The 288358-nt window shown below is 41.0% G+C and overlaps 1 protein-coding gene across 4 annotated transcripts; it reads left to right on the top strand.

The window, feature by feature from the left end:
* The first annotated feature begins 85123 nt into the window (after positions 1-85123).
* Positions 85124-286819, top strand: MRTFB (myocardin related transcription factor B). 4 transcript variants are annotated; one of them, XM_082857707.1, is made up of 17 exons: positions 85124-85220; positions 94077-94141; positions 155992-156208; positions 232326-232391; positions 234487-234542; positions 235682-235757; positions 239339-239500; positions 240856-241034; positions 257660-257794; positions 260942-261192; positions 265962-266094; positions 266884-267870; positions 269298-269435; positions 272035-272193; positions 272458-272592; positions 278938-278998; positions 281130-286819. In XM_082857707.1, the coding sequence occupies exons 3-17, from the start codon at positions 156055-156057 to the stop codon at positions 281663-281665; spliced, it is 3228 nt and encodes a 1075-aa protein (XP_082713833.1). In that variant the 5' UTR covers positions 85124-85220; positions 94077-94141; positions 155992-156054; the 3' UTR covers positions 281666-286819. The 4 variants fall into 4 exon arrangements, with proteins under 4 accessions (XP_082713833.1, XP_082713832.1, XP_082713831.1 ...); XM_082857706.1 differs by lacking the exons at positions 278938-278998; positions 281130-286819 and adding an exon at positions 137697-137740 and having other exon boundaries at positions 272458-272938; XM_082857705.1 differs by lacking the exons at positions 278938-278998; positions 281130-286819 and having other exon boundaries at positions 85150-85167; positions 272458-272938.
* The last annotated feature ends 1539 nt before the right edge of the window (positions 286820-288358 follow it).

The following is a 288358-nucleotide window of genomic DNA, read 5'->3' as shown; positions in this document are numbered from 1 at the left end:
CTTGTAAATTAGAAGGTGGATTTTATTACATATATATATACATATATATATTTAAGAACTGTACTTTGGAACTAAGACATTAATATTAAAAACTATAAATTGATTAAATATTTAAGAACTATAGACACATTTTAACATGCTGGTTAAGTGGCCCTGTCTTTCTCATTCCGTTTACAAAAGCTCAATGGAATCTTTAATCTGAATTCCTTTTCTGTGTCGTATTATCAGTGTTAAAGAGACTTGATTCATGAATGAGAAAAAAGAGAAGTTTCAGATATTCCCAAGGATCCATTTGCATGAAGCAGGTATTTCTACACGGAAAGAACAGTGCTCCCTGGGGGCCTGGGAGACAGGTAAACAAAATCAACTTGTGATTTCAAACAAGGGAATTTCCTCGGGTTCATGAAAATAGTAAATAAACTGGGTCTGATGAAATGGTGACGCGGTATATTTGAGATGATATTTGGGGACACTTTTCCTGTAATGATAACCTCCAGAATTTTGGTGTCAATGTGAGAATGCCTTTCACTGAGTAAGAGATTTGCTTCCCTGTGCAACTTTGTTTCTGGGAAAAGTGACACCCGGCAGAAGCTTAGGGAAGAAGAAAGCTCGGTAGACCAAGAGAAGCGTGACCAGGCAGGTTTGGTTTTGGCATAAAGCGTTTATTGCGTAAGGCAGAGAGAGAAGGCAGAGGGCTCTCCCTGGGTTCAGTGCTGTAACTGTCCGTGCCGTCAAGGACATTCAGTCGTGCAGTAAAGAGACGTCAAACAAAGAACATGAGCAAGTAGAATAATAAAAATGCCACAAGAGAGGGTGCTCCAGGGGCCAGAGGAAGATGTCATATCCAATGGTAGGGAGCAGGGATGGCCTCAGAGAGAAGATAGAATTGAAGATGACTCTTAAAGAACAGCTAGAATTTCATCAGACGGAGATGCAGACAGTGCACTTAAGTCCCAGTCCAGAGCACTAGCAAAGAAGCAGATGGGAAATAGAATGGTGTTTAAAGAAAGAGTCGTGAACAGCAGAGTTGGAACAAGACACGGGGGCTCTACCGTAGGAGCCTCTCAAGTGCTAGGCTCAAGGAGTTTGTCCTCATTTCAGTAGAAAAACGAATGCTTGAGTAAGGGAAGGACGTGACCAAGAAGTCTGTCTTAAGATTTCGGTCTGGCAGTAGTGAGTTTGAAATGGAAAGGAACTAACATCAGTTGAGCACTTAAAGTGCACCAGGTATTTTATGTATGTTACCCCATTAAATCCTCACACCCTGAAATATACGGATTATACCTGCTTTACAGGTGAGAAGACTAAGACTCAGGGATTAAGAAATTAAAGTCACAGTGGAAGTAAATGGCAGAGGTGGGACTCCAACTCAAAGCCTACTTTCCTTCTACCATACCTTGCTACCTCAAAGGAAGGGCTGGAGGTGAAAACACCATTTCAGAAGCTGTTGTAACAACCTCAGCAACAGGTGCCGATGGCCAGAACTCAGATGATAGCTTTGGAAATGGAAAGAAGGACATAAATGGAAGAAGCATCAAAGGACAGTCTATGGAACATAGCAAAGAAAATATCTGCCTAGGAAGAGTCTAAATAACACTTAGCCTTTAAGCCTCAGGAAATGATGAAGCCATTAACAGAAACAAAGAGTCTGGAGAAGGATCCTATTGTGTTGGGGAGATTAAGCTCAGTTTTGACCAAGTTGGTTTTGAGATAACCGATAGTCAGGTGGACAGTCTCAGCTGAAGATGTGGTAAACAACTGCTTAGAAATGAGAATTGAAGACATCAGATAAATGGTTAAAGCAAGTACAAAACAGACAGGACTTCAGAAAATGCCTAAATTTAGGAAGTGAGACAATAGAGGAGACAGACTATAAGAAGAAGATTCTGAATCATGCAGCAACCAGAATCAAAAGCAGGAGAGAATTTCAAGGGAGTGACCCACAGCATCAGGAGTGGAACAGTAGGAACACGGGTGGCCTCAGTTTGCAGCAAGGCAGAGAGCTCTGGGCATCCCGGGACACACACCAGACTGAGGGGCCAAAGGAAGCCCTGGAGGGTGCGGATGCAGAGAACAATGGGCAAGCCCCACGGCCAAGGTGATTTTGTAGGTGATCAGAAGGAAGGAACAGAGCCGAGTGAGAGAAGGAAGATGCTAGAGAGAGAACAGATAATCAATGGAACCAGAACTCGGTGCTGGGGGTCCAGGGGGTGGAGGGAAGAAAGAGTGGTTTTGCTTTTCTTCTTTTCACACCTACATAAAACCTGTTTTCATACTGATTTGGCTCTTCTTAAAAACCAGCATTTAGAGTACCATCTACTCCCAACTTGGAACGGAACTGGCAAGCCCCAATAAGTAACAATGAGCCCTTCCCGAAGTCTGTTTTAAGGACAAATGCTGCTGTTTGGCGGTGAAGTCTGCTTGTGATTAAGCTGGAGGGGGGATGGCCCAGAACCCCTCTGCTTGTAACCTGGCTGGATAGTTTTATTATTATTTAAAGCGTCCCTTTCAGTGATTTAGGAAGCCAAAATACGTGCTGGCTCATGCCTTCTGGAAACTGATATTCTGTTCAGCAGCTCTCACTAGCCAATCCTGTGACTTGGTAAGGATTTTTATTTTGGTCGTCCTGCGCCTACTGTAACTGGGGCAGCTGAGTTGCTATGGTGATTTGTTCTCCAAACAGAGCACTTTGCCGCAATACCTTGAAACAGCAGATCAATCTACTTTACGTTGACTTGATCATGACATTAATTCTAGTTGAAACATCCCCACTGCTCCCATCAGGACTTGTGTGCAGGAACTTTAAATCGGGGCCAGGAAGGCACTGGCTAAAGGAATCACAACTTGGGCTTTTTAAACCCCGGCCTTCACTATTCCTACCACTGAGACTTGTTGGCTCACAGCCTAAAGCTCTACGAGGGGAGGCGGGTTGCAGCTGGGGGAAGGTTCATCACTGAAGCAATTATGTGGTTAATCGCTCCAGTGTGGGCACCGGCTGCAGGCTGTGACTCACGCCCCACTCTGTCACTAATAATCGGTGAACAGGATGCACAGAAAACTCAGCTGCTTTTTCCCAAGTCTCTTGCAAATCTGCAAGTCGCTAAGATCGGGCCTTGAAGTGTGGGGAGAAAGGCAGACCTCCACTCCATGACGTGGCCCTCTCTGTCTCCACCGGTAGGGGTCCCCATTGAGTCACCGGACACTTTAAGGAGGACTGCACTTTGAATGGGGTGTATCTGCCTCTGATTCTTGTCCGTGACATGGGAGAGAACCGTGACATGGGAGAGAGAAAAAAGGAGCTGCCTGATTTCCAGCATGACTCATAAACAAACGGAGGACAGACTGACTGCCTCTTATCAGAGCCTGAGTATGCGCTCCAGGACTGAGGGTGAGTCATACTGGAAGTCCCGAGTCTTTTGTTGGTCAGAGGGATTGTTTTCCCTGCGGAAGTGGTGGATTTGGGGAGGTGGAGGGGTGGGGGGTGGTGGGTGGGGGTGCTGTGTTTTGCTATTAATTTCTTCAATACTATCAGTGACCCCATGCTAAGCCTTGGGCTCCTAGGTGAGATCTGATTCCCTCAAAACCAAAAAGGCTTCCAAATTGAAGATAAAAACTGGCCATATCCACAAGGAAACTCATTTGGAGTTGATGGAAATGTCTGGAATATTGCAGTGACAGTGTCACAACATATACATATGCCAGTTATCATTCAAAGTATACACTTTCATTATGTGCGGTTTATTGTATGTAAATTACACCGCAAAGATTTTTTTAAGTAATAAACGCAGTTAACAGTTTGGTGGAAAAAGAAAAGACCTGGCCAACCCATTTTTATGGTGATTTATCCTTAAGCTCTCCGTATATGCCCTCACTACCCCATCCATACCCATCTGTTGCTTTGTATTTGGATGCAAACACAGAGGAAGTGTACACGCATGAAAGGATGATGATGTCATACCACCTAACACTGGTGTGCTGATCCCACACGCCCAGAGTAGTGCTGGTAGGTAAGTTATTTATTTTTACTGACCCAGGACAGCACGGACAGGTAAAGCATAGACTGGCAACAAATTTGGAGAGGGGGTAGATGCTGGGTAGCAAAGGCAGAAAGAAGGACCTGCCATGCACCTGCCTCCACCTGCTCCCCGGCAGCCTCGAGACTGGAGACGTCTGTTTATGCCCTGGGTGCCTTCCCATTTCAGCAAATACAAGTCAGAGCAAGCCAACAGCATAACTGCGCCCAGGAGCTTCGCCGATGGGCGGTGCCGACAGATCCCACACAGGTGAAATGACTTAACACTTGGACGCCAGCAAACCCGAGAGCAAGTTAATTTAGGGGGAAAGGAACACATATGTGCTCAGATGACAAAAAAAGAAAAACCAAGTGGTTTGGCAGGTGGGGCTAATCAAGAAAGAGCCACAATGAAGGGAGGGGCGGCCCAGATGTTTTTAGATGTGATCGACCTCAATTGGGAAAATATGAATATGAGTTTAAGCAGGGACTGGCTCACGATCTTCTTCTGAAAAGTATGTGATACTTTTCTGCTTTCAGATGACATGCCCGTGGTGGACAGGAAAAGTGACTGTTCCTTCTTCCTCCTAGAGAGATTCTCTCCATAATACCTGCTTCTGGCTGATAACCTTGTGGGTAAGGTTTTAATTATTTCTTTCATAGTTCCGTATGTCGGCTGCTGTCTTTTGGTGAACAAATTCAAGGGACACAACAAAGTGATTTGGAAAATTTGTCATCTTTACAAGAAGGTCATTAATATAGGAGGGCTTTGTTTTAATCTCATCTCTCTGTTACTAAATCTGTGGCGGGGAGAGGTGCTTGTGTGTATGTGTGTGTGTATTTTCTGACTCCCTGGATTCTACATATACTTTGAAGGTATGTCCTTGCCACAGAGGCTGATCTCACATATACTAGCTGTGTCCTTAATTTCCAGAGACGGTCCCAAATTTCATCTATTTACCTGACATACCCCCCATGAATGCATTCATTCTTTTTAGACTGTTTTTTGCTATACAGGCACACCTTGGAGAAACCGCAGGTTTGGTTCCAGACCACCTCAAGAAAGCAAATATCACAATAAAGCAAGTCACACAAATTTTGGCGGCTCCCAGCGCACATAAAAGTAATGTTTACACTGTAATGTCATCTATTAAGTGTGCAATAGCATTATGTCTAAAACACAATGTACATACTTCAGTTAAAGAATACTTTGCTAAAATATGCTTACCATCATCTGAGCCTTTCGTGAGTCATGGCAGTAACATCAAAGATCACAGGTCACGACAACAAATATAATAATGAAAAATCTCGAAATATTGCCAGAATTACCAAAATGGGACACAGAGGCATGATGTGAGCAAATGCTGTTGGAAAAATGCCAATAGACGTGATTGATACTGGTTTGTAAAAAACGCAGTAACTGCAAAGCACAGTAAAACGAGGTGTGCCTGTGTAAACACGATCTGTAGAAAGGATGACTCAGCAAGTGTTTACTCTTGAAATCCAGGGTCTTCAAAATCATTATTTGGAAAACAATGCCAGTTAACTCAACAAACACTCATGAAGCACCTACTGTGTGCCAGACGGTAAGCAGAACACAGCCCAGGGGCTGGAGTTATAGGTTGTTGTTTTTTCCAGATCTTAAAAGAATCTGAAAAGCAGAGCCAACTTTTGAATTTGTAATAATGGAATTACAGTAAATATTACTTGGATTAAACACACACACACTCATTGCCTGGAAATGACCAAACCTTCCAAGCACTGTGATATGCATTACAGAGTTCTGGGATGCCGTGAGCATAGGTTACAGAGGCTGTAAAAGTAGACTTCGTGGCAAACTGCCCAGCTAGGCCTTCTTTCACATTTAATGCCTTGTAGGAATAAGATAGCATGAGACGAGTCTTTCCAGCCGATGAGAGAGCTGAGTTGTCTTGAAAAGTCAAGGAAACAATGTCCTCAGCTGCTGAAGGTCTCTGGGCTATTCCCTGGTTTCGCTGAATGGTGTCAGAGGGTGGTTTTGAAATGGAAGAGAACTTTTATAAAATGAAAGACAAGCCCCAGGTAGGTCTCTATAACTTACTCCTTAGAGCAGTTTAGGAGATACCTTTGCATGTGGTTTGTAATAGGTGCTTCAAACCTTCCATCTATGCCTTCAAACTGAATCTTCAATCTGTCATCCAGATTCAAGCTTCCTATGTTTCCTCTGGTTAATAATTGTGTTTCCTTTATCATATTCTAACTTTCGTTTAACATAGGTTTTTTTATTTCTTGTTGGACTCCGGTGCACAGAAGTGCATAACTAATTAATAATCCTTGGTTCCTGAAACACGTCGCCATTGATCCATGTATGACCTGCTTTATTTAGTTTGTTATTTTTAATAATGAGAAAGTACTCATGAAGCTACCGCCCCGCCCCCCCCAAAAGCTAGAACATTGACAATAAGATTATAACTTACATCTAACCACACAGATCTACCCCCAGCCTATTTCTCTGCTTCTCCCAAGCCAAAGCGAACCCTCCTCCTGATTTATGTGTTCAGTATGCCCTTGCTTTCTTTTTTATCTAGCCTCACAGTTTTATATATATATTATATGTATTCAGAAAAGTGTATGTGTCTATATGTGTGTATATATGTTGTTCTTACTTTTATAGAAAAGACATTGTGTTACATGCAGTTTTTTAGGACTTACACTGTTAAGATTCATCTACTGTTGCATGTTGCTGTCTTTTGCTTGTTTTGGCTCCTCTATAATATTTTATTATATAAGCGTCCCACAGTTTATCCAGCAACCCTCTCGTTACTGGTCATTTGGGTCATTCACAGATTCTTGATAGTGTAAACGGTACTTTTATGAACGTTCTTGGAAGTGGTCTTACACATATGCAAGCATTCCTCTTGGGCACGTACCTGGGAGTGAAATTGTTAAGTTGGGTTGTGCACATGTGCTCGATTTCAGAGTACAAAGCCAAACTGTTCCCCAAAACGGTTGCCCCAGTTTACACCCCCATCAGCAATGTGTGTGAGAAGTGATGGATCCACACCCTGTCCGACACTTGATGTTTTCAGGCTTTTTCATTTTTGCCAACTGATTGTGTGTGAAACAGTACCTCACTGTGGCTCTGATTCGCATTTTTACCTTTGATGGTGAGCATCCCTTTGAATTTGATTGGCCAAATACACCTCCTTTCTTCTGAAGAGTGTCTCTGTGTGTTTTTTGCCCATCTTTCTACAATTGCTGGTGCTTTTCTTATAAAAGCGGTCCCTGATATGTTCTCAATACTAATCCTTTGTTTGCTGTACTTCTTTTCACTTTCTTTAAGGTACTTTTGATGGATAAAAGTTCTTAAGATAATAAAATAGATCAATCTTTTCTTTTGTAGCTAATACATTTCTTTAATCTTTATTGGAGTATAATTGCTTTACATAGTTGTGTTAGTTGCTGCTGTATAACAAAGTGAATCAGCTATACGTATACATATATCCCCATATCCCCTCCCTCTTGCGTCTCTCTCCCACCCTCCTTATCCCACCCCTCTAGGTGGACACAAAGCACGGAGCTGATCTCCCTGTGCTATGCGGCTGCTTCCCACTAGCTATCTATTTTACATTTGGTAGTGTATATATGTCCATGACACTCTCTCACTTCGTTCCAGCTTACCCTTCCCCGCCTCTCCGTGTCCTCAAGTCCATTCTCTACGTCTGCGTCTTTATTCCTGTCTTGCCCCTAGGTTCTTCAGAACCTTTTCTTCTTTTTTTAGATCCCATATATATGTGTTAGCATACGTTATTTGTTTTTCTCTTTCTGACTTACTTCACTCTGTATGACAGACTCTAGGTCCATCCACCTCACTACAAATAACTGAATTTCGTTTCTTTTTATGGCAAGTAATATTCCATTGTATATATGTGCCACATCTTCTTTATCCATTCATTTGTCAATAGACACTTAGGTTGCTTCCATATCCTGGCTACTGTAAATAGTGCTGCAATGAACATTGTGGTACATGACTCTTTTTGAGCTAATGCATTTTTTAATTTTCTTTTTTTTTCAATTTTTATTGGCGTATAGTTGATTTACAATGTTGTGTTAGTTTCTGCTGTACAGCAAAGTGAATCAGTTATACATATACATATATCCACTCTTTTTTTAGATTCTTTTGTCATATAGGTCATTACAGAGTATTGAGTAGAGATCCTGTGCTATACAGTAGGCCCATATTATCTATTTTATATATAGTAGTGTGTATATGTCAATCCCAATCTCCCAACTTATCCATCTCCCCCTTCCCCACTGGTAACCATAAGATGTAACTAAAGCTTTTAATTTAAGAAATTTTTTTTAAATTGTCTAATCAATCTTTTCCTATTGCAATATCTAAAAGATATTTATCTGTATTTTATACAAAAAATGAGAAGTCTCTCCTGGCAGAAGAAACTAGGAAAGCAGAGGTGGGAAAAAGGAAGCAACAGAACCCCAGGCACTGGTGCACAGCAACCTAAGGAGGGATGGGGGTGGGATATGGGGGGTGGCAAGGCCAGGCCCTGGTAGGATTTATAGCCCTGGTAGGGTTTGTTTTTTTTTAATGACATTTTACAGTTTATTTTTATTTTATTTATTTATTTTTGGCTGTGTTGGGTCTTCGTTGCTGCATGTGGGTTTTCTCTAGTTGCGGCGAGTGGAAGCCACTCTTCGTTGCGGTGCGCGGGCTTCTCAGTGTGGTGGCTTCTCTTGTTGTGGATCACAGGCTCTAGGCGTGCAGTCTTCAGTAGTTGTGACACACGGGCTCACTAGTTGTGGCACATGGGCTTAGTTGCTCTGCAGCATGTGGGATCCTCCCAGACCAGGGGTCAAACCCGTGTCCCCTGCATTGGCAGGCGGATTCTTAACCAGCACGCCACCAGGGAAGCCCAGCCCTGGTAGGCTTTTATAATATTTACCAGTTGTACTGTGTTCATCCCCTCTCCCCCAATTATAAACAACACATAATCTCATCATATTTGCTCTATAGAAAAGAATGTAGAAAATAACAACCATAATCCCCTCATTTGGGGATTTTTCTATACATATTCATATGTTAATCTCCTGATATATACATATCTCTTTCTCCTGAAAGCCTGTAACCCTTTATCTCACTACCAGTACCCTGACCCTAGCCATGGACACTTTCTAGATGTGACCATCCTTGACCCAGGAGTAGCTTCCACCAGGGTTGACAATTACTTAAAAAAAAAAAAAAAAGAACTTCTACTAAAGAAACTAAGAATCTTGTGCAATTATTAGAAAATAAGAGTAGGCAAAACACTACATCTAAGTTTACTAGCCAGAGATATCATTTCTGGCATTTTGACATGTATCCTAGGCTGTTTTCTGTTTTGGAATCTTCCCATAGATGCTATTGTATATAGTTTTTCAACGTGATAAATGTTCTTCCACGTCATTATTTGAGCGGTACAGAGTATATCCTTGTGTGGATGGAATTTAAAATATTTATCAAATGTGCATTAGCGCCACCAACCAATCCAAGTTGCTCTCCCACACTCGTATCAGCCCCAGACTTTATCAGACCAGTTCTGTGCTGTCGACCCTTACGTTTCCAATGGTTCCCTATCAGAAGAAATGGTGACATGCGTCTCATTTACACTAAGCCTTCGTGCACATCCATGATAATTTTCTCAGAATAAATTCTGGTACGTGGGAATTCCTAATCAAAGAGTAAGAACGTGTTTTCACTTTTTGATATATCCAGTGGACTTGCTCTCCAAAAAGGTTTTATCAATTGATATTCACGTCAGCAGGATGTGAGAACCCATTCTCCTACAAACTCACTAAGAATGGCAGCATTGTGACTTCTATCAAAGTACTCTTAAGTTCAATGTCATTTCAATATTTTAACTTGTATTTCTTCAATTATTATTGAGATTAATTTTTTCATCTGTTTCTTGGCCATTTGTTTCTCTCTCTCCAACCCCCACCCCGCTCCCCAACCCTTTGTGTGTGTGTGTGTGTGTGTGTGTGTGTGTGTGTGTGTGTGTGAATTGTCTATTGGTGTCATTTCCCCTTTTATCGACCCAATATTCTTTCTCTTATGTCTTTGTAAGAACTACATCTGTTGAGGGTTTTAACCAGTTTCATAAACATTGCAAACATTTTTCTAAATTTGTCTTTTATCTTTTTTTCTACGCTTTTGCATTTCAGATTTTTTTAATCTGATATGTTTTGGTATTTTTAAAATTCCCTTTTCATTTGAGGATATGTAAAATTCACCTGAATTTTAGGGGAGTATTCTTATTTCATTTTCTACATTTAAATCTCTGTTCCATCAGAAACTGATGTCAGTTTATGATGGGAAGTCTGGAGCTAACTTTTTCAAAATGGCTAGCTAGTTGCCTGACATCATTTCTTGAAAAATGTTTTCTTTTTCTTTAAATTTCATTGAAGTATAGTTGATTTACAATGTTGTGTTAATTTCTGCTGTACAGCAAAGTGATTCAGTTATACATATATATATATTCTTTTTCATATTCTTCTCCATTATGGTTTATCACAGGATATTGAATATAGTTCCCTGTGCTATACAATAAGACCTTGTTGTTTATCCTTTCTATATGTACTAGTTTGCATCTGCTAATCCCAAACTCCCAATCCTCCCCTTCCCCACTCCTCCTCCCCTTGGTAACCACGGGTCTGTTCTCTATGTCTGTGAGTCCACTGCTGTTTCGTAGATATGTTCATTTTTGTCATATTTTAGATTCCACATATAAGTGATATCATATGGTATTTGTCTTTCTCTTTCTGACTTACTTCGCTTAGTGTGATCATTTCTAGGTCCATCCATGTTGCTGCAGATGGCATTATTTCATTCTTTTTTATGGCTGAGTAATATTCCATTGTGTGTGTATGTGTGTGTATATATCACATCTTCTTTATCCATTCATCTACTGATGGACATTTAGGTTGCTTCCATGTCTTGGTGATTGTAAATAGTGCTGCTATGAACATTAGGGTGCATATATCTTTTCAAATTAGAGTTTTTTCCAATATATGCCTAGGAGTGGGATTGCTGGATCATATGGTAACTCTATGAAAAATGTTTTCTTTACCTGCTCATTTGAAGTAGGACTTGTACTATATTTATGTGCACATTCAGATCTGTTTTTGTGCTTTCAAGTCTCATCCTGTTATGCTGATTGTTCCTATAGTCACATCTTATAAGTTTAATTATCATTTTATAATAAATTTTAATTATTTGTTGGACAGATGCTTCCCTATTATTATGCTCTTTGACATTTTTATTGGCTAGCTGGCTATCCTCAAGCATTTATTCTTCCAGACAAATATTTAAGACCCTCTTGGTCAAGTTTCCCCAAAAAAGTTTTGTTTAGATTTTTATTGGAATTGTATTAAATTTATGTTATTTTGGTAATAATGGACATCCTTACAACAATATTAGGAAAATGGTGTGTTTTACTTTACTTGTATTTCCTGTTCTTCAGCAGTATCTTGAAGTTTGAGTCACACAAATCCTGCACATTTCTTGCGAAGTTAATTCAAAGTTTTTTGTTGTTATTGCACATGGTGACTAAACTCTCTTACCTCCCCCAACCCCGAGTCATTCTGCTATATTAATTTTTATGGATTTTGTAACTGGCCATCTTACAGAACTCTTATTCATTTTAAGGGTTTTTCATTGATTCTTTTGGATGTTGCAGGTAGCTCATTGCCCCCCCAAATGATAATTTTGTCTCCCTTTCCACATTTATACCTCTTTTTCTAGTTCTTGGCTTCAGTACGGGTTCAGGAATTCAGATGCCTATGGGGCCCAGGCAAGTAACATAAATGAGAGAACTGGGCCCGGTGAGGCCTTTGGCAAACCGGAGAGCACAAGTCTTACCTAAAGGGAGAAGTTCTTACTCAGCTCCAGCCATTTTGTGCCGTTTGAGAAACAGGCCACGTGACAGGTGGTCAGATTTTTTTAAAAGATATACCAAAAATCAGGTGTTTTTTAAAATGTGAAATCTATAAGTCTTTTAAGTGTTGAAAATGAATTCAAACGTTTTAAACAACAGGCAAGTCAAATATAGAATATCTGACAGTCAGGTTCAACCCAGGCTCAGAGTATGACCCCCTTTGGCTAGGACTTCCAGAATATAAGAATGTATTGTGTTGGAATACCAGGCATTCTTGCCTCATCCTGGTTTAGTAAAAATGCCTCCACTGTTTGACCAGTTAGCTGTTTTGTAGACTCCTGAGTTATTCTTTTTCACGTGAAGCCTCCGTCTCTCTCCAATCTAACAGGAATATTATATGAAGAGAGAACTTTGAATTCTATTAGCTGATATGGTTTTCTTCTCTGATGGATGAATGTGATGAATCCATACATTTTCTAATATTGAACCATCCTTGCCTTTGTGATGTGTGGAACTAAGCTATAATTAGTCACATCATGTTATTCTTTTATTATACAGTTGTATTCCACTTTCTGTCTTATTGAAGAGTTACAAAACTAGGAGGGAAAAGGTCTATTTTGTTTTGTTTTTGCAGCAAAACTCACCTGTTGCCTCCATCGCACGACCACCGCTATCTCCTCCTTGTTTTCTTGGGTAAATAGTGTGACACTTAGAGGGAAGGGAGAGGTGGTAAAGCTTCACCATGGCCGCGCGGACATTCTAGAGGATTGATGGATGATTATTCGGCTTTTGTTTTGCTGAGGGAGAAATGTTCAAGCTCGATTCTTCTCAGTACAGAAATCTTGCTTTTTTAGAGGCTCTTTGAGGAGGAGGGGGAAAGAACTCTGGGGGGAAGGGACCGAGATTTCTCACAGTGTCTGCTGTGGTTTGTAATTTGGTTCCTTTCTCTGATGTCTCATAAAGCTATTAATAAAGTATCCATTGTCTTCAGTGTACTGTAGAATTGGGTCTTTTTTTGCAATGTGACAAACTATTAAGCAAAACCACCCTTAGACCCAGGCAAGGGCAGCTCCTGCCTTTGATTTACAGGGCCCTGCTCTGTCCCTCTTTTGGCCACACTCCTCCGCAGAAGGTAAGGAGACCACAGGGTGAAGGTCCTACAAGTGGGTGCAGGCCTGTTTGGGTTGGGAATTCTGGATACTGAATGCCTGGGCCCTGTGCTCCCTGCCTTCTACCTAAATGGCCCAAGCTTGCACCCAGGGCCTGTGCAGGCCTCTTTCCTATGTCCGTTCTTCCAGTGGAGGACAGCACGGCACGTGTTTGCACTCCCAGGCCTGGAAGAATGACCAAGGATGACTGATTTTTTTTTTTTTTTGCATTTGTTTTTTTAAATTTTAAAATATTTATTTATTTATTTTTGGCTGCGTTGCTGTGCGCGGGCTTTCTCTAGTTGTGGCGAACACGGGCTACTCTTTGTTGCAGTGCGCAGGCTTCTCATTGCAGTGGCTTCTGTTGTTGTGGAGCACAGGCTCTAGGCACGTGGGCTTCGGTAGTTGTGGCATGCAGGCTCAGTAGTTGTGGCTCGCAGGCTCTAGAGCGCAGGCTCTGTAGTTGTGGCACACAGGCTTAGCTGCTTCATGGCATGTGGGATCTTCCCGGAGCAGGGCTTGAACCCGTGTCCCTGCATTGGCAGGAGGATTCTCAACCACTGCGCCACCAGGGAAGTCCCAGGGACAGCTGATTGTGTAAAGGGTGGACAAAGCTTGGACAAGTGGGCTGAAATGTCCACAGTATTCCCATAGGCCCATTATGATGTAGGACGGAGCTGGGGACCATGAGGAAAGGGTGTTCAACTGTCCTTAGGCCACTCAATAATATCTTAGAATGCCAAGGAGACTGGGAGAATTCTCAGTTGAAACTTGGCTTCCCAAGTGGTTATAAAAGTATATCCATCAAGGTAGAAGTGCAACACTTTTTAAGCACAATTAGCTTACTTTTGTCTCTTAATCACTCTAGCCATATGGTATACAGGCCTCCCATCAAACTCTTGCTCCAGGTCCCATAATTGCTTGGGGAAAAAGCATTGCTGAGTCTAAGTCCTCCAGGTGATCATGAGGCCACCGGGGTGGACCCACAGGAGGGAGCAATGTAGGGACTTCTGCATTCATTTGTTTCCCAGATAGTAAATTCAGCCCATATATTCTCTTTCCTTTCAAAATGACTCAAATGACCAAAGAAATAGAAAAATACCTGCATCCCTATCTGTCTTAGTCTCTGAGAGCTGCCATAACAAAGCACCACAAATTGGGTAGCTTAAAACAACAGAACGTTATTCTCTCCCAGTTCCAGAAGTTGGAAATCCAGGTGTCATTGGGGCCATGCTCCCTCCAGAGGCTCCAGGGGAGAATCTTTCCAGCTCCTGGTGGCTGCTGGCGACGTTTGCATTCGTTGACTTGTGTGTAGCTGCATCCTTCCAGTCTCTGCCTGCATCTTCACGTGGCCTTCTCCTTCCGAGCGTATCTCTGTGTGTCCTCTCCTCCTCTTAGAAGGACAGCAGTCACCGGATTTAGGGTGCACCCTAATCCAGTATGATATCATCTTAATAATTACATCTACAAAGACCCCATTTCCAGTTAAGGTCACATTCTGAGGTTCCAGGTGGATATGGATTTTGGGGTGACACTAGTCAACTCAGTATACTGTCCCTAAATAAGTTTGGTCTAAGGCTCTTGTTTTCTGTCTCTGTCTCTTTTTCTCTCTTCTCAGGATTTGGTTACCAAAGCTGGGTTAGTTTGTAAAATCATCTGAGACACTTCTAAACATTTTTTATGCTCTGGAACCAGCTCAGTCATATAGAAATTCTCTCTTCCCTTAAGGTTTGACAGAATTTGCCCACTCCCCCACCCCCGCCCAAATCATCTGAGTTCTCATTTCAGCAAAGTTGCGGAAAGCTCTTTATCAGCTTCTTCTGTGACTTTTTTTGTCTTGAATTTTTCTACCTCTTCTTGAGTGGATTATATTGTCTTATTTTGGTTAATATTTTATTAGTATAAATTTGAACAGAGCGTGCTTTTAACTGTAGTCTTCTTTCATGTCTTTGTTTCTCATCCCTTTCATATTTCTAGGGCTATTTACTTGTATTTTTTCTTTTCTTCTCATGTAACCTTGCCAGAGGATTGTCTGTTTTATTGGGTTTTTAAGAGTTAGTTTTTTTATTTATCTTACCAATCCTATCGCTTTTCTGTTTTCTAATTTGCTTACGTCTGCTTTTATCTTTCCTTATTTCCTTCTACCGTCCTTAGATTTATTAGTTTTTATCTCAGTTGTTTAGTTAATTGCTCTTTTTATTTTCATTTTTATTGAATAACAAAACCACTTAAACCTTATCTTTTCTCCAGTGAGTAGCCAGAGAGATGGATGCACTGTGAGAATGTCATAGCTAGGACTGAGGCCCTGGAAATAGAAAAGATCAAAAACACATTTCTCTGTTGGGGACCTGGCTATGGGTCCAAAATGCCAGTTGTTCAGATGATGCTACCATACACATTATCTCTTTTCTACTGTTGCTTCCTGCGGAATGCTAACCAAAGGGCCATGGTGGTCTCTAGTTGCTAGAGACTAAATGTTTATATCCCGTTAAGTCATATTTGGGGGCTTCCCTGGAGGCACAGTGGTTAAGAATCTACCTGCCAATGCAGGGGACATGGGTTCGATCCCTGGCCCGGGAAGATCCCACATGCCACGGAGCAACTAAGCCTGTGCGCCACAGCTACTGAGCCTGCACTCTAGAGCCTGCGAGCCACAACTTCTGAGCCCACGAGCCACAACTACTGAAGCCCACGTGCCTAGAGCCCGTGCTTTGCAACGAGAGGGGCCACTGCAATGAGAAACCCGTGCACTGCAATGAAGTGTAGCCCCTGCTCGCCACAACTACAGAAAGCTAGCGCACAGCAATGAAGACCCAATGCAACCAAAAATAAATAAATTAAATAAATAAGTTTAAAAAAAAGTTATAGTTTGAAACCTAACCCCAACTGTGAGGGTATTAGAAGGCAGGGCCTTGGGGAGGTGATTAGTCATGAGGGTGGAGCCCTCATGAATGGGATTAGTGCCCTTATAAAAGAGGCCCCAGAGAGCTCCCCACCCTTTCCACCATGTGAGGTTACAGGGAGAAGATGACAATCTATGAACTAGGAAGTGGGTCCTCACAGACACAAAATCTGCCAGCACTTTGATCTTGGACTTCCCAGCCTCCAGAATTGTGAGCAATACATTTTTGTTACTTATCAGCCACCCGGTCTGTGATATTCTGTTATAGCAGCCTGAACAGACTAGTGAAGGGCTGGACTCCATCTTTCCATCAGTGATACTGTAACTGTGATCCTTCAAACTTTAACCCACTGGGATTCAAGGCCTCTCTGAATCAGTTTTGTCTTACCTGGGGAGCCCTAAGGCCTAAGTCATAATTGTTTGGAGTTTCATCAGCTGGTCTGCAAATGCTACAGCTGCACTTGACAGACAACTGCGTGTACCAGGCCGGTTTCCTGCCCTTCCCCCACTCCAACTTTTTTTTTTTTCGTTGTACCAGGTCTTAGTTGCAGCAGGCATGCTCCTTAGTTGTGGCTTACGAGCTCCTTTGGTCGTGGCTTTCTGGCTCTTTAGTTGTGGCATGAGAACTCGTAGTTGCAGCATGCATGGGAATCTAGTTCCCTGACCAGGGATTGAACCTGGGCCCCCTGCATTGGGAACGCAGAGTCTTAACCACTGCACCACCAGGGAATTGTTGTTGACAATACAGGTTTGAGGATAGGGTGCAGTGGAGAGTGAAACACTTTTCAGCCAGACCAGGTTAAGTCTGCTTGTAGCATCTTGAAAAGGCTCAGTTTCAAGGCATCCTGGAGTGTCAGCAGAGGACAGCAATAGTCTGGGGCTAGGATACCTGACCCTGACCCCTGGTCTCCAAGTGGAACTTGGTGCAGGACAGTGTAAGTATCCACTGGCCTGTTACAGGTGGTGGTCAGCATAGAGGACATACAAAATTGGGGGGTATAAGAATGGGGTTCCCTGACAAGCCCCAATCGCCAGACCTCCCTTCTTCACTAAGTGCAAATCTTTACTCCTAATTAATTCATTGTAGAGGATCAGTCCTAGCATTTCATCCCTAAAATGATGAATAATAACAAACATTTCCTGAGCTTTCCCCGTGTGCCAGATGTTGTGCTCAGTTTTTTCTTAATGGCTTTAGTGGGATAGAATTTACATACCATAAGATTGACCCATTGTAAGCACACAATTCAATGATTTTCAGAAAATACATAGAGCTGTGCAGTCATTATCACAATCCAGTTTTAGACTATCCCATCCCTTCCCAACACTCCCTCAAACCTGTGTACAGTTAATTCCCACTCCCACTCTCAGCCCCAGGCAACCACTGAACTTTCTGCCTCTCTACAAACTTCTCTTTTCTGTACATTTTATAGAAATTGAATCATGCAAGATGTAGTCTTTGGCTTTTGGCTTCTTTCACTTAGTGCAATGTTTTTGACGTTTGTCTGTGTGGTAGCATATATCAGTACAGATCTTCCTTCACTTTACAGTGGGGTTACATCCCAATAAACCCATCATAAACTGAAAATCTCATAAGCGGAAAGTTCATTTAATACACCTAACCTGCCACCCATCATGCCTGGCCTAGCTTAAACATGCTCAGAACATGTATTCGCCAACAACTGGGCAAAATAATCTAACACCAAGCCTATTTTATAGTAAAGTGTTGAATATCTCATGTAATTTAGTGAACACTGTACTGAAAGTGAAAAACAGAATGGTTGTCTGGGTCCAGAACAGTTGTATTTGTTGTTCACCCCCACGATCGCATGGTTGACCAGGAGTTGTGGTCACTGCCACTGCCCAGCATCATGAAAGAGAATCATGTTACATATCACTAGCCCAGGAAAAGGTCAAAATTCAAAGTATGGTTTCTACAGAATACATTTCAGTTTTGCACCACTGTAAAATCGAAAAATCACAAGTCAGACATCATGTCGGGGACCGTCTGTATTTTGTTCCCTTTTTATTGCTGAGTAGTATTCCATCGTATGGATATACCACATTTGTGTACAACGGACATTTGGATTGTTCCAACTTCTTAGTTATTGTGGTATAAAATAATGCTGCTGTGAACATTCAAATACAAGCCTTTGTGTGGAGATATATTTTCATTTCTTTGGGGAAGATACTTAAGAGTTCAGTTGCTGAGTTGTACAGTAAGCTTATGATTAAATTTTTAAGAAAGTGGCAAACTGTTTTCCAAAGTGGCTGCACCATTTTACGTTCCTACCAACAACATATGAGGATTCTAGTTTCTCCACATCATTGCTAACACTTGCTATTGTCTCTCTTTTAGTTTATAGCTGTTCTTGTGGGTGTACAGAGGTATCTTAGTGAAACTTCATTTTTTTTATATCTAATCCTCCCACCAACCCTGTAATAGTCAGTATAGGCTAGGTTATTCTGTGGTAAGAAACAACTTTAAACTTCATTGGCTTAAGACAACAAAGATATATTTCTCCCTCCTGCTACATATCCAGTGGTGATTAGAACTGGGAGGAGGGGCAGGGCTCATCAGAGACCCTCAGGGTGGAGGCTACTGGAAACACCTGAAGTTAAAAATCAAACTGGTCATCAATTCTTAAAGCTTCCTCTGGTAGTGAGAAATCACTTTCATTCTTATTTTGCTGGCCAGCAAATTACACGGTCATGATTAACTTCAAAGGGGATGAAAAATATAATAATAACTTTATCATGTACCTAGAGGGGAAGGGGAGTTGGAATATTTGTGAATAGACTAACGACTTTCATAAATACCAAGAAGAAGATATTACATCACCATTTTACAGGTTAGGAAACCAAAGTTCAGAACCTAAGTGCTTTGATAGAGGGTGCATAGCTAAGGTATTGAACCAAGGCAATCTGACTCCCAAGGCTGTGTTCTCAACTACTGCACTAAAGTTGTCATCTAGATAGTGTCGATAAATAGTTTTTGGAGACATCCCCACTGTGGGTGTAGGTGAAAAACTTCAGCACTGGTTTTGCTTGATCCCATAGTGGGATAGATCACAGGTCTAGAGAGATCCAGATTGTGGTCACCAAGTTCTACTGGATGTTGGCTCTGCCTTAGACTACGTTCCATGTACTCATGTCCTGAATAGTAGAGAAGACCCCCAGTCCTGTCACCACCTTCATAACTACAAATCATATCCCTCTGCCCATTCCCCAAGCATGTCCCATGTTTTTGCTCTCAAAAAATTCAAGATCTGACAGCCTTGTGTGACTGGGTCTGATCAAATAAACTTTTTAATTGGAAACCAACAGAAACAGTGTGAGAGGGTCCATTTTAGTGAATAAGGGCTAACGCACAGGTGGATCCATTGCCTGGGGTTGCTAGGATTTAATCAGAAATCATGTAAGAAGCACTCATCCTGGTGCCTGGAACTTAGTGAGTCTCAGTGATCATGCTAATAATACCAATATCATCGTAATCATCATCAAAGCATTTGGTAGATGGAAATAGGAAACTCTCCAGATTTGCTGGTCTTTGAATCATATTCTTTTTAGAAAAAAATTTTAATTGAACTATAGTTGATTTACAATACTGTGTTAGTTTCAGTTGTACAGCAAAGTGATTCAGATATATATATATATGTATATATATTCTTTTTCAGATTCTTTTCCATTATAGCTTATTACAAGATATTGAATATAGTTCCCTGTGCTATACAGTAGGTCCTTGATGTTTATTGAGTTATATTCTTTTTTTTTAATTAATTTATTTTATTTTTGGCTGCATTGGGTCTTTGTTGCTGCGCCTGGGCTTTTCTCTAGTTGCAGCGAGCAGGGGCTACTCTTTATTGTGACGCGCAGGCTTCTCATTGAGGTTGCTTCTCTTTTTGCGGAGCATGGGCTGTAGGAACGAGGGCTCAGTAGTTGTGGCTCACGGGCTTAGTTGCTCCACGTCATGTGGGATCTTCCTGGACCAGGGCTTGAACCCCTGTACCCTGCATTGGCAGACGGATTCTTAACCACTGTGCCACCAGGGAAGTCCCTATTGAATCATATTCTTGATTGAAGTCGTCCTTGGATAACCTTACCTACCTCTGATCATGCCCTACTCTGTCAACACAGGTCCAGGGCCATTTATGATAAGTTGAGGAAGGGGAAGGGAATTCAAGAAGATGACGAATAACAGAATAGGATAAGAATAGGCCAGTTAGGGGCTTCCCTGGTGGCGCAGTGGTTGAGAGTCCGCCTGCCGATGCAGGGGACACAGGTTCGTGCCCCGGTCCAGGAGGATCTCACATGCCGCGGAGCGGCTGGGCCCGTGAGCCATGGCTGCTGAGCCTGCGCGTCCGGAGCCTGTGCTCCGCAACGGGAGAGGCCGCAACAGTGAGAAGCCCGCGAATGCAAAAAAAAAAAAAAAAAATAGGCCAGTTAGGAACAGAAGAGAGAGTAATTTCCTTGAGGGTGGAAATAATTTAATAATGTGGTTAAGAACATGCTTCTGCCTTTTTCACTGGCTCTGGGACCCTGAGTAGGTCACTTAACCTGCCTGGCTTTCTGTCTAGGAGAACTTAGGGGATGAGATCATGAAGCCAACTTTAGTTTTGCCTCCTGTTATCTCTCTGCAGTTTCAGTGGGTTAAGTCCTTATCTTGGCACTGGATGGAAACTTCAGGGGGGAACCACGACTTTCCTTTCACTCATAGTTTTTTTTTTAAGTCCTATGATTTCTAAGTCACAAGTTAGTCTCATTTCCAAAATTAGGATGTCCCATCCAATTATTAATAATACCTCATACTATATTTAAAGATAAACCTGTTTTTCCTCTTCCTCCATCCACCCATCATAATGGGCTACTGACCTTCAGGGAAGAGGGAAATAGACACTCACCATCTTCCCCCAACAAACACACACAAGGGGGTAGAAGAGAGAAAATTCAGGACAAATAAGGGTTGGGGAGGAAGGTACAGACAGACCTCAGAGACATTGTGGGTTCGGTTCCAGACCACGGCAATAAAGCCCATATTGCATTAAAGAGAGTCACATGAATTTTTTTGGTTTCCCAGTGCATATAAAAGTTATGTGTACACTATACTGTAGCCTATTAAGTGTGCAATAGCACTATGTCTAAAAAAAGTACATACATAATTTACATACACACATAATTTTAAAATACTTTATTGCTAAGAATTGCTAACCATCATCTGAGCCTTCAGCAAGTCATAATCTTTTTGCTATTGCAAGAAGTACCAAGGTGTGACACCGAGACACGAAGTAGGCAAATGTTGGAAAAATGGTGCTGATAGACTTGCTCGACATAGGGTTGCCATAAACCTTCAGTTTGTAAAAAATGCAATTATCTGCCAGGTATAATAAAATGAGGTATGCCTGTACTTACCTGACTATTAGAATCAAAAGAAGATGTTGCATCCTCTGGGTATGCTTAGGTACCACACAGGGTCATGGCCGAGGGTCATGTTCACGGGTATTAGAGAGTCCCCAGCATGGGTTAATGCAACTCATACCACCAGCCCCTTCACACGCCCAAGAATCTGGTGATTCATCTCCAGCCTCTTCTGATGAGGACTCATTGCCCTTCTCAGCCACCCTGTGAGACAAAATCTAAGATGATCCATCAGTCAGCTCGCTCCTGTGAGGTCCATTGATAGTCTTTAGGAAATACTCATCCTCTTCTTGGCTTTCTAGCCACATCTCTCACCCTCTGGGTTGCTCAGGGGATAGCCTCCATCTCCCCAGATACAGGAACCTCTTGGCAAACTCTCCATAGTATCTTGAAGAAGCTGCTCTCACGAGACTTGAGGTGCAAGAACGGGTTCAACATGCCCACCTTCTGCGTGTGTGTTCGTTGGGAAGTGAAGGACAACATGGTATTCGTCCCCCAAAAAAGTCATCGTAAAATCCTCTCTGAATACCTGTCGATTCTTTTTTATCCTTTGTGGATTAGGGACCTGTGAAATTAGAGAGGTTAGAGTTGTGAACCTAATTCTAAAGTATTTGCTGTGAAAATCTGTATCTTCATCTGGTAACTCCCTTTGCAATTTCCTATCTATTTGATCTCTGTATCTCTCCGTAACTGCCTAATTAATCATCCTGTTACATGTAAAGTGGAGATGTTATTTGTACTTACCTTGCGGGGGTTTTTTAGGAGATGTGATGGCATAATTGATGCATGTGAAGTGCTAAGCACAGTGCCCGGCACTGAGAAAGATTTCAGATATATGCTGATTTTACTCCTCCTGAATCCCCAGCACTGAGCTGAGGATATGACACGTAGGAAGCTTTCAATAAATGTTAACGAATGACCTGTAAATAGCTAACTGTATTGCAAGGCAGAATAAGCTCCATAGCATGACAACCAAGTGAGGCCGTAGGTAATTCTGAGAGATGGGACAGAGGAAGCCTCAGCAGGGAAGCAGTATTCGGGATTTCAGTAAACGGAGAATGGAGCCGTTGAGCACGTGCATGATCGCAGGATGGTATGTGTTTCTGGAAGAGACCAACAGGGTGAGAAAAGGGAGTGCAGGATTAGCTCTTACTTCTGGATGCGACTGGGTGGTCAGTTTACCCAAATGATGTTTTCTTACGGGCCAGCATCTCTCAGTGAGGGATCTTTCAACAACAAGTGATAGAAAATCAACTCTGACAGGCCTACCCGGCAAAGGGAAAATATTGGCTCATGAAAGTGCAAAGTTGAGGAGTAGGTTCCGGCATCAGGTCCAGCTGGATTCAGGGTTCAAATGATGTCTGCAGGCTCTGTTCTTCATTTCTGCTATTGCTCAGTGCTGTTTTCATTCTCATCCAGGCTCCCCCAGTGCACCGGGATGACCATGGGACTGCCAGAGGCTGCCCTCCTCTCCAGAGGCAAATTCAGCACCTCTTCATCCTAGCATTCCCAGCAGATGTCCTGAGATTCATTGTCATTGGCCTGTCCTGGGTCCCATGTTGATGGGGAGTTATGGGCTTAGTCCAGCACCAGGCGGTATAACCAACAGATTTTACTCCAAGTACTCAATTTCTACCACAGGAGACCAGGCTCTGGAGCTAAACTGCCTGATTTCCAATCCCAGTTTACCAGCTGTGTGACCTGGAGCAGGGGCCATAATCTCTTAGTGCCTCCGTTTCTTCATCTGTAGAATAGAGATAATAATGGTCCCTACCTCGTAGGGTTTTTGGAAAGCTTACATGAGCTTTTACAAAGCGCTTGTTATTGTTTTTTGTTTTTCATTTTTGGTTTTGTTGGGTCTCCGTTGCTGCGCGCGGGCTTTCTCTAGTTGCGGCGAGCGGGGACTACTCCTCGTTGCGGTGCACGGGCTTCTCATTGCGGTGGCTTCTCTTGTTGCACAGCACGGGCTCTAGGAGCGCGGGCTCAGTAGTTGTGGCTCGCAGGCTCTAGAGCATAGGCTCAATAGTTGTGGCGCACGGACTTAGTTGTTCTGAGGCATGTGGGATCTTCCCAGACCAGGTCTCGAACCCGTATCCCCTGCACTGGCAGGCGGATTCTTAACCACTGCGCCACCAGGGAAGCCCCTACAAAATGATTAGAATAGTGTCTCAAATGACCTTGCCAAATGCAGAATCCATGGTTGCTCTTGTTGTTACTCTAGTGATTTGACATTGCTTGATGCTTATTCACAGTTATTCTAGATGTTTCCACCCCCACTGGTCTACCATGGAGAGGTGATTACCTTTCAAGCATACAGCTCAATGCAATTCAGAGCAAAGCCTCACCAGTCCTGGAACGCATACTCCGCACCGTAAAGCTGGCCATGCTTAAAAAGGGTCCTTTAATTCATGGCTCAAGGTCTGAAACCCTAGTCATCCCTGTACTTGGCAGAATGGGGAAAACCAAGAAGAAATCTGAGCATTCGGTCGCTTCCCTTAGGGAGTTTGCAATCTAATCTAAAAGAGCAGAACGCTCTGTCAAATACAGCTTGAACCAGGATCCATTCCCAGAGGGGACCTGCCAAAGTGCCCGGCCAGGGTGTTTATAGAGCGACATCCTTCCTCTGTGGCTCCCTCTCGGTTATTATGTGAATGAGCGTTTAGAAAAAGAGATGAAGACAGAAATGGGCCGAATCCCAATGTCTGACTCACCTGCTTTTTTTTCCCCTCCTAAACCACGCTTACAAAGAGGGCAACCCTTCCCCACGTAGTACCAGCAGGGTAACCTGAGAACATCCATTTAGTGCATCTGTCCCTGTGAAAAGGACCTTCCAGTGACACCGAGCTGAGTGTATCCTGCTCTATTTATAGGCACTGTTTGTTTAATTCGAGTCCCGTCTCTAAGAATAAATAATGAACTCATCCTGGGGGCAAGCCAGAGCCTACAACTCTGAGACAAACCGTAAATCCCTTTCCCTTTCCTTGTGGTTCTGGAAGGGATTCTGTAGTTCAGAGGTGAGCCACTTTTGTTTGCTGGGCTGGGGTGGGCTGGAGACCCAGGCATGTTTAGAAATTTGGTTTTGTGGTGGTTTTTCATAATGGTTTGGGGGAGGTTTTTGATGTTTGATTTTGGATTGGTGATCGAAGAGCAGATCTTGGACCTCTCTCACCCTCAAAGGAGGGACACCAACCAAATATCTGCACCCCTGGTTGCTTAAACTTCAGACACAAAGAGACCCATTTGGACTCAGATCCCTCAGCAAGGAAGATGTGGCAATGGAGAAGAAAGATCCCTTTCCGTACCCTCCCGGCCTGGTAGCAGAGACTGGGGCAGGCTGTCTCCTAAGGTACAGTACCATTCCTGGCTTTGTTTTGTTTTTGTTTTTGTTTTTGTTTTTCAGTGTGTGTGATGAGAATCAGAAGCCATAACTCACTTAAGCTTTAAGTACGTAAGTACGTAACCCCAGGACGTGGTGCCCACAGTCCAAGGGAGCATTGTCTCAAGAAAACTAGTTTGGTTTACAGTCCATCTGTCCCCATGCTGACCTGCTGGTTTAGTGACTCCTAGAACCAGACCCACTGAGTCTGAAGGGAATGACCTAAATGGTGCTTTGGGGTCTAATTCAGGGTAGTTGCATATTGTAGCTTCCCCCATTCTCCCTTTCCAGGACTTTATCTTAAGAAGGTAACCAAGCTTCTTGGGGAAGTGTCCATTCATGTATTAATTCTCCCAATATGTGTTGATCCACTACTCTGTGTCAGGTGCTCTTCTAGGCATGGGAGATGCCTTGATGAAGAAGACAAGGTAATCATGTGATGACGAGGTCTGATTGACATTGAAAAAACTTCAGCCTCTGTACTCTCTTCCAGCTAAGTCAGGCTGGCTGTGAGGTGTCTTCCCAGCAGGCCCTGAGCTCCATTCATTTATCCATTCTTCCATTCAGAAAGCACATAGGGAAAATACACGGGCTACATGTTAAGAACAGGTAGAATGCCTAGGTATAGTAATGAGCTAAAGAGATCTATCCCTGCACTCAAGAAGTTTGGAGTCCAGTGGGGAAGATGGATACTAATCAAATAATCACCTAAATATAGATTTATTATTTATTATTATTACAAATGTTGGCCAGTTCTATAGAGCAAAGTTCAGGGTGCTGTGAGCAAAGTTCAGAGCCTAAGAGAGGGATCGACCTGGTTGGGTGAGCAGAGAATTAGCGATGACTAAGAATCCTTGTGTTGCCCCAGATGGTGTGTTGTCTACCAAGTAATGAGACAATGATGTCTATGTGTAGGAGGTGTGTTTTCGAGTTTCCATTACCTGCACTGGGCCATCCACACTGTCACCTGGCTGTCCTGAGGACTGTTACAGGCCTCCTTGGGGAGAGTTTGCGTCCAGGGAGAGCATGGGGGTTCCTTCTGAGTCATCAGCTTGCTGAGGTTTTGACATTGATTTATGGGTCTGCAATGGACAGGATGAAATCTTCTTTTTCTTATGGGACATTCATCTTACTCTGTCTCATTGGGTCAAGGAATAAAGAGTATCATCATCACATGTGGTTCGGTTTTGTTTTAATTTCATTTATTTTTGGCTTCATTGGGTCTTCGTTGCTCTGCGCGGGCTTTCTCTAGTTGCATTGAGGGGGGGCTACTCTTCTTTGCAGTGCGTGGGCTTCTCATTGTGGTGGCTTCTCTTGTTGTGGAGCACAGGCTCTAGGCGCGCAGGCTTCAGTGGTTGCAGCACGCAGGCCCTAGAGCATGTGGGCTTCAGTAGTTGTGGCGCGCGAGCTCTAGATAGCAGGCTCAGTAGTTGTGGCGCACGGGCTTAGTTGCTCTGTGGCATGTGGGATCTTCCCGGACCAGGGCTCGAACCCATGCCCCTGCATTGGCAGGTGGATTCTTTACCACTGCTCCACCAGGGAAGTCCCCACATGTTGTTTTCATGCTTTTACTTGTGCATGGTAGTAATGCCACCATACTCAGAGATCTGAATTGGAAGATGGCCCCATTTCCCCCTTTGTACTTTCATGCCTTCAAATGTTCACATGCACTGCTTTGGAAAGGGAATTCCTCCTCAAAGAAGCAGTCAGTGCTCCCAGGTATCTTTCTGGACTAATTTGGGTGCAACTTTGAGAAAATCCTTTCAGCAAATCCTTTCAAATCTTTATTTGAAAAATTGTATTGTGTATCATCTCTTTTATGCCCATTGTTTTTGTAAGCACCAAGTTAAAGCCAAGGAAAAAATATAAGAACTTGCCCTACCCTGTAAGAGTTTCCAAGGCCATTCAGAAAAGATTTTTCATTCATTGATCCCAAAATATTTATCAAGTGCCTACAATGTGTCTGCACAGAACCAGAAAGGTACACAAATCAGTAGGACCAGCATAGCCCTGGCTTTGTGGAGCTTACAGTCTACTGAAGGGAGAGAGCCACTCAAACCATCAAGGAACAGGAGAATTTCAGATGGTTTTACAGGCTAGGCTGAGCAGAGAAGACCTCTCAGGAATCGTGACATTTGAGCAGAACCTGAATGATGAGATGGAGCCAACTGTGACAAGATTTAAGGGAAGAGCATTCTAGATGGAGAGAAAGAACAAATAGGAGAGCTCTGTGGCACAAGGGTGATTGGTTTGTTTAAGGAATAATAAGTAGTTTATGTGGCTAAACGTGTTTCAGGGAGGTGAGTGATGGGTAAGCTGGGGTTTAGAGTGTGAATTTTATTTTGAATTTAAAGGAAGCATTTGGCACATAAACTGATGGCATTTCAGCCTGCACCTACCTATCAGCCTGGGGGAGATTCTGTTGCCTCGGTGAAATTTTGAAAGTGACAGACCTGGAAGTCTTAGAACTCAGAACCCCATGTAAACCTGTAGATGGAAAGAGAAGAAATTAATGTTGGCCTGTTTCTGGATAAGAAGAGTCACCCCTAATCTTGGAGGCTTTCCTGGGTAGGAGAGGATGAAAGTACAAAGTAAATAAGCCACAAAATGTTCTCCTGCTTGTTGTTCAGCATTCCATTCCATCACCTTTCAGGGGCAGTGCCTGAAATCTCCTTTGGGAAATCATTGCTTCCCTGTTCTTGGCAATCTAGTCTCAGTCTAATCAGTGCATTCTTCACATCCTGCCCCTACATCCAAGTGATTGGCTCAGGGATGAGCACAGAACCCAGTCAGAGCCAACAAAACACAAGAAGACATTCCTTGGGACCTTCTAGCAAAAAGAACTTTCCTCTCTCTTCCTTGGGAGCACCAGTCTATGGATGTGAGGTCTAGGACCACTGCAACCATTTGCGACCATGGAGGAAGATTCTGGAACTGCTAGAGATTGTGGGGGAACACAACATGCTGCCTTAGCATGAAGCCAACACCACAAAAGGCAGAGCCAAGAGGAGAGAAATGAGTCCTTGTGATGGCATCAAGCCCCTGGATCAAGCCTCGCCTGAAGCCTGACCTATTGCTGGGCTTTTTAGCGGCCTCAGCCAATTAAATGTTCTTTATTACATAACCCAATTTAAATAAGGATTTCTGCATCTCGCAATGTAAAGAGCCCATATGATGGAAATCTTAGAATAGGTACCTGACAGTGCCAAGGGCCTCCTCTGCACCCCGGGCCTCTAGGAGGAAGTGAGCCTGTTCCAGAACCCAAATAAAAGGTCTCTCCTCCCACTTCTCTATTTCAGGGTTTCCATGCCTCCCGTCACCATAGCACTGTGCCTCTCTTGGAGAGGCAGAGGAACAGAGGGGGAGACGGGCCTGTTTCCAGGCTGTGTTGCCTCGTTTCATGGCTGGGGGGTGAGGTGGCTCCATGCTTGACATTTCAGGACGGAGATAACAGGGTAAAAATAAACCCCCAAGCGCAGGGAGCAGCGCTTGCTTCTCTTGCTTCACAGTTCTTATCTCTCCCTGCCTTGGGGACAGAAAGGTTCCTTTCAGGTCACCGCAAGGCTGGCCTCCCTCAGGCCCTGTATGGGGAGGAGGAGATGTAGGTGGTTGGTTTACCTTTGTCCACACTTGCCCATCCACCTCTGGGAAATCAAGTTATTCCTTTCTTCCTGCAGCCCCACTTTTTACTTTGCAAATAATCTTTCACATCTTTGCCCTCATTTGATGCTCCAGTAGCTGGCTGGGATGAGCGAGGCTGGGGGCTGGAGGTCTCCATTTTCCAGATGAGAAAACCAGTGGGGCTTGGAAAGATTAAGTGTCCAAAGTCACCCAGCTAATGAGTACAAATGTGTTCTGATCTAAACCCAGGGCCTTTTCTGCCTGTCCGTCAGTGGCCAGGGATAAAAAGAGTTTGATTCCCTTTCTGCAGCCCCAGCCCTCCCACTACAGCCATGTTGGCCGGGTACCACAGGAGGGGGAGCGTTCACATCACCTGTGACATGAGCATCATCACGTGCTGCCTGACAGCACCACCCCCTTGGTTCCCTGCCAATCACAGAGTCTCAGAGTTTTGTACAGTCCAGTGAGCAAACTACTGTTTACTGTGGAGGGGTGGCTGGGACTACAGAGTTTTTTTGTTTTTTTTTTTTCAGTGTAGTTGATTTACAATGTTGTGTTTCTGCTGTACAGCAAAGTGAGTCTGTTATGCATGTACATATATCCACTCTTTTTAAGATTCTATTCCCATATAGGTCACTACAGAGTATTGAATAGAGTTCCCTGTGCTATACAGTAGGTTCTTATTAGTTATCTATTTTATACATAGTAGTGTGTATGTGTCAGTCCCAATCTCCCAATTTGAGGAACAAGCCTTGATCTGCCACTAAAGTGCAAGGAGGTTCCCTGAGCCCCAATCTTCTCATCTATAAAATGGTGACAAAAGTATTCATACACGCTACGACTGTTACAAGGATTAAATAAGCCATTGCATGCAATGTACTCAACCCGCATCATCTACACAATGATCTGAAATGTGTAGCTTCCTAGGACAGTGACGGCTTTTCCTGTGCCGGTGTTTGTGTATAGTGACAGTGCCACTCACCCACATCTACTGAACATGCCCTTTGAGCTCTTTTTCTTTCAGTGGCCAAGGATTTGCACGAGCCATTTCATCAGTTAAGACTCTTGTGGTTGCAAGTGACCGAAACGCCGATCCTAACTGGATTACATGAAAGGGAAATGTGTTGGCTCAGAAGGGAGCTCTGAAGGCTGCCAAGGGTAGAGGCTAACTTCAGGCACAGCTGGATCCAGGGATGGAAGCAGAACCATCAAGAGCAATTTTCTCTCTCTCCCAGTTTCTCAGCTCTCTTCCCTCCCTGCTGGCTCCCTCCTCGTTGTGGCAGAAATGGCTGTAGGAGCTCCTGGCTCATCTTCTTAGGATCAAGGCCAGCAGGAAAGAACCAGCCCCAGCATTCCCAGCAAAAATCTCCATGCATCTCACTGCCCATCCCTGAACCCATCCATCACTGTGGTCAGAGGAATGAGTTGCCCAGAGAGAGACAGGTCCGGATGGCGTGCCAGCCCCAGAGTCAGGAGTGGGTCTGCTCCACTCAAACCCCAGGTCCGAGAGGAGAGAGCAGAGGTGTCCAGAGGGGAATCTGGGGTCTGGTGTCTGGCAACCGCCCACACTTTACAGCCTGATATCCCAAAGTGGGCATTGATGTGTGGACTTCTGTAATCCCAGGGAACAGAACGGACTATAGCTGGGCTGCAAAGCCAGGCGAAGTGGCACCAACCAAAATTAAAAGCTCTCATCCGAGACTCCCTCAGTGCCAGCTGCTGACCAACTGGACCAGCTGAACTCAAACAGGATCCTTCCCGGAGCCTGACCTGCAGCCTGCCAGGTGCAAAGCCAGCACCCTGGATGGGAGGCTGACAAACTGGGGGCCTTTCCAAAAGCCTCCATCGTTAATCCTTGTTCCACCTCCATTGTGATTTACTACTTATCTGTCTTTTCTCTAAAAAGGAACCAGCCATAATGCAAATGATCCTTGACGGTGCCCCAAAATAAACACAATGCAAAGCAACACTGTTATTAAATTGCAGCCAGTTGCTCTCCTGTGCTCCAAGCTTGAGGTCTGCTGTTAAAAGGAAGGTTAGCCAGTGTCAGGGAGGCGTTAAGGACCCACCCAGCACCAGCTCCAGACTTGATGAAATTAAGACAATTGAAACAAATTAGAAAGGGAATAACTTCCCACCAGGTGATTTCATGGTGTTTAACGATTTGAAGTGCTGGCACATCGAAAATTCTCACTGCCAGGGAGTGGGCCATGCCTCACAGCTTGCCCACTGTTTGATAGTGGTTGATCTGTAACCCCAAAGGCACTCTCGAAACTTCCCCTCTCCCCCCTCCTCCCTAAGCCTGCAGCAGAGATGGAAAATAAATGAATACGAGAGTACGAACAATTTTTTTAAAATAATTATGGTTATTATGTATGCATTTCCAGTGGGAGAGTCTGGGAATTATTCCTAAAAGGCTGGAAAGAATTTCTTCTTTTGATCTCAATTCTGAGCCAGAGAAAATCAAATTAAGAAAGAAAAGCAACAGAGAATTCTCAGTGGGGAGGAAGGAGCAGGGTCTGGGCTGCTCACAGGGTCCTGGGGAAAAGAAAACGGAAAGAAAGGTCCCCAGACACCTTCGTGTCCTGATGTTGGCAGCCTAGGAGGAGGGGCAGCTGGAGGAGCCGGACAAAAGCTGCGAGGAGAGTGAGGCTGTGTCCCCACATCTTCCTGCGAGCCTTCCTTCCCTTCCCTTGAGGGGCTGGAGAATGTTCCCCTAGTTCCTGTGGCTCTTCCCACCGCACACGTGGCTGCCAGCCTTCCTCCGATGGCCCTGACTTCCAGAGAAGCCCAATTCAGAGCAGCCACAACAGACCAGCCAGTGTGGGCGTGCGAGCAGTTCTTTAAAAAAAAATCCTGCCTTAGAGGACAGGGAGAAATGGTCCTGCCACTTCCCTAAATCTTCTGCGGTTGCTAAGCAGCCCGCCTCCACCCCTTTCCACTTCGCTCTGCTCTGTGCCTTTGTCTCTCTCCACCCTCCACCCCCACCCCAGCTCTTCCCTGCCTCCATGCCGGGCTTAGAAATCAGAGAACGAACAGTCCCTGAGTGTCTCCCAGCTCCAAGGGCCACAGCAGTGCCATGGCACGCGACCTCCCTCCCTGTTCTGCAGATCGTGCTCTTATGGCCTGGCTGGAAAGACCACTGCTGGACCCTTCCCATCTTCCTTCCTCCCTGCCTCCCTCCCTCCCTCCCTCGCTCTCTCTTTTTCTTTCTTTCTTTCTCTTTCTTTCTTTCTTTCTTTCTTTCTTTCTTTCTTTCTTTCTTTCTTTCTTTCTTTCTTTCTTTCTTTCTTTCTTTCTTTCTTCCTTCCTTCCTTCCTTCCTTCCTTCCTTCCTTCCTTCTTTCTCCTTCTTTCTTTCTCTTCTTTCCCTCCCCCCCTTCCCTCCCTCCCTTCCTCCTTCCACAAATACTATCAAACACTTACCATGCGTCAGGATCCCTCACGGAGCTGAGTGGGGCACAGGCACAAGCAGCTGGAAACCGTGGGAAGCACTAGGAGTCTGTCAGCTGCCCCATGTGCAGCCTCATCCTCCCATCAGCAGTGGTGCTCTGGTACCTCTTCCCAGGGCTCCCTGAAAGCACCTGTTTACCCCTACACGTTGGTAAGGGCTGTAGGTTTTCCTGAGGATGTCACAGGAGCATCCAAAGAGGAGGCTGGCAGCCACTGCTCCAGACAGCCCTTGCACATTTCTCTTTTCTTGAAGACCCTCTCCACCTGGGTCCTCACTCTCTGATCCTTTTCTGACAGCCTGTCTCCCTCCTCCGACTTCTGCTCTCGTCCCCTCTCTCCCACATCATCCCTCCCCACCTTCCCTCTCCCCTTTCTGCTTTCTGTGCCGTGCAGTTTATTGCTCTTCTAGTTTTTGCCTTCAAAGTTGCAGGAAGTTTCACCCACTGCTTCCCATACTCATAACGCCACCACCCATCAGGAAAGGGCCATCCAATTTTCTGGACTCAGTCTGGTGTGTGTGTGTGTGTGTGTGTGTGCGCGCGCGTGTGTGCAAAACAGCACTCCAATATCATTTAGGGATTGATTAAAGTATAAAGAAAGACACACAAATGGTAACCCTCAATTTTTTTTTAACATCTTTATTGGAGTATAATTGCTTTACAATGGTGTGTTAGTTTCTTCTTTTATAACAAAGTGGAATAACCCTCAATTTTAATAAATCAATGGTTTCCTCTGATGGGAAGCTTGGGGGGTTATGATTTCAAGGAAAGGGTATACACGGAGGTGAGGGTAGAGGAGGGCTACTCTAGGGTGACCCATCCTGGTTTGCCCAGGACTGAGGGGTCCCAGGATGCAGAACTTTCAGTGCTAAAACCAGAAAAATCTGGGCAGATGGGGACAACTTGGCCACTCTAGGCAGTGCTGTATCTGCAATGCTTTGTCTTTTAAGGATGGCTGGTCAGTCCATGGGACTTTGTTATATTATCTCTGTACCTTTTTGTAGACTTAGAACATTTTATGTATTGTAAAAAGAGAGAGAGAGACAATCATCTCTCCTGAGAGATATGTGTCTAGGAGCATCTAAGAGAGAGTCACTGATTATACGGGGAGATCAGAAAAGATTTGGAGGAGGTACTATTCGAGCGGAGGCTTGAAATAAAAGTGAGAATTCCTCCTGCACTTATTGCTTATTTTGGAATTCTTTTCCAGCCTCTCTGAATACCCTGCTGAGTTGTAGGCTCCAGGAGAGCAGGGGTTGGATGTGATGGCTAATTTTATGTGTCAACTTGACTGGGCCATGGGGTGCCCAGTCATTCAGTCAAACACCATCCTGGGTGTGTCTGTGCCCATGTTTCTGGATGAGATTAACATTAGAATCAGGAGACTGAATAAAGCAGATTGCCCTCCTCAGAGTGTGTGTGTGTGGCAGGGAGGACGACGACTCATCCAATCCAGTGAAGACCTGAATAGAAAAGGGTTTAGTAAGAAAGAATTCTTTCGCTCTGCCTGAGCTGGGACGTTGGTCTTCTGCCTTTGAACTTGGACTTGAACTTATGCCATTGGCTCTCCTGTGTCTCCAGCTTGCTGACTGCCGATCTTGGACTTCTCAGCCTCCATAATTGCATGAGCCAGTTCCTTATAATAAGTATCTATCTATCTATCTATCCTATTAGTTCTCTCCACTGCCAATTTGTAGTGGAGAAGCCAGACTAATACACTGGGCCTTATTATCTTTCTATCCCCAGTGCCTGGCTCGGATCCACCATACATAATAGATGCTCAATATATATCTGCTAAATGAAGATATATAGGAATAGAGATAGTGGAAACTGCGTGGAATGTAGAGCTGTGTAGGTACCTGGCTGGTTTGGTGTGCAGAGAGATTGGTGTGGCCACTATGCTGGGGGGTAGGGCTGAGGGGAGGGAGGAAATGGAGGGCTGAGCAGGAAAGCAGACAGAGATCATGTCATCTAGTGCCCCTCCAAGCCTTTGCCTGGAGACTAGAGGAGGAAACTCAAGAGCATGCAGGTACCAGGCAGGTCATGTAATGAGGAAGGATACTGGCTGTAAGACAATAGGGAGTGGTGGAGACTGTTCCCCAAGGAACACCTGCCTAGAGAGGCATCGTGCTCAGTCCAGCCAACTGTGGTTATTCAGGAATAGGACTCGGTGTCTCAAAAAAAAAAGCTGGAAAAGCCAGCTTTTCGTGCAAAGCTTAATTTTTAAACAACTCAATGCCAACCAAGCAGAAACACAGCTGGGGGCCTCCAGTCCCCAGAGGGAGCAAAGCAGCGTTTTGAAGGCAGGCCTGTGACACAGCCCCATTTGAGTTGTATCAATAGATGGATGGCTTTGGCAGCAGAGTGGAGGGACAGGAGGAGGGCCGGTGGCTGTGGGTCGTAAGCTGCAACTCCCAGGAGCCCCTCGGAGAAGAAAAGGGCTTGGTGGCAGCCCTGGACCCTGACTTCTGGAAGGCCCTCATCTGGGGGGAGAATGGCCCAGCTGGATCCCAGAGCAATGACTGGGAGTGGGGAGAATGAACCATCACTTTTTCCTTGGTTCCTAAAACCATCCATCCCATTCCATCCTGGCCCGCTGTTGGCCAGGAAGACCACAGTTAATAAGGGTCAGTCACTGGACAGATGTGGTCCCAAAGGGCCATGGGAGAGCTACAGCGATGCAGCATTTTCCAGGCTAAGTTGTGACCCCAGGGAGTCACAGTGGGATAATTGCAGCTCAGCCGGAAGTGGAGCAAACAGGGCCTGTGCTCTGACATGCGTGGGCGCCGTTGGGGGCCACACTGGGCAGTGCACCACCCACTGGGTCCCATGGGGCCCTGCCACCCTGCTCCCCTTTCCTATCAGCCACAGACCTTGGGTAGCCCTGAGGCCCAACCCAAGCACAGAGACCACAGCCCTCCCAAAACCAACCAGCCAAGTCTCAGAACAATCAAAGGAATGGCCCCCTGCCAGGTCTCTGCACTGGAACAGACACTTGGAGGCAAAAGCTTTGAGCCCAGAGCTCTGAGAATGCACTTCCCAGGTTCTGTTCAGTGGCTGGAATTACCTCCATGGGACCAATTCCCCAGCAGCTCCTACGGTTGCTCCAGCACAACCAGCCAACCTGGTCAGCTCCCAGCACAGGCCCAGATCCCTTCTGCCCGCCTGGCCTCAGGCCCCCCTTTTTTTTTTTTTTTTTTGCGGTACGCGGGCCTCTCACTGCTGTGGCCTCTCCCGTTGTGGAGCACAGGCTCCGGACACACAGGCTCAGCGGCCATGGCTCACAGGCCCAGCCGCTCCACGGCATGTGGGATCTTCCCGGACCAGGGCACGAACCCGTGTCCCCTGCATCTGCAGGCGGGCTCTCAACCACTGCGCCACCAGGGAAGCCCCTCAGGCCCCCTTTCTGAGGCCTGGCTCTCCCCGCAGGTTCTGGGCTGCCCTGGCAGGGAGGGCTGAGATGCACTTGGATTTTACCTGCCAAGGGCCTGGACCAAGGCATCCAAACTTCTAGCCTCCAAGAGCCCACCTGGCTGTATGGGGGAAGGTTCCAGACAGATACACACACACACACACACACACACACACACACACACACACCATCATCCTTTCCCTTGGCCGCACGGGGCTGGCCCTGCCCTGCGAGCCTCTGGGAATTGATGAACAACAGCTGGGAATACAAAAATGACCCATGGAGAATGACACAGCCAGCTTATTTATACATTTCTTCATTTTTAAGAGCAGTGAGGGGAGCTCTCTTCACAGGCCTTTTCAAAGTAGTGAGGAAGAGAGAAAGGAAGCCTGGCTCTCAAAGTTAATTCCACTCAGCGAGTTTTGACCGATGACCGATCACACACCCTGAAGAGAAGTGAAGGATGGAACAGACGGGAGGGGAGTGGGGTCCAGACAAGAGCCTCATCCAGCGCAGGCGGGGCATCTGGGCACCTTGTGCGGGCTTATGTGTTCAATCTGCACCAGTTTTGAGGAGTAGGTGATATTTTTCCCATTTGGCAGATGGGGAAGTAAAGCTCAGAGAGGTCAAGTAATTTGCACAAGGTCAGGACCCTAATGACGGCAGAGTGGACATTCAAGCCAGGGGCTGACTGGCCACAAAGCTCCAGTTCTTTGCCGCAGAAATGCCAGCCAGGATGCTCCAGAGGTGGTACCCTGTTTGATTCCATTCAAAATACGTCTCCTGGGTGTGGGGAACCCACAGAGGCCCAGCTCTCTTCGGTCTGGCCCTGTACTCACCCAGTCCGGGGCTCCTGAGGCCAGCCTCCCACCTACCTGCATCAGACACACATGGCCAACTTCCAAAATGTTAGCGAATGTCTATGAAAAGTGTTTACAAAGCATTTAAGTAAACAAAAAATGTATATGAAATAACATCAGGAACACCCAATCGCCAAGCTTAAGAAATCAATGTTACAAATATAGTAGAAGCACCCTGCATTCTCCCTCATCCACTAACCATCCCCTCCCTGGCTTGTAACTACCATCCTGAATTTGTGTGTTTCTCATCCACATGCATATCTTTATGTTTTCACCACATTTGTACTTGTTCCTAAAAAAGAGTGTTGTTGTTCCTAAAAAAGAGTGTTGTTAGCATGTTTCTATTTTTAGAAATAAATGATACCATGTTATATGTATCCATCTGCAACTTGCTTTTTGTAAACAGCTTTATCGATGCCATACAACTCACTCATTTATGATGTACCATTCAATGTATCTGTGTACAAATGTTTAGTATATTCACAAGCTGTGTGTCCATCACCACAGTCAATTTTAGAACATTTTCATTACCTCACAACAAAACACTGCCACCCCCTTAACCATTACGCCCCTTCCCCGCCCCCCTCAGACCTTGGCAACCACTAAGCTCCTTTCTGTCTCTATAGATTTGCCCTTTCTGGACATTCCACATATGGAATTCCGTAAATGGAATCCCTGGCCTTTTGTGCCTGACTTCTTTCCCTTAGCCTAATGATGTCAAAGTTCATCCACATTGTAGCGTGCATCAGCGCTTCATTGTTGACAAATATTCCATTATATGGATATACTATATTTTATTTATTCATCTATCAGAGGATGGACATTTGGGTGGTTTCCACCATTTGGGTGACTATTATGAATAATGTTGCTGTGAACATTCATGTATAAATTTTTGTGTGGACATGTTTTCATTTCTCTTCTGTATATCTAGGAGTGGAATTGCTGAGTCATGTGGTAACTCTATGACTAACTTTTGGAGAAACTGCCAGACTTTTCAGAAAGTGGCTGAACCACCTTGCATTCCCACCAGCAATGTATGAGGGTTCCAATTTCTCTATGTCCTCACCAAAACTGGTTTTTGTCTGCCTTTTTTTATTATAGTCATCCTAGTGGGTGTGAAGTGGTATCTCATTGTACTTTTGATTTGCATTTCCCTGGTAGCTAATGATGTTGTGCATCTTCTCATGTGTTTATTGGCCATTTGTTGACCTTCTTTGGAGAAATGTCTATTCAGATCTTTTGCTCATTTTGTAATTGGGCTATCTTTTAATTATTAGGTTGTAATACTTCTTTATATACTCTAGATACAAGGTCCCTTATTAGATATATGAGTTGCAAAAATTTTCTCCCATTCTGTGGCTTGTCTGCACTTTCTTGTTGTTGTCTTTGAAACAGAAAATTTTTCATTTTGACGAAGTCCAATTTATCAACTTTTTCTTTGGTTGCACATGCTTTGGTTGTTATATCTGAGAATCCATTGCCTACTCCAAGGTCATGAAGATTTGCCCTATGTTTTCTCTAAGAGTTTTGTAGTTTTAGCTCTTATATTTAGGTCTTTGATCCATTTTGAATTAGTCCTTGTTTATGATGTGAGTTAAGGGTCCAACTTCATTCTATTGCATGTGACTATCCAGCTGTCTCACCACCATTTTAATTGTCTTGGCTCCCTTGTAAAAAATCAATTGACTACGAACGTGAGGGTTTATTTCTGGACTCAAAATTCTATTCTGTTGGTCTCTATGTCTATTCTTATATCAGTTCTACACTGTCTTTATTTCTGTAGCTTTGTAATAAGTTTTTAAATCAGAAAGTGTGAGTCTTCCACCTTTGTTCTTTTTTTTGAGATTGTTTTTACCATTCTCGGTCCCTTGAATTCCCATATGCATTTAAGGATCAGCTTGTCAGTTTCTGCAAGGAAGTTAGCTGGTATGTTGATAGGGATTGCATTGAATCTATAGGTCAATTTGAGGAGTATTGCCATCTTGACAGTATTAAATCTTGCAATCTAGAACATGGGATGTCTTTCCATTTATTTAGGTCTTTAATTTCTTTCAACAGTATTTTGTAGTTTTTCAGTTCAAAAGTCTTATGCTTCTTTGGTTAAATTTATTCCTAAGTATTTATGCTTTTTTATGCTATTGTAAATAAAACTATTTTCTTAATTTCATTCTCAATTTTCTCATTGTCAATATATAGAAGAAATATAACTACTTTTAGTATATTGATCTTTTATCCTGCAACCCTGCTGAAATCATTTAGTAATTTTAATAGTTTTTTTTGGATGGATTCCTTAGGATCTTCTATGCACAAGATTATGTCATCTGCAAATAAAGATAGTTTTACTTCTCCCTTTCCAATCTGTATGCCTTTTTTTTTTTTTTTTTTTTTTTGGCGGTACGTGGGCCTCTCACTGTTGTGGCCTCTCCCGCTGCGGAGCACAGGCTCCGGACGCGCAGGCCCAGCGGCCATGGCTCACGGGCACAGCTGCTCCACGGCATGTGGGATCCTTCCAGACCGGGGCACGAACCCATGTCCCCTGCATCGGCAGGCGGACTCTAAACCACTGTGCCACCAGGGAAGCCCTTTTTTTTTTCCCCCTGAATAATCATCCTGGCTAGAATTTCCAGTACAATGTTGAACAGAAGTAGCAAGAGCAAGAATCCTTGTCTTGTTCTTGATCTTAGGGGGAAGGATTCAGCCTTTCACCATTAAGTATGATGCTAGCTCTGAGTTTTTCCACAGATGCCCTTTATCTGGCTAAGGAAGTTCCCTTCAATTTCTAGTTTGTTGAGTGTTTTTATTGTGAAGCATGAGATTTGCTTTTTCCTCTCAACATTGTATGTGAGATTTATTCATGTGTCACTATAGTTTGAAACGTCTACTTTTACTAAAGATTTTATAGGGGAGATAGAGGAAAAGGTTAAGTCACATATCACTTATCTCCTTTTTTAAAAAATTTATTTATTTTTGGCTGCATTGGGTCTTCGTTGCTGCGTGCGGGCTTTCTCTACTTGTGGCGAGTGGGAGCTACTCTTTGTTGTGGTGCATGGGCTTCTCATCACAGTGGCTTCTCTTGCTACAGAGCATGGGCTCTAGGTGCGCGGGCTTCAGTAGCTGTGGTGTGCAGGCTCAGTAGTTGTGGCTTGCAGATTCTAGAGCACAGGCTCAGTAGTTGTGATGCATGGGCTTAGTTGCCCCGTGGGATGTGGGATCTTCCCAGACCAGGGCTCGAACCCGTGTCCCCCGCATTGGCAGGCGGATTCTTAACCACTGCGCCACCAGGGAAGCCCATCACTCATCTCCTTTAATTAAGTCTTCCTTATCTCTCTCACACCACTCCCCAAGCACCCCTGCCACACTCTCCCCACAGGCAACTCTCTCCTCTCATCTACTTGCTCACCAAAGGGCTTTCAGCCATACAAGAATTCTCTTTCTCATCCATCTGGGGACAAGTATAGGAAATGTGGGTGTTCCATAGAAGAACCCCTTCACTCTGCTTGATGATAGAAAAATAAATCATCAGACGCTTCCTGAAGGAGGATGCTTTTGAACCTAGATTAGAAGGATGGGTAGGATGTTGCCAGGGAAGGGAGGAATAGGTTTGAGCAAAGTTGTCCCAGGTTGTGCCCTGCCATTAAATGAAACTAAATGTTGCCCCTAACAAGGGCCAGGTAGTTTAGACTCGATTTTTATCACAAGGATCTTCTACTCATATGATAATTGCATGGATTAGGTCTATAGACTCACTATGATTTCCGGTCTCTAGAGTTGCCCTATCCAATATGGTACCCACTAGCCACGTGTGACTATTTAAATGTAAGTTAATTAAAATTAAATAACATTAAAAATTCAGTTCCTCATTTGTACTAGATCCATTTCAAGTGATCAATAGCCACATGGAGTTCGTGGTTAGCAGAATGGACAGCACAGATATGGGACATTTCCATCAACATTTCAAAAAGGTCTGTTGGACACATTGCTCTAGTTCTGGAGGGAGGGAAGATGGAATTAAAGAAGATGGCTGTGGAGCTTCCGCCAGACATGTGAGCCCTAGGTGTTAGGTAAAGGCAGCCAGGCTTGGAGGTTAGTAGGCTCGGTGCCCATTCTGGCTCTGCCACTCCTAATTCTTGGGAAAAATCACTTCCCCTCTCTGGTTTTCTCATTGCCAAGAAAATGAAATTGTTGGGCAATGTAATCCTAAGAGCCCATCCAGTGATTTATAGATTCTGTGGTTGTTCAGCCAGAAAGGGATATATTAAGCTGTTTCTTCCAGATGTGAAGGAAAGGGCCTTGGACTCAGAGAGAAAGCAGCTGGTTCTGGCGCTACCCAGCTGGACCATCATGGGCAAGTCATTTAACCTCTCTGAACCCCATTTCTGCAACTGTGATGAGGGGTTTATTGGGAGGATGACCTGAGAGGATGAAAAGGAAAGCACTTAGAGAAAAGACCAGGGATAATTGGATGCCACTAGGTCAGATGAAGTAGGAAAATTACTGTGAACAAAGCTCAATGAATTTATCTGCTGCATGATTCCTTCAGTGCTTATGTGCACTGTGAATCTCTAAGTGTTTCCCAGATTGATATGACTGCAGAATTCCATTTTGTTTTTTTAATTCTCTCAAGAAATACTCACAGGCATTAGTTATGATTACACAGAACACACTTGGGAATCGCCGTTCACAGGGATGGAGCACTTTCTGGGGCTGCAGCTTATATTGATGGCCATCACCCATAGCGGTCCCTGAACAGCGTATGACCTAAGGAAGAATGTGAAAGATCAGGGTTGGATGACATCACAGAGATTGCTTAGAGTGGGGGTAGCCACAAGAGAAAACCAGAGAAGCGAGAGAAGAGGGCAGATCTTGGGAAGGTGCAGAGCAGCACGGAGAAGCTATGGTGACTGAATGCAGATGCAAACGACAAGCCAGGCACTGACCTTGACATTTTCATATGCATCATCTCCCATCCTCAGAGCAACTCTGAGAGGCCGGTGGTGTCATGTCCATTTCATAGATGAGGAAACGGAAGCTCAGAGACACATTTCAACATGTAGTAAGTAGGTGATAGAGCTGGAATTTACACCCAGGGCTGCCTGAGCCAAAGCCCCATACCCTAACCCTTCTGCCTTGGAGTCTAAAATGTAGCAACCCTGGAACATCAATCCTGTAGGGGATGGGTGGGGGGCGTGCAATCTGCCTGAGGTTTCTAAACCCAGTACTGTCATCATCTGGCTTTGTCCCTATATCTGAGTGAGCTCTTTTAAATGGAATGAGCTTCATCCATTATCCTCCCCCAGCCTCTCCAGCCTTCAAAGATGATTCAAGAGGCCCCAAAAGCAGAGCTAAAATCAGCCTTTCATCCTTTCCACCTCCCACTAACTCCCCCCGGAATCGCCAGCACTTAAGAGGCCAGTGTGAATCCTGAGATTTCAGGAACTGTTTTTGAGGGCCCAACACCCATATCCAGGGCCCTCTAAGTGAAGCCCAGAGGCACGGGCTGGTAGGTGGGAGGCTGGGCTCTCAGCAAGTATGAGGAAGCAGGGCGTGGAGCAGTAATTGCATGAATGGGGGATACCTATTGGTGGATTGCGCAGTCTCCAAATCTTGGGGACTGGATACAGATCAACTGTGATCAAAAGCAGTTGTACCAATTTGTTTTTTCACAGATCTCATGTCCTAAGGGCACTGAACTTTTGCCTGTGTGGTGATCAAGCCAGAACAGCAAACAGAAACCCTCATGTCATGTCACCAGCACTTTGGCATTCAAAAATAGAATGGCAGGTTGGGGGGGGCCTTACAAAGAGAAAAGAGGGAAAACCATTGTAAATACTGTGTCCTTGTGACCGTTTTGGCTGAACTTGAAAACAGGCCTCTTCATTTGCAGTTAATTAGGTTAACTCAGCTGAGGTTACAGATGGAATCCCTTTGCTCTGGTAACAACCAACGTTGGCTGGACATGTGTTGTAATCTTGCCTTTAAATACAACCACATGTATAACATATTTTGTTTTCTCTTGGCCATTGGACTGGAAAACTATTAAGACAACATCTGCTTTGCTTTCCGATTGAATCAGGGGCAAAGAGCAGGCCTCTCTAGTGTCCTTGAGATTATGCCTGGGATATCAAGTTACAGCCGCTAACCACTTTCCCACTCCTTAAGAATCCGATCCTGAACGTGAGTTTTCTACCGGAAACTCAGCTTTCACTCAGTCAAGGACCAAAGTGCCTTCCGACCTTGGTTTCAGTATGTGAAGTCCACCCTGGTACATCCCATGCCTCTCCAATTTGCTTGCAACACTTGTCGTTTTTTAATTTTTTGTTTGTTTAGGGATACTCAGTCCAATTTGAAATTATTTTATTTTCCGTGTTCCGTGTTCTCGTTTGTCTCCCCCATGAGGATTTCCCCAGCCCTATGTCTCTTCCTCACACATACCCATTCCTCTGTGGCCAAGAACACTTAGCAGACAGCTCGATAAATATTTGTTCAATAAATCATGGTGTTCCGAATCCGGGTGGCGAATGAAGTAAGAGTGAACCATTTGGTGAGAAAGCCATTGCCTTCGCAATCATTGCAGTCCCTCTGATAACATCAAGAATCCAAGTTTAGTGTTAATGCATCTCTAACATCTATTTTACACTTGTTATCCCCTCCCCACCTGCCTTACCACCCACCCCCACCCCCCACTTTACTCTCCCCCCTCTTTTTTTTGAACAGAAAGAACATCTCTGGGCTCAGAGCTAAGTACAGTTACCAAGACCAGCTAGGATTTGATAACACTGTTTGGTTTTCTGAATGTTTCATTTTTTTGTTCAAATAACAGTCATGGCTCTCCATTTATGGTAGGGATAGAAAGTTTCCTTTTAAAAGAAATTTAAGTTCAGGTGTATTGTTTTAGAGAAAAATTGTAAAAGTGCAGGTGGAATGAAGCCAAAGTTTTGAAGGTGGTACCTGCGTGGTTGACGTTTGGGAATGAATAAGCACGCGCATGTCTGAACGCAGCCTGTGTGCACGTTCATCCCTGGGAATAGCCACTTCGAGTTCTGTTTGGCCAGTGCCTTGTGAAAGGCAGTTCAGTGAAGAGCACTTTATTTTCCTCTCTTCCACAATAATTTAGCTCTGTGCTGTTAAATCCCACCTCCTAATCTCCTCCCCTTCTTTTTTCCCCAAGGCTGTCTTTATTATTGAGAAAGAGACCAGGAAAGGTAGGGGACTTGGGACAACATTAGGCCTTGATGGGGGACAACACTCACCCCGCAGGACACTGGGAGGAAATACCTAGAGCTATAATCTTAGCTGAATCCTGAATTGCAGACAAATCGTGCCCTATTCTGGAAGGAAGGTCGCCATCATTCATCAGGTTCTGAATGTGCCCTAAGAAGGTCTCAGAAGGTCCTAGAGGTTCCACCAGGAATGAATCGTTGCTGTGGAGTTCTGACCCTTGGTTTTCTGCCACACACAGCTGGTCAGTTAATAATGCAGCAAGTTAATAATTAAAATGGGGGCTATGTGATCCTTAAAGATGCACACTTGTTCGTTCCTGTCTTCCCTTGAAGATTGCTGTCGCCATCAAAATCGGCTGGATTCTCCCAGAGGGCTCTGTGCTTACCTGTGTCATAAGTACAGGGAACAGTAGGGTGTGCTTCTTTGTGCCCACACCAGACTTTGAGCTTATGCATACAGGGACCAAGTCTGTCTGGTTCACCTTCTGCCTTCTGAAACATTCATGTTTAAATTAGCCTGTCATCCTGCCTCTCCCCTATCCTATTTTCCCCATATCTCTTGTTAGCAACCAGGATCAGAGTGGGTAGACCCACTGGTCTGGTTATAAGCCAGGAGGCAAGAAATCTGGGGTGACTGTGTGACTTAAGCAAGTTACTTAACTTCTCTGGCTCATAGGAGTGTTGTTAAATGTAGATCAAATAAAGGAACAGATGTAAGAGCTCTGTGGAAAATTAGAAGAGTTATAAGGTGTAAAAGATCTATTCAGAGAGCAGGATGCCAGTCACCCTCATGAGGAATAACTACTAGAAGCCCCTGGATTAAGGCTCTTCCCATCCAGAAATAAGATGTGAAACTGGGACTTCCCTGGTGGCGCAGTTGTTAAGAATCCACCTGCCGGGCTTCCCTGGTGGCGCAGTGGTTGAGAGTCCGCCTGCCGATGCAGGGGACACGGGTTCGTGCGCCGGTCCGGGAAGATCCCACATGCCGCAGAGCGGCTGGGCCCGTGAGCCATGGCCGCTCAGCCTGCGCGTCCGGAGCCTGTGCTCCGCAACGGGAGAGGCCACAGCAGTGAGAGGCCCGCGTACCGCAAAAAAAAAAAAAAAAAAAAAAAGAATCCACCTGCCAATGCAGGGGACACAGGTTCATTCCCTGGTCCGGGAAGATCCCACATGCCACAGAGCAACTAAGCCCGTGCACCACAACTACTGAGCCTGCGCTCTAGAGCCTGCGAGCCATTACTGAGCCCTCATGCCACAACTACTGAAGCCCATGTGCCTAGAGCCCGTGCTCCGCAACAAGAGAAGCCACCGCAATGAAAAGCCCACACAACGCAACAAAGAGTGGCCCCCGCTCGCCACAACTAGAGAAAGCCCGCACACAGCAACAAAGACCCAACGCAGCCAAAAATAAATAAATTTATTTAAAAAAAAAAAAAGATGTGAAACTTGCAGTGTTTGCAGCATTTTTAAGCATGATTTTGGTTTTTTTTAAAGATGGGTCCCACTTACATTTTTCAAAGCATAGTGAATACCCTCTGTCAGTAACTATCCATGGTGGGTGTGTGTGGTTGTTTTAACAACTCCTTTTATATGTGTAAACCACCTGGCTCCATTTCCGGTCCAAGTGAATGATATGGTATTGATTGGTTCCAGATATGGTCATGTGACTCAGAATTGGCCAATTAGATCATCACATTCCCCCCTCAAACTATGTCATTTAGTTTGGGCCAATGAGATGCAAGCTTTTTACAAGAATTTCTGAGATGCCACCATGTTCCTTTCACATAGATCAAAACCTAGCTTTATATGGGGCTGAAGCTGCTGCAGACCTCATGTCAGCAGGAAGAGGGAATTTGTCTGAGGATGACCAGCTAGAAATGGAAAAAGAGATAGAGAGACAGAGTTGTGATCTTATTACTTGAGTCCTTAAATCCAACTGTTTCTGAATCATTGAGCTTTTTAATGATGTGAGATATAAGTTGTATTGTTTTATTCTGAAGGCACTTTGGCATGAGTTTTGTGTCACTTGCAACCATAACAGAGTCCTGACTGACTACACTATTCATAACGTCCTTGTCAAGAGCTGTTCCTCTCTTAATGTTGACTGTTTCCAACCTGTGGCCTCAAGTCCCATCTAAACCAACTGACCCACTGAAATTATTTTTTTTAATTTATTTTATTGAAGTATAGTTGATTTACAATGTTGCATTAGTTTCTGGTGTATAGCAAATTGATATATATATATTCTTTTTCATATTCATTTCTATTATGGTTTATTACACGATATTGAGAATAGTTCCCTGTGCTATACAGTAGGACCTCGTTGTCAATCCATTCTCTATGTAATAGTTTGCATCTGCTAATCCCAAACTCCCACTCCATCCCTCCGCCTCCCCTCTCCCCCTTGGCAACCACAAGTCTGTTCTCTAAGTCTGTGAGTCTGTTTCTGTTTCACAGATAAGTTCATTTGTGTCATATTTTAGATTCCACATATAAGTGATATCATATGATATTTGTCTTTCTCTTTCTGATTCACTTCACTTAGTATGATAATCTCTGGTTGCATCCATGTTGCTGCAAATGGCATTATTTCATTCTTTTTATGGTTAAGTAGTATTCCATTTTATATATACATCATATCTTCTTTATCCATTCACCTGTCAATGGACATTTAGGTTGCTTCCATGTCTTGGCTATTATAAATAGTGCTGTTATGAACATAGGGGTACATGTACCTTTTTGAATTATAGTTTTGTCGAGATATATGCCCAGGAGTGACCCACTGAAATTATTCATCTTGATTTACATTTGGTTCTTGCATCAGTTTAGCACCACACATATGGTGAGAACCATCTACCACATTTATTCAGCACTTTCCAGTTCCCAAAGGGTTTTTGCTGGTGCTGTGTCATATAACCATGTATTATCCACTTTATAGATGAGGAAACTGAGGATCAGAGAACTGAAGTGACTTTTGTGCCCTAAGCCGTACAGTTAGCAGGCTGTGTGTGGTCTCCAGCCCAGGGCTTCTTGTTCTCAAGAGTATGTTCTTTTGTACATACCAGTGGCAGATGATTTAAGGGTCTGAGGAGATGTGGGTAACACGCTAACTTCATGAACAAGGTAAGTACCCTATTCATGATCCTCCTTACATGTCCCCACAGCCCTGATTTTCTGTTTGCAGTAGCAGGTGCCCAATAAGCTCCCGATAGTGTCAGGAATACCAAAGCAAACCTAAGGCTTGTTTGCCCCCAGGCTGAAGATACTTCCATCTCAGACTTTGGCAAAATTGGCATCCTCAGCTGTTATGTTCTCTTTGCCATGTCAGACTATTTTTCACCCCTGTGCATAGGCTCCTTTTCTGCTTCCTTTCCTACCTTTTCCCTCTACTTACTTAATCATCCTTCCTGTATTTGTCAGAGCTCTTGGTTGCAAACAACAGAATTCATTTTAGCTACTTTGAAAAGAAAGGGAACTCACGTAATCTCCGGCAGGACCAGATAATCGAGCTTGGAGTGTACCCATGTCTTATTTGAAGGAGTCTAGGTAAGTGAGTTTCTGGCTTCCACCTTTAGGGGAAGAGACCCTTAAGTTGGAAAATTTCCCTAGGCATTGTATGTAAGAGGTGCAGCCAAAAGCACAAGAAACTGTACATTAAACTTCCTAATTCTGCTAAGATGTCACTACTACCACTAACTCACCCGTGACACCTACTCAGAGTTAGGTGCTACCTCTGTGTTCTCATGGGACCTGTGTCTACAGCTATGATGACACTTAGTTCTCATTTGTGTACTTGTCCCCCAAGTTGAGGGTGTTCTTTCTCCATTCACAAGGCCATGCAGTTCACTCTGCCTGAATTGCTCTTCAAATCCTAACCACCATCCTTCTACCTTTTCATCTAATAACTTTGAATTCTTCATGTCTCACCTCAAAGACAGTATCCTAGAAAAGCAAACACTGATCTCTATCCTGAGTTATACACCACCTTAGTCCGTTCAAGCAACTATAACAAAAACACCATAGACTGTGCAGCTTAAACAACAGAAATTTCCTTCTCACCGTTCTGGAGGCTAGGAAGTCCAAGATCAAGGTGCCATCAGATTTGGTGTCTGGTGAGGGCCCACTTCGTGATTCATGGACAGCTGCCTTCTCACTGTGTCCTCACATAGTGGAAGTGGGTGAGGGAGCTCCCCACCCACTTTTATAAGGGCACTAATCCCATTCATGGGGGCTTCACCCTCATGACCTAATCACCTCCCCAAAGCTCCACCTCCAAATACCACTACATTGGGGTGAGTTTCCAACAAACATTCAGTCCAAAGCATGCATTCATAGTATCTTGTCCCTTTAAATTCACCCACTACTCTTCATAGTTTATGTGTTATAAAAATTGTCTTCCCTACCAGGCTCTTGATTCCATGAGGACAGAGAAACCCATGTGTTTTGACTACCCTCGGTCCCTAGCCCAGTGCAGGTACTCTGTAAATAGCTTGGATAGAGGAATGAATTGAGTGGATGTATTCATCCTAGACTGAAGTCAGGATGTACTTCAGAAGGTTTCTGTCCCAACAAGAGATGATCACACAGTCCTTTCCTGTTAGAAGTGGTGCTAGGATACCATTGAGATCAAATGAATCTGATAATTATGCCAGAAGACCAGAACATGTGTGAGGGTGACAGGGAGGCTGTTTTTCTTGGAGAATGCAAAGAGGCAGCTACCATTTCCCAGTCTTGGAAAGAAGCAGAAGCTGGATGGTTGTGTAAGCGACATATGCTAGCAGATCGTCTGAGCGCACTGACCCCAGTTCTTTCAGCATGAGGGGGCTGCTGGCAGGAGCCCCGTGGGAGAGCAGGACAGGGTGGGCAGGTGGGAAAAGCTGTCCAGCTTTACTCCTGAGGAGGGGATGGGCAGAGAATAGGAGGGAAGCTCCTCCCCCTTTGTGAAACCCTGTTTTGGTTCAGCTCAACCAGCCTTCTTGGGATGCTCAAGCTTGAGAGCCAAGGATGGCTATTTTCCTTGCTTTGTGAGAACCATAAATCCCTCAGTCTCTCCCTCCGCTCTGGCCCCCTTCCTCAGCAGACAAAATGCCCAGGTCTCCTTTATCTTAAGAATCTTTCCTTACCCCTGCTTTCTCTTCAAGTTACTCTCCCCACTCTCTCTCCCTCCACTGCCAATATTCTAGAAAGGGCCCATACCCACCATCTACAGCTGACTCTCTCTTTGACCCATGACCATCCAGCTTCTGCACCTTAGTCTATGGAACTGGCTTCTCTGGCCCAAAGTTATACACGGTCCTAAATCAGCCACTTCTTACCTTTTGAATCTCTTTGGGAACTTAATGAAAGCTGTGGACTTCCTTTCCAGTGAAAACACACTCTTGTATCCACATACAAATTGGTAAATAATTTCAGGAGTCCATATGCCTTCTTAACCCCACCCTTAATCCCCAGGATAATAACCTGTTCTCGAGTGTGGAATCCAGAGGTCTTTTCTTAACCAGCTTTGGGGATGAAGAACCCAGGTTCCAGAGTCAGACTGCTTGTTATAAATCCCGGCTCCACCCTTCCTGGCTACATGAACATGAGCCCCTCTGAGCCTCTGTTTCCCCAGTGATTAAAAAGGGGATAATACTATCTAACTTTACAGGGTTGTGAGAAAGATTAAATGAGTTCATTCAAGTCAAACATTTAAAACAGTACATGGCATATATTAAATATTCTCCTGTTCATCATCATCATGTTAGGTTCATTATGTATTATTCTCACTGACCTCATTAATTCTAGATCCAACATGGTTCCATGTCTGACTCATAGATATGTCTTGTGGGCTAAACATTATTCTAAAAAAAAATGAATTCATTGACAAAATTTAGAAATTAAGAGTTCACACAAAAATCTGACTTTTTGGCTTCTCTTGGAAAATTGGATCTGACCATCCTCGGTCCACATTTCCATCTGACATCGTGGGCTGGGGCTGAGTAGCTAGAGTAGTTCTCCAGTTTTCCACAATCCCCATCCATCCTCTGCACTGAAACCAAGAATCTATAGCCCAGGATAATTTCACATACTTAGTCATATTCCTTTCAGTCAAAAAAATCATCCTTGTACCCGGGAAAATGAAAGCTAGACCAAGGAAGCTGTATATTTTTTAAAAGAAAACGTAAATTAATCTGTGTAAGTAAAGACGATGCTTATGAGTTTTATGCTATAAACACCCTCACTCACTCACTGAACTGCTCGGCCCTGCAGGCTTGAGTTTTCCATCTCTGGCTCTGTGAGATGTCTACCCATTGGCCACTGCTGCTTCTTCCTCACATTCTCTCCCCCACCAGCTTCCTTGTCACTGCTCCCAAAGCACTTCTTTCTCGTCTCATTCCTCTTGGGTGGGAATGACATGGGTTTTAGAGCAGAATAAACCCAGGTTCAATCCTAAGTGCTTCTGAGCTTCAGTTTTGTGTCTATGAAAAGGGTACAGGGTTGCCTTGCCTTATAGGGTTGTTTGAAAATTAAACCAGAGAGTAAACATCCAGCCCTTTGCACAATGCCTGGCAAATAATGCTAGTTCCTTTCCTCCGGTTAAATGAGGATGATGCTCAAGGTTCTGTCCTCTGACCTTTTCCCTCACTATCCAGCCCTCTTGTTTTAGCAGTTACTCAACTATATGAGGAAGTGACTGTGAACTGCACAAATATAGCCCACTCAACCCAAACTAAATGTATCCCCCACTCAACTTCCCTTAGCTAGGTCCAAAAAATACCCACGGAAACTCCAGTGCCCCCCAACACAAGAGGAAGTGAGATGGGTGAGGCAGAGGGAAGCCAAGTGGAAAGAAATATTGGTCTTAATTGATTAAGGTGACACTATCATATTCCTGCAAATTTTACAGAAATGTACAGTCATGTGAGCTCCTTGCTAGGGCCTTGGAAGTTCCCATGCAAGTGATAAACCCTGAAGCTTAACCTTAACAAGCTTCACTCTTCACTCTGGTCAAACTAGATTGACACCCATTGCTGAGACTTTGCTTGTGTTAGTTCACCTTTCTGTGGACCAAATCCTGTCTAAGTCAAAAACCATGAAAGCATCCCTGTCCTTTCCAGTTAGTTCTCTTCCATCCTCCTCTATACCCTTATAGAATCTCATCCTTTATGTCTTTTATTGTGTATGGCAGACATTACCTTGAATTTTAGTTTTCCATTCATTCAGCAAATACTTGCTGAATGCCCATAATGTTTCAGCCATTGTTTGGGCACTGGGGATACCTCAAAAGAGACCAAGTCTTAGCATTCTTGGAGCTTATAGCTGGTTGGGGTGGGAATTATAAGCACCTTAAAATTCAAAGAAGATCATTTCAGAGATGCCATGGAGAAAATCAGAGTGACTAGAGGAAGGGGATGCTGCTTTAACTGGATGGTACGGAAGGCCGTTTTTTTTGTTTGTTTGTTTTTTGTGGTATGCGGGCCTCTCACTGTTGTGGCCTCTCCTGTTGCGGAGCACAGGCTCCAGACGCGCAGGCTCAGCGGCCATGGCTCACGGGCCCAGCCGCTCTGCGGCATGTGGGATCTTGCCAGACCGGGGCACAAACCCGTGTCCCCTGCATCAGCAGGCAGACTCTCAACCACTGTGCCACCAGGGAATCCCTGGAAGGCCTTTTTGATGATCTGGCCCTGGGTGATGAAAGGAAGCCGGGCCCAAGAAGAGCTGAGGGAAAGGCATTCTCAGCACAGGGAAGAGCAGGTGCCAAGGTAATAAGGCAGGAAACTGCAAGACCATGGTGACTCCAGATAAATTATATTGTGTGCGACTCTCCTTCCTGTTTCTAATGTACCCTTAGTCTCTGCATGCTTTTCGGGACTCACTTATGTCTCCTACCTAGATCTTTCACTTTAGAGCAGTATCTTTTTCTGTTTGGAATTTCTGGTCTCTGCATCAAAACATGCCTGTTTCATGTTCCTGAGCAGGAAAAACCTCTGGTTGCATGTTAATTAGTGATAGATTACTAATGTATTACTTCGTCTCAGATAGTGTCTGTGATTCTCAACAAGACTTTTGAAGGAAAACAAATGCCTTAATTTCAAGACGTGCCTCTGACAGCAGGAATATCAGTCAGTGTGGCAGGTCCGTAGAAGAGATATTTTTAGACCGAGTTAGTGCTCAGGCCCTGCAAATTGCCTAAGGTGTGGTGACACCAACACTGGGTATATTCGTTTTCTATTGCTGCTCTAACACATTACCATACCTTTAGTTACTTAAAACAATATCTATGTATTATACGACAGTTCTGTAGATCAGAAGTCCAAGTACAGAGTGGTTCGATGAGTCTTTTTCTTAGAGTCTCACCAAAGTTTTGGCAGGACTGCATTCCTGTCTGGAAGCTCTGGGTATGAATCAATTCCAGTTCATTCAGGTTGCTGGCTGAATTCAGTTCCCTATGGTTGTAGGACTGAGGTATCTGCTTCCAGCTGGGGGCTGGTCTTTGCAACTAGACGCTGCCCATATTTCTTCTCATGCTCTCCAGGTGTCCCCGCGCCAGCAACAGTGGGATGGCTCTCTCTCATGCTTTGACTCTCTCTGACTTCTTCTGCCACATCTCTCTGCCTCCAGCCAGACAAAGATCTCTGCTTCTAGGGACTTTTTAAAATCACATAATTAGATTGAGCCCATCAGGAAAATCCAGGATACTCTCTCTATTTTAAGATCTATAACCTTAATCACAGCTGCAAAGTCCCTTTTGCCATGTAATGTATCTCTTCACAGGTTCCAGGGATTATGGTGTGGACATCTTTGAGAGGCCATTCTGCCCACCACAATGGGCAAGGAGACAGAGTAATGGAATTTGCACTCTTGCTCTGCCATTGACTGTAACTATGAGCGAGCCTGTTAATCCCCTAAATTCCAACTTCTACCTCTGTAGAGGAGGGATGAGAGCCAAGGCTTAACAATCCTATCATCATCCCATTTTACAGTTTCAGTTTGAATAAAACATGCACAAAATCACTTCATCAATTCAGCATACATACGAGTCATTGTGATTTTTACTGTTCTTATGTCACATGGAATAATTGCTGTAATTGCTCTTATGTTGTCTGGTGGCCCCTCTGCCACCTCCAGTAGTTCTCCAGCAGGAAGGGGCAGCTTTGGCAGAGTTGGTTAACAATCTGGGCTCTGGAGCCATGTTGCTTGCGCTTAAGTCCTTGTCCCTCTGTTTACTGTGTGACCCTGGGCAGGTTTTTAAGCTGCATGCTTCAGTTTCACCATCTGTAAAATGGAGAGAGAGTAACATCTGCCCCACGTGGTAGTTACAAGGAATAAATGAGTTTACACATGCAAAGTGCTTGGAACTGGGCCTGACACAGAGTGGCAGCTGCCATCATCTCCATCATCCACCTTGTCATCAGCACCCACATCACCACATCCTGCTGGCGTCCTTCACAGCCCTTTTTTACCATTTGCAACCACAATTTTTGTCTGTGTGTTTGCTCAGGGTATGTTACTTGCGCTGGATTTAAGCGCCAGTGCTATTATGTTGAGGGGAGTTGCTTATGATTAATTTTTAATTACATTAGGTCATCAAGAATGCATTTTGTAAACAAGTGGAAACGTTGAGGATAAAGCTAACGTCTCCTTTGGAGACTGTGTTTCCTCCTGGCCCTTCCTCTCCTCCCCAGAGAGACGTAGCCTGAAGTCTGACAGTATCAAGTATTGCTGTAGGCGTGAAAAATGGAAATGCCCAGACATTGTAAATTGATATGGCCACCGAGGAGGGCAGCCTGGCAGTGGGTATTAAAATTAAAAATGGGCACTTCTCATGCCTCAGCAGTTTCACTTCTTGGAAGACACCTTAGAGCCACATTGGCACACACGCCAAAGAAGCCACAGAGAAGGATGCTCATGGCTGCATCCTTCATAATAGCAAAACAGGGACGACGTAAACCTTCATCGAAAGAGGAACGGTTAAATAAAACATAGCATCTTCTGAGAGGTGGTGCAAGAAGTAAATGTAGAACTTCTACCTCTATTATTAAATTTCATATTTTTATGCTTTACATGTGTTAATAAGAACAAACTTGCTATGAGTCAGACCCTATGTACTCATTTAATTTTCACAACAACTTTATGAGGTTGGTACTATTACTATTTCTATGAGGAAAGTGAGACACGCGGAAATTAAGTAATTCCCCCAGGGTTACCCTGTGGACCTGAAATTTGAATCTAGGCAACCTGACTCCCAAATAAGTGGGATTAATCACTATGCTAAGCAGCTTTTCTTTTTTGTAATGTACGTAATATATTCATGTAGTGGCTCATGTCTTAACGTGTAAAAAAGGAATATGCAACAGCTGAGGGTTGTTTAAAGTTTAAAACTTTCAGGACTCTTGATCACAAAAGTTTTGAGATAGTTATGGAGTAGTGTATAGCCATAAAAAAGGATGAAGTAGGTCTCTCTTTTTTTAACTTTTTATTTTATATTGGAGTATAGCTGATTAACAATATTGTGGTAGTTTCAGGTGCACAGCAAAGGGACTCAGCCATATATATACATGTATCCATTCTCCCCCCAAATCCCCTCCCATCCAGGTTGCCACACAATATTGAGCAGAGTTCCCTGTGCTATACAGTATAGGTCCTTGTTGGTTATCCATTTTAAATAGAGCAGTGTGTGCATGTCAATCCCAGACTCCTTAACTATATCCCTTCCCCCTACCCTTCCCCCCCCCCCCGCCGGTAACCATAAGTTCATTCTCTATGTCTATGAGTCTGTTTCTGTTTTGTAAATAAGTTCATTTGTATCATTTCTTTTTAGATTCCGCATATAAGTGATATCATACGATATTTCTCTTTCTCTGTCTGACTTTGAAGTAGGTTTTATGGGCCAATTTTGTCTTGTTTACTTGTGTTTCTCTGGTGTTTATTAAGGTACCTTCCACATAGTAATAACTGGCCAGGAACTGGGGAATAAATGAATAAGGTTAGTGCATGTCTGTCCTAGTCTGACTCTGAAGGTAGGAAAAGGGAGCCCAGTCTTTGTACTCCTTGCTTCCCCTCCCCCAGGCCTGTGTCCTAGGGTCCTAGCTGGGCAGGTGCAGGGAGGCTCAGGTTTCTTGAGCATGGAGATGAAGGTCTTCAGAGCTGGGGATTCCTGGAATAGCAATAAGCTACCTTTAAAAAAAACTTCTAGAACAACTAAGTGAGCGTAACAAGGTTACAGAATGCAAGTGCAACACACAGAAATCATTTTTCCATTACTGACAATAGCAATGAACCACTGGGTCCAAGATTTAACATACAGTGCCATTTAAAATTGCCCCAAAAGAGTAATAAAGTGCTTTGGTATAAACCCAACAAAACATGTACAGAAACTATATGCTGAAAGTTTTAAAATATTGATGAAAAAAATGTAAAAAGACCTAAATAAATGGAGAGATACAGCATGTTCATGGATTGAAAGACTCAACATAGTATAGAGGTCAATTCTCCCTGAACTGATTTGTAGGTTGAACACATTTCCTATCAGAATCCCAGCAGTGTTTTTTGTAGCTATAGACAATATGATTCTAAAATTTACATGGAAAGGCCAAGGAATTAGAATAGCTAAAACAAATTGAAAAAGAAGGAGAACGTGGGAGGTTATATGCTTACTCTGATGCTAAGGCTTATATAAAGTAATTGAAATTGTGCAGTAATAGCAGTGTAGAGAGATGAATGGATCAGACTAGAGAACTCAGAAGTAGACCCACACAAGTATGCCCAACTGATTTTTGACAAGGATATGAAAACAACTGGCCATCCATAGGCGAAAATATGATCCTCGATCCAAGTCTCACACCTTGTACAAAAATTAACTCAAAATGGATCCTAGATCGAAATGTAAAGCGGGGAAATGTAAAACTGGCAAGAAAATATAGGAGAAAATCTTCGTGATCTAGAGTTAGGTGAAGAGTTCTATCCATAACGCCGAAAGAACAATCATAAAAGAGAAAATATTGTTAAGTTGGACTTTATCAAAATTTGAAACTTTAGTTTTATGAAAGAACCAGTTATGAGAATGAAAAGACAGCCACAGACTGTGAAAAAATATTTGTAAAATCTTGGATCCAAAATATATGAAAGACTTGGATCCAGAATATATAAAGGACTTGGATCCAGAATAGATTTTTAAAAACTTTAAAGACTCAAAAGTGGAAAAAACCCATCCAATTAGAAAATGGGCAAAAGATGTGAAGAGACATTTCACTAAAGAGGAAATACAGATGGCAAATAATCACATGAAAAGATGTGGCCATTAGGGAAATGCAAAATAAAGCTACAATGAAATATAACTACACACCTATCAGGAAGGCTCAAATAAAAATATATTGACATACCAAGTGCTGGTGAGGAAGTAGAGCTCTGGATCTCTGCTACATTGCTGGTAGGAATGTAAAATGGTATGGTGACTCTGGAAAAAAGTTTGTCAATTTCTTATAGTTAAACAGGCACTTACCATAGGACTCAGCAGTTGCACGCCTGCACATTTAAAAGATAAGAGTCACACAAAAACCTATACATGACTGTTCATAGCAGCTTTATTTGTAATCGCCCCAAACAGAAACAACCCAATGTCCCTCAACAGGCAAATGGATCAAACAACTACTCAGCCAGTGTGTGTGTGTGGATAGATAGATAGATAGATGGATAGATAGATGGATAGATAGATGGATAGATAGATAGATAGTATCTTGAAATGACAACATTATAGAGATGGAGAACAGGAAAACAGACCAGTAGTTACCAGAGGTTAGGGTTGGAGAGAGCCTAACCATAAAGGGGTAGCATAAGAGAGTTTCTTTATGGTGATGGAACCGTTCTCTATCCTGATGGAGATGGTGGTTACCCAAATCTGTGTATGTGTTGATATTTATGCTAAAAAAAATAAAATGAATGCATGTGAAAACTGCTGAAGTCTGAATAAGTTCTGCAGTTTAATTTACTATTGTAGTTTAATGAGTTTCTGTAGTTTAGTTTCCTATTGTACCATGGCCAGTTTCCAGGTTTTGAAAGTATACCATGGTTATGTAAGGTGTTATCACTGGAGAAAGCTGGGTGAACATATGTGAGAACTCCGTTCTTTTTGCAACTTCTTAGGAGTCTAAAAATTATTTCTAAATTAAAAACAAAAAGTTTAAAGGGGCTTACTCATGAAAGTTTGGGACCAGTGATAGAGCAGTATACAGCCATAAAAAAGGATGAAGTGTCTTTATGGAGCAGTCCTGCCTTATGTACTGTTATTTCCCCACTACCACAGTGCATAGCAAATCACAAGAACTTAACAAGTGACTGGGGAGTAAATGAAGAAGCTTAGTGCAATGTCTGTCCTCGTCTGACTCTGCAGGTAGAAAAAAGGAGCCCAGAGCTCCATGCTCCTTGCTTCCCCTCCCCCAGGCCCTGTGTCCTGGGATCCTGGCTGAGCAGATGTAGGGAGGCTCGGGTTTCCTGGAGCCAGAGATGGATGTCTGTGAGGCTGAGCAACAGAGCTGGAGATACCTGGAAGAGCAACAAACAGGTGGGCAGAGGGCACCAGCGCTGGCCCAGGACTGACAGGGGACAGTCTGCCCAGGGTTCCTCTCTGGCCATTGGGTTGGGTAGATGGCCCCGGGGAGAAGGAGCCTCTTCTCCTGGCACGAGCCTGGGCTTGGGGCTCTTTGAACTGCCTGCCTGCAGCTCTTTGAACTGTACTGCCCCGCTCGGAGACTCTTAGGCCTGGGTTTCAATCCCCATTGCAGCTTCCTAGTTGGGTGATCTTGAGACATGTCACCATCTCATTGAGCCTCAGTGTTTCATTCTGTAAATTGGGACTAATATCCCCTTAACTTGCCAGACTCTTGTGTGGACATTGAGATTATTCAGGTCAAGGACTGAGAGCTGGGCAGGTTAGTTCAGGGAAGAGGATACCTTTCACTTTCCTGTTTGTAACGTGCAGCAGGCGCCAATGGAGAAGGTGGGCCCGGCCTCCTGGGTGGGTGTGTTCTTCCCGCTGATCCACTGCACTGACTTCTCTCTGTATCCGGCTGCATGTAAGTTAAAACAAGCATCCCAGGCAACCTCAAGAGGCTTTGAAGGGCAGGGGTGTGGTCAGGGCTTTGGTGAGGGTGCCGGGATGCTGTGTACTGGTGGTGGGTCAGGCTGCCTGGATTCCATCCCAGCTTTGCTGTGTGTCAACCCTCAGCACCTTATTTAAGGCCTTAGAATCTCAGTTTCCACACTTTAAAGTGGGGACAAAGGCCCCCAACTCAGAGGGCTATGTGAGCATTAAGTATTTGGAAAGAAAAAAATACTGCATGCAAAACACTTAGCACCATGCCCTGCACCTGGGGGTTCTCAGTAACTGGCAGGGATGCTAATTCTCAATCAACACCATTGTCTTCATGGCTACCGCATGCATGCACGTGTAGGGAATGGCATTACAGAATTCGCAGGTGTTTGGAGCTGTAGGCACTGCCTCCTCTTCCACCCCCGTGGCTGTCGTGAGGAACCAATGGCCAGCCACCACAGCAGAGCCGAGGCCTCTGCCCTGTGTGCTGTCCCCTGGGCAGCCTCCTCTGGGGACCACACAGACAGTGGCTATGTGGGTTACCTGCAGCCTCACCCGACTCATTCCCCGGAAACTGGGCCCCAGCGTTCTGGGCCAGATAACACTCTCCTCGTCCTCAGATGCCCTAAGCTTCGTAGGGTAGATGCCTGGGCCTGGAGAGGGGAGGACGAGGCGTGAAAGCCTGCCTGCAATCAGCCAGCAGCCTCTCAGCGGGCACAGTGCGGAGGAGAACTCAGTGTTCTGGAAGACAAGCTTCTGCTGCCTTCACAGGGCCGCTGACTTCCCCTCTAGCCCTGCTGCCTGGTCTCCCTGAAGATACAGGTCTTAGGAGAGAGCAGGAGCCTCAGAAAGCGTTCAGTCCAAAGCTCTTGTTTTCTGATGGGGAAACTGAGATCCATAGAAGGTCGGGAACGTCCCCGCACAGGTAGGAGCAAAACAGCTTCCCAAACCTGGTTTCCCAGTTCCCAGTTAGTGCTCTCCCCTCCCCCTCTCACCACGTTACCACAGAGTCAGATATAACAGGGTTCAGCCCCTGATTCCACCGCTTGTTTGCTGCGAAGGTAAAGCTGCGGAGGACCTCACTCTGTGCCTTCATTTTCTCACCTGTGAAATGGGATCATAATATGAACCTCACAGGACTGCTTCGAGGATGAAGTAAAGTGTGCAAGGTTCACAGCTGGAACACGGTAGACAATGAAACTGTGTGGGTATTAAGCTGACCTCCTTTGCTTCCTGTGTGCCAGACACCATTTAGAGGCTCTGCGTGTATTAACTCACTTCATCCTCCCGACAGGCAGGTGCTAGTTCAATGTCAATCTACAGAAGGGGAAATGGAGGCGCCAACTCACTGAGTAGCTCCTCTGCCACTGGGGATTAGAGCTGATTATCTAAGGTTATGTCATGCTGTGCACATACATTGGCTTCCCAGCAAAATGGTGAGACTTAGAGGCTGGGCATCGTGGGGGTGAGACCAGGAACTGGATTGTTTTGACCAGGAGACTCCTAGGAGTGGTTCTCAACTGAGGGCCTTGGATATGTGAATGGAGAGGGGGGTCTGGTTGTCATGATGACAGAGCCCACAGCGAGCATGTAATGGGAGGGGCCCAGAGATGGGAAATGTCCCTCAGGAAAGACACAAAGAATTGTCCTGCTCCAAATGCCAGTAGCCCCCAACTGAGAGACCTGAACGTTAAGAAACATCCAAGAAGAGGGGACTGTCTTGTGAGGAGAGACCCAGGGGCAAGTCTCTGATGAGACATTTGGGGCAGAGCATCCAGGGCGCCTGCAGGATGGGGCAAGGTCCTGGAGCCCTGGGCCTCTCTTTGGGTCACCTAGGGAAAAAAATAAAAGGGAGAAAGGCCAGGATTAGATGAGGTCTTTGCTTCCCAATCTTTGGTAGGTGGAACAACGCATCATTTCTGTAGTTACATATTTCAATATGTACTAGAAAAATGACTAGCACATCAGATCCACGATCAAACGAATATGATATTTCAGATGAGTGTAAAGGAAGTATTTAAGATTTTTTTTTTTGTGGTATGCGGGCCTCTCACTGTTGTGGCCTCTCCCGTTGCGGAGCACAGGCTCCGGACGCGCAGGCTTAGCGGCCATGGCTCATGGGCCCAGCCGCTCTGTGGCCATGTGGGATCCTCCCAGACCGGGGCACGAACCCGTGTCCCCTGCATCGGCAGGCGGACTCTCAACCACTGTGCCACCAGGGAAGCCCTAAGATTGTTTTTGAAGTGGATAGAAATGTTCAGTAATAGGGCCAGTGGTAAGTGGGTTTGCAGAAATCAGTAAAGTTATTGTTGGGGAATGACTGACAGTTGGGAAGCTCTGGACCCGGGATCACCCAAGTCCTTGTGTTCTTAAAATAGGCATTAAAAACCACGATGGGGCATGAAGTAGTTTAAAAGGGAAATCCACTGCTACTCAGGGGACAGACAAGAGGATGAAGGGGAAGATGCCCTGTATTCCTCTTCCCTGTTGTGTGGCTGTGAGCCAAGGTCTGTTTTGGCACTAACAGGTGGTCCTACCCTTCCCCTCTCCTCGCCAGGACCCACCAAGGCAGAGGAGGTCCCAGGCCAGGGCCTCACCACTGCTCTTTGTCATTCAGGCCTTACATTAGTTGCTGAGGGCTGCTGTGGCAAAGTACCACCAGCTGGGTGACTTAAACAACAGAAATTTGTTGTCCAGCCATCTGGAGGCTACATGTCCAAGGTCAAGATGTTAGTAGGGTTGGTTTCTTCCAAGGCTGGGAAGGAAATCTGTTCCATGCTTCTCTTCACTTCTGGTAGCCTCGGGCGTCCCTTGGCTTATAGATGGTGCACTTCCTGTGTCTTCACATGGTCTTCCTTCTGTAAGTTTCTTTCTCTGTGTCCAAATCCCCCCTTTTCACAAGAACACCAGTCTCAGTGGATTAGGGCCCACTGTCATCGAGTACGACCACATCTTACCTTGATGATCTGCAAAGACTATTTCCAAAAAAGGTCACATTTACAGATACCGGGGGGTTAGACCTCAACCTCTTTTGGGGGGACACAATTTCAACTCCTAATCAGCCTGTTTCAGTGAGGGGAAGGGAGGACCCCACACCCACTGGCCTCCCTCTCCTGGCCCCAGTCTCCTCCACACTTTCTGCTGGGTCTACCCTGTCTTGGCTTCCAGGAAGGGTATGTTTCCCTCCATCAGTGGAGACAAAAATATGGTCAGGAGGTAGCTGGGCTTGACCCTTTGGAGATTTCACTTCCGGGGTGGCCATACTCCAGGATGTGATCCCCCAAACCCAAGAGTAGTCAAAGCTGCCAGAGGATATGCTCAGTTACACCCTAAACAACTGTGGCAGTCCCTGCGTTGAACATGACCTGGCAGAGCATGCATTCAAGCGTGCTCCTCCCCCGCTGTGTGATAGTCCCCTTCCTAGAAACCAGCAGGTTGAGGAATAGAGGAGTTGTGTGACCGCGGCGGGGCATAGCCGACGGGTGGCGGATCCCCAGGTGTGCATCTTCTGACCCCCAAATCTGCTTTTATTCTAACCAATCTGCTCCACGGCATCCTTCCTGCCTTTCTTTCTTGAAAATTTGGTTAATTGTTGAATAGGCAGTTTAAACAGACTTGGTGCAAAATGCACAGCTGCATCTTGCCTTTTGATGGCTACGGGGCAGTAGTAATACTGTTATAACTTCTATCGCTTCTACTGATATGCTTAGATCATGTTACTAAAATGTGTGCCAGACACTTATCTAAATGTTCATCATATATTAATGGTCAGTGACTCCATGATGTACGTACTATCATGTCCCCACTTTCCGGATGAGAAAACTGAGGCCCTGGGGTCACCTGCCTGAGGCCCCACAGAGCTAGAATCTGCACTCATGGTCTGCACTCTACTCACCGTGTCACAGCCTCCCATGTAAGTGTCTGGTTGATAGACGGGCCTAAATGCATTTGATCAGCATCCAATCTTTTGCTACTATTATACGGCTATGAATTTCCTCAGACATGTGTGATTTCTGCATGCGCGTGAATACATCTTTTAGATAAATGCATCAGAGTAGACTTCGTGGATCGAAGGGCCTATGCGTGTATTATTTTATCTTTACCCTGATTGCTTGCCTCTCCTGTTAGTGAACAGAACAGCAGCCAGGCTATAAACTAACTTTGTCTTGGTCACCAATTCTTATTCAATGTGATGTAACAAACATGTATTGGACCGCCCCTGCGGAGGCAGAGAAAGGATGTCTTGAATGCTAGCCTCACAATCTAGCAGGGGACACAGACCAATCTCTGGTCCCTGGATTACCTAAATCTGTTATGGTCTGGGGCTTCACAGGCTTACTGTTTCAGAATCTGGCCTGGGACAGCACTCCAGCTCCACTGTGCGTGCTCCTGGCCCACCATGAGTGTACAGTAAACATTCACCATTACTAGCATCCTGACACTCTGGGCCAGCCCCACCCCACCTCCAAACACTCTCTAGTGCTGAGTAGCAACTGCCTCCTTTTTACTATCCCTACTGAGTCCAGAAAAGTTAATGATCTTGTCAAGCTTACACTGCCAGATCATCTTTCTCTCCCTCTCTCTCTCTCTCTTTTTGGAGACTCCAGAAATCTGGCTTTTTATGTGAAATGTCCTGACTTTTTTAATGTTAGCAACTAATGAGGATTAAAAATAAAAAAGCAACAAAAACCCACTGTCAAGGCCTAACAAAACCCATCTGCAGAACAGATGTGGCTGGTGGCCCACCAGTTTGCCTTGGAGTCGGGCAGGCATGGCTTGGTGTCCCAGCTCTGCCACCTAGGAGATCCGTGACCACGTCATCGTTAGAAGCCTGGGTGTCCTCATCTGCAGAAGGGCAATGATAATCCCCACTTCGCGTGATTGATTTGAGGGATGGATGATTTGTGTAAATTACCTGACATTGCTGGCACTCAGTAGGTGGTAGATCACAGTGATTGTTATGGCAATGACATTGAATGAAGTCAGGGCTGTGGTAGGCGGAGATGTTCCAGCGAAGCTAATTCCATGTTGAGCCTGTCAAGTTTTAGTTGTTGGGGAGACACCCAGATGGAGTTGTCCAGAGGTAATTGGAAATGTGCGTGGGGGGAGGAGATTTTCGTATGGGGGAGGGGTGTCTTCTACTGAAGACAGTTTCTCTTTACACAGAGGTAAGACCTTTTTTTACTCTTTATATACTTTTCTGAATTCTGAAAGTTCATGGTCCTCTGGCCACACCTTCATGTTGGATGGTCTGAAAGGCTTTCTGTCATGGCTTCCTGGAAAACAGCACAATTCTCCGATGGCTGATCTTCTGATGGGAGGTGAACCTGGGGAGAGAAAGTCAAACCAGGGCTGGTTCTCAGAGAGAAATTGCAGCATGTGAGGCAAAGGTGATGGAGGCTGTCGGCAGAGGTTCTATCATGTACAGGCGCTCAAATGATGCCAACAAGCATTTTCTGAGCATTCTCACTTTTTGGAAGAACCCCTGGACTCCAGTTAGGGAGATACAGGCTCTCATTGCTGTTCTGCTATGTATTCTCTCTGTGACCTTGGCCAAGTCACTTCCACCCTTTACACCTAGGGTCATTATTTGCAAAGCAAATGTGTTAGACTGTGTTTTAGTTTGCTGGGGCCACCAAGACAAAGTACCATCAATGGATGGCTTAAGCAACAGAAATTTATTTTCTCACCATTCTGAAGGCTGGAAGTCCAAGATCAAGGTGCCAGCATGGTCGGGTTCTGATGAGAGCTCTCTCCTTGGCTTGTAGATGGGCATCTTCTCCCTGTGTCTTCTCATGGTTGTCCCTCTGTGTGTGACTGTGCCCTAACCTTCTTGTCAGGACACCAGTCATATTGGATTAGGGCCCATCCTAATGACCTCATTTTAACTTAATCACCTCTTTAAAGACCCTATCTCCACATACAGTCACATGCTGAGGTATTGGGGATTAGGATTTAAACATATGAATTTGGGGAGGGGGCCCAATTCAGCCAATAACAGACCAGATCAGTGTTTCCCAAAGTATGGTCTCCTGCTACTGTTAGAATTGACTTTACATCAAATGCAGAAATAAGCCTTAAAGAACAATCCATTCTTCTGATTACTTGAGGAAGAAAGTATTTGGTTCAGTACTAATGTGCCTTTAATGCCTTTCTGACGCTTGCCAGAGCAAATGGAAAGCAGGCCTCAGGCACAGAGCCATAGGCAGGCAACCATATCTGTATTAGTCACTTATTGCTGTGTAACAAGCTACCCTCAAACTTAGTGGGTTAAAACAATTCACATTTATGGGTCAGGAATTAAGAAACAACCTAGCTGGGTAGTTCTGGTTCAAGGTTTCTCATGAGGTGTCATCACCTAAAGGCTTGACTGGGACTGGAAGATATACATCTTGAAAGTGAACCAACTTGGTGCTGGTTGTTGGAGGGAGCCCTCAGTTGCTTGTCATGTGGCTGCTTGGGCATCCTCACAACATGGCAGCTGGCTTCCTCCAGATTGAGCAATGGAGAAAACAAGAGAGCAAGGAGAAGCCACAGTGTCTTTGGCGTCCTAGGCTCAGAAATCATACACCATCATTTCCACAGCAATCCGATTGGGAGATTGTGAAATGAACAAAGCACAAGCCAGCCCTATTCGTTGTGGGAAGGAACCACACGAGGGCATGAATACCAGGAGGCAAGGATCATTGAGGGCTAGCTCAGAGACTGACACAATAGAAATGAATAAGAGTTTTATTTTCTGGTTAACTATCTTTCTGGTTACCTTATCTATATTTGTACACAGAGAAAATATATATTAATATGTTGTGCTCATTTAATTTCCATGAGTGATATGCTATATATAAATATATAATCTGCCTTTTTTTCCACTCAAGAATATGTTTCTGAGATCAGTCTGTGTTGCTCTAAATAGATTTGGTTCATTCCCTTAAATGATCATTTATCCATTCCCCTATTAACGGCCATTTAGATGGTTTCCAATTTTTTGCTTTTATAACAATGATGGCTGAAACATCCTCATACATGTCCTAGGATAGATAATGAGAAGAGAAATTGCTGAGGTATAGAATATGTGTATTTTATATTTTGCTGAATGGGACCAATTGCCCTTTAAAACAGTTATACTGATTTTACTGATTTACACTCCCCTGCAAAACAGTGTTTCCATTTCTCCACAATATTACTTACTCTTGATGTTGCCAGCCATTTTAGTTTTGGCCAATCTGATGGGTAGAGAAATGGTATCTCAATGTTTTGTTTCTTTTTTTTAATTGTGGTGAGAAACACATAACATAAAATTTACCAATTTATGCGTACAGTTTTGTCATGTTAAGTCTATTCACATAGTTGTGCAACAGCTGTCTAGAACTCTTTCACCTTGCAAAATTGAAACTCTATACTCCGTTGAACAATAACTCCCTTTACTCTCTCCCTCCAGCCCCTGGTAGCCGCCATTCTACTCTGTTTTTCTATGAGTTTGACTACTTTAGATTACTCATTAGGTAGAAACATACGGTATTTATCTTTTTATGACTGGCTTATTTACTTAGCAGAGGTCCTCAAGTTTCATCCCTGTTGTAGCATGTGACAGGTTTTCCTTCTTTTTTGAGGCTAGATAATATTACATTGTATGGATAAACTATATTTTCTTTGTCCATTCATCTGTAGGTGGATATTTGGATTGCTTCCACCTCACGGCTATTGTGAATAATGCTGCTATGAACATGGGTGTACACATATCTCTTCTTTTAATTCTTTTGGATATATACCCATGAGTGGGACTGCTGGATCTCATGGTAATTTTATTTTTAATTTTTTGAGGAACCTCCATTCTGTTCTCCATAGTGGGCTACACTATGTCACATTCCCATCAACAGTGCACAAGGGTTCCAATTCCTCTACGTCTTCACCAACACATGTTATTTTCTGGTGTTTTTGATAATGACCAGTCAACATTTTCATTTTACACCTTTCTGAGTTGAGAGAGGTTGGATATTTTACATAATCCCACTTGAGCAATGGAGACATTATGGTTCTGGGAGATAAAGTCACTTGCCCTAAAGCACAGAGCTAGTCAGTGGTGAAGCCAAACCAGAACCCAGCGTTATGAGGTCCGTACCCCCATGTTCTTTCCAGTACCTGACCCTGCCTTTAAACTTTCAGTGCTTCCTTAAGAAAAGAAAGGAGATGGGGTGAGCAGCTCCTTGTTTCTGAATTCCTGCCTGATATACCTCTGACGAGTGGGGAGTCTACAGAGCAGTATTGTTCTTGGATCCTCAGGCCCAGTGGCGTTACCTCCACCTAGGAGGAAGTGGTGTCTAAGCTAATACCCTGGACGGGAAATGTGTGCCCAGAAGATTAGCTCCATTGTGTGGGGCTGGACGCTTTCCACCAACTTTGTTTATGGGACAGATTGTTTTTGTGAAGTTGTTTGCTCCGGTGAGTCTCCAAGTGCTTGAGGCCTGCTGGCCATGAAGAAGGCCAGATTTACGGGTAGCCCAGAGTGCAGCCAGGAAAGGCCCACAAAGGCACAGATCCCCTGGGGGACTTCTGGAGTCTGTCTGGGGCTCCCTCAAAAAGCAAAATTGTGGCTCTGTTTTATTTTATTTTATTTTACTTTACTTTTATTTTAATTTCATTTTACTTTAGCTTTATTTTATTTTACTTTACCTCACCTTATTTTTATGTTATTTTACTTTACCTTACTTTATTTTGTTTATTTTATTTTACCTTCATTTTATTTTATTTTACTTTACCTTTATTTTTATTTTACTTTATTTTATTTTAAAAATTGGCTGTGTAATGTACCCCAATGTTCATTGCAGCACTATTTACAATAGCCAGGGCATGGAAACAACCTAAATGTCCAACGACAGATGAATAGATAGAGAAAATCTGGTACATATATACAATGGAATATTACCCAGCCATAAAAAGGAACAAAATTGGGTCATTTGTAGAGACATGGATAGACCCAGAGTCTGTCATACAGAGTGAAGTAAGCCAGAAAGAGAAAAACAAGTATTGTATATTAACACATATGTGTGGAATCTAGAAAAATGGTACAGATAAACCTATTTCCAGGGCAGGAATAGAGACACAGATGTAGAGAATGGACATGTGGGCACAGGGGGCGAAGGCAAGGGTGGGACGAATTGGGAGATTAGGTTTGACATAGATACACTACCCTGTGTAAAATAGATAGCTGGTGGGAACCTGCTGTACAGCACAGGGAGCTCAGCTTGGTGCTCTGTGACGACTTAGATAGGTGGGATGCAGAGGGTGGGAGGGAGGTCCAAGAGGGAGGGGATATAGGTGTACATATAGATGATTCACTTCATTGTACAGCAGAAACTAACACAACATTGTAAAGCAGTTATTCTCCAATTTAAAAAACAATTGGCTGTGTAACAGGGTGGTGGACTGTTCTTCCTTCTTGGCTCTTGGTTCTGACATTTTTGTGTCACTGCCTACCTTCCACGTCAGCTCACCTCTGCACACTTCCATATGTGTTGGGATTTTGAGGTTGTTGTTTTTTTCCCTAATTATTTCTGCCAGAAGCATCATGCATCTAACAGCACATGTTCCCTTGTACCCATTTGTTCCAAATCAGTGAGCAGATGGCGCCTGTAGGGCACATGGCTCACACTCGTCGCCGAGGCCACTAGGCAGCTCTCCTCGGATGGTCTGGGAGGGTGCCTGGTGTCTGGCAGGTGGTGCAGATGCCAATTGCTAACATGTGTTCCCTCTTCATTGTTCCATCTTCCTACTCACCCAACCAGCCACCCACCCGGACAGACCGCCCCATCACCCTGAGCTTCCATTCTGTTCCCAGACCTCAAGAATCTAGGCCAGGCACTCTGGCAGAGAAGGATGCAGAAATAAAGAAGAGAGAGAAAGCTTCTTATCTTCTCTGAGCCTCAGCTTTCTTAACCGTACAGTGGCATGGTAAGGCCATCCGGGCTCCCGAGGTTATTGAGAGTCAAGGACATTGGCAACTAAAGCACGTAAGTGCTTTGTACTTGGAAAGCACTCAATCAATGGTTCCTGTTATTTCCCCAGTGCTCTCCTTGGGGCCAGTCTCTGTTTTAGGGACACAGGAAGATGAAATGAGCCAGAAACTTGTCTCTAAGAACTCACCTTCAAGTGAGAGAACCACAGTGGACAGACCAGTATATATAGTGCAATGAGAGGCAGGAGCACAGAGGAGGCACCTAAACCAGGGTGGGGGTATCAGGGAAGTCTTCCTGGAGGAGGCAACATCTGAACTGAGACTGAAAAGTGACTCCCTCTGCTATTTAGGTGATCCTGCCAAAAGCATGCCAGAGCCTCATATGACATCAGTGGCAATGTCCAGTGGGAGGCCTTTCCTATCTTCTCCAGCCCTGGCTGACCTCCTTTCTTGAACCCCCTCAGTTCTGTGCTGGAAAAAAGAAATTTACACTTAACTATTTCTTCTCTCCTATAATATGTTTTCAATGCATATGAATGTATCTAAAGACACCATCTTAAATGTTTCCATGACTCCCATATTCTCCAGCAAAGACCTTAATCGTTCATTCACTCATTCATTCACTCAATCAATCTACTAAGTCTCAATCAACACCGATTGGTGACAAGATGAGGAAATCAGGTCCAGGTTCATTAAAGTGAAGTCTGTCTGAGGAATGTTTAAAGAAGACGTGGTACATATATACAATGGAATATTACTCAACCATAAAAAGGAATGAAATTGGGTCCTTTGTAAAGACGTGGATGGACCTGGAGAGTGTCATACAGAGTGAAGTAAGTCAGGAAAAGAAAAGCAAATATAGTATAGCATATACGTGGAATCTAGAAAAATGGTACAGATGAACCAGTTTGCAAGGCAGAAATAGAGACACAGGCGTAGAGAACAAATGTATGGATACCAAGGGGGAAAGGGGTGGGGTGGGAGGAATTGGGAGACTGGGATTGATACACATACATTATTGATGCTATGTATAAAATGGACAACAGATGGGAACATGCTGTATAGCTCAGGGAACTCACCTAGTGCACTGTGGTAACCTAAATGGGAGGGAATTCCAAAAGGGAGGGGATACCTGTGTGTGTATGGTTGATTCACTTTGTTGTTCAGTGGAGGCTAACACAACATTGTAAAGCAACCATACTCCAATAAAAATTAATTTAAAAAACAAAATAAAATAAATAAATAAAAATTTGCATATTAAAAAAAAGAAAAAAAAGTGAAGTCTGTTCCTTTCCTGTCACTGAGCTGCCATCCGGGTCCCAGTGGCTCCAGGCATCACTAGTGACAGCATCCATGGCAAGACAGCAGGATGGAAGGGCGGCTGAGTCTTGAACTCCCATGTCTAGTGTGTAACGTTTGTCATGCTCCTTCCTGGCTCTGACCCTCATTTTACGCTCATAATCCTGGGAGGTGGCATCTTTTATTCCCATTTTGCTGGTCACTGTCCCAGCAGGTCATGGTTGGGACAATTGGTGGTCAGCTCAGTCCACTCAAGGTGCCTGGCTGGCCCTACCTCAGACCTTTCTGGTGCTGAATTTCCCGCTGGGGTCTGGCTGCCACACCCATTGGCCCCTGGTCATCTCTAGTCACTTTGTAACTCTATATCTCAGAGCCACTTTACCCCTCCCATGGCAACTCCTATTAATCTCACCCACAAGAACTGTCAGCTGTTTTCTGTATCCCTCTACAGGGCACACGGAACCTTCTGGATACAAAATTCAAGCCCTCCCTTTGTCTAACCATAGTGTGTACTGATTCTATTTTAATGTGGTCTCTTCTCAGAGTCCTGTATGGGAAAGGATATAAAATCTTCTCTGCTTTTGGCTTTTCCCACACCCTATGTAACAATCCTCTCCTAGGAGTCCTGCCTAGATGGACATCCCAACACAGCTGACTGCTTGCCGGCCTCTCTCCCCCTTCTACCCTCTCCACTCCACTGGGCTGGAAAGGGGTTACCCTAAGGAGTAGGGAGGAAGGTGGTTCAAGAAAGGAAGCCAGCTGACTGATTAGGAAATGTATGTCAGCAGATACTTGAAAACCTTGCCTGTTACACTACCTGCCAAGGCTCTTGGGAGGGTTAAATGGGAGGTGTATATGCATGCTATCTGTACACATGGGAATAGATTTTTTAAAAATACAGAGAGGATAGATTCTAGAATCAAACTTCTTGGGTTGCCATTCTACCTCCACCAGCTAGAAGCTGGATAACCTTTGGCAAAACACTTAAGCTCTCTGAACCTCAGTTTGCTCAACTGTAAAATGGGGATAATAGTAACCCCTACCTCACTGACTTATGAGAAGTAAATAAAAGAATGCCCCGTGTTCATTAGGATGTGTGTTTGGGTGCTAATAGTAAAAATTGGGTGCCAATTTTATTTGAGGATATGTGCTCTTTGGTGTTACCCTGAATAAAAATGAGTTTTTTTGTTAATAGGGAAGAAGAAAGTGGGTGTTGGGTAGGTTTCTAGCAAATGATCTTTGCCATGGTTGGTAAAGTCATCTCAGCATAGTGCCTAGTACTGAAAAATGCTAGTTAGTAGCAGTGATATTGGTCATGAACTACATCCATGGGACCTGAAATTTGGACTGGCAACTACGTGGTTACAAGGCAATTAAGGGAAGAAAGGCTGTGGGGTCCTCTGGTTTCACCCAGTTGTCATCATTGCAGACAACTTGGTGCTCATCATTTCCTTGCCAGATCCGTCTTTCCGTGGCAGAGACTAGGTGCTTAATAAGTATTTTGTTGAGTGAATGAATGAATGAACCCCGTTGGTTTACCCTTCCCAACGCATGTTGAATCTCTGTCCCCACAATCTCCTACTGACCTCTGAGTGGCTTTGGTTGAGCACCAGTGGCAAAGCCCAGCTCTGTACTTCCCACAGTGCACAACAGCAAAATCTCATATTAGATTTCACTTCCAGCATTTCCTGGCCTGAACTTTGGAATATGACAGGCTTTATGCACCCTACCCTTTTGTGTGCCAGTGTCTGTCTCCCTCCTACCCCGCTAAAGGTGCTAATCCAGCCACTCACTGTAAATGGTGTGAATTTCTTCCAACTGCCACGGTCATGTTTCTTAATCAATAGCCCGACTTGTCAGCACCAAGTAAACATAGCTTTGATTTGAAGAGGAGGAAGCCAAAGGACACTGCTGCAAAAGCACACAGAGAAGGAACCCTTTCTTCCGTACATCAATTAGTTAAGACAACAAATAATAGCAATCTTTGAGCAACGATTACGTGCCAGGCACTGCTCTGAGCATTATACATGTGTGGACTCAGTTCATCCTTACAGTCTTTCAAGGTATTGTGACTGTCCTATTTTATATGTGAGGCAACAGATAGCTTAATAGTTACTGAAATGTATCATGAGTCAGGCACCATGCCTAGGAGCCGAAGATGTGGTAGTGAATAGGAACAGACGTGAATTTCTGTCTCATGGTGCTTAGACTCTAGGAGAAGGACATGGACAAAAAGAAAAGAGCAAAGTCAACACACTCATTTCAAACACTGTTTCAGCTGGGATGCTTTAGGCTGCAAGTACCAGATAACCTAATACAGTGGTATAAACCCTAGGGATTTATTTTTCTCCATGGAAAAGATGGTAAAAGGATGCTGGTGCTGGTTCTATGGCTCAAGAATCCAATATTTGCCAGGTCTTTCCCTCATGGTCGTGGCATGGCTGAACAGCTCCAGTCATAGCCCCTGTGATTCAGCAGAAAGGTAGAAGATGGGGGAGGGGCAGTGCCTGCCTCTCTCATTGGCCAGATCTGGGTCAGATGGCCACCTCCACCTGGATGGTCACTAAGGAGAAGGATGCTGACAGTGGAAGTCAGGTCAGCCAACCAACAGTGTCTGACACAGAATGTGCTATGGAAGAAGCCAAACAGGATCGTGGGAGGGAGGGCTCCTGGTTTGGGGAGGGGATATTTGAACAGAAAGCTGATGACTAGGGGCCAGCCCTGCAAAGATCTGGGGACATAGCAAAGCAAAGAACCTTATTCAGGAATGAGCATGGTGAGGTCTCGGGAGAGAGAGAAGTCCACAGTGGCTGGAGCATGAAAGTCACGGGGAGCAAGACAAATGGAGGGTGTATAGGAAGACAAGAGTTAGATCATGCGAGTCTCTTAGGTCCTTTAAGGAGCTTGGATCTTTCTCTCTGTGTGATGGGAAGTTACTGGAAGCTTTTAATCTGGGGGGGGGGGGAGGTGAAATGACCTGATTCACATCTTAAAATGAATCATTGGAGCAGAAGAACTGTTTGAGAGTCACGAGGATTAAGGAGACTTAATTTTAGGGGATGGTATTGTTTTTCCCAGCTCCTTCTTGGGTTTACTTTTTCTGCCTTTTAGATCTCTTCCATCCCCCCTTTTTATTTCACAGCAGCTGCTGGAGAGCTGAACTGTGTCATCTCTGTGCTCCCAGTACCTAGGTCAAGGTCAGGAACGTGGTAGCACTTGGTAAACATCCCTTGAGCTGAACAGGATGGAGGCAAGCACTTTACGCCAGGGTTCCCAAACGTCTGCCACTCACACTCCACGTTTGTGGGTCTTGGCTAGATCAGTGGCTCTTAACCAAGGAGTTTGCCTTCCAGGGGGCATTCGGCAATGTCTGGAGATATTTTTGGTTGTCACAACCAGAAGGAGTGCGGGATTTGCTTCTGGCATCTAGTGGGTAGAGACCAGGCATGCCGCTAACCATCCTACACCGCGCGAGTCAGCCCCCGCACTGCAGAATCATCTGGCCCCAAATGCCAACAGCGCTGAGGCTGAGGAAACTTGGACTAGATCTATATACCTATTCTATTGTTTCCTTAATCTTTCTCTTTACATTAGTTCACTTTTTAATTTTAAAAAACATTTACAGAAACCATTTATCATTGCCCAAGAAAGAAACCAGTGTCTTTCAAATATTGATTACATCCTAGCTGGACATTGTTACTAGTCAAGGCTCTGAGTTTTCTTTTGTTAAAAAGGGAGTCTAGGGACTTCCCTGGCCAGGGAACTAGATCCCACATGCATGCCGCAGCTAAGAGTTTGCGTGCCACAACTAAGAAGCCTGCATGCCTCAACTAAGACCTGGCACAACCAAATAAATAAATAAAGGAAGTTTGGGGACTTCCTTGGCTGTCCAGTGGTTAGGATTCCGAGCTTCCACTGCAGGGGGCACAGGTTCGATCCCTGGTCAGGGAACTAAGATCGCGCATGTTGAGGTGTGGCCAAAAAAAATGGGGGTGGGGGGAGTTTGGTCAATGTCTTGAAAGACTGAGGAACTGTTTCAGATTAAATGGGAGTTTAGAGAAGTAACAGATAAATGCATATAATTCTGGACTGGATCCCAGATCTGAAAATCGAAAATTACTGAAATGACTTTATTGGAACAATTCACAAACTTTGACTATGGACTACATGTGAGATACTGGCATGGTATCAATATTAAATTTCCTGAATTTAGTAGCTCTATGGTGGCTATGCAAGGGAATGTTCTTGTTCTTAGGAGATACATGTAATATTTAGGAATAAAAGATCACAGTATTGGCAACTTATTCTCAAATGCTATTTTTAAAAAGTGTGTATATGTGCATGTTTGTGTATATATATGTATACACATATATATATGTATGTATATATGTGTGTGTCTATTTTGTGTGTATGTACACATACGTATACATAAACACCCGCACAGAGAAAGCAAAAATGCCACAAATGGTGAATCTAGGTGAAAAGTATAAGACAGTCTATTGTACTGTTCTTGCAACTTTTCTGTAGGTTTGGCTTTTTGCAGAATAAAAATTAAAAGCAAGAAAACAAATGAAACATCTCTCTTGAATGTACCTCTAATATGACAAAGTTCGAATTTTTTAAAAGCTCAGGAGGGCTTTAATGTTAGTTTCTAATGAGTTGAACACTTTGTAATTTACTCCTAAAATAGTTAACAAAAATTAAGATGTCTACCAAATGGAAAAATACCATGTTTCCGCCATCATATTTATGTCGATAAGATAGGCAAGTTAACTCAAGAATGGTGCTAGAATTGTTTGGCGGGGGCGGGGGTGGGGGGGTGTTTCTTCTAATGTCATGACATCACTTGTCTGGAGAGGTTAATTACATAGAGCTTTGAGAGTGTGTTCCAGTCAGTGTGCCTGAGGTTGCGATGCTCTTGGTAAGTGTCGATTGATAAATAAAGGAAAAATTTTTCTTTAAAAAAAGATTAGCAGGTGTCAGCCAGGTGTTAAAGATAAAGGAGCACCAGCAAGAGACTTTCTCAGCAGAAGGACAGACAGCCAGTTGAAAGAGGGGTGATTTTCTTGCTCTGTGAGTCAGGATTTTCAGCCCAGGGTCAGCCACCCTGAGGCCTCTGGAGGCTCAGCCATTGGTATTTCTCTTCAGTCCCATGAAAGTAGGAACTGTGAGACTCAGTTTTCTCAGCTGCAAAATGGAGATAACACACCACAAGCCAGGTGCCAATCTGGAGAAGGGTGGTCCTGCGATCTGTGGTCTCTCAGCAGTACTGACTTGACTTGCCACACCCACCCACATTCCAAGTCCCGAGGAAATTCCAGCGTCCTTGCAAAGATGTCATCGGATTCCTGGGGCCTGACACTCTCGCTGTCACTGGGGTTGGCCTCGACTGCCTCCTGTCTCAGCCCACTTTTCGTTCTCCCTCTGGGTCTCATGGCAATCATCTCCATTCTGCAGGCGTTCGGTCCCTTGCTGTGATTTCTGGCATATACACGAAGACAAAGACACACACAGACACACACAGACACAAACACACACAGACACACAGGGACATACACAAACTCAGAAACAAAGGCACATGAAAACAGACACGCCCAAGCATAGACAGGCACAGCGATACGCACGGACTGAGACAAAAGCATTCACAGACACACACACAGACACACACAGATGCACGTCCAGACACACATACAGGTATACACAAAGACGGACACATACAGACACACCAGACCTCAGTGTGTGGTAGACTTTACAAGGGACTGGGGGTCTGGAAGGAGTTTTCAATGCAAACAATTGATAAATATGTACTTGGTATCTTCCATACAAGTCCCCGGAATATCCTTCTCTTCCTCCCTTCTTTTACCCCCACCCCACCCCCAATATTCTTCTCCACTTTTGTTTTTTAAAGGAACAACTCCTTTCTTCTCAACTTCCTAATTTCAAGCTCTGCTCTGGACATCCCCTCGCATGTCTTTTCTCTCACGAACGTGCTCTGCTAAGGAACAGGCCTTCCGGTCTGGCCTCTTCCACTCATAGCAGGTTTCATGATGGAAAAGAGCAGCAGAAAGATTGATTTCCTCACTGATATGAATTATGCCACACGCCCTCACACAACCTTAAAATACTGGCATGGTGTCTTCGTCTGTTCTGGCTGCTATAACAAAAATGCCATAAACTGGGTGGCTCCAAAACATTTATTGCTCACAGTTCTGGAGGCTGGAAGTCCAAGATCAAGGTGCCGGCAGATTTGGTGTCTGGTGACGGCCCACTTCCAGGTCCACGGACACTGACTTCTCACTGTGTCCTCACATGGTGGAAGGGGTGAGGGAGCACTGTGGGGTCTCTGTTATAAGGACACTAATCCCATCGATGGTGCTCCACCCTCATGACCTAATCACCTCCCAAAGGTCCCACCTCCTAACACCATCCCAGTGAGTGTTAGGTTTCAACATACGAATTTGGGGTGGGGGAGACACAAATATTTAGAGCACAGCACATGATTACGCTGTCTGGTATTACATTTAGGGAGGGTTTGGCCTGGTGGTGGTGGTGATGGTTTCATTCATTGCTGCCCGGTAGGGTCGCTGGGAGGACCACGTGAAATGCAGTGGTAGTTGTGGTGGTGGTGGACACTGTGGGGTTAGGATTCTTTTCTACGTCGACTTATGGCCTAGTGTTCCTGGTGGTCGGTGCCTCATCTTCTCAAACACACCAAGCCCTCTCCTGGCTCAGGGTTTTGTACATGTTGTCCCCTCTGCTTGGGGTTCTTCTTCTCCATTTTTGACGTGTTTATCTCCTTCTCATTGGTCTCAGCCTTGGTGTCGTCACCTTAGAAATGTTTTCCCAAACCTCTTTGTTGATTTCCTTCATGCTATTTGTCATGCAAATAGCAGTTATTTTCATTTTCTTTTGTACTTTATTTCTGGTCTCATCCCCTAGATGGTAAGCTCTCTGAGGACAGGAACCATGTCTCATGTTCACCATCATATCCCCAGAGCCCAGCACAGGACTTAATATGCACTTAAGGTTGAATGAAACACCCGCTCAAATCCCTCCTCCAAGAAATGGATAGCTCTTACGGGCCTTACTTTTTTTTTTTTTTAACATCTTTATTGGAGTATAATTGCTATACAATGGGGTGTTAGTTTCTGCTGTATAATGAAATGAATCAGCTATACATACACATATATCCCCATATCCCCTCCCTCTTGCGTCTCCCTCCCACCCTCCCTATCCGACCCCTCTAGGTGGTCACAAAGCACCAAGCTGATCTCCCTGTGCTATGCAGCAGCTTCCCACTAGCTATATATTTCACACAGGGCTTACTTCTTATACCAGTTTTAGAATGGACTATTTCCAGGTTGCTCCCTATCAGCAATAACTAGGTAAATTCATCACCTCGTTTTTAAAAACTTTTTCTTTCAGACCTACAGAAGAGTTGCAAAAACAGCAGAGTGTTTGCATATACTTTTCACCCTGCCTCTCCTAATGTTAGCATCTTTTACAACTGCAGTACAATTGTTGAAACTAAGAAATAAACATAGGCACAATATTATTAATTAACCTATAGACTTTGTTCAGATTTCACCAGTTTTTCCTTCTGACGTCAGTTTTCTATCCAGGGTCTCACGTTGCATTTAGTCCTTGTGTCTCCTTGGTGACCTCCTATCTGTGACAATTCCTCAGTCTTTCCTAGTCTTGTGTGAATTTGATATTAAAAAAAAAAATACTGGTCAGGTATTTTGTAGAATACCTCCATTTGTTTTTTTTTGTTTTTTTAATGTTTTCTCCTGATGAGATAGGGGTTTGGGGTTCTGAGGAAGTGTACCACCAAGATGAAGTGTGCTTCTCATCGAATCGTGTCAGGGATAACTAAAAACATGACTTACTACTAGTGATGTTAAACTTAATTGCTTGGTTAATGTGGTGTCTGTTGGGTTTCTTCACTGTAAATGTACTACTTTTTCCCTTTGTAATTAGTAAATATTGGGGGAGAGATACTTTGAGACTATCCTGTTTCTCCTCACAATTTTGACCGCTTAAATTTTAGTATCCATCTGTGGATTTTACCTGAGGCAATTATTACTGTGGTGTTCTGGACATGATTTTTCTACTTCCCTTATTCCTTCTACATTTATTAATTGTAATTCTTCTTTAAGGTAAGACTCACTTCCTTTCCTCTTTCCTTCCTTCCATCAGTATGGACTCATGGGTATTTATTTTATTCTACGGCTTCTAATCCAATCCTATCATAATTTTCTTGCTCCAATTGTTCCAGCTTTGACCACTGGGAGCTATTTCAGGCTGGTTCATATACCCTTGCAATAAGCCCCCAACCTTTTTTGAGCAATTCCCTATTTTCTGGTGCTACATGGTGTTCAAGGCTCATCTTGTATTTTCCTTGCCCCAGCTTTGGAATCAACCACTTCTCCAAGGAGCCCTGGTTCCTTTCATTGAAGAATGGTGTTTAGAAACCAAGATATTGGTGGCAAGTGTGCTCCTTGCTACTGGGGAATCCTTGCTTCTAGGTCCTCTCAGTGTTCGGAGCTTGGAAATATATTGTGTAAGCTAATCCATGCATACGTGCTTCTATATTTATATCTGTATCTATCTGTCTATCTATTTTTTTAAACTTTAGTTCATACTGATACTACTGATTTCAGTTCATCACCATAGGGTCATTCATGCCTCCCTGCTTATTTGTAACTTTCCTGATTTGTAACTTCATTTGTTTTTTTAATTGAAGAGCTTGATAAATTGTGAAAAATGTTCCCTTCTCATGCCTACCCTCTTCTTTTCTCCCCTGGAAATGACTAACATGAGAATAGGACGTTGAGTGCTAGAGGTTGCTGTCAGAAGCTAGACAAAAGAGAACCCAGTAGATTTCATGGTCCTTCTTAGTGCAGAAAGCACTAATTACACACTTTATACTTTATCAGCAGTGGGGTGCAGGAGGGTCAGCCCAGGCTCTGGAATGTGAGCTCATTGTTCCAGCCAAATGAGTCAGATGGGAATGCAAATTTTATTTGAGCAGTTGTGTGTCAACATTGTTATGGAAAAAACAATTTGCCTATTTTTTTTCTCTCTGGAGAAAACTCTCACCCAGTGGTCCTCTTACCCTGACCACTGTCCTTGCTCCTGGAAGCACCTTGCCTCTTACCTCCTTGTTGATTTCTGCCCCTCTGTCCCTCCCAACATGCATGCTGTCCTCTTTCCCTCTGACTTCCCATTTCCATTTTCACAGACTGTGAATTTTCACTTAAATGCAGATACCAGCAGAAACCATTCATGGCTGGGTCTTCAGAACCTTCTCAATCAGAAAAGCCAACTTCATATTTTTTAAAATTTTGTTGTCTGAGGTTTGGTTTTCCTCTTCCATTCCCTGTTCTTGTAATACTTCGGGTGTGGGGGAATGTTCTGTTTTTCCGTCCTTTCATAACAGCTTGGAGCTGTTCAGCATGAAACCTCAAGAAATTCTTTGCTGAACACCCATGTTTTGCCCTCCACACTCTGAATATGTGAAAGATAAGCAAGGAGTAGCAAGAGTGGCTCACTCTGATGGCATATGAAGCACTTTTTATTTGAAACTCAAAAGCCTGACTCTTTTAGCTCCCCACGAAAAAAAAAATAAGCCCATTGGAGGTATTATTCCTTTTGGTGTTATCAACAATCCCAGAAGCCCACAGACCTATTTGACTGGTATCCTGTCATTCCCATAGCCAGGGGAGGGGGCACCCTCGCAGTGGCCTGGGCTGACCAAAAATGAACCCAGAATGAACCCAGATGGGGATGTTGTCAAGTCAGTGAGAGAGAGCGCCTCGGGAGAGCCCATATTTTCTTAGCTGTATCCAGGAAGCCTGGATGGAAAGGTCTTGGCAGCCACAAACTTCCTGAAGAGCCAACTGGGCATCTTCCTAGGGGGTAGCAGGGATGCTAAATCATAGCGGGCACTGAACCATCAGTGAGACAATGAAGAACTGCTTTCGAGAATCCCAAGAATACTGTCTATTCTTGGAAGGAATGCTTAGCAAAGTCACTTAGGGCTGGCGGGAAGGGAGGAGGATGTGGTGAGTAATAATATTAACAATGATAGCTCTGGGGGCATGCTGAGCCATAGTCATAGTAAGAAGAAGAAGGAGATGATGATGATAGTGCTAACCACGATGAAATAGGCTGGAAATTAATTCAGTTCTTCCTTATGAGCTGGGTGGTGTACCTAAATTTATTGTACACATCATATCTCATTGAATTCTCACAACAACTGTGTGAGGCAGGTACTGTCATTAGCCCCATTTTTCATCTAAGAAACTGAGGCTTGCAAGATACTACGTACGGGGCTTGCAGTCCCCAAGCTACAAAGTGGCTGGATTCGAATCCTGAAGCTGCTTTCTGAAATACTCTGCTGTGTTGTCTTCTTGGGAGGGTCTGTCCTGTAAGCTGTAGGGCCTTGGTTTTGCTGAGCTAGGTATTCGGGTGGTTGTGGCGGATGCATCAGCAGAAGTGCCCACGATGCTAGTCACACAGCCTAGAGAAAGGAAGCGAGGGGCCCTCCCTCCACAGGCTGCAATCTAATGGAGGAGGCATTTGCAGGGCCACGTGTAAGACCTACTGTGGGGCATGGCCAGCCACGGAGGATGGGTTCATCAAACCACTTATCTAAAGATCTGGCAGCTGTTTGGAGGCAGGGTAGTGGGAAGAGAGGGAAGGCATGCCAGGCAGTGGGGCCAACAGGAGCCAAAGCACAGAGGTGTGAACTGGTAGTGTGGGCGAGAAAGGCAAGCAGTTTGGTGTGGCTAGAAGCTAGGCTAGGTGAAGGGGTAGACAAAAGCTCTAGCTGGAGAGACAAGCAGGGGCCTTGTGTGAACCAGCTACACCCAGTGTTTCAGAAGGTCAGCTCTAGATACAGAAGAACCTGGGTGTGGATTCCAGTTCAGCCTTGTACTAGCTGTGTGACCATGGGTGATGTTTTAGAACTTCTCTGAGTTTCAGTTTTCATCTTTGGAAAACAGAGAGGCAAATAATACCATCTACGTTAGGAGGAGGAAATGGAGAGCCCGGGTACCCAATCTTGGATCACACCATTGATGAATGGATTTGCCAGGACGCACACCTACTTTCTATTACACATACAACTTTATAGTTCATAAAGCTCCCATATATTCTCACTTAATTTTACAGATTTCAGATCACTAAACTATAGTTGCATTGTAATTTTTCTCTCTGTAATTGTCATGCCTAGTCTACGTGGCGCTCTGGGGTAAGCATCCCGTCCGGCTCTCCCATGACATGGTGGGTCAATAGTAATGCAAGGGTCTCAGGTTTGCCAGTGCATCAGAATCACGGGGGAGCCCCAGAAACCTGCAGCGGTCTGGGCCCCATCTCAGCATAACTGCACCAGAACCTTCAGGACTGCTGCTTGAGCTTTCTCTTTTATCCATCTGTGGTTAGAACCATAGCAGAAAAGTGTTTCTCGAGTAAGTGAGTAAATGACCGTACTGTATGTATCGATCAGTATAGGCCAGTAAATGCTATGACAACCAGCAACCCCAAACAATAAAGGTTTGGTTTTTGCTCAGATTCTATGTCCATGATGGATTGGCTGGGGGCTCTGCTGCTCAACAGAGCAGCAGCCCGGAAGTGACACATACTCCCTCCATTCACACACCCTGGCTGGGACTCATCATGGGACCCCACACAGGTGGCCCAGGAAGTGGGTTCCAGCGTGTGCACAGAAGGTGAGGAGCCAGAGGTGGGCCACACAGATGACTGCCAGATTCTATGAAGCTGGCATCATTAACTTCATTTTCATTTCAAAGTGAGACTTAAGAAGCTTGCTGAAGGCCAGATGGCAAATATGGAGCTGGACTTGAGCTCTTTTTCTGTTTTTCTCCTGGCTCAAGGCCATCCTTTTTTTTTTTTTTTTAATGGAATGAGGCTGGAGGGTGCATGGCATTAAACATAGTGGTTAAAAGCCTGGGATCCGGATTGCCTCCAGACCTTCAGCTCTGCCACTTACCAGATGTATGAGCTGGGCAAGTGACAGAACCACTTTGTGGCCATCAAAGAGACAGTCAAAGGCTGGGAAGGGCAATGGAAGGAGATGTTTTCTGGAATGAAGTGTTTGGGGCCAGGTAGGGCTTACCTGAGTGGGATTGATATTGGGTGAGGCTGAAGGAGGTTGGTGTCAAAGGTTCCCAGGATTTGGGGTGGCCCCTGACACACCCAGGAGAGATGAGTGCCTGTTCCCCATAAGTTGCTTCTTTCCTCCCTGCCCCAGTGGGAATGTTAGGGCTGCAAGGAACAGAGAAGCCAACTCAGGTTGATTTAACCACATGCATTAGCTCAGAGAAGGGGATGTCCAGGGCCTTGTAGGTCTGGGATCAGTCCAGCAGCTTGGTAATGTAGTCAAGGACCCAGGATCTTTTGGTTCCTCCGCTCTGCCTTGCAGAATTGACCTTATCCAGCAGTTATGGAAGGAGCCACTGATGGCAATGGAGATTCCATGCCAGGCAGGGAGAGCAAGCTGGCTTCCCAGGGCTCTCTCTTCCAGTAGAGAAAGTTCCCTTTGCCACTGCCCCAGTGAGTCTCTCTCCAAGTCTCACTGGCTCCAACCAGCTTCAGCCTATGAGAGGTCAGTGTTCTTGGTGGAAACGCTGGCCGATTTAAGCAGAAAGGGGAATGTAATAAAGGATATTAGGTAACCCACAGAATCATTGGGAGGGCTGGAGGAAAGAAATTGAGGCTCAGCTTCTAGGAAAAATGCCCCAAACCACACTGCAGGCCCAGCCTGATCGGCTAACCATCACCCTGCCTGAGTTTGCCGTCACTACAACCATCACTGCCGTCAGCACCCGTGTGGCTTCTCTACTGGGAGCTTGGCCCTGCAACCGCCATCCAAAGCTGGTTGCTTTGGCCACCGGTCACATCAACAGAACCGAGGCTCACGACCAGATCGAGCCTCACGTGGTACATCTGGCTGGCAGAGCATGTCATATCCCTTGTCCTAGTTGCAAGGGAGGCAGGAGATGTGCAGCCTGATTTCTGCTCTAGGGTGGTGGGATGTAAAATGTGAGATCTCCTCAAATACGGATCAGCTGGAGATACAACAGCTGTGTCCCGACAGCCTGCCCATCCTTGACACAGCACTGGTGGGGCAGAGGCAGTAGGAGTCCATAATGAGCTTGGATTGACCAATGGGGAAGGATGGTATGTGGAGACCAATGGCGTTGCCTGGGACTCTCATCTGTCTCCAGATGGGTTCTCTCCTCTCTACTGTCCCCGTGTGATCAGGGTGTGTACCTGCCTGAGATGCCTCTTAAGGCCCCAGTCCACCTGGCTCTCCCAGTTACCTACTCTCACCTATTCTTTACGGACCCATCCTTATCTCCGCAATGCTCTCCCCTCTCCTCCTTGCCTAGTTCACGCTAATGCATCCTCCAGAACTCGAGTTCTGGCAAATTCTTTCCTACCCTTCCATCCAGCCTCTTTTATTTTTCCTGGTCATTTGCTCTTCTTTTTCATTCTATATATCACATGACATTTCAACATTTATTGGTTCCGTTATTTAATTAACACCTCTCTTCCCTCTAGGCCATCAATACGATGAGAGCATAGACTGTGTCTTGCTCACAGCTACTAACACAGTAATTGGCACTTAAGTGCTTAAGTTTTTATTGAATGAACGAGGGTTAAACAAATCCCATTAAGGGCATTTATAAAGTTCCTCTTGGATCAAAGACGTTTTAATAGTGCTTTTTGGAAACCACAGGTTCAACCCTTAGAGGTATACACATTAGAATCACCCTGATTTTTTTTTCTCCATCTATAATGCCCTCCATGGATCTTATTACATCCACCCCTGCCCTGTGAGAATCACTTCCACAGTGAGCCATTGCCATTGATGGGAACATGTGACACGCCTTGTATCAGGGTAGGAACCTAACCTGGGGTACCATGGCCTGAGGGTAGTGGCAGCTTCAGTTTCTATAAAAACTTTCCTCATGATGTCACAGTGATTATATTAGCCCCCAACCTCATGAAAATTCTCTTAACAAGTTTCTTTTTGTTTTTGCCAACAACTTAAAAATATTTGGGTGGCTTTTACTATGTAAGGGGAACCTTTTGTTAACAGGCTGCCAGTCTCCCAGGAAACTGGGAGGAGAGAGCGCATCAGAGCTTCAGGAGAGCCTGGTCTCTTTCCACCATCAGGAGGAAAGGCGGGGGTCATTTTGTCCACTAAAGAGCAGTGGATTGTTTCCAGTGTGCTAGAAACTAATTTTATTTCCATATCTGAACATATAAGGTCACACCCTCCAAATTGATTTGGAGTTTATATCGGGAGATGGGGAGAGAATAAAATAACTCAGACATGTAGTAATAGCTATAATTTACTGAGTGCTTAATCTGTGCAAGGTACTTTTCTACATGCTTCACATACATTAACTGGGTCCTCTTCCCAGCAACCTATTTATATCTTTATTTTAGATCAGCAGTCCTCAACCGTTTTGGCACCAGAGACCGGTTTCATGGAAGACAGTTTTTCCACGGACAGGGTGCAGGGGGAGGGGGGCGATGGTTCGTCGGTAACGCGAGCGATGGGGAGTGATGGGGAACCGCAGATGAAGCTTCACTCGCTCACCTCCTGCTGTGTGGCCCGGTTCCTAACAGGCCGCGAATGCAGCCTGGGGGTTGGGGACCCCTGTTTTAGATGAGAATATCAAGGCACAGTCCACCCAGATATGTATGGTATCTTAGATTGGAGTCCTGACCTCAGGGGATTTCTAGCTTTACAGCTTTATGAAGGCTTTTGGGGCAGGGAGAAACTTGTTGGTCCCTGAGGCCAAAGTTTGCAGGTCTGGGCACATCCTGACCTGGTGGAACTCCAGCCTTCCCATTTACCACCTGTGTGTATCTTTGGGCCGGGCAACTTCTCTCCCCTCTTAGGCCCTTGGTTTCCTCACCCGCAAAATGGAGACAACGATACCTCCCTCCCGATGGGATTATTGGGAGGACTAAATTAGCTAATGAATGGACAGCACCTGGAGCAGTGCTTGGTACCCTGTAGCTGCCCATCAGATGTGATTTCCCTTCCTCGCTCACTTCCTCCAGGTGGGTTGGGTGCTGTTCACACCTGGAGGGCACTTATTACCTCTGGCCTGCAGGAAGTGGCATTATTTCTGGAGGGAGTGAGCAGCCTTGCAGGGTGGGCAGGCCAGAGTTTGCTGAGATGGATGTGACTGTCAGGTGGCCTGGGCAAGCCCCTGCAGACCCTGATGCAAGGTTAAGGAATAGCTAGAAACTCCAAGGCTTTTGATTTTACAGCAGCTTGTTGGCCCAGACATGCTAGCTCATGGGACTTTAGTGCAAGGCAGTACTGAGTTCTGGATTCAGACCCAGGTTCAAACCCTGTCTTACCGTGGAGCCTTAGGCCAATTTCTTCATCTCTCTGAGTCTCCATTTTCCTATGACTTGACTCGGAAGAATATTGGTAGTGACCTTGAAACGCCCTCAATAAATGTTAGCCCCTCTTTTTTAGAAACAATTATATGTATAAGGTTAAGATTTTGCCCCTAGGAATAAGTCACACCTTTCTCTGCGCCCCCTGACATCCATGTACATTCTGGTTCTGGGTCCTGTGTCCTATTCTACTGTGCTCTCTACCATCAAAACGCCACCAGTATAAAGAGGAGACCATCGAATATAAGTAGTTTTCAGGGCCCTGTACAGGGTCTGGCACAGGGAGGTTTAGGAAGTTCGTGTAATGGGGGAGAAGCATTTTCCTGACAGCAGCTCCATAAAACCAGAGGGACTGTAGCAACTGCCCTTCTAGGAGTGCCTCCTCTCACCTTGGTGAACCTTGGGAGGGAAGTAAAGAAGGGCTGAGATTTGGTGCCCTCAGCGGAAGGAACAGGGACAGGGTCTGGGGATTGTCATGGAGGCGGGAAAACTGGGCTTTGGCTTGAGCGTCAGACAACCCCGGATGCCCACTCCTAGCTGTGTGACCTAGAGGTAGCATTTGTTAACCTGGCCAAGCCTCCATTTTATCCTCTCTGAAACGGATAGGATGGTAATACCCACTTCTTGGGGGCTCTTGTGAGGACCCAGGAGGAGTTGTAAAAGTACTCGGCACCCAGGAAGCATTCCAAGACTGGCTGCTGGGATTACTGTTGTCACAGTGGTCACAGCCTTTGCAAAGGCTCCAAGGTCCGGGGCCCCGGGCGCGCGCATGCGCACGCGCACCCGGTCAGCCAGGTGAGAGGGAGGCTGCCGTCCCGCACCTGGCTTTTAACCTTTCACCTTCACGGAGCGGAGGTGGGCGGAATGGATGCAGAGACCCGGACGCGGGGTTGCGAGCTCGGCTAGACCTAACCCCGAGGCGAAAGGGCGGCTCTTCGGGAGCGCGCCTAGCCTGCTACAGGCCGGGGTCCGCGCGCGCCGCGGAGAGGGCGGGGAAGCGCGGAGGGGAGCGAAGTCTCGCGAGATCGTGCGGCGGCTGTAGCGGCAGCGGCGGCGGCGGCCCAAGAGGTGAGCTGCGGTCGGCGGCAGCGACGGCGTCTGCCGTTGGGGCTGAGAAGCGGGTGAGAGCGGCGGAGACCGAGGGCCGGACGGGGGAGCCAGCCGGGCGGGCGGCCCGTGTCCTGGGCGGCCTCTCCAGTCGGCCCTGCGGCTGCAGCGGAGCCGCCGGGTCCGCGCCGTCCCGGGACCCGCGCGGGCGGGGCGGGGCTGCCGGGCCAGGGCCGCGGGACCGCAGGGCCGGTCTCCTCGCAGCCAGTCCCCGCACGCGGGTGCAACCGCGAGGCGCGCCTCAGTTTCCCCCGGCGGCGGGTTGGCGCCGTGGACGCGGCGCTGCTGCCCGCGGCAACACCATTTATTGAGCCTTAACCGTCTGCCCGCGCTTACGCGGTTCCACTGCTGGGCTGCACGGAGAGGTGAAGCGCCCTGCCCAGGGTCTCCGTGCTGGGACACGGTAGAATCGGGGTTTAAGCCCAGGCACAGCGAGTCCAGCGCCCCGCCCCGTACTTGCCTCCCATCCTTCTCCCCACCCCCACTCGCTGGGTTTTAGGGCTCGAGTTCTACTCCTCCGGTCCCTATTGGGCTGCAGAGGGTGTGTCTGGGGACCCCCTCCCCCTGCTTGAATGCAGCATGGCATATGAGTTTATTGGGTGAGAGTCCTTGGCTTTTGTCGATTTCCCAAAAGGTTCCCTGCTCCCGAAATGGTCAATAACTTTTGTTTGGCCCTGTGTGAGGGCAGAAGTGGGCTTGAAAGCAGCGGTGTGTGCCGGGGGTGGGGCGTCAGATCGAATGGAAGTGGAATATTGCAGCCCAGGGCTTGCTTTAAGCAAAGGAAACTTTTCAAGTTTGTTTTTGGTTAAGCACGTGATTCCACTCTTCGGAGCAGTGGTGCTCAACTTTGTCAGACCAAGGCTCCTCCCACTTGCAGCAGAAGTTTGTAAAGCCCCCATTACAGCTCTGAAATGAACTTCGTCAGTAATGTAACCTACCTACATACATAATTGAAAATCAGTGTGATGCTCCGATTTAAATGTAAGGGAGAAGTAAAAGGAGAACAATATATGACATGCATTGCCATATCACATCTAGCACATACTGCTGTGCTGTACCTGCTTCTAGTGAATAAGCTTGGCCTGAAGAGAGGTAAAAATATTAGAAGCTGTTTCATACAAGAAAAGGAAAGATCAGAGAGATAGATAGACACAGAGGTAGGGGACGCCTAAGTGTTGGGATAAACTTTTTATGATAATGAGAGAAACAAGTCCGGGTTGAATTAGGAATAACATGCCAAGGTAAAGTACAGACTGTCTCAATCAACATGTAAATAATATTAATATAACCCCTCCATGAACGCCACGTTTTCAAACGACATTGTTGGGCAGCTTTTGTGCCACAAGCTTGGAGGTACTGCTGCTTCGAGGCACCATGCTGCATTCCTACCGCTTATCACTGATAATAATGAATAAAATATTAGCTAGATTGAAAGGTTTTGTTTGTTTTGCTTTGTGTTTGATTCGGTGCCAGTATGTTACTTAGTAGTGTAGGTATGCTCAGTATTGTGACACTGCAATTATATGTTGAGTTAATGCATGGTGTGAGGAAATGGTCGCTAATTTTCAGACACGAGTTATTATTCAATCTCAACTTCCCTCACGTTAGCTACCTTCCCCTGAATTACTGGGGTTTTTCCATAGTTTCTTGTGAAAACTGTTTAGTATTGTGTTCTAAAGTAACGCCAGTTACCGTGATAAATCTGGCTGGTCATTGAAACGATTCTCAGGACCAGGATAAATGTTCATTATGTAGATCTGTCCCATGCATTGTGAGAAGTTCAAGCATCCTGGCTTCCAGACACTAAATGCCAGTGGTGTGCCCTAGTCACTTGATAACTAAACACGTCTCTTAGAGGACCGTACTAGCTCCTTTGAGATCCACTCTAAAGAACAGTCGTCGTTGTCTAGTCAGTTATAACAGGGAGGGGGGCAGAATTTAACTGACATTCAAACAATTTTTATTGGGAATATTTTTTCCCTGTTCTTTTTTTCTACTTAACTAATATCCATGTTAGAGAATTTGGTCAATGCATATTGTACAAGGGTGAAAACTAAAATGACCTATAATCATATTGTCCTCAGTCCTCCTAATATGATTCATTAGAAATTCTTTTCATTTGAAACTCTGTTAGTCTTGCTGCTATGGGGAAAATGCAAATTGAGTTGAGAAAGTTCATCTCCGACTATTATATAGCTACAGTGTAACATGATGAATTTCTTCAACTTTTGTTAAATCTACAAAGGAAGTTTATTTTTCCTTTTTCTTGGATAGATAAATTGCTTCTTTGCTATAAGATGTTCGTTTATTGTTCACTGCTTGTTACTTTTGAAAGGTGCTATGGAAACAAGCATGTAAGTAAAGGCTTTTGTCAGAAAAGAAGGGTATATTTTGTACCTGCTTTTTGTATTTGGAGAGAGTGTGACTCTTGAACTTGAAACCTTTTATCCGGGCATCTTGGTAGTTTCTGGTGGGATTAATCGGGTGAGAGGGAAGAAGGGAGTTGGGGGGCTCCTTCCTTTCAGAACGTGATGTTTCTCCCACTGCCTCCTCCTCAGAGGTCTCCCAGGTGCCAGACCTAAAGGTTTTTCTTACAGTGATCCTCTGATTATTTTTACTTCCCCTTGACCCATATGTTTTAACAGGACTTTAACAAACTGCAGTTAAGAAATGTGTTTGCCCTGTTTTGTTTTGTTTTTGTTTTGTTTCAATAAATGACATGGCACCTCCTAGCAGGAAGGAAGCAGGGTTTCAACCCTGAAGTGTTACTGCAGTTGGCCTTTAATTGGGGTGGGGGTCTTTTCAGGGGGACATTATTTACTCACTCATTAAACACCTATTGTGGGGGGAAAATAAATAAATAGCCTAGAGATAGCTACATTGAATACTTTTGGATTGGAAAATTATCCAAATTGAGTGATTAATTTGTATTACTTTGTGCAAGCAGTATCATGTTCCAGGGTAAAAAGAGGTCACTCTTTTTTAATCACTACCTTTTAAAAACTCATATGTACAAAAATGAACCAAATAATATTGCATGGAAGTTGAAACCGTTCCAGTGTTTAGGCGTGGAACAAATTGTTGTATGGACAAAAATCCATGCCTCTGTGCATGAAAATGCATAATTTATTATATGCATATCTCTGAGATTTATAATTAAGCTATTTCATTGATATCTTTTTTTTTTTTTTTTTTTCGGTACGCGGGCCTCTCACTGCTGTGGCCTCTCCCATTGCGGACCACAGGCTCCGGACGCGCAGGCCCAGCAGCCATGGCCCACGGGCCCAGCCGCTCCGCGGCATGTGGGATCCTCCCAGACCGGGGCACGAACCCATGTCCCCTGCATCGGCAGGCGGACTCCCAACCACTGCGCCACCAGGGAAGCCCCATTGATATATTTTTTAAGATGCATATCTGAGATGGACTATATCTTAAAATTGACAAGTGATGGTTTAATTGGCAACTTTTGTTCTTTCTTAGTGGTACATAAAATAATAGTGTCTGGAAATGATGGCATCTTATCGATAGATGCCGTAAGATAGGGATATGTAGAAATTTCAGCACATTGATTAATGTTTAACACCAAAAACTTTATACAAAGGATGACTTGCAAAATGAAGATACATAACAGTTCCAGGTCCTTCTATCTCAACTAGAATTCTTTACTTGGAAGATGCCTTTAAAGATTTTCCCCCCATGTAAAACAAATGGAGAATCAGTGTTTGTAAATATAAGAACCATTTTCAAAATGTTTAGAAGGAAACAAACTGGTGATTTTTCATGGAGAGCAGATGGTATGGTTAATGTGTTTGAAATAAAGTTAATCAGACAGTATAACCAGGCAGATCTATGAATATGCCTTCTTGGTTTTTTTCCCCCATTCTGGAAGGTTCATGGGTCCACTTATAAATGAAAGTCATCTCAAACGAGGCATCCTTAAATTGAATTTCAACAATTCACTGTTATTTTAATAAGACATATGCTTGAAAATGTATTTATTTCGAATTAAAGACAGAACTTATATGGGAGGCTACATGATGTCTCCCACCCTGGAAACCTGTGTATGGACTCTGCTACTGAGGGCAGATTTCATAGGAAACTCAGCCACGTGAAGACTACATACCTTCTTCCCCAGGTGGATTTGAGCTTTTCTTCTCAAGTGCACTCCCCAAACCAGCAGCACATCAGCAGCTTCCTGGAGCTGGTTTGAAATGCTGACTCAGGGACTCACCCCAGACTTACTGAACCAGAATCTGCTTTTTAACAATATCCTCCTCCAAGTGATGCATGAGGATGTGTAAGAAGCATTTGACCAGATCACTGGCTCTCAAACTTGAGTGTGTATTACCAGAATTACTCCCTACCACTCCCAGAGTTTCTGGTTCAGTAGGTCTGGGCTGGGGCTTGAGAATTTGCATTTTTACCAGGTTCTCAGGTACTGCTGATGCTGCTGGTCCAGGGACCATACTTTGAGAAGCATTAGGCTAAAGCATCCTCGTTGCGCTTTCCTATTCTCTCTTCTGATTCCTTGCCCCCCAAATAGCGCTTTTATAGATTATTATAATCATGTGCTTTAGCTTGATTAAAGAAAAAAATCAGATTGTCTTGTATGATTTTTAGTGATGGCCACACTAATCTTGCTTGTTAATATCTAATTTCAGAGAAAAATTCTTTCATTTTTATTTACTATTACTTTTTAAATTGAAGTATAGTTGATTTACAATGTTGTGTTAGTTTCAGGTGTACAGCAAAGTGATTCGGTTATACATACATACATATATACATATGTACACATATATATATATATTCTTTTTCGGATTCTTTTCCATTATAGGTTATACAAGGTATTGAATATGGTTCCCTGTGCTATACAGTAGGTCCTTGTTGTTTATCTTTTTTATATATAGTAGTGTGTATCTGTTAATCCCAAACTCCTAATTTAGGAAAAAATTCTATTTTAATGTGTGTTGGATTTTGACTCTAGGTGATAAGTAGTTCTCTTTCTCTTCGTCCTGTGAGTTATACTTTTAACACTTTAAAATTCTTTTTGTATATATAAAATGTTCATGTGGTTCAAAAACTAAAATGGAATATTTTGAGGAGGCTAATTTCCAACTCTGTCTTGGTCTAATATGCTCCCTTCGGCCACAGATAATTTTTTCTATTTGTTTCCTATAGATGCCTACTGTTTCTTTGTGTAGATACAAGCAGATACCAGTATACTCTATATATCCCCTCCTTTTTATATAAAATGTAAATTATTCTGACCCCGTTTTTTTTTTTCAGTTAGTATACCTTTAGTATCTTTCTACATTAGTATATAGAAAACATTTATTTAACAGATGCAGAATATACCATTGTGTGGCCTGTGCCGGAGTTTATTAAGTAGCCCCAGTAAATGATGAAGTATCCCAATAAATGATGGATACTTGAGTGTCTTCCAGTCTCTTCCAGTCACAGCCTGTGGTGAATAAACTTGTGTACATGTCATTTCATATATGTGAAGTGTATCTGTGGGATATCTTTCCAGAAGTGGGATTACTGGGTCAGTGAGCAATGCATTTATAATTTTGATAAATGCTGCCCTCTTTCAGGGTTGTACAATTTTGAACTCCTGCAAGTAATGCACTAGAGTACCTGTCTCCATAGCCTCTCCCAATAGAGTGTTTACCAACCTTTGGATTTGTATCAGTCTGAAAGGTGAAAAGTTACTCGTGGTGTTAATGAGCATTACTTTGATTATGAATGAGGCTGAGCATCTTTTCACGTGCTTAAAGGCTGTTTCTGTTTCTTTTTCTATGAAGCATCTGTTCATGCCCTTTCCGCGTTTTTCTTTTGGATCACTTTTTTCTTATCAGTTTCTAGGAATTTATTTTTTTTAAATTTTTTTTATTTTTTGCGGTACGCAGGCCTCTCACTGTTGTGGCCTCTCCCGTTGAGGAGCACTGGCTCCGGACGCGCAGGCTCAGCGGCCATGGCTCACGGGCCTAGCTGCCCCGCGGCATGTGGGATCTTCCCGGACCGGGGCACGAACCCGTGTCCCTTGCATCGGCAGGTGGACTCTCAACCACTGCGCCACCAGGGAAGCCCAATTTCTAGGAATTTATAAATTAGAGAGATTAGCCCTTTGTGATGTGAGTTGCAATTTCCTCAAGATTGTCATTTTTAAAAAAATTGCTGTCATGTATTTTGGTATAGAGAAGGCTTTTAAGTTTTTCTTTAAATTTTAAGTAGTTAATATTTTATGGTGTCTGGATTTTGAGTCACGGAAAGGCCTCCAAGAATTTGGATTTGGCCCATTTTTTTTCTTTCAGTGTTTTTTTCTTTTATGGTTTCATTTTTACACTTAAACCTTTGATCCATTTAAAATTTATTCTGGTGTTCAGGAGTGATATATAGATTCAACTTTTCCATATGGCTACCAGTTATCTTTACCCATTTGTTTCAGAATACAATACACCTTCATTATATTCTGAATTTCCAGATGTATTGGGGTGCATCTCTGGACTTTCTGTTCTATTCCATTAAGTCTTTCTATTCCTGCACAAGTACACATTATTGGTTTTATAAAATGTCTTAATGCCTTGTAAAACTAGTTTCACCTGTTGCCCTTCGTTTTCCTGGCAATTCTTGCTTGTTTATTTTTCCATGTGAACTTTAGAATCATTTGTCAGTTCCAGAAGAAAAAGAACTTAGGCAAATTGAGATCGTGTTAAATTTATAAACTAACATAGGGAGAATTGATATCTTTCGGATATTGAATTTTCCTATCCGGGAACATTGTGTATTTTTTCATTTGTTTGGTTTTACTCCCGAATCCTTCTGGAGCATTTTCAAGTTTTTCTCATATAGGTTTTGCCCATTTCTTATTAAATTTATTGTGTGTGTGTGTGTATATATATACACATATACATGTATGTATATATATATTTTTTTGTGAGATCTTCTTTTCCTTTATCTTTTCTAAGTGGTTTTTTTTTAAGGTTTGTTTTTTAAATTAATTAATTTTTTTTGGAGCTGCATTGGGTCTTCGTTGCTGTGCCCAGGCTTTCTCTAGTTGCATTGAGTGGGAGCTACTCTTTGTTGCAGTGTGCTGGCTTCTCATTGCAGTGGCTTCTCTTATTGTGGAGCACAGGCTCTAGGCATGCGGGCTTCAGTAGTTGTGGCACGTGGGCTCAGTAGTTGTGGCTCGTGGGCTCTAGAGCTCAAGCTCAGTAGTTGTGGCACCCGGGATTAGTTGCTCCGTGGCATGTGGGGTCTTCCTGGACCAGGGCTCGAACCCGTATCCCCTGCACTGGCAGGCGGATTCTTAACCACTGCGCCACCAGGGAAGTCCCTGTAAGTGGTTTTGATTGTTTGTATGAAGGCTGTTTATTTCTGTGTAAGTACAGAAGTTTATATACCCTGAAGTTCTAGGTAGTTTTTAACAGACGTTAAATTCTGCAGAATCCTTTATACATTTTTGCCTAAAACAAAAGAAAGCCTTGGGAGTCAGGCTTACAGTTAAATTCTGTGGCTGCATTTCTGAGCTCTGTGGACATCTGGGGATCTATTTGACTACTCTGAGCCTCAGTTTCCTAGTCAGTAAAAGGAACATTTCTGGCTTGGTAAGAATGTTGGGAGAATTAAAAAGAGCTTGGGACTCATCACTTAGTGCCGCTTCCACCCCCATCACTGCCAGCGGCAACATAGATTGAGGTTGCTGTGCTCTTTTTCTTCCTCTTTCCCCTCTCACCTTTAAAAGACAAAAACAGAAAAGAAAAATGATAAAAATGATGCTAGACTTGAAGTTAAAAGCAAGTTGTGATTCACTCGGAGCAGGATAATCAATATACTGAGAAGAGAGCAAACTCAGCCCCGTATTTGAGGCCCCTCCTGCCTGCCTTTCTAGCCTTGCTGCTGCTTGCCTTCTCCAGTGCACCCTGACCAGAGGCTGCTTAGCTTTCCCCAAAGGCCCCGTGTTTCCTATAACGCCATCCCTTCCACCCAGAATGTTCTGCTACCTAATTCTACCAGTTTAGATATGTGCTGCCCTGCACCCAGTAAAAAACACGATCTGTCTCCATGTGTAGCTTGTCGGTCCTATAGCTTGGCCTTGATGGACTGGAAACTGTGAGGAGAGAAACTATGTCCCTCATGTCCACCAAAGAATACAGAATACCTGGCAAAGAACAGACACTCAGATATTTTAAAATAAGTTAATGAATAATTGACTTTGATCTTTCTTTTGCCTCGTATTATGTGTCTGGGTAATTCATCTGTCACCCAGTACATTGTAAACCCCTTGATGATAAGGCTTATGCCACTTCTCAATAATAATAGTAACAGTAATAATAATGGTGGTGGTGGAGGTGGTGAGAGGCAAATGGATTTATTTTATATAAGAACATGTAATAATAAAAGCGAAAATTGATGTTCATTGAACATTTATTATGTTACAGGAACTGTTTTGAAGTCCCCGATATGGATTATCTCATATAGCCCTCAGCAGTCCTGTGGGTTGGATCCTGTTATTATGCACATGGGGAAACCGATGCACATGGGTTTATGGACTTGCTCAACATCAGACAGGCTAGGAAGTGGTAGAGCTGAGACTCAGATGCAGGTGTTCTAAGTCTAGCAACCCAGCTTTTCACCTGCTGCAAGATTGGATACAGTCATGTGTAGGTCCTCCAACCATTTAAGAAAAGTTATTTAATTCCACTTACACCTGCTCGTTTTCCTTCCCAGTCGTGCCATTTTAGTAACTTGTATTTTATTCTTTCCAATCCCTCTCAGACTTCATGTGCTCCAGGAGGCTTTCTCTGACCACCCTGCCTGGCATGAGTAGATGTTCAATTAAAAGTAATTTTAACTTTTTTCCCCTCTAGGTTCACAATAAAGGTGCTAAGAAAGAGAATGTAAGACAGGAAAATAATTAAATATTTTTACTGAGGTAAGTTTTTTATGATTTAATTTTTTTAAAGGAAATGTCTCTTATTTTTTACAAATTCCTCTCCATAGCCTGCTTTCTTAAGATGTAAGAGGGAGATTGTTTTAGGAGTGTTTAAGTTCATAGAACCTGAGGTTCTTAAGATAGATGCCAGGAATGTGGGCTGTTTGAATAAGGTCATTTGGCTTCCTTACTTCTTTGACTTGAATCTTTAAATTTCCATCATCTCATTGTTTTAAAGCATGGTGCTGAGAAGGAGGTCCCACAGGTGGAAATCCATAAGCTGTTTGGTGATTACATATACTTGCAACATTCAGTGAAAACTTTGATTTTAAAGTAGGGAGTTGAAGGGATTTGAAGCCACTTGGTGAGATTGCAACACTTTATTTTCTTAAATGAAAATGTGTTGTTTATTTTCTTATTATAATAGTAAGAAAAAACCTCCCTCAATGACACCTAATTGCTGCCACCCAGAAATGGCTGCCATTAATATTAATATTTTGGTGAAAATCCTTTTAGAAATTTGTCTATGAATATAGAAGTATTTATATACAAATCTTTAAATAACTTGGTTTACACTGTATATGGTGGTCATTTTTAAATGCAACAATATTTTTATATATCTCTACAGATGAATTGTTAAGAGACATGCATAATCATATATGATCATATGATCATTTTACTGACCATGTAATATTCCATTGTTTTAGAGGCACCATACTTTATTGAATCATTCCTTTGATGACCATTTAGATTGTTTCTAGTGGATAATAGTGTGTTGATTAACCCTGTACTTAAATCATTGTATACATGTTCATTTATCTTCTTAGAAGTATAACTACCCACACTGAGTTTTGTTCATCTTTTTAATCCTTGCCAGTCCAATAGGAGAAAAAAATGGTATCTTTTTTTTCTTTTTAATTTTATTCCTTTATTTATTTTTGGCTGCATTGGGTCTTCGTTGCTGCGCACGGGCTTTCTCTAGTTCCGGCGATCAGGGGCTACTCTTTGTTGCGATGCCCGGGCTTCTCATTGTGGTGGCTTTTCTCGTTGCGGAGCATGGGCTCTGTGCGCGCGGGCTTCAGTAGTTGTGGCACGTGGGCTCAGTAGTTGTGGCACGTGGGCTCAGTAGTTGTGGCGCACGGGCTTAGTTGTTCCGCGGCATGGGAGATCTTCCCAGACCAGGGATCGAACCCATGTACCCTGCATTGGCAGGTGGATTCTTAACCACTGCACCACCAGGGAAACCCCAGTATCTTTTTTGAGATAGCAGGGTTTTTGACTGGAGTAAACCTTATATGTTTTAAAGACCTCTTTGATTTGGTAGTCTTACATAAAGAAGTTCCTCATCGAGCACATACCTGTGATTCTCATGTGTAAGTGAGACACTCTCTTGGACTTTAAATATGATGAAAATGTTAAAATATGTTGAGTTCTTTGTTTTTAGGTCTATTGCCCTGATTAACTCATTATAAATAATTTGAAATTATTGGCAACTAACTAATTGTCTTGGATACTGAAAGTTTTCCTTTATAGAGAGTAATACCTTTGTTTTTTATTCACTTACAGTGGACCTTAAAGAAGCTTTAAAAACTAACTTCTTGATATCTTTCAAACATGAATACCAATTGTAGAATAGCATACGGAATGTGATTTACAAATTTAGGTGATAACAGAGTATTACCGAGTTATGAGAATATGTGTTCACATGCAAACCTATGAATATTGATGTTGTGTCTCATCTGTCCAAAGGATTTTGCCAGTTTCTGATATGAATGTGAGATCTAATTTTATGTTTGTTTTAGATTTTATTTCAATCAAATAAGGGTTACCTAAGGAAGGTCTCACATGGAACAGATACCAACTTTGTTGGAAGGAAGGAAGGTCTCACATGGAACAGATACCAACTTTGTTATTGACCTACTGTTTGTTCTTTGACTTAACAAAAAGCCAGTTAAAATTCATCTCTTTTTCCTTGACATAAAATGCATCTTATAGAATGCCTTTCATGTGGGCGCTTTACTTTTCACTCCAAGTTAGCATTGTTGAGGCTGGGACCAAGTGTGTTTTATTCACCATCTTACATCCAGCAACTAATGTGATATTTGGCACGTACATGGCAGACACTCAGATCGTTTTTGAAGGAATTAATGATTGGTGAATATCATCATTGTTAAGTTAGAATTAAGATGTAAATGAGAAGTGCCTTAAATTTTAATTAAGAAATTTAATTTCTTGGAGAATAAAACTAGCGTCTGTGATTTTTAAATGCATCTAAATCTAGACATGCATAATTGTAGTGACACTTGCTACCATAACATTTTGTGATGTTTTGTTTGGACTGTTGATTTGGATTCTGTCCTGTTTCTTTGCAGAATCACATATACTGCTGTGTTTTAAATCTGCTTTTTTGTCTGTTTTTTCTTGTTGCTGCTAAGGGCAAAGTAAGTGAAGTAGGTCAGGTACTAGATCTTATTAAAGAACCCTATTTGTGTTTCATATTACAGACATGGGAATATCTTTCAGTTATGTTATTTGAAGACAAGGATGAAGTAAATGTCCCCAAATATATTTTAAATTATAATGGAGAGAAATTGAGTTATATTTAATTGAGATTCAGCATTTATTAAAAATAAAAGTAGGTAAATAGATTGCTAGCCATTAAGAAGAATGTGTAAATCTTTGTTAAGTATCCCGCCTATTAAGCTTTTCTGACGCATAACCAGTTTTTCACAGCCAAAATAAACAGAGACAATGAAACAATTATCTAATAGATTAAAGCAATGTTGAGGACTTTTGTTTCATACATTTTGTTTCCACTAGAGTATGGGATTCTAAAGAATGCATGTGCTAGTTTTAATCAGTATTTTAGCAGCAGTTATTGCATGTAGAAAAATTTAACTTATTAAATAATCCCCTAGCAATTTTTATTTGTACTTTAATTTTCTTAGCAACTCCTTCCTTAATAAATAGTCTAAAGTTAAATCTAGGCAGACTTGAAAGGAAATTATTGAGTCTTCATTAGTAGGGTCTAAATTAATTAGATTTCCTGGACTTTACCCTCTGATATCATATTGTGGCGAACGGTATGATCCGGTATTCGTTTTCTAAAATACCCAAAGTTCTGGGTTCTTATATCTCTTTTCTGCAGTAGTATAGGGATTTGCTTATATTGTAGCTTTCATTTCACTGATGAGTTAATTTCTTTAATTGCATGCTTTAAAACCCCAATTCTAAAAATACTCCTGGAAAGTGAGGCATTACTAGTAGTAGTACAACTGGAGTCTTAATTAAACTTAAGACTTTATCATTTACTTCTTTTAGCTGCATTTATAAAAAATTTTATACTGTATTTAAACAGATTTCAAGACATTCTTATGTATTTAATGGGTTGGATTCTGTGCATTTGCAAGTTTCCTCCTATTTTAGGCATAAAGGTTAAAGTTTAGACTGGCAGTGTAAGTGGTTATTTAATTGGAAAGTTAGAAAGAGGAGAAGTTCTATCTTCATATACAGGGTGTGTGGTGGTAGAATATTTAGGTGAACCTGTTTCATTGTCAGAGTGCGAGTACTGAACTGCAGTAGGAGGGCAAAAAACTTGTTAAGTGCTTATATGCGGTATAGATAACAGCTCCCTAGCAAAGCCAGCGCTCTGGCCTTACTTCTGTAGTATCTGTAATGAGTTGGTCTCTCACAGAGGTTTTTGTTGTTGTTGTTTGTTTTGGTTTTTTTTTTGTTGTTTGTTTTGTGTTGTTTTTTTTAGAGGACTGTATTATTTCTCACTTGTGAGATCAATGTTTTATTTTTTATTTATTTTATTTATATTTTATTTTTGGCTGCGTTGGGTCTTCATTGCTGCGCACGGGCTTTCTTTAGTTGCGGCGAGTGGGGGCTGCTCTTCGTGGTGGTGCACGGGCTTCTCATTGAGGTGGCTTCTCGTTGTGGAGCACAGGCTCTAGGCGCATGGGCTTTAGGCGCATGGGCTTCAGTAGTTATGGCACGTGGGCTCAGTAGTTGTGGCGCATGGGCTTAGTTGCTCTGCGGCATGTGGGATCTTCCCGGACCAGGGCTTGAACCCGTGTCCCCGGCATTGGCAGGTGGATTCTTAACCACTGCGCCACCAGGGAAGCTTCCAGAGAGGTTTTATTAAACTCTGAGTCTTAAGGGGAGCGTTTTGGAAAGAGGGGTAGAGAACAATAGCTTTGGGCCACAAGTTCCATAATGAATGTGGTGCTTAGGGAAACTCTCCAGGAATAGCTATCTCCAGCCTCCGAATGTCCCATTGCCCTTGAGACATTTCCCTCCTTGCTAACCCTAGAAACTTTTCCTGGTGTTGTGGTGTGATGGAACATTGTCTGGAGCTGGGCGGAGGGAGTCTGACCGTCTCCCGGTGCAGGGTCTAGATGCTCTCTTTAAGTAGACTTCCAGCATGGGAGTATGGCATATTCTAGCACTGTGATGACAAATATGGGAAGTCCATGCAAGCTTTACCTTCGTTCCAGTTTGTTCAGAGAGGACACCTAGTTCATGGTGAGGGTTATGTTTGTGTCTGCTAAACCCAGTAAGTTTTGTTTTAAGTAGATTTCAGTCTATTCTAATGTAACAAAGTTTTTCAGTCTGAATGTTCTAGCAGCCATCACTCAAACGTTAATTGCTGTCAGTGGGAAGGGATATCCTCCTACATCTTTTCTGGAGCGCTTGAAACCATCCCACTTCCTTTTTCTTTTACCTTAAGAACTGATTACTGACACTTGGGAATTATAATCAGATTGCATCAATCTTTATAGAAAGGTTACCAATTATTGCACTGGAAAATAGGCATTTGTCTCTCATAGTAAGTGTTTCTCTTGGTGTGTCTCTCTCAGTTCATTGCTTTTAAATACCTCTCAGGTGAATGAATGCTTTGTGTCGTGCCCTGATTTAATACATTTAAAACAGACTTTATTGATGGCTTTCTTACTTTCAGTTATATGGGAGGGGGAATAATTTATTCAATATGGAATTTTCATAGAATATTTCGGTTGTTTAGATGTCCTTGGGGTAGAAAAGAAAGGTTGATGTCAATTACTTACACTGTGATATAAGCTCCAGAATCAGTATTTGCCTTGAAGAGTTGAGAGCAGTGAGGATATTTATGGTGGGGATGTACATATAGAGCACTGGACTCTACCTCTTGTGTGTATTCTCTCATTTTGTTCTCTAATGACTCTCTGAGGCTAGATACAGTCACTCCAGTTTTAGAGAATAAAAGGCCTTGGTTATGAGATTTGTCCTTCGGCACTCAGCTAGTATGCTTAAAAGAAAAACAAAGCAATGACTTGAATCCAGATCTCTCTGGCTCTTCTTGTGTTCACCAACAGAGAAAAGGGTCTCACAGTTGTTAGAATGTTTCCATTATTGTAGATTAGTGAAATGTTGGGTGGAATGAAGACACAGCTGCTTTATTACCACCATCACCCTCATTCTTACCCTCCTTTTTATTTCTAATGTTCTTCAACATTAACTGGTAAAGTTTAGGAGCCTGCCAGGGTATCTGGCTCATTGTGTTCAATACAACATAGGCTTGTTTAATTTAGCAGAGCTCTGAGATGAAAGGTTCACGACGGCCAAGTACAAACAGACCTTCTGTGGGATGTTAATTTTGTTATAGGAGAGAATGCTTGTTTTTCCTTGCTCTGTGCTAATAAAGAAGCTGGCACATTTTCTCATGAGTTAAAAAGGACTTGGACTTGTTTAAATCTGTGTAATCAAAGGGAAGTGAGTGGTTCTGATAAACATTTTTCTTTGTGCAGTCTTTGGTTAATTCCATTTCATACCTGCCAGAGAATTGCAGTGTGCTCTTTCGTTCTTTCCTCTTTTCACTTTGGATTTGATATTATGGTTGGTCATTGTAGGGATTTGGTGGTAGGAAAATAAATCATTTCCTCGTTTGAACAGATCGTGTGTTTTTTTGTTTTCTTTTATGACAGGTTATCCTATAGCAGGCAAAGTGATTCAATCAGACCCCTACACAGAGGTGTCACTATATGATTTCGTGGAGTAATTTTTTTTGGTAACAGTTCTGTTGAGATGTAATTCACATACCGTAAAGTTCACCCGTTTAAAGCATAGAATTCGGTGGATTTTATTATATTCACAGAGTTGTGCACGGATCCCCACTGTCTAATTCCAGAACACTTTCATCACCGCAAAAAGAAACCCCAGGCCCAGTAGCAGTCACCTTCCGTTCTTCCCTCTCTCGTTAGCCCGTGGCAGCCACCATTCTACTTTCTGTGTCTGTGGATTTGCTTATTTAGAGTATGTCATATACATGGAATCATAAAATATGTGTGACCTTCTGTGTCTGGCGTCTTTCACTTAGCATGTTTTTGAGGTTCATCTGTGTTGTAGCATGTATCAGAACTCATTCTTTTTTGTTGCTGAATAACTCTGTGGCACGGAGATATACATTTTGTTTATTCATCCCTTGATGGCCACTTAGGTGGTTTCCATGTTTCGGTTCTTATGAATAATGCTGCTGTGAACATTCATGTACAAGTTTTTTGGGTGGACATCTGCTGTCGTTTCTCATGGATTTATACCTAGGAGTAGGATTGCTGGGTCTCATGGTAATTCTATATTTAACTTTTTGAGGGACTGCCAAACTGTTGTCCAAAGCGGCTGTACTATTTTACGTTCTGATCAGCAGTGTTAGAGGATTCCAGTTTCTTCACATCCTTGCCAACACTTGTTATTTTTTGTTTTGTTTTGTTTTTCATAGTAGCCATTCCAGTGGGTGTAAAGTGGTATCTCGTAGTTTTGATTTGCATTTCCCTAATGGCTAATGATGTTGAACATCTTTTCATGTGCTTCTTGTCCACTTGTATATCTTTTTTAGAGAAATACCTATTCAAATTCTTTTCCCATTTTTAAAGTTGGGTTGTCTTTTTATTGTTGAGTTATAGGATTTCCTTGTATATTCTAGATGAACCCCCCCCCCCGCATATGTCCTTATCAGATATATGAATTGTAAAAATGTCCTCCCATTCTGTGAATTGTCTTTTCACTTTTTTTTAAATGTTCTTTGAAGAAGTTTATAATTTTCATGAAGACCAGCTTATCTATTTCTCTTTGGTTGCTTATGTAGTCTTGTCTCTGTTTGAGATTTTCTGTAAGTTAAAAAAATCACACCTTATTTCTACACATCTCTCATTTTAAAAATTGGTGCAAAATTAAATGGTCAGCTGTTAACTATACTGTGGGTTAGAGGTTTTAAATACCTTTCGTGTTTTTCAAATATTCTCATCTAATTCAAAGTGAGAAGACCAAGTTTCCTAACCTAATACCGAATGTGCTTTTTTCTAAATTAGAAAAACATCTTTCAGCGTTCTGCCTAGCTCAAAATTCATGCGTCATTCTGTGAACATTTTTTAGTGTTTTGTATGTACTGAGCACTTGATTGGGCTTGGGGATCCAGAGGTGAGTGAGACATGGCCCTATCCTCATGTGAACAAGAGCTCACATGCCAAGCTAGAAGCATCCACAGAGGACAGTGGAGGTCCACAGAAGGCAGGAAGGAGTAGTCTCCTGTATCTGGGTGAGAATGCCTCACTGAAGAGTGGACACTTACAGCAGCTCTATTGAGATATAATTCACGTATCATGAAGTCCACCCATTTAAAGTATACCACTCAGTGGATTTTAGTATGTTCAAAGTGTTGTGCTCAATTCACAGAGGTGGGTAACAATCAGAACTTTTAGTTAGGGTCATTGATTCTCTCCTTCAGTTTCTTGTTACTGTGTATACAATATATCTGGGACCAGATATCTTACAGTAGCTGTATTTAGCATCCTTAGTGTAATAAAATGTAGGCAAATGTAGGCATAGGTGTGATGACTTTGATGCCTAGAAGTGAGCCTAAAGAAAACCACTTTTCTTTAATTTCTTCAGGTTTTCCACATTTTCAGAAAGGAAAATACCCTGCTTACCAATCAGTTCAGCATTGGTGGGGGTGTGTGTGTGTGTGTGTGTGTGTGTGTGTGTGTGTCTGTCTGTCTGTCTGTCTGTCTGTCTGTCTAAGCCATAGCCCAAGTATTTCCATATAGTCAGAGCATGAAATGTTGCTTGCCTGGAGAGGAAGATTGATTGTAGAGAGCTGAGTGTCCCCTGTTAAGGAAGTTAGATTTTGCCCGTATTGATGCTGGAGCCACTCTCCAGCAGGGAGAGAGTGATGGGGTCCCTCTGGCTACTGTATTATGGATGCTAGGTGCAAGGGCAGGACTGGGGACAGGAGACCCATTAGGTTGTTGATCTAGTCCAGTGAGAGGTGATGAGGACCTGAACTAAGGTGTTCGTGGCAGAGTTGGATAAGACACAGGCTGGAAGTGTTTAGGAGCTATTAGTCCAGAATCCTGGCTACAAGTAACAGAAACCCTCCCCAAACTATCTTAAGTTCAAAGAGGGATTAATTGGAAGTTTCTTGGAGAAGGTTGTAAAAGGTATGAAATACTGCAGAAACCAGGAAAAGCCAGAGGCCTTGTGGATTGGAACTGGTCTCATCAACACAGAGATTCTTTCTCCCATCTCTGCTCCCTCGGGCATCTGCACGTGGCAGGGGCCATTGTCATACTCTCCAACCAAGAGGAGGAAAGAGCTCCTCTTTCCCAACTTTAGTTTTTAAAATCCCAGGGGCTCTCTTGTCCTTGGGTTTTGTGCCTTCACCAGGCACTGGGATCTTTGGAAGCTGTCTACCACCATCTCATTGGCAGTTCCCAGAAGAAGTGGAAGAAGGTTGTTCTGGGCAGAGCTAACCATGTACATCTACTCTGGAAATACTGAGATTAAGAAGATCTGAGAAGGAAGGGAGGGCCAGGAATGCCTCCCACATTTGTGACTTTGGTAACCTGTGATGGCACATTTCCATCCGAGAATGAGTTCAGGGAGCAGGCAGACCGGAGTGCAGTGGGTAAACTGAGTTCAGTTTTAGACCAACTTAGACTGGAACATAGAACTAATCACAATTTGTATGTTACATATTTTTATGATTATTAGACTGGTTTGGCTTTCTTCACAGTTAGAAGCCCTTTGAAGACAGGGACTGTCTTGTTTTCTTCGCTCAAATATCTTTGTGAGTGAATTCAGGAGAACAGGTTCAACAGGCAGCTGGATGGACAGTCTGGATCTCAGGTGAGGACAGGAAATATGGATTTGGGAGTTATCAGTGTAGGGCTGCGTAGTGGACAAGCTTACCTAGTGGCTAAGGGACTGTTATAAAAGCTCAGATATTGTATAGACCTGTAATTCTCATGTCCAGGTAATGAACTTATGCCTTTTCCTCTTTTTTTTTCTTTGTCCTGCCGAGTATTTAATGTCAGTAATTATCTACTGACAGTTCTGCTAATTATTTTTTTAAAATTTTGTGATTAGAGTTAGATTTGTGATACATAGGGAAATAAAGGTGATAAAGACAGATTCTATTTCCTTTTAAGAATAACTGACTCATAGGATGAAACCTTGGATATGATTTCAGATCACTCCTGTAAACTCTCACAAGAGATGTTTATAAAACACTTGGAACAATACAGATTGTACTAAGAAAATGTGCTTTGATCAACTCTGGAGATACAAAGCAGGGAACTTAATAAATCAAGTCCTATTTGTGAATGGAAAAGACTGGAAGTTCACCTTAAAAGTAAGAACTCAGTTCACGTCAAGACTTAAATTTTGTATTCTGAATAGCAGATGTTAATTTAGTTTCATCTTTTATATAAAAATAAAATGAATTGCAGATTTCAGGTCTTGGCATCTTGAAATCTGACTCCTGATTCCTGTCTCTTAATAGCCATTGGAACACTAGTGTAGAAATGGAATTTGACTTCGGTTTTTTACCGTTAATTTTGAGGTGAGTGTGCTTCCAGCTTTGTCTTCCCTCTGTATTCAAGAAAACCAAATCACTGGTAGCTTGGATATGGCATAATTTTTATTATTTAAATATTAGAAAAATAGGGCCTTGTTTATCTAAAGTAGTAATATTATGTTGACACTTGGGAACGATGGTTTTTTGGTTTTTGTACTTTTTTTTTTTCATTTTAAGGCGTAAATACAATTGTATTACTTTTGTGGGCTAAACACTCGTCGTACTACCTTGCCATATGACAAGATATTCTAGTAAAAAATTGCGTATATTTTAAGTGTCTTTGTTTATTGCCTAGATTCCTTTCTTTCCCCCCTGCAGTAGGGGTGAGCCATATTTATTTATTTATTTAAATTTTCACCGAAGAACTTTCACTAAATTTGCCTGACCCCCCAATGCAGGCAAGTGTCTTTTAGCAAGTTAATCTAAAGGAGCATTTCTAAAAACTCAAACTGAGTAGATTATAGCATCCCAGCTTTTTAAATTACTGTAAGGTATATATTTAAAATATAACACAGATAATTTTCTTTTGGTTTATAGATTAATGCTTATTCTTTCAAATGGAGTTTCAACACATATCTCATAGACTAAGACTTCGTGCATTCTGAATTTTACCAAAGGTGCTCAAAGACTGGGAAAGAGAATTCTAATGTACTTTTAGACATTTCTAATGTACTTCAGCAGTGGTTTCTGTAGTTTAAGTAGTGATAGATCTGGATTATGCTCTCACTGAATAGTCTTTCTTACTAGACAGAGAATGCAGAAGGTCGTCAACCAGTTCTTGCTCCTGTGTTCGTAACGCTTGAATTTAAGTCAGTTTTATTCTTCATCTCAGAGATAGCAAAATAGTGTGCAGAAATGCTATAAGGGTGGAAGCGCATGGTTTGTAAATTTCTTTTACAAGTGTGTTGTCCATGAAACTCTCGTACATAGAATAGCTCATCTCCAGAGTGCAGTGGAAGGCTGGACTGGCGCCCCAAAGGGGCTCCAGGAGCACCATTTGCAACCGCTGTTCAGGCTGTCGTGAATTAAAGGTCAAGCCTGGGGAGGAATGAAGGATAAAGTACTCATTCGTGTATCCTATTTATAACTTTCTGCTGTATTATTTACTTACATGAAAAACACGGATACGTTTTTAAATCAGAATTGTTTTAAATGTTCAGCACCACTTTACACGTGGTCAGAAGTAATAATCACACTGCTAGCTACTCTACCCCGTAGCTCTACGGCAGTCTTGTCATCTTAGAAAAGAGACCTTGCCTGACGACAAGATTACGATAACAAAGCGTGGGAGAGAAATTGTCATATACACCTAGTCCTGTCACGACGTTGTTTCTCTTCCGTGTTAAAACTTACAGTCTGATTAAAGTGAATTAGAGAATAGTACCCACACTGAGAAAAAACAAACACGAAGTGCTCACAGTTCCAACAGTCCACATCCTCAGACAGGTGTGCTCCCGCTTGGGGCCTGGCTTGGGAGACTCACTGCTGAGGAGTTTAAGATTTCATCTGTGCTGTTTGTCAAGGGAAATAGCTCTGTGACCTTGGGCAGGTTCTTCAGGTCATTAACACTCTACCAAGCTGTGAAATGCTCCATCACAGAATTGTTGTGTGGGCTCGTGGAAATTCTGCCTCTGAAGTGGCTAGCACAGTGCCTGGCACGTTATAAATTGTTGGTAGATGTTAGGTGACGGAACAATACTTTCCTCCAAAAGGGAATGTAACAGGGCATTAATGGACAGTGGAGGTGTTGTGAAGAAACACAAATTTGGTTCTCAGCTTGAGTGGAACTCCAACCGCAACAGGTGTCATTTCACCGTTTTAATTAAAGTAAATATTGGAGGAGAGATGGAAAAGTTCCATAATGGGAAGTTTATGTTGACAGCTGTTGAATGTCTCTACTTTTTGGACATATTTCCTACCATTTTACCTAAAACAAAATCATTTTCATTTTTACAAATCTGAAAAACAAAAACCAGAAGTTAAAATGACTGAATACTCTGGTTTGTTTTTCATCTTTTGTTTTAATGGTTATTGCTTCTCTATGGGAATGAGAATATTCATAAGCTATGCTCGCAGAACCTGTGGTCTGGAATGCCGTGGTTACCGAATATTTAGGAGATTAGCAGTGTTTAATGTGGATATGAATTTGGGTATGATGTGTTTAGAACATGTGACAGGGAATCATTGTGTCAGTCAAAATTCACTAAAAGCTTATCGTTTGGTAAAATTGTTCCTTTGAGAACAGAATACATGATAGTTCAAAGGCAGCCTGAAAGTTTTAGGAAAGGAATAACAATGTCTAAGGGAATCTGAAGCACAATGCATCAACAGTTTTCTCTAACAAGGGATAATTATTGATTTTTTTGTCCATTGCATGAGTTCATTGGATTCTTTTCTTAAAAAATCCTAAAAGAGAAGTACTACTGGAGGGGAAAAAAGACGGTATAGGTTTTCAAATGGATACCGTTGATAAAGTGTAAAATTTTCCTATATATTAGTGGCAAGAGACGTGGACTTACTGAATTTTATTTGTGATGAATAAATAAGCTTATATCTTCCATCAGACGTAATTACCATCCTTGGTCCAATAGGCATGGAATTCTCTAAACAATAGAGAATGTGTTGTGGTAGAATGTCATCTCTGATACTAATAGGAGATTTACTTAAAGTTGCCAGTTGTTATATATAGTTAATTAATTAATTAATTAATTATGGGTCTGTCTACCTGTTTTTCACATCTTTTTATACTTCCAAGCTGGCAGGACCTCTTGAAGATGACAAGCTCCACTCTGGCTGTGTATGGAAGTACTTTTTTTTAGTATTTGTCCTGAATTCACTTAGGTTTCAAGATATACCCTTGTTCTGTAATTTTAAGCTGCCAGCGTACAATTCTTTAATCATCTTATCACTGGCATTTATTATTTTAACTTTGACCATATTAGAAGAATTATCCTATTTCCATTGATATTCTTTAGTTGTATTATTTAAATGCAATGACTAAAACCTTACAGAACATTCCCAGGCTAGATGCAGAATGGCTTTGTAATTTGGTACTGACTGGGCTGCCTGAAATCTACCATGTACAACAATGCCAGACAGAGTACATGTGCAATAAATGTTTATTTGAATTAATGAATTGCTCTAGGGTGGGTTGTGGTTATAGTATTTTCAGAATTAAGTGACCAAGCATTCAGTACTGGTAATTTAGCTAAACATTCGGGCTTTGTTTGAAGCCAGTAAACAGACTGCTGTGTAATCCAGGGAGACCAGTCTGTTCACTTTTCCATCCAATAGTAATTTACTTTTACAGTTGTGTTTATATAGAGTAAAGGTCAAAAGAAAAGGTGTTTGAGGCAGTTATCTCAATTGCTTCGCTACAGTGAAAGATTTTCAGTGTGCTAATATAAAAAAGGACAATTTAAAATGGATATTGTAAAATATAAGCAGTTACTTTTCCCCCAGCTTTATTGAGGTATAATTGACCTGCAATAAATGGCCTGTGTTTAAAGTGTACAATTTAATCTATTCTGACACAAGTATACACCCTTGAAACCATCACCACAGTAAGGGTAATGAAAATACACATCACCTGCAAAAGTTTCTTTGTACCCCTTGGTAATCCTACCCTCACGCCTCTCTGCCCCCACCTCCATGCAGCCACTGATCTACTTTCTGTTGCTTAGATTAGTTTGCCTGTTCTAGGGTTTTATATAAGTGCATTCATGTACTCTGTACTCTTTTTTGCCTGGCTTCTTTCACTCAGCATAACTGTTTTGAGATTCATCCATGTTGTTGAGTGTATCAGTAGTTTTTCCCTTTTTATTCCTGAGAAATAATGGGTATTCCACAATTTGTGTATGTATCTATTCACTGTTGATGGCCATTTGGGTGTTTCCAGTACTGACTATTTTAAATAAAACTGATCTGAAAGTTTATATACAAGTCTTTGTATGGACACATGCTTTCTTTTCTCTTAGGCAGATACCTAGGAGTGGGATGGCTGGATCATATGGTAGGTGTACGTTTAACTTTTTAAAAACTGCCAAATTATTTTTCAAGTTGTTGTGTCCTTTTACATTTCTCACCAGCAGTGCATGAGAGTTCCAGTTGCTCCACATTTCTGTCAGCAGTTGGTATGGTCAGTCTTTTTAATTCTGGCCATTCTAATAAGTGTGCCTTGGTATCATCTCATTGTGCTTTTAATTTGCATTTTCCTAACGACTAATGTGTTGAGCATATTTTCATGTGCTTATTTGCCATTTCTCTGTGAAATATCAGATCTGTTATCCATGTGTTTATTGTATCTTTTGTTTTCTTATTATTGAGTCTTGAGAGTTCTTTATATATTCTGGATATAGATTTCTTTATCAGATAAATGATCTGAAAATATTTTCTCCCAAACCGACTTGACTTTTTTTTTTTTTTTTTTTTTTTTGCGGTACGCGGGCCTCTCACTGTTGTGGCCTTTCCCGTTGCGGAGCACAGGCTCCGGACGCGCAGGCTCAGCGGCCATGGCTCACGGGCCTAGACGCTCCGTGGCATGTGGGATCTTCCCGGACCGGGGCACGAACCCGTGTCCCCTCCATCGGCAGGCAGACTCTCAACCACTGCGCCACCAGGGAAGCCCCTGACTTGACTTTTAATTCTCTTAACAGTGTCTTTCAAAGAGCAGGAATTCTTAAGTTTGAAGTTCAGTTTATCAGTTTGTCCTTTTAAGGGTTATGCTTTTGGTATCATATTTAAGAAATCTTTACCTAATCCTAGATCATAGAGATTATCTCCTGTTTTCTTGTAGAAGTTTCACAGTTTGAGGCTTTACATGTAGGCGTATGGTCCATTCTGACTTGATTTTTGCGCATGGTACAAGGTGTGATCAGAGTACATATTTTTTGCGTATGGATATCTAGTTGTTCCAGCACCATTTGTTGAAATGACCATTCTCTCTTCACTGAATTGCCTTTGCACCTTAGTCAAAAATCACTTGTGGGTCTATTTTGGAGTCTGTTTTGTTCCATTCATTGTCTGTCTTTATGCTACTATCACACTGTCTTTTTTTTTTTTTTTTTTTTTTTGCGGTACGCGGGCCTCTCACTGTTGTGGTCTCGCCCGTTGCGGAGCACAGGCTCCGGACGCGCAGGCTCAGCGGCCATGGCTCACGGGCCCAGCCGCTCCGCGGCATGTGGGATCTTCCCGGACCGGGGCACAAACCCGTGTCCCCTGCATCGGCAGGCAGACTCCCAACCACTGCGCCACCAGGGAAGCCCTGTCACACTGTCTTAATCACTACTGTAGCCTTATATTATACTAAGTCTTAAAATTTGGTAGTGTTAGTCCTCCAACTTTGTTCTTTTTTTTTCAGAGTTGTTTTGGCTATTCCAGGTCCTTCACATATCCATGTGAAGTTTAGAATCAGCTTATCAATTTATACAAAACAGCCTGCTGAGATTTTGTTTGGGATTATATTGAATCTGTATGTCAATTTGGAGAGAATTGACTTCTTATAACAGTGTTGAGTCTTCCAACCCTTTATTTATGTTTTTAATTTCTCTCAGCAATGTTTTAAAGTACAGATCCTGCACATCTTTTGCCAGATTTAGCCTGTTTCATATCTTTTGGCCTTATTATCAGTGGTGTTTTTAAAAATTTCAATATAAAATTGTTCATTACAATTCAGAAGTACAATACAATTTATAGAAATACAATTCAGTTTTGTATATAGACCATATATCCTCCAACTTTGCTAAACTCACTTATTCCAGTAGCTTTTTTTGTAGAGTCTGTTGCATTTTCTATGTAAATAATTATGTCATTCCTCATCTTAGAGGGAAATCGTTCAGTCATTCACCATTAAGTGTGATGTTAGCTGTAGATTTTTTTGTGGATTCCCTTTATCAGATTGAGGAAGTTCTCCCCTGTATTTAGTTTACTAAGAGCTTTTTCAGGAATGGATTTTGTTAGATATGTTTTTGCACTTATTGGGATAATTGTATAGTTTTTGTTTGTTAATATGGTAAATTACATTGAATATATTTCAAATGGTAAACCAGCCTTGCATTCCTGGGATAAACCCCACTTGGTCATGATATATTATTCTTTTTATATATTGTTGGGTTTGATTTGCTAAAATTTTGTTTGAAATTTTTGCATTGTGTTCATGAGAGACATAATAGCTTCTTGTAATGTCTGCCTAACTTCAGTATCTGGTTAATTCTGGCTTCATAGAATAAATTGGGAATTATTTCTTCCTGTTCAATTTTCTGAAAGAATTGGTAATATTTTTTTCTTTAAATGTTTTTTAGAATTCACTAATAAGACCATCTGGTTCCAGAGTTTTCTTTGCGGGAGGATTTTTAAACTAAAAATTCAATTTTTAAAATAGATGTAGGGCAAAAAAAAAAATAGGTCTAGGGCTATTCAGGTTATCTATTTCTTTTTGACTGGGTTTCAGTATTTTTTCTTTTTCTTTATTAATTTATTTTTGGCTGCATTGGGTCTTCATTGCTGCACGTGGGCTTTCTCTATTGCGGCAAGCGGGGGCTACTCTTCATGGCGGTGCGCTGGCTTCTCGTTGCGGTGGCTTCTCTTGTTGCAGAGTACGGGCTCTAGGGTGCGTGGGCTTCAGTAGTTGTGGCCCGTGGGCTCAGTAGTTGCGGCTCGCAGGTTCTAGAGCACAGGCTCAGTAGTTATGGCGCACGAGCTTAGTTGCTCCGCAGCATGTGGGATCTTCCCGGAGCAGGGCTTGAATCTGTGTACCCTGCATTGGCAGGTGGATTCTTAACCTCTGTGCCACCAGGGAAGTCCCAGTATTTTGTATTTTTCAAAGATTTTGTCCATTTCATCTAAGTTGTTGAATTTATTGCCATAAAGTTTTTCATTACAGTCCCTTATTATCTTTTTCATATCTGTAGGATGTATAGTGATATCACCTCTGTCATTCCTTATATTGGTATGTAATTTGTGTCTGTCTTTTTTTCCTGATCAGTCCATTTGGAGGTTTATCAAATTTATTTACCTTCTCAAAGAACCAGCTTGTGTTTCCTTTGTTTCTCTTTCTAAAAATTTGGTTTTCTTCTCTGATCCTCATTAGTTCCTTTCTTCTCCTTACTCTGTGTGTGTAATTTTAATTATTTTTCTTTTTGCTAAATTTTTCTAATTTTGTACAATATGGTTCTTTAAAGATCTTGATTTAAATTGTTTCCTCCCCAAGGTAAATGAGGATATAGAGGCTCAGAGAAGTTGAGACAACAGTTAAAATTCATAGCCTTATATCCATTTTCTTAGTGTCATAAATGCTGTGATAGAGGCAAGTAAAAGTGCGGTGGGACCACATAAGAAGGGGGTGAGACTGTAAAGAGTGCGTAACAGGACCTCTTTGGAGAATTGGATGTCTAAGGGATCTTATTTTGTTGGGGTCTAGGATAAATCTATGAGACCAAATCCAGAGTATTAGTTTATTTTACATTGGTTGCAGATCTCCCTCTTGGTTGCTGTATTCTGAAAAATGAGTTAGAATATTCCAGGAGTTAACTCTGCATACACCTAATGTTCCCTTGGGTTTAATTGACAGATCTGCTTTTTATTTCTATTAAGACTGTTTGTGGTGGTCTTGGTAACTCTAGCTGTAACAGTGGTGGCAGGTTTTGCTGACAAGAGTGTGTTGAATAGGAGGAAAATCTGGGGGTGGAATGTGGGGGGATTGTTATAAAGATTTACATCAGTATCTCACTGCAAACTTAGTCTTAGTAATGAATATTTCTCTAACAAACTATTCCTTGTTTAACACATTATAACTTTTTAAAAAAGTCCTTTTATCGGGCTTCCCTGGTGGCGCAGTGGTTGAGAGTCCGCCTGCCGATGCAGGGGACACGGGTTCGTGCCCCAGTCCGGGAAGATCCCACATGCCGCGGAGCGGCTGGGCCGGTGAGCCATGGCCGCTAAGCCTGCGCGTCTGGAGCCTGTGCTCCGCAACGGGAGAGGCCACAACAGTGAGAGGCCCGCATACCGGAAAAAAAAAAAAAAAAGTACTTTTATCATTAAAAAGCCTTAATTCTATAATTATTTTATAGATGGAGTGAAACCAACATGATGTAGTAACATCTCAGGGTCCATATTACAAGGTTGAGTTCCCCTCCAATCTGAATCAAGGTACTATATTTAGGGATTGTGAAAAATACATAACAGATGTTTGCTGGGAGGCACTAGTAGGGTTGGTGGTCAATTGTAGGGAAGAAACAAAAGGGAAAAAAGTAGAGGAGTTATTTTCAAATGGCCATGAGGGCCAAGAATTACGTGTATTATTTTATTTTTTCTTAAAAAAAAAAAAGCAGCAATGTGAACCTGAGCCTTTAAAAAAAAAATATGGTTGAGAGAGCAAGCTACTTCTTTAACTGTTTGCTTCTCAAAATTATCAAATTTTCCATCCTTTAAGTCTGTAGAGGAGAAAACAGCGATGGGATGAAGCAGCGAGTTGTGATGGTGTCAAGACCAGAACCCAGACTCCTGGGTCAGAAAACCTGAGTTCTAACGCACCCTCCTTCCTTTGCTCTCTGTGTAACCACGAGTTTAGCTTAATGGTACTTTTCTTCTGGTGTGGTTTAAATGAGAAAATGTGTGGGTTATCACTCAGATGTTTAATACTACTTTGGGTAGGGGACCCATTTTCCTCTTCTCAAGGACGAGAGGAAATAATTAAGAGTAATATGAAGATAAGCTACTTAGAGTTGTTGTTTCCTAAAGTGATTCCACCTCATGCACTCTACTTTTATTTATTTTTTAATTTTTTTATCGAAGTATAGTTGATTTAAAATGTTAATTTCTGCTGTACAGCAAAGTGACTCTGTCATACACATAGGTACATTCTTTTTTATCTTCTTTTCCATGACGGTTTATCCCACGATATTGAGTATAGTTCCCAGTAGGATCTTGTTGTTTATCTATTCTATATGTAATAGTTTGCATCTACTAACCTCAGACTCCCAGTCCTTTCCTCCCCCATCCACCCTCCCCCTTGGCAACTACAAGTCTGTTCTCTGTGTCAGTGAGTCTGTTTCTGTTACGTAGGTAGGTTCATTTGGGCCATATTTTATTTTATTTTTTTATAAATTTATTTATTTTTGGCTGAGTTGGGTCTTCGTTGCTGCATGCGGGCTTTCTTTCTCTAGTTGCAGAGAGCAGGGGCTACTCTCTGTTGCGGTGCACAGGCTTCTCATTGTGGTGGCTTCTCTTGTTGTGGAGCACGGGCTCTAGGAGCATGTGCTTCAGTAGTTGTGGCTCATGGGCTCCGTAGTTGTGGCTCGCAGGCTCTAGAGCGCAGGCTTAGTAGTTGTGGCACACGGGCTTAGTTGTTCCATGGCATGTGGAATCTTCCCAGACCAGGGCTCGAACCCGTGTCCTCTGCATTGGCAGGCGGATTCTTAACCACAGCGCCACCAGGGAAGTCCTGGGCCATATTTTAGATTCCACATATAACTGATGTCATATGGTATTTGTCTTTCTCTTTCTGACTTTCTTCACTTAGTATGATAATTCTAGTTGCATCCGTGTTGCTGCAAATGGCATCATTTCGTTTTTTTAATCTACTTTTAGAATTATAATTTTTTTCTAATTGAACAAACGTAACTGAATGTCCATGCATTGATAATCACTTTAAAACCATCAAAGATTAGCTCTTAGTTTTGTTTGACCTCAAACTTTGTAAGATGTGACCAGCAAGCAGTATGTTCTAAAAACAAGTGTTGGCGCAGGCTCTCTCTCTCCCTCCCTCCCTCCCTCCCTCCCTCCCTCCCTCCCTCCCTCTCTCCCTCTCTCCCTCTCTCTCTCTCTCCCTCTCTCTCTCTCTCTCTCTCAAGTCTTGAAGTTTATATAACATTGTGGGGGGGGGGCGAGGGGAGGGTGCTCGCTTTTCTCTCGTGATAGGTACTTTGGAATGTGCATTTTCCTCTAATTGAGGACTTCCCATTGAGTGGTAAGAAGTCTTGGTGTAGAGAGATATATTGCAGATAATCTCCCTTTGCTGGAATGTCCTTCTTTCCTCACATTGCTGTCCTTCCCCTATCTTACTTTTTAGGATTTAGCTCCATTCCTTTTTCCTCTGGAATTCCTTTCCTGATCCTCTTGCCCAGTTGTGTTAAAACGCCTCCCTCCCATGCTCCCATCACATCTTGTCTCATCTAATGTTCTTTACAACACCATGTTGTGATTGTTCTGTTTTCTTGTCTGTCTTCCTAACAAACTTTAAAGTCAGGGAATTGATCATGTCCATATCCCAGCACCCAGCAAAAAGCCTGATTAAAGGTGCTCAGGGAAACTGTGTTTGGAAGGAAGCCTTGAGTTTGGTGCATTACATTCAGAGAACGATAAGAATACACTATTTATCTAACAAAAGTATTTCTTCTTCCATGTTCAAGCCTCATCTCATTTTTTTGTTTTTGTTCTTTGTTTTTACTAAGGAAACATTTGAGCTACAAGAATGAGCTCAGGGGTTTTCTTAGTGTCATCAACACCCTTAGTATTACTGACACCCTATTGCTCTGTGCTTTTTCGATCCAGGGGCTTTAGCGGAACCCTGGGATACGTCCATGAATTCCCATTTCCGCTGCTTCAGTTAGGAGAACGGAATCTTACAGCAATAGCAAAAAACTATACTTCTGCATTAGGCACATACATAGGCCAGCTGGCTGCAGCTGCAGTCTGTAGTACCTTCACAAAGCCAATCCAGCAAAGCTGCAGTGACTTAGGTGCTGAAATTGAGATTGAAAGAGTAACAATTTTAAAGAGGCACTGGTCCCTGCTCCCCTTTTCCGTACTATGGAATAGTAAAGAGGATTAAAGTGCTGCTGCTGTCAATCAGGTGATACTTAACTTCCCTTCAGAACTGCTGTTCTGTCTAGTTTCTGGATGCTGAGGCATAGAAACCATGATTATTATTGGAAGAAAAAACAATGAAATCGCATGATGACGTGACATATGTATTATTTAATTTATAATCTACCTAGTTAATGGATGACAATTTCTTTTCAAAGGGTGTTCTCGAACCAGAATGGGGGAGAAAAACAGAACAGATTACAAATGAATTTTGACATGGTATAGAACAGCGAGGTCCTGAACCAAAGTTTAGCCAGAAAGACTAAAGATTGTCTGTTTTTGTTTATTTGGTTGGTTTTTTAGTCTATTTTTTATTTTATTGAATGAAAGATTCTTTAAATTCTGTAGTGCTTTACAGTTTTCAAAAGTTTCACACATGATTTCATATAATCCCATAATAACCCTTTTTTTAACCCCCTACCACTATGCTGCCCCTCCCCCCTTCCCTCTCCCCACTGGTAACCACTAGTTTGTTCTCTATATAGGTGAGTCTGCTTCTTTTTTGTTTCATTTACCAGTTTGTTGTATTTTTTAGATTCCACATATAAGTGATATCATATGATACTTGTCTCTCTCTCTCTGACTTATTTCACTTAGCATAATGCCCTCCAAGTCCATCCATATTGCTGCAGATGGCAAAATTTCATTCTTTTTTATGGCTGAGTAGTAGTCCATTTTGTGTGTGTGTGTGTGTGTGTGTGTGTGTGTACACCCCCATCTTCTTTATCCATTCATCTGTTGATGGGTACTGAACATTGTCTGTTTATTCAGATCAGGAGGAACCTGTAAAGGCCTAATTTGTTTGAATTATCTGGGCTGAGCATATTTTCTCATTCTTCCCTTTTCACCATTTCTTAGAGATTCTGATAGAGACTTCACAGAGCTACATGACACAGTCTCCTAACTTATTCCTGAAGTTCATGTTCATCAGATGCAGCAGCAACCTGACGAGTAAATGTGATGAATGAAGCTCATGGAGTAGATGGATGTCTCTATATTTTTCACTCAGCAGGACAATATAGTGAAGTTCTGTTAGTCTATTCATCTAGCTGAATCTTAGCTCTTAAATGTGTCAGTGTTACTTGAAGTCTTCATTAACTAAATTGTTGGGCTTTCACCTTACAAACCAAAGAGCATCCCATTTGTCAAAAAGAATCAAAACCAAAAAAATGAAAATTGTTTTTGTTAACACACAGTTATTTCCAGTGGTGAAGTTTGAAAAAGACAGGTTTTTAAATGTAAGCTATGAGAGACTTAGTAAATTTCAGATGAGAGCTTTTCCTTTAAGATTTAATTAACTCATGGACTTAGGTACCACAGTCCATTTTCCCTGGGTAGCTGTCCCATTCACTGGACAGCTTTCCTAGTTAGGGTAGGTAATCACTATGTTTTATGGCTTCCATGCTGAAGAAATTATAGCTGAGTATAGTTAGCCTGCCTTTGAGCTGAGGTGTATTTACATTTCTACATTGTTATCCTTTTAACATCTTATCCTTTTAAGGACTTAGGACTGTCAAGGTAGCAGCAATGCTTTTTGTTGGTCAGATAATTAGGAGTGAAGGTAGTGGCTAGGAGGAAGGAGACCTTGTATTTTTTTTAAAAAAGAAAAAATAAGATGTGAATGAATGCCCAGACATTGAAATTTGATATTATGGAAATCAGCAAACTTTCAGAAAGTAAGCAGCCTAATTAAGAATGAAAAATTGAACCCATTTCTCCTTCCTTTGAGTTAAAATGACTGAGCTGGTAGAGGCCTTCAGAGGATGTCTTATTCCACCGCCACCACACCCCATTGCCTCATTTAGGCCATGTTTTTTTGTTTTCTTTTGTTTCTTGTTTGTTTGTTTTGCAGTACGCGGGGCCTCTCACTGTTGTGGCCTCTCCCGTTGCGGAGTACAGGCTCTGGACGCGCAGGCTCAGCGGCCATGGCTCACGGGCGCAGCCGCTCAGCGGCATGTGGGATCCTCCCGGACCGGGGCACGAACCCGTGTCCCCTGCATCGGCAGGCGGACTCTCAACCACTGCGCCACCAGGGAAGCCCCGGCCATGTTTTAAATTAGCCCATAGAGTTCTCTCCATAATCTCTTTCTTATATATAGAATTGTCCATGACATATTTTATAAAAAGTCAGTTGTCAGAAAGGAGTGGCATTTGTTACTTTAAAAATAAAATGTCACAATTTGTATCTTTTGGTCTGTGGGAGTCTGAAATACAGCTATGGCCTGATTAGGTGTACTGTTCTTGAATAGATATTTTAGATTTATGAAGTAATAAGATTCTGTCCCTTTGTTTATGGAAATTATAGTCTAGTTATGTTTGAAAAATTGTTTTGATTTATTGTTAGTGGTAAAGCTAGAGTGTTCTTAAAGAGAGAGGAAGTTACAGAAAGTTAAAAGCTGTCATTCTCTCTCTTCATACTAAGAACAAAAGCAGATGACTGAAGTATTTCAGTGAGTTGAACCTCAAGTTAGAACTTGCCTTCCCCAGTATTGTAAGAAGTACTTTGCCTAGTTGCTATGGAATCACATTTAAATTATTGAGTTGAAATTTATAATGTAGATCTCTATACAGATCTGCTGTGAAAGATAGATGTTGAAAACTAAGAATCTTAATGCTACTCCTACAACTATTTCAAGAACAAATATTGACCACACACTTGCTGTGTGGAAGGTACTGTGTGGGAGACCCGGGTACACAGCTGGAAGGACAAGGTTCTCAGCCTTGAGAAGCTCAGATTCTTGTAGGGAAATAGTAAACAGCCACATGGACCAGAGCAGGACCATTGACAGAACGTTGGTGTGTGCAAGGTGCAACGGGAGGGCTGCTGAAGGGAGCACCTGAGGTAACTTTAAGGATATGTGGAATTTCCTGGTAGACAGGGAGGTGGGATGAGGATTGTGTTCCCACAAAGGAACTGCCTGGATAGAGGCTAAGAGGTGAAGAGTTGTTTGTTTGTTTTTAATCACTATACATACTGTTAGTAAATATTTGGGGAGTCTTAAATTTTTGAATTCATGAGCCAGTTGAATGTAGACTCTGGAGTCAGCCAGCCAGCTGCCCCACTTGACTGTGCAACTCCAAGGTATTTAACCTCTCTAGACCTTGTGAGGATGAAACGAGAGACTATTTGTGAATAGGGCATAGTTCAGAGTTTGGCGTTTAGTAAGCTCTAGGTAAACGTGAATTGCTGTTTAACAGCGTCAACATTATCAATGTTCATGCTAGCCGTCTGGCAATTTTGAATGCTTTTTGTTACTGAAGGTTCTGTGTCTACGCTTGCTTGTCCGTAGTGTCCCGTTGAGTAGTGACCGAGTGCTCCGCACTGGGCTGGGACTCCATGTGGGGAAGTGTGCATAGCTCCTATCCTCAGGCAGTGTCCAACTAAGCTGAGAATGAAAATGGGAAAATCTGACAGAAAGCGAGTGCACACTGAACTGTGCTATATGGCTGTCTGTGCACATGTTCAGTCTATTAATTAAAGTACAGGCATCTCTTGTTTTACTGCACTTCACTTCATTGCGCTTCGCAGATAATGCATTTTTTTACAAACCGAAGGTTTGTGGCCACCCTGCGTCGAGCAAGTCTATTGGTGCAATTTTTTCAACAGCCTTTGCTTACTTGGTGTCTGTGTCGCATTTTGGTAATTCTCATAATATTTCACAGTTTTTCATTATTATTATATTTGTTACGGTGATCTGTGATCAATCATCTTTGATGTTATTATGACTCACTGAAGGCTGAAATGATGGTTAGCATTTTTTAGCAATAAAATATTTTTTAAATTAAGGTATGTACATTTTTTTAGACATAATGTTAGTATGTACTTAATAGACTATAGTATAAACATAAATTTTATATATACTGGGGAACCAGAAGATTCGTGAGGCTCGCTTTATGGCGATATTCGCTTTATCATGGTAGTCTGGAACTGAACCTGCAGTACCTCCGAGGTCTGCTTATATAGTTACTTATGTGGCCCACTTACTCTTCAAGGGGGTATAGGCATAGTTACCAGAGAGAGCACAGAGGGTAGAGATAGTAGTTAGGCAGAACCAAAGTTACCGATGACTCAGAAAAAAAGAAAAAACGGAAAAACTTTTCTGTGTGGTGGACCTGCTGGATGTAAGAGGGAAGCAGTTGCCCCCATGATGTGATTCCAGAGCTGCCGCCTAGATTCTGTCTCCCATTCACATCTGGGTAATTGAAATTCCATCATTTTGCAGGGCCCCTTGAGAGGTCAACCACATATCTGTCATCTTTCTTTTAGAATGAAGGGACTTATTGTATCCTTTGCTGATAGTAGTTTTTGATCAGATATAGGAATGAGTGCTAAGTATAGAATAGGAGGTGGGTGCAGTTGAGGAGGGGGTGAACATTGCCAGAAGTCGGACTTCGTTTTGGTCTCTAACAACTCCCCGACAAAAAGTTCAAGAGCAAACTGCCTTGCACCATCAGCTCTGCTAGAAACAAGGGATAAACACAGAGATGAAAAGATGAGAGCTCCTCACCTCAGTGACCTTAGAATCTTACGGGCAGGTGAAAAGACAAAGGTAGACAGGTAAGTATATTGCACATGGGGTGCAGTTACTGGAGAGGAAGGTGCAGGAAGGTTAGTGGCAAAGTACACCAAGGAGAGGGCATAGCAGGGGACTTTGGGAACTCTACAAGACACACTTTCCTTTGTTGTCCTCGCCAAGTGTCTGATTCCAGGCAGAGACAGGATGCCCTGAGCTCTCATTCCAAACATCTGCCACCACTGCCTCTCGTCCAGGCACCCCTTTACTTCAGGGGGTCCAGGGCACAGCAGTGAGCTGCAGTGCTTCCCGAGTGGAAGCTTACAGTGAGTCCAGCAGCTGTCCACTGGCTTCAGTCTCCTTGACGAGGGCCATATGCTTCTCTGAGCCCTGGATTTGAAATAACTGCTGACCCTGATGTTGGGTGTTATGAAGGGGTAGGACTGGGGCAGGTTAAAGGATATCCAGGGAACCATAGTATCTATAGTGTCGCATGTCTGTATTGCTCTTTCGTACATAGTCCAAGTGTTTGGAATTCTCTTAACACACTTGAATCTTGAATATTTGAATGTGATGAAAGGTTAATATTCAGAAAAGAATACTGTGAGGATGGGAGGTTGAATTTCATTATAAGCTTGAGTTCATTTAACAGCCCTTGATAAAAATTCCTAAATGCACAGTAGTAACATACTGAATTACGCACAGAGGGAACTTAGAGCTGATGGACTGCATAAACGGCTTTCTGGCTGTGTACGTTGACTGTTGAAATCCTTGTGAGAGAGATGGCCATGGAAGCAAGGCACCGTGGGTGACCTGGCCACTTCATAGAAGTTTGGGAGACAACATTTAAGGCCTGTACCCTGAGGTGCGGGGGCTACTTCTGTCTCCCCTAAGATTCAAGATTTTGAACGCGTTTATTTTTATTTTTAAAGAGAATACTCACTTATCCCTCCTTCAGTTAGAGTCTGAAAAGCTGTGTTTAATAATAAACTTGGTGTGTGTATGTGTGCTTGTGTGTTTCAGTCAAAAGTTTCATAACAACAATAGCAGCAACTACACCAACAAAGCGCAGCTTTGTCCCATCATCTCTACCAAGTACTACAGTAGCTTGATATTTGGGACTTTTAAAGCCAAGAGTCTTAATGTCTGTTCTTTACTTTAAGAAAATGTGAAGTCCTTACAGTAATCTGAAATATGTATAATACATTTTAATGGATTGTAGAACTGTGTACCACATTTCTATTAGTTTCTTTTTCTGTTCCTGGCTTGATTTAAATATCAAAATTATTGGAAGAAATTGTTTAAAGGGTTTGCAGCTTAACTGTCTAAAGGCTTAAATATAATTTCTTCATTGTTTCTTTGCAATTTCTATAAAAATACAATACTATTTTCATACAGGAAGCTGAAAAAGCAGGCTGTTCTAAAGGAAGCTGTTCTGTAGTTCCTTCCTTTCTAAACTTTAAGCTGAGTGCTTTTCCTCACTCCAAGTTCAAGGGCTTCGTTTACGTGTATGAAAATAAACTGAACAGCACCTGCCACTTAGTCACAAAGGGCATGTCTTGAAGCTGCGAAGCAAACAGATGTACTCAGTTTAAGCTTTTGAGATGCTCAAAGCATGTGGTAAAAAAATAAATTCCAAAACGAATAGTATGAGGAAATAGAAGCAAGCATAAACAAAGCAAGGGGCCATGTTTGACACCTGAATTGTGTACATTTTAATCCCAGTACTGTCATCACTGCAGGGACTAGTACTTTGAAAATCTGTCCTTGAAAACACAGAATTGTCACTGTTTTCCCAAAGAAGGATGTGGCGTATTTTATAGTTTTTAAAATTTCTTTTTAAAAATTTTTTCGTTGCACTCTGTGCAATAGCAAGAGGAGAAAAATAAACAATACTAAATAATTCTGCTGTAAAATTATTCCGCTTTATCTGTTGACTTCAGTTAGTTCAGGCAGTCCACTCTAAATATCTACTTTAGTACGGATAAGTATCTGCTTGCTGAAGTCCGTGGTAGCTCGTGAAAGTTCTTCTTGACACAGAAGAAATGAGATAGCCAACTTGTCTGTATTTTTGTAGTAATTGTGCTTGGTTTACATAAAACACTGGAAGCTCTATTCATGTTAACTTCTGTCAAGGCTCAAAGTTCACTAGCAAATTACCTAGAAACTCCAGTTTCACTAATTGTCTGGGAAAATATGTAGAAGCCTTGCTAGAAATATTATGGCTACATTTTGTTATCAGCAGAGTTCTATGCACTGACAGTATGAGGAATAACAAACATAAATTCTGGCCTTTGCCAAGGAATCATACAAGATTTCCATCACGGATGAGGCAAACAGGGTCTGAAGTTCTGTTACTGAATCAGAATAGGAGGGGAAGAAGGAAACAATAAGGGTCAGTATGGTTTGCCCTTTACTCTCAAAATCATTTTAATGACCCTTAGAGTAGGGCTTGTGTCTTAGTTACTCTGTTGCCCTGAGACTTACTACAAAGTTAAAAACAGTGCCTGAGCTGGGCTCCCCACGAAAGGACAAGGCAGGCTTATCTTCAGGAAGGTCCTGGATGGAGTCAGTCCAGCAGCTTTGAAGCTCTGGTTGGATATTTGCAGAGGCCAGAGCCAGGTGGCTAGTTCCATCGTGTAGTATTTGTCAGTGAAGTGTGACACCAAGGGTCTCAGTGGGCAAATAGGAAGGGCTGTCGTGGAAGGAGCTCCGAAGGCAGACAGGAGACAGGGGTCCAGTCCCAACTCTGTCAGCGACTGACTAGTTTTGTGACTTCAGACAAATCACTTCACTTCCTTGGGCCTCTGCTTCCTCACGTGTAGAGTGAGGGAGCTGAATCCCATCATCTCAGAAGTCCTGGCCCCTCCCAGCCTCCAAACCAGCCTCCAAATGCTGTCATTCTAAGAACTTCACCAGTGTAGCACTGTGTCTTCCATCTTGTGACAGTTACACAGCCCCTCTCCTGGAATTTGGGTTGAAATTGTTCCATAGTACGCAGTCAGTCACCAGGTTCTGTTCATTTCTCTCTGAGAAATGTCTTTTTTCTTTTCCTTTCATCTTTCTCACTGCCTCCGAATTTGACTAGGCTCTCACCATGCTCGTCAGGATGTTTGCCTCACGCTCTTGCCTTTCGCCCTCCTTTCCTCCAACCCCCATCCTATTTCTGGTCCAAGTGTAAATCCCTCCTTTCCCATCCCAAACCATCCCATCCCATGCTGTGGGTCTTATCTCCCTTAAATCCTACTTTCATCATGAGCATTTTCTCGTTTAGAAATCATCAGCCTGACACTCTGTGGTAAGATACTCTGTAATCTTGTCTCACCCTATCCATCTAACTTTGTTTTCTACCACTTTCCAACACACCCCACCATGTAATAAGACTGGTTTTAGCACTGTTTTCGTAAGCATTCCATACTCTCTCCTGCCTGTATAACTTGTTTATTTTGTTTCTTTCATCTGGAATACTTTTTTCTTTTCATAACCTATACATTTAACAAATTCAAGATGCAAGAAAGGTAGGGTAACTGAATAAGGCTCAGTAGCTTGGAGATGGGAGTGGTAGAGAGAGAGGTGGGTTAGCCATAGCATGAAGGAAAGAAATTCAGGAGCCAGGGGGAAGGACAGGTAGAGGTTAAACACGCACAGATTTTCAGTCATAGGGAAAGGAAATTTTAAAGAAGCTCACGTCCATCAAGTGGCCTTTGCCTTCAGTAAAATAGAAGCCAAGTTCATCTGCTGAGTGATGGGGGCGGGGGTGGGGGGCGTGAAGCTAGGGACTTGAAGAAAGTAGAAAACCACCACCTGTCTTGGGCTTTGGGATGGGCCTTACCAGAGGTGAATACAGTATTTACTGAAAAACATGAATCCAGTTGAAATGAATTATCATGAGTTTGTGATGGACTCATTTCGTTTTCTGAATTTGTTCAGCAGTGCTTGGTTTTAGGGATCTACATGGGGAAACCCTAACTTGGATATTATAATTGTTGAAGTGGCTCTATCCCTCTGCTGCCCTGCACCCAGTTCTAGGCTGGATGCAGAGGCAAGTGAGGGCAGAGGGGCTGGTTAACTTAGCAGAGGGAGGAGCTGCAGCCTCAGGGATGTGCCACATGTGTTCGTTCTCTCACTCTGCTAGTTGCTCGTTTTCTCAGTCCTCTAACACCTCTTTCCTTGCCTCACAGTCACTTAATGGCCTCACTCCCATTCACTGAGAAGCAGCCATAAGAGAACATCCTCAACCTTTTCCTGCCGAACCTGCACCCGTCAGATGTGTGCCCCGCACCCAGCCTTCCCCCCTCACCGTGCGTGCAGTTCTCCACTCACGTCGAAGGCATTCCTTCTCTACAGGATGCCATCCTCTCACCTGCCCAAGGGCACTGCTCCACTGGCTTTCGGCTTCCCTCCCGCCCATCGGTTTTTCCCTGTTCAGGGGCAAGTGTGGAGTGGGTATGGCATGGGTTTAAGCAGCACTGAGGGTCTGCCAAGCAGGCGCAAAGAAGTAGTGGAGCTGAGTGCCCGACTGTGACGTAGAGGAGGGGAGAGACCATCAAGGTATGAGGGGCAGTAAAATGGTGGTGGGGTCAGTGGCGTGGAGACCCCAGGAGGTGAACAGATTGTTGGATCCAGCATTTGAAAGAAAGTGAGCTGGGAATCTGAGAGGTGGTAGTCAGAGGGTAGGTGCCAGAAATTGTGATGCCAGAGGCTAAGTCCTGGTTTGGCGAATGATCGTGGGGACAGGTGGCTGAGGAAAGATGAATTGTTGGACAGCAGCCACGGTAGTCGCGACAGAGTCTCATGATACGACATTCAAAGCCGAGAGACTTAGGAGGGAGAGAATGGTTTGGAAACCACAGTGATGACCAGGGTGATGCCACCTTGCCTCCAGCCCAGTAGCGCCAGGGCTGTGGGAGGGACAACCAGCACCATGTGAAAGAGCTGCAACAAGGCCAGGTGGCATCCAGGTCTCCTGCTTCTCCTCTCACTCCTCCCGGGTCTGCTCTCAGCCCAGCAGCCAGAGCTGTGGTTTTGCAGTAGAAGCCGGTGTTCTCATCCCCATCTTACTCAGGGCACGCTTTGTACCTTGACCCTCACCTCCTTCAGGGCTAGGTCATTCAGCTGTCTCCTTCTTGAGGCATCTCTGACCACCCTGTTGGAAACGGTGTCCTCTTGCCAAGCGCTCACACCCCCTTCCCTGCCTTTCTGTTTTCCTCTACAGCATTTATCACTACTTGACAGCACATATTTTACTTATTTACTTATTTGTATATTCCATGATGGCAAAGATTTCTATATGGGTTATTATATTTTAATTTTTAATACTGCTTTTCCACCTGTACCTAGAACAGAACTTGGCAAAAGGCAGATATTTAGTGAACAGTAGTTGAATGTAGAATGGATGGATCGATGGATGGATGGATGAAAGGAGGGGTGATGGGACAGGTACAGGAGGCACGAGGAAACAGTGTAATCACAGGAGGTTGTTCCAGAATTCAGGTTCTAAGATGGGTCTAGGATGTGATTGTTCTTGTGGGAGGTTGGAGAGAATGGGAAGGTTCCTGTTGTTGAGGAAATTGAATTACCGGGACAGTGGATAATTAGAGGGAATTCCAACTCCTCTAGCATGATGGCAGAGATTACATAGAAAGAAAAAATACAAATCAGGCCCAGTCACCAAGGAATTTAGGAGTGTCTGGGTGGTCAGTAGATGACCTTAACAAAAATTGGGGAGGAGATGGTTTAAAAAAAAAAAAGGATACCCACAAAGATACTGAGTAACAGTTGTGAGTTACTATTGCCTCCTCTTACATCAAGCTTGATTTTTTTCCCCAAATTCTCCCAGGTGTATCTAGTCAAATGTGAGTGCCTTTGGTTTAGTAAATCTCTTGAATTTTTTTTAGGATAGAAAGTATTACACAGAACGAAAATGTACTAACACTAGTTTTTAAAACTCTGGTACTCTGGCCTGGAGTAATGGGTCTCTCAATAAAAATAGCTACTATGGATGGCTGGTTCCTTCAGGTCTTTGGGGTAGAATACAAGCAGTTGCTTTTCAAACTGTCAGAGGTTCAAAATATAACATGACTTACACTGATGTATTTGTGGTTGGAACCTTTAACGTTGCCAAAGCCTTCTCAGTTGACATCTGAATATCTCAATTATGTTTCTGGTAAATTTATTATTTTAAAATACCGTGCCAGACCATAGTGCTTTACAGAGTTGGCAGCATATTGCTGATGACCTAATTTATTATTCAAACTCACTGTAAGTGTTCTAAATGTTTCAACATACAACTATTCAATTTATCTATTGGAAGTGCATTTTAGGTGTATTTTATTACATAGACGGGTTGTTTTCCTTTAGTCTAAATAAGCATAAAATAAATGTTTAAGTATTTTAAACCCCACTTCCCACATTTATTCTATCTTTAAGTGCAAAGTACCTTCCAGAACATCAGAAAATGTAGTCCAATTTCCAGTAGGATTTCTTCAGGGTAATAGCTTCTTTCGAGCCTACACTCGAGGCTGCAGTCTCTGAGTTCAGGCATTATTTTCTTCTATTCTCTGGTTTTCTCCAATTTTCTGGTTTGCTTCAGTTCAGTTTCTTACTCTCTTTAGATCCCTTTAGATAATTTTTAATTATCCTTTAGGTCTTAGCTTCAATATCAGTTGCTCAGAGAGGTCTTTCTAGATTCTTTTCTTCCTACTACATTTGGTCCCTCTGCTGTATATTGTCATTATGCTTTCCCATCATAACTTTTTACACCTGATTGTAATTGTATGCTTCATGTCCGTGTGCCCCTGTAGAATCCATAACCTCTGAGGGGTCTCATGAACGCTGTATCCCCAGGATCTAGAACAAACAGTGCCGGGCACACAGAAACCTCTTCACAGACGTGTGTTGAATGAAGGAATGAATGAACGAGAGTGAGTGCCTCCTTGCCCCTGCAACCATGGCCTCTGACCACTTGACACAGCTGTTCGTATTTGCAGTACTCAGCCCAAGTACAAAACAGCCAGGTCTCCTTTATCAAGCAAGCGTCAGGCAAGTTACTGATGTGTTTGCGGCTGTGCTAACAGCGATTAGGAAGGCGACCTCAAGTCTCTTTTAACTTCCAACTGGCTTTACTTGGAATTATTCTACTAAAAGGGAGATCTGGTTCTTGCTACTGATTATACCTACTCTTCCTTCTGTGCAGCAATCCCAGGAGGAGGAATTGTGAAGTAAATAAGTTTTTGTGAAATAATTTTTTTAAGTTCTTTCCCCAAATCCCACTACTGTGACTCTGCTAGGATCACATGCCAAATTATGTGTATGTATATATGTGGTATCTGGAAGTTTCATACTGTTTTTAGAAAAATACTTTGAACAAATAATAATTCAGTAACCTACTTTGCCTAATTTCATGTAGTTTGACAAAAGTTTATTCAGCACCTTGTATAGAGGTCCACAATCCCTTATCTTAAACCCTTGGGTCCAGCTGCATTTTGGAATACAGACTTCTTTGAATTTTAAAAAGTGAATATGCTACCCAGTGAGGTCTGGGGCAGCATCCTGCAGTCAAACATTAATCCTCTGCCTTGAAACATTCACATTAAATAGGATAAATGTGCTATAAATAGCTTCAAGTCAGTTCAGGTTCTGGTGTTGCTGCCACATAATTCTGGTTAGGTTGGGCCCCAGACGAATTGCAGAAAACTTAGCTTTGGAATTTGAGGGCTCTGGAATGGCTGGTTCGAGGACTGTGATAGGTACACATCACAGCCTGTGTCTGAGCATCCCTGAGTGCCTCCCTCCGCCCTCAGAACCACCATGCGGTCAAAGCCACACCTCTGTCACCTGAACCACAGGAGCCCCTCCTACTCGGTTCCCTAGCAGTTCATTCTCTGGGGCGGTTGTCCTAAAGCAAGTTTTGTCCGTATCCCTCCTCTGTAAATCCTTTCGGTGGCTTCTTATTGCCCTAAAGATTAAGTCTGCATTTCTTAACCCGTCACGCAAGCTCAGTATGATCTGGGCCCGTTTATCTCCTCAGCCCTTCCATAGCCACTCCCCATGTTCCCATCAAACGAACATTTTTCTTCTATTCCATGGTCCCTTGCCTACTGGCTGTACCTTCTGTCTGGAATCTGCTTTATCCTGCTTCTGTCCTCTCATCCCATACTTAACTCATCTGTTTTTCAGGTTTTGAATTAGATGTCACTTTCAAGGAAATCTTTCTTACCCCTGGTTCTATACTAGATACCTCCTCACCTTCGTACGGAACACCTTGTACTCTTGTTGCATTGTGATGTAATAATGCTGCTAATTCTCTGGAGCAGGTTTCTCAACCTCAACACTATTGACATTTTGTAAAAATACACCTGTCTAACCTCGGCACTATTGACTTTTTTTTTTTTTTTTTTACACCTGGTGTTTAATATTCTCCTAGGCCTCTGACACTCGACCTGCTTGGCCTCTGGCCATCGTCCTCTGACATTTGCCCTGCTTTAGCAGGCAACTTATAGACGTGGTTCTAAGTAACCTGTACCAGGTCTCTCTACCTGGGCATTACTGACATTTGGGCCAGATAATTCTTTGTTGTGGAGGGGCTGTCCTTGAGCCTCATATAGGCTGTTTAGCAGCATCCCTGGACTCTACCCCCTGGATTCCAGTAGCACCCCCTCCCTTCTGCCCCACGTGACCACCAGAAATGTCTTCAGGCATTGTTAAATGTCCTCCGGGGGACACAGTCACCCCCAGTTGATCCACTGGTCTAGAAGGAAAGCTCTTTGAGGCAGAGGCTATGCTTGTGTGGACCTTCATAAACCTAGCTTGGCACACGTAGGTCCACTTAAATGTATTGAATTGAGTAACTAGGGGATGAAGGTACTGGGCAAGGAAGGGGATGGGTGGCTGGGAGGTTGAAGAGAAAACTTAGCTCTTTCAGGACAGGAGGATGAGAGAATATATGGCAGGTGCTTTCTGAGGAACTGAGCTACCGCACAGTGGGCTCAGACTCTGTTCTGCCTCTTTGAACAGCTACTTCTTTTGCCTTTTGGACCATCCCCCAAGGACTTCTTTCTTGCATTAGAGCTCTAGGCACAGAATCTCCTGATTGCTCAGAGGCTTCTTAGAACCAACCAAGAAGCATTTGTTAAAGCACCATGAAAGTAGGGGGCACAGCTATGGGTCAGAAGCAACCCCCGCCATCATTGCTTCAGGCTAGTAGGAAAGACACTAGTGGGTCTGGAGGCCCTTCCACCCCTCCCTTCCTGGCATGTTGCTATTTCTCCTATATCCAGTGTAAATTACATTAGGCCTTTCTATTATGCGGTCCCGTGGCACCTATTCTTTTCCTTCATAGTATTACTCGCAGTTTTTAATTATATATCAATAGTTTTTTTCTATGTTTAATGTTTCTATTCTTTGAGACTATAAACTCTATGGAGGAAGGAACAGCGTAGGTTTTGTTCATTTATCCTTCCGTAGCTCCTGGCATGGTATCTGGTGCATTGTAGGCATTCAGTACATAATTTTTGTAAAAATGAGAATGCATGTGATGGACCCTCCAAGAACCCATATTCCAGTGCAGGAGACAGTGCATACTACAATACCAAGTCTGTACCAGAGGAGCAACAAAGTACAGTGTTGGTTTGGGGAATAAGAAGGGAGAGAATAAATTGGACTAGAAGTATCTGGGTTGACTTTATGGGAAGAAAATTAGAAAATATGGAAAACTAAGAAGGAAAGAAGAAAAGTTATCCATAGCCAGGGGCTCAATATCAGAAGACAACCATTTTGATAAATTTCAGCCTCTGCTGCTTTTTCTCTTTCTTTAAAATACAAGTTACTTCATGCTTTTGAAATATTTCATGAATACAGAACAGTGTAGAGAATAATATAATCTTTAAACAACTTAGTCAAATTTCAACATTTTGCTTCCTTTGCTTTACATTAAAAGCTTAAGACGATATAAAATAAAACATTGCACGTGTATCGTATTTGATGCTTCCTGTGTACCCTCCCAGCTGACATTTCCCCATCTTCCTTATGCAGAGAACCATCATCCTGAAATGGGTGTGTGTCATTCCCATGCTTGGCTTTCTACTTAACATTACATGCATATGTGTTAATAAACAGTGTATGTAGTTTGTGGATCTTGTGTATATATTTCCGCAACTTGAGTTTTCATTTAACATTATGTATGAGCTATATCTGTGTAGAAATGTGTAGCAGTAATTCTTCCTTTTTGCTCTGTGGTATTCCAGGATTATACTATAGTTTATTCCTTCTCTGTCAGTGGAAGTTTTGGTTATTTTCATGCTTTGCTATTAAACAGTGTTACTGTGAACATGTCTTCTTGAGCATATTTAAGACCTTCTCTAGGGTTTGTACCTAGAGGTAGCATTGCTGGTGCATAGGGCATGCGCATCCTTGACTTCACTAGATGTTGCCAGATAATTCCCCAGTGTAGTTGTACAAATTTCAGCCCCTAACAGCACTGTCTGAGAGTTCCTGTTGCTCTGTATCCTTGCCAAGCCTTGGTATTGCCAGACTTTGACATTTTTGCTAATTTGAAATAGTGCATTTCCTTGATTTCTGGTGTGTTTGAGCATCATTTCTTATGTTTATTTGGCTGTTTCAGGTGCCTCTTTTGTGACTTGTATGTTTCTTTTTTTCTCCTTTGTGACTTGTGTTTTTTTTATTGGTTTGATTTTTTCCCCCTTGTATATCTTTAGTACTTTATATATTCTGGCCATTTATCTTAGTTGATATTTTGCATTTCAAATGTGTTCTCCCAGTGGCTCATCTTTCCACTTTCTTTATGGTGTGCTTTGTTGGGTACAAGTTTTACATTTTAATCAAGTCATACTTATTCGTCTGTTCATGTATGGTTGGTACTTTTCATACCATGTTGAATAAATTCCTCTGTACTCTGAGTACTTTGGGGTCATAAAGAGATCCTACCGTATTTTCTTCCAAAAGAAGAGTTCTGCTCTTCAGCATAAGTCTAATCCACATGGAATTTATTTGTGTGTGGGTAAGAGATAGGGAACAATTTTCCATGTGAATATAAACTAGTTGCACGGGCCAGCATCTCTGATTGCAGAGTCCGTCTTCTCCCCCACTGGTTTGTTATGCCACTTTGTCTTTTGTATCCAGATTGTTTGTTTGTATCCAGATCGCTCAATATGCATGGGCTCTGCTCCACTGGTCCTTAGTATATCCATGTGTCACTTCTACACTGTCTTAATTACTGTGGCTTTATATCTTTATATATTATGCATGACCCTGTGGTAAGAACCTTGAATAGATGGTTATGATTGGAATTTAAGGTCTGGTGATAGGCTAGTGGGTGGTTGCGTTAGGAAAGTAGGTGGATGTGATCTGTGGAGGGTTTTGAGGAGAACTTTCAGGGCACAGATTAGATCTGCCGTGGGACCCTGTGGGTTACTGGATACTGACGGGGATCCCAGCAGGGACTGGGGCTGCAATCTTCCAGCAGCAGTCAGTGGTTTTTCAGAGGGCACTCAGGGTCTCAAAATGGTATTACCTGTGCATTCCCCACAAACTTGTATATGTGCCTTATGTTTTTTTCTGGAGACCTTTCTATTAACTTTTCTTTAAAAATGTTACCTGCTTAAAACCTCACCAGATGCTTCAAACTTCTATTACATGAGAAAGCCCTGAGGAACTGGTTATTATGAACATTCACCACTTTGATGTTACAGCCTTCAGTTGAAAACTGATTCTTAGCATTGCCATTCTCTTTTTCAGTTAAAGTGGCACTTTTTTTTTTTTTAAGCTTCAGGCTGGTTTTCTTTTTTCTTCTCTACTTTGTACTGAATTGAATCAGAAAAAAAAAGAATACTATTTTTAAGTGCTATTATTCTTTTGAAGAAAACCTTCAATTTAAAATGTTTGTCTAAACTGCAGAGGGTTTTCTGTCAACTGTGCTTGCTTCTACTAAGAATGAGTAACATAACCTTTTTTAGATTTTAGAGAACGAGAGCAATGTCACGATGTTCCAAATATATGTCGTTGTCTTCCTTCTTTTGGTGGCATCTGAACTCTTGTTAAGTAGAACTGAATTAGTAAGAATCAAATAACTTGGAGAAAATGGGCAGAATAAAGGTCATTAAGCCCTTATGAAACCTCTGGTGCTTCTGTGGTGTTTGAAAAATAACTATTAAAAGAGGTACAGAATGAGGAAAAAAACCCAAAACCTGTTTTTTTCCCAAAGTGGAAATATCTTTATTTTCTTCACAGACTAGAAAAGTACAACACACTCACTATTAAAAGATTTACACGATACCAAAGCGTATAGAACAGCACTACCCAGTAGAACTTTGTGCAGTGATGGGGACGTTCTGTCCTGTGCTGCCAGGACAGTAGCCATGAATCACATGTGGCTGCTGAGCACCTGAAATGTGACTGATGTGACTGCAGAACTGAATTTTTAGTTTTATTGAATTTTAACGATTTTAAATTTAAATAGACACATGTGGCTAGTGGCCACTGTATGGGACACTCAGAGCAATAGCCATTTAGAGTGTATACTTCCATGTCTGTCCCTGTGCATCACTTGGTCTCTCTTTGCCTCCTGCCCATTTCTTCTCTTTCTTTGTCTCCTGCCCCATCTCTTCTCCTCTCACCTTCTCTGTTTCTTTGGCATTCAGCCCGCCTTACACACACTCTCCCTGCCTGCCCTTGGCTGCAGCCTACATGCCACTCTCCTTACCTGCCCCATTCTTTCTCTTGACTGCTCTGTATGTGTTATCTGCACACATAATCCATTCTGTTCAGTAGCCACGTTTTTCTACTTAATTTTATATATATATATATATATCTCATAGACATTTTCCCTTTTCAGTTTGTATAGCTCTATGTGGTTTTTATTTTGTTATAGCATAATTTCAGTGAAATGAATGTACCAATATTTATTTAACCTACTGATGGTCAATAGATTATTTTCAGTTTTTCTCTATAAATATTTAAAAAATAACTACACTTTTCCCTGTTCCCCCCCCCCCCCCCCCCCACCGTGTGTTCTTTGAGTACTTTGCTGGTGTGCATGGGCTTGAGTTGTTCAAAACTGAGAAATCTGCCTTTTGTTTTGTATTTTGGTACTTACTGGAATCCCCTTAGCAGTTCAGGTAAAGACCTCTCTAGAATCACTTACCTGCAGCCTCCAGGACCATTTAAGGTTGACAGTCTTTAACCATGCAGTGTGCTAAGGAGAAAGAGACTATATGTCGTGCTAACAGGGGTGTCTGCTCACTGCTGTCTACCTCAGATACGTCGGCGAGGGCAGCTGCCTCTACCTGGGGGCAGGTGTATGTAACAGCTGTACCTGGCACACCCTCTGCCCAGCCCTTCCAGAAAGGCCATCTTTGCTTCATGGTCAGAATTCCATTGGGGATAAATACTTGGGGTTCCAGGTCTCTCTTGGATTCGAAAGGAAATCTTAATTCCTACCCAAGGTTTAATGGAAATCCTGGCCTGGCAAAGAAAGAATGGTTATGTCAGCCAACAGGGGCAGCTTGGAGGGGGAACCTCAGAGGAGTTGAGGGCAGCAGTAGGGGTGGGTGAGGGTAAGCAGAATCCCTCTCTGGCTAACACCTCAGTTCTCTCCAGATGGCAGGTTTTTTGTTGTTGTTGTTTTGATTTTTTACCATATCTCCCACAATTTTCTGAAAATACTCTGTTGCCGCTCATCTGATAAAAACTCTTAAAGTCTTTTTCTTCTTAAAATAATTTGATTAATGAAATTCCATGTAATAGTTGCTTTTCTTATTTGGCAAATGGGTTTTCATGCACTAAATCTGTTTTAGAAGGTTTGTAATATGCTGAGGTCATTTCCAAGTGATGATTAAAGATTTTTAATCTTTATCTGAAAAATATTTTTCTTAAGGACAGTGATATATTTATAGGAAATAATTAAAATAATGCTGCTTGAAAAACAAAGGGCTTGCGGAACACAGAAACCCAAGCTCCTTCCCCTGCATTGGTTTAGTCATTTCCAGTACAGAAATTGTAGCCCTAAACAATTACTTTCAAGGACTAAATTCTAAATCCTGAACTTTTCTGGCTACTTTAGGAAACAGCTAAAGAGATAACAGTGTTATAAGGAATAAAAGTACATAGACAGCTTTTATTTTACTGATGGTACTTAAAAAAAAACGACGACTCTGGGAAGTTCTTGTAATCACCAAGATTAGTTTGGGTACCCAGTTTTGTTTCGTTTTTTCTTTCAGAAAAAAATTGGTGTATATATATATATATAGCCATGTTAATATTGCCAAGTATCTAGAAATCCAAAGCCTGGTAAATCTCAAATATTAGAGAAAACAATACAAAATATGAATATTGATTTCAACCTCTGTTACTTTTAGAGCTAGCCTGTATTATGCCTGTGTTAGGGAAATTTAAAAACCCTATTATCATTTATTCATCAGAATGTTTGTGTGTGTATGTGCGTCAGAAGAGTTGGTAGGAATAAACTTTTTTTATTTGGAAGTTTTAAGTATAATTAGAAAGTCAAGAGAAGCTAGAAATGAGATTTAGCATGAAGTTCTTATGAAATTCAGATAATAATTGCAATATTTCTTACGTTATTTCACATAGTAGGGAACCAGGAATGTGGTAGACAAAATAATAGTACCAATTTCTAATATTTATTGACTACTTACTATGTGCTCAAAGCTCTGCTCTGCACCTCAACTCCATTCAATTCTCCCTTTAATCCTGTGAAAGAAGTACCGTTGCCACCCCCATTTTAAACTAAAGATCCTGTGGCTTTGGAAGTTTAAGTGGTTTGCCCACCAGCTAGAAAATTTCAGAGCTGGAATTTGAACCCAGGCAGCCCAGCAAACAGAAGAAAGCTTTCACCACCACAGGTCTTGTGTGACAAGGTCTCTCATGAAATTCGAGCTGAATGCTGTGACGGTTAGATGAACGCATCAGCCAGGAAGCAACCATAACTAAAAATGAAGGCAGTGAGCAATTATTGCATGCCTGCTCAGTGCCAAGCACGATTCCAAGCACTTGACATATATTGCCTCGTTTAATTTGCACCCCGCAAGGGAGATATCATTTACACCCATTTTACAAAGAAGTTTAGGGAAGTTAAATAACTCGCCCACAGTTAAGCTTCCTTGCAACTCATGAAGTCGGGATCGTGTGTGGTAATGGATTAACATTAATTTAAGAAAGATTTTTATTAGTTTATTGCAAGGACTTCCCTAGTTCTCTTCAATTCAATATTTTAATCACTGACTAAGAAGAATATACAAAAGGCAAACAAATTTCGGATGACACAGCGATGCGAGTATGTATATATTGGAGGATGGAACAATATTCAAAAAATTCTTTGTTTTGATTTGTTTCCTTTTTACATTCACATGTTCAAAGATAATAATAAAACAATACTAAAAACCACTCTCACCTCTGGCAGCAGCCACCGCATTGCGCACCCCATTCACACTCACTCACATAGTTGAAAACGGCTCTACTGCTTTCTTGTGTCTTCATTCAGAGTTTCTTTTTAGCAAAAATGAATGTGTTTATATTCTTTTTCTCTTTTTCTAATTCACTGTTTCACTTACCAATAAATCAGATATCTTTCCACATCTGTATTACCCGGAGAGCTTCTCATTCTTTCTTACAACTGTGTCGTATTATATTGTATGGATGTACAGTAATTTATTTAACCCGTTTCCTGTTGATCTTGACTGGAGTTGTTTCTGATTGGTTGCTATTAAAAATCATGCTGCAATGAATAATCTTATACAGCAGCACTAAATTTATTTTTAATATACACATATGTCAATGTTTCTGACGTACAGTTCTGATTTTTGACAAATATATAGGGTCGTGTAACCACACCCACAGTCAAGATACAGAACAGTTCCATCCCCCTGAAACTCCCTTGTTTTCCTCTTTGGTATCAGCCCCACTCCTGGCAGCCAGGGATCCATTCTCTGTACCGGTAGCTTTGGCTTTCTTGCAGCATCCCTGTACTGAAGCCCTCTGAGGGTGGCTTCCTTGACTTAGCATAACACATCTGAGATTCTGCCTGAATTGTTGCAGTTGTTAGTGGCTCATCCCTGTTATTGCTCGGTGGTGTTCTGTGATACACATGCACCACAGTGTTTTTTTTTTTTTTTTTTAAATTTTTTAAATTAATTAATTTATTTTTATTTATGGCTGTGTTGGGTCTTCGTTTCTGTGCGTGGGCTTCCTCCAGTTGTGGCGAGCGGGGGCCAGTCTTCATCGCGGTGCGCGGGCCTCTCACTATCGCGGCCCCTCCTGTTGCGGAGCACAGGCTCCGGACGCGCAGGCTCAGCAGTTGTGGCCCACGGGCCCAGCCGCTCCGCGGCATGTGGGATCTTCCCAGACCAGGGCTCGAACCCGTGTCCCCTGCATTGGCAGGCGGACTCCCAACCACTGCGCCACCAGGGAAGCCCACACCACAGTGTTTTATTCCATTCAAACTGAAGGATGTTTGGGTTGTTTCCAGTTTTTGGCAATTATAAATAAAGCTCCTATAAGCATTCACACACAGATTACAATACTTTTTGAAAGCAGCCTTATTGAGGTATCATTTACATACCATAAGATTCACTCGTGTAAAAGTGTAAACTTTAATGGTTTTTGGTAAATTTACAGAGTTGGGCAACCATCACTACAATCTGATTTTACATTTCATCACACCAAAAAGAAATCTTTGACCATTTACAGTTAATCCCTATTCCCATCTCCAACCCTAGAAAACCACTAATCTGTTTTCTGCCTCTACAGATTTGTTTTTTCTGGAAATTTCATGTAAATGGAATCATACAACATGTGTTCTTTGACATCTGGCTTCTTCCACTTAGCATAATGTTTTTTGGTTTTGTTTGTGTTATATCAGTATTTCTTTCCTTTTTTTTTTTTTTTTGGTGGCCGAATAATATTCCATTGGGATATACCACATTTTGTTAATCCATTCACTAATTAATGGACATTTAAGTTGTTTATAGTTTTGAGCTATTATGCACAATGCTGCTATAAACGTTTGTTTACAAATCTTTGTGTGGATTTTGTGTTTTCGTTTCTCTTGGTTAGATAATGAGGAGTGGAATTGCTGGATCATGGTAAAATTACCTTTTTTTTTTTTTTTTTTTGCGGTACGCGGGCCTCTCACTGTTGTGGCCTCTCCTGTTGCGGAGCACAGGCTCTGGACGGACAGGCTCAGCGGCCATGGCTCACGGGCGCAGCTGCTCCACGGCATGTGGGATCTTCCCGGACCGGGGCACGAACCTGTGTCCCCTGCATCGGCAGGCGGACTCCCAACCACTGTGCCACCAGGGAAGCCCCCATGGTAAAATTATATTTAATACTTTAAGGAAATACCAAATGAAATGGTTTTCCAAAGTAGCTGTATCATTTTACATTCTCACCAGCACTGTGTGAAGGTTCCTGTTTCTCCATCCACGTCCTTGCCAACATTTTTTATTGTCTATCTTTTTTACTGTAGCCATTCTAGTGTCAAGTGGTATCTCATTGTAGTTTTAATTGCATTTTCCCTAGTGACTGATGATACTGATCATCTTTTCATGTGTTTATCAGGCATTTGTATATCTTTTGTGAAATGCTTATTCAAATATTTTGCCCATTTTTAAATTGGAATTTTTTTGTCTTTTATTTTGAATGTTAAATCCTTTATATTCTGGATGCAGTCAGCTCCTTACCAAATAGATGTGATTTGCAAAATGCCACAGAATATTTTTTTAAATGAAGATTCAGTAGTTTTTTTATTGAATAAATGTTTCTCCGTTTGGTATATGCCTTTCATCAATTTCTGGAGTTTTGAAAAGGTTGTTTTTGGCAATTTTGTCTTGTTTTATCATTGCCGTTAGAGACAGGATTTGCTGAGCTCTTTTCTCTGCCATTCTAGAAGTCCCACCTACAGTTTCATTTTGAACATGTAAATTCCCAGACGATAAATTGCTAGGTCAAAGAGTTAGTGCATTTGTAATTTTAATAGATGTTGACAAATTTTTATCCGTAAAGGTTGTACCATTTTATATTCCTCTAATTTATGAGGTAAGGCCCAGTCTTGCCAATCTGTGTTCTTAAACTTTCAGAATTTTGCCAGTCTAAATGAAATCGGTTTCTCATGGTAATTTTAACATTTCTTTCTTTGTGAGGAGGGTTGGGCATCTTGTCATATTTTAAAAGAACATTCCTTTTCTCTGAGCTTTATTCATATTCTTTGCTCATTTAAAAAATCTCGATTATCGATCTTTTCCTTTTCTGTTTGTAGGAGCTTATTTCTGTGTATTGTAAGTTGCAAATACAGACTTCCTGGTAAGTCACTTTTCATCTTGTTTATGGTTTTCTTGGCATGTAAAGTTTATATGAATATACATATAAATACATATGCATATATAATTTATCCGTCTTTTTTTATGGCTTTAGGAGTTGGAGTGATGGAAAGGTTTTCCCAACTCCAAGGCTATGGAGGACTTCCCATATTTTCTTCTATAACCTTTTTCGTCTCATATTTTAACCTTTAAATCTCTGATTCATGAGCCATTTATCCTGCTGAACTATGTTAGGTTTGGTTCTAACTTTTTTTTTCCCCCAAATGGCTACTCAGTTATCCCAGTACCTTTCTTAAAAAAGTCCGTGTTTTTAACTCTAATTTGCAATTCCAACTTCATTATATAATAAATTTCTATGCATATATGTATCTAATTTTTAGACATTCTCTTCTGTATCATTTGTCTTCCTGTCTCTCACTTCATATACTAATATCATACTGTTTTAATCATTGAGGTATTGTAATATATTTTAATATATGCTAAATCTAGTAGCACTCCTCTTTTTCATTGGTTTTCCAGACAACTTCTGCTTGTTTTGTTTTGTTTTTTTCTTTTCCATAAGGGCTGTAGAATTAACTTGTCTAGGTTCCCCACCCCACTTCCAAAGGAAAAATAATCTTTTTTGTATTTTTATTTCAATCATTTAAATTTTATAAGTTGAATTAGGCAGAACAGACATCTTTGTGATGCTGAGTCTTCCTATCCAATAATATAATACACTCTAGTTCTTCAAGTCTTCTCTGGAGTTCTTCAGTCATGTTTTAACATTTTCCTTATAAAGATTTTATACATTCCCAGTTACATTTATTTCTAGATATTTTATCTTTTTGTTGCTATCATCAGTGGGGTTTTTTCTTCCACTACATCTTCTATAAACGGTTATTTGTGTAAAAGATCATAAGTGAGTGAAGCAATGGGCTGTATATAGTAAGAGCTACTTTAATAGAGATCAGTGTGAGGCCCTGACCTTGGATCAAAACAGACAAAAAATCAGTTCAACAGGAAGAGGATGAGGAGCATTGTGATTGGAGAAAACATTACAACAGTAGCTACTCGTGTGCTTACGTTTAACCTTTGTCATAATCCCATGAGTTGGGTACTATGACCCCAATTTATAAATGAAGAATTAAGCTTTATTGAGGTTATACACTTTACTGAAGGTCATATAGCTTCTTAGTGATAGTGCTGAATTTTGTCTCCATATTTGTCTAATTCCAAAACCTTAACTCTTAACTGATATCCTGTATTATACCATTTCCTGTGGAAAAGGATTTTATTCAAAGTTTATACATATGAACTCACACCAAATTAATAAAAGCCTCGCTAGTGAGTGACACAGTCTTCCTACATTTCTCACAGTTCATGTATACCGTCATTGGAGGACTGGATATAGTTCTGGGTCTCATAATTAAGAAAATGTAGATAAACTGTCTCTTAACTAATCCAGGCTAGTATGACCAGAACGGTGAAAAGTGAAACCATGATTTAAAATAAAATTGTCAAATGATTTAATAAGCTCACAGAAGACTGAGAATCAACTATGATTTTCTTTAGTATTTCCAGTGTTGAAAAATTAATTGGACTTAGTCTTCATGATCCCAGGTGTAGGCTCTGGGATTAAGGAGTACATGTTGCCTAGAGTCAGTATTCCAGTTACTATTGTTGTGTAGCACATCACCCCAAAACTTAGTGGCTGAAACCCACAACAATTACTTATATCTTCTATGACCTCTGTGGATCAGGGATTTGAGGAGGGTTCAGCTGGGCAGTTCTGGCTTGGTTTCTGTTTTGGTTGCAGTCAGACAGTGGCTGAAACTGCAACAGCAAGGGAAGGTGGCTGAAGTAGCTGGTGATTGGCTGGGCATCTCTGTCTGTCTCTTCACTTCAGCTTAGTCATGGGCTAGTTTTGGTTTTCTCACCGTATAGCAGCCTCAGGGCAGTCAGATGGCTTATGTGGCATCTCAGCAGCTCCAAAGATGAATATTCCAAGAGACCTAGGCAGACCTATTATGACCTAATCTTGTAAGTCATGTAACATCCCTTACCCTGTAGCACAGACTAGCACAAATTCAAGCAGAGGCAGCTTAGTCCCCACCTTTTGATGAGAAGAATGCCGAAGTCACATTGTAAGAAGAATATGTAGGGTTGAAGATAGTGTCATGTCTTCTTTTTGAAACTGCAACCTACTGCAGTGATGGTTTCCTTTCAGTGTGAGGAAGGGCATTGTGGTAGAATTCTCTGAGATGAAAAGGACTGCCTGTGGAGGAATGAGACATTTTCGTCATTGGGTATGTTCAGAAGGCGGCGAGGTGTGCACAGGGTATGCTGGTTCTGATACCTGAAGCGATTTTCGTCCTCTTATACTCTGGTGTTGTAGAAATGCTTCTGGGAACGTTTAAGCTTAACTAGTTTGAACATAATAAGTGCTTTTTGAAATTTATGAATACCACACATTGTAAGGATAATGTGGATACTGTGCATTAAGATGTATATTGTATCACTTTGTGAAAAGTTTGGAAATTTAAGAATATCTTTTCCAAAAAACTGAAATCAATAACCTAACTTGCCACCTTAACAAAACTAGAAGAGAAGAACAAACTAGACCCAAGGCAAGCAGAAGGAAGGAAATAATAAAGATTAGAGCAGAACTAAATAATAAAGAAAACAGAGAAAACCAGTGGAGCCAAAAGTAGGTTTTTGTTTTTGTTTTTGTTTTTTTGCGGTACGTGGGCCTCTCACTGTTGTGGCCTCTCCCGTTGCGGAGCACAGGCTCCGGACGCGCAGGCCCAGTGGCCATGGCCCACGGGCCCAGCTGCTCCGCAGCATGTGGGCTTCTCCTGGACCGGGGCACAAACCCGTGTCCCCTGCATCGGCAGGCGGACCCCCAACCACTGCGCCATCAGGGAAGCCCCAAAAGTAGGTTTTTTGAATAGATTAAAAAAAGGAGACAAAGCTTTAGTTAGACTAAGAAAAAAAGAGAAAAGATTCAAATTACCAAAATCAGGAATGAAAGTGGGGACATTACTACTGATGTTATAGAAGTAAAAAGAATTATAAGGGGATAATATGAACAGTTGCATGTCAACAAATTAGACAACCCAGATGAAATGGACCAATTTCTAGAAAGATGCAAACTACCAAAACTGACTCAAGAAGAATCAGAAAATCTGAAATAGACCTATAGCAAAGAAATTGAATGAGTAATCATACAACTTCCCAAAAAGAAAAGCCCAGAACCAGATGGCTCCACCAATTTAAAGAAGAATTAACTCCAATTCTTTGTAAACTCCTCCAAAAAATAGAAGACAAGAAAACATTCAACTCATTCTTTGAGGCCAGTATTACATTGATACCAAAACCAGTTAAAGACAGCACATGAAAAGAAAATTAGACTATATGCCTTCTAAATATAATGTAAAAATCTTCAACAAAACACTAACCACCCAAATCCAGCAGCTTATAAAAAGGATTATATACCACGGCCAAGTGGGATTTATCACAAGAATCCAAAATTGATTTAACATCTAAAAATCAATTGATGTAATACACTATATAGCAGAATAAAGAGGCGGGAAACCCACAATTATCTCAATGAATACAGAAAAAGCATTTGACAAAATCCAACACCCTTTTGTGATAAAAACACCCAAAATATTAGGAATAAAAGAGAACTTTCGCAGCCTGATAAAGGGCATCTGTGAAACACCTACAGCTAGCATCATACTAATGGTGAAAGACTGAAAGCTTTCCCACTTGGATTAGAAACAAGAAAGGATATCCACTCTTGCCACTTCTATTCAACATTGTACAGAGTGTCTAGCCAGGGAAATAATGCAAGAAAAGAAATAAAAGTCATCCAGATTAGAAAGGAAGTAAAACTATTTGAATGAAATGTCTAGAATAGGCAAATACAGAGAGACAAGAAAGTAGGTGAGTGGTAGCAAGGGCTGGGGGTGGGTAGTCACTTCCTGGATGGCAAGTGACTACTAATGGGGGTGGGATTTCTTTTAGATATGATGAAATGTTCTGGAATTAGATAGTGATGGTTGCATACCTTGTGACTGTACTAAAAATCACTGAATTCTACACATTAAAATGGTGAATTTTATGTTATGTGAATTATATCTCAATTAACAACAACAACAAAACACTTATCCACAACTGTTGATTGAAATTGCTGTTTTATGATGTATGCCAAAGTGCGTTTAATGGAGAGAAGAATTCACAAGTATTTTGAAAGGACTGTGATACACTGAGAATAGATTATTTCGTATTTAACTAACGGCATTAGAAACTTATGTATAATTGTACTATCTGCTAGAGTACTGTTATAAAACTCTGAATATTAACATTTATTTGGTATGTACTCTGAACTGTTGTCTCAGAGTACAATATTAACGCATTTTGCATGAAGTTAGACAGTAATGAAATAATATCTATGAAGTAATTTGTATTAACAGACTCCAGAAAACTTAAAAAGATCAAGTTTCCAATTTGAAGTGCCCTTGGCATCAACATCAATTTTAAAATGTTTCGGGGTGGAACCTGTCTTATCCATCCTAAACTTGGTTGGCTTGAGGGATGACCAGCCTTCTCCAACCCCTTTGTCCCAGGACACACTGAATGGGCGTGATGAGGAGGTGACACTGAAGTGTGGTGATGCATTTCTGCTCTCACTAACTAACCAAAAGTCAGCTGTGTTTATTCCTAAATATGTTTATGCCAGTAATGGTAGTAATCATAATTATGCAGTTTAACTAAATATTATGTAAACTGATGAACTATGAATGCAAAAATGTTAAGTGTCTGGGACCACAAAGCCATGTTACTTAATACTATTGAATTGGGTGTGGGCGAGAAACTAAATAAATTGGGTTCAGAATTGTAAAAATATAGACACACGCTGTGCTCAAAATCCTTTAAATTTTTGTTCTACTTTAAAGAAATGGAAACTAGGAGTCATAGATAGTGGTGGTTTGTGCCAGAGAGCTGACACATCTGCAAAGAGATGGCCTTGACCCTGTGTTGGAATACTGGCAAACACATGGACATTTCTGCATTCTAACTTAAAAGAAAATGTCTTAAGATTTATGTGTATCAGTTGTAATGACTCCTCTATTAACTGAGTTTTTCAGTTTACCAACTTACTATCTGGCATGGTTGCCTCAGACAAGAGGGTTTCTCTTGGGATTAATTAGGAACCAAAGAACTAGATTATAAGTTAGGGGGACTCGTACAGAGGAGGACTCATAGTCCCAACTCTGCTACTTAACTAGTCAAGATAGCTTGGACAAGTAAATTAAACTTCATCTTTCTTCATGTATTTTACAATACTTTGTTTAATATCTTTGTTTAAATTTAAATTCAAATTTACTGATTTCTAATACCAAGAAGTGTAAAGAGCTAGAAAACAGCAAGAAGAGACTGCCCTTCTTTTAATGGCCCTTTCTCTTCCCCTTTCTTTCTGTTTTTCTCTTTCCTTCTTCCCTTCCTCCTCTTCCCTTCTACCTCCTCTCCCTGCCTTAGAGAACTTAGAAATAGGAGTACAGTATATTTTTTATCTGTTAAGTAAACATTTGTTTAATCTGTTTATAAATATTTACTTCTTAGCATTTAGATCAAAGGCTAATTTATGGTTCAACAAAACTAGTTTTTTAACCCAGTATTTGATAAATATGGAAATCATCTCAGCTTAAAATTAATCCTCCAATCAGTGCTTATTCTCTGAGAATCACTCATTTTGAATAAACTTGGAAAATGCAGTTGTTCAAGCTAAAAAGACTTGGGTTTTGGGTGTTTTACTTGGGGAACAAATAAAATTTTCTAGTTCTTTGTGTCTTTTTAGATAGTAATTTAAAAGCCACATGTGTTTTAAACTTTTGCTAATTCAAATTTTTATTTATAGATGGATTACAATGAATATTTCAGAAACATTCTTTACGTAAATGTTAGTTACAATACTTCAGAATGTCTCACTGTGGAGAGTGTTAGGTATGCATTTTGCTCCATGTTACGTTCGTTTGAAACATGTCTGCAGTAAGCAAGTTAAAAAAAAAATAAACCATCACATTGGCATGTTTAGAGCTATAACAGCCACTTCAAGCACAGAAGAGCAGTTATATAACTTCTTCTATGTAGTGTATTGTCCGTGTTCTGTATATTTATAGTACATTTCGGCTATGTATTTAATGGCTACACGTAAAAATCCAACCGCTACAAATAAAAACCCTGCTTATAAGTTGTTTATTTGAAAGAATTATAACCTGATGTCAGAAACGTGTCCTGTTTATGTGCAGTACATCTACAATTTTAGATTTCATCTTCTTCCAATCCGGAGTTTAATTCCAGCTACACCTTGAGTGTTTGCTCGAGGAGAGTGTTTTCTTCGTCTTACAATCGTAACTGCCCGATGGACAGGGTCTTTACACGGAGGTGTGACTGAGCTGGCCGTGGGCCCCCAGTGCGTGTGTGAAGAGTCGCGCCCACGGAGCCTTCCACAGCTGCCTCTCCCCTCTGCACCACTTCCTCCTACCCCAGTAACATCTGTCTCTCCCAGTCATTTGCTCCAACTCATTTGAGCTTTGGCACATAAATGTATTACTTTAGAAGGACTGCGGGCTCTGAAGTTGGAATCCTGGCTTTTGCGCTAATCTCTCACTTTTGTTTAATCTTTCCAAGCCTTGGTTTTCTCACCTGTAAAATGAGAGTAATACCTGCCCACAGGGAGGTCATTAGGGCAAAGGTAAGGAAAGCATAGAGTAAAAAACTTAGTGCCAAACTGAGTACATAGAAATGTAGTAAATGTTCTTCCCTTTTCTTCTTTTCATTTGTCATTTCCATTTTTTTGAATTAGGAAACCAGATTCCTGAGAGGTTAAGTGATTTGCTTCAAACCAAATAGCTGTCGCGTCAGTCACAGCCTTTCTCAGAGCTCCCTCTGAAGGGCCTGTAGTCTCTCACAGTGAACACTCACCTTCCCCACTACTCATCCCTGCCTGCCAGCTGGAATAGCTGCCCAGGTCAGCCACCTTCAATTCTTTTTTTTTTTTTTAAATTAATTAATTAATTAATTTTTGGCTGTGTTGGGTCTTCGTTTCTGTGCGAGGGCTTTCTCTAGTTGTGGCAAGCGGGGGCCAGTCTTCATCGCAGTGCGCGGGCCTCTGACTATCGCGGCCTCTCTTGTTGAGGAGCACAGGCTCCAGACGCGCAGGCTCAGTAGTCGTGGTTCACGGGCCTAGTTGCTCCGTGGCATGTGGGATCTTCCCAGACCAGGGCTCGAACCCATGTCCCCAGCATTAGCAGGCAGACTCTCAACCACTGCGCCACCAGGGAAGCCCCCACCTTCAATTCTTTATTCTCCTTTACCTTTCAACTGAGCCAGTCATTAAGCCGTGAAATGTTGTCTCTGAATTAGTTTTTGAATTTATTCCCCTTTCTGCACTTCCACTATCTTAACTTAGTCTGTCAGCTTTTCAGCATGAGTGAGATTCTTAAAAATGTTGGCCAAAAAGTTCGTTCGGTTTCTTTTTCTGTTAAGCTGGCTCTAGTAGCGCTTAGTTGTCTTTAACTTCATTTGAAACAATTTTGTTAGATTGTATGTGACGACTGTCATATCAGCGTGCATTTAAAAAAAACTTACCAAAATTGGTTTTTGTGTAGCCATTTTAATATTGAAGATGGAAGAAAAACAACGGTTTCGGCATGTTATGCTTTATTATTTCAGGAAGGGTAAAAACGCAGCTGAAACGCAAAAAAAAGATTTGTGCAGTGTATGGAGAAAGTACTGTGACTGATTGAACGTGTCAAAAGTGGTTTGTGAAGTTTTGTACTGGAGATTTCTTGCTGGACAATGCTCCACGGTCGAAGTTGATAGCGATCAAATTGAGTCATTGAGAACGATCAATGTTATACCACGTGGGTGGGTATTTTGACATACTCAAAATACCCAAATCAAGCGTTGAAAATCATTTGCACCAGCTTGGTTACGTGAATCGCTTTGATGTTTGGGTTCCACATAAGTTAAGCAAAAAAAAACCTTTACTGTATTTCGGCATGCAATTCTCTGCTGAAACGTAATGAAAACGTTCCATTTTTAAAACAAATTGTGACGGGTGATGAAAAGTGGATACTGTACAACAATTTGGAACGGAAGAGATCGTGGGGCAAGCGAAATGAACCACCACCAACCACACCAAAGGCTGGTCTTCGTCCAAAGAAGGTGATGTTGTGTACAGTGGGGTTGGAAGGGAGCCCTGTATTATGAGCTCCTTCCGGAAAACCAAACGATTAATTCCAACAAGTACTGCTCCCACTTAGACCGACTGAAAGCAGCATTCGACAAAAAGCGCCTGGAACTAGTCAACAGAAAACGCATAACTTCCATCAGGATAATGTGAGACCGCATGTTTCTTTGATGACCAGGCAAAAACTGTTACAGCTAGGCTGGGAAGTTGTGATTCATCCGCCATATTCATCAGACATTGCACCTTTGGATTTCCATTTATTTCGGTCTTTACAAAATTCTCTTAATGGAAAAAATTGCAATTCCCTGGAAGACTGTAAAAGGCACCTGGAACAGTTCTTTGCTCAAAAAGATAAAAAGTTTTGGGAAGATGGATTTACGAAGTTGCCTGAAAAATGGCCGAAGGTAGTGGAACAAAACAGTGAATACGTTGTTCAATAAAGTTCTTGGTGAAAGTGAAAAATGTGTCTTTTATTTTTACTTAAAAACCAAAGGAACTTTTTAGCCAACCCAATAACAGCTTGGACTAATCAGTAACCATATTTTATTTATTAACTTTTTTATTGAGGTATAGTTGGTTTACAATATTAGTTTCAGGTGTACAACATAGTGATTCACTATAAATGGATTGTACTCCATTTATAGTTATTATAAAATATTGGCTATATTCCCTATGCTGTACAATATATCCTTCTAATTTATTTTATACAGAGTAGTTTGTACCTTTTAATCCCCTACCCCTATCTTGTCCCTCCCCCTCTTCCTTCTCCCCGCTTGTAACCTGTATCTGTGAGTCTATTTCAGTTTTGTTGTATTCACTTGTTTTATTTTTTAGATTCCACATATAAGTGATAACATACAGCATTTGTCTTTCTCTGTCTGACTTATTTCACTAAACATAATACCCTCCAGGTCCATCCATGTTATTGGAAATGGCATTATTTCATTCTCTTTTTGTGGCTGAGTAGTATTCCATTGTGTATATATACCGCATCTTTATCCATTTGTCTGTTGATGGACCCTTAGGTTGCTTCCGTACCGTGGCTATTGTAAATAGTGCCGCTATGAACATTGGGGTGCATGTATCTTTTCAAATAAGTGTTTTTGTTTTCTTCGGATATATACCCAGGAGTGGGATTGCTGGATCATACGGTAGCTCTGTTTTTAGTTTTTTGAGGAACCTCCATACTGTTTTCCATAGTGGCTGCACCAATTTACACTCCCACCAACAGTGTAGGAGGGTTCCCTTTTCTCCACATCCTTGCCAACATTGGTTATTCAACATGAGATTTTTATTGGTAACATACCTCTGCCAGAATGATCTTTCTAAAATACAAATCTGATCATATCACTGTTTCTTAACACTTCTTCGCAACTGTGCTTTAACTCACTGCACCAGCCTTGTCTTCTGCTTCTCCATGTTATACTCTTTCTACACTGGCCCCATCAGACGTTTTGCTATTGGATGATAGCTGTTCATGCCACTGTACTTTTACTAATAAGAAAAACTTCTGTGTCTGCAAAGTTCTTTTCATCCTGGGAGACTTTCCTAACTTACCCAAATACAATTAGACATTTAATTCTTTTGGTTTCCACAGCACTTTGTACCTACTTATATTGTGTTGTTTTCACACTTGCTATAATAATTTGGTTCTGACCTCTCTTCTCACTCATTGGGCAAATGATTTGTCCTCTCTATAAAATAAGGGGGTTCCACTAGGTCAATGATTCTCAGCACTGGCTACACATTAGAATCATTCTTTTCAAGTAACTGTATCAAAATCTATGGAGAGACTCTCCTTTACCCCTACCCATTAGGAATTTTTTTTTTTTTAAGTTCTTCAAATGATTATCATATTGTGAGGAGGGTTGAGAAGCACCTACTAGGCATAGATTCTAAGATACCTTTCAGCTAAAATGTTCTGTTATTCTGTGAACTTCCATAGTCTTTGAACATATAAGTGCATTCAAGTAATCAAAACAGGAATTAAATTAGAAAAAATAGGGGAACAAAAATACTTTTCATAATAATAATAGTTAATGAAAACAGTATGTAGTAAAATAATATTTGTGTATAAACATGTGCTTTTAGAGCTCTGATTTTCTGGTTCCATCCTAATTGTTACGAGTGAATATGGACAAATTGGATGAAGTGTTCCTTTTTGCGATTGTTTTTTTTTCCCCAGTTATAAAACTGGGAGGAGAATGTTACTTATACAAAAATGTAAACAGACTTGATCCTGAATTCTTGATACCATTAAGAAATTTTATTTAGAACACAATACAGAAACAGCTGTATAATATTTAGAAAATATCTTTGCATATACAGCTGACAGGAGTTTTGTTCTTATATTCATAAATAAATTTTGAGCTCTAACATTATATGTTTAACAAATTGCCACCAGGAGCTTTGAAGGGAGAATTGATAGCATAAAATAATCAATTAAGGTTGATATCACTAATTTACCCAACCCAATGACAAAAAATTCTGTTTCTCAAAAGTGCGTTTGATATAAAATTTTCAATTTGTTTAATCATGGGACTTAATAGTAAATACTCTTCTAATGCAGAAATTACTTTTTGTGTGTGGTCAGCTTTGTCTTTGAACTTCTTGATCCAAGTTTTATCTTGTTTGAATGCAAATAAATTTTTGCGGGCTATTAGCCAGGTGTTTCCCTAATATTTGTAATTCAGGGGCGCTTTAAGGGCAGGGACAACAGTTTTGCTGTTGCTAAAACATTTTTTGTTGATTGTATTTGGATATTCTGCCTGTCTGCATTTGGCTGATTATATATTAAACTTCTTAAGTTTGATATTGATATTCTTTGAACTCCTTTATTTTTTAGCATTTCTTTTATATAGCAATGATTATATACTACTTTACTTATTAATGTTTCACACGAATTCGTCATTACGAGCCGTAAGGTACAGTGGAAAGAGATTTGGCTTTGGACTTCACTTGGTTCAAAACAAACGTTAGCACTGATTTGGGAACTACCTTAGCCCAGCATCTTTTTAAACATAAGATCAGGGGCTTCCCTGGTGACGCAGTGGTTGAGAGTCCGCCTGCCGATGCAGGGGACACGGGTTCGTGCCCCGGTCCGGGAAGATCCCACATGCTGCGGAGCGGCTGGGCCCGTGAGCCATGGCCGCTGAGCCTGCGCGTCCGGAGCCTGTGCTCCGCAACGGGAGAGCCCACAGCAGTGAGAGGCCCGCATACTGCAAAAAAAAATAATATATAAGATCATTATATATATATAAGTCAGTTATATATAAGTCAGTTATCTTGACTCCACTGAGAAAAAAAGATACGAGTGAATCAATAGATGGACAAATGAAAGTGTGGTGCCTCTTGTTTTTTCCTGTTATTTTCTCTGTCTCTGGTGTAGTATCTGACAATGAAGTGATTTGTTTTTTGAGAGCAGAAGCCATATCCCAGGTTGATCTTATACTAGTGTTGTACTGTGCTTTGACCTAGCATTGGATAAATGTTGGATTAGTTTCATTTTGGAATGAAGTTATATTATTGGGACGTGTCACATATTAACTCCATAGTCATTCATTCTGTCAGTTCTAGACAAATTAATATTTTATCACAGTTTGTATTATTAAAGCTGAATGATTGCTTTACTTTCGTAACTAGATTATGACCCAGTGAAAGAATTCATTCTAATGCCATTTCTTTAACATCTCAATTAGAGACTGTTGGACAGAAAGTGTTTCTTAATGTTTGATGTTGAATTTCAATTTCAAAACAAAATTATCAAGCATTTAAGTAGATATTAGATGACAGCTTGCAAATTTGGTAGTAGAATTTCAGAATAGAAAGAGTGTATGTACTCCGTTAAAAATGTTCATGAGGGCTTCCCTGGTGGCGCAGTGGTTGAGAGTCCGCCTGCCGATGCAGGGGACACGGGTTCGTGCCCCGGTCTGGGAGGATCCCACATGCCGCGGAGCGGGTAGGCCCGTGAGCCATGGCCGCTGAGCCTGCGCGTCCGGAGCCTGTGCTCCGCAACGGGAGAGGCCACAACAGTGAGAGGCCTGCGTACCGCAAAAAAAAAAAAAAAAAAAAAATGTTCATGAATATTAAGTTAAAAATTTTGAACACTTTTTCTTTTGCTACATTTTGTAAAGATTTTCTTAGCTTATAATGTTCTTAATTTGGAGGGATGTGTGGGAGTTTGAGGTGAGCATAATGTCAAGGAATAATAGGTTGAAAAAAATTCTTTGATATGAAGTGCAGATAATAGTGCATGAAAATATTTTTAAATTGTATGCCTAAAGGATCTTCCAAATCATTAGCACTAATGTTCACAGTTTGTACATCTTGCCATTAAAATGGCATTATGGTATTGTATCTTAGAATTAATTTGTTATTAACAGATTTTATTTTATATGAATAAATAATTTGAAATGAAAATTCATAATTTTGAAAAAATCTAGGAGTCATATTTTAATATTTCATAGCAAAATAAGTCATTTTACATGCAAATTCACCTACCTAACACATCCTTTGAGGTCTACTTTGATTGATGTTAATGTAGTCATTCCAGCCTTGCTGGGCATCTTGTTGTGTGACCTGTCTTTTTCTATCTCTTTACATCTTCATATTTAAAGCATGTCACTTATAGACATACATTTTTAGACTTTGAAAAATCCATTCTGTCAATCTTTCTTTTAATCATAATGTTTAGTCCATTTACATTTAATATCATTATTGATAAGGTTGGATTTAGGTCTACTATTTTACTATTTGCTTTTGTTTGTCCCATCTCTTTTTTGTTTCTCTATTCCTTCTTTTTAAGTTGAATGAGTATTTTTAGAATTCCTTTTTAATACCCCTATTGGCTTTTTAGCTAAAACTATGTCTTTTTTAAAATAGTTTTTCTAGGAATTACAACGTACAACCTTAATTTCTCAGTCTACTTCAAGTTAAAATGGTACAACTTCCTTATAATGTATAGAAGTATTTATAAGAATGTAGTAATACGGTTACCCCTCCCCCATCCTTTATGCTATAATTATCATATATATTACATCTACATACATTATAAACCCCATAACACGGTGCTATAATTTTTGCTTGGAATGGTAATGTTAAAGAAATCAAGAGGAAGAACTAGTCTTTGGTATTTATCTATATGTTTACCATTTCTGATGCTTTTTATTACTGAGGCTCAAGTAATATGTGGCATTACTTTCCTTCAGCCTGAAGAAATTCTTTTAGCATTTCTTCTAGTGTGTGTCTGCTGGTGACAATTTTGCCTTCATTATTAAAGGGTATTTTTGTTGGATATGGAATTCTGGATGGGCAGTTGTGGAGATTCTGGACTCTGTAAGTTTCCCTCTTAGAGTATTATTTTATTTTAGCAGGCAGTTAACTTTGCTGAACTCACCTTTGCAAACTCTGTCTTTCCAATGGTGAGCAGCAGCTGAGATCTCAGTTCTGTTATTTTTGCTTTAGTAAAAGGAGTTGGGAACCTGTCCTGCATGTGCATAGTTTAGGGGTCAGCCAGAGACTTGGGCAGAGTTTATACACAGAATTTAGAGTCTCCTCCTTTGTGGTTCTTTCTGGGAACTATATAAAGAGTCAATAAATAGATCCACATATACATGGTCAGCTGGCTTGCAACAGAGGTGCAAAGACAAATTAGTGGAGAAAAGATAACCTTTTCCACAAATGGTGCTGGAACAATCAGTTTTTTTATGCAAAAACCAGAAAACTTTGATTCGTATCTCGCAGCAGATACAAAAATTAACTCAAAGTGGATCATAGACTTAAATGTAAAATATTAAACTATAAACTATCTAAAAAAAAACCATAGGAGATCATCTCTGTGACCTTGGGTTAATCAAAGATTTCTTAGCTACAACACTAAAAGCATGATCCATAAAAGAAAAAAATTGATAAATTGGACTTCCTCAAATTAAAAACATCTGCTCTTTACAAAACACTATTAAGAGCACAAAAAGGTAAGCCATAGACCGGGCGAAAGTCCAGGCATACCTCAAAGATAATTGCAGGTTTGGTTCCAGACCACTGCAGTAAAGCAAATTTCACAATAAAGTGAGTCACACAAATTTTGGGGTTTCCCAGGGCAATAAAAGTACACCATACTGTAGTCCATTACGTGTGCAATAGCATTATGCCTAAAAAACAATTTATGTATCTTAATTAAAAATACTGCTAAAAATTGCTAACCATCATCTGAGTCTTCAGTGAGTTGTAATCTTTTTGCTGGTGGAGGGTCTTGCCTCAGTGTTCATGGCCGCTGACTGATCAGGATAGGGGTGGCTGTGGCAATTTCTTAAAATAAGACAACAGTGAGGTTTGCTGCATCAAATTACTCTTCCTTTCATGAACAATTTCTCTATAGCACGCATTGCTGTTTGATAACATCTTACTCAGGAAAACTTTCAAAATTGGATTCAGTCCTCTCAAATCCTGCCACTGCTTTACCAATTAAGTTTATGTAAATAAAGTAAATATTTTGTTGTCATTTCAACAATTTTCACGGCATCGTCACCAGGATTAAATTCCATCTCAAGAAACCATTCAAAAGAAGCAACTCCTTTATCATGAGATTGCAGCAATTCAGTCACATCTTCAGGCTCCACTTCCAATTCTAGTTCTCTTGCTCTTTGCACCACATCTGCAGTTACTTCTTCTGCTGAAGTCTTGAACCCCTCAAAGTCATCTAAGAGTGTTGGAATCAACTTCTTCCACATTCCTCTTAACGTTGATACTTCGACTTCTTCTCATGAATCGCAAATGTTCTTAATGGCATCTATAATGGTGAATCCTTTCCAGGAGGTTTTCGATTTACTTTTTGTCCAGATCCATTGAAAGAATCACTATGTATGGCAGCTATAGACTTACAACATGTTATTTCTTAAATAGTAAGACTTGAAAGTCGAAATTACTTCTTGATCCATTGGCTGCAGAATGGATGTTGTGTCAGCAGGCATGAAAACAACATGAATCTTATTGTAAATCTCCATGAGAGCTCTGAGGTGACCCAGGTCCCCTGCCAATGAGCAGTAATATTTTGAAAGGAATCTTTTTCTCAGCAGTAGGTCTCAACAGTGCGCTTAAAATATTCAATAAACCGTGTTGTAAATAGATGACTATCATCTAGGCCGTTGTGTTCCATTTACAGGGCACAGGCAGAGTAGATTTAGCATCATTCTTAAGGGCCCTAGGATTTTCAGAGTAGTGAATGAGCACTGGCTTCAACTTAAAGTCACCAGCTGCATTAGTCCCTAACAAGAGAGTCAGCCTGTCCTTTGAAGCTTTGAAGCCAGGAGTTTGACTTATTCTCTCTGGCTATGAAAGTCTCTAGCTATGAAAGTATCCTCCCAATATAAGGCTGTTTTGTCTACACTGAAAATCTGTTATTCATTGTAGCCACTTTCATTAATTATCTGAGCTAGATCTTCTGGATGACTTGCTACAGCTTCTACATCAGCACTTGCTGCTTCACCTTGCACTTTTATGTTGTGGAGATGGCTTCTCTCCGTACATCTCATGAACCAACCTCTGCTAGCATCAAACTTTTCTTCTGCAGCCTCCTTACCTCTCATAGCCTTCATAGAATTGAAGAGAGTTAGGGCCTTGCTCTGGCTTAGTCTCTGGCTTAAAGAAATGTTGTGACTGGTTTGATCTTCTATCCAGACCACTAAAACTTTTTCCATATCAGCAATAAGGCTGTTTTGCTTTCTTATCATTCATGTGCTCACTGGAGTAGCATTTTTAATTTCCTTCAAGAGCTCTTCCTTTGCTTTCTCAACTAAGCTAACTTTGGCTAAGAGGCCTCACTTTCAGCTTGTCTCGGCTTTCGGCCTTCCTCACTAAGCTTGATCATATCTAGCTTTTGATTTGAAGTGAGAGACGTGTGACTCTTCCTTTCACTTGTAGGGTTAGGAGCCATCGTAGGGTTATTAATTCGCCTAATTTCAATATTGTTCTGTCCTAGGGAATAGGGAGGCCCAAGGAGAAGGAGGAGACAGGCAATGGCCGGTTGGTGGAGCAGTCAGAACACGCAACATTTATCAATGAAGTTGGTTATCTTATATGGGCGTGGTTTATGGCACCCCAAACAGTTACAACAGTAACATCGAAGATCACTGATCATAGGTCACCATAACAAATTTAATAATGATGAAAAAGTTTGTGTTTCAAGAATTATGCAGAGCCAAGAAATGAGCATATGCTATTGGAAAAATGGTGCTGATAGCCTTGAACAATGCAGGGTTGCCTCAACCTTCAATTTTTAAAAAATGCAGTATCTGCGAAGTGCAATAAAGTGAAGCACAATAAAACAAGGTATGCCTATGTTTACAAATCACACATCTGATAAAGAACTTTTGTCCAGAATATGTAAGGAACTCTCGAAACAATAATAAGAAAATAAACCACCTATTTAAAAAAATCAACAAAATATTTGATCAGATATTAACCGAAGAAGATATACAAATGGCAAATAAGCACATTAAAACATGCTCAGCATCGTTAGGGAAATGCAAATTAAAACCACGAGATATCGGGACTTCCCTGGTGGCGCAGTGGTTAGGAATCCGCCTGCCAATGCAGGGGACACGGGTTCGAGCCCTGGTCCGGGAAGATTCCACATGCTGCAGAGCAGCTAAGCCCGTGTGCCACAACTACTGAGCCTGCATGCTATAACTGCTGAAGCCCGTGCGCCTAGACCCCACGCTCCGCAATAAAGAGAAGCCACTGCGATGAGAGGCCGGCGCACCGCAACGAGGAGTAGCCCCCACTCGCTGCAACTAGAGAAAGCCTGTACGCAGCAACGAGGACCCAGTGCAGCCCAAAATACATACATACATACATACATAAAACCATGAGATATCACTACACACCCATTAAAATAACTAAAATTTAAAAAATTGACCATAATCAAATGTTGGCAAGGATGTAGAACAAGTAGAATTCTCATTTACTGCTGGTAGGAAAGCACAAGGGCACAGCCATTTTAGAGGATAGTTTGTTAGTTTCTTTAAAATTTATGCATGCAGCTGCCAAACAATCCAACCACTTCCCTCCTAGGTATTTACCCAAGAGAAGTGGAAGCATACATACACATAAATACTCATACAAGAATGTTCATAGCATCTTTATATGTAATAGTCAAAAGCTGAAAACAACTCAAATATCCATCAATAGGTGAATGGATGAACACACTGTGATGGGGGATGCTGCTAAGCAGGTAGCCTATCAGATGCTTTGCCGTTGCATAATACGGACCATCATCCTTTTAGCTTTCGGCTTTCCATAACAGTTTTCTTATTGCCCACTGCTCATCCCCACATAAGCCAATGTCACATATTTAGGGGTTTTATTGTGTCTTTGGTACTTCTGTTACTAATTTCTGTATCAGTCAGAATGGGCCAGGTTATGCTGTGATAGTAAACAACCCCAAATCTCAGTGGCTTAAAATAAAGTTTTGTCTCTTTGTTGTGAACTGTATGTCCATTGTGGGTTGGCTGAAAGTTTTGTTCTCTGTTCTCACTCTGAGACCGAGGCTGACAGAGGATTCATTATCTGAAACATTGCTGGTTGCTGGGAATGTTGACTTCGTGTAAAGTTGTTTGATTTGTAGGAGTTGAGATAGATTTTTCAAACCAGACTGCTTTTTTATTTTCATCAGCATTAGTTGACTTTTATCTCATTTTAGGATGCATTAAAATCTTGAAGTAATGACACCGATAACTATAACTTTCTTTGATCCATAGTATAAAAAGTTATACAAAATACCTTTCAACTTTTATTTATCTAGTAAGCACTTTTTTAGATGGGAGGTATATTCCTGTGTGTTAGACAAGGAACCTGAATGCAGAGAGGGTAAACGAATGGCAGTTGCCACATAGCAGTGAAACTGAACTAGATCCCAGGGTTCCCATTTTAATACTTTTGTGCAGATAAGAGAAAAATAAAAGTACCATCTATTTACACATTCTTTATTTTGACAGTCTCTTCAACAGGCCACAGTTAAGAGGCGTCTCGTACCCTCTGCTGCCGGTGGCTGGGACACAATGGATCACACAGGGGCAGTGGACACCGAGGATGAGTTGGGACCTTTAGCCCATCTTGCTCCAAGTCCTCAAAGTGAAGCCGTTGCCCACGAATTCCAGGAACTCTCCTTGCAGTCCAGTCAGCACCTGCCCCCTCTGAACGAAAGGAAAAATGGTGAGTTCAGCGTGTGTGGTGGGAGCTTACCTCTTTGTGAGCTAAACGTATCCCTCTTTGGTAGTAACTTTTTGGTCCGTTCCATTGGGCAGCCTGTCACGAAGGAGAGAACCTCAGGGGGTGCTGGCTGGTTTTGAGGAACAGGCAGAGTTTCACTTTCTATCCAGTTCTTTCATTATTTCCCCAATAAGTAGCAAAGTTATCTTTGGAAATAAGCTTTAGGTTCAACCATTTTAGCACAAGCAGAAGATTTCATGCTAGCATGGTACTGAAGCAGCTTCCTATGTTGACTCCAGGGAAAATAGATGGTGGATTTGACTAGATTCTCCTGCCATGTTCCCCATCTCCAATGTGTTGCACCTTAATTTCAGAATTGGCAAAATTTGAGCTATCTTAATGATCACTAAGAAAGCAAGAATTTCTTGTTTGAGTATTTTTTGTATTAATGAGTATAGGATGTGGCCATATTCTCAGTCTTCGGCTGGCTCATACTTGTATACAAAATGAATATCTTCTGTTCATTTGTTATCTATTCAGGAAATTCTCCTGATTAATCAGAAGCATCCCAGAGTCTCCAGAAAACAGTACTGTCAGTTTTTAACAAAAATGAGTAGAGATAGATGATATACGTCTATTTTTAATACTTAAAACATAAAAACTAACAAAGTATTAAAATTTACAAACACACCAAGCATACATATTACAGGGAAAGAATTAAGAGTTTCAACTGGATTTGCCATGCTTTCCACAGTTCTGATGAGTCTTAAAATCCCAAATGTGTTTTTTAAATTTCAGTTTTAAAAGCCAGAAGAAATAAAACTTTCCCTGTAGAGCACTTCCTTACGTATCTTGTTACTTATCTTCTGGGTTCTAAGTGTTTCCTGATCCTTTTCAAATAATGGCCTTATCTTATTCAGGGAAATGGATTGAAGACTTATGCTGCTATTCTCAGTTCTTCAGTGCATGTCTTTGGGGTGTACTTGTTCTCCCTTACAACAAGATATCTGATACTTGTGTCTGTTGCTTGTTTTGGGCACAGCCCTTGTCCAGTGCGATTGGTATAAAGCAACATCTTGCTTGGAGCTGTCAAAGCCTTCAGGAGGCTGTGTTTGGCTGGTGATGGCTTTAGAACCTTCCATCGGTTAGGAGCCTAGCTTTATCTTAGGCAGTGGCTGAGAGAGTATAACCACATTAACTGAAACATGACTAAATTGGTCAAATTTACACAGTATACTTGGACCAGTATGATATTCAAATTATTTCCCTCAAAAACAAAAAAAAGACCAAAATAAGAGTTGAACTGGTATAAAATTGCAGTAATATACAGTTGCTCAAGAAAATGGTCCTACGTAGCAGAGGAGGGACGTGTAAGGGGAAAGCTTATGCTTTGTGGTAGTTTTACTTGATATAGCTTGCCACATTCTCTTGCAAGAATGTTCTTTTGAATATGTATGCCTGAACATAAGGTAAGCCCAAATATGAGGTAGTCCTCCCCTTATAAACTTTTAGAGGGAGGTAGATGAATGGTAAAAGTTAGAATTTATTAATTTAGTTACATGTATGTAATTAAAACCACATATTATGAAGCAGTGCATAAAATAAAAGGATTGCTTTATCCACACTCATATTTCATAAAATTATCTTGCCCAAACTCTGCCTGTGTATCTGTGTGGTGTTTTTATCATCAGTGGAAAACCTCTGCATCATCCAGCTAGCACTAAAATCCAGGGCGTATCTTCATTTCTGTCTCTCTTGTTTAAGTTACAGCAGTTTTTAGATGCATGCACGATCTGACACTGAAGATTTTATGTCTAAACCACAAGTACCATTCACAAAACAGTGGGGCTGTTTTTGGTTTTTTGTGTGTCTTACAGTGTGGTAGTCATCATCACTCATGTTTGATTTGTGATTGGTCGTAACATTTTATGAGGCTATAATTTCTGTTATAGAATTTAATCACTTCTTTTTTTTTTTTTTTGAATAGGTAATACACTTATCTGGCTTGAAATGTAGGGGGTACAAATGGGTACACAGTGAAAAGTAGGTCACCCTCCCAGTCTTGTCCCTCAGCTACCCAGTTACTTCTCCAGAATTAACTACTCTTACTTGTGTGCTTTCTGAGAGAACAGTATATGACTACTTTTTTAGTTCAACTTTTTTTTTGAATTTTTGAATTTAATTTAATTTATTTTTTTATACAGCAGGTTCTTATTAGTTATCTATTTTATACATATTAGTGTATATATGTCAATCCCACTCTCCCAATTCATCCCACCACCACCATCCCCCCTCCACTTCCCCCCTTGGTGTCCATACGTTTGTTCTCTACATCTGTGTCTCTATTTCTGACCTGCAAACTGGTTCATCTGTACCATTTTTCTAGGTTCCATATATATATGCGTTAATATATATTTATTTTTCTCTTTCTGACTTGCTTCACTCTGTATGATGGTCTCTAGATCCTTCCACATCTCTACAAATGACCCAATTTCGTTCCTTTTTATGGCTGAGTAATATTCCATTGTATATATGTACCACATCTTCATTCATCTGTCGATGGGCATTTAGGTTGCTTCCATGACCTGGTTATTGTAAATAGTGCTGCAATGAACATTGGGGTGCATGTGTCTTTTTGAATTATGGTTTTCTCTGGGTATATGCCCAGTAGTAGGATTGCTGAGTCATATGGTAATTCTATTTTTAGTTTTGGGGTTTTTTTGGGTTTTTTGCAGTACGTGGGCCTCTCACTGTTGTGGCCTCTCCCATTGCAGTGCACAGGCTCTGGACGCGCAGGCTCAGCGGCCATGGCTCACGGGCCTAGCTGCTCCACGGCATGTGAGATCTTCCCAGACCAGGGCACGAACCCGTGTCCCCTGCATCGGCAGGTGGACTCTCAACCACTGCGCCACCAGGGAAGCCCTATTTTTAGTTTTTTAAGGAAATCCTATACTGTTAACCTTATGGGAGTTCCCTTTTATGTTATTTGTCGTTTTTCCCTTGTTGCTTTCAATAATTTTTCTTTGTCTTTAATTTTTGTCAGTTTGATTACTATGTATCTCAGTGTGTTTCTCCTTGGGTTTATCCTGCCTGGGACTCTCTGTGCTTCCTGGACTTGGGTGGCTATTTCCTTTCCCATGTTAGGGAAGTTTTCGACTCTGATCTCTTCAAATATTTTCTTGGGTCCTTTCTCTCTCTCTTCTCCTTCTGGGACCCCTATAATGCAAATGTTGTTGCATTTAATGTTGTCCCAGAGGTCTCTTAGGCTGTCTTCATTTCTTTTCATTCTTTTTTCTTTATTCTGTTCTGCAGCCGTGAATTCCACCATTCTGTCTTCCAGGTCACTTATCCGTTCTTCTGCCTCAGTTATTCTGCTATTGATTCCTTCTAGTGTATTTTTCATTTCACTTATTGTATTGTTCATCTCTGTTTGTTCTTTAATTCTTCTAGGTGTTTGTTCTTTAATTCTTCTAGGTCTTTGTTAAACATTTCTTGCATCTTCTTGATCTTTGCCTCCGTTCTATTTCCAAGGTCCTGGATCATCTTCACTATCATTATTCTGAATTCTTTTTCTGGAAGGTTTCCTATCTCCACTTCATTTAGTTGTTTTTCTGGGGTTTTATCTTGTTCCTTCATCTGGTGCAAAGTCCTCTGCCTTTTCATTTTGTCTGTCTTTCTGTGAAGTGGTTTTCCTTCCACAGCCTGCAGAATTGTAGTTCTTCTTGCTTCTGCTATCTGCCCTCTTGACTACTTTTTTAAAAGCAGTGTTTCAAAATCTTCTTTGTAACAATATCCAACACTTTAAATTTTAAGGTTACTATCTGGGAATAATTAATGTGTTGGTTCTTTTCTTCTTTTTTTCCCCCCCCCTTGTTTCTCTTAAGACGTTTCTATAAACATCCTAAAACTAGCTTCGAGTGAGGTTGATTTTTAAGCTAATGCGTTTTCCTCAAGTACCTTTTTGTTCAATATTAAGTAAATGCAAGAGCATCTCATGATACGAGATACTGTGTGAGGACTCAAATATGAGACCGTCTCCTCTTTTCTAATTAGTGACTTCAGGAAGTTAAAAGCCTTACCTTATATTCAGGCATATTACACTTTAATTTCAGGCTTATGATATGTTAGCCTAATTTGTGTATACATTCCAAGGAGTAAATGGAATTGTACAGCTATCAGAAATCTAGGTTTTTGATACAGGAATGTGAGTGGAGTAGAAAGAACCACATCAAGCCATCTATAGATGGAAGAACCATAACTTTCTTACCTTAGTGATTTTTTAATGTTTATTCTTCATCTTTTCAGGTCTTCTTAATGCCATGTTTAAATCATATCATGTAGAAAAAGTAGATGTTAGCCTCAAAATTAACACAAAGTACTGTTTAGATATTATGAAATAATTGAACATAGTTTCTTGGTGATTGTGTTTTATTGTTGTTGCTAAGCCTTTGAATTTCACTTATCAGAATTACTTTCTTTGGGGAAGGAAATGAAGATATTTCAATTTGGGATTGGTGTATAAAAGGATTATGTCACCAAATAGTTTATAATTAAACTTTACAAGGAAAATGAAGTTGATATTTAAGTACAGTAACAATTCTAGGATCTTCCCTTATTTTTTGTTAATACTTCTATTGGCAGTGGTAGTGGAGTGACAGAATATTCCCACTACTGGAGTAAGTATGAAAGATGTTTAGTAAAGATAAGCTAGGGCTTTCCTTTTACCCCTGAGCATGGCCAAAATATTTCTATAGTTAGTGGCACCTCAATAGTAAGGCAACCATTTAGGCAATGGACTCTTCCCAACAAGATAGTCCTTCATAAAGGAAAGTGGGTGTACTTTTACTAAATAATGTACCTTTACTAAAACAATGCATACACAGGAAAATTGAGCTTTGTTTTGACATTTTATGCACGTAACAGATCCATTTTCATGCTTCAACGTTAACGTTTTCATTACTAACACCGGGAATAAAAGGGCAATCCGTCAAAGGGAGAGTTAGTCCTTTTATTGTTTAAAAAGGAAAAGCTCAGGTGCTATAAGGTGAATATAACTTTATAAAAGCAGGGAAAGGCAAAGTAGATGGAAACAACATACCTGAAAGAGTTACAGCTCTTTCTGCCCATACTTAGATGAGACCATGAGGAAGAAACTTTTCATTCATGAGGTCATTTGCAAGACTGATAATTAAGTATGCTGGTTGGCGAACTTAAGCTTTTAGGTCATTGCCAGCATTATCACAGAGTAAGCCAATAAGTTGACATAGATTCTCTCTTTATGAAACAGTTCGGTATTTTAATACTTTTTTGCACATCTCTGAAGATGAGGCTCAGTCATGTTAACATGGCCACGGACATACCACAGGCTAGCTGTTAGTAGTATCATGTAGGTGGAAAATGAGTATCTGCCACCTTTCTCTTCCTGTATTAGCAGGCTTTTTGAAGCTATATGTGTTGTGAAATAGTCAATGTGTTTTAGGCCTCCATAAAGAGGAGAGACTTGTTATTCATATTTTAAACTTCGATATCATTGGTTACTGCACTTGTTAGGTTTTTGAGCTTATAGTCCCATCTTGAAAACTTTTTTAAAGATTTTCCATCTGTTAAATGGGTCACTGAACAGTTTTAGACTTCTCTTGTTCTGTTCCAGGTGACCACTTACTAGAGAGAAAATAATGTATTCCAAAGTTTGTTGCACACAAGGGAATCAAGGTGGCTCATTGGATTCAGCACAGGTATTAATATATTGGCAAACAGTCAGATGAACTTTGCCTAGCCATGGAGCCCAGCCAAAGGAAACTGCTCGCCTTGTACCACAGAAAATAAATTGTGTGTGTTTGCAGCTGGTCTTTTTTTGGGGTTTTACTTTGAAAACATTTACCCGCTCCTCATTAACCTGGTAGACTAACTGTCAGTCCAGGTGTTGGGAATGGTACAAAGGTGTTGAGCATTTGTCTTGAGTAAAACCCTGTTCCTTACAATGTGCATGAGCTAATATGGACTAATAGAGGTTGGTGAGGGGAAGAGAGGATAGTTCTATTTTTCTCTGGAGCAAACAGCCAGACATGAAATTCTCATAGTGTCATAAATGGGAAGGAAATAAATAGATGCTAAACAGCCAAGACGTGGAACTGTGGGATTCTTGCTTTCCCTTTCTGTAACTGAACGTAATAGAAATGAATACTTCTCTGTAAAATTGCCTTGTCATTGGCTTTATTATTAATGTATTTAGGTTCTTGAATATTTAAAATAATTCTCAATGATATTAATAAACATTCTGATACATTTAGACAGTTTCTTTTCCTGCTCGCAGGAGTTACTGAGGAGTGCTTAGACTGAGAAGAGAAATATATACTCCTTGACTAATTTTCCTTAGTTTCTAATACATTTTTTAAGTTAGGCTTTAGGACTTACACTAAACACAATTAAAAGTTTAAAGTTAGCTATGAATTTCCTGGCAGCTGCAAATGAATTTCTTGATTAGTTGTGCCAACTCTCATACTTTTTGTTGTGACAGCTTCTTGAACCCTTCAAAATGAAAAGGAAGCCATGTAAGTAGCTTAAGGGTGAGGTACTCTCTTTCACAGTGGTCTCTATAAAGTCTCCTATTAAATAGCATGTTTTGTTCCACAGTGTAAATAAGCACCTGTAACCCTGTCCACCTTCTTTTTTCTACTATCGGTTTCTTATTTCGATAGTTTTGCTGTTACTGAGAATTTCATTTACTCAGTGCATTGCTGGCCACACCCAGGCAGTGTGTATGTGGACAGAGGGAAGGCGGGGGCTGGACATGAACTCACAGCCTCTCACGTTTGTAGCCGGCAGTGTCAGAACACTAACTTAGGAGTGCTTTAGCTTTTGCTGAGGGGGTGTGTGAAGCTTATAACAGTTTCAGAAGTGCATCAGCAAGACCATAGGCCCCAGTTAGAGCACCCTTGAAGCCTCATTTTGAGTTATTCATCCAGTCTTTAAATTGTGTACTCTTGCAAAAATGCCCATGGAGCGTCAGCAATTAACATTTACTTAAAGTAAGGTTTAGAACATAATAGTAATTAGTTTAATCCAGCATGAGACCTCATCATCTTAAACTTACAAAAATGTTTACCTAAAATTTTTACAAGACTTTTTGAGAGTTACTAGAGTCATAGAAATACTTTTTTTTTGTATAGATTGATGTGATTTTCATAAAACTAGAGACCACCATGTGATGTATATTTGGCACTGGACCAGTGAATAAACTGAAACTAATTTATTAAGAAACAGTCTTTCCTGTTCCTCAGCAATTTTTAAAATAACATATGTGGTATAAATGCTTAGTTAGTAAATATTACTCAACTGTAACCCCTTAGCTACTTAGGCCCTTCAAGGCTATTTGGAATTGAATAGTTAGTTTATAATCAGACCTTGTGCTGGTTCGGGAGACTTTGTAAAATTAAGTCAGGGCTCTTCTTACGTCTGCCTCTAACCCAACCACAGTGACCTCTTCTAGCTACAAAGGAAGAGAAAGGGTTGATAAGGGACACCTGCTCTCTGCCATAACTCTAAAAAAACCTGATAAATACACAGAGTGTATTGAAAAACAAGTGACCCATGATTTTTTCTTTGTTATTTTAAGACATCAGTGATAAAGTACTATTGTGACAGAAAGCAGAAGGACAGATATGTTGGAGTTACAAATGAACTGGAATTTTCTCTTTGGTTTATAGTTAATAATCGCCCAAACTAATTAGCAAATATCATACCCAATGTTTTTCTAACCCCTTTAAATTAATCCATACTGCTGGCTACCCTCACCTGCTGCCCTCACTATTATTAACAGGAAGTATAGTCTTTTGGGAGTCAGGACTCCAGTCTCGTCTGCTGACTCAGTCTGTGAGCATGGGTAAGTCTCGAGCTCTCTGTGTCACGGTTATGCCCATTGTAATATCCGTATGGTAGCTTTCAGCCCATGTGTCTTTCTCTGGCTGCCCTTTCTCATTACATCATGTGTTCTTATAGCTAGCTCATTATCACTTTTGCCTTGTACTGTTCATTGGGCAGCAGAAACAGAAAGAATGGAAGATAACTTCCATCTCAGTTAACGGATGGAATTTTCCATAGATATGAATTAATGTCACTGTTTAATACGTTCCTCACAGATGTATTAGTAAACATACATGCCAGCTCTCTCAATTAGTCAGACTTCCCCCCCATATTAAAAAGTGAAAAGAAATTGACTCAATTTGTGTTATCCTCAAAAAAACATATCTAACTTAGAATACGCAGTATCTTCTGTTCCTGGTTTTCAAGGGTTGGCAGGTATGTGTTAACGTTTTTATAACAGGATCAGACTCAGTTAAAAGACACTATTGTAACTTTTTTTTTTAATCCCAAATTATTCATGTCCTTTTCTGGTTGTTTATGTTGTTTTCATTAAGAAAATGCTAATAGTTGGGTATCTGTTTCACCAACTTAAATTTTTGATGTATGACCTCTATGTTTAGTAAAGATAGAACAAGAAAAGCAAAAAGTCTGATTCACAACTTGCCTTTGGTTCTTGTAGGTTAAGTTTAAAAACTGACAGATGTTAGAATTTGTCAGCACTCTCTGCAGATTTTGGATTCATAGCTACAAAATAGGAGATGCTCTTTGACAATCACTGTTCCCGACATAGAAGTTAAGAAGTGTATCGATTAGAGTTCTTGATCAGACAGCCATCATGTACTATATAAAAGAAAAGTTTACCATATCAGAATGCTCAGCTTTCCCAAAGTTTTAAAAGAAATCAGTATTTCAAGAGTGGAAATGGGTTTACTTTTTATTATTAGAAAACATTTATTGAATGATCATTGTGTCTCTTACCCTAACTAATTCTTAGACCTTATACCTCTAGTACAGTGTTGGCAGTTCAAAATGTAAGATATTCTCATAAAATTGTTGCATGCATAGATCTTTGAAAGTAATTCTCTCAAGTAAAGAAAATTAATTTAGAGATGGTTCTCCCAGATAACTGGGAGGAAGAAGAACCTAATTGTAAAGAAAGTGAGTGCAGAGACAAGCCTAGAACCTGCTCCGTGGCACTAGACGTGTGGTGTGAGGCCACACAAGCCTGTGTCTGTCATCTGTAAATAGGGGTCATGCTAGATGTACCTCCTAGGTTATTGGGAGGCTTAAGTGAAATAAAGCACTGCTGGTAACTACATGTACATGACACAGCGTAAAGTACTCAGTACATGCCATAGGCACCCAGCACTGCATGCTTGATGTAAAATACCATGAAATAGGCAGTGGTTAAGTATGCACAGTGGTTAAGGGCACCAACTCTGGAGCCATCCCATCTGGCTCTACTGTTACTAGTTATGTGAACTTAGACAAATTAGTCGTCCTCTCTTTGCCTCAGTTTCCTCCTCTGCAAAATGCGGATCATATAGTACCTGCTTCATGGGGGTTGTTGTGAGGATTAAATGAGTTCATATAAGTATTTAGAACAATGTGGGCATATAATTAGCACTTTATAATTATTTGTTATATATATTTTGAGAATTCAATATTTAAATTAATACTTAGCAAATATAGTTTTTCAGGGTTCCATCGTGGTGTTTTATACCTTAATGTTTCTTTCAATAGTCCCAGTAATTTTTGCCCCCATTTCCACAAGTATTTCCTTTTAAAAACGTCAAAATGACATGCAGTTTTTTAATGTCTCGCCATGGACCTACATAACATTTGAAGAGCACTTACCCTATGGGAGCTGAGAGGGCAAATGTAGTAGGCACGGATTTCCCATGAAGTTTGTCTCTCTTGTTGGTACTGCCAGTTCCCACAATCCTAGCATTCCCTGGGCATCAGTCAGTGTCTACAAGGAATGATTTTCAAATATTAAAGCATGTGAAAAGACAAACAGGCCAAAACTCAGAGCTCTCTAGGGACTATGACCTCCAAAACAGACTCTGTTCTGACATTTTCACAGGCCGCTTGAAGGAATTCCAGCAGGGTCATTCCATTTGGTAAACCCCTAAACAAACCCTCTGTCATCAAGGACTGATTTATAGATTTTTCTCTTTATGTACTTGTTCTGAAGAGATTAAGATAGTAGATATGGTTGCTGAGACTCTTCTAAGGCATCTGATGTATATGATAAGTACTATACAGAAGACTTTTGGTATTTTGAAGTAATAAAACTTATTTGTTATGTTTAAAGAGACTTCTTGCTCTGAGTCGTCTTTTAAATTTTTTTCTTTTTCATTTTGATTCCAGGAAATCTATGCCCTAATCACATCTCTAAACTAAAATTCTTTCATTTATGAACCCCATTATTTAACAAATTCATTAAAATCAGAAACGACCTTTTAAAAAACAAATATACATATTAAAATATGTACATGCATATGATGACTTGTTTCACAGTGACCTTTGGAATGTGTGAAAACAGAAACGGATCTAGTGTTGTAGAATATTCTGTGATATCTTGCTGTGATGACAGTTGTTCATATGATGCTTTAAGGTCATGGGGTGGGGGGAGCAGATCTATAAATTGATTTTCAATTAATCTGAATTCTCAAAATATTTTGTATATTATTATACATTTCTTTAAAAAAAGAATATAATGTTAAAAATAAATGAGAAGGGCAGAATCCAAGAGATTTGAAGGCTGGACAACTTAAGGAAATGGGTAATTAGGGTTATTTGGTTTATAGTTCGCCTTAAATGCTGTATAGCCTCATGGTTATCCCAGTCTGAAGCCTGAGTGGCATGTATGAAATTCCAGGGATGAGCAGCATTCCACATTTGAAGGATCAGGTTTATTGGGGGATTTTGTATGGTTATTTTCCTTCTGTGCATGTTTCTTTTCAGTGAGTTAATCCTTTGTATGAATGTACAAAGTTTTAACTATTAAATAAAAGAATTGTACACAGTCAAAAATTTCTTATGATTTTGATATCTGATTCTGTCATAGGATTGTAATATGTTTTGAACAAATTTTAAAATGAAACACAGGAAGTAAATTAATATATGATCTCAACCAAGCCTCTTAAAATTACTAGTAAAAAGAAAACTTATTTTATCACATTTTAGTAACCTGTCACAAACCCAGGATGTTTAAGAGGTCTCCTTAGTGGGAATTCCCTGATGGTCCAGTGGTTAGGAATCTGCGCTTCCACTGCAGGGGGCCCAGGTTGGATCCCTGGTTGGGGAACTAAGATCCCACAAGCCACATGGTGTGGCCAAAAAAAAAAAAAAAAGAGAGGTCTTCTTAGTAAAATGGAAATGAAAATGAAATAGAAAGTTGCTTAGTAATTGATCGTGAATAGTTATTGAATGTACTAAAGAATTTTGTGGCTCTTGATTGAGGTATAAAATATATACGATGAAAAAGATATATATGGTTATATTATCATTTTTTTCAAGCCAGGAATTAAAAAGTGATATTTTAACTAGATATGCTCTTAGGAGAAAGTAGTACTTTTCTAATACATTTTTCAAACGTAGATTTTTCGATCGCTCACTATTTCTGCGAAATAGTCTCTTTTTCAAAGAAAGGGAATTTGGTTAAATAACTTGCTAATAAAGTAGTGAAATCTCTAGTTGTGTAATTGTGTGCTTGTTTTGTTTATTTCTGCATAGAAGTGGAGAAGCTGCTTGCTTGACTGCCTTCTCCACCCTCAACAAACAAATGCAAACACCTTCAAAAATTTGAAGATTTTATTTGGACACCCAAGTATTTTAATTTGGAGGATTTTCCAAATAAAGGAATTTAAATTTACTCCCATCAGATCAAATTAGGATTGAAAAAATTGAAATTTAAAGAAATCCAAGAACTTAGTCCTAAACTCTGAATTTCAGAGTCCGGGGGCTTTAGACAATACTTTGGTTTTTGTTTTTATCACCTGTTACACTGAAACTATTTAAAGTACACTCTCTCATAAAAATGTATTACATTTCTTAAATGACCATGAAATTTTATATACCATTGATAGTGGAATGTTATGTAAATTCAGTTAGGTCCAGTTGGTTTATAAGGTTGTTCAAGTCTTGTATAACCCTTACTGGTTTTTTTTTACTTGTTTTATCAACTACTCGAGAGATATCTCCTGTTGTGGATTTGTTTGTTTCTCCTTTCAGTATTGTTTTTGCTTCATGGATTTTGAGCCTCTCTTATGTGTTCTTGATGAATTGATCCCTTTACATTATGAAATGTCCTTCCATTCTTGGTAATGACCCACTCCTGAAGTCTACTTTGTTGATATTAATATAGCCCCTCTGAGTTTCTTATGTTTAGCATTGCATGATATAGTCTTCCCCAGCTTTTACCTTTAACCCATCTGTACCTTTATATTAAAAGTACATTTCTCATGGACAGCATAGAGCTGGATTTTTCTTGTTTTACTCTAGTTTGACAATCTCTGTCTTCCAGTTGCGATGTTTAGATCATTTATATTTAAGGTAATTATTGATATGTCTGGTATATTAGTTACCTATTGCTGTGTAACAAACTACTTCATACCGTAGCAGCTTAACACAGGATGCATTTATCATCTGACAGTTTCTGTGGATCAGGAATTCAGGAGCAACTTAACTTGGTACCTCTGCCTCACAAGCCTGCAAGGCTCAGGTTTCACTTGAAGGTTTCACTCAGGTTTCACTCAGGTTTCACTTGAAGGTTCAACTGAGGAATGATCCACTTCTAACCTTAGTTAAATCGTTCTTGGCAAGATTCAGTACTTTGAGGGCTGTTGAACTGAGGGCCTCAGTTATTTGCTGGCTGTTGGCTGGAGGCTGCCCGCAGTTCCTTGCCATGTGGGCCTCTCCAACATGGCAGCTTACTTTATCAAAGGGAGTAAGAGAGAAGAATGCTAGCAAGACAAAATTTTTGCAACATTTCCTTAACGTTGTCCTATTCTATTGATTAGAAGCAAATTACTCAAGGGGAGAGGATTATTCAAGGCCATAAACATCAGAAGGCTGGGATCACTGGGGAATGTCTTAGAGGCTACCTACCACAATTGAGTTTAAATCTGTCATTTTGTTGTATGTCATGTTTGTCCATTTTGTCCTCTGTTCCTTTATTTCTCTCTTCTTGCCTGTTTTGTTTTTCTTTTTTCTAGTATTTCATTATTGTTTTTACATCTCATTAGCTATGCTTCTTTTTTTTCTGGTGTTTACTGATCTTTTCTAATGCAAGTGTAATATGCTGCTAATGCTATCCAATAAAATGTTTATCTTAGATATTTTTAGCTCTTTTTGCATTGTCCATTTCTCTTTTCGTTATATTTATGTTTTCCTTTAAATACTTGCACATAGTTATAATAGGTGTTAATAGTTCCTTTTTTTCTGTCATTCCTGGGTCTGTTTTTATTGACAAAATGTTTCTACTATTAAAGACATTTTCCTGCCTCCTGGCAAGTAGTCTCCTATTTTTTTGGTTGGAGATAACATTGTGAATGTTACGTTGCTGAGTGGCTGGATTTTGTCTTTGTTGTCTTCCTAAGTGTTAGGCTTTGGTTTGGTAAGAGTGCTAGACTTTTGGATCACCCACAAGGCCTTTTTAAAGCTTTGTTAGGAAAAATCTAGGGTAGCATTCATTGCACAGATGGTACCTTAACTACTAGGGCTTGAACCCCTTTGGAATCCTACTGAATGCCCCACTAGCTGCTCAGGGAGGACTTTTCACTATGGCTGATTGGAGCTCAAACATTCCCAAACCTTGTGTGCACTTTGGGAATTGTTCCGTACAGTTTCCTGGTCGTTTCTTGCCCAGCCTTATGAAATTTTACTTTGTAGACTTATAGCTTAGCACTCAGCAAAGACTCAGAGGCACCCTTATGCAGACTGCTGGAGCTCCTTTTCTACACTGGAACTTCTAGCTGCCGTAGCCCCCCTAAGCTCTCATCTCTGTCTCCATTCAGCGAGTCTGTTTGAGTTACAGTCTAGAAATTGCCTCCAGACAGAAAGGCGGTTGTAAGACTCATCTCATTTGTTTCCCTACTCTTTTTTTTTTAAACATCTTTATTAGAGTATAATTGCTTTACAATGGTGTGTTAGTTTCTGCTTTATAACAAAGTGAATCAGCTATACATACGCATATATCCCCATATCTCCTCCCTCTTGCGTCTCCCTCCCACCCTCCCTATCCCACCCCTCTAGGTGGTCACAAAGCACGAGCTGATCTCCCTGTGCTATGCGAGCTGATCTCCCTGTGCTATGCGGCTGCTTCCCACTAGCTATCTGTTTTACATTTGGTAGTGTATATATGTCCATGCCACTCTCTGACTTCATCCCAGCTTACCCTTCCCCCTCCCTGTTTCCCTACTCTTAAGGGTCACAGTCCTGTGTTACCTGCTTCCCAATGTAGGAAAGCAATTGTTTCGTGTATTTTGTCCATTTTTCCAGTTTCTTATAGTGACAGGTTAAGAGCAGTCCTGTTATGCCATAACAGCCGAAAATGGGAGTCGGAGTTGGGATTTTAACACAAGGCCTGTGCTCTCCCCCTGAAGCATGTTTCCTCTCTGTATACAGATAACTTAGCTTTCTGACTAGACTACAGCAGCAGTGTCATTTTAACTTTGGGATCCACCTAAATATTCAGACCTTGTTGGGCACCCAAGGTGCTCCTGGCTATTTGATCAGTGAATGAATGAAACCAAATTTTCGGTTAAAGACTAAGGCTGATAGTTATGGTTAGTTCTCGTGGCAAGTAGCTTTCCAGCTTCTGCTCTTGGCACAGAATGGTCAGCAAGATTGTCATAAAAGATAACATGTTAGACCTTAGATCACTTGGAGCCAATGACATAGTTATTCATTTGGTTCAAGAACTCATCTTTTTACATGCACCCCAGGGTTCATAGCAGCATTATTTACAATAGCAAAGATATGGAAGCAACCTAAGTGTCCATCAATAGATGAATGGGTAAAGAAGATGTATACACACACACAATGAAATACTACTCAGCCACAAAAAAGAATGAAATTTTGCCATTTGTACAAACATGGATGGACCTGGAGGGTATTATGCTGAGTGAGCTAAGTCAGACAGAGAAAGACAAAGACTGTATGTTATCACTTATATGTGGAATCTAAAAGATAAACTAGTGAATGTAACAAAAAGAAACAGACTCACAGATAGAGAGAACAAACCAGTGGTTATCAGTAGGCAGAAGGAAGTGGGGAGAGGCAAGATAGGGGTAGGAGAGTAAGGTACAGACTACTACGTGTAAAATAGATATGCTACAAGGATGTACTGGACAGTACAGGGAATATAGCCAATATTTTATGAAAACTATAAATGGAGTATAATCTATAAACATTTTGAATCACTGTGTTACACACCTGAAAACTAATATAATGTTGTAAATCAATTATACCTCAATTTTTAAAAAGTTATTAAAAAAACTTTTGGAGCCTCAAGGAGAGAAGTTTTCATTGGTTGGCAGAATTCATTCTTCACATTATTTTCTCTATATAATATTGAAATTAAGAAAAATTCTCTTTTCCTCGGTATTTGAATTTTATCCAACTTGGCAAAATGCTATATAATGGGGAATATCATAGTGATTTGATGGCTCACAATTATATAGATATTGGAGGGGTTCTACTTAGAGCCAAGCAAATGTCAAGTTGAATCTTCACAACACGTCACAGATCCTCATCCTTTGTTGAGGAACAGAGCTTCAAATGAGGCTTTATGTTGATAAAGAGTTTTATCATGGTGGTAAATGGTGTAATGGAAATAAAGTAGACTATCACTGAGGTCATCTGGGAATCATAGAAACACAATTTGATGAAAATCTCTGTAGTCCCGCTTCCCGTAGTCCATACTTCCTACTTTACCCTTGGGCTCAGTGGCTGAAGGCTCCCACCTCGGTTCACAGGGCCACGCTCGCTGCCTGTCTGTGCCCTTGTGTGGCTGTCTCAGTCACTGGGAAGCCTGAGTGGGTTAGGAGACAGAGAACAGATGGGAGTCGCTGGTAGTGGGTGGAGTGAATGAGGCTGACGTGTCAAAGCTGGCCCCAGAGACCCAGAAGGACAAGGCCTGGAGCAGGTGTGCAGCCCCATTAAAGAGCTGTCAGGGTTGGTTCTCACTCTTATTTGGTCCAGGTGACCTGTTGATTATAACAGATAGAAACCAAATAAATAAGATACTACTGAATAACTGAAAAATAAAAAGACGTTATTTTTTTGAAAATTAGAATCATCAATATATACTCATATGGTATACTTTAGAATATACTATATTTGGTTTTTTATCAGATGTTTCATATATGCAACTCCATTTTCTTGTTCCAAATGTTTGAAAACATAATTATTTGAATTAATGTGTTAAGTGCTTTAAATATACTAACATAGAACTTTTTCCAATAGAATTTTTATTTTTAAGCTGTACACTTTATATAAAGTGCTGTTCCCTACCTTTGCTTTTTTAAGAAATATAATCATATAAATTAAATACCTAACACTTATAATCTGACCATTTTAGTACCCTGCATCTTCTCAGGAAAACAAAACACTTTTTTCTCACTCCCTTTTATGATATAACCAATCAGTGCATAGTTTTTTAATCCACCTACACCAAGGGCACTGTGTGTGTTCTTCCATGTGTTTCTGCACATCTCTTCATTCTTCCCCCTTGCTCACACAGTGGGCCTGGAACCCAAATTGGTAAATAGCCAAGTTAAAGTACTAAATTCTGCCAGTGAAGAGAGGTTTTCTTCCCTGAATAGGTAAAGACATTTTACTTTATGAAGTAGATTTTAATTGTTCCCATCTTATAGAACCTGTAAACTGAGGGTCAGAGGGATTAAATAATGCAAAGATAAGCAGCTGGAAAGGAGTAAAATTGTAAAGATGGAGTTGGCTGTAAGGCCTAGGGTTATAAAGACCACTATTACAATAGGAAAGATAAGTTTTATTTGGAAGAAAGACAGTTAAAAGTATTTTTAAGATAAACTATTGCTTTTAACTTTTATATAAAGAAAATAGTTACAAAAGGTATGCATGTAACCACATATAAAGCTAAAATTTTAAATGTTTAAGATTTTACTTGAACAGAATAGTTTTACTTAAAAAACTTGTTGAAGATTAAGACATTCTGCAGTCACCATCAACCTCATTGAATCTGTCAGGATCACCTCCCGTTTCAACTCAACCAGCATGTATAATGGGTGCTGTAGAAAGTTTCTTCACGTGGACGTTCATACAAATAAAGAAAAACTCAGGCATGTTCAGTATTTCCCTCTCACTTCATATTTCACTTTATACTTGTCTCAGACATTGCCACGTGAGGAAGAATTACTTTAGCAACACGCACCTTGATAGTTTAGAACAGAGAACTCTAGTCAGTTTTGTGTCTCTCTACATTCTAGCCTAGTACCTTTGAAGGTACTCAGCTAAATGAATAAGGAAAATTTTAAAATTCCTCTAGTGGAAGATATCCACATAGTCATTTTGTCCTTTTTAATCTTTTAAATATATTTTCGGATTTGCTAGTAAAATTGAGAACCTAATAATAGATCATCCTGTTAATGGCAATTTATTTCATATTAAAGTATTTGACATTAAAAGACTAAAAGAAAGATCTACTTGCTATAAATCATTTGTATCTTTTCTATGGAAAAATATAAATGGACATTTTTTCTCTTCTAGTTTCCTAAATAGGGTAGCAATCTTTTTATGTGTTCTTTTTAATTCCTGAACTTAGAGCAGTTTATTAACTTTTTATTTAAGAACCATTTACTAGTAAGTTGTAGGCGTATCTAAATATGGCAGCATGCATCTTCTAAGAATAAATACATTCTCACTTTGCCAAAATGCATTTATCACCCTCACAAAAATTAACATTGGTACAAAAGTATATTTACTGTATAGCCCATGTTCATACTTCCCCACTTTCCCCAATAATGTTCTTCACTGTTTTTTTTAAAAAACAGGATCTAATCAAGTATCATTTATTGCATTTAGTTGTCATCTCCCTTTAATCTCTAATCTAAAATAGTTCCCCTACTTTTTTTTAAAAAAGACTTTATTTTTTTCAAAGCAGTTTCACATTTGTAACAGAATTGAGAGGAAGGTGCAGAGATTTCCCATATACCCATAACCCCCCCACATGCATAGCCTCCCCTGAGTGTACCCAGAGTGGTACATTTTTACCAAGGTTTAACGTATGCTGACATCAAAGTCACCCGAAGTCCATAGTTAACCTTGGGGTTCACTGTTGGTGTTGTATATTCTGTATGTTTAGGCAAATATATGATGACATGTATCCGTCATTATAAAATCATATAGTTTCACTGCCCTAAAAATCCTCTGTACTCTGCCTGTTCATCTCTTCTTTCTCTGTCCCCCCTCCCCGAACATAGTCTCCATAGTTTTGTCTTTTCCAGAATGCCATGTGATTGGAATCATAAAATATTTCAGTCTGGCTTCTTTCACTTGGTAATATGCATTTAAGTTTTCTCCATGTCTTTTCATGGCTTGATAGCCATTTCTTTTTAGCACTGAATAATAATATTCCATTGTCTGAATGTACCACAGTTTCTTTATCCAATCACCTAGTGAAGACATCTCGGTTGCTTCCAAGTTTTGGCAGTTATGGAGAAAGCTGCTATAAACATTTGTGTGTAGGTTTTTGTATAGACATAAGTTTTCAGCTCCTCTGGGTAAATACCAAGGAGCATGATCACTGGATTGTATAGTAAGAGTATGTTTAGTTTTGTAAGAAACTGTCTTCCAAAGTGGCTGCACCATTTTGTATTCACAACCACTTTCTTTTTTTTTTTTTCTTCAAATATTTCGTTTGACATTTTTGGGGAGTCCAGGTCGGTTATTTGGCAAAGTGACCCTCAATTTGGAAATTTGTCTGTTTGGGTCCTTGTGCTCAGTCCAGGTTAGGCATTTTGGTGGGAATTGTGTACTTGGTGGATCCCATCAGGACGTATATGACAGTTTGTTCCATTATTGGTGATACTCAGTTTGATCACTTGGTTAAGGTAGTGTTCCCCCTCAACTCCTATTTCTCCTATGTAAATATACCCTGTCCTCTTTGTAATTAATAATTAATTATAAAGTAATGTGTGAGATAGTATTTTGAGACTATATGACTATTCTCTTTCCCAGCCATCTTTCATCCATGGTTTTGATGATCATTCTTGCCTAAGTTATTATAAAGATACTTGAAATGGATGTTTCTCTAACATTCCTTCTTTCTATTAGCTGGCATTTTTCTGGAAATAAGAACCTTTTTTAAGGGAAATATCTCTATGGACTTATAGATTGTTTATTTTTTAAAATTGGAAAGGTACTATCCACTACTATCATGATTTTTGATACACAAATTGCCCAAATTTGGCTAAAAAAGAGTCTGTTAAAGGTGGCTTTTGTATCACTTTGACTTATCCCCCTTAATTTTTGAGCACTTACCTACCTTCTGGCACAGGATATTTCAGGATCTCTTTATACTTTTCATTGCCTGAAATGAGCCCTTTTTCTAAGATCCCTGGTTCCTTTTAGTGAGGAAATCAAGATCTGAGAGCTAGGCATACTTCTTGTTAACTTGGCTGTCATTGCTTCTAGCCCTTTTCAATAGACAGAGCTAGGAAATTTTTTTAAAATTATGAATACAGCCAGGAATAGCCATATAGTCTTGAAAAAGATGAATAAAACCAGAGGAATGGGCTTCCCTGGTGGCGCAGTTGTTAAGAATCCGCCTGCCAATGCAGGGGCCACGGGTTCGAGCCCTGGTCTGGGAAGATCCCACATGCTGCGGAGCAACTAAGCCCGTGCGCCACAACTACTGAGCCTGCTCTCTAGAGCCCGCGAGCCACAACTACTGAAGCCCGTGTGCCACAACTACTGAAGCCCGCGTGCCTAGAGCCTGTGCTCTGCAACAAGAGAAGCCACCACAATGAGAAGCCTGCGCCCCGCAACAAAGAGTAGCCCCCGCTCACTGCAACTAGAGAAAGACCCAATGCAGCCAAAAATTAAATAAATGAATAAATTAAAAAAAAAAAAACCGGAGGATTTATATCACCAAATATCAAGACCTACTATAACACTATAGTATAACAGTTTAGACAGATAAACAGCCTGACCGATAGAACAGAATAGAGAAATCAGACAATATTCTGTCACCTGATTCATTACAAAGGTGACCTGTGCAGGCAGTGAGGAAAAGATGGTCTTTTTAAGTAAATGGTTCTGGGTTAGTTAAATATCCAGTGGAAAGAAATTTACCTGCAATTTATACCATAAACAGAAAAAATTCAACTCTGAAAGGTAAAGAAAGCTTTTGGGGGAAAACATCTCCATAACCTTGGGGTGAACAAAAAATTCTTAAATAGAACACAAATAGCACTGTTCATAAAAGAAAAGCGTGATAGATTGTGCTACATTTCTTTATTTTAAACTTTTTTTTTTTAATTTATTTGTTGGCTGCGTTAGGTCTTCATTACTGTGCATGGGCTTTCTCTCTAGTTGTGGTGAGCAGGGGCTATTCTTTGTTGCGGTGTGCTGGCTTCTCATTGCAGTGGCTTCTCTTACTGCAGAGCATGGGCTCTAGGCACATGGGCTCAGTAGTTGCGGCAAGCAGGCCCTAGAGCGCCCAGGTTTCAGTAGTTACGGTGCGTGGGCTCAGTAGTTGTGGCGCACAGGCTTAGTTACTCTGCAGCATGTGGGATCTTCCTGGACCACAGATCAGACCCATGTCCCCAGCATTGGCAGGCAGATCCTTAACCACTGCGCCACCAGGGAAGTCCTGATTGTGCTATATTTAAGTGAATTACTCTTGGGCACCTAAAGACATCACTGAGAGAGAAAAGGCAACCCACAAAGTGGGAAGAGATAATTCGTAATACATACGTTTAACAAAAGATTCTTGTCCGGAGTATATAAAGGTCTCCTACAAACCAGTATAAATACATGGACAAAAGCCTTGACACAAACTTCACCAAAGATAAATCCAGATGATGTGCATGGATGTGGATATATATTCATTAGTCATCAGAGCCGTGCAAATGAAAACCACAGTGACGTATTATGCATAGCAACTAGAATGGCAGCAACAAGAAAGAAAACACCAGTTCATCAAGGATTTAGAGCAATTGGTGGATATGTAAACTGGTATAAAACCATTTTAGAAAACGGTTTTGCGTAATTCTAAATATCAGCAATTTCACTTCTAGGTTTTACTGAACAGAAATATATACATATGTTCATCAGAACATGATGTATTAATTTGAATTACATGAAATGCCATTTTTTGTAGGTGCTATCAATAAGTTCACATGGTTGAATCTACTGGAATACTCATAGCAGCACTACTTGTTATAGGGAAAGACTGGAAACTCCCCAAATACCCATGTACAGTAGAATGTTATAATAGTGATATGTCACACAGTGGAACATAGCCACGAGAATGAGCAGACTACAGTTACATGTAAGAACATGCATGAATCTCACAAAAATAACATTGAGCAAAGGCAGGTAGTCACAAAAGAGGACATGCTATATGATTCCATTATATAAAGTACGAAAACAGGCAAAAGTAGTCTGTGATGTTAGAAATCAGAGTAGTAGTTATCCTTATCGCAGGAGAAGAAAATAGAAGGGAAGCAGAAATCAGGAGCTCTTAGAGTACGAGAAATGTTTGGTTTCCTAATGCTGGTTGCATGGGTGTGTTCAGTTTGTAAACACTCAGCAAATTGTACACTTACGAAATGTGCACTTTTTTGTATGGATATTACAGTAAAATTAAAAGTTAAAAAATGAAAATCCTAGGGCTTCCCTGGTGGCGCAGTGGTTGAGAGTCCGCCTGCCGATGCAGGGGACACGGGTTCGTGCCCCGGTCCGGGAAGATCCCACATGCCGCGGAGCGGCTAGGCCCATGAGCCGTGGCCGCTGAGCCTGTGCATCCGGAGCCTGTGCTCCGCAACGGGAGAGGCCACAACAGTGAGAGGCCCGCATACTGTAAAAAAAATAAAATAAAATAAAAATTTAAAAAATAAAAATAAAAATCCTAAATCTAATTTCAGTCTAACACCATTGGCTTTTTCCTCTCTTTCCTCCATTTCTTATTTGTATATCTTTTCTCCAAAATGAAAACCTTGATTCCCAAAACAGTCTATTTACTCATTAGCTCAGTCCTACAATATACAAACTGATTTTAGGATTACACTCCAATACTACTACTGGCAATAAACCCATGAAATTCAAAATTTCTTTGTAGTTTGTTTTTGTCCTTAGACTGTATCCCATGGAGGGTGGACAATCATGACTGTGTTTAAAAGTTTCTTGGATTCTTTTCTTTCTCTTGTGATATTATCAGTTTGATATATAATTAGGTTCATTTGTTTCTGCTTGTATTCATTTTTAATTTGTTCCCAATCTTTATTGATTTAATTTCATTTTTAAAAATATGTAAAAAATTACCATGATCCAAAGAGTTAAGTAAAAAGGATACTCAGAACAGACTCGTTCTCTTCTGTTTTTCTCCCCTACTCACACTTATCCTTTTGCTTTTTTTTTCATTATTATTCCTTGCACATTATTATTTATTGTTATTGAAATAGGTAATAGATTTCATAGTGTACCATATTTTATATTTTTATATCATTTGGGTAGATTTTCTTGGGACTCAGTTGGGAGCAAGTCAGGCATGACCATTTTGAAGAGACTTTTTAAAGAGGGGGTTCAACTTCCCAAGGAAGAGAAATATTTTAATTTGCAGGGAAATCAGTAGTCATTACAGCCTTGACTTCTGTTTATACATTTCCCACTATTTAAGCATTATCTATCAATTTATTTGAGATCTAAGCCCAAGGTACATTTTAATTTAATGAGGGTATTGAGAGAGAAAGCCCATGTGAAAACCATTTTCCAAATAGTTCACACATATTTATGTTGTACTTGAAAAAGCAAACCTTTATTCTCTTTCTCTTAGTTATCTTCACTGGAAACTGTAGGTATGAAGAAGAATGGAACGGGCACCCATGTTTGTTGACGGCTTCTTATAGTGTAGACACTGCTCTAGTGCTTTTACTTGCATTACCTCATTTAATCCTCCCTGCAATTGTGCAAGATAGGTAAGAGTTATCTTTCCTGTTTTACAAATAGGGAACTTACCTTACCATTACCTTATTATTTGGAAACTTACCCAAAGTTACATGGCTGGAAATGGCAGGTTGGGATTTGTCTGAATCCAGATCTTTTTTTTTTTTTTTTTTGCGGTATGCGGGCCTCTCACTGCCGTGGCCTCTCCCGTTGCAGAGCACAGGCTCTGGACGCGCAGGCTCAGCGGCCATGGCTCACGGGCCCAGCCGCTCCGCGGCATGTGGGATCTTCCTGGACCGGGGCATGAACCCGCATCCCCTGCATCGGCAGCCGGACTCCCAACCACTGCACCACCAGGGAAGCCCCTGAATCCAGATCTTTATGACTCCAATGCAGATGCTCAGTTATGAGCATCTTTCGTGTTCTTAGAGTCAAATCAGTTTTAAATTGAGATTTAGGATTGGCTCTGTATGAAAAAGAAAAAAACTGAAGACAAAGAAAAACAATATTTCGAATTGTGTCTTCCTTTCTTTTCAAATTTCAGGATTGAGATTTTAGCACTTCTTTCCAAGCTAAAAAAGATCAAACTGTTGCTTGCTCTCTTGACTTGAAATACAGTTTTCTTGATAATTACTGATCTTTCTGTCCTAATACTGAGTTTCCGTTAAGATAAGGATGTATATAGTATTAGTAGGTTGAAAGTTTAGATAATTTAATTGCTTGATATATTGCTCTGAAATCTAGTCAGCACTACCAGCTGAGGATAGATCCCATGGTTAATAGAAGGATTATCTGAGAAACCGTAGGAAAGTGACTTCTGTTCCTCCTCCTCCATCTTTGCTGCCTTGGAAAATTGCAATAAGCTGCTCTGTTCCTCCTCCCAACCACACTTTATGCTTCATATATTTAGGTGTGACACCCTTGCCCACTGTGGAGTGACTCCACATTGCCTTTAGGATACAGTCCAGACACCTTATGGACTTTTAAGTCCTTTTATGGCCCAAACCTTGCCTAGCTATCCGATCTTTTCTTGTGCTGTTCTGCACGCTGCATTCCAGCCCTGCTGAACCTCTAGCTCTTTCCCGTGCATTATTCACTCCTGGGACTCTATATTTTTGTACAGGTTGTTCTGTACAACCTGTCTGCCTCTTATACATGTTCTGCCCCTCTCACCCGCACCTTATTCGTGTTGCACCATCTTCCAACACTCCTACTTCTTGCCCTGCACCATAGAATGGCTTTCATCCAACTAGATGATTCAGAGTCAACTGCTGTTAGTCATTCTGTGCAGTGAAACGGTCAACAATCTTTGCCTTGAGTGTTAAACCTGAATTTGGGCATCTTCTCAGTTCTGGTATACTTTGCTATATAAAATATTTAGTGTTCCCTGTTTTTTAGGTACTATTTTGTAGTTTAACCTTCTCTGAGTGTTTTACTTTAAAAGACAGGAGGCACAGTTTTTCTGCAACTTTGTTTCTATTTCTCCTTCCGCCTTCCTTGAAAGTAAGAAGTAGAGCCTAATAACTTTGAAGGAAGAAATTGTGATATTTGCTTTCTGTGCAAAAGAGAGTGGCTCTTTCCAAGTGTGCATGTCAGTCTTATCATTTAAAAATTAACAAGAATAGGATGACATATTATTCTGTGATTACAGAAATTTTTTTAAAATCCTGGGTTTTTAATTTATTTTTCGGCCAACATTTTATTTTGAAAAAATTCAACCATACTGAAAAGTTGAAAGAATTATACACAAAATACCCAATCTAATAAATACCTAGATTCTGTAATTAACATTTTTTCTGTACGACCTCTATTCATTTACCAATCCATCAAATTTTTCGTGTACTTCAAAAAAAGTTGTGGTCGTTATTAGTACACTTTAAACACTTCAGAATGAGCATCAAAAGTTCAAAAGTGATTTACATTTTCTAAGGCAAAATACATATCATGTAGGTGTAATGAAATGCACAAATCTAAAGTACACCATTAGATGAGTTTTTGCATATGCATATGTACCCCAAACCCATGTCAGTCAGGGTACAGAACATTGCCATCACTCCAAAAAGTTTCTTCATGCCCCTTCCCAATCAGTCTTCACCCCAGCCCCTTGGAGACAACCACTGTTTAGGTTTTGTTCACCACAGGTGAGGTTTGTCTTTTGGAGAGTTGTTTATAAATGGAATCATACAATATATACTCTTTTGGGTAAGGTTTCTTGCACTTGGGGTTCATGGTATGTATCAATACTTCATTCTTTTTTTATTGCTTAGTGGTATTCCATTGTGTGCCACAAAATTTGTTTATCCATTTTCCTTTTAAAGGACACCTGAGCTGTTTTCCAGTTTGGGGCTATTATGAATAAAGCTGCTGTGAATATTCTTGTACAGATATTTATTTCTGTAGCTATATATGTGGGAAGAAAATTGCTGGATGTTTGTTTCATTTTCTAAAAAGCTGCAGACCTTTTCCAAAAGTGGCTGTACATTTTGCACCCCCCAAAATGTATGAGAGTTCTGGCTGGGCCACATCCTCACCAACGTTTGGCAAAGTTAGTCTTTTTTATTATAACCATTCTGTTGGGTATGCAGTGGTGTCTTGTCGTAGTTTTAATTTGCATTTTTATAATATCTAATGATACTGAGCACTTTTTAATGTGCTTATTGGCTGTATGTGTGAAAGATTTTTTCCAAAGCTCTTGTGCCTTTTTCCAAGAATTGTACAGTGAGCACTCAAGTATACACCACTCGGGTTCTACCATTAATAGTTCACCATGCTTGTTTTATCTCGTGTGTACTCGTGTCTCCCTCCAGCCATCAGTCAGTCTTACCTTTTTTTTTCACATGTTTCAAAATAAATTGCAGGCATCTGTACCTGTCTCCCTAAAGACATCAGCATATATATCATTAATGTAGAGCTCAGTATTTATTTAAAATGCCCTTATTTTGAGAACAAATTATCCATATTTCTCCATCCCGTTTTCCTTCACCTCAATCTGTTGCCTACCCCCCCCTGCCCAGATGTGCTATGGGATGATAATCAGTCCACCTCAGGCCCGATTCTGAATACTACTGAAAACACAGTAGTAGTGCCTGAAGCACGTCTGCTCGTTTTTAAACCGTGTTGTCTTTTGATTATGAGATTGTTGGAGTTCTTCATATATGCTTTGTACTTGTCAAATAATGTGTTTTGCACATATGTTCTTCCAGTCCGTGGCTTACTCTTTCATTTTCTTAAAGTGTGTTTTGATGAGCAAAAGTTTTAATTTTTGAAGAAGTCTAATTTATCCATCTTTTATGATGATTGCTTTCTGCGTCCTGAGAAACCTTTGCCTACCCCCAAGCCATGGAAGTATTCTCCTTTATGCTCTTTTAAAGGCTTTATCATTTTTGATTTCACATTTATGTCCGTGATGCACTTCAAATTGCCTTTTGTGTCTGGTGTGAAGTAGGGGTCAAGGCTCATCTGTTTTCAATGGATTTCTGATTGTTTAAACAACATTTGTTAAGAAGTCTCCCTTTTCCCATTGGGATGCTTTGGCACCTTTGTTTAAAATCCAGTGATCATTTAAGGGTGGATCTGTTTGTGGGCTCTCCATTCTGTGCCATTGATCTGTTTCTTAATCCTTATGCCAGAAACACTGTCCTGATTACTATAGCTTTACAGTCAGTCGTGAAATCAGGTAGGGTAAGTCTTCCAGCTTTGTTCTTCTTTTACAGTATTGCTCTGGATATTCTAGTTCCTTTGCATTTCCATTTCTATTTTAGAATCAGCTTGTTTTAAAAGAAAAAAATACCTAGCAGGAATATGATTGAGATTGTGTTGAGCCTATAGATTAATTTGAGGTTAATTCCAGTCCATCAATATGATAGCTCTCCATTTATATAGGCCTTCCTTCCTTTCTCTCAGCAAAGTTTTCTAGTTTTTAGTGTAGAGGTCTTATCCATAAATTTATTTTTAACAATGTTGCCAGTGAAATGATTTCTCAAATTTCATTTTAGATACTCTGACTTTATGACCTAAACACTGCTTTCTGTTTTGCTCTGCTGATGATTTTGTAGACTTCTAATAACCCTTAACTAATTGTTATTGAGGTGGGAAGTTACGTATTAATTTACGTTCCTGTGAAGCATAAGTTGAAAACCCCTTTGAAAGACATTTCATTCTGCATCAGTTCAGATTAGGATTTATTTTGCCGAAACTGCTAGAAACCTCTAAAAAGAGTGAGTTTATTGGTGCCTGTATGTTATGGTCACTTAAGTGTGTATAGATAATGGATATTTTAAAAAAAACAATACTAGATAGCTGTCAGTGGATGCATTTTGACCTAACTGGTTTTATGATTATCGTTTATTGACATAGCAGATATTTATTAAGTGTTGGACTTTGTACTAAATGCCAGGGCTGCAAAGGGGGAAAACTACAGTCTCTCCTCTCAAGAAACAGTCCAACAGTTTAGTTCATTCCACAGCCGTTGGTAAGTGTTATTGGGGTTTGTTTGCTATGGAAACAGATCAACCAGATACAAAGAAACCCAAGATAGTTGGTTTAATTTTCGTCATATATTTTTGAAAATATTCCTTATCTGTTAAAAAGAGGGCTTCTGTGTTATTGCTGAACAGTATACTGTTTGTTTCATTGCTTAAGTATATATATTGCCATTTGTGACTGAAAATTCCTGTCAGTGAGCTAGCGCATGCTTTAGGAAATCTGCTTTTTTTCCCCGTCTGGCTCACAGAACTAGCACCACACTCTGGAAATGAAAAGTCCCTGCTTGGGCCCTAGAATATATTCAGGTTGTGTGATGCTCATGAAGTTATATGGTATTATGAGTGTTCTGAAGTGGTAATGAGCCTCATTTTGAAAAGAATTGTTGATTGCTGGGAACATTAATATCACTCTGAGCTGTATGTATTTAATTATACACAATTTAGTGCTTTACAGCTCTCCATGTTCAAGAATTTGCCCTGTTATTTTAAGATTATTTCTAGAATATTCTGGTTTCCCATTCTTTGTTTTCTTGGTTCATTTGAAAATTGTATGTACTTTAATAAAAACAGTAGAGATGTACTTTGTCATGGTATTTCCCAAGGTTTCTTGTCTTTCCTTATTAAATAAATTTACGTATACGTATATATAAAATGTTCATAATACATCTAGTATCCCACTTCTCATTTTTCTCTTAAATTTTTTAGTTATATTTGTATTCTGTGTATAAATAGTATCTAACACTGTGACCAAGAAAATGACTCTCCTTGACAATGCTTTGCCCTGCTATTTCCTGTTTTCTTTCCTGTTTATCTTTTCCTTGTTAGAAGTTCTTACCCTTCTTTTTGAAACTTCCTAACTCTTCTTAGGTTAGCATGTAAGTAGTGTTCTCTAAGGTTAAAAAAAAATTCATGTTTCCAAAAATAGTATATAAGGGGAAAATTTAAACCACAACAAACATAATACTGGAAAAGAAACCATTGTGATCATACATAACTAAAAAGCTGATATCAGTTTTTAAGTGTTTTCATTGTCAGTCCTTGTTTGCACTTCTCATTCTTGGTTTTGCATTTTCTTTGGTTTGTGTGTGTGTGTGTGTGTGCGCGCGCGCGCGCACGTGCATGTGCGCTGCTGAGTTACTTAGCTCTTTTGAAAATAGTTTGATTATTTGTTCTCAAAATGGCAGTGGTATATACTTATGGTAAATTTGTGAGAAAGAAGAGGGGAAACAAAAAAGTTAATACATATTCCCACTACTCAGATAACACTTAAATATTTTAGTATCTCCTTAATCTTTACTGTGTAGGGTATTTTGGTTTTAAAATGTCATTTATATAAATTTGTTTCCCGGGTTTGTTCGTTTTCAGTTTCACATACTGTTTTTGGTAATTTTTAATATTTTGTTTTATAAGCATCAGTTTAGTCATTTCATATCCACTCAAGTAAGTGCATCACATAGTAGTTCAGTTAACCAGATCCTCACTCTTGGACACTTAAATTGTTTTTGCTTTTCCTTTTTTTTGCCATAGGTTAAAATCTTTGTATACGATAATACACTACCACTTCTGAAATTGTTAAAATACATTTTAATTCCGTTTGTTAAGGTATGCCTTATTAGCTCATGTAAAGTCTTCAGATGTATCCTGGCTAAGACCAGGGAATTTGGGCGTAGACAGCTCTGAGGTTAAGAATCCCAGCCAGTTACCTTACCACTGTTATGGTTTTGTCATCTGTAAATTGGGATGAAAGTAAAATAAATGTCCTTATCTGTTAGGGTTGTTGAGGAAATAAAATGAAATAAAACAAAGTTCTTAGCATAGTCTTCTTTTTAATTTTTTAAAAATTTTTATTATTTACTTTTGGCTGCATTGGGTCTTCGTTGCTGCATGCCCGACTTTCTCTAGTTGCGGTGAGCGGGGGCTACTCTTTGTTGCGGTGCACGGGTTTCTCATTGCGGTGGCTTCTCTTGTTACGGAGCACGGGCTCTAGGCGCGTTGGCTTCAGTAGTTGTGGCTCGCGGGCTCTAGAGTGCAGGCTCAGTAGTTGTGGCTCACGGGCTTAGTTGCTCCGTGGCATGTGGGATCTTCCTGGACCAGGGCTCGAACCTGTGTCCCCTGCATTGGCAGGTGGATTCTTATCCACTGTACTACCAGGGAAGCCCCCTAGCATAGTGTCTAATATACAGTGAGTTCCCAATAAATGTCTCTAATAATTACTATTATTTAATCGTTTCTATTTTATAGGAATAAAGGAGTTACAATGAAATTTAGTCTCATTTATATTATGCCTAGAATGTCATCTGCTCTATTTGAGTGGTTCATCAAAATATGTTCACATGGTAAACGAAATTTCAGTTTGTGAGATGGTAGAAGTCCTCTTGCTGTAAATTAATTTCGTAGCTCAAAGTTCTGGAGTGCTTGTTGTTTTTATAGACTCTTCATTAAAATGTTTTTCTCTAGTGAGCATTACTAGACTGCTTTACTGAATTGTGGCTTTGGGGTTGGTAGTGTGTCACCTGACTCTCCCTCAGATGCTCAAACTGGGTGCAATCTTCGATAATGTAGAAACTTTTTTTTTTTATTTAATCTTGTTAATTCTTTTCAAGTGGCCTCATTCTTAATGTTTTAAAAGAAATGTGAGGCATAACTTATTTGCCAGAAATCATAGAGAATGACGATAGTGTGTAATATATGAGTCATTTCCTAGAACAATATCAGAATCATATGAGGTAAGGAAATACCTATTTTGCAAAGAGTCAGAATATAATGCTTTGCTGAGAGGTCTGATGAAATAAAATACTCATTTCTTTTCAATTTTAAATCTATAGAAACGCTTTAAAATTGTAATAAGTATTTTCTCAATAGTTGTCTCGCTTCTTTTTATAGAAGTCTATATTTGCTTATCTAGAATTACAATACCTTAAGATTTGTTGAAGTGAATTACATACAGGCTGTTACTATGAGGAAACAGTTTGGAGTACCAATTCAAGATATTTTAATATAAGAAATATCTTGTTAAGGTTTAGTTTTTTCATCATAAATATAGTGTATAATCATTTTAGACCATTTTTAAAATTTGAAGGATAAAAAGCAGAGCATGTAAGTAAACTGTAAGTCCTACCCCTCAGAGTATTTTGTCCTAATCTTTTTTTTCATTCATATAATTTTTAGAATAACAAAATGGGGACCATAATGAGCGTCCATTTTTATGGCCTCCTGTTCTCCCCTCACCCTCATAGTGCACATTTTTCCATGTTGTTAAAATATTCCTCTGAAAATGAAATCATTTTTTACTTCTTCAGCTCCCTGTAAACATCCAATAATTACTTTTTATTTTGAAGCCATTATTTCAGTGGCTATACAGTATATCATTATATATTTGCTATAATTTAATCACCCTTTATTTAACATTTAAGATCATGTCCTGGACTTTGCTGCTGTGGTTAATGCTAAGATGAATAGCATTGCACATAAGTCATTTTATTTCTATATATATTCCAGAATATTTTTTTATAATAAAGTCATAGATATTGAATTACAGGGTCAACGAGTTTAGACCTCTTTCTGGGTTCTTTAACATATTTCCTGGAGCTTCCTAGAAACATGATACCAATTTATACTTTTATTGGCAGTGTTTGACAGTATTCACAGCATTCTTATCTATTTGAAAAATGTTTGTCATTAAAATTTTTTAAAGTTGAAGTTATGTTTTGCATACACTGAAATGCACAGCTCTAATATGTACAGTGGGATGAGTTTTTTAAAACTTTATTTTGAAGTAACTTCTGACTTAAGGAAAGTTACAAAAAATAATACAAAGAATTCCTGTATATCCTCCATCCAGATTCCTCAAATGTTAATGTCTTAATTAAATTTACTTCATCATGCTCTTTCCGTATCTATACATAATGTTTTTTCCCTGAACATTTGAGAGTAAGTTGCAGACATGTTGCTTTTTTTTTTTTTTTTTTTCCCCGGTACGCAGGCCTCTGACTGTTGTAGCCTCTCCGACTGCGGAGCGCAGGCTCAGCGGCCATGGCTCACGGGCCTAGCCACTCCGCAGCATGTGGGATCTTCCCGGACCGGGGCGCTAACCCGTGTCCCTGCATCGGCAGGCAGACTCTCAACCACTGCGCCACCAGGGAAGCCCAGACATGTTGCTTTTTTACCTGTAAACACTTAAGTGCGTGTTTCCTAAAAATAGAGATATTCTCTTATTTAACCACAGTACAGTTATTTAAATCAGAAATTAACGTTGATACAGCATTATTAACCAATCCCAGACCTTATTCAAATCATGCCAATAGTATCCTTTGTAGCAAAAGAAATAAAATATGTTTTCCCCATTTCACAATCCAGTCCAGGATCACATGTTGCATTTAATTGGTCTCTCAGTTTCCTTTAAAATAGAATCTTTTCTGTAATCTTATACTTTTTTGTTTTTTGTCTTTTATAATGTTTTTGAAGAGTATAGGTCAATTATTATGTGGAATGACATTAAATTTGGGTTCATCTCTTGGCTTCTTGTGATTAGATCAGGTCGTTCCCCTTTGGCAGGAAGACCACAGAAGTGATGCTGTGTCTTCTCAGCTTTCCCTTTGTAATTTTGTAATTAATAAGTATGTTATAAGGAAATATTTTTACATTATGTAAACTCTCACCTCATCCAACTCTCACCTATACTAAATAGTTTTAGTATCCATTGGTAATTGTTGCCTAAAACAACTATTATGCTGGTAATTGCTAAGTGGTGATTTTCTAATTTCATCATTCCTTACATTTTATTAGACAACGTTCTACTTTAAAGACAAGCTTTCTTTTTTGCCACTTTTATCTGTTAATTTATATCATTGTGGAATCATGGAATCTTATTTTATTCTAATTATTAGTAAATAATGGTATGTATTAAGAGCAGTTCTCTTACTATTATTTATTTTATTGCTCAGATTGTCTTAGATTTAGCCAGTGGGAATTCCTTAAAGCTGGCTTCTACGTCCTTTTTTTTTTAACATCTTTATTGGAGTATAATTGCTTTACAGTGGTGTGTTAGTTTCTGCTATATCTGTGACCTTTTGACAGGTGCCCTTCATTCTTTGAGAACTTATTTGCTTTCTGGCACAGAAAGATGTTCCTGGCACAGAAAGATGTTCCAGGCTCAGCTTGTACTTTGCCCTAGCCCTGGCATCAGCCCTTTCTCCTGGGAAGTTCAGTTCATTTTAGTGCAGTATTTATAAACCAAGATCTGGGAGCGAGCTGTATTCATTGCTACTGTTTGTTCTGTTTGTTCATTGCTTCTAGATCCTCTCAGTAGGCAGAAATAGGAAATACATGTGTGTATTCACATTTACACACATACATCTATATCTATTCCTGTCTGTCTGTGTCACTGTGTATATTAAAAATTAGGCATCCTTACTGATATCTCCGGTTTCAACCCAGCATCACAGGGTTCATTCTACCCTTCCCCCTTTCCATGTTTTTAATGCTCTCCTCTGACAGTGAAGAACCCCTCATCCCACCATCCACAATATATTATGTGTTTAATTCTTGAATCCACATAAAGTATTTTCAGAATTACTAACCCATACCACTGTGAAAAATAAATTCACAGTGTAAGTTTAAGGTGTTCAGCATAATGATTTGACTTATATACATTATGAAATGATGACCACAGTAAGTTTAGTGAATATCTGTCATATAGATACAAAATAAAAGAAATAGAAAAAAATGATTTCCTCTTGATGAGAACTCTTAGGATTTACTCTCTTAACTTTTTTTAAAAATTAATTTATATATTTATGGTTGCATTGGGTGTTCATTGCTGCATGTTTGCTGCGCATGGGCTTTCTCTAGTTGTGGCAAGCGGGGGCTACTCTTTGCTGCGGTGCATGGGCTTCTCATTGCGGTGGCTTCTCTTGTTGAAGAGCATGGGCTATAGGCATGTGGGCTTCAGTAGTTGTGGTGCGCGGGCTCAGTAGTTGTGGCTTGAGGGCTCTAGAGTGCAGGCTCAGTAGGTGTGGTGCACAGGCTTAGTTGCTCTGTGGCATGTGGGATCTTCCCGGACCAGGGCACGAAGCCATGTCCCCTGCATTGGCAGGCGGATTCTTAACCACTGCGCCACCAGGGAAGTCCACAACTGTCCTATATAACATAGAGCAGTGTTAATTATATGTATCATGTTGTGCATTACATCCCTAGTACTTATGTATCTTTTAAGTCGAAGTTTGTACCTTTTCACGGCTTTCACCCAATTCCCCCTCCCCCCACTCCCACCTCTGGTAACCACAAATCTGATCTCTTTTTCTGTGAGTTTGTTTTCGAAGTACAATTGACCTACAACACTATGTTAGTTCCTGGTGCACAATATAGTGATTCAGTATTTCTATACATTTCAACATGATCACCACAATAAGTCAAACAACCATCTGTCACCTTACAAAGATATTACATAATTATTGATTCCATTCCCTACACTCTACATTTCATACCCGTGACTCATTTATTTTGTAATGGGAAGTTTGTACCTCTTAATCTCCCTTACCTATTTCCCTCACCCCCCACTTACGCCTCTGGCAACCACCTGTTTGTTCTCTGTATCTGTGACTGTGTTTCTGTTTTGTTGTGGTTTGTTCATTTGTTTTGATTTTTGAAATTTTTGATTTTGAAATCATATAGTATTTGTCTTTCTCTGACTTATTTCACTTAGCATAATATCCTGTAGGTCTATCAATGTTGTCACAAATGGCAATATTTCATACTTTCTTACGGCTGAATAATATTCCTGTGTGTGTGTGTTGTGTGCCATATCTTGTTTATACAGTCATCTATTGTTGGGCACTTAAGTTGCTTCCATATCTTTGTTATTGTAGATAATGCTGTAATGAACTTAGGGATACATATATCTTTTTGGATTAGTGCTTTCATTTTCTTTGGGTAGATACATAGGAGTGAGATTGCTGGATCATATGGTAGTTCTATTTTTAATTTTTTGAGGAACTGCCATACTGTTTTTCTGCAGTGGTTGCACCAGTTTACATTCCCACCAACAGTGTACAGTACTAGAGTTCCCTTTTCTCCACATCCTAACCAACACTTGTTATTTGTTGTCTTTTTGATAATAGCCGTTCTGGACAGATGAGAGGTGATATCTCATTGTGGTTTTGATTTGCATTTCCCTCATGATCAGTCGTGTTGAGTATCTTTCCATGTGTCTATTGGCCACTATATATGTTCTTTGGCAAAATGTCTACTCAGATCCTCTGCTCATGTTTTACTTGGGTTGTTTGTTTTGATGTTGGAATTGTATGAATTATTTGTATATTTTGGATATTAACCCCTTATTAGAGATATCATTTGCAAGTATCTTCTCCCATTCCATAGGCAGCCTTTTCATTTTGTTGAAAGTCCCCTTTGTTGTGTAAAAGCTTTTTAGTTTGATGTAATCCTACTTGTTTACTTTTGCTCTTGTTGCCCTTGCCTGAGGAGACAGGTCCAAAAATATTGCTAAGACCCATGTCAAAGAGCAGACTGCCTATGTGTTCTTCTAGTTTTATGGTTTTGGGTCTTAACATTTAAGTCTTTTGTCCATTTTGAGTTAATTTTTGTATATGGTGTAAGAAAGTGGTCCAGTTTGATTCTTTTGCATGTACCTGTCCAGTTTCCCCATCATTTATTGAAGAGGCTGTCTTTTCCCCATTCTACGTTCTTGCCTCCTTTGTGGTAGCTTAATTGACCATATAAATGTGAGTTCATTTCTGGGCTCTCTATTCTGTTCCGTTGATCTGTGTGTTTGTTTTTGTGCCAGTACCATAATGTTTTGGTGACTGTAGCTTTGTAGTACAGTTTGAAATAGGGAGCGTGATACCTCCAGTTTTGTTCTTTCTTAAGATTGCTTTGGCTATTCAGGGTCTTTTGCGTTTCCATACAAATTTTAGAATTATTTGTCCTAGTTCTGTGAAAAATGCCACTGGTATTTTGATAGGGATTGCATGGAATCTGTAGATTGCCTTGGGTAGTATGGTCATTTTAACTGTATTATTTTTTCTAATTCATGAGCATGGTATATCTTTCCATCCATTTGTGTCATCTTTGATTTCTTTCTATTTCAATTTCTTTATAATTTTCTGAGTACAGATCTTTTACCTCCTTAGTTAGATTTATTCCTAGGTGTTTTATTCTTTTTGATACAATTGTAAATGGATGGTTTTCTTAATTTCTCTTTCTGATAGCTTGTTGTTAGTATATAGAAACGTGGCCAATTTCCTTGTATGAATTTGGTATCCTGCAACTTTATCAAATTCATTGATGAGCCCTAGTAGTTTTTTGATGGCATTTCTGGGATTTTCTGTATATAGTATCATGTCATCTGCAAAAGTGATGGTTTTACTTCTTCCTTTCCAATTTGGATTCCTTTTATTTCTTTTTCTTATCTGATTGCTGTGGCTAGGACTTTGAATACTGTGTTCCATAAAAGCAGTGAGAGTGGGCATCCTTGTCTGATTCCTGATCTTAGAGGAAATGCTTTCAGCATTTTACCCTTGAATATGAGATTAGCTGTGGGCTTGTCAAATATGGCCTTTATGATGTTGATGTATGTTCCCTCTATACCCACTTTGTTGAGAGCTTTTATCATGAATGGATGTTGAATTTTGTCAGAAGCTTTTTCTGCATCTGGTGAGATGATCATATGATTTTTATTCTTCAATTTTTTAATGTGGTGTATCACATTGATTTGTGAACATTGAACTATTCTTGCATCCCTGGAATAAATCCCACTTGATCATGTTGTGTGATCCTTTTAATGTATTGTTAAGTTCAGTTTGCTTATATTTTGTTGAGGATTTTTGCACTTGTGTTCATCAGTGATATTGGCCTGTAATTTGTGTGTGTGTGTGTGTGTGTGTGTGTGTGTGTGTGTGTGTGTGTGTGTGTGTGTGTGTTAGCTTCATCTGGTTTTGGTATTGAGGTGATTCTGGCCTGGTATAGAAGCAATCTGGTACAAACTGGTACAGAGTTCAGAAGCAATCCTTCCTCTGCATTTTTTTTGGAATAGTTTGAGGACAGTAGGTCCTCTTTACTCTTCTTTAAATGTTCGGTGGAATTCACCTGTGAAGCCATCTGTCCTGGACTTTTATTTGTTGGGAGTTTTTATTATTACTGACTTACTTTCATTTCTGGTAATCGGCCTATTCATATTTTCTTTTTCTTCAGTCTTGGGAGATGGTATATTTCTAGGAATTTGTACATACATTCCTTCTAAGATGTACATTTTATTGGCATGTAATTGCTCACAGTAGTCTCTTATGATCCTTTGTATATCTGTGGTGTTGGTTATAATTTTTCCTTTTTCATTTCTGATTTTATTGATTTGGGCCATCTCTCTTTTTTTCTTTATGAGACTGAATAAAGGTTTATCAATTTTGTTTATCTTTTCAAAGAACCAGCTCTTAGTTGGTTGATCTTTTCCTTTTTTTTTTTTTTTTTGTCTTTTTCATTTATTTCTGCTCTGATCTTTATGATTTCTTTTCTTCTGCTAACTTTGGGTTTTGTTTGTTCTTTTTCTAGTTCCTTTAGGTATAAGGTTAGGATGTGTATTTGAGATGTTTCTTGTTTCCTGAGGTAGGTTTATATTGCTATAAGCTTCCCTCTTAGAACTGCTTTTGCTCATCCCATAGATTTTGGATTGTTATGTTTTCATTTTCATTTGTCTTCAGCTATTTTAAAATTTCCTCTTTGATTTCTTCAGTGATCCATTGATTGTTTAGTAGCATATTTTTTAGTCTGCATATGTTAGTGGTTTTTTGCAGTTTTTTCTTGTAGTTGATTTCTAGTCTCATGTGTTTGTGGTCGGAAAAGATGCTTAATATGATTTCAGTTTTCTTAAATTTACCAAGGCTTGTTTTGTGGCTTAACATATGAGCTAACCTGGAAAATGTTCCATGTGCACATGAAAAGAATGTGTATTCTGCCACTTTTGGATGGAATGTTCTGTATCTATATCTATTAAGTGTATTTGGTCTAATGTGTTTCTTAGGCTACTGTTTCCTTATTGATATTCTCTTTATGATCTGTTCATTGATGTAAGTGGGATGTTAAAGTCCCCTACTATTAATTGCGTTACTGTCACTTTCTCCCTTTATGTCTGTTAATATTTGTCTTATATATTTAGGTGCTCCTATTTTGGGTGCATATATTTTTACAATTGTTATATATTCTTCTTGGATTGATCCCTTGATCATTATGTAATGTCCTTTTTTGTCTCCTGTTACAGTCTTTGTTTTAAAGTCTGTTTTTTCTGATATAAGTATGGCTACCCCAACTATCTCTTCATTTTCATTTACATGGAATACCATTTCCCATCCCCTCACTATTAACCTGTGTGTGTCTTTAGATCTGAAGTCTCTTGTAAGCAGCATATATATATATATATATATATATATATATATATATATATATATGCGTCTTGTTTTTGTATCCATTCAGCCCTTCTGTGTCTTTTGATGGGAACATTTAACCTGTTTACATTTAAAGTAATTATTGATGTATGTACTTTTTGCCTTTTTTTTTTTTTTTTTTTTTTGCGGTACGCGGGCCTCTCACTGTTGTGGCCTCTCCCGTTGCAGAACACAGGCTCTGGACGCGCAGGCTCAGCAGCCGTGGCTCACGGGCCCAGCCGCTCCACGGCATGTGGGATCTTCCCGGACCAGGGCACGAACCCGTGTCCCCTGCATTGGCAGGTGGACTCCCAACCACTGCGCCACCAGGGAAGCCCACCATTTTTTAAAATTGTTTGGGGTTTGTATTCTTTTTTGTAGTTCTTTTGTGTTCCTTTCTTATTTTGTTCTCTTCCCTTGTGATTTGATGACTATTTAGTGTTATGTTCAGATTCTTTTCTCTTTGGTATGTGTACCTGTTTTAGATTTTTGTTTGTGGTTACCAGTGAGTTTTATATGTATGTGTACACACACACACACAATTATTTTAAGCTGCTGTTCTTTAAAGTTCAAACTCATTTTAACAACCCTGCATTTTTATTCCCCCCATCACCACCCACATTTAATGTTTTTGACCTCATATTTTACATCTTTTTGTTTTGTATGTCTCTTAACTACTTACTGAGGATATAGGTAATTTTACTACTTTTGTCTTTGAACCTTCCAGCTATCTTTATTAAGTGGCTAATCTTCTACCTTTATATTTGTCTTTACCAATGAGATTCTTCCTTTTGTAGTTTCCATATTTCTAGTTGTGGCCTTTTCTGCTTAGAGAAGTCCCTTTCCTGCAAAGCCAGTTTCATGGCTTTGCTTTGCTTGTCTGTAAAACTCTTGATCTCTCCTTCAAATCTGAATGATAGCCATGCCAGGTGGAGTATTCCTGGTTGTAGGTTTTTCCCTTTCATCAGTTTAAATATATCATGCTGCTCCCTCCTTGCCTATAGAGTTTCTGCTGAGAAGTCAGCTGTTAGCCTTCTGGGAGCTCTCTTGTATGTGGCTTTTCCCTTTCTGCTTTTAATATTCTCTCTTCATATTTAATTTTTGCCACTTTAATTGCAATGTGTCTTTGAATTGACTTCTTTAGGTTGATCTTATTTGGGATTGTCTGTGTTTCCTGGACCTGGATGTCTTGTTTCTTTTCCCAGGTTAGGGAAGTTTTCAGCTGTTATGTCTTCAAGTACATTCTCTTTCCCTTTCTCCCTGTTTTTTCTTTCTGGGACTCCTATAATGTGAATGTTAGCACATTTGCTATGTCCCAGAGTTCTCTTAAACTGTTTTCATTTTTTTTTCCTCTTCTCTGTTCAGTTTGCATGATTTCTACTACTCTGCCGTCTAGCTTGTTGATCTGTTCCTCTGTGTCATCTAATCTGTTGATTCCTTCTAGTGTATTTTTTATTTCAGTTATTGTGTTCTTCAGCTCCGTTTGGTTCTTTATATTTTCTAACTCTTCGTTAAACTTCTCATTGTGTTCATCCATTCTTCTCTCGAGTTCTTTGAACATCTTTATGAACGTTACCCTGAGCTCTTTATCAGATAGGTTGTTTGTCTCCATCTTGCTTAGTTCTTCTGGAGTTTTGTCTTGTTCCTTCATTTGTAGCACATTCCTCTGTTGCCTCTTTTTGCCTAATTCTGTATTTATTTCTGTGTATTTGGTAGATTGGTTACATTTTCTGATCTTGGAAAAGTGTCCTTATGTAAGAGACGTCCTTTGTGGCTATATGCTCTAGGGATGCCCTCTAAGTGGGCTGCATGGGCCCTTCTGTTGTGCTGGGTCGAACAACTATGGGCATGATGGTAGGGGTGATTGGCCCCGACCCAGTTGCTTGCTTGGCCCTGCCTTGTATGGAGGCTGCCAGGCACTGATGAGTGGGGCTGGGTCCTGGCATGGCTGGATGCACAGCCCGAGGAGTTCTGGTGCTGGTGGGCAGGTTTGGGTCACAGGGTGGCTGGCTGCAGGGCCTAGGCATCCTGGAGGCGGTGTCATCTGCTTGTGGGCAGTCCTGGGCCCAGGGCTAGTGCTGGCCCAATTTGGATATTCCTTCATCCTTGTAGATTCATTAATTTATATTTTGAGTGTGTGATATATTCACAAGGTTCTGAAAGTCAAAACTGTACCAAAAATGGGGCTTCCCTGGTGGTGCCTGCCGCTGCAGGGGACACAGGTTCATGCCCCGGTCCAGGAAGATCCTACATGCTGCGGAGCGGCTAGGCCCGTGGGCCATGGCCGCTGAGCCTGTGCGTCCGGAGCCTGTGCTCTGCAACGGGAGAGGCCACAACAGTGAGAGAGGCCCGCGTACTGCAAAAAAAAAAAAAAAACTGTACCAAAAATGATGTTCTCAGAAAAGTGTTGCTGCCTACATCTCCCTCCCATCCCATTTCCATCCCCTAATTCTTCCTCCCTGTTTCCCCACCCAAGGAAGGGGATTAATCTCATTAGTTTCTAGTTTACCCTTCCATTTTTTTCCTCCTGAAGCAGCTATAACTATACATTTTATTGTTCTCCCTTCTCCCTTATGCAGGAAGTAACATTGATACTGTTTTGTAGTTTGCTTTTTTTTTCCACTTAACATTTTCTACAGGTCTCCTGGTATCAGTTCATGGAGATCTTCCTTAGTTCTTTTTACAGCTGTGTAGTATTCTGTGGTGTGGATGTACCATAGTTTATTCAACCATTCTCCTGTGTGTGGGCATTTAAGTTTCCAGTATTTTGCAGTAACAAGCAAATTGCTATAGTAAATAACTTTTGGCATATACCATTTTATAATGTTGGAGGTGTATCCTTCAGGTAACTTCCTACATGTGGAATTGCTGAGTCAAAAGGTAAACGCATTTGTAGTTTTGTTAGATATTGCTAAGTTCCTCTTTCGAGGGGGTGTACCAGTTTGCACCCCAATCAGCAATGTGTGAGAAATAAACATTTCCCCCACAGCCACACCTACAGAATGTGTTGTCATACTTTTTTGCCATCTGATGTTCTGATATAACTTTAATTGCACTTCTCTAATTATGAGTAAGGTCGAACATCTTTTCATATGCATAAGGGCCATTTCAGAATCTTTTTTTGGAGAAGAGTGTGAATTATCTGTTCATTTCTCTGTTGGGTTTTTAAACTCTTTTATTTTTACAGAGTTATTTATGTATTAAGGAGATTAGCCCTTCCTCTTCAGTGTTTTTGTTCTGTTTTTAACGTGGCCAGAATTTATCAGTCTTTTCTTTTTATTGCATTTGGATACGGGGTCATAGAAAACCTTCCCCTATGTCCAAGGATCCCATCAGTATTTACTTAAACAGTACTCATGGTTTGATTTTTTTTTATTTTAACATTTTCATCCCTGATCTACTTCAAGTTTATTTTTATCTAATCAGACTCTTTCTTCCTCCCCTATGTGACACTTTTTTTTTTCTGTGTTTTCCTGGTTTGCCTTGGGTGTTTTTATTTTTTCCATATGAACTTAAGAATCACCTTGTCTAGCTCAATTAAAAAGCCTGTTGCTATTTTTATTGAAATTGCATTAAATGTGTAAATTAACTTAGAGACAACCAACATTTTAATAATGTGGTATTTTATCCTATTCATGAACAAGGATTATCTATGTGTGCAAGCCTACTTTTGTGTTTTTCAGGAGTTTTGTGCATTTCTTGTTAAGTTTACTCCTGAGTTTTTGTCTTTTTGCTGTTATTAATGGAGTTTTCTCTACTATTATGCTCTGTAACGGCTTGCTTGTGTATCTGAAGCCTGTTGATTTCTGTATGTGCTTGAATTTATCCTCCTTGAAAGTTTGCCAGGTTTCTTGAATCTGTACTTTATGTGTTTCATCAAATTGGGGGAGTTTTCAGGCATTATATTTGCAGTTATGTTTTCTGCCTCATTCTCTCTGCCCTCCTGGAACGCCAGCTGCGCATAACCTTATGATATCCCAAGCGTCTCTAGGACTCTATTCTTTGTTTTTTTTAATCTTTTTTCTCTGAGGCACATAGTTTATTTTCATTCTTTCATTTGTACTGATATAATGGTTTATGGATTTGAAATTTTCTCTGCTCACTGCTTTAAATATTTGCCACAGATTCTGATTATACCCCCCAAAACTATCTTTTTTAAAAAAATTCTTTCATTTCAGTTTGTATTTTTCCTCTTTTCTGTGAGTTAATAGAAGATGTTATTAATTTCCAGGTAGACAAAACTTTTTAGTTTTTTATTTTATTAATAATTTTTAGCATTATTGCATTGATATCAGAGTGTTGTTTATAATATTTTTTGTTTTATGGAATTCACTGGAGTTTTCTTTGTGACCTAATATATGATTGTTTTTTGAATAGTCCGTGTTTTTTGAGAAGGTGTCTTCTCTGTCATCAGGGTGTGAAGTTCACTGTATAGCAATAAGATCTCCTTACTGATTATGCTGTTTTGGCCTTGTATATCCTTGCTTATTTTTTGTCTACTTCATCTGTCTTGTACTGAGCTTGGAAGATTAAAGTCTCCTGTTATTTGTGTGTTTTTGTCTATGTCACATTGCATCTCCTGTCTTTTTTGTTTTGTAACAGTAATTATGTTGTTTTGTACATAGTTACAGCTGTTATAGCCTCATTGTTGAAACCGGCTTTTAGCATTAAAAGATGTCCTTTGTCCTGTAAAATGTTTTTCACTTGAATTTTATGTTTTCTGTGTTCAGGATCACTACCCCTTCACCATCCTCATCTGTAACACACATCAGTCCACCCAAATCATGCAGGCCTGTCAGTCACAACGCTCCAGGTCACACCACTAGCATGCACATGAGAAATAACGCAGTTATTATATATGGGAATTATTTTATTTTACTTTAATAGGTTGTTGTTTTTTTGTCTTAAGATTCTTTAGAGCAATTCTGCTGCTCAGTTGTTTTCAGAGTTCAGACACCCAGGAAAATAATCTTCTACTGCATTAAAGTTTGTAAACAGTAGAGACTGTTTCAAAGTTATCCTATCACATCAAGGAATTTGTCTGTTTCCACAAGTGCCATTGTCTTTAAAAAAACAAATTTATTGAAGTATAATCGACATACAATATATTGCACATATTTAAAGTATTCAGCTTGAGGAGTTTTGATATCACCATAATCAAGAACATTTTCATCACCCTTAAAAATTTCCTCATGCCCCGTTGTAACCGTTCTTCTTTCCACCACAGTCTCCAAGCAACCACTGATTTGCTTTCTGTCACTATATAGTTCGCATTTTCTAGAATTTTTTATAAAGGGAATCATGTGCTCTTTTTCTTGTCTGGCTTCATTCCTTCCGCCTAATTATTTTGAGATTTATCCATATCTTTGTTTGTTATTCTTTTTTGATGATTAGTATTCTGTTGTATGGATACACCAAAATTTATTTATTCATTTACCTATGTATGGATGGTCATTTGCAGTTTCTGGCTATTACAGATAAAGCTGCCAATAAAGTTCTATTGAAGAAACCATAGTTTCAAAAGCTAAGCATATACCTACTATATGACCAAGCCTTTATTCAAAAGAAAGGAGTATAATTATATACACAAAGATTTATACAAAAATGTTCATGACAGAATTATTCATAGTAGCTCAGAACTGAAAAGTACCCAAATGTCCATCAACAGGTGAATGGATAATCAAAATATGGTCTCTCCATACAATGAATTATTGCTCAGTAATAGAAAGGAGCTAACTACTGATGTATGCAACAACATGGATGACTCTCAGAATCGTTATGCTTAGTGAAAGAACTCAAACACAAAAGACTACATACTGTATGATTTCATTTACTTGCAATTCTGGAAAAGGCAAACTACTCCATAATGATAGAGAGTAGATCAGTGATTACCTGAAGCTGGGTGTAGCAGAAGTATGTACTGCAAAGGGGCAAGAAGAAACTTTTGGGAATGATGAAAATGTTCTGTACCTCACATGGGACCATGGTTTCACAGGTGTGTACCTCCATCAAAACTCACCAAATTATACACCTTAAATGGGTGTATCTCATTGTCTTTATGCCTCAGTAATCTTGATTTTTAAATGCCTGTCAGATACAACCAAAAAAATATAACAGGTAGCTTTAGTTGTTAGTTTCCTGTGAGGAAGATGCTTATCAACTAGCCTGGACTACTGAATGTAAGAATTTACTTAATTAAAGAAAAACATGACCATGTGAACCTGATTTAAACACTGAGATGGCTCTCATGGGAGACAAAAAGATGAATGAGATGCAGTTGCAGCTTTTGAAGATTGTAAGGTTTACTAAGATGGGGAAGGGATATCAGGAATATGAAGAGCATCCAGACACATTGAAAGAAAGCATAGTGAAGCAGTGAAAAGCATCCCCTCCCCCAGAGGAGTGCCCTCTGGGTCTTCCAACCAGAACTGTTTACGTGAAGATACTTGCTGTTTGTAAATACACTTGATTGTCAAGGATTAAGACCTATGTAATATTTTTTACTTTTCTAATTGAAAAAAAAATTGCTCAAACAACTTCTTTTTCAACCAGGGTTCTGTGAGAAAATTAATCCCTATACATGTGATTAGAGTGACTGTTTTCTTAATTATCCCGAGGATGACATAACTAGTACCATTCTAGACACATAGGAGAGAAGTTAATTCATTTTATACAGTGGATACCTTTGGATATTAGGGCCTAATTCTCTCACAGAACCCACTGAGAAAAGCTAGTAGTCTGTATCCATACTGCCTAGGTTACAAATCCATCTTCTACTCCTTAAAAGCTGTGTAGCTGGAAAGTTACTTAACCGCTCAGTACCCCAGTATAAAAAGGAGAGAGTAGTAGATAGAGTTATTGAGAATAGTGAACTGAGTGGGTGTATGTGAAGTGCTTAGCATCATGTACAAATAAAGCACTTCAGTACACAGTAAGTGACATATAAACGTTAGTACCAGCGTCGTCATCATCTTCATTATTATTCACAGAAGGCTGAGTCCTCCCATGACAGGTATCATGAGTGTTCAGATCTGACTCTTCGGGGGTGTTGAGAGACATCCTGAAAAGCTTCTGAAAGAGATTGATACTGGAGCTAGTTCTTGCTTGGGTACAGTTTCCATGGGCAGAAATAGAGAATTTCAGGCAGAAGAAAAAACTTGAGCAGAGATAAGGAAAACTCAGAGTGTATCAGGAGGTAAAAGAAGCTTGATTTAGCTGAAGCATAGGCAACATGTCGGAGGCTAATAAGGCTCCTCAGGAAGGTGGGAGACAAAGCATCAGTGGCTTGGAATGCCAAGATACGAAATGTGGGCGGAGTTACACTGGTAGGGAGAGGCCTGGATGAATGTGGGTCGGTTGAGTGACATTCTGTTATTTACCCAGGCACCATTACTTGTGCAGGCGGTGTCCCAGGCACTGAGACTGTGAGGACGAGTGAGACAGCGTTGGTTTTATGGACCTACCTGAGGTCTAGGCTAAGCCCATTGCTTCCCTTTAAAACAAACAAACAAACAAACATCTTTGTTTTTCCAGCAAAGCCTAACTTACAAAATTAGAGATGATTTCGTCCTGAGTAGAGCATGTAATCTTAACATCAAGGGTATTTTAACTGCAGAAGGAAAACTCATTTAGGAATTGCCGTTTAGAAAGCAAGAAGCTCGTGAATGCAAAGTAGGGCACGTGTGTTTCTGTGTGCAGTGGTGGGTGTTTAGGGTTGACAGTTGATGCCAGCGCAATCTCAGCGGGCACAAAGGATCCTCGCGGAGAAGGTTCATTCATTGATCACAATTTTGTAAGTAGGTGGGAGGGAACTACAGTCCTGTTTGGATTCCCCTCTGCAAGAAAAAAGATTGCTTTTTCCTCAAAGACAGTAGGTGGGATGGGAGTTGGAAGGTGGAGTGGAGTTTATGTCTGAAGACCTCAATATTCATAAATCTTAGGATCCCAAGTTACTTGCTGAGAAAGGTAAAAGGGTGGTTATGTAGCGTTGCCTTGAGGAAAATGGAGATGCTATGGAACAGTGGCTCAGGTAATTCAAAGTAGAGTCAATAAGAGATAAACGAAACATTTTGGAGCAGGGGTGAGGGCATGACATGATTTTATATTGAAATTGCATAGTCCTCTTGCCTCCTTAATTTCTCAAGCCACGCTTGGTGTTATCTCCACCTTTTGTCATGACTCCCAAGATGGCAAAATAGGATCCCCAGTCGGATTAGATAAACGAAGGCAAATGCTTAATTCTCACCTCAGGAAAATGTTGTGGAAGGTGAGCAGCAGAGTAAATGGGTCCCCTCTCCCCATTTGAGTTATACTGTACAGCAGTGGTTCACAAACTTAAGAAATGTACTGACCCTTTAAGAACAGTTAGGAGATGACTTAATCTTTATTAGTGTAATGTTGTGGAATTAGGTACAACTGTAAAAGAAGTATAAACTCCTTGTGCTTAGTAGCACTTACACAACTACAAAACAAGAACACTTTTGTATGTTATTTACAGAAATCTACAAAGCTAATGAAATTCAAATCGGTGTTAATTTCCTGTGACACCTGCATTTCTGCATAAATGTGACTGCTGGACACCTGACCAGGTGCTCACTGCTGTCACCTAGGCTCAAGCCTGTGCTGCCCCCTGCCACGGTGCCTCACTTCTCCCACCCGCTTCTCTGTTAAGACCGCTGCAGGCTGCTATCACTTTGCCTTCTCTAGGCCTGAGTATGTCATCACCACGAGGTCCAGCTCTCTTTACTTTGCATTCTTATATGGCAACACTTGATTCTTTTTTCAAGGTTAACAAAATGAAAACACGAAATTTTTAAATTTTCCACAAAGAACTCATCTAAGAAGCCATCCTTGGATTCCTGAAAGTATGTCCTCGGGTTTGTTCTACCCAGTTCTCAGAGCCCATGGCTGACTACTTGGCTGTGATTAGTCACCTGGGGCGGTTTTTCCATTTCATTATTCCAGTTAAGTGAAAAAGTATCAGCAGGGTTCTCTGCAAGTATAAAAATTTCAGATTTAATCTAATACATGAAATCTCAAGTAGTAGAAAGACACCAGAAGGTGTTAAGTGCCAAACCAAAAAATGATGAACTTTATCTGCACCCTGCTGCAGCCTCAGAGGGTGGGGTTGGAAAACAGAATGCGTGTGGTGTGGTAGTTAGTGTGGTGGTCTGCACTTATGTCTGTGTGTATATGTCTTGCCGGAGAAACCGCAAGCCTAGCAGACAAGCAGCCATGGGGGAGACAGACAAAGGAGATCATTCCAGAAATGAGCCCCGACAGACTCCACCGTTTGGGGAGTGCCAGTTTTGCCTGTTCTAGGAATTTTATATGCATTTTTTCCTGATTTTTGTAATCACAGAAAACAGCTACTGCTGTTGTTATCGTTAATGCACTGCTGTAGATGAGGCAGCCATGACACAAAGATGTTGCCACTTTTCCAAGACCTCATAGCTCTCACAACCGAATTATGTTTAACCCTGAAGTTGTATTCCTTCCGCAAAACCATCCTGGCTCTAACCTTCATAAAATCCATCTGTGATCTTAAATCCCGCTGAAATTAAATTACCAATTTTTCTTAAATACATGCCTCTGAAAATCACATGTCAGTTTAGTAAACAGGAAAAAAAAAACCCACAGGCTTTTGCTTTTGGTGAAAAGAATGTTGGAGTGAGAAAACCAGGATTAAGGATATGTGTTCACCAGCAGAGCGACTTGAAAACGCATCATTTCGTAGCTGAGCTGCACTTTCTCTTTTAACAAAACAAATATCGATACGTGTTTCCCTCAGAGCTGCTGAGGGTCAGAAAGATCCTCAAGATCCTGCTAAATTTGCTTGTGATCTAAACCATGATCACAGACGGTGAACATTTGTTCTTTTCTCATTGAGGGTTTCCTACATACAGTTCTTTCTTATTGTCTTATTATTTTTTTCCTCAACAAAATAGGAAATACTGGGTTTCCCTCTTGTAAATTAAGCATTCTCAACAGGAATGAAAATTGGCCCTTGGGGTATAGGCAAAGAAGTCTTTTTAATGTATAATGTACAGATATACATAGAGTACATAAATACATACAGTAAATCTGTGATGCTAAAATTTCATGGAAAGTGATTTTAAAAATTATATTAAAAAGGGTCAGGAGCTGTGATGTAAAACAGGTCGAGAAACACTATGGTAGTCAGTCTCCTTGTTACAGGTGCTGACCTCAGCATCAGGCTGGTCGTAACTGGGTGATGTGCCTTCCAGTCTTCGCTAGGACTCCATCCTCTTAACGTGTCACTCCTCCCATCTATGCTAAACCCTCAAAGCTGTAGTCATTTCATTCTCCCTTAGAGTCCATAACTCAGAATTCAAGGAAGTCTGCTTTGAAGAAATATAATCTAAGGAAGGCTCTTGGTTGTAAATCTTCCAGCCAGTTGTCTGTGTTTATACATTTATAAGTAACTCTCAGGCTTAGAAGTAGAGAAAGGATTTGGATGACTTTCTCAAAGCTGATAAAGTGTATCCTCTTGTCTCTTGATTATCCGTACTAAAGATCTGGGGTTGGGGGGAGAAGACAAAGGACACCAGTAACTGAGATGCCGTCAGAATGCTGCGATTGAGTGGTGCCGTTGTCACGTGAGGACCCGCCTGAGGAAGAGCTAGGAAACATGTCCTCTGCCTCACCCACTGCATGCCCCGCCCCAGAGGAAGCTCTCTCCCCTCAGTGTAAGCAGAGGTTAATCAGCCAAGTGTTAATGGTCCAAATTCAGTCCTGAAAAACCTTGCCAGGGTTGCCGTTCACATCTTCAGAGAGGATAAGGCAAACACAGGAGGGAAGTGCCTCTGCATTCTAGGATGAAAGATTATGATAAGCACAGATCACAAACGCAACTCTCAGGCTGTTTGGCCCTGTTGTAGTGTTCGGTTATGCTACAATACTTAGTTGCTCAAATCACTGATATTCTTTCAAAATCTTATCTTAGAAGTGTTAGAAAAATGTATCCCTCCTCATGAAACAGTCGTTTCCATAATCTCTTCATATCTGCAGTACTATTCAATATCCATGTATTTAAACAGTGGTAAAAATGAAGGACTTTTAAGATATGCTGTCTGATTTCACAGATAGCACTCTGTACTTGTCCTTGTTTACAAAAAATATTTTAAATTATCAATATTATCAAACTGGGCTTAATAATTATGAAATTATTGGAATTTACCATACCATTTAGTAATTGTCTAAAGATATATTTTATAGTGGCATTTGTAATGTTAAAAAGGAGAAAATTAAGGATCAAATATGTATTTTACTGAAAATATGACACCCTTAGGAAAAAAATTTAGGTGTAACCTGGACTGAAATTTTTCTCCCTAAATGCGTCCAATCTGACTGACTATGACTCCATAAATGTTGTAATACTGCGCTCAGACTGTGTGAAGGAAGCCCCAAAGTGCCGGCATCTTCTTCAGTGAATGTTCACCTGAGGACCTGTTCCAAAGCACCAGAGGTGGAAGGCAAAAAGAAAAGGGCATCTTCCTCGATCCCAAGGTCCAGAATGCTGCAGAAGTACAGACAGTACTTAGTATTTAGCAGTCTCTTTGCATTCTGTGACTGATTATTTTATTTATTACTTTTATTTTATTCATTAGTTTTGAATATTTTTACGTTGGCGGAACATTGCCCAGTTGGTAACATCCTCAGGTTTTTCCTTATTGAAGCACAGCCCCATCACAATGATAGTCTTTCTTGTCAGCAGTTTTGTAGACGTATATTGACTCTGCCAGGTTTTTGTGTAGTTCCCTTGAGCCATGTTTGTTTCTGTTCTGATTCCCTGAGGCCTTTCTTGGATTGTTCCTAGTCTCCAAGCCATACAGTTTTTCTCACGCTTATTAAATATCTATGCTTGGGGTAGTGGGAAAATTGACTTGATTTATGGTACTCTCTTTCATACTAAAACAGCTCTTTGGAGTGTGGACACAAACACTGTGGAAGCATATTTATCAGAGCCAAAGTGAATTTAATCACCTATCATTTGACGTTAAATGCCACTCGTGACAATAGAGCCAAGTGCCACTGAAGATGATGTGGCACATAAGGAACAAGGGCAGACCTACCGGAAAGCAGTTCACATGATAACCGTGGGCTTCTCCTACCAGGAGAGAAGGCAGGTCTCCTTCCTCCCTCCAGCCCTAATTCAATCCAAGAGACATTATGTGGGGCTGAGCAAGGCAGCTGCCCCGTGGGAGTGGGGGCAGCGGTCCAGTGCCACGCTTCAGAGCCAGTGGGTGAGCAGACATCTGCCTTGGGTTTGGCCACAGCAGTGACAGTAATGGGGTGGACGGGGTATCCATGAGTGTGGTGGCAGAGACCATGGGACAAGATTCTCACTATAGGAGGAGGAGTTTACAAATACAGAAAAGAAAGAAACTGAGAATGACCCTGTGGGGTTGGACTGGAACTGGAGGCATTGGGGTGAACTCATGGTTTTCAATATACATAAATACAGATGTACATACTTAAATATAGGTCTGTATTTACATCTGTTAATAGAGACATAAATATGTTTGTGTTTACACACACAGAGACATAAACTCACACATATTTCCTACCTCTGACTACAGAAAAGGCCTGGGAACAGTGACACCCAAATAGCATTGAGCACACCTAGCTTGGTTTCTCAACAGAGCAGGAAAAGTAAAAGGTGAGCCTGGAACGTCTTATGCCGAAAAGTGAGAAAGTGCTCAAAGTGCTCAGAACAGTAAGACGCTGGAGCCGGCTCAAAGGGATTCCCACTGGCCAGACCTGGAATTACTTGAATTACTTTTGAGCATCAAAATAAATAATGATAGGAACATGTTATAACCCACTGAAAGAAGTAGGAGTCGTGAGTCCATGCTGATATAAATAGATAACATCAACTGAATAAAGAGAATTTTTTTCTTACAGTAGGATGTGCCACTAATAAATGTAGAAGGAATGATAGAATTTTCAAAATCATCATTTGGAGTCATTCTAGTAATAAATAGCTCAACCCCATGAAATAATTAATTACAAAGAGAAAAATTAACTTTGTAGTGAAGAAACCTGGCCAATACCATTTTAATAAATTGAAATAAACATCATCAGCTATGAGACAAATTGAATTTGTGCACTACCTGATGGGATGCAAAGAACACATTACATTGCTTCTGTGGGATTCCTGCCAAAAATATTCCTGCCACGACTGGTATGTAATCATGAAGACACATCAAACGAACTCAAACTGAGAGTAATTCTACCGAGTAACCAGCCTGTAATCTTCAAAAGTCAAGGAAAGAAATATCAAGAAAGACTGAGGAACTAACTGTTCAAGATGGAAGAAAACTAAAGAGACTTGAAAACTCAGTGCCATATGTGATTCTGGTTTGGGTCCTTCTGCTATAAAGGATGTTGTCGGGACAACTGGTAGAACTTGAATGGAGTCTGTGGATTAGGTGGCAATGATATATCAGTGTTAATTTCATGGTATTGATGGTCATATTGCGGTTATGTGGGAGAATAGCCTTGTTTGTAGGAACTATAAACCAGAGCACTTAGGGTAAAGAGGTGTCGTGTCAGAGCCTTCTCGCAGATGGTTCGGGGGAAAAAGGCTTTTTGAATTTGAAATTATTTCAGAATTTTTAAAATAGCAAAATAAATGTTCTTTTAGGCATATTCACCACTAGAGAAATTATTATTCCCTTTCAAAACTACAAAGGCAAGACTTTTCATACAAATCTACAGCCAGAAAATGTTTCCTTATTGACTTCTTTTATATTTGTTAGAAACACAAATAATAAGACTACAGAGGATCCTTAAAAGAGAATTGTATTACTTTTTAACATACTAAACACACATACACATGGCCAATAAAGAATTTTTAAATGGATGGTGTAGCTCTGGATTTACTTAGGTTTCTAAACTTGTGGCCAAAAAATTGGGTACAATTTTATAAACAACATCCTGAAAAGGAGAATGTTGGGGTTTATTGTTTTTGTTGTTCTTTTTGCAAAGCAATTAAAAATGTAGGCTCTGGAACCAAGCTGCCTGTCTGGAATCCTGGCCACCACTTATGAGACATGTGATCTCTGACAAAATATTTGATTTTCCTGTGCCTCAGTTTTCTCATCTGTAAATTAGGATAACAACACTGAACTCACAGGTCTGTCAACAGAATAAATGAGATAATATATGAAGAGCACTTAGACGGTGTTGTGCACTACAGCTTTGTTTAGAGCACTAAACAAAGTTGGCTGCTATTGTTATTATTTCAGGAAAAGTTAAATTGCTTTCATAAAAGCACTCTAGTATGATTATGTTGCCTTCCTTCTCCCTCACCAGGAGTAGAATTACGTGAAGGCAATGAAAGTCATGGTCTCTGCTCTTAAACCTGTCCCAAGATCAAACTAAAGCGTGGAAATGGAGCATGTTTTAGAAGACAGCAGGCGTTGCAATGCCATAGAAAAAAGATGTGGGCTTTGGAGAACTAAGATGTTGTTTGAATTCCAGATCTGCTGCTTACAAGCTCTGTAACTTTGGTCTTGGTCTGTAAAATGTCTAGAATGTACAAATAATCATAGTGATCACAAAGGGCTATTAGGGGTTAAATGAGATAAACTTGGTAAAACTTTCGGCACACCGACCCAAAGAATGTCCACAGAAAATGATGGGGTTTTTTCTTACTCCTTTAAAGGTGTAGGAACAGTTAATTTAGAAGAATGGAGGCCTTAGGATCAGAAGTAGTAGCAGAGCATTTGAGGGCGTTTTTTGAGAAGTGTGTTAAGGTCGTCGCAGTTTGTTCCTGCAGGGGTTTAGACTACTAACGATGGACTTAAATTGCCTCAGAAGGAATTTCAGTTGACAAGAAGCATGTCATGTGTTGTGTAATCCCATTCTTGAGAGATGCTGGAGAAGGATAGATAACTATCTTTCTAGAACAGCACAGATTTAGTGCACACCAGCCTTGGAAGCAGGGACAAAGGAAAGAATCTTCATCTAGTCCCCATCTCTGTTATATGTTGAAGAGAATATTGATTTTTCTGGCTGTAAAAATGTAAGCCTTTCTTTATCCCACAAAAGGATCATGTCACATGCACACTCAAAGTGTATGCGTATATTTTCTTTTAAACAGAAAATGTGCTTCCTTTAAAGAACACATAGCTGTTCATCTAAAAATTAGTGACTCTTGGTCACTGACCTAGGACTTCTTTAGAACTCTGAGTATTATCAAAAGAAGAGCTCTGAGTATTATCTTCTGCTTTCATTCATTCACTTAGTCATGCAACAAGTATTTGTTGAGAACTCCCTAATATTCCAGGCACTCTGTTAGATGTTGATTATTTAAAAAGTGAACAAAGCAAAAGCAGATCTCTCACGGAGGGAGGATTCAGTCTCCTGCGCTTACAACCTCTGATGGGTTTTATGGGACCTCTTTGCAAAGGAGCATACTTCAAACCATGAAAATCAGATTCTTTTGGCTACAGCGGTAGACAGATAGATGTTTGGTGTGTAGGAAAGCAGGCATTTCCACTTTGCCTGGAGTTGCCTTACCTGCACATTTCCTTCAGGCAGCGTCCCTGTGCCTAATGGGCAGCCAGGTGACCTGGGGAAACGGTGCCCGTTGATAGCTCACGTGAAATTAAACTTGGCTGCTTGCTGGTGGAACCTGTTATGAACTAGAAGCTCTCAGTGTCTGCCTTTAATACAGGGGAGGAGATTTTCTTCCTTAGCACAATCATGGCGATGTTAACTCTCTCGGCCGACTAGTGGCACAAAGGAAAACTGCCGCCCGGGTCTGCATTGGCGAAGGCAGAGAGCTGCAGTTACGGTCATTCCCTGTGACAGAGAGAACCGGCTGTGGCTGGGAGAGCCGGCAACGGCAAAAAGCACACCACGAAAGCAGTGTGGTGGTGACATGCTTCTGTTTTTATCCAGATATGCTAGTAACATGTTTATTCAGTGTGGTGCCTCTGCTGAGATAAGACCCTCTTCCTTCGGGTGCTTTAGACCGCCGTTTGTTTAGCTGGAGAACTTAATGAGTAATGGATGTGCTTGGCTGGCTGATAGAAAGTATTTCCACAGCCTGTGGCTGTGTTTATAGAGAGCCGGAGAGAGACCACAGGCAGCAATTTGTCTTCTTAGGTATCAGCAAAGTCTTGTCTTTTAACAACTAGAGGATTTATTTTTAACTGCTTGAGTCAGTGTTTGTCAGATGACGCGGACCATCAAACTGCAGATTGAAGTCCCCAGTGCGGGGGAAGCTGGGCTGGCTGGGAAAAGGGGTGGGATTTCAGCATCATCGTGCTTCCGTGCCTCTGCCTCCCAACGTGGGAGAGAGTTTCGGGCTTCCAGCAGCAGGAGTCGATTTGCAGGTCCAGCTGGCAACTAAAGGGTAACGGCTCCTTCAGCTGCTTGAAGACATAATTGCCCAGTGATCGGGGTATTGTGAGGAGCCACCCAGGACCCCGGGACCAGAGGATTCCGAGCGCTGGCCTCTGCTGTTTGGCAGACTGAGTTTTTCTCTTGCTTGATGCTGCCTGTCTCCAGAAGCCTCTCACCATGATCGATAGCTCCAAGAAGCAGCAACAGGGCTTCCCGGAGATTTTAGCTGCTGGCGATTTCGAGCCACTAAAAGAAAAGGAATGCCTTGAAGGGAGCAACCAGAAAAGTCTCAAGGAAGGTCAGTCTGTCTGTGGACAGGGGCAGAACTGCCAAATTCATACTCTCATCAACCAGGCTGAGCGTGTGTGTCTGCTTCCCATGCCGTGTGTCTGCTCTCTCTCCACTCACGTACCTTACACGCTCTAAGTTCTTTGAAATGAAAGCTTAATGCTGTTCTTGGTAGCCCTTTCTGAAGATTCATTCACTGATAGGACTCCAGGGAGGTGGCAGTAACTGATAGAGTAAGGGGACTTACGAAGCCAGTCCTCATTTCGGTGAAATCCTGCCAGGTTCGTTCTGTCGATTTTCTCATGTCCTCTAATTTTTTTGCTTCCCCCCACCTCACTTTAGGAGAGGCCATTTCCTTTTCAGTGTTATGCAGAACCCTGCTTCTTTTACATTGAGGAACACGTAGTTCCAGGGAAATGATTTCTTTTTCCAATTAACATGTTTATGGTTTTTATTGTTTAAAAGCAGGAAGGTAGCTAGCTCTTTCTTAATTGTATCCTTAAATGATTGGTTTAATTGGTTATAATGCACATTGCACCATCATTTTGTTTTGTTTTTTAGGCACATTGCGTAGTTTTGTCGTTTTTTAACAAAGCAAAGAGTAAGCTTAAGAATGCTGTCAGTGATTGTTAGTGGCCACCACGCAGGTACCTCCCTGACTGATTTAAGAAAAATGTCCAAAGTTCTGGGCACTGCTGTCCTGTGTCCTGGTACACTGAAGTGTGGCAAGACCAGTGCCCAGTGTGCTTTACTACAGCAGCTGGAGACCAGGGACCATGGAGTAAGAAATTCAGAATCTTCAGAGAACAAGTTTTTTCTGAATTTGAGATATGAAAGTCACCCCTCTCGATGCTTGTTTAATTTGAAATTTGATTTTCTAGTGTTCTTTGGGAGGAAAACTCCCCACAATAACCATCAGCTGCCCCCTCACCTCTCCACCGGCTCTTCCTCGTCTTCTGGAGACCCAGACAGTAAATATAGTTGTCTGCCCAAGCAGCAGTCTGAGCTTCTTCCAAAATGATATTCCTTCTTTTCTTTTTCATACATTTAGAAAAGGAGAATGTGGTGACGGATTGTTGCATATTTAAACAATAAGAAGAAGGAACGATAGTTGTTTTCTTATTGGAGTTGAACTTCTTTTGGGTACTGGTTGAAACAAACATGTAGATGGAAACAAAGGACACACAATGAAGTATCAATAGCTGCTGCCAGGAACCAGACAGCGGGGTTGCCCCCGCTTGTGCGCTGCAGGTCTTCTTGTAGACTCCCGTAAAATCAACACCGGTAGAGCTTCTAGGGCACGTTCTAGAGACTCACTGAGGAGAACTTAATTTTTTTAAATCAGTAACTTAAAAAGGGGATTATCTATGTATCATTTAAGTCAAGTTCTAGTGTTAAGCTCCTATTAACATCATAAATTTTTAACAATTTTTACGCTACTTGAAAAACCGGGAAAAGTGGAGGAAAATGCAGTTGGAGAAATAAAAAGATGTTACAACAACAGTATGATAAGGAGTGTAGAGAGCAAGAATTAAAAATATAAAAGCAGGGTAGGAGAATTATCAACAGGAACAGCAAAACTGCCTTGAGATGATTACATAATGTATCGATTCTTTCCCTAACAGTTGTGACCATGCTTTGAATTTATACATGTGCTGTAGTATAATGTCACAAAGCAAGAGCATGGACTCTGAAGTGAGATATACTTGGGATCAAATCCCATTTTCTAGCTCTGTGACCCTAGACAAGTTCACTGCTCTGAGCCTTAATTTCCTCCTTTGTACAATGAAGATAAACAGTACCTACTTCATAGTGTCTTTATGAGATACCCAGTTTCATGCCAGTTTGCCATCCCTCTTCTAATTTTTTTAACCCTTTGTTACTTTTCCTTTCTATTTAAAATTTAATTTTTAAAATCTTGTGTATATTGGCAAAGTAGAGAAGTACTTACATATCTTACTGTCATGTAAATTCATCAGTATAAAGAGGTGTACAGGGACAGAACTTTCATATTTTTAAACACTCCACAGAAATGACTGGATGATAAAATTCATCTACCTCACCACAGTTGCACTGAACTAGGCTTCGCTTTCTATCTCAACAGACTGTATTTCTACTTATTTTTTGCTAGCGATAGGGCTGAGGGGGAAAAAAAAAAGAGAGATATCAAAGGTGATCTGTACCTCAAAGGTAGTGACACCGAAAGAGGATTAGACCTGAGTTTAATTAGAACAGAAAAAATAGGAGAAATTTTGCAGAAAGCTACTTTTTTTCCTTGGTGTCCTCTGAAAATGACTACGTTCCTTTCCAGGGTTGAACTCCTGGAATTCAGTGTGTCACAGTCACTGCCTGCAGATGAGCACCAGCGGTGACCTTATCAGACTCTTGGGACAGGCCACTGCTGAGCTTCTTTTGCTGCTAGGTCCTGGGTCATATGTCAGTTTTATTAATCTGTGAAAGCTTATTGATATGGCAGCAATGTTCAAACACTAAAATGCCCCAGAGTCTAATTAGATCCTATGTTGTCTTGTCAAAAGACAAATTTCTGACTATTTAGTCATGTCTGTGGTTTATGCCTCGTGTTAAGGGATACTAATTTAAAATACTACCTTTCACATAAGTAATATTTGATGTTCCACTCATTTGTGGCAGTGTCTGAATCAAAAGTTTTCAGGTAATGAAGGAAGAATAGATTTTGGTCCATTCCATTCTAATCGTAGCGACACAGCCAGGTCTCTGGCGTTTGTGATGGTGTCTGCTGCGAGGGGTGGGAGGTCGACCTCTGCTTCTCAAGTAGTTGCTCTCGTTCTTGCTTCTTTGGGGACATTTTAGAATTCCTGTTATTGTTGACAGTGCTAATTAGCTGAAATTATTATTAGGGGGAAAAACAGATTTTGTAAGCAGATAATCATAGGTTTCAAAGTTTATGTGACACCTTAGCAAGAAAATTTAGTAATACCTGTTGAAAGTTTAAGGGAAAAATGTTCCAAGTGTCAACCGCCTGTGAATAGTAGTCACCACATACCAGAGAATTCTTTGGATAATAAAGCATATCTCCTCACAGTTTTGCTAATGCTTATATAAACTTTTTGATAAATACCAACCCACATATATAGTTGGAGAATTTAATTATTTTCTGCTTCAGGTGAGAAATGGCAACAAATGTCATGAATTCTGATCAACTTCAAAATAGAACATTTTCCTTAGACTGGTTTCTTTTGTCAAAGCAGCAGTAGGGAATCTCACCTTTTGACTTATCCACAAAAGGTTGAGAACGTTTTTTAATAGGGCTCATCACAGATGAGATTTAAATTTAATTTCTCGTTCTAACAACTAAAGGATATTACACATCACTGACTTGACAACTTACAAATTAATAATCATGAAACTTGAGGGGAAAAATCAAATAAATTGAGATGTTTAATTCAGATAAGTGGTTTAATACGAAGCGTTACTGAGATAATGAATCATAATGCCAGTGCCACCAGCTAGTTATATCCCGTATTTATCCAAGACAAAATGGTAGCAAATCAATTTAAAGAGGAAAAATTGATGTTCGATGTACGGAGCTCTCTAATGGTGAAAATGAAACACCAAAGAAAGAAAGCTGGCTTGTGTATTAATTACTTTGACTGAACTACCTGCTCTAACAAGCAACCCCCAAACTCAGTGTTTTAACCAATCAAAGCGCATTTCTTGCTCAAAACATAGTCCCAGGTGGGTTGGGCAGCTATCCTAGTCAGCCGTCCTCTAAGAAATGACTCGGGGATCTGGGCTCCTTTTATTGTGTGGCTCAGCTGTGGCTGGTGGGGAGAAGAGCTACTGCTTTGGGGAACCACATTCCCAATTCTGTCGTAGACTGGCTAGTAACAGTTGTGATAAAGCATGTGAAAGTTTGTGGCAGACTGCATCATAGACAGCGGAGTGGGTTAATGGGGTGCGCTGGGACATGGCTATAGGAGATCTATGTATGGAAAAAATGCACATTTGTCTGAGATATTCTGAGCAGTTCAACCTAGGGAAAATAGGCTAAATAAATACCTTTATTAAAGCACCAAAACTTTTCTGAGTGACAAGTTATCTCATACATACTCTACCTGCACTGTCCATTAGCCTCATATGCCTGTTCAGATTTACATTTAAAATCATTAAAAATGAAGTAAAATTTTTTAAAATTTACCTCCTCAGCCACATTCTCCACGTTTCAGTTACTCAGACGCCACACCTAGTTAGTGGCTTCTCTATAGAACCATGCAGATTATAAACCATTTCCATCACTGCTGGACGTCCTCTTGGAAAGCTGCTCACCCCAGCTTTGCAGGTCCAGAGTCTCTTAAAACCCAGTCCCTGTGCCACTTCCTAAAGAAAGTCACCTGATCCTATCAGCTAAAAATAATTTCTTCTCTATCATATACTCCCAGTAACTTGCTCTGCATCTTTTTATGGCATGTCACCTTTTGCTACTGTAGTATGTGTCTGTACTATCTTCACTATTAGACCATAATATTTCTTGGAGATACTGTCATTGTTTGGATGATTTTTATACCTCACTCCCAGTGCCCTGCATCTCAAAGATACATTACTATTATGCAATAAGTTTTTGAAGAATATTATACCCCTCTCTGCCTTCTTAAACAATATAGTTTGAACTATTACCTTCAGATATAATTTAAAATTCAATTATAAAGTGATGGCTAACCCAAAATGTAATGCATTGGTGCCTTAAGTCATTGTTGAGGTGTATAAAACTGTTTGCCCATGCACAGAATGATCCCTAGATCATTACTAGATTACTAGAATCATTGTTTATTATTTGATTTTTGTCATCTGCCATGTTCGGCTGCTTTTCGCTTTTCTGACCTGCTGCTTCTAATCTTCCAAGTAAGCAACAAATAAACAAAATGTAATAGTGGAATCCTGATTGTGTTGTTGATTCAATTAAAATGTATTGAGTCACACTGGGAGAAGCAGACAAATAAGCAGTTAAAATAGAGAATGCTACCGAGCCTTCTTCTGTAAGTAAAGCGCGTGAACTTTGCAGCATCTATTTTCATTTCTTTGGGAATTTCTTCTTTCTTTGTTTTCTGCCAGTGTTCTCCATAACTGAAAGTGTTGTACAAGTGAGGTATTGCTAAATTAATGGGTCTTTTAAAAATAAATTTGAAGTGTATGATACGGTCCTTAAAATAAATTCAAACAACATACAGGTATGAAGGAGAAAGTAGAAGATTCTTTTTCCCAGATGTAATTCAGTGTCTTTTAAAAATGGGTATATGCTGCCTTTGAGATGAAATTATGTAATTTAACTTGTTATTGGAAATCATTTTATTTGGCAGAAATTTGAGTGCTTCTCCACAGCATCACTCTGGAGGTTGTAAACCTCTATAAGCAATGGCATTCAGGGAGCTCACAGCCTGCAGTGGGAAACTGAATGATCATTTAGAAGTTAAAATGCACACACACATAAAAGACATAGCAGAAGAAACCTCTATCTGCTTTAGTCCAAATGAGTGAGGATCACAGACTGAGCGCCAGGCGTCTCTCTTGTGCTTCAGACCTGCACGGTCATCTACATCCCTGACGCCTCAGTAGGCCCCTTACTTCTTCCCATGAAACACATTCCTCCAGGGCTTCCTGTCTCTCCGTCAGTGGCACCTTCGTCCCCCCATTAGCTCACGGCAGGAACCCAAAATGGGAGTGATCCCTGATACCTTCCTTGACCTTCTCCTCATAGCCTGTCACCAAATCTGGTTATCGAATCTGTCAGTTCTACCTCAAAAATATTTCATTTCTCAACAGCACTGTTTCACCACAGCCCCACCCTTATCCAGGTCCCCTTCCTCAAATAGAATCTCAACAGGAATCATTACTCAAGTAGAGATAGAGCTGCCCAGCTGATCTCCGCCTACGCTCTGGCCGCCTTCAGCAAGTGAGGCCCTGCCTCTGTGCCACTTCTCTCTCTCTCCACAGCTGTTCTCTCCCAGAACGCCTCTGCCTGCCCACCCATCCCCACCCCATCCCCACCCGATTGGCCTGAACAACTGCAGCTCATCCTTTGATCTGCATCATCGTGCACAGTTGCTCTGACATTAGGATTGCACACAAGTTGTGTCACAAGTTCACTGTTCTCCTTATGTTTTTGTGGGCAAATTGGCACATGTGTGTGTAGGTATACATATATAACGTTGAACAACGTGGGAGTTAAGGGCGCCAGCCTCCCACCCCCCTGCCATGCGCAGTCAAAAATCTGAGTACTGTTCTCTCTGCCTCAGAAACAAAGGAATTGACAGATGACTCAACCAAGGGCAGGAAACCAAAACGGTTTGGGTAAAATCAGGACTCAGACCCTAATTCTTTTGATTCCACATATCGTGATCTCTAATCAAACACAAACTTTTCCCCCACTTAGTTAAAGATGTGTAAAATGAAAATACAGGTACTGTATTTATTGAAAAAAAAGTCCACGTGTAAGTGGACCTGTGCAGTTCAAAGCCATGTTGTTCAAGAGTCAACTGTGTGTGTGTGTGTGTGTGTGTGTGTGTGTGTGTGTGTGTCCCATTCCTGAATCCACAAAATGGGAAGAAAAACCAGGATATTGAGCCAGGATCAAATGACCTCAAGAGAGTAGCATGTGCTTACTATTCTGGGAAAAACTGGAGGTAAATAATATTCCACTATTTTCCTGTTTCATTGTTAATTGTCTTTTTATTCAGAGAAGCTGCCTTAGGAATTTACCCTAAGGCATTTCAGAATCTTTTATATAACGTACATTTTCCCAATTTAGAGGGATTAGGAAAGAGCTTTAAGCTGTCAGCACAACACACATATATGGGATCTAAAAAAAACGGTACTGATGAACCTAGTGGCAGGGCAGGAATAAAGACACAGATGTAGAGAACAGACTTGAGGACACAGTGGGGAAGGGGAAGCTGGGATGAAGTCAGAGAGTGGCATGGACATATATACATTACCAAATGTAAAACTGATAGCTAGTGGGAAGCAGCTGCATAGCACAGGGAGATCAGCTCTGTGCTTTGTGACCACCTAGAGGGATGGGATAGGGAGGGTGGGAGGGAGACACAAGAGGGAGGGGATATGGGGATATATGTATACGTATAGCTGATTCACTTTGTTATACAGCAGAAACTAACACAACACTGTAAAGCAATTATACTCCAATAAAGATTAAAAAAAAAAAGTGTCAACACCTCTGCCTATGGCTGCACACTGAAATTCTAATGCAGCAGTGAAACATAGACTTTTTGATTACCCCCCAAATAAGAAAAATAAACATTATCTTCTTTTGGAAACATGGAGGGTTAAGAAATCTAGACATTCAGGTATAGAACCAGCACGGTCCTACAGATTAAAAATTAATTGTCTGAAAAAACAAATCAAGTTTTTTTTAAACCTCTTTACATTGCTGGTGATCAGGCAATTAAGTGGATGATTTTACTTTTGCAGTGCCTATTATTTGTGTTATACTTCAATTTATTCCACTGTGTAATTTATTTCCACTGCGTTTTAACCAAGTGAGATTTTTTTAGATGCACATAGGTATGTATAATATCTTTCTGTATGTCTGCCACAGGCTAACGTTGTCCCTGCCATTCTGTACCAGGTCCCCTGGCTTGATATCACGTTGTCATACCATGAGAAGCATACTTAATTCATTCCAACTTTTGACAAAAAGGAGAGGGGAATTTGTGTGAAGGTATGATCAGTTTAAAGAAACATGGCCCATTTTTAGCAGCCTGTTTCCATGGAAACAGAAGCAGCAGCCAACCAGAGAGTTATCAAAGTACCTGTAAATTTCCAAGGGCTGAGTGTTGAAAACATTGTCTTCCTGACCTCATGGTGCAGATTAATGCAGGAAACCTACAGTGCATTAGCCTGGACTGCTAGCATTTTTAGTTTTTACTTCATTTTTGCTCTTTAATTCCTAATAGAGGGTAAATGCTGCATTCTTGACTGTGACCTCCCTACCAGCAAGGGACAGTGGTTTAGAATTCCACAGTTTGTATCACCTGCCTCTTCCCCCACACCCCTCACCCCAGCGGACGTCAAAGGATGCAGTAGACTTTCTGATATTGGATGAAAGGCAGTATTTCCTAGGTAGTCTAAGACCTAACTTTCAAACACTGATTTGCACAGTTTTTTTTAAATTAACTTAATGTTGTCTCTCCTTTTCCTAAATGGAAAATAATCATAATATAAAAATTCCTGATCAGAATGCCCTTTGCGCTCGGTGGTATCAGAGGTTTAGATTTATGTGCATACTGTGTTAACTCTGCTTTTGCTTCAGACAGGAGTGTTGACGGGAGTTTGCTTAATGAGCGCGGATAGCATGGCTCTTATAGGACACACCACCATTTTATTTTTGGCCTCTTTGCATTTCATTATTTTAAGTTACTTGAAGAAGAACCTTATTTTATGATTGGCAAATCAGACCCCTGAAAATACAACCAAAAATCTGTGATCTTCGGTTGCTACTTTTTATCATCTATGAGAGTGCTTAAGTGTTTGTACGCTTCTCTAATGCAGCCTAAATTTCACATTAACTGTAAATGGAGATGAAAATAAATTACTGTCTACCAGTTTTTCATGCTCTTCTTTACTCCTTTGCCCTTAGTGTTCCCTTTTTCAGTCTTCTTTTACCCTTCAAAACAATATAATTAGATTTTGTCTTCTGTTCTACCACCAACATCAATTCAGAAATATCTGAAGCCTCGAATTCATACAACTAAGCAAGACAAGTGTTGGTTCTGTCCCATGATAATCACTTGCCCATACAAAATCTTCTTGGTGATTTATTCTTAAACTTGGCTAGAATTCTTTTTCCTTAGAAAATAGTAACTCAGTTATATACTTGTAAGTATACCGTACAAAATTAAGTAAAACATGTTTATTAAAACTTCTATATGGTGAGCATTGTAGAAGGTGCTAGAATACAAGGATGAGATTTAGAAGGGGAATTAGAGGCCCCCCCAAAACCCAACAAAACCTAGAATTTGGTGTGACAGGAAATATGATATAATATGTAGCTGTTATTGTAGTTATCAAATCCTTAAAAGATGAAGTAACCGTTGGTGGTTAACGGAATTATGATGGTGAGGGGGGCTAGCTAGCGATGGGTGGGAAATAAGAAATTTGATTATTGAGTAATTAGTGTCTTAAAGTCAGTTGCTCTGCCAACTGTTCCATTTTTTCTATTGAGGTAAAATTCACACAACATAAAATTAACCATTTTAAGTGAACGATTCAGGGGCATTTAATGTATTCACAGTGTTGTGCAAGTACACCTCTGTCTAGTTCCAAGACATTTTCATCAGCCCAAGAAAAAACCCTGTAGCCATTAAGCAGTGACTTCCCCCCAGTTCCAGGTAGCCACCAATCTGAGCTCTGTCTCTGTGTATTTACCAATTCTGGATATTTCACATCTATGGAATCATATATATGATGTTTTGCCATCTGGCGTCTTTTACTTAGCGTAATGTTTTTCAAGTTCATCCATGTTGTGGCTTATATAGTACTTGATTTCTTTTTATGGCTGAATAATATTCCACTGTATGGATGGACCAGGATTTGTTTATTCATCTCTTGATGACATTTGGACTGTTCCCACCTTTTGGCTGTTGTGAATAGTGCTGCTGTGAACGTGGGTGTACATGTGTGTGTTTGAGTACCTGTTTTAACTTCTTTTCAGTTCACCTAGAAGTGGAATTGCTGGCCTGCAACTGTTCTTAACTAAAATTTTATATAATGAGCTTGAGAAAGAACTGCGAAATGTTCTAATTTTGTATCTTGTGGTCTTTTTCTCTGATGAAATGATATCGTTCACAGCCAGTGAGTGACTCGCCATTTCCTAACTGACTTCTCTCCCCCAAGCTGTTGCCATTATTAGTTGGAGCATGTCAAGACAAAATAACCATGTTTCTCTTTTCAACTTGTTCTTCGCAGTCTGCAATGATTATGTCAAATCTCCTTCACTAGCCTCAAAACTGACGTTTCCTTCATTCATCTCACTTTGAACAGATGACCTTTCTTCCTCCTTCTCTGAGAAAATAAAAGCCATCATCTGGGGACTCTCTGGACGTCCCAGACCACATCTATAAACCTATCTGCAGCTGTATCCAATCCTCATTGCCTTCCTGTCATGATAGAGGAAGTGTCTCTTAACAAGGTTGTTCTTGTTTGCTCTGAATCCCCTCCCCTTCAAGGGATCTGCTACCTCTTATTCTCTCCTTTATTCTCATTCATATTCATTCATTCCCATTCTCTCCCTCCTCTCCCCTCCCCTTTTCTCTCTCGCTCTTCATCGCTTGTAAACCTGTTCAAGTATGTTCCAACCTGAAGTTCCACACCCCTCAAGCTTTCGCCTCTCTCCTACCTTCCTGGGCAACATCTTCTTTTTTTTTTTTTTTTGCGCTACGCGAGCCTCTCACTGTTGTGCCCTCTCCCGTTGCGGAGCACAGGCTCCGGACGCGCAGGCTCAGCGGCCATGGCCCAGGGGCCCAGCCGCTCCGCGGCATGTGGGATCTTCCCGGACCGGGGCACGAACCCGTGTCCCCTGCATCGGCAGGCGGACTCTCAACCACTGTGCCACCAGGGAAGCCCCCTGGGCAACATCTTGAAAGCATTGTTTCCATTACTATCATTCTTACTCTTACCCCTCCCTAACCTCTTCCAGCCTGGTTTCCATCCATCACTCCAAACAGCAGCACCTTCATGTATTACAACAGCAGCATCGGACCCAGTTGGTCGTGACCCCTTTCTAGAAACACTTTTATACACACTCTCCAGGCTCCTCCTCCTCCTTAGGCAGCTTCCTCTCACTTCCTTTTTTGGACCTTCATCCCCTATCTGACCTATAAAAATGGGCTTTTAATTGTTGGATTTCCTAGGAACTTGGTCCTGTGCTTCTTGTTGTTGCCTCCTCTTTCTATGTTCTCTACCTTGGCAAACTCCCATAGCTTCAAGTACTACATAAGTGACAACTTCCAAATTTTAGCCTCCTGCCAAGAGCTACCTTCTGAAATCTGGACCCATAGAGCCAGTTGTCGCTTTGACATCTCAGCTTCTAATTCAGACATGTCCAAGACTGAACTCCCTAAATGGCCATGATGTATTCTTTATTCAGTCAGTGGCCCACCCACGTGCTTAAGCCAGAAACCCACGCATCATCTTTATCTTTTTTCCTTCAAACACAACATCCAGTCCCTCAGCACATAGCGTTGATTTTGTTCTAAGTATTTCTCAAATCTGTCTATTACATCTCTCAGCTGTGTTGGAATTGAAGAAAAAAGAATGAGAAGTCTTAAGCTTACTAGGTTTCTGTCCTGGAACATGAGAAGAATTCTACCAAATTTATAAGTAAATATGTGGTTTACAAGAGAAAGCTTAACCTGAGCTTATGACAACCACTGTAAGTATCTCTGCATTCAGTCAAAAACCCAGCCCCACCACTCTCACTAATTCTTTTGATATCTATTGGTCCCTTACTGCTTAATAGTTATTTCAAATTTTACTATTACTTTGGCATAATATTGCTGATAGCCTTAGGTAAGAGTAAGTGATCTTTGTTTCTGAATTTAAAATTGCCTTAAAGCATGTTGATGTATATTATGGGGAAGGGATGAGCAAAAAGGTCCTCTCTCTTGCCTTGTAAGTGGGGATATAGATTGGTACAACCATTTGGATTGCAAAGTGTCCCTATCAAAATTTTCAGTGTGTGTGTGTATTTTAAGTGAGTGTGTATATATATATGTGTGTATATATATATATCTTTAAGTGTTTATACATACACACAAACATACACACACACGATGACACAAAATGAAGATAATCACTGCAGCATTGTTAATAATAACAATAATAGCAGGAAATCTAGAAACTTAAATGTATATGATTGACACATCCATATGTTAGATACAGCCACTAAGATAACCAGAAAGAAGAATGAGCTGGATTTCATGGGTGGTTTTTTTTTTTAAGCAGATTATCGAACTGTGTGAATGGTATGATGCCTCCGCGTGTATTTCCTTTGCATATTTTATACTTAGCATTGCCAGAATAGTCACGAAACATTCTCTAGAGCCATAGAAATTTAATAGTGGTTACCTTTATGGAGGAGGACTGGAGGTCTCTGGTGGGATGGACTGACTTTCACTTTTTTTTAATTGAAGTATAGTTGATTTGCAATGTTGTGTTAGTTTCAGATGTATAGCAAAGTGATTCAGTCATATATTTTTTCAGATTATTTTCCATTATATGTTATTATAAGCTACCAAATATAGTTCCCTGTGCTATACAGTAAATCCTGTTGCTTATCTATTTTTTATAGTAGTTTGTATCTGTTAATCCTGTATATACCACATCTTCTTAAATCAGTCGTCTTGATTGTCACTTGGGTTGTTTCCGTATCTTGGCTTTGGGATGCGTGTATCTTTTTGGAATAGTGTTTTCATTTTTTCCAGATACATATGCAGGAGTGGAATTGCTCAATCACATGGTTACTCTGTTTTTAGTTTTTTTAAGGAACCTCCATAATGTTTTCCATAGCAACTGTACCAATTTACATTCCTACCAACATTGTACAAGGGTTCTCTTCTCTCCATACCCTCTCCAACATTTATTATTTGTAGACTTGTTGTTGTTGTTATTGGCCATGACATGCAGCTTGTGGAATCTTAGTTCCCTAAGATTGAACCCTCGGCAGTGAAAGCACAGAGTCCTAACTACTGGACCACCAGGGAATTCCCTGTAGACTTTTTGATGATAGCCATTCTGACCAGTGTGAGGTCATTGTGGTTTTAATTTGCATTTCTCTAATAATTAGCGATGTTGAACATCTTTTCATGTGCCTGTTGTCTATCTGTATGTCTTCTTTGGAGAAATGTCTATTTAGGTCTTCTGCCCATTTTCTGATTGGGTTGTTTGATTTTTTTTGATATTGAGTTTTATGAGCTGTTTGTATATTATGGATATAGTTGGTCGCATCATTTGCAAATATTTTCTCCCAGTCCGTAGGTTGTTTTCATTGTGTTGATCGTTCCTTTGCTGTGCACAAGCTTTTAAGTTTGATTAGGTCCCATGTGTTTATTTTCGCTTTTATTTCTTTTGCCTAGGGAGACTGATCTAAGAAAATATCTTTCACCTTTTTTTTTTGTTGTTGTTGTTGTTGTTGTTTTTGGCGTTGCGCGGGCCCCTCACTGCTGTGGTCCCTCCCGTTGCGGAGCACAGGCTCCGGACGCGCAGGCTCAGTGGCCATGGCTCACAGGCCCAGCCGCTGCGCGGCATGTGGGATCTTCCCGGACCGGGGCACGAACCCGTGTCCCCTGCATCGGCAGGCGGACTCTCAACCACTGTGCCACCAGGGAAGCCCTCACCTTTTTTTTAATGTCCTTTTTTATGTGCATGTGTCACTTTTATTTTAACAAATAAATAGAAAAAATTTTATAAAATTTGGATTTTTAAAAAAAAAACTTTTTTGTTTTTTTTTTTGTCTGTGTTGGGTCTTTGTTGCTGCAAGCAGGCTTTCTTTAGTTGCACCAAGCCGGGACTACTCTTCGTTGCGGTGCGCGGGCTTCTCACTGTGGTGGCTTCTCTTGTTACGGAGCACGGGCTCTAGACGTGCGGGCTTCAGTAGTTGTGGCACGTGGGCTCAGTAGTTGTGGTACACGGGCTTAGTTGCTCCATGGCATGTGGGATCTTCCCACACCAGGGCTCGAACCCGTGTCCCCTGCCTTGGCAGGCGGATTCTTAACTGCTATGCCACCAAGGAAGCCCAAAACATGGATTTTTAAATATAGGTGTTAGTGGTACATACACTGTGTATTTCTGAATCCCAGGCTTAGAAGGAAAGCCTTCAGGATGTGACTGCTTACCCTGTGACTACAAAATACCCATTCACAGCAAAGAACTAAAAATATGGGAATCGTTTTATTTTTTTTTTAGTTTTTTGCGGTACGCGGGCCTCTCACTGTCGCGGCCTCTCCCCTTGCGGAGCACAGGCTCCGGACGCGCAGGCTCAGCGGCCATGGCTCACGGGACCAGCCGCTCCGCGGCATGTGGGATCCTCCCGGACCGGGGCACGAACCCGCGTCCCCTGCATCGGCAGGCGGACTCTCAACCACTGCGCCACCAGGGAAGCCCCGGGAAACTTTATGGAGTTAAATTTTTTTAATCCTGTTGATGATGGGGAGGCTCAGTATGTTTGATGGTAGGGGGTGTATGGGAAATCTCTGTACCTCCCGCTTGATTTGGTTGTAAACCTAAAACTGCTCTAAAAAAGTTTTATTTTTAATCCTTATGGTATTATGTTTGGAAAAAAAAGTGGTTATCTTCACCGATTATCTAAAGTAGTAGTAGTAACAATAATAATAACCACCACCAGCTTTTTTTTTTTTTTTTTTTTTTTTCCCGTTACGCGGGCCTCTCACTGTTGTGGCCTCTCCCGTTGCAGAGCACAGGCTCCGGACTCGCAGGCTCAGCGGCCATGGCTCACGGGCCCAGCCGGTCCGCGGCATGTGGGATCTTCCCGGACCGGGGCACGAACCCGTGTCCCCTGCATCGGCAGGAGGACCCCCAACCACTGCGCCACCAGGGAAGCCCAGCTTTTTAAACATTTTCTTCTGAGGAACAGAAAAAGCAGTCCATCAGTCTTTTGCTCTTTTGATACAGACTTTTTCAAGATGTCATTTGCCCCTAGCTGATTGAACAAATGCAGTTGTAAACTTTACTGCTGAACCAGCTGCTTGATAGAACACTGAAATCAGGGTTGAATGGGGCCCCCAAATGTAACTGTTCTAAGGTATTACTTAGGGGCCAGTTAATCCCTCCTGTATCTAAGTTCAAAAGATAATATGAAGATGTTGGCTTTTCTAAATTGTCTTGTTTTTATAGGACCAGGCCCTTAAATTAGCACTCTTTAAACAATGCATAATAAATTTTTGCCAAAGTACAACTACTTCATTCTCTTAACTACTCAGACATCTTTAAACAAATTTTTAAAAACTGAAACCAGGGTCTGTTTTTTGCCTAATATTATCTTCAGAGTCAATACATAGTCAATTCTAGAGTATTTTTCAGTTTCCCATCTTTGCTTTTGCCACTGGTTTACCCAGCCTTTACTTGACTGGCTCAGGGTTTCGGGGTGTTTTTTCCTCCCTTCATGATTCTGCAGTTTATTCTGTCCAGTGTCCTGTAATTAAATAATACACATTGGATCTTATCTTTGACTTGCAGGCAGCTGCTAATCCCCACCCCCACGCTCCGTCCCCACTCATCCCACCCTCCTTCATACCCCATAACTGAAACTAGCTATTTATAAAGAATTTCTTAAGACCATGGCTGCCTGCCATACTGCTTCCCAGAAAGTGTCATTTCTGCCTTGTTTTTGTTATATACGTTCCTCAGATGTCCCCTTGCAAATCCCCTGGCCCAAAACTGTGCTTTGTTTTGGCTTGTTCAACTCATGCCAAATTGCTATATGTTATTAAAATGCTGCATAATGTGGGTTTTTTCCTTTAGAGTAAAAAGGCACTTTATGTCATATTATGGAAACATTTCAAACATTCTACTTATAGAAACAAAAGAGAAAAGACATATCTTGGTTCAAAAAGCAGCTAAAAATTTTGAAGGGGTGTAAATATTATGTGAAAGACATTATTCTATTTTGAGGTTTTTTTTTTTTCAATATTGGAAACTAATCCTAAAATTTTGCTCTAAAAGCACTTTAATCCACTTAAGAATCAGGGGAAAGGAACTAAGAGATGATACTTTTTGCGTGTGTGTGTGTGTGTGTGTGTGTGTGTGTGTGTGTGTGTGTGTGTGTGTGTGTGTGTGTGTGTGTGTGTGTGTGTGTGTGTGTGGTACGCGGGCCTCTCACTGTTGTGGCCTCTCCCGTTGTGGAGCACAGGCTCCGGATGCTCAGGCCCAGCGGCCATGGCTCACGGGCCCAGCCACTCCACAGCATGCGGGATCTTCCCGGACTGGGGCACGAATCCGTGTCCCCTGCATCGGCAGGCAGACTCTCAACCACTGCACCACCAGGGAAGCCCAGAGATGATACTTTTTAATTCTAAACTATTTCTGATGATGAATAAGAATGACATTTCCTCTTTGCCATTAGATGAGCTACCTTTCATTTTTCAGAATGGTGGTTAAAATTACGTGTTTACTTTTCTTGTATTAAAAAAAGAGCAAGTTGAAAACATTTATGTTGACAGAATATTGCTTTTGTCTTTTGTAACAAGACATAACACTTAAGTAGAATTTTCCAAATTATATGCATTTTTCTTTTTGTTGAAATGTAATCAGAAACCATGAATGTTAGCCCTAAGAAATAATAACACACATCATCTTGGAAAAATGCAAAAATTAAAATTTTTTCTCTAAATACAACAGATGTAAAGTAGTCTGTATCCATGTTTTCACACGTCTACTATAATTTCAAAGATGATGGTTTGCATACAAATCGGTCTCCTTGCTTTATGGCCATGCCTTATATGGACCACATAGGAAATCCTCCTTTTAGGAATTAAGGAAATAACTAAAAATAAGGAATAAACTTTATACACAAAAAACCCACCGTAGCATTAGTTATAGTAGTTGTAAAAATTGGAAACAACCTAAGTGATAAATAATAGGGGTATATTTAGTAAACTATGCATGTCCACCCAACAGAGTATTTTATGTAGCCATTGAAATAACAAGAACATTTATCATTGTACAGTGTGATCATAGTATGTAGAAGCAGAGAATCAAAAATTATGCCTAGCTGGGCTTCCCTGGTGGTACAGTTGTTGAGAATCTGCCTGCTAATGCAGGGGACACGGGTTCGAGCCCTGGTCTGGGAGGATCCCACATGCCGTGGAGCAACTAGACCCGTGAGCCACAACTACTGAGCCTGCGCGTCTGGAGCCTGTGCTCCGCAACAAGAGAGGCCGCGATAGTGAGAGGCCCGCGCACCGCGATGAACAAAGACCCAACACAGCAAAAATAAATTAATTAATTAATAAACTCCTACCCCCAACATCTTCTTTAAAAAAAAAAAAATTATGCTTAGCTAAGAGACAGAGGAATACACCAGTATGGTAACAGTAGTTGTATATCTCTCTGGTTGATGATATTATTGGTGATTTTCTTTTTTGGTTTCTTCCTCCTCCTTTTTAAAATTTCCTTATTTTCTGTAATGAACATATATCACTCTTTTAATAGGTAAAGAGATTTATTTTCTTTTTAATAAAAAATAAAAACCTTGGACTCAGGCTAGTTAAGAAAGATGTGACACAAAGGGTAAGCAAATGGCTCTGTAACCTCATCTCCTTCTGTTAATGGAGGTCCTTGGTGTACCTCTTGTGAGTTTTGTCATCGGGAAACACAGAGCTGTTGTAGACTTCTCAGCCTGTGGTAACGGTTTTTGCACAGAGAATACAGTGCTAGCTGTATAATGAGATACGCTGTTAACACCTGTGTGCCACCACCCCCCCCCACACACACACACCTTTCTGAGAAAGTGAAACAGGCTTAACCCCACCCATTTTAAACGTAAGAACTTCTTAGGTCCATGTATCAGATTATTTTCATTTCTGCATGTTTCAAAGATAAAGACATTCCTTGAAAATGTTCAAATGTGAGCAGTCGTAACATGAATTCTATTTCAGCGCCGTTATTACTGTGTCCTTTGTTTTCTGAAAGGATGTAGCGGCTCACTCACTGAGTGTTTTGAACTCTTTTTTTTTTCCTTCCAGAATTCTGTAGATTTACATGTTTTCTTTTCTGGCATGTAATTATTTGTAAGATGGCCATGGAGTTGCTGAATTCTAGTCAGTTTCCTAATGTGTTGGAAGCTATGATGTCAGCCCAGTAGCACAATTTATCAATTCAGCAAGGCACCGGGGGCGAATGCTCTCAGGTCTGTTTTCAGACACAAGGCCATTGCCCCGAGGTTGGCTTCTTAGGCAGCCATACACCACCACCCCCCGCTGCTGCCACAGGAAAGCAGTGCTGGACCAGCGTCTGGTCTTCTGTTTGTGGCTACAGGAGTGCAGTCTCGTGAACGTGTGCAGAGTATGTCAGGTTTCCAGGAATCAGCCAGCCTACCGGGTTATCCGTTGGTCTTAAGAACTGCAACTGTGCAACAGGCCCAGTAGCATTCAGTGATCTGGGCCGTCCTGCCCTCCACACAGACGTGAGTTTGGAGGCTGCAAAGGGAGGAAGATGGTCTCCAAGGTTAACTTGATAAAGCATCTTTAGATGCTCACATGCCCACAATGGTGAACGCCTCTATGATCGTTAAGAGTCAGGCCCTCTCTATTCAGGGTCTCTTCCCCCTTCATGGTCTGGATAAGCTCTGCCCACGTCTGGGCAGCTCTAGCTTTCTAGTGTTGCAGGACAGTTCAGCTGTCTACATCATTCAAGCCTTGTTCTTCCTGGCCTGGATGGTCTGCCTTTAAGGGACAGGTATTGCTTGTCATTTATTGTGTTAACTTTCTTTTTTTCCACTCATTTGATGAGTGGAAAAGAGTAAAAGGAAGTTTGCTATTGTCAAATTATGAGCCTGTACCTATCTGATAGGTACTTTTTATAATCATTAGTACTCAGAAGAGCCTCCATCAGGTTGCGAGTGATTGGTTGTATTTGATATGAACGAATACTGTAATTGTGTTTTAACATTGACCAAAAGTGGCAATGTACCCAAGTCTCTCGATAGGGCATAGTGCCTTATATTCAACATAATGTGTCCCGTGCTGCCCACCTTTTGATATAGATGAAAACTAAATCAAGCTGGGTAATCTGCAGTCTTAACAACGTGGCTGGTTATTTGCCTCCTCTTCCATTCATGTTCTTCCTAATGTCTTTGCCTAAAAACAGACCTTCTATTCACAGCTGCTGCTGTTCTTTCCCATGCATGCACCCTGCAGTCACTAACAGACGCCTAATAAATAGGCTCTTAATGAATGAACATGCCTGGGGAAGGCTGCCTGCCACACCTGCTTTGAGTAATATTTGTAGTGTGAGGATATTGCTACTTGGGAAAATTAATAGGTAATGAGAGCATTGATCGGGAAGATTATTCTCCTACCTTCGAGCAGTATGAAATAAATAGGATTGATTGTTTTGTCGTGAAGAAAAATGGATGGAAAACACAATGGTTTTGTTTTATTTTAACAACTGGTGGTTGGTGACATGCATTCATTTGGCGTATTACCCTCATGGCAACAGATACCTTCGCACAACAGCATGAAAATGCAATTTCTGGTGAAAGATAATACAGCTGACAGGACTGCTGTGAAGGCGCATGAGGGCAGCTGACCAGCGTACAGTCAGGAGATGCTTCAAGACTAACAAGCTGTTGTCACCATGTTGTTGCGAATGTATCTCTCATTCCAAGATGCCATTCGCCTAGAAATATGTATTGTGTTTGACACATTTGTCTCACTAGTATGGTGCTTTGTTTGTCTTAAACCAAAGAAGAGGCTGATGATATTTTCATTACCCTTTCTATTTTACGCCTTTCTTTGAAGACTCCTGTGGGAGAAAGGAAAAATACTACTGCTAGAGATTCTGCAACAGACGTGGACCACCGTGTTCCAGAAGTGTCAGCCTTTGAACTAGAGATTGTTCTGACCCTTTTCTCCTCTCAGTATTCCTTTTCTTGGTATTCTGCCTCTCGAATATGACCACCTTGATTTCAGACAAGAATTAACTTCGGCATTCATAGAAGAATGTCGGAGTATGCAGGCATTTGGGTGCTATCAGATCCGCAGGTCATCTCCTTGATTATTTTTGTTCCTAGTAAAGTACAGTGGGAACATACTATTCTCAATAAACTATAAGTTATCAGGGAAAAGATCTTTGTGTTAGAGCATAATTGATTCAGAGAACCACAAAACATTTTAATGTGAGAAACGTGCATATATTTTTTTGACTCTAAGTTTTTCTTTTGCTGTGTGTAATAGAATCTTATGTCAATTGCTTCAGTTCTAAATGGGATGTCAGTGAAGCTTTGTGGCCCCCAAAAGAAGCATATAAAATTTTTTTTCAGTATTAAGTAAAGGATAACATTCATATCAGGCAATGAACATGAAAATATATTTAAAATATATCTAAGATTGGGCTCTGCTCTGCAGTCAGCACAAGGGCAAGCAAAAAGCAAAGGATATGAGGGCCACAGGCCCTGCATCTTCAGGTCTTGGGGTTAATTGCAAGTAGGAGCCGTTATGTGCCTTGCATTTGAGCCTGGTCCAAGCCAGCCTCATCACGCCCTTGCTAAAAAATTGTCTTCCTTCCCTACCATTTAAGAAATACACATAGCTAATTTTTTTTTCATATTGACAACCCTTAGGCGGACCCTTAATAATCCTAACCTTGGTTTTCATCCATGGTTTGAAAGAAAAATTAAAAATGGAAACTTAAAATTGAACGTAAGGCAAACCAAGGAAAATATTTTTCGAAGTTACTTCATATATTACTCTTTTTTGAAATCAGCTCACTTTCCAGACAAAAACATAGAGATGCTATGAAAGGAATCTGCTTGAGAAATCTAGAGGAAAAAATATATTTTATTAAATTTGGCAAGCGGGATTTCCACATTTTGTGATGTATACCTTGTTTTCTACAAGTTTAATGATTTATTTACTCTTTTAATTAAAATAATTAGGTACCAATTGATTTGTGGCTTTCTTAGAACTTCTGGAGTGAGATGCAGTGTTATGTTTTGCAAAGATTATTAAACTTCAAAGTCTTAATTCAGAAATTTTCCTTTGCGTAATTAGTAATATCTCATAGGTCTAATTTTTATTATGAAGTTGGCCTTCATTAAAGCTATTTAAAATTTGTTCCAGGGGCTTCCCTGGTGGCGCAGTGGTTGAAAGTCCGCCTGCCGATGCAGGGGACGCGGGTTCGTGCCCCGGTCCGGGAAGATCCCACATGCCGCGGAGCGGCTGGGCCCGTGAGCCATGGCCGCTGAGCCTGCGCGTCCGGAGCCTCTGCTCCGCAACGCGAGAGGCCACAGCAGTGGGAGGCCTGCGTGCCGCAAAAAACAAACAAAAAAAATTTTCCAGATGGAGTGAGTTCCTCCAAATACATTAATCTTTCCTTAAAATACATTTTTGCTATTAACTTGTTTTTTTAAAAAAACTAAGGAATGTCAAGGTATCTCACATTTCTGTTTTTTATTAATAAGAATATATAAGCCGACTATTTTTGTTTATTTGCTGAGTACGATGTGATTGTATTTAAACAACAAAGACTTAGCTTTAATCATCAACTTAAGATTATTAACTGACTAAACAAAAGATAAGCTGAGAGAACTTCAGAGTTCACCCAAAAGGCAGAAATCACAAACTGATTTTTTTTTTTTTTGGACAGGTTGAATGGTACCAGGTAGTATCCTTATTCAATTATGAAATATAAGCTTTTTAAGTAAGCTTAATTGTATCTCCTCTGGAACTTTGTAAGTTGGACCCTACAGTTTGCCTGTTAACTCCAATGGTGATTATTTCCTTTTCACAGTGCTCCAGCTGAGGCTGCAACAAAGGAGGACGAGAGAACAACTAGTGGACCAGGGCATCATGCCACGTAAGACTGAAGTGTCACTGTCATTTCTAATGTGATGTAACAAAATGGGCATGTCTAAGAAGAAGCTGTTCCACACTCTACTTTCAGTGGTATCCATTTAATCCACATACAATTTATAAGGAAAAACCAGGCATCAGCATTGCTAACCTAACAATCATTTAAAATACATTTTGGAAACCAGATGCAACTTAAAAGATAGACACAAATTTTATATTATCAAAGAATACCTTTAAAGCTCTGTAATTAGGCTAACATCAGTTCTTACTTCAAACTTCAGCATTACTTTTAGCTTTAAAATAACTGAACTAATCACTAGATAATGAATCCAATGATACTGGCAAAAGTAACATGATAAGTTAATTCAAAACCTGGTTCTACTTTAATTCAAATTAATTATCTTTGATGCTATAGTATAGTCTATATAATTATGTATCTCAATTACAGGACTAATAAGCATTCTATTTATAATTAATAAAATCTTTCTTGCCCAAGTACAGATATTTTCCCAAGTAGCTCTAGGCTTCATTCCTTCATTTTTGAGAGTCTATTAATTTTAGAATATTTGTCCAAGTTGTCTTCTTTACCTTTAATCACCAAATTTGGAGGTGATTTTATATTTTAGAGGAGAAGAGTGGTGGTTTTGTATAGGCTGTTAGCATTATTTGGGGATTTTTGTCTAAAAATTGATTTTTCTAAGAAGTAACTTATTTGGCTTAAAAAACTAGAAAGAAATTACAACATGTACTTATGCTTCCCAGTCTTCACAGTCACTGCTATTGCCTTTTTTTGGTTTGTGATAAGGAACGATTTTTCTCTGTGATAAGGAGATGTTTTTCCCTGTGAACACTTTTTTTTCTGAACTACTATTAATTGAGTATCTACATATTTTAAATCTAGCATTGTGATAAAACCAGTTATCAGAAGCTGGTTTGATAATCTGCCAGATTTCTCCACCACTGCATTCCTGATATGAGTCAATCAAACAGGATCAAAGTGCAGTGCTTTAAATACCACTGTGAAGCCAGCTGTAGTCTGCTTTTAGGAGCTGGTCCCTGGCCAAACCTGTTTGGCTGGGCTTCTGTGAGTCTTTGCAATGGTTTAAGTACCAGAATTGAAAAGAATGTTACCAAGAGCTGATTGGCCAATATTGGGAGGTGATAGCCCAGGTTAAGCCTAGTCCTGCATTCCATCCACATTCTCTGACTGCCCATAGTGATAAGTGCAGAGTGTAATCAGACAGCAGTGGACATACACACAGAAGATTTTGCAAAGATAATTGATAGAAATTCTGTAGTATGTGATGTTTTAATAAACACTGCCTCTCTCTCTCTCTCTCTGGGACTTTGGAATAATGTACTAGAAGTTAACATATTAAGGAATCACTGTGTCTTTAGAGTGAGTTGCATTGTGGTATGGTAGAAAGAGCATGAACCTGCCAAATTCAGAATTCTAGATGTAAATCCCGCTTTGACCACCATCTAGCTGTATAACTTCAAGAATTCATTTAACCTCTTTGAGCCTTTCATCTGTGCTGGGGCTAATACCTATGTCACAAGGCTGTTGTGATGATGAGCAGCAATATAATTGTGATGGGCCACAGAGCACGGGGCTAAGTGTGTTGTGGGTTCTCAGTAGGTGGTAACTCTGCTCTCTTAGACATGAACTGCAGAGTGTCCTCAAGTTCAAGGCTAGATCACTCCAACGTTAAATGCCCTGAGGACATGTGGGCTTTTCCCAGTAACTTGTAGGGCCATAAGAGCAAAGACCTGTTAAGGAACCATCAAACAGTTCCCTTGGTAATGGTAATTTGCCCCAACTATGGGCTGGAACTAGTCTGACCTGATATATGCATTGCCATTATGTATACAACTCTGTTGTGAATGTTAACTTGTTTTATTTGTAAAACACATAATTTTAATTCTGAAACATTTAAGGTTTCAATTTTGCAGATCTCCTAAAGGAGCTAGGAAATAAATGGAACTGTAGAGGCACACTAATGAGATTAAGAGAAAACATCACCATGATACGCTGTAACATTTGACTGAAGTATTAACTCCTCTATTTATACCATGGAAATGATTTCTTTTTCTCACAGCCCTGAAGAGCCCAGCGGCATTCCACGAGCAGATAAAAAGCTTGGAACGAGCCAGAGTAAGGAATTTCAGTTTAAAATATTCTGCTTCTCTCTTTTGTATTAAAGTACCTGTGGACAAGTAACAGTCTTACTCCTACGTATAACAATAGAGAAAATGTAGTGTATTTTCAGGATAACATGGCATATAGAGTAATATATCCTGGCGTAGTTTTATCTTGGAGGTTTATAGAAAATACAGGACATTCAAATTTTGTTCTTTTAAAACTAGTAAACTAGTGTTGTACATAAAGGACAAATCACACTTTTTTTCTTACTTTTGGAGCATAACAACAGTTTTTAGAATAATGATGGAGTAATTCTGCCATTTGTTACCTCTGCAGACAGATAGCCCAAGTGATGTACTGACACTGGATCCTTCCTTCATTTCCCTCCTGGGTCTATGTTAGCAGTACATTTGACCAAGGGTGGGAGAATTTGGCTGAATGAGGAATATTGCCATATTCAGCTCTGTTTTATTCTTTGAAATGACTCCATCATAGTTGCACACTAAATTGGTGTTTATTATTTTTCTTTAAAAGTGCCATTATTCTTTTCGTTTTAGAGGAAACTTCTATCATGCAATATGAAAATAAGCATGTTCCAAAAATTCCTTAAGAATTTTCCCAGGATGCAATAATGATCTCTCAGAGTCTTAGAAAATACAAAACCCATTTTAAAGCCTTATTGTTTAGAATTGAGTACAGTTCTGAATAAGAAAGTATGATTAAAGATAGGAATTCATCACAGAAAATACATTAGGATTTTTAGGAAATGTGTTATCTTAGATGGATTTTTACTTGACCTGAAGTGTAGATTTTATTGATTTTAGATATTTAAATGTTCAAATCCTCTGTTCAAAAGTCATCTACAAAATTATGAGCCTTTGCCTTTTCCAAGTTTTAAAATAAAAGTTTATAAAGTGCTTACTTTATACCAGCATACACTTCAAATCCCTGTACAACTTTGAAGGCTGCAATTTAAATCATGTATTGGATAATAGTTTTTCAAAGTACTAATTTCTACTCTTCCTCTCAAAATCATGATCAAAAGAGTATACAATTTATTTAAATAGAGTACCTTGAGAAAAAAATGTAAAACTACAATAAATCATAAACAATTTATGATAAGAATTTTTCTCTCTCTCTCTTTTTTAAAGACCGAAAACTTTTTGAAGCACAAGATTCGGAGCCGACCAGATCGTTCTGAACTTGTCAGGATGCACATTTTAGAAGGTAAAAATTCTATTTCTGCTGCTTTTGCTACATTTTCTCAAGAAAAGAAGTGAGAATTCCACCATTTCTGTTTATTCCCATTTTAATAACTTTTTACCCCACAGGCTGACATCCTCCAAACTGGATAGCAACATGAAGACCCAAAGCTAAAAATGTTATGTTAGATACATGGGGAAGGTTTGATTCTCCAAATAGCCAATTGATGGACTGACTCTTGCCCGCCAGCTGGGGGTGCTATAGGTATCTCTACCATACTGTTCTGGAAAAACATTTTCGGTCCAGAGGATTTCTTCATCAGTGAGGGATGTGCGCCTGCTCATTAAGTCATAAGGGGTATGACAGCCACAAGTCTAACCGTAGATTTTCAACGACTTGGACCCTGTTAGGTCTACCTGGGGCAAGGCCCATACCTGACATTTTCTCTTTGTTGCTACTTAACCCACAACAATCCAGCTCGATCTGACCATTATCACAAACTAGCTCCACCTGACCCACCAGATTTTCTCGATGACTGAGTCTCATCTCTTAGGAAGCTAGTAAGGGCAGTTCCACTCCATCTTTGGTGAGACATGTGGCTCAGGCCGTGATGTTTTTCTCTCTAAAAACAGAGCATTCTCGAAATCTGGTATCTCCACCATTAAATTCCTGAGTTACATTTTCTTTCATTGTTTTGCTTTACTGACTAATTTGTGGACTAAGGAGCTTTGACCCTGTGATAGTCTTGAGAGTGTTAAACCCTGAGCAGAAACAGAAACTTCTCAAACATTTAGAGACAGTTATTAGATAGGAGGAAGATTAGATTTGTGTTCTCTGGCCTAATGGTAGAGTTAGTATTAGAATTAGGTTGATATGACAGAGTATTAGATTATAGCTCAGCATAAAGGTCAGTCAGATATGTCCAAAATAAAATCTTCAAGAAGTGATACGGTTGCCATTATTAGAGCTGTTAGTACACTGGCCCGCAAGCTAGACACCAGAGACCCAAGTGAGCCAGATGGATGCCCACCTTCATGGAGCTTACATTCTAGTGGCACAGACAGATAATACATAGGCAAAACAAATAAATTACAGATTGTGAAAAGTGCTCTATAGGGAATAAACAGGCTGCTGTGATAGGGAATAAACACAGGCTGAAACCACATTAAGGATGTTGTAAAGAAGTTCCAACTATCAAGTTGGCCTCTATAACCCCAAGTAGTGTCTCTTCTAATCCAAATAATCTATGATTATGTAACCATCTTCATGTCTGGGATGGGAGGTGAGAGGTCTGTTCCTGTCTCTACTCTGGGTTGTGAACGTCTCAGAAGTCTGCTGGACTAAAAAAGCTTTTCCAGAACTCCAGTGGTAGGGTAGGAGCAGCTACCAGCTGTCAGGGATAAGTGAATCTTCAGAGAAGCAAATTTGCTGGTAAGTAACTTGGTAAATGGCTCCTTCTGTGCCTCAAAATATCTTGACCTATAAGGAACATTTTTGTAGGAATGATGCTGTCTGTTTCAACTTGCCTTCTAACTGTAACAGGCTTTATTAATATAATTAAAACTAAGGCAAATACATTTAACTATCAAAAGGAATCATATCTGCTTTTTCCAAAAAGAGACTACTCAGCATTTAAAAACCTAACTATGTATATGAATGAACCATAAGTGATGTTTTTAGGACATCTCTTCTAAAGTAGAGTCTTTTGAAGTAAGAAAGAATGTCACATCTATAATTTCAAAAATACCTTAAAACCACCCCCAACTTATTATAACATTATCCCAATTTTGATTGAATTGGATGTTTGGCAGGCAAAAGTCTAAATTATTTCCTGAAGTTCAGCAGCCGAAAGCCAGCCTCGGCCTCATGGAGATGATGAAGCAATCAGACCAGGAACAGAAGCATACCAGAATGCCAGCCTCTAATTATTTACTTTTGGAATATTTTCTTCCCAAACATTCCTGATATCACTTGGATAATGTCAGTGGAAGAGAGGAAAAGGCAGAAGACTCTCCTGCCTAGATCTTAACAAAAGCTTTTAAACATCAACCTAAGTGGTTTGCACGATCTACTTCCCCCCACCTATCATCTTCCTGTGTGGCTAGAAGGGTTCTGTCTAATAAGATTGGGGCCAGAGTTGTTTATACAGGAAAATTATAAAAACGAGATGGGCATACGTGTTATTTTAACTTATAGAAACATGAATTTATTTGCCAGTATTCCAACTTAGGGTAGGACCTTCACGTGCAGGGAAGGCTTTAACGAATGGAGCTCACATCTTTCTTGTATAAAGCATAGCCATTGTACATCATCTACAATTTCCATTCATGGTGGAACAAAACTCAGAGGCACTTGAAAAGCAATCTGAGTTTAAAAATCCTAGATTTTATCATTTTTCCCCAAATCTTTTACCATTGTTAGTTGCCCTAAGTAATGCGACAGTGATTTTTTTTTAATGACTTACCTTTATCAAGTCATTCCAAAGCATTTAACTCAGGTTTCCAAGAAATAATCATTTTATTTTTGAAGTTTATGATTTCCCCATAACATCTGGTTAAATTATGTATTGACAATAGCAGTCACAATAGTGATGAGCTATTTTGTAGACAATCAAGATTGATTCTTGGTAAGCACATAACTTAACCAGTAGAAAGACAAGTGATCCGCTGTGCTGGAGGGTAGTTTATTGGCCCCTGGGGTCTCAGTGCTCTTTGGGCCTCAGCCAGGCCATCTAACCTACAGAATGAAGAACATCAGATAATCCTGACGTTACTTACAGGGAATTTCATTAAAAGACCTTATACTGAATAATTTAAGGGGCAAGCGACTTTCAGCTCAGTATTGGGTTAACCCCTCATCATTATCTTTAATCAATCATAAACATTATTTAGAACAATGTAATAAAATAATGAGAGTTACCAGAAACACAAGTAATTGACAGAATTATGCAAATGAATGAGTTATGATATAGTATCACACCTGTTATACAACTTTATGCATATGTGGGTAGATGAGTTGATGCTTCTATATGACTATTAATTACTATGTAATTGAATGTCCCAAGGTTATGTATTCAGAATAAACCCAAATTCTTAATTATGATGAAGCACTCTGAGACGCACGTGGATTGATCGAAGGATGTGATTTGTAGCTCTTCCCACTGACTCCTGCAGAGAAGCTTATATCCTGAGATAACAGTTTCTCCCCTTCTACGAATTGACTTTCCAATGAAGCCAAATCTAAAACTGCGAACTTCTTGAGCCATGAACCACATCTCTCTTGTTCATCCTCTGTATCCCCAATGCCTAATAAATATGAATTCGACTCTCCTACCATAAATGAGCAATAGCAGGACCCCATTTTTGGCTTGAGTTCACATTAATTTGAGTCTGAGGATATCCATACTGTATAGACGGTATAAAGCTATCTAGGACTAAAAATGTAAATTGTATACAGGAGCATTCTTAAACAGTCATTGTCTCTCCATAAATATGTTAGGAACACGTAAGTCTGTTTATACCAGTTTAAATTAGTTGGCCTGAAATAACATTATGGAATAGAAATAGTAATTCAAGTAATGGTTAAAACTGTGTTTCCTGTTTTAGAAACATTTGCAGAGCCATCCCTGCAGGCTACTCAGATGAAGTTGAAAAGAGCTCGACTAGCTGATGATCTGAATGAAAAGATTGCTCAAAGACCTGGTCCTATGGAGCTGGTAGAGAAAAACATCCTTCCTGTAGACTCCAGTGTTAAGGAAGCAATTATAGGCAAGACTCTAAAATTTTACTGTTTTCTGGGAGAAAAAGAAACTTGGAAGTTTTAAATAAGAAAAATCAGTTTTAAATAAGAAAATTTTAATTTAAAAAGCCAGCACTAATCATGACTATTGTTTTCTGGGTAAATTAGAAATTGATTAACATTTGCACTGATTCCCATTATTACTGTTAGTGTTATTATATTATGTATTACAAGACAAGCATCTCTTACCACAGAGATTCCTCTTGTTACATCTGAGGTTTAAGTCTGTCTTTTTTTTTTTTTAGTTAGGGTATAGTTGCTTTACAATGTTTAAGTCTTTAAGTTCTGATTTTGTTACCATGTTTTCTAAGTTAAACTTATTGTATTATGTTTAGTTTCTGTTGTTTTAAGATTTTTACAGATTTTTCATTATTTTAGTTCAGTTTACTTCTAGGAAAGGTAAAAATAGTTTGTTCAGTCTTAGTTCAGCAAGGTGAATAGCAGATGCGTATAGATGTATTCATTAAGAATGGTAGAATCTGCCCGTTTTATCCCAGTCTTACCATACTTAGTTACTAATGTTTACCATTTTTTTCTGGCATAAACTTCAGCAGAAAAAAATTGTTTTCCAGAATAATGCCACTTTTTCAGCAAGCAATTTTGAAAAGTTAATATCCTACTTAAAAAACTATTATAGTTTCCATTAATCATGGGGACTTCATATTTTGCATTAGTATGAATTTAAATCTTAGGTAGTCTGTAGTCAGTAATTCTAAGTAGTACAATTCACTATGATTCCATTCAATTCCGAAGAAATGGGCCCCAAAAGGTAAGATGTCAGTACAGCAGGGCTGCTCTGTGAAGTGGGACTTATCAACAGATACCCAGTCAGAGCCCCATTTTGCCTTATAATGTTTTTTAACAGTTGGATTCCAAATGTTGGATCCAGGTTGGATCCAAACAAGGTCCACACATTGCCTTTAGCTGATGTATCTCTTAAGTCAATCTCCTGGGTGGGTCTTCCTCCTCCTTTCTTTCCTTACTTTTTATTTGTTGATGAACAGGCTTTTATCCTCTAGCATTTCCACATTACTAGATTTTTCTGAACGCATTTGCATCCCTAGGTGTCATTAAAAACTTTCTTGTCTCCTGTACTTCCTATAACTAGTATTTGGATCCAAAGACTTGATCTGATTCAGGTTGGGTATTTTTCCCCAAGTATTCATCTTAGATAGTGGTGTGTTCTTCCATGGGGAAGTACATTATGTTCAATTTTGTTTTTAACCAGCTTCTTAAGTCCTTATAATGAATAATATTTCTCCTTTTTCATTTTAACCTTGGTATTCCAAGGCCAAGATAAATTAAAAATCATTTCTTTCTTTAGGTGTTGGGAAGGAGGACTATCCCCAAACTCAGGGCGATTTCTCATTTGACGAAGACAGCAGTGATGCTTTGTCTCCAGACCAGCCAGCCAGCCAGGAGTCGCAGGGGTCGGCCGCGTCCCCAAGTGAGCCAAAAGTTAGTGAATCGCCATCTCCTGTGACTGCAAACACTCCAGCCCAGGTATCACCTTTCTTGTTTCTACCCCTCAACAGAGAAAGTGCCTTGTTTTTTACATATCAACGTAATATGTTTTCACCAGAGGAGAAGTCTGAGAGTGAAGAAGAATATAGGTTTGTCATGTGTAATCCAACCACTGACATTTTCAGTAGATTCTTACATTATTTCTGTTCTATATACATATTTTTATTTTACAGTTTTATAACTCACTTTAAAATTTTTTCATATTTATAACTCACTTTAAAATTTTTTCATACAACTTTTTTTTGAGCTGTAACTCACATATCATAAAATCCATCCTTTTTCTAACCATCTTAACTACTTTATGTGTACAGTTCTGTAGTGGTACACATATTCACATTGTTGTGCAACAGATCTCCGGAACTTTTTTGTCTTACAAAACTGAAACTTAAACCCATTAAACAACAACTCCCCATTCCCCCAGGCCTGCTAACCACCATTCTATTTCTGTCTCGATGAATTTGACTACTTTGAATATCTCATATAAATGGAATCATACAGTACTTGTCTTTGTGACTGGCTTATATCATTTAACAGTGTCCTCAAGGTTCATTCATGTTGTAGCATGTGACAGGGTTTCTTTCAGTTTTAAGACTGAATAATATTCCATTTTATGGATATTCCACATTTTATTTATCCATTCATCAGTGGACATTGGGTTGCTTCCATCTCTTGGCTATTGTGAATAATGATGAGTACGTGAATGTGGAAATATCTCTTCAAGACCCTGCTTTTAGTGCTTTGGGGCATATATCCAGAAATAGGATGTTGGATCATATGGTAGTTCTATTTTTAATTTTTAAGGAACCTCCGTACTGACTGCAGCATTTCACATTCCCAGCAACAGCGCACAAGTGTTCCTATTTCTCCACATCTTCACCAAAACTTGTTAATTTCTTTTCTTTTGATAGTAGCTATTCTAGTGGTGCAAAGTGATCTCACTATGTTTTTTTTTAATTGAAGTATAGTTAATTTACAATGTTATGTTAGTTTCAAGTGCACAGCAAAATGATTCAGTTATACATATAAATATATATGTGTGTATATATACTTAAATATTTTTTTTCAGATTCTTTTCCATTGTAGTATTACAAGACATTGAGTATGTTTACCTGTGGTTTTGATTTGCATTTCTGTAATCATTAGTGATGTTGAGCATCTTTTCATGTGCTTGTTGGCCATTTGTATATCATCTTTGGAGAAATGTCTATTCAGATCTTTTGCCCTCTTTAAAATCAGGTCATTTGTTTTTCTGTTGAGTTGTAGGAGTTCTTTATATGTTCTAGATATTAACTAACCCCTTATCAGATATATAATTTTCAAATACTTTCTCCCATTCCATGTGTCACCTTTTCACTCTGTTGATAGCAACCTTTAATGAACAGAAGTTTTTAAGTTTGATCTACTCCCACTTGTGTATTTTTGGTTTTGTTGCCTGTGCTTTTGGTGTCACACTAAGAAATCATTGCCAAATCTGATGTCATGAATTGGCTTGTTTTGGATTGATTGGATCCTGTTTTCTTCTAGGATTTTCATGGATTGGGGTTTTATATTTAGGTCTTTAATTGGTTTTAATTTTTGTAATATGGTATAAGCTAAAGATCCAACTTCATTCTTTTGCATGTGTATATCCAGTTTTCCCAACACCATTTGTTGAAAAGACTGTCCTTTCCCCCACTGAATGGTCTTGGCACTCTTGTCAAAGATCATCTGATCATGTACAAAGGAATTTATTTATGGGCTTTCTATTCTATTGCATTGGCGTATATCTCTGTCTTTATGTCAGTACCACACTGTTTTGATTACTGTAGCTTCATAGTAAATTTTGAAATCAGGAAGTGTGAGATCTCCAACTTTTGTTCTTCTTTTTCAAGACTGTTTTGGCTACTTGGGGTCCCTTGAGATTCCGTATTAATGTTAAGATGGATTTTTCTATTTCTGTAAAAAAAAAAAATGGCACTGGGAAAATTCACCCTTTTAAAGTGTATAATTCATTGCTTACTAGTATATTCACAGACTTGTGCAACTCTCACCGTTATCTGATTCCAGAACACTTTCATCTTCCCCAAAAGAAGGCCATACCCCTCAGCAGTCACTCCTTGTTAGCTCCTCCACTCAGCCCTAAGCAACCAGGAGTCCACTTTCTGTCTCTGGATTTACCTATTCTGGATATTTTATATAAATGGAATCATACAATATCTGGCCTTTCGTGACTGGCTTCTTTCACTTAGTGTAATTCTTTTAAGGTTCATCCATGTTGTAGCATGTGTCAGTACATCCCTTTTTATGGCTGAGTAATATTCCATTGTGTTGATATACCATATTTTGTTTATTCATCAGCTAGTGAACATTTGCTATTATGAATAATGGTGCTATGAACACTTGTGTACATGTTTTTATGTGGACATATGTTTTCACTTCTCTTGGGTATATACCTTGGAGTGGAATTGCTGTGTCATATGGTAACTGTATGTGTTCCTTGCTTTTATACCTCAGTATTTAATTGAACCGATACACTGTATCTCTTTTAACCAGTTACCTGTTATTGGTTACCTAGAGTTGTTTCCTGTTCTTCATTCTTAAACACACAAGTGCCCCTGTTGTATTCTCACATTCTTGCTACATGCTGGTTTTTTAATACATACATTGTTGGGCATTTGTCTAGTATTTCTTTGAATAATTACTAGATAATGAAATGGATTTCAATCTTTTGTTAAGCAGAAGGTAGGCACTCAACTGCCTTCCAGGAAAGTAATACAGTCTTTATTCCACTATCACTATGTCTTTATCACAAGTAGGTAATATCATTACTTTAAACCTTGCACACTGGAGATTTGAATGTTTTAATTGGCCCCTTGACTTTGGTTAGATTGAATTCATTTGTTCAACAAATATTTATCAAGCACCTATTATGTGTCAGAAACTTAGAATCTAGTGCATGCAAAAGATGTAATATTTTTTGATAATTGCATTGGAAATTTACATTTCTTATTTTTCAGTGAGTGTTAGTGTTTCTTTTGGTTTTATAAGAACTCTGTGCTGCACATAATCTGTTGTTTTTTCTCTCTCTTTATGGTGTTTCTACCTTACTGAAATTTTAATAGTATTTAGTTATATTAAAGCCAAAACTACTGAACTACTTAACGGGATTGGTCAAGTTCAGTAGAAAATGTTCTTGTTAAAGCCCAGCATCATAGAATTTTTGAATTGGAAAGGAATTTAGCAATTATCTGCCTTATTAACCCTTTCACGGGGGGAGGCCTGGGTTCAGAGAAATATGGAAGTTTGGGGATTAAAAATGTTTGCACATTTTCTTATGGCATTTCTTCTCATTCATGAATATCTAATTGTTGGGGACTGTGTCTTTCAGCATTATCTTCTTCATTGCACTTATCACCATGATCTGAAATAGGGGGGCGGGGGAGGGGGAGTTATCTTTAACCTAGCACAGGGCCTGGTACAGAAAGAGTGCTCAATAAATGTTGAATTGCATTCAGCACCATGAGTGCTGACGCCAGCTTGTAGAAGCAGTGTTTTTGTTCTCTCATTTGCGAGTAGAGCCTCTCTCTCTTGGAGTCACAAGAGGTAGTGTGGGTAGCTACACTTCATATTCTGCTGTCAGAGTTTACAGGGCAAGTGTGACTGGCCCCTCAGCTTCGCTGGAACCTGGCCTGGAGGAAGGATGAGGGTCAGCGACCAGCCCATGGTTTGAGGTCTAAGCAGGCAGGAACAGAGAGAAGGGAGACCAGCCCCTACTGTTCTCACCATATTTGCTGCACCCTGGTTTTGAGCTTTAAAAATAGGGCTAGGGCTTCCCTGGTGGCGCAGTGGTTGAGAGTCCGCCTGCCGATGCAGGGGACACGGGTTCGTGCCCTGGTCCGGGGAGATCCCACATGCCGTGGAGCGGCTAGGCCCGTGGGCCATGGTCGCTGAGCCTGCGCGTCCGGAGCCTGTGCTCCGCAACGGGAGAGGCCACAGCAGTGAGAGGCCCGCATACCGCAAAAAAAAAAAAAGGGGGGGGGGTGCTAAAAAGAATGTCAAATATGTAAGTACATACCATTAGAAAACAGTTCTACTTATCCAGTTGGGTTGTTTGTTCTGTTTCTGTCTGAGTAGGTCAGGACATCTTAGCATGGCCTTAGCTTTTTAGTAATAGAGAATTTTTGTCACCTCAGCCATCTACCTGGTAATGACTTCATGACAGTTCCACCTGTGTAAGAGACTATCATTCTCCTTTTCCCTGCATTGCTTGTACTATTACGTTCTTAGCTTTGGTCTTGAAACTTGGTCTCCAGCTAAGTTTATAAGTGAGAAACTTTAACCGGAGGCTGTCCCACCCAGTGGGTGACATTCCAGAATTCCTTGAAGGAAAAAAGGAATAGCAGTGTTTCTTGAAGAATAAATACAGCCTATTTATTGCCAGTGCAGCACACACTAAGCCTCAGGTCATTCATGAACTTAAACATTAGTTTTTATAACACTCTTTAGTGTTGCTGCAATGCCAGTTCTGCCTGTTACACAGAGACCATTAATAGTCTGCTTTTTATCTGTCAATAGTGCCTTTGGGAAAAGACCCACTTTAGAGAATGGTGCGCTCCCTACTTACACGTTCAAGTAAAAGAACCTAGAATCAGGGCTGGATTACTGCACCTTTACCCATTACACATTTCCTGCACCGTATATCTTGAAACCTTCTTAAATTGTGTCCTTTATAAAATTCCTTTTGATTGTGTTTTAGTATTTATAAGTAAGGACTCTGACAAAGATTCTTAATATTATACTTATATTTGTGCAATTAAAAAAGCATCTCCATGTTAACTGTGCTATATTGATGTCAGATCGCAAGTATGTTATTTGTTTTGTTTCTGTTTTCTTTTCTTTTTTGCGGTATGCGGGCCTCTCACTGCTGTGGCCTCTTCCGTTGCGGAGCACAGGCTCCGGATGAGCAGCCTCAGTGGTCATGGCTCACGGGCCTAGCCGCTCCGCGGCATGTGGGATCTTCCCGGACCAGGGCACGAACCTGTGTCCTCTGCATCGGCAGGCGGACTCTCAACCACTGCGCCACCAGGGAAGCCCTGTTTCTGTTTTCTTAATCAACTGCAGAGGCCAACTTTATGATGCCTATAAAGTCTTTGGGATTTTTGTGTCTAGAAGTGATAATTAGGTTTTGTTTTGGCAAATTGTGTGTGTGTGTGGGGGGGGGGTGTACACAGGCCTCTCACTGTTGTGGTCTCCCGTTGCGGAGCACAGGCTCCGGACGCGCAGGCTCAGCGGCCACGGCTCATGGGCCCAGCCGCTCTGCGGCATGTGGGATCTTCCTGGACCGGGGCACAAACCCGCGTCCCCTGCATCGGCAGGCAGACTCTCAACCACTGCGCCACCCGGGAAGCCCTGTTTTGGCAAATTTTATACTTTAATTATATTCACTGTTATCTAGTGTTTGTCCAGGCACCTCATTTGATATATATGTAAAATATATTTATCTCCCTAAATATAATTACTTTCACATTTTCTAGTTTAAGGGAAAGTACCTGAAAAGATTCCTTCTCATTGGACATCAAGTTTACAGAGGGAAGGGACAGCCCCTCATTTTAAAAGAGCAACATAAACATCTTGTGTTTTGGGTGTTCTTTGATATTCTTAGTTTTTAATCTTTAAAATGGAAACTCAGTATACGAGTTTGATGGTGAATTTAGTTACTGTAGACCAGTGTTCCTCAAACTGCCTGTAGTGAAGGAATAATATGTTTGTTTTGTTTTGTTTTGTTTAAATCACCTGTAACTCCTCTTACAAACTTTCCTAAGTATACGTATATTCCTTTTATTTTTTATTTTTACAATTTGAAATTCTGCTGTAAACACTACTAAACTGTATTCTCAACATATCGTGAACTTGGCTGTATGTTAATCATATTCTTAAATCATTTTCTTTTTTTTTTTAATTTATTTTATTTATATTTGGCTGCGTTGGGTCTTTGTGGCTGCATGCAGTCTTTCTCTAGTTGCGTTGAGCAGGGTCTACTCTTCATTGCGGTGGCTTCTCTTGTTGCGGAGCATGGGCTCTAGGCACAAGGGCTTCAGTAGTTGTGGGGCACAGGCTCAGTAGTTGGTGGCTCGCGGGCTGTAGAGCACAGGCTCAGTAGTTGTGGCGCACGGGCTGAGTTGCTCTGCGGCCTCTGGGATATTCCCGGACCAGGGATCGAACTCATGTCCCCTGCACTGGCAGGCAGATTCATAACCACTGTGCTACCAGGGAAGTCCCAATATGTTTGTTTTTTTATATAGTTTAATTTCCAATGCATTGTGGACTAATCCTCTTTAAAATAAAAGTAGTGGGATGACATCAAATTTCCTAAGACTTCCTGTCCTTGTCACTGGCAGGTAACAAAGGTCCACAGACCACACTTTTGAGTGGCTCTGACATAAATTTCACTTTGCTGCTTGTTTACCTGAACCAAGTTTTTTCATATGGTTATTCATCATCATTTTATGCTGTGCATTTAATCCTATGGCTTAAACACATTTTTCTAATTTTCCTGTTCAATTATTTTCCTACTTGGCTTACTGTAATGTTCAAGACCAATTCAGGGAATTTCTTCTAGGTTCTTTAAAAGTTATACTTAAAGATAATTAGTTGGGAGAAAATTAGGCTCAAGATTTCCATATGCCTTGCTGTATTCCAAAATGTCTTATGACATATAGTCTCCTTAATTCTTTTTCAAAACACACGGATAGATACCAGAAGTTTAAGTCCTACAGGAAAGTGTTCAAATAAAGGAAACATTCCCTACCAAAAAAAAAAATTTTAACACATAGTATCTGGGCAAGAAACAGATTTTTCAGGCACTTGTTTTACAATCCCAGTGCTAAAAAGCTAATGACCTCACAATGTGAACAGTGTAATACACAACCACGACCTTCCTTCAAAATGTAAATTCTTTGAAATATCTATTATTTGTGGTCTGTAAGAGACTAAAACTGCTTTTCCTTGGACTTTCCTCTCGTCTTTTCAATTCTGATCAAAGTACAGCTGGAAAGGAATTTGCCAAAATATTAATGAAACACACATCACATATTGGAGCTCAATTTATTTTTATGCTGAAGCAACTCTTGAACAATGGAAAGCTGTAGAAAATTAAAACCAGCAAGCCACACATGGGTACCACAAGCTGTGACACTGGTCCTTTTAATCTGAGGACTTTTTTTCTCTCAATGATTTCTTAAGTCATTCAATTAATCATTTATTATAAACACCCAAATGTTTAACTGTAAGTATGATCTGACAGGATCTGTGTTCAAATTCAAAGTAGTACTGAAAGCAACTTCTTGGACATTTACTCTGCGTATTTTCAGGAAGACAAGCTTAGGAGAATTTGGCAAACTATTTTTTACCATTGTTTCAAGTAACTTTCAGGTAGATGACCTTTTGCCAAACAATAGAGAAATTTTAGGTTTAAGCTAACGAAGAGAATAAGCAAGGTCTAATATGTAAGCCGTGTACATATATACTAAATAATCAAAATTAGACTTTTATTACAAACACTTATCAGTAAAGGCCTGAATAGGATATCAAAGATATTGACTGTAATTCCTATGATTACCCCTTCAGTTATGCTTTTTATAACTTATATATCAAGAGGAGTCTGCCACTATTAATAGATTTTTCAGCTGGTTTTCAACATTAACTGTGAAACTGTGTTCCATCCCAATTCTTAACTCAGTTCTCCTGTGACCAGCAGAAAAGTGCCTAAAATGGTGCATTATGCAGAATAGCCCTTTCCTATTTATTTATTAATAAATAAATCTTTATTGAATATAACTGAGATGATGATAAATAATGGCCAACATCTGCTGGCCATTACCCTTACTTCAGTGTTGTTCAGGCACTGAACGACTTACTTTATATATATTATCTGGGGGCAGATATCATGAAAAAGCATCTGTCTGGCTTGCAGGGGATTTGAACTAATGACTTTGTTCTTATTAGGCCAACAGTGTGAGATTCTTCTTAAGACTATTTTCCAGAACATCATCCTGTTTCATCCTGTTATGACTCATAGTGACAACTGGTATTTGTATTACCCAAGAAATAACGTGCATAACATTTTTTTCTCTACTATATAGTCTACTCAAGTAACATCATTCACTTACCAAAAATGAATAACAGTAATTTTAATATTTATTATGCTTCCACATTCTGGCCCCTAATGGTCACTTTAACTAACTGTGAATCACAGCATGGTCACACAAAGGTTGTAATAGACATTCTACATGATTCTGGAGAATATAATAAATAATATGTGACAACTTTATAAAGAGGACTGTATTTAATTAAATAAGGTGGACTTTGGCTCTAGGTTTTCCAAAGTTGATCCTAAAGTATTAATGAAATTTTTATGTTATGAAGTTACCACCAAAAGTAACAGATTCATTAATGATTAGAGTAGTTGGTGATACTCTGACTAATCGCCCTTCTGCTGTGTGGAATTATTTTAATAGTTGTAGTATTGGTTATAATTGAACTATTAAAAATTAGAAGTACTAAATAAATAGGCTCACATTGAGATTTCTGTGCATGTATTTGCATATTTAACAGTGTCTCACTATATAAGATACTGCACATCAACAATACAGCAGAATAGGAAGGTCCAGGCCCTCATTCTCTCACAGAAGCATTAAATAAACTACAGACTGACTAAAATAAATTTATAAGAGCTCTGAAAACCAGTCAGATATCTACACCAACCAAACACCCAATCAAGAAAAAGCCACATTCAAAAATGTAGAAAATGTCATGGTGTTTCCACTCACCCTTGCCCACACCCTTCCCAGCATGGCATAGTCAGAGGAAGTGGCCCAATACCCAGTTCCCTCCCTCAGGATGGAAGGAGGAGAGCAGAATTTGTTTGCAATATTCTGGCCTGTTGTGGGCTGGCCAAGGGACTAGTGTCTGACTTGTTTGACTCAGAACTCAGATGGGGGAAATTGCATAGTTTGGATCTCAGGCTAGCAGAAGCTGTAGAAGGTAGTGGCAGGAGCCACATCATGTGAAAATTGTAGAGGAACTGCAGACCCAGACACCTGAGGGCAGTAGATTGCAGGCCAAAGAATGCAACAGAACTCTTTAAGGCCCTGAGAAGAAGCTAGGGTGAGACTCTGGGAAATTAAGACATTTAAAAGCAGGCATGCATGAGGGGAAATTTTTAAATTTAATAAACAGAACCAAGCAAAAAAACCATGCACTTAGGCCCAGACAGGACACATGCTCAGAAAAGACTTGACAAAACCTTAAGCCTCCACCCGGAGTTAATCCCAAGGCCCAGAGGCCCATAAAATTAGTGAAGGTCTTCAACAACAGTCTGCAAAGATTGTGAGAGGTGGATGTTTCTTCACATGCCCAATTTTAAACCAAAGATACAACACCCCACCACCACCAAAAAACAAAAAGGCATACAAAAAACAGGAAAATACGGCCCATTCGAAGCAACAAAATAATCTCCAGAAACTATCCCTGAAGAAACACACACATCAGACTTCCTAAACAAAGACTTTAACTGTCTTAAATATGCTCAAAAAGCTAAAGGAAAACACAAGCAATGAACTAAAGGAAATCAGGGAAACAATATATGAACAAAATGAGAATATCAACAGAAATTATTGTTTTTTTTTTATTATGGAGCTGAAAAATACACTAACTGAATTGAGAAATCCATTAGAGGGTTTCAACAGCAGACTCAGACAGCAAAAAATATCAGCAAACTTGAAGACAGATCATTTGAAATTATTGAGTCTGAGGACAAAAAGAATGAAGAAAAGTGAACAGAGCCTAAGAGACTTATGGGATGCCATCAAGCAGATCAGTATGGGCATTATGGGAGTCCGAGAGGAGAAGAGAGAGAAAGGGGCAGAGAAATGAATTGAAGAAATAATGACCCAAAGTTTTGCAAATTTGGGGCAAGACATGGATATACAAATCCAAGAAGCTCAATGAATGCCAAAGAGAATAAACTCAAAGAGATCCACACTGAGACACATAAAAATCAAATGTCAAAAGTCAAAGACAGAGAGAATCTTGAAAGCAGCAAGGAAAGTCACTTATCGCATATAAGAGGAAATCTCCCAGTAAGAATATCAGTGGATTTCTCAGCAGAAACACTGAAGGCCAGAAGACATATTGTGATGATATATCTAAGTGCTGAAAGAAAAAACTGTCAACCAAGAATTCTATATCCAGCAGAACTGTCCTTCAAAAATGAGGGAGAAATTAAAACAACAAAGCCAGACAAAAATCAAAGGAGTTCATTATCATTAGACCTGCCCTGTAAGAAATGCTAGAGAGCCCTTAAGTTGAAATGAAAGGATGCTAGACAATAACTCAAAGCCATTCAGAAATATAAAGTCCTCTGGTAAAGGTAAATACATCGACAAATATAAGGAATGGTATTATTGTAATTTTGGTGTATAACTCCACTTTTTATTTTCTACAGGATTTAAGTAACAAATGCACAAAAATTATAAATCTATGTTAATGGTTACATGATATATAATGATGTAATCAGTGACATAATATAAAGTGGGGAGACATAACTGTAAAGTAGTTCTTGTAAATAACTGAAGCTGGTGTCAATATAAGTTAGATGTCATAGCTTTAGGATGTTATGTGTAATCTCCATGGTAACAACAAAGAAAATATCTATAGAATGTACACAAAGGAAATGAGAAAGGAATCACTACAAAAAATCAGCCAGACACATAAATGGAAAGACATCTCACACTCACGGATTAGAAGACAATATTGTGGTGATGTCAGTACTACGCAAAAGCAATATACAGATTCGGTACAAATTCCTATCAAAATCCCAAGGACAATTTTTTGCAGAAGTGGAAAAATTTATTCTAAAATTCATATGGAATCTCAAGAGACCCCAAATAAGTCAAAACAGTCTTGAAAAAGAATAAAGTTGGAGGTCTCATACTTCCTGATTTCAAACTTACTACAAAGCTACAGCAATCAAAACAGTGTGGTTCTGGCATGAAGACAGACATATAGACCAATGGAATAGAATAAAGAACCCAGAAATAAATCTTCACATATATGGTCAAATTATTTTAGACACAGTGTCAAGGTTACTCAATAGAAACAGGACAGTCTTTTCAACAAATGGTGTTAAGAAAATTGGATGTCCACAGGCAAAAGAATGAAGTTGGATCCTTACCTAACACCATATATGAAGATTAACTCAAAATGGACAAAGACCTAAACATAAGAGTTAGAATTATAAAACTCTTAGGGAAAAAACATAGGGGAAATCCTCATGACATTGGATTTGGCAATGCTCTCTTAGATATGACACCAGGAAACAAAAGAAAAATAGATAATTAGGCTTCATCAAAATCAGAAACTGTGCAGGACTTCCCTGGTGGCACAGTGGTTAAGAATCCATCTGCCAACGCAGGGGACACAGGTTCGAGCCCTGGTCCGGGAAGATCCCACATGCTGCGGAGCATCTAAGCCCATGTGCCACAACTATTGAGCCTGTGCTCTAGAGCCCGTGTGCTGTAGCTACTGAAGCCCGCGTGCCTAGAGCCCGTGCTCCGCAACAAGAGAAGCCACTGCAATAAGAAGCCTGTGCACCACAACAAAGAGCAGCCCCCACTTGTCGCAGCTAGAGGAAGCCTGCACCCAGCAACGAAGACCCAATACAGCCAAAATTAATTAATTAATTAATTAAAAACTGCATCAAAGCACACTATCAACTGAGTGAAAAGCAACCCACAGAATGGGAGAAAATATTGGCAAATCATGTATCTGATAAGGGGCTAATATCCAGAATATATAAAGAACTCCCACAAATCAACAACAAAAACTATAAATAACCTGATTTTAAAATGGGCTAAGGACTTTAACAGACATTTCTTTAAAGAGGATATATAAAGACCAACAAGCATATGAAATGATGCTCAACATCACTAATCACTAGAGAAATGCAAATCATAACCACAATGAGATATCACCTCATACCGTTAGAATATCAAAAAGAACAGAAATTAAGTTCTCAGCAAGGATCTGGAAAAATTGGAACCCCTGTGCACTGTTGGTGGAATTGTGAAATAAATGGTGCAAACGGCTATGGAAAATGGTATGGCAGTTCCTCAAAAAGTTAAAAATAGAATTACCATAAGATCCAACAATTCCACTTCTGGGTTTATGGCCAGAAGAACTGAAAGCAGGGACTTGAACAGCAATTTGTACACCCATGCTCATAGCAGCATTATTTACTATTTGGCTATTATTTAATAGGTAAAAGGTAGAAGTAACCCATGTGTCCACTGACAAATGAATGGATAAACAAAATGTGGTTCACATGCAGCAGAGTATTATTCAGCCTTAAAAAGAAGGGAACTCTGACACAAGCTACAACATGGATGAACCTTGAGGACATTATGCTAAGTGAAATAAGCCAGTCACAGAAAGAAAAATGTATGATTCCACTTATATTAGATACCGAGAGTAGTTAAATTAATAGATACAGGGAGTAGATGGTGGTTGTCAGGGGCTGCGGGGAGGGGAGAATGGAATATTGTTGTTTAATGAGCACAGAGTTTCAGTTTGGGGTGATGAAGAAGTTCTGGAGACGGATAGTGGTAATGGTTGCAGAACAACGTGGATGTACGTAATGACATACAGTTATACACTTTAAAATGGTTTGGTAAATTTTATGTTATGTACATTTTACCACAATTTTTTTAAATAATCGATTTTTTTAAATGAGGGATACATGAAGGCTCAGTACTAATCAGGTATTCAAGTACCAACTAAAAGTCCACTAGCTATTGTGCCAGTGGTGCTGCGTGGCATGTGGAACTTCCCTGACCAGGGATCAAACCTGTACCCCCTGCATTGGAAGCACAGTCTTTTTTTTTTTTTTTTTTAACTTTTAAATTTATATTGGAGTATAGCTGATAAACAATGTTGTGATAGTTTCAGGTGCATAGCAAAGCGACTCAGCCATACGTATCCATGTATCCATTCTCCCCCAGACTCCCCTCCTATCCAGGCTGCCACGTAACATTGAGCAGAGTTCCCTGTGCTATACAGTAGGTCCTTGTTGGTTATCCTTTTTAAATATAGTAGTGTGTACATGTCAATCCCAAACTCCCTAACTATCCCTTCCCTTCACCCTTGCCCCCCCAGTAACCTTAAGTTCATTCTCTAAGTTTGTGAGTCCATTTCTCTTTTGTAAATACGTTCATTTGTATCATTTCTTTTTAGATTCCCCATTTAAGTGATATCATATGGTATTTGTCTTTCTCTGTCTTACTTCACCCAGTATGACAATCTCTAGGTCCATCCATGTTGCTGCAAATGGCATTATTTCATTCCTTTTTTATGACTGAGTACTATTGCATTGTATATGTGTACTACATCTTTTTTATCCATTCCTCTGTTGATGGGAAGTGCAGAGTCTTAACCACTGAACCACAGGGAAGTCCGTGCCAGTAGATTTTAATGTTCAGCTACTTGTTCTATAAATGAAACACTTAAACTTATAACTATATATTACAGAAACAAGGGGTAATGCTAGGTGATATGTTTTAACAAAGCTAGAATTTTACGTAAAATATCCATCCACTAAATATACAAAGCATATGTTTCTGATTTGTATTCAACTCATTCATTTTATTTGAGGATTGGAATATGGAAATATTTAAAGAATAACTGCATCTTGAATTTCTAATTTGCATTCTGCCATCTTAATTAAGATCTCTGCTACATCCTAAATTAAAAACACATTTATTGTAGATTTGAAATCTATAGTACAAAACAGTTTTGTTTTTAAATAGCTAGTTTCTATCCCTCTAGACTGCATAAAGGAATTCTAATAAAAAAGGAACTTACCAGAGAAGAATGATTGGTCTTTGGCAAATGTATCATCTTTTCAGAAGGAGCCAGTGCAGATACCTGAAATATTATAAAACTCTAATCAGCTTAAACATTTGCTCTTTTTTCTTTTGTAGCAGAACTTTTCCATAGTAATTTCTAATAAGAGAAAGATCAGTCTTTAAAATTTGAAGTGCTTTCTTTTGAGTTTTATTTAAAGCATAAATATCCACTGGTAAATAACGTTTTCCTGACATTTCCTTTCATGGTGTTATGATGACAAAGAACCGTTGTCATGAGACGAAGTTATGATGAGAACAGTGTATCAGATCCAGTGAAACAAAGCACAGTTTTAAGCTTTTTTGTTTCTTTGGAGAAAAGATTATTTTGAGATTAAATTTTGATAGTCCATAAGGTGAATTTAGATCTTGGTGTCAATTTAAACATATTTAAAGGACTCTTTTAAGATTTTAACATATTGCTCAACTTACTGTGGAACAAAATAAGTGTAGTATCCTCTATGCCTTGGATATTCTTGTGGTCCTTTTTGGAATACTATCATTTCAACAACATTACTATTTAGACTTTGGGGGTAATTCTAGCCACTAGAATTCTAACATTTAGATATGATCTAAGATTGGGGCGGGGGCAGGGGGCGGTCCTTTCTAAGGCACATAAAAAAGACCAGCAAAATGTAAAGAAGCGTTTAGATACTTGTCCCTTTTTAACCAGAATTTATCTTCAGATTAGGTAAAGTTAACAATCAGTGTATCTCAGTTGAGCTATTCTTGTACTATGCTGAAGTCTGTGGTTTTCTGGGTAGCAGAGTCACACTAAAATACCAAAGAAGCTAATAAGATGGGAGTATTAGTAATCAAGGTTGAAGTCAGTTAGGCAAAGTCTAGAAATACAGGCCAAACGTTTTCATAGATATTACAACTGGTACCACATTCACGTACCTGGGTTATTTTTCAGATTATTAAGACTGCTCTCCAATAAATCATTACTATCATTATCAGTCAGCAGGGGCTGGGCTGGTAAAAATAGCTTGCCAGGTTAGTAGAATTTATTTGCAAGGAAATATATACATATCTATATTTCAGAATTCAAATATCTGGTTCTACTTCACATGCCAACTATTTAATAGCCAAGGAATGTTCTTCCCCTGCGTGAAAACTGACCCAGAGATAAGTATCCTCGTTTCCAAAAAAAGTACAAAGTGAAAGGAAAACAAATAACATAAAACCATATCCCTTAAAGCAGGGATCAGCTGGCCGTCATCGTTCACTGCACATCTCGGAGGTTCACTGAGGAGCTGGCTGTCTCGGGGCTGTTTGGGGACAGAAGTCACCTTGGAACATAGGTGTCAAGACTCGTGGAGGAGTTCCTTCATTTCTGTTTGAAAATGAAATTGCCATCTTTAAAAAGTCAAGTCTTTTGTACCATCAACACTTACTAACAGTTACTTAAAATTGAAATCAGTGGAAAAATGAAAACAAAGCTCAGGGAGAGAGGCGACATGGGCATGGACAGTCAACTGCACCCACACACATCTCCCAGGCTCAGCGGGGCCGGAGGGCGTGACCCAGCGTGAGTAACGCCACCAGGAATTTCCATTCACCCATTAAACAAATATTTATTAAGTAACTAGTACGTGCCAAGCATCATATTTCTTGCTGCTAATAGCCCTCTGAGTTTTCAGGTCATTTATTTTAAGGAGGGAAAATACAGTTTGCTATTTTTTAAACCCAAATGCTTCAACAAGAGAACCGATTTTGATTATTATAATGAATTGGACAGTTGTTCGGGGAAGTGGAAATGATAAAGCCATTTTCCTTTAAGATAAGGCTGTTGGGTCCAAGTAGCAATCAGTGCAACGTTTAACTGATTTATTACAATAGTACTGTCTCTTTCCAGTGAGTGAATACTTAAAATCTACTTAAAGAAGATTGCTAGTGGGAATAGTGTGTTGGGTTGTTGCTGCTTCCTTTATTAATATATGACCCCACGTTGAGATTCAGTAATTGCTTATTTTGGCCTAGGCAACGAATTCACTTCTTGCTTTAAGTGTGAGGGGACTGTCAATGCATAGGTCAATCCTATCAATATGTTCTTCAGGTTTTCTCCTGCTGCAAGAAATAGGAGGGGCGGAGGGCGATGGGATGGTTGACAAGAGTGCTGGTCAGGTTTGGAGATGGGAACAGAAGCTGTAAAGCACATTGAAGGACACATGCGTGGAGTGGGCCTCCAGGAAGTGGAAGCTTTCTTACCAGAGGCTTCCTGGCGGTGGATCTGGGGTGTGGTCGAAGGGATTCATAGACTAAATATCATATCTGAATTAGCCCAGATTAGTGTGACCTATAGGGCAAGAAAACCTTTCAAGTACCATGTACTGTTTTGATCATTTTTACAGGAGTCTTGGACTTTTTTTCTGCCAAAAAAGGACAGTTCTGGCCATATTTCTGAGAAAACACTGAGTTTTGTCAATCTAGCCTTATTTAGCTTTAGCTTTTCATTGCTATCGGGGCAAAGACTAAATCATTGGCTCGACGGCCGTAAAGCATGTTATTCCACCATCCGGGTCTCAGACATGACACTATATTTTTCTTTTGTTTCTTTTCTAGTGGACTTTTAAAAAAATGAGGTCATCCCCTTATAATTTTGGTTTTTCTTTTTTCACTGTCATTGATTTCACAGACTTGTCCCCTTTCTGCCTTTTCCACCAGTTTACTTCAGTGTCCCCAGCAGTTCCTGAATTCTTGAAAACGCCTACTGCAGACCAGCCCCCCACACGGTCCACAGCGCCTGTCCTCCCCACCAACACCGTGTCCTCAGCAAAGCCTGGGCCAGCACTGGTGAAGGTGGGTACCCTGCATGCACGCTGCTTTGAGCGTCTTTACCTTCGACTGTGGTGTGTAGCCCTGAGCACAGAGGACAAAGGCTGTGTCCACGTTGCCCGGCCTGCCTTTTAGCCTGAAGCCTTGAAAACAAAACCACAGAAGGACTTGCTCACCCAGGCCTTCATAACTGAAACCACCACCACCTTCAACAAATGACCTCTCATTCGATGGTCACAGAAGAACAGCACAAAATTCAGTCTGCAGCAGTGCAGAAAGACTTTAGGAATCATTTTATCAGCAGTTCCCAATTCTGCTTCCACCCAGGCCACTAAGATGAAACAAACAAGGGAGAGAGAGACAGTCTATAGTACTTGGGATTCATGAATCTCACAAGCAGATGCCTGTAATGGTAACGTGATTTGGGGCTTTATACACAAGGTCAAACTCAGTGGTGCTGCAGATATGTGACAGGTTAAAGGTTTTTGAGAAGCAAACACATTTTTTTGATTTAGCAGATTTGGCCTGATACAGCTTGATTTGTTCTTCAGATAAGCTGCAGATTCGTGGCACTGTTCCATGCATTTCACTTGGTCAAAATAATTCCGTTAGAAGTTCCGAGGAAGATTCAAATTTTCAATATATAATACATTTTTTCAGTTTTTTAACGTGTATTTAGAACCGGTAAATAAAGGGGGGGTGTTATAAACTGAGGAATAGTTTAATCATTTCAGATGTGACTTTTGCCAAAACTAGCAGAACACAGATCTCAAACTTTTAGAACTGAAAAAGGACCTCAGAGAGCTAGCTAAGCCTCTCAGCACCTTTCAGATGAGGAGACTGAGGCCCAGAGAAGTGAGGAACTGACAAGGCCAGAAGGACCCCGTCTCCGAATCCCAGTCTGGCCTTCATCCTTCCTTCCCAGTTAGCCGTTGCAGCACTCCTGGAAGGCAGCTAGCCTGGGGCGTGTTCCTCACTCCCCTCGTCCCCAGGACCTATGCTTGTCCTGACCTCCCTGGAGAGAAGGCGCTTTTGTTCATCCGTGTGCCCAGGTGTCCATGCCTTCAGGGCACGTACCAGTGTATTTCACCGTCTTCACCAGAAATCCCAAAGGGTGGCAAGTGTAACCGTGCCAGTAAAATCAGCTCTTACCTCCTCTTCCCACAACCCCCAGCATGTCCCACCAATAGCACAAAGGGCGTTCGAATGCCAACCCGTCTTTCCCTGCAGATACTGAGACTTTGTTCGCTGCCTCTCCTGCTCTCTGAATTTCTGCTCCTCACTAGTGTCTGTCTTTAAGGAGGGCTTTAGTTCTAGAGCAAAAGGCATTGTTTAAGAATGTGAGACCGAGGGGTCGAGTAGACTATCCTGGGAACTCTGCCAGTAGAGGAAAGCATAGGTACACATTAGGAAACAGACCACAATTCTTTGGGGTTTTTCTATGAGGAAAGCTATTTCCCATCCTCAGTCCTAAGAGAATAGACATGTGCAGGCTAACAGCTAACAGCCAGTTTAGTCTGAGGAATGCTGGTTATTATATTTCTGTCCCCTTCTTGACTGTGTCTGGGTCTTGTTTTATTACATAACAATTATAGTCAACCCTTCTTAACCCAGACCCCATTCATTTTATGATCAGTCTGAAAAGATTAGAAATAAAATTTATTATTGATAAAATAAGCAGATGACGGTGAATTGATTAATATTGTGAGATTGCAGGAGGAGGCTGTTTTAGTGACAAGAATATTGTCTAACATTGTGATGTATTTTAAGTGCCTGATAATTCAAGTGATTTCTAATTAGCATACACATTTATCACTCATTAATTCAGCAGATATTTATAGAGCACCTTCTGTGTGCACCAGAAGGTGCCAGCCAGGTGCTGTTCTGGGTACGAGGAGTAGATAAAGCAGTGAAGAAAACATCACAGTACCTCCGCCTTGGACAGGAGCTGGAGGTGAACAGACATAAAACACAGAGTGTGCCGGGTGGTGAAGATCGGGGATGGAGGCAAGGGGAGACGTTTCTGTTTTAAGTAGAGTGCTCTGGTCAAATAAGCAGATGACATTTGGGCAGAGATCTAAAGGGGGTGAGGGAGTAGCTGTGAGGACATCTGTGGGCAGGAAATTGAACGTCACTGAACAAGGAAGCCAGTTCAACTGAAGAGAGATGGCCAAGCAGTAAAAAGTAAATATTAATAGTGACGATTTCTGATATACAGAATATGGTGATTTTTCTTTTCTTCTTTATTTCTATTTTCTGGGTTTTTTTGCAATGTCCTAATTCTTTGAATGTGAACTTATATAACATGATCACACTGATAGCTATATTTAATTTAGTACTTCTCAAAGTTTTCTTACTAAGTTGGGTATTTTACCTAAAGCATCTTAGAAATAATTTTCTATACCTTGTGGTTTTGTGCTGCTTTGTTTTGTTGGTGGACTTTTTTTTTCAGATGAAGTTATCTTACAATTTGAATACTAAAAAGTAGAAAGTGATCTGATAACTTATAAATGGAGGAGGTGAAAAGAACTCAGAAAAGTCATCTGATTCTTAATCATAAGACAGGGTCTCACACCCCATTTTCAAAATAAAAATGTAATATTTTTGAAAATTTTTTAAAAATTCATATTCACATTACTCAGTATTCTTTTTTCTGCATATTTGCCATAGAAATTCATGGCTTTATATTCTGCTTTATTCCCATTAGAAGCATTTTTCTGCTTTTACATGTCACCATAGATTTTTTTTTTAATGACCATAAAATATGACATAGTTATGGTGAAGTATACTTAATCTTTTCCCTATTGTATATTTAGTGTGAGACCTGTTTTTCACTAGGAGATAGTATATGTAAGTACTCGGCAATATCTACACAGGAGACCCAAAGTAAATGTTTGTTGAACTTGAATAGATAATGCTGAGCTGAGCATCTTGCCCTTAGTCTAAGGGACCAGTGCATCAGGAGAAGTAAGTCCTTAGGAGCAAGATTTTTGCTCACAGGGAGTACTCGGATGTTCTCACAGCTCTTAAAATGTATTTAGTATATTGCTCTCCAGAGCAGCGACACCGATTTCCAAGGTGCGTTGCGTTTTCTTTTCAAATCAGTTAGGCACACAGTACAATGGATTGCATTCTCTTAGAATTTTCTTACTGTCTTTTTCTCGAAAATAGCAAAGCCATCCCAAGAATCCAAATGACAAGCACCGCAGCAAAAAGTGCAAGGACCCGAAGCCCCGGGTGAAGAAGCTGAAGTACCACCAGTACATCCCGCCCGATCAGAAGGGGGAGAAGAGCGAGCCGCCCATGGACTCCAACTACGCCCGGCTGCTCCAGCAGCAGCAGCTCTTCCTGCAGCTGCAGATCCTCAGCCAGCAGCAGCAGCAGCACTACAACTACCAGACCATCCTGCCTGCGCCACTCAAGTACGGGCTGGGGTCGAGGCCGGCTCCTTAAAGCGGGGTGGACTGTGGTTGTTGATGAGGGACCATTAGTTGCTAAAGGTTGGATGTTGTGATTTACTTGTGCTCAGTGATTCTTTTCATTTTATTACCATCAAAGCTCACACAGTGTCTGAAGTCAGCACAGCGAGAATAGCCTCCCTTCCAGTCCATTTTTTGTCCTCCAGAACAGGTTCTGAACCTTTCCAGTTAGAAATGACTTTTCACAATTATTCATCCAGGAAAGATCTGCCGGTTCTTTACCTGAATAGTATTAGATGCTATGAGAAAAGCATAAAAAGTGTAAACCTGGTGGGCTTCCCTGGTGGCACAGTGGTTGAGAGTCCGCCTGCCGATGCAGTGGACACGGGTTCGTGTCCCGGTCCAGGAGGATCCCACATGCTGCGGAGTGGCCGGGCCCGTGAGCCATGGCTGCTGAGCCTGCGCGTCCGGAGCCTGTGCTCCGCAACGGGAGAGGCCACAACAGTGAGAGGCCCGCGTACCACAAAAAAAAAAAAAAAAAGTGTGAACCTGGTATAAACAGTTTAAAAAAGGACGGAGGAGCATAAAAGCTGGAGGCTGCAGTGGTCAGGGAAAGCTTTATGAAAAAGGCGGGATATTTACATGGGAAAGGGCCTGAACCTTGGGAAGGAGCCTTCCAAGCAGAGAGGAATGATCTGAGTGCAAGTATAGAGCAAACAATGCCTATTTATTACATGGTGAGGAAAAAAGGCCTGAATAAAGAATGTGGTTAGTTTTTAAGAAAAGTGGAAGACAGATTTGAGTAGAGCCAATGTCTAGAGGAACATGAAGTTGGGACGACTTTAATCTTGATACAGTGGATGTTTCAGAGGGCCACAGTGGCATGGTAAAATCAAAATGCATGAAAGAACAGTTTGACACCAGTATTGGAGGGGAGTCTGGACATAGGAAAACCAGTTAGAAACTCTGCGATAAAGTACATGCAAGAAGTTGAAAGGGCACTGATAATGGGAAGGCAGGAACAGGTGACAGATGTTTCAAAAGACAGTAAAAGGTCTTGGTGAGCGATAACTGTGAAGAAGGAACACGTTTCCAAAGTTTGAGCCCAATCAGGAGGGACAGAAGGGAGTAAGTTCTGACGATTTCTGAGACTGAATTCATAGCAGGACATGCACAGCTAATTTTAATTATGTACTAGAGGAAATCTCTAGATAACAAATCCTCAGTACACTTTTCTGGGAAACAGATAAAAATGCAAGGACTCTGTCCTTCATTTCATTCACTTTTCAAGAAAAAGGAATATTTACAGTCAACTCGAGAAAAGCAACTTTAGAAAAAGATCCAAAATCTCATGACAGGGGAAAATGATACTCTGTGATCCGTGCACTCAGCTTATGATTACATGATCTATAGAAGCTTTACTTCTGTTTTCCACACGTAGGCTGAGCACTCCTCCATGGAGAGCCCCTATTTTCTAGGAGTAGAAAAGGATTAAGACTTACTAAAAAGCTTCTCTTCAAGAAATATCTCCTCATACGCTAATAATTATCAATTCACTTTTTCCTTGTAAGATACAAATATCTTGAGGAAGATTAGACCTATTAGTCATTCAGGCCTTCCTGTGAAGTACTTAAATCGAAAACACCAGGGCACAGAGATGAAGGAAGAAAGAATTTTTGTAGCATGTTATTATTTTAAGAGCAAGCAGGCCTGAGAGAGCTGTTGACATTGGAAGGGACCCAGGGAAGGCCAGAGAACTGGACGAGTATCAGAGACAAACCACCGCTGCTCTACAGCTTCATCCAGGACCCGGGGAGGCGGCCCCCACCATCACCACCACTGGGCACCAGTGAGGGTAATGGCAACGGTGGCTCCCGTGTAGGTGCCACTCTGGGTGCCTGAGCATGTGCTCAGCATCCTCCTCACAGTGACCCTCAGAGGAGTTGATGTTATTCCTGACCCCGTTCCCAGATGAGGAAAATTAACTGCAAATCCCATAAAAGGTGGTGTCTGTCCATGAAATAGTCTTTTCTGTAATGCAAGAAATTGTATGGGGCCAACTTTGTAGATGGGAAGAAAACATCTGGTGTGAGGTACCCGAACTCTGAAGTTCTTTGTGTTTCCGTGAAGGCTTCAGTCCCCCTCTCCTCCTCAAACATTCCTGCCACTGAAGTAACCAAGCCTCCTGCCCCAGGACGGCATCATCCAAAAAGATCCAAGAACTAGGAGGAAGAAGGAGGCCTCATTTTTGTGTCTTATTGCACCAGCCAAAGAGGGAATGCCAGTTTTGTTTAATTTCCAGGTCCTAAAAATGGAGATGTTATTTTCTAACACATTGTTTCTTTTTACCGAAATTCCATACAAGAAACTGAATGCGGCAGTTCTCTAGTGCCCGCAGCCGTGGAATTTTACTGATAACACAGCCCTTTGGTATCTTGGAAGAAGCAAGAGCCTGAAGACATGGGGCCTTAGTCCCAGAGTGGCCACACGCTGACGGAAAGGAAGGGTCCTGGAGGGTCTCTGGACCTCGGGATCCTCAGCTGCACAGTGATCACATTCATCAGGCATCCATCCCCCTTTCTTCCCTCTGGTTGATTTGGGAAAAAAAATAGACCAACTTATTTCAGTTATTTTAAAAGTTGAATTCAGCACTGTACTGTTAACCATAGTAACAAGTAGAGTATTGTAGAACCTCAACCAAAAAGACAGCATGAATAGAATAATTGATTGAAATCACGCATTCTCAAGGAGAGCCTACCATTCGCAAAGGAGCAAAAGTTCCTTGGAGGGAATTTTACACTTTTTATTTAATAAAGAATAGACCTACATACATAGTATGTGGACAAAAGCGCAGTACATCTACGGTATTAAAATTTCATAGGGAGAGCGATTAGGGAAAAAATGTCTAAAAAGACTTCTCGGGGGGACAGTAATGAATATAAGGCTGAGAAACAATGATTAAAATAAAGTGTTTTTGTAATTCTAAAATAAGATTTAAACGTTGAATTTTTAGAAAGAATAGTGATACATTTTCAGATATTTGTCATTTCCTCCAAACTTCAAGAAACTTCATTTCGAATACTTCAAGTATTTAATTTCAGCAAAATCCAGTCAGGTTTAAAAAGACTCAAATGTATGTCAAGAATTAGCTGTTGACAAGGCCAGAACTGGCTTCAAACACAGGCTTCCTAAAACCCATCTGAGAAAGCTCACCCAGCCGTGGGCCTCGCCCCATAGGCACCATGACCTACATCCCTATTTCAGAACATGGAATTCAGGGTCTCTTTGGCTGCAGTACCAAAGCTCACACTGACAGTAAAGCCCGAGGCGGCACTGGAATTGGCTGTACGGTATCAACCACCACGTGCACCTTTCTTTAATGAATATCAACCAGCCAGAAAAGGAAATGCCATTGTTGCCAGGAGTATTACAGTCGGAAGGGGTCGGGAGGACCTGGCTTTGACATGGAAAGGAGTTTCGGGAAATGAGTGCAACAGATTCACCAATATTTTTTAAATAAGCTCTTAAAAATGTAGTGTATGGTAGAGAAGTCCATAAATCATAAGTGAAAATGGATGCCAGAGCAAGCATACTCCTGTAACCACCTAAATCAAGAGACGGAGCCCGGTCCGTTCCATGACCACTACCTCGCATCCCCCCTGTAACCACCTAAATCAAGAGACGGAGCCCGGTCCGTTCCATGACCACTACCTCGCATCCCCCCTGTAACCACCTAAATCAAGAGACGGAGCCCTGTCCGTTCCATGACCACTACCTCGCATCCCCCGGCAGCGACTGTCCTGACTCCTATCCCATAGGTCAGTTCCACTCAACACTATGTTTGTGAGATGCATCTTTCCTGATGCAGACAGCAGCAGTTAATTTTTATTGTTGTCTATTCTGTAATTCATACCTAATGAGGTTAAGCACTTGTTCACATATTTATCGACCATTTGGATATACTTTCTTGTGATATGCGTGTTCACGATTTTCCCAATTTCCCATTGGGCTTTTCTTTTTCTTACTAATTTGCAAGACTTCTGTGTGTATTCTAGATGAGGCTTTTGTCAGAAATACGTATTACAAGATCTTCTCCCGGGGCTTGACTTTTCACCCTCTGAAAGATATCCTTTTTAGTGAGTACTTTTTGTGTCCTGTCTAAGAAATCTTTGCTTATCAAAGGCTATGAAGATATTATCCTAAGTTTTCTTCTCAAAGTTTGCTTTCCAATTCACATTTAGGTTTTGGGATGGTGTGAGGGTAGGGGTTGATCAGAAGCCCTGTTCTGCTCTGTGTGAATATCCAGTTTAGCCTAATTAGCATTTATGAGAAGAACCACCACACTGCAGTGTCGCCTTTGTGATGACTTGAGGGTCCTTGTACTTGGGGGTCTGTTTCTGGATTCTCTAATCTCTCCCATTTGTCTATTGTTCTGTCCTTGCATCAACATCACCATAAATATTGATATCTGGTGGTATGATGCTTCCAGCTTTGCTTTTTTACTTCAAAGCTGTCATGGCCGTTCTTGGTCCTTTGCATTTCCATATAAAGCTTTGAATCACCTTCTAAATTTCTACCAAGCAAGCAAACAACACACAAAACCTGCAGGGATTTTGACTGGGGTCTAATTTGACTGACGTCTCTACCATATTGAGTCTGCCAATCCATGACCAGGTGTTTTTCTCTTCGTAAGTTAACAGATTGTTAGTAGGAGCAATGTCAATCCCAGAAATTATGTTATTAGAAACTCTAACTTTCTTTTTCTTTTGAAGGCCACTCAATGACAAGAATAACAACAGTGGGAATCCAGCTTTGAACAACACCACATCTAACACACCAAGACAGAATACATCTGCTCCTATGAGAAAGCCAGGGCCTCTGCCTTCTAGCTTGGATGACTTAAAGGTGATCATTGCAAGTGGGATTTCTTCACCCATAAGTACCACAAAAATGTAAATGATTTGCCAGATTTGCCTAGCAGGTGTAGGTAGTTCCTAATAGATATTCACCTTTACCACCAATAGGATAACCTTTATAGAGGTACCTTCTTTCTACATCCATTAAGTTTCCTTTAAAATGACCAGGAATAAATGTCCACTTATTGAGCAAATGCCATGTGCAAGCACCACACCACTCCTAACTCCAGAAGCAGATTTTTTTCTTCCCTATTCGTTGCCAAGTTTGGGAGAAGCAGGAAAATGTAACAGTTAAGAACATGATCTCCAGGGCCATCCTTCCTGGGCTCTACCCCCGCTCAGCCTTCTGTTATCTGCGGTAGCTTGCACTAGCGATGCACCCTCTCCCCATCTGTAAAATGGGAATCATAATACCTGGACCTCATGTGAAGATTAACTGAAAGAGTAAAGCACTTCTGGCAGTGTCTGGCACATGGTAATTACTCAATAAAGGTAACTGTTAGCATCATCATTTCTGGTAATAAATCTTTTGATATAGTAAAGGAATTACCCTCTAATAACCCTTGCTTTATCACTGGCCTTTCGAGTCCTTTAGGTCTACAGCTCTGTGTGTTTTTGCGTGTTAAAAAAAAAGTAAAAGGAACTGTCCCACTTTCATATATGTAGTAATACGGAGATGTCTGACAGATGTAGGCACCTTTTCCATCTCAAAAGTGCACTGAAGGTTTGTGAGAAGGTCATAATACGAAAAAAGAGATCTTATTTGTTTGTACTTCAGGTGTCGGAGCTGAAGACAGAACTGAAGTTAAGGGGTCTTCCGGTGTCAGGCACCAAACTGGACCTCATTGAACGCCTGAAACCCTACCAGGAAATGAACAGCAGCGGTGCTGCTACCGGTGGCATCGTGGCCCTGTCAACATCTGCCATCGTCCCCAGTAACCCAGAAGTTACCATGGCCCTGCCAGTGACAACACTGCAGAACTCGGTGACCAGCTCAGGCTCCACTTTCAAGGGAGAGCTGCCATCCGCTGGATCCAGCAGCACAGCCCACGTGGACAGCGTTAGCTCCCCGCTGCCCATCTCACCCGCACCCTCTGAACAGTCCAGTCTCAGCGCCGAGGACGCGAGCGTGGCGGACACGTTCACCGAGATCATGACCATGATGTCCCCGTCGCAGTTCCTGTGCTCGTCGCCTCTGCGAGCCACGAGTACAGAGGACAGCCTCAGCCCCACCAGCAGCACGCTGTCCACCCTGGAGCTCGACGCGGCCGAGAAGGACCGCAAGCTCCAGGAGAAGGAGAAGCAGATCGAAGAGCTGAAGCGGAAACTGGAACAAGAGCAGAAGCTCGTGGAAGTTCTGAAGATGCAGCTGGAGGTGGAGAAACGAGGGCAGCAGCAGCGGCCACTGGAGCCCCCGCCCAGCACCCCGGCCCCTCCAGTCCCCAAGTCAGACCAGGCTCGGGGCGGCACCGCTCCCGCCGCCAAGGACGAGGCCCTGGTCCCCGACGGCCCCAGCCTAGTGGCCGGCCAGACCCTCGTTGCCAAAAAGGCCATAGTGATCAAGCAAGAGGTCCCCGTGGCCCCGGCCGAGCCACCAAGCCTCGTCCCGCAGTTTTACGTGAGTTCCCAGGGCCAGCCGCCCGCCGGGGTGGCTCAGCCACAGGCTTTACTGACCACGCACACCACGCAGCTGCTGCTCCCCGTGTCCATCCAGGGCTCCGGTGTCACCTCAGTGCAGCTCCCAGTAGGCAGCCTCAAACTCCAGGTGTGAAGTGTGTCTTCTAACTCCTTTGCCTTACAGCTTGCATGGACCAGGAATTGCTTATGGAGATTCCAGAGCTGAGCTGCTTCCTAAGTGCAGCCAAGTCAGGCTTCACGGTTGCAGGAAACGTGTGCACGTGTTGGGGGTTATTCACAAACGCAAACAGCTAGCACTGTTTTTATATAGTGAAAACACACAAGGGGTGCTTTTCCCTTTCTGCTGCCTTTCACCCCTAGCACAGTATTATTCTGTGTAGACGTTTTAAAATACCGATGGCATTCTCATAACGATGACAGCTACTGTCCCGAGTGCTTTCTGTGTTCTAGGCACACAGCATCAGATACTTTAGATGGCATGCTTCATTTAATCCTCCCTTCTCCCAGAAGACCCAAGTGAGAAAGCCCCCTTCTAGAAAGGAAACCGAGGGCTTCAGAGGTTTAATAAGTTGTCCAAGGTCAGAGCTGGCACTCCAGCCGAGGCCTCGGACTGCAGGGCTCTTGCTCTCACGCCCACTCCTGTGCTCTGCCTCCTAAATGTAGTTCTTAAAAGCCACCACTGAGGTGAAGATGCCTAAACTAAGGAGAATGCGACCACAGATTCAGGAGTGAGGCTGGTGTTGAGAAACGATGAAACACTGGTGAGCATGAAGTTTACTTTTATGCCAGCATTGCCTGCAGCCGTTTCTGTGCAACTCGATTATGGAAGGTTTTTTTAAACAAAATGTGGGCCACGGTACACAGAAACCATTTGGAGTCCTGCTTCTCTACCCTGACCACCCAGAGAGGAGCAGTCTTGCACCCCCGGGGTTAGGAGGCCTGACCCAAGGGCCCTCGGCATGTTCTGAAGTCCTGACTCCCCTGTTTCATCTTTAGAGTGTCTGAAACTGAAAGTCTGCTCTGTGATACAGCTTTCCTAAACATTTGTTTTCCTGTCCAGCTCTTCCATTAGAGTTGATGTTCGAGGAACAGGAATTACGTTTTATTCTGGGCCTGTGAGCGCCCAGCCCGTGGCTGGCTCTCCCATAGGGAGCACATATTGCAGCTTAAAAGCAGGAATTTGCACAGTCAGGCCTCACAAATTTCCTTGCTGCTATTAAAATTATTATTATAACACCTGACCTACTTATTATGTGTAGAGCTGCTATAGGTTCTTTTGACTTCAGTCATCTATTTTCCCCAAATTTTCAAATGAAAATCTTAGCCACTTAGGAAACAGTAAGAGCATGGAAATAACCGGTCTGGTGTTTAACTCTCTGGTTTCAAACGAAGGTTCAAATTTATGTGCCAATGAATTGGAGTGTGTATCTATAAACATTTTATCTTATTTTTTTTTAGATGTGATCCCCAAGTGACCAGTTACTCCACATCTAAACTCTTCATTCTAACCTTGATTTTGACAATTCATTTGATTTTTTTTTTTTTCCCTCCTAGACTCCACCACAAACAGGCATCCAGGCTCAGACTCAGATAGCAACTGCCACCTTGTCCTCAGGCCTGGCCCAGCCTGCACCTCAGAAACAAGACACTTTCACGCCACATGTGCTCAGTCAACCTCAGCAAGTCAGAAAGGTTGGTGAATGCTAATAAGTGACAGACTGTTGCTGATTTTTGTACTATCATCCGCTGAACGTTCAACAAGCATCTTTATCGGAGCCTCCTCCGTGGGAAGCTCCTGTTTGTTCTTTTCTGTGATCCGTCTCCCACCGGGTTAGCTTTGGGTCAGATGCCATGTGGCTGCAGAAAGAGTTCTTTATTACTAAAAGCTAGCTCATCTTAACAGTTAAGCCCCTTTTCCAAGAAAAGTTTCAAAACTATTTTTTCAATCCTCATATATAGAATTTTCTAGGTTTTAAATTTTCTTTTCAAAGTAATCATTTTGTGGGGGGGAAGAAAAGTGCCCTGGGAAAAGGTATTTGAAGGTGAAAAAGACACTTGTTGAAATGTTATCTAGAGTGAGATCTTTACATATTTTTAAGAGTTTGCCCTCTCAGGGATTAAGAGCCAGGCGGCCTAGGTCTGGCTGGCATTCTGGCTCGCCACTTCCTCTGTGTTGTGCCTTATGCAGGATTCATGTACCGTCTGAGTGTCATTGTCCCCATCTTTAAAATGATGGTGCTGATCTAGGGCTCAGTGTCCTCTACAGGACTTCTACTAAGAGTTCTGCTGAAGAGCCCCAAAAGTCACCCAGACTCCCTCTTATCCAGTAGGTGGAGCTATGTGCCCATCTCCTCGCCAGAAAAATCTTAAGGCCTCAAAAGTAGATCTTACTGTTTTAGTCCTTGAGAATGATTAATCCCAGAGTTTTAATCTTCAGTGTAAAAGAACCCCGATAATGAGGTGTACCTGTAGATATGCCCCAGGCTGGCGTGAACGCTCTGGGCTAAGGCAAAAACAACTTGAACAGACAGAAATGGCCTCTTGGGACAGCGACAGTCATGTTAACACACATCCTCTCTTGGAATCTCCTCTGAGGAGTGCAGTGAGCAAGGAATTAGAGGTGGGCCCAAAAATAACAGTTTAGTAAGAAACTTAGTGAATATTCAAATGGTAAGACAGTTTTCTTTGAGGGAGGAGAGAGAAAAACAACATATAGATGGATAAATAAGAAGAATATAGTTATAGAACTTATCACCCAGAGAAGTTGTACTGTTTGGAGGGACACACACACACACACACACACACACACGCACACACACACTTTCATGCTTAAGGAATACTTATACACATTTACAGTAAAAATATATAGGTTAAGTTTTTCTCTTTCAGAATACTAGTAGTATAAAGTATATTAAAATTTTTATGAGCAAACCAGTTCTGTGAAATACAGTTACAAAGTCAACGTTATGGCCATACATTTGCAACAGGCCCTAAAACCTTTGGCTCTTGATGGGAGCTAAACAACGCACTTTGTAATTCCACAGGAAGAAGTTCTCACCTCTGCCTGACAAAGCAGAAAACAGCTTCTCGGAAGGGGGCAGATTTTAAATGAGGCCTTGCAAGGATTTGGAGAAATTTTCAGAAAAGTGGAAAATTGAGTGTGGCCACAGCACGTGTGGCCTTCCAGTTAGGATGGAAAAGGGGCCAGGTAGTGAGAAGGTTGACGTGCCAGCCAACGATGAGGATTTTACCCCAAAAAAGAAGAGCCAGTGAGTGTAGGAGGGACTCGATTGCCGCGCTGTGTGTGTGTGTGTGTGTGTGTGTGTGTGTGTGTGTGTGTGTGTGTGTGTGTGTGTGTGTGTGTGTGTGTGTGTGTGTGTGTAGACTGTCGTCATGGCAGAGGGCTGACAGGCAGGTAGGCGCAGGTAGACAGCAGTGGCAGTTTTCCAGTGATGGATAGTGAGGACCCGGATCAGGACAGCAGACCACAGGTACCGACCCAGGAGGTGTGTCTGAGACGTGTGAGCGCTGAGGGCTCCCTTTACCTAAGTTTCAAAAATAAATAAAGGCAAAACCAAGAATTATTTTTGCGCAGAGGCTGGGGGCAGTGGGAAGAAAGGGGAAAGTTTAATTTGGAACATATTAGCTTTGAGACGTCCCAAATGTGTGTTTGTAAATGTTACAAGTGTGGCTTTGGCGCCTGGGAGCAAGGCTGGAAGAGAGAGGTGGGCTTGGCGGCTATGAGCCAAAGAGCCCTGAGAGCAAATGAGGAGCATCATACTGAGCTTGCCCACAGCGCACTGTCCCCGCTGCTGTCCACGACAGAGACCACTGACGCTGGGGAATCGCGGCCTGTGGGCCACACCCAGCCCCGCCCGTGTCTGTAGGTGGAGCTGTCCTGAGCCACCCACGCTCACTCTCATCCGGGCTGCGTCGGGGCCGCAGGGCAGGGCAAGCAGTTACAGCAGCTGCTGCACAGCGCCCGGCCCTAGACTATATGCTCCGTGGCTTTCACAGAAAACATTTGCCAACCCCTGTTCTATTTTTTTCCTTTGGCTGCACTTGGGCTCTAGAGCGCAGGCTTCAGTAGTTGTGGCGCACGGGCTTAGTTGGCTCCACGGCATGTGGGATCTTCCCAGACCAGGGCTTGAACCCATGTCCCCTGTATTGGCAGGCAGATTCTTAACCACTGCACCACCAGGGAAGTCCCGAACCCCTGTTCTAAAATGTGGTTTTCTTTATTAGGAAGAGCAGAAGAACAAATTGATGGGCAACTATTTATTCATTACAGGTTTTCACAAACTCAGCATCCAATACAGTTCTTCCGTATCAGAGACCACCCGCTCCAGCGGTGCAGCAGCCCTTTATCAACAAGACGAACAGCAGCATCCTTCAACCCAGAAGCACGCCACTTCCGTCCCTGCAGAACGGCCCCAACCCTCCCAACAAGGTAACCCAGCCCACGGGGCAGCGGTGCCAGCACATACGGGGCGCAGGTTCAGCCCAGAGTCCCGGGCTTCAGGTCTGGACGGCCGAGTGTCGGCATTAACGGGGAAACAGCCGAAAGTCCCGGGATAGGACTTGTTCCGGGGCAGCTTAGCCGTCAGCACGGGGTGGGGGGTGGCCCGGCCCGCCGGCGCCTCAGCCTCACCCCCCAGGATCCCCGGGAGGCCAGCCTGCCACCGGGCTGACTCTCCTCCTTTGTCTGCCGCAGCCCGGCTCGCCCCCTCCGCCCCAGCAGTTTGCGGTCCAGCACTCTCTGTTTGGGAGCCCGGTCCCCAAGACGAAAGACCCTCCCCGCTACGAGGAAGCCATCAAGCAGACACGCAGTGCCCAGTCCCTTCCAGAGGTAAGGAGGCCGCAGCTCTGATGGGGTGGGTCCTCTTCAGCTTGAAGCCCCGGTCTAGGATGGACTTGCCTCAAGAGAGACAAGTTTCATGACTAGTAGCCTTGCTTGCCTTTTAAATGCTATTTAAAATCAAAACATCATTCACTTTGGAGACTCCCAGCAGTTTTCAGCAGCCATATAACCTGCAGTTCCTATTTACTCAGAATTTCCGTGTTTGTCTTTAACTAACTTCTCCTGGGGGCCAGAGGCGGGTTGTGTTAGGGATAGATGTGTGTATGTGTGACCAGGGCACGTATTTTATACAGGACCCTTTTCTAAAGCCACCATTTGTCAGGCCAGCATCAAACTGACCCTCTCCTGCCCAGATGGCCTTCCAGACTGCCCATCACCCTCTGCTCCAGCAGGCAGGCTCACGCAAGCAACTCTGCTCATATCTTGAGCAGATGCACTTCGGAAGGGACAGACTGAGGCCCTCCCGGCCCCGCCGTGTACTGATTCCCGCCTCGTAACCGTGCGTCCCTCTCCTCTGAGCCTGCCTTGTTGCTTTGATAAAATGGGAGGAGCCGCACCTATTCCAGAGATGGAAAAAGATAGATAGAGCTCCTGCTTGTAAAAGCACCTGGCCTCCGGCGGGCGCCGAGAAGGACAGTCTCATCAGACCTTACCCTGAACGCTCCTCCTGGGCTCGCTGCCTACTTAAAGCTTAAAACTCACCTCACTTTCAAGAAAGAACCTGAGGATGCAGGGAGTGAACCTGATGCCACTGCACGGGTGCTGACAGTGGAGGGAGAGGTGTGCTGATCAGAGGTAGACCACCTGCTCTCACAGCCACAGCAGATGCACCGGTAGAGTTGTGCTGCTTCCCTCGCTCCCACAGTCTCCATGCAACTCCCTGGGGCCTCCTCCTGCAGGGGGGTGTGCGGAGCCAAGGACTCAGCACTTCCTGCGCAAGCGGCAGCCATGGCCACCTTGACCTATGTGGTCGCCCCAGCGAGCAGCTGCAGACACTGCTCTATGGCGGCCAGAGTGCCTGGGGTGGCACACTCACACAGGGCATGCAGGGTGCCCGGGCAGACTGCCTCCTCGAGGAAGCAGACAGTTTCCACGTGCTTCTTCGCATCCACTTACTGCGGAAGGTGACTAACTGTAAAATGTTCCTTCAGTTCCAGACTCAGCCAGGGCCCCTATATGTGAGGAAAAGCCACATTTCAGAAACTAGGTTTAGATATTTGCAAAAAGAAGTGAAACAGATGGTGCTGGCCTAGGCTGTGCTCCCCTTGGTCCATCCAGAAGGAACATATCTTCAAGAAAATCCTTCCAAATCTGACTCTCACGTATAGGTTACTCTGTACCATTTCCTTCACCAGTGTGACGACAACAGAGAATCAATCATCCTCTCACCTTAACCTAAGAGAGCTGATTGGAATCCCTGCCCTTTGTCTGTCTCTGGTTCATGCATCTAGACTGAGGGAGTCAAGTTCTGTTCGGATGGGGAGCTAGCTGTGGTTCCTCTTTATATACCACTGAGCATCAAAGTCCAGGGATTCTGAGGTTTTTAAAATACATTTACTCGGACTTCCAATTCCACTACTGGCTAATAAGTAAGGCCCTACCAGTTCAGTCTTCGCACAGATAACAGCTCTAAAGTCTGGTTATAACACAAAAAGCAGTCCTGTGAAGTCATTGAAGAGTGACTAGAAAGAGCCATATTCTGATGAGGAGTCTGCACTGAGGGGAGGGGGTTAGAGGGCATGAGTTCCCTCTTCCTGCTTTTACTCTGGGGTCAAGCTAAGTGGTGAGGTTACTGATAGAAAGACCATAGCCTTTATGCCTTGGGAAACCAGAGGACTGGTTCTTTGCCTTCTGGGTTGCTCTCAGCTGAGAGAGGAGATGCCCAGATTCTGTCTGCCCACATCTCTGGCTGACCCCTAAGCAACATGGGTAGGGAGTAGAGTCATAGCAGATCAGCTAAAGACAAAAGATCTGACCTGAGATTGGAACTTCTGCCCAAGAAACATTTTGAGGTTCAAGTCCAACCCAAGTTAACCGCCTACTAAAACAAAAGAAACCGTTCATCTGAGAAAAATAACAGAATACAGTCTCCACGATTTGATATCCACGACAGCCGTTCATAAGTCGGCAATGTACAAAGAATCAGGAAAATGGGACCCTTTCTCAAGGGAAAAAGGCAACCAGCTAAGACCAACCCCCAGCTGATTTGAATGTTAGAATTTGCACACAAAATTTTAAAACAACGATTATATAACTATCAATAATGTAAAAGAAAATATACCTGTAATGAAGGAAAAGATAAAGAATGTAAGCAGATATAGAAATGCTTTTTTTTAATGAATGGAAATTCTAAAACTGAAAATTACAGTGTCTGAAATGAAAAAAATTATAGATCTTAGCAGAATGGAGATGGCAGAGGTAAAAAAGTGAACTTGAAGAAAGATCAATAGAATTTATCCAATCTGAATAACAGAGGGAAAAAAAAAGATTTTAACTCATTACTGACCGTGGGATTTTTGCAGAAATTAATGCCTGTGGCTGGCAGTTTTTATTTTGGCCGGCCAAAAATTAATTCTGTTATTTCACTACCACTTCGTGGGGTATTACATTCAGTATTTACACCTGACATACCTGTAAAGTCTTCTAATTTTCATGAAATGTTGTCTTCAATCCACTCTTCTGTAGAAGCAAAGGAGCATTCTCCAGCACCATGAGTTTCATTTTCACTTTCCATATCAGTATCCATCACTAAGGGTTTTTGCCTTTTTGTTGGTCTAACAGTCACATCATCTGAATCAGAACTATATTCTGAAGTACTATCAGAACTTCTGAGACACTAGTATATATGTCGCTCAGACAATCAGAGAAAGTATATGCATAAAATTCACTGAAAAACTCTTCACAGAAAATTTCGCGATGTGTCACTTTTGAAAATTTTACGTTTATAATAGACACAAGGTTGGAACAAAACCTAACAGAGGAAGAAATGTGAATGATAAGGACAATCATAAGTTGTATAATGAACGCTTGATCAATTTTAAGCTCTAACAACTTCGCACAGTGATATTAATTGTATCACTCTCTAAAAATGTATTAATACGTCTCCAGTCAATAATGTTCAAAAGACGTATTAATACATCTCTGGTCAATAATGTGTTAAAAAAGGTGAACAGAGCCTCAGAGACCTGTTATTTAACATCAAACAGTCTAACATGGGTATGACGGGAGTCCCAAGAGACAAGAGAAAGGAATGAGGCAGGTAAAATATTTTAAGAAATACTGGTCAAATTTTTTACAAATATGATGAAAGACAAGTTTACAGCTTTGAGATGCTCAATGAACACCAAATGGGATAAACAGAAGGCCTCATCATATCCCAGTCAAATTGCTGGAAGCCAAATTTAAAGACCAAATCTTGAAAGCATCAAGAGCAAAGCAGTACAATACACACAGGGTAACAACTACCGTTGACCCTTTAACAACCACCTTTGACCCTTGAACAACACGGTTTAAACTGCACAGGTCCATTATACACAGATTTGTTCCAATAAATACATAGTACAGTACTATACAATCTGTGGTTGGCTGGAACCATAGATATGGAGGGCCAACTATAAAGTTACACATGGGGCTTCCCTGGTGGCACAGTGGTTAAGAATCCTCCTGCCAATGCAGGGGACACAGGTTCGAGCCCTGGTCCAGGAAGATCCCATATGCCACGGAGCAACTAAGCCTGTGCGCCACAACTACTGAGCCTGCGCTCTAGAGCCCACGCACTGCAACTACTGAAGCCTGCGTACCGCAACTCCTGAAGCCCACGCACCTAGAACCCGTGCTCTGCAACAAGAGAAGCCACCGCAGTGAGAAGCCCGTGCACCACAACGAAGAGTAGCCCCCACTCGCCACGACTAGAGAAAGCCCACATGCAGCAACGAAGACCCAACACAGCCAAAAATAAATTTTAAAAATTAAAAGAAATAAATTAAAAAAAAATAAGTTATACGTAGATTTTCAACTGCTTGAGGGTGGTGGGCAGTGCCCCTAACCCTCATGTTGTTCAAGGGTCAACTATATTTGATTTATGGCTGACTTTCCATCAGAAACTATGGAAGCATGAAAAGAATGGAACAACAGCTTTAAAGTTCTTGTGGGGGGCTGGGGGTGGGGCCACTGTCAACCCACAATTCTATATCAAGTAAAAATATCCTTTAAGAATGAAAGTGAACTAGAAGAGAATTTCAGGTAAGGAGAAATTAAGAATTCATTACTAGAAAACCTGCATTATAAGAAATGACACTGTCTTGAGGGGCTTATAAAATATATAGCTATAATACTTAAAATAACTAATAAAGGGGCTTCCCTGGTGGCGCAGTGGTTGAGAGTCCGCCTGCCGATGCAGGGGACACGGGTTCGTGCCCCGGTCCGGGAGGATCCCACATGCCGTGGAGCAGCTGGGCCCGTGAGCCATGGCCACTGGGCCTGCGCGTCCGGAGCCTGTGCTCCGCAACGGGAGAGGCCACAACAGTGAGAGGCCTGCGTACCCCAAATAAAAAAAAAAAAAAAAAAGATACATCTGCAAATTCTTTGACATCCCTCCCTGGGCTGAACTTAGTGACTTGCTTCTGACATATAGAATTGGCAGAAGAGATGGTGTGTGGCTTCTGAAACTAGGTCATAAAAGCGACCCCGCTTGCGCTCTCTTGGACTGCTGGCTGTGGGGAGCATGCCGTGTGGACCGTCCAGCAGCGCTCTGCAGAGGCCCATGTGAAGAGGAACTGAGGCCTCCCATCAACCACCACCACCTTGTCAGTCATGAAGTGAGTCGCCTTTACAAGGACATTCTCCAGCCTTGAGATGGCTGTAGCCCAGCCAGCATCTTGACTACCACATCCTGTAAGACCCCACGCCAGAACTGTCCATCTAAACCATTCCTAAATTCCTGACCCTCAGAAACAGTGAGAGAAAATCACTGTTTAGTGTTTTAAGCCACTAAGTTTTTTTAGACTAATTTGTAATACAGCAATAGATAACTAGTATATGCATCTACAAGAGGCATACTTTAAATACAAAGACACAGGTTGAAAGTAAGTGACTGGAAAAAGATATACCATGCAAACAGTATGCATGAGAATTTCTGGAGTAAGCAGAAGATTGGAACAGACATTTCATCAAAGAAGATACACAGATGACAAGTAAGCACATGAAAAGATGCTCAACATCATTACTCATTAGGGAAATGCATATTAAAACCACAATGCAATACCACTACTCACCTGTTAGATGTCTAAAATTAAAATGACTGACCATACCAAGTGTTGACGAGAATGGAGAACAACTGGAAATATCCATTGCTGTGGAAATATAAAACAATATGATCACTTTGGAAAACAGCCATCTCTTAAGAAAGTTGAACATACACCTGCCCTATGATTGTGGCATCCCATTCCTGAATATTTACCCAAGAGAAGAGAAAGCGTTGTATCTATACAAAGACTTGTACACAAATGTTCACAGCAACTTTATTTGTAATAGCCAAAAAGTACCAACAATCCAAACAAACTGTGATATTTCCATACAATGGAATACTTCTCAGCAAGAAAAAGGAGTGAACTGTTCCTCAGCTGTACTCTACAGCATGGTTAAATCTCAAATTTATTATGTTGAATGCAAGAAGCCTCCTCTACCCTCCCCCTGCTAAAGAAAGTACATACTGTATGACTCCATTTATATAAAACTCTAGAAAACGTAAATTCATCGGTAATCAAGGAAAGCAGATCACTGGGTTGCCTGGGGATGAAAGGAGCATTGCAAAAGAGCATGAGGAAACTTTAGGGGAAACGGATGTGTTCATTATCTTGATTGTGTTGATAGTTTTGTCGATGTATACATGTGTCAAAACTTATCAAATTGTATACTTTTGTAGTTTTTTGTATGTCAGGTAACTCAATAAAGCTGAAAAAACATAGTATGAGCACCTTTATACATACCTTATGTTTTACAAAATGCAAATGAATAAAGACATTTTTAAAAGAAAGTGTCAGAGGCCTCTCAAAATGCAACCAGTGATAGAAAATAAGTGTATAAGTCGCCTGAGCTGGGTAAAAAAAAAATCTTAGATTTTTTACAATTTTTTCACCCCATTCTCACTCTGTCAACTTACCAGCTGTGACACATTGGGAAAATGGTGTAATGTCTCAGGTGACCTCAGCGTTTTCAAAATTATCAAATGATAGATTAGGCTAGTTGTTCTGTAAGGTCCGTAAGTGCTCCCAGTTGTCTAATGCTTCCAGGTTTGTACGAAAGAAAGCTAACGTATATTCTCCTTTGTTGTAGATTTCCAATGCACACAGTCAGCAGATGGACGACCTCTTTGACATTCTCATTAAAAGCGGAGGTGAGTCAAAGTCACATCAGACCCCATAGGGGTCTTATCACAGGTTTATGAAAGTTTTCCTCTAGAGCTCACAGCGTATCTGAGTAGTGAGAAACATATTCTTCTAATTCTACCTCAGTTTACTCTTTTAAATCTGTTAAATTTAGGTGATTAAAATGAAGGAAAAGCCATTGTTTCACTATAACACAGTAATTTAATAGACTTAGCAATAGATGTATGCCTGTTGATAGACTACCTCAAAATAGCTCAGGAGAACCAGATTTAAAGACTACATTGAAAAACTTCAAAATTACTCCACGTAAATGTTGTTGTGATGGGATAAAAATTCATTGTGCATTAGTTTCATAAAACCTAGTTACCTAGCTTGGGCTCTAGTAACTTTCTTAAAATTCAAAGGCAAGCACTTTCTACATATGATTGAAAATCTTAGATTTTTACAATTTGTCATCTTAAAAAGGGATAAGGGACATTAACCACAAAAAAAAAAAAAAATCAAGGATCTCTCTGCCTCAGCTTACATATCTTTAAAAATAAGTATAAAATCAGTATTTCAAAGCTTCAGATGCTATTTTGGAATATTTTTAAAGTATTCTCAAATTACCTTGGTGAAAGAGTTTTATTCAGGTTTTTAAAGTGATCAAAATTTCTCCATTCATAGCAGGTTCTATTTGATTTTGAGGTTAACGATTTTGTCGTAATGTTTGACAAACACAGAAAATTCTTCATATTTGACTATAGATCTACATGTGCAAATAGCATTTTCTTTTTAAACTCATGATGTATATCTAAACTATGGAAATTAAAGAAATAGATATACCATGGCCTGAATTTAAGGTTAAAAAAAATAATAAAATGCTTTTTGCCAAATCTGGCAAAAACACTTTTGGAAATGATTAAAAAGAATAATGTTTACAGCCTAAACTTGGAAATTAAAATATGATAAAGTCACAGTAACAAAATAACAATTGAGTTATTTTCTAAAAGGGATGATTTTTTATGGCAAAGTAGCCAATGAGTATATTATTTTATCTTATTGTATACTAATACCAGTAATAATGAGAACAGAAATTTAAATAGTTGATTGTAAAACTAATTATTTAGATTGCACTTCCAGCTTTCAGAACAATTCTAGAGGTGACAACAGGTAATGAAGAGCAGCATAACTGTCCTAAAACACAGGCAGTGCCCACAGTGTACAGTTCACATATAGCAATCAGGTTGTAAGTTCTTTCTCTCACTTATTTATGCATCCCAATCACTGAATTGTAAGAGCGATTATTAAATACGTTTCCTAGTGTATCTGCATATAAATGAAACCAAACACTCACAAGAAAGTGAAAAGGATATTTTATTCAAATATATGTAGCTAAGTGAACACTGGTATCTATAGCAGATGGTCCGTTAATTTGCTACTTGATCTGGCAAGGAATAACACGTAATTAATGCTTATTAAGACATTTACCAAATCCTCAAGATTTTATGTGAACTCAGAAAATGAGACAAAAGAAAAATAAGGTAATCCACCTCATCCTGGAAAAGATGTGTTAGCTTTAACTCAGAAATGACATGAGAACATTGTATCTTCTAAGGACTTTATATAGAATGTAAATGGCTAAATTCAGCACACAGTTCAACTATAATGATAAAAAAAGAATATAATTAGAGCTTTCATAATATTAAGGGTGTACTTCATGCCTGTACAAACTCAGGGTATCCACTTTGACATTCACTGTAAGGGTGGTGTGCCGCTGTAATAGCAGATTCAAGGTAGAGGGTAAGACAGGAGCCTGTCTTCCGCCTGGAATGACTGAGAATAAGAAAAGGATCAAATAATCTAAAACCATCGGTTCCCACCTGGTGGTAGAGACTGCTTTTAACGCTTACTCTTACTAAAAAGAATGGAAAGCATATCAGAATGTTATCAGCTTAAATGTTTTATCTATTTAACTAAAATATCCATCATCCTAAAGGTTATTATCCAGGACTGTACCTAACCAACAGCATCCTCTTCCTAACTCTGAGATGGACTGTGTATAAGTCATCACAAAAATACAAAATAATTGCCCTGGTAATTAATAAAAAACATTTAAATGGTACTAAATCATTATTAATTATTTCAATTATTTTGCAGAGATTTCCCTCCCTATAAAAGAAGAACCTTCTCCTATTTCCAAAATGAGACCAGTGACAGCCAGCATCACCACAATGCCAGTCAGCACAGTGGTGTCCCGGCCACCACCCCAAGTCCAGATGGCACCGCCCATATCCTTAGAACCTATGAGCAGTTTATCTGCCAGCTTAGAGAACCAACTAGAAGCTTTCTTGGATGGCACTTTGCCTTCAGCCACTGAAATTGCTCCACTGCAAAGCAGCAGCGAGGACAGGGAACCCTTCTCCCTGATAGAGGATCTCCAGAACGACCTGCTGAGTCACTCAGGCGTGCTGGACCACTCACACTCACCCATGGAAACTTCTGAGGCCCAGTTTGCTGCGAGTACTCCCTGCCTGTCCCTTGACCTTTCTGACTCGAACCTGGACAACATGGAGTGGTTAGACATTACCATGCCCGGCACGTCATCGGGACTCACTCCTCTCAGCGCCACTGCTCCGAGCATGTTCTCTGCCGACTTCCTAGACCCACAGGACCTACCACTGCCATGGGACTAACAGCACAGATTTCTCATCCCAGATTCCATGAGAGTCAAGAAGATGAAGATGATTGGAGAAGGTCAGTTTTTAGAGACAGATCCATAGTTGCATCATTGCAATTATAATATGTTGTCACAGAAAGAACGGAGGGATGGTCAGAGGCTGGAAACCAAGTTTGAAAACATTTCATTGCATCCAGCAGTGAATGTCTACGATTTAATATAGCACAGAGCCTTCTGAAAAAACACTACTCCAAGAAGACTTATCTGTTTCTCCAGACTTCAGTAAAGAATAAAAGGTACCTTTAGATAAAAACATGAAGCAGAGTAATGTGTGCAGGGCGGTGACACCAGGGCCTCTGGTCATCAGCTACATTTAAACTTCTGTGGTCACTTTGAGACCCTAAATAAAAGGCAAACGGCTCCACTCAAAACGAAGGGAGGTGAGAGACCACTGCACAGGGTATTTCCTAGCAATGGCCTGAGCCCAGCCCCAGATGCAGCAGGGGTCAAGGGCAGTGGTCAGCACCAGCCAGTTCAGTGACAGCTTCCCACTGAAGACTTTTTGGTTCCATTCAGAAACCAATGTAATTTTTGTGTGTGTTATAGTTTATTTTGTGATTTTTGGGAATCTTACTTTAGATCTCCAAATTTAAATTGAAATGGAAGATCTTCCACCATAACCAGACAGTGTCTACAAAAGACTGTCATAAACAACCCACTGTAAGAAGTCAGGTGTACTGATAACACTGAAAATTCTATCTGCAGCCCTCTGGGTTGATTAGGTTGATTTTAATGTGTATCTTAGACATCTGTACGTGTGCTCTGACATTGTGACGTGTACAGCCTACACTGGAGTAAGGCATTAGGTACCCAGTGGTCCTACTTCTTGTAATAACTCAAATATTTCTGGAGTACTTGAGCCACATGTATTTCCGTATTTAAAGAATTGCTGACTAACTTTCAGGTAACCAGACCCATCTCAAAGAACAAAGAAAAGGCTTTAGCATAAAATATATTTCTGAGCTGGTGAGTTGCAAAGAAGGCAAGGGAGAAGTCTGTCATCAACCTAGGACATTCCTACAACGGTTACAGGTGAGACAGTGTCACCAGGTTGGCCAGTGGACCCAGCCCTGGCCGTCCTCTTCTCTGTCGCTTATCCCTGGTTACTGTTTTACAGGCTTGTAACTGGATGTCATACCTGAGCTCTCACTATATCATCAAGCTGAAGATTGAAAAACTGGAGGTTTTATTAGTAGTTTTTTATATAGAAAAAAGATTTGTTGAGTAGTTTCATAATTTTCTAAAATGCCAACTATCACAGGATTTCCAAGATTATTTCAATCAAGCTAGTCATTTAAGTAAGTATATGATAAAATATAAATAACTGAAAAAAACCCCACCTGAAATCTACCCCAAAGTGTGGAGGTTTTTATTACATAACATCATTGTGCTCTCCACCTCACCTTGTATAAACCCTGCGTATGGTCAGGTTTTTTTCTCTGGGTTGTTAAATGGTGAAAGTTGCCTCTTGCAAGTCACTGTGGGAACCTGACCCACTACTTGGAAACAGTCTGTGAATCATTTCTGGGTTTGTGTTTTGCCTAAGAACTGATCTTACTGTATATTTTTATTTCAGTTTGTAAATTTTACTACATGTAAGAAAAGACCATTTTCCCAGTATTCAGTTGCCCACAGCCCTCGAGCCCTCAGTTGAAAGCCCTCCCAACTGGAAAGTGCTTCTGGATGATTCAGGCAGGGGCAGTCATGCACAGTGTGGTCTGCAGTAGGTACTTCGAGTGTTTAGCAGTTGGTAATCCAACATGTGGGAGCCAGTAACCGTTAACCACAGCGCCGCCATCTGACCAAGCCCAATGGGACAGTTAACGTCCTGGGCATGACGTGCATCTCGAGTCAGTTCCTTTCAGAGGCCCTGTGGCCAGGGGCAGGGCTACTGACCTGGAAATGTACTTTTCTTAGGGGAAGTCTGGGCCCTGGGTTTTTGTCTGGGGCTTATGTGGTCCACACTTAGACTCTAAGCATCATCTTCATTCAGATTTAAATGGCTTATTAAATTAGCACCAAATATCAGTGAGTCAGCAGGAGGCAACTGAACAGCTAGTGGTGCTGGTTCTTGTTGAGTTAACTTTCTGTTTCCATCATCCCGAGTTGTGTACATAGATTGTTCTCTAGCCCTCAGCTCCCCTTATTGCTTTTTTAAAATAGATTTGAAACATGCCACAGGAAGGTTGCTCTCCAAAAATACACACTGCATTACAAAGAATGCCATCTCATGAGCCTGGTCTCTCGACTACAACTTGCTGAAGTGCCCACTTCACATGTGTGTTCAGACCTTCACGTACCAGCATTTCCTTTAAAGGCAGGCAAGGGGCCTCTAGTACTGACTCTACCGGCCACCTACTCGCGGCATTCCACCCGGCCCTCCGTCCTGGCTTGAGCAGCCAGCTGGGCCTCTGTGACACCAGTGCTGCTCACCAGGGTCTCAGCTAATGTTCCAGGCTAGAGCAAGGACACAGACCGTGCGCAGCGTGTGACGTGACCAAAGGTGACATTCTGTGATCACAGCCGCTCTGCCCTCACTCAGTGAACGTGACGGTAAGCGCAATGGGAAAGGCGTGTGTTTACCAAAGAGGACGGTCTTGGGTTTGAGGTGAGCCTCACAGCCCTTTAAACAGAGGGCAGAAGCGCTGGTTGGATTTTCAAGTGTTCACGTGTGTGGTTTAGAAGTGGTGCTGTCGTGTACCATTCTGCAGAATAGCATACTGCCGAGCAGAAAACCAACTCCTAGAAACACGATCTCCTATCCAGTCTTATTTCCTAAATATTCCTGAAACACAGTAGTATCAAGCTTACCCTGCTAGTGTATATAGGTATCAGGTCTTGTCATGAAGGACGCGAGGAATAGAAAGTTACACCGAAGCTTCAGGCATATGTGGTCATCTTGTACGTTTCAGCAAAGCATGTACTAGGAAACCTCTTAGGACAGTGTGAGTGGTTCACGTTCTAGTGTTTTTCCTGAAATGTGCAATCTACTGTATAGTATCTGCCACATATTTGTACATAGATGTAGTCTGAATTCATGGAACGTCTTGCTCAGATGCTATTTGTTTGTTTTATATGAATATCTTTATGGCACAAAAAGAGAGCTTACTTAAAATTTCCTTTTTACAAACTGCACGGTTGTGTGAGCCACGGAAGTGCCGTTTCAGAATCGTGGCAAAGGCGGTGTGGTGTCGCCCCCCAAGCTGCCACCTGTAGAGGGCACCGCCACAAGCTGTGCAGCCGGTGGACCCGAGTGACGATGGATCAGGAGTGTTACCCATTTTGTCACCAAAGCTGACTCAGGCTTCCTCTACCCCAGATCAACCCCAGATCATTCCAGGCCACACAGCTTTCTCCAGAGTCCTTTCGCAGTTCCCAAGCTGAAACCAGCCACAACAGTGCCGGGACCGTCCCTTTACTGTCCACAAACAGCCTTTGGCCGGGTTTGCGCCACACCCTCGTGCTGTTTCTGGGGCCCATCTGGTGGCTCCTGCCATGAGCCAGGTGGAGGGTGGCAGCCAGGGGCTGTTTCAAGAACTTCCAAGAGACTAGCTGTCAGTGTCCACCAGCAGAGCCACCCGGGGCTCCACAGCAGGTTCACAAATAGCCCTCTGCGTGTCGCCATCCGTCACCACCACATCAGTCCTGACCACTGGCACCAGAGCAGGACACCAGGCAAAGTGTCCCCTGCCTGGAGGCCACAAAATTAGCCCACTCTCTCAAAGAACACTAACTGGAAGGTCGGGGTTATCAAAGGAACACAGCTCACAAGTGCAGAAGTGTGTATCTGGAGAGCATCCTAACTGCATTTCAGCGCATCTTTTAAGTGGTTTCAGTCAAAACTGGAAAATGACAATTAATATGTAGTCATTCTTCTTCCTGGTTCAAACCTTTGATAACTTGCTCATTCAGCCATGTTTCTGAGCTACGGTTTTACTTGTGAAGTGACTGCATGGCAATAAGCAGGTTTATGTTTGTCCCCATTCACCCTTTCTTGCAGTATTTGAGGAAATGCATCATTGCAAAGGGTTTCTGCCTGAAATCTCTGATTTGAGGCCTGTAATTCAAAAAGCTGCACATGTTTACAAAAGAGCTCTTCCCCTCCATGCAAACACGTTGCTCTGTGAATCATTGGAAAATGTCACGATTCTGTGACAAGAGGATGGCAATCTCGGATCTGCAAGGTGCTGTCTGGAATCAAATAAAACATGTCATTGGCGATCTCAACATAGCTGTCGTGTTCAACAGAGCTTTGTGCCAACTACTAAGACAAAGCTTTAACCAAGTTCATAGAATCACCGAGACTCATAACGATTACCTCTCCACATTATGCTGTAAGGAAACTTGCTGATTTAGGAGGAGGAGGAAGCATTTAGGAAAGGGTTTAGTTGCTACCAAAAGCACTTAACCTCGAATAACTAATAGTAATGCAAACTCGCTTCAATGGAACCAAAGGCATTGCCAAGTATTTGCCAAAAGGAGGCACTTTTTATTTAAAATTTGAGACTAATGAGATCTCAAAAATCAGTCCCAAAAAGGTATTATCCATTTAAGGTTATAATTTTCACAAAGATGTAGATATTTCTCTATTGTTTTCATGTAAAATAGTATAGATTTGTTTTGTTGGGTTAAGAATAATACGTATTTAGCAGTAATACAGAGTTTTTTCCTTTCTACCTACAAATTAGTTTTCTTCTCTTGCTTGCAATAGAAATACGATGTGATAGGTGTTTCTCTTCTTATTTTCATTGTCACATTATGTCTGAGCATCTCACTCTATGAAAAAAAGGAGAAAGATACCAATCTGCAGAGCCCTGCTTATCAAAGCACTAGTTTAATAAAAAACTATGGCAATCGGGGGTCCATTCATCTATTGCCTTTATGTTGTTTTTTTAAAAGAAAAACCATGATGCCTTTGTATTTGCTGTTTGCACCCCTGAAATCAATTCCATGTCATGTTTGAATGCCATACATTTTGCACATGTACTGTACATAGGTAATGCATACGGTATTTTTATATGTGTGCACATTTATCATCAGATCTTTTGTACATAGTGGCCGTATTGTAGCTGATCGGGAAATGTTTGATATCTCAGCAATTTTGCATTTTTGTGTCTCAAATAAAAACATTTTGATGTACTATGATTCTTACTACGCAGAGGAAAGACCACATGCTATGGGTCAGGAGAGCTGAGGGGGGCAGGTGGGGAGGAGACACTGCCTTCAGAGCAAGCCTTACAGCAGTCACCAGACACAACAAGCGGGCGTGCTGAGGCAGGTTTTGTGAATCACACATCCAGGGCACACATCCCCTCCCCCAGGTCCAGGATCGTGGGATACAAAATAGAAACAGGTACCGAGCTGAACTTGACCATGACAAGATTTGACACCAAAACCGTGTGCATTCTCCCACAATCATAAGGAAACCCCGAATGAGAGACGGCGAAGGCTGTGGTCCCCCGGGGGTCGGTGTGTACACACATGCCTGGGGAAAACGGGCTCTCGCTTTGACAGTAATAAATGAGCCACCAACAAGATTCCCAAAAGACCCGGGTAATTTTTCAGTGCAGCCACATTTCAGAAGCAACTATTTATATGAGGTGCTTTTATAGACCTAAAGAAATGGTCTTTAGAATTCAGTTTATTTTAGTAAGATGGCATTTGATTTTCAACCCAGAAGCCCATGGTTAAAATAGAGTTTTGATGACATAAAACATGGTTAAAATAGAGTTTTGATGACATAAAACAGTAATGGGTAAACCTGACTAACAGCCCAAACTTTCATATCAATATCTGACTATGAAAGTGGGTGTCATATCACCCTCAGAGAGGGAGAAAAGAAAGATCACTGGTTGCCTAAATACAACAAAATGTTCATTATCCGCTACCTTTAGGGACCAAGGGAGCAGCCTCAACAGACCAGTAAGTAGATGATGCTTCCAACGGACTAAGACATTTGTAACATCACATGTTACCAGCCAAGATCCTCCCCTCAGAGAAAATCATGTCCGAGGGAACAAAGACAGTGCCCCAGGCAGTCCCAGGAATGAGCAAGGGACAGAGCTGGGAGCTTTAGGGAAGGTGCTGGAAGAGATGTGTTAGGACGTGTAAAGGACATTCCAAACAGAGAAAAACCACTTGGGTGAGGTCAGAGTAAAGAAAGAGATTTTGGCTGAGGCCCTGCTCTGTGCCAGGCCCAGGGCTAGATGCCGGAGTTGGGCTGAAGGACAGAATCTGGCTAAGAAGTGCTGGGAAACAGTCTGGAAGGGTCGACAGCAGAGCATTTAAGAATCCCAGACCTCAAGGGGCTTAAGACTCTTCTGGAGATAGTTCTGTTTTCTTTGGGTAATACAGGCCTTCGAAAGCCTTTTAGATAGTGGACACAGTCATCATTCAGCACCTTTGTAATCCTCTGCAGCACACTTGCTCTAGAGTCCACAGGACTACAAAAGCACTTGTAAACAGACACACCCACACACTTCGTGATGGCTGGAAATGAATGACACCTGGGAAAGACCCGCTTCAGGACAGATGTAAACCACATGTCACCAACAATTTTATGTGCCACATAACCCTCTTGAAGATTTCCCAAGTCACCTCACGACCATTCCTTTGCCCCTCCTTCCACAAATAGCTTATTAGCTTCCCT

The sequence above is a fragment of the Leucopleurus acutus genome (assembly GCF_964270905.1).
Source record: "Leucopleurus acutus genome assembly, chromosome: 16".
Classification (NCBI taxonomy): Eukaryota; Metazoa; Chordata; class Mammalia; order Artiodactyla; family Delphinidae; genus Leucopleurus; species Leucopleurus acutus.
This window is presented reverse-complemented; position numbering and strand designations above follow the sequence as displayed.

Bases quoted from the DNA above. Each gene is read 5' to 3' on its own strand.
- MRTFB (XM_082857707.1), top strand. From the start codon at position 156,055: ATGGATCACACAGGGGCAGTGGACACCGAGGATGAGTTGGGACCTTTA. The intron at 234,543-235,681 runs GTAAGGAATTTC...TCTTTTTTAAAG, and splicing joins AAAGCTTGGAACGAGCCAGA to ACCGAAAACTTTTTGAAGCA. The intron at 241,035-257,659 runs GTATCACCTTTC...CTTTTCCACCAG, and splicing joins CTGCAAACACTCCAGCCCAG to TTTACTTCAGTGTCCCCAGC.